Source organism: Oryctolagus cuniculus, chromosome 6 (assembly GCF_051225735.1).
Source record: "Oryctolagus cuniculus isolate XC-2025 breed Fujian yellow rabbit chromosome 6, ASM5122573v1, whole genome shotgun sequence".
In the NCBI taxonomy this organism is placed as follows: domain Eukaryota; kingdom Metazoa; phylum Chordata; class Mammalia; order Lagomorpha; family Leporidae; genus Oryctolagus; species Oryctolagus cuniculus.
In genome coordinates this window covers 142,626,285-142,914,642 of record NC_142872.1, presented here as the reverse complement: position 1 = coordinate 142,914,642, position 288,358 = coordinate 142,626,285, and the positions used below count along the sequence as shown (strand labels likewise).

At 41.4% G+C, this 288,358-nt stretch overlaps 2 protein-coding genes and 1 pseudogene across 3 annotated transcripts; 1 reads left to right on the top strand and 2 right to left on the bottom strand.

The window, feature by feature from the left end:
• Nucleotides 1-55,731: 55,731 nt before the first annotated feature.
• Nucleotides 55,732-67,718, bottom strand: LOC103348162 (lysine-specific demethylase 4A pseudogene; annotated as a pseudogene).
• A 22,294-nt stretch (nt 67,719-90,012) lies between these two features.
• UTP23 (UTP23 small subunit processome component) lies at nt 90,013-96,670 on the bottom strand. 2 transcript variants are annotated; one of them, XM_002710741.6, is made up of 3 exons: nt 96,360-96,670; nt 91,446-91,620; nt 90,013-90,491 (listed from the first exon to the last, which is right to left on the bottom strand). In XM_002710741.6, exons 1-3 carry the CDS (start codon nt 96,545-96,547, stop codon nt 90,105-90,107), a joined length of 750 nt encoding a protein of 249 aa, XP_002710787.1. In that variant the 5' UTR covers nt 96,548-96,670; the 3' UTR covers nt 90,013-90,104. The 2 variants fall into 2 exon arrangements, with proteins under 2 accessions (XP_002710787.1, XP_089191732.1); XM_089335606.1 differs by having other exon boundaries at nt 96,212-96,636.
• A 14,756-nt stretch (nt 96,671-111,426) lies between these two features.
• On the top strand, nt 111,427-228,203 carry EIF3H (eukaryotic translation initiation factor 3 subunit H). Its single transcript, XM_002710740.6, has 8 exons — nt 111,427-111,583; nt 144,475-144,631; nt 205,905-206,072; nt 207,631-207,730; nt 208,936-209,085; nt 223,415-223,535; nt 226,395-226,527; nt 227,950-228,203. Exons 1-8 carry the CDS (start codon nt 111,452-111,454, stop codon nt 228,045-228,047), a joined length of 1,059 nt encoding a protein of 352 aa, XP_002710786.1. The 5' UTR covers nt 111,427-111,451; the 3' UTR covers nt 228,048-228,203.
• Nucleotides 228,204-288,358: the final 60,155 nt, after the last annotated feature.

Genomic DNA, 288,358 nt, shown 5'->3' with positions numbered 1-288,358 from the left:
CTGGAGAACATGCTTAAGCCACAGCAGCCTCTTTCAGCAATCCTTGAATTGGGGCAATGGATGGAAATTTGCACTGGTATGACTTCCTGGTATCCTTTTGTGAGTAATCCAGTAGGACCAACCCAGTGAATCAACTGATGTTCTGCACATCACACACTCCAGGCAGACAATTTCCACCTGTTACTTAATTCCTGACTAACCTGAATTTCCTACATGGGACTGTTAAGTTAGGTCTGATTTCCATCAGAGGTATCCCAAAGAAGGTACCAGGATAGTTAAATCAGTGGTTTCCTGCTCAAAATAACCTGGGAATTTTGAAAATTATAGATTTTGATGGTTCATTTCTAAAGCTTGTGACTCAGTGAGCACTGGGGTTAGGGTGGGGGAAGGTATAGCCTTTCAAAATTTCCCAAGCGATCCAGATTTGGGAACAACACAGTCCCAAACACTGACTCCTATGAGATTCAGGCACATCAAGCTCCAATAGATACAACATTCTCTAAATCTAGATTTAATTTTCTAAGTTTTGAAACAGAAGTGAGTTCCAGCATTGTTTTATCTTTTAAACCCACTACAAGAAAAATACTGGCACAAAGGTAATAATAACTGACACTCAGCCTTAAGGTTGGGAGCAATAGGGAGTGGTAGGAACTGCAGCATCAGGAAAATCCCCACTCTCACAGGAGGGCACCCTTCAGTCAGCTAATGTCTAATGTCACCTTGGTACTGTATGCACAATCATCTGAAGGGGAAAAGGATAGGAATCTAGATTTCGTGAAATTTCTAAATCTTTAAATGTTATGAGCATATAGGAATTTTTTCAAAATTATGTTTGAAAGAAATAAAACAGACAACAAAGAGCAGACAAGCTACCAGACTGAGATGTCTCAAAAGTACGATTACCACTTCCTCCAGCGGCAAGTGCAGACCAGTGGAACTGGTGTTGCCTCTGGTGGCAGAATTCCTAGGTTAGCGCCTAGTTCTAGCACACTTGGGGAGCCAGCCTTGAACCTTTCTGGGCTAGGATATCTCATTCATCAGAGGAGAGAAGGAAAACTGATATACATAATTGCTCTGAGGATTAGATGAAGTTATGACTAAGAAAACGCTTCATAAATTATAATGTGTTCATTTTCATCACTATAGTTAAACCTGGAAGCAGAGGTGTGTGCAAAAAAAAAATGTCCTCAGGTAATAGAGAACAAAAAGCTTTGTCTTTGGGTTAAGCTTAGAAAAAGAGTTCTGGGTCACAGAGTTTTGTGGACAGAGACTGACAAGATCAGAGATTGCAACTCCTCCTGGGTTTTACTTTCAGCCCGATGGGTTGATGCTCTCTTTTTGTCACATAGTGAAAGCTGATAGCTTGTCTCAGCAGGAACCTGCCAGGCTTGGAAGCTGGGATTCCCCCAGGCTCCTGGTCTCATCACCTGCCACAGCTGGTTGGAGAGGGGGCAGAGAATAAGGAGTATCAGGAGGGCAGAGGCACACTTAGAGGGGTGGGTGATGACTCAGCCTCTGTGCCCTGGATGTAATGGATTCCAGGGCAGAGGATGGAATTGCTGCTGATTAAATGAAAGCAGGCCCCAAGCCCAGAATGTCAGATTTAAAGCTATTTCATTGATGTGAAAAGTCATCTTGGCATCAGCTTATAAGGAAAGAATACTGGAAAATCTGTCATCAGCTCAGCCTTGCAGAGAACTTTCAGCCCCTAAAATCTAGTGAGCCCTGCTCCTGATGGAAGCTATCACATCACACAGATAAACTGCTGGGCTCCTGCAGTTGATTGTGCCTGAAATGAGTGCAGAAGGTCAGACTATCTCAGAGTTAGGTTACATCTTCAAATCTTCCAGCTGAGACAGGAGCTGGAAATGAAAAGCTAGGGCTTGCATTATTCTACTCTTCAAAGAGGTGATTCTAGTCAAGAATTTTATAAAGTATAACTAAGACAGAGGCTCTTATGCTGTTTTATCCCTTACGTTAGCTTGAAGCCTGTAGACCACCTGACAGAATGTTTGTGTATACATACACCAAATAGGAAATGCAATTATAGAGGAAATTAAGATACAATTACCAAAATTGTAAAGACATATCTGTTATAAAGCAATAAGAGAATTTCATATTAGTGAATTAAATAACAAAATCTTACCAAGTTTAAAAGTACCAGAATGTTGAAGTAGCAGTGAAGAGAACACAAATATTTTCATATATCTCCAGTAATTGTACTGCTATATAAAACTGTATAGATCTTTATTGTTGTCAGAAGTATTGCTATTACTCTTGTGGTTTTAAATTAAAGTTCATTTTTATCTAATATATGTCTAGCTATTCCTGCTTTCTTTTGCTTCCCATTTGCATGGTATATCTTTCTCCATCCTGTCACTTTCAGTCTGTGTGTGTCTTTACTGGTGAAATGAGTTTCTTGCAGGCAGCATATCATTGGGTCTTGTTCTCATATCCATTCAACCAATCTATCTTTTAATTTAAGCCATTTACACTCAAAGTTACTATGGATAAAGACATAGTCCTATAATTCTATTCATTTTTTTCTGTTTGTTTTGTATACTCTTTGCTGCTTTCTACCTCTCTCGTTGTTCACCTTTGTGGTTTATGGTTTATTGGTTGTCAGTGTTGATAGCGTCTGAGTCCCTTCTGCTTGTTTTTTTTGAATATGCTCTGCTCTACTTCTGAGGTGTTTTTTTTTTTTTTTTTTTTTTTTTAAGATTTAAAGATTTGTTAGACTCAAAGACCTCCAGCCAGAGTGACATGGAGGGGAGCTTCCAAGAGAGGAAAAAACCCAAAGAGCCCCGTGGCACTGGAGTTTTTAAGTACAATTTTGAAGGAAAAAAAAAACTTCACAATCAGATTGGCATTCAGTTACCAGGCAGGGACTACTGCTGAGTTTTGTACTTTCACCTGTTTTCATCATGATCATTACCATTTTTCACCCTAATGTAGGACTCCCTTAAGCATTTCACATAGGTCCAGTCTGATGGTAATTAATTCCAGCCCATTTTTTGGTCATCAAAAGTCTTTATTTTTCCTTCCTTTGTGAAGGATAGTTTTGCTGGGTATAATATTCTTGGCTGGTAATATTTTTTATTTCAGCATTTTTAATACATCATCCCATTCTCTTCTGATCTGTAAAGTTTCTGCCAAGAAGTTAGCCATTTGTCTGAAAGGGGTTGCCTTCTAAGTGAGTTGAAGCTCTTTTCTTGTATTTTTAGAATTCTCTCTTCTGTTTTTGACAGTTTAACTGTAATACACTTTGGGGACAATCTTTAAAAAAAAAAAACCTTTTAGAGATCTTTTGAATTTCTTGGAGCTAGATTTCTATATTTTCCCAAGATTTGGAAAGTTTTAAACAATTATTATTTTTGAGTAGGTTTTCTACATCTTTTTACTGTCCCTGTATTTCTGAAACATGCATAATGTGAATGTATGCTTGTTTAAAGGTGACCTATAAAGCTCAAAGCTTTTCTTTGTTCTTTTTTTCATCTGGTAATTTCAAAAACCTTGTCTTCAATCTCAGAAATGTGTTCTTTGCAGTGGGTTAAAGCACTACTCACAATGCTGGCTTTTCATATCAGAACACTTGTTTGTGTCCTGACTGCTCCACTTCCAATCCAGCTCCCTGCTAATTCACCTGGGAAAGCAGCAAAAGTACTTGGACCCCTGTTAGCTACCTAGAAGATCCAGATGGGGTTCTAGACTCCTAGCTGAGGCCTACACCCAGCCCCACCCATATGGCCATTTGGGGTAATGAACCAGTGTATGGAAGCTCGCTCTCTCTGTGTGTGTGTGTGTGTGTGTGTGTCTCACTATGGCTTTCATATGAATAAAATCTTTAAAAAAGGAAGAACTAATTCTTTCTTTGGCTCAGTCAATTCTGCTACTGAGGCTTTCAAATATAATTTTTCTTTTGATTTCCTTAGTACTTAGATTGGTAATTGGTTGTTTTTATCTGAATTTCTCTTTCATAATGTAAATTGTCCTCCTAATCTTACTGAATTGTCTGTGTTCTCTTGTATCTCATTAAACTTCCTTAAAATCTTTTTTTTATTTAATGAGCATAAATTTCCAAAGTACAGCTTATGGATTACAATAGCTTCCTCCCCACCCCCATAACTTCCCTCCCACCCACCACGCTCCCCTCTCCCACTCCCTCTTCCCTTACCTTCACATCAAGATTAATTTTCAATTATCTTGATATACAGAAGATCAATTTAGCATATATTAAGTAAAGATTTCCACATTTTGCTCCCACACAGAAACACAAAGTGTAAAATACTATTTGAGTACTAGTTATAGCATTAATTAAACACCTAAGAGTAATTGTGTATTAATTACAGAGTTCAACCAATAGTTTTAAGTAGAATATAAAATGCAACTTTTGTATTGTTGTGGCTTCCCCCCCCAACCTCCCTCCCTCCCGTGGCCCTCCCCTCTCCCACTCCCTCTCCCATCCCACCCTTCATCATGTTTCATTTTCAATTACCTTCATATACTGAAGATCAACTTAGTATATACTAAGCAGGGATTTCAACAGGCTGCACTCACACAACCGAACCAGGTATAGGGTATTGTTCAACTAGTAGTGTTGTTTTTGAGTTTCATAGTTAAACACATTAAGGACAGAGATCCTACGTGGGGAGCATGAACCCAGTGACTCCCGTTGTTGATTTAGCAATGGCACTCTTATTTATGATGTCAGCAATCACCCGAGACTCTTGCTATGAGCTGTCTAGGCTATGGAAGCCCCTTGAGTTCACCGACTCTGAACAATTTAGTCAAGGCCGTATCACAGTGGAGGTTCCTTCCTCCCTTCAGAAAAAGGCACCTCTCTCCTTGATGGCCTGATCCTTCTGCTGAATGAAAGATCCTGGTGAACAGGATTTAGATTTTTTTTTTGCCACCGTGTCATGGCTTCCCATGCCTGTGAGACTCTCATTGACCTTTTAGTCAGATCCGAATGTCCCAAGGGTTGCTTCTGAGGCAGGAGTGCTGTTTTGGGCGTTTGCCATTCTATGAGTCTGCTGTGTGTCCTGCTTCCCCCGCAGGATCATTCTCTCCATTTTGATTCTATCCTTCATTATTTGCTTACACTGGTCTTATTTGTGTAATCTCTTCGACACTTACCCTATCTTTTTGATCGGTTGTGTATTTATACTTATTACTTTACCCAGTGTGCTGGCGTTGGTACCTGCCTCCTTGGTAAGGTTGAGTTGAAATCCCCTGGCACATTTCTAGTTCCACCATTGGAGGTAGGTCTGAGTGAGTATGTGCCATCCTATATATCTCCTCCCTCTCTTATTCCCACTCCTATGTTTCACAGAGATCAATTTTCTGTTAATTATTAAATGCTTAAGAATGGTTGTGCATTGATTGCAGAGTTCAACCAGTGGTCTTGTGTAGAGCAAACCGAGCAACAACAACAACAACAACAACAAAAATACTAAAGGAACAAAATAGTAAGTTGTTCCTCAACAGAATAGACAAGGGCTGCTCATGTCATTGTCTCTCATAGTGTCCATTTCACTTCAATGGGTATCATTTTAGGTGCTCGTTTAGTTGCCATCGATCAGGGAGAACATGTGATATTTGTCCCTTTTGGACTGGCTTATTTCACTCAGCATGATGTTTTCCAGCTTCCTCCATTTTGTTGTAAATGCCCGGATTTCCATTGTTTTTTACTGCTGTATAGTGTTCCATAGAGTACATATCCCATAGTTTCTTTATCTAGTCATCCGTTGATGGACACTTAGGTTGATTCCATGTCTTAGCTATTGTGAATTGAGCTGCAACAAATATTGAGGTGCAAATGGCTTTTTTCTCCCCTTTAATTCCATTTGGGTATATTCCAAGGAGTGGGATGGCTGGGTCCTGTGGTAGTGCTATATTCAAGTTTCTGAGGATTCTCCAGACTGTCTTCCATAGTGGCTTTACCAGTTTGCATTCCCACCAACAGTGGATCAGTGTCCCTTTTTCTCCACATCCTCGCCAGCATTTGTTGTTGGTTGATTTCTGTATGTAAGCCAATCTAACCAGAGTGAGGTGGAATCTCATTGTGGTTTTGATCTGCATTTCCCTGATGGCTAGGGATCCTGAGCATTTTTTCATGTGTCTGTTGGCCATTTGGATTTCCTCTTTTGAAAAATGTCTGTTAAGGTCCTTGGCCCATTTTTTAATTGGGTTGTTTTGATTCTGTGGTGTTTTTTGATCATTGTGTAGACTCTAGTTGTTAATCCTTTATCTGTTGTGTGGTTTGCGAATAATGTCTCCCATTCTGTTGGTTGCCTCTTCACTTTCCTGTTTCCTTTGCTGTTAAGAAACTCTTCAATTTGAGGTAATCCCTTTTGTTTATTTTATCTTTGATTACCCGTGCCTGTGGGGTCTTCTCCAGGAATTCTTCGCCTATTCCGATATCTTGAAGGGTTCCCCTATGCTCTCAATTAGTTTCATGGTGTCATGGCGCATCTCTAGTTCTTTGATCCATGTTGAGTGGATTTTTGTATAAGGTGTAAGGTAGGGGTCTTGCTTCATACTGCGACATGTGGACATCCAGTTTTCCCAGCACCATTTGTTGAAGAGGCTGTCCTTGTTCCAGGGGTTGGTTTTAGGTCCTTTGTCGAATATGACTTGGTTATAGATGTTTGGATTGATCTCTGGTGTTTCTATTCTGTTCCATTGGTCTATCCATCTGTTTTTGTACCAGTACCAGGCTGTTTTGATTATAACTGCCCTGTAGTATGCCTTGAAGTCTAGAATTGTGATGCGTCCGGCCTTGTTTTTATTGTAAAGGATTGCTTTAGCTATTCTGGGTCTCCTGTTTCTCCATATGAATTTCAGCATCGTTTTTTCTAGGTCTTTGAAGAATGACTTTGGTATTTTGATTGGTATTGCATTGAACTAGTAAATTGCTTTTGGGAGAATGGACATTTTGATGATATTGATTCTTCCAATCCATGAGCATGGCAGGTTTTTCCATTTTTTTGTATCGTCTTCTATTTCTTTCTTTAGTGTTTTGTAATTTTCATCATAGAGGTCTTTGACCTCCTTGGTTAAATTTATTCCAAGGTACTTTATTATTTTTGTGGCTATCGTGAATGGGATTGATCTTAGTAGTTCTTCCTTGCCCCTGGCATTGTCTGTGTTTACAAAGGCTGTTGACTTCTGAGCGTTGACTTTGTATCCTGCTACTTTACCAAACTCTTCTACGAGTTCCAGTAGTCTCTTATAGGAGTGTATTGGGTCGCCTATATACAGTATCATGTCATCTGCAAATAGGGATAGTTTAACTTCCTCCTTTCCCATTTGTATCCCTTTAATTTCTTTTTCTTGCCTGATGGCTCTGGCTAACACTTCTAGGACTATATTGAATAGCAATGGTGAGAGTGGGCATCCCTGTCTGGTGCCAGTTTTCAATGGAAATGCCTCCAACTTTTCCCCATTCAATATGATGCTGGCCTTTGGTTTATCATAGACTGCCTTAATTGTGTTGAGGAATGTTCCTTCTAACCCCAATTTGCTTAGGTTTTCATCATGAAAGGGTGTTGTATTTTGTCAAATGCTTTCTCTGCATCTATTGAGATAACTATATGATTTTTGTGTCTCAATTTATTAATGTGATGTATTACATTAATTGACTTTCGAATATTGAACCATCCCTGCATACCAGGGATAAATCCCACTTGGTCCGGTTGAATGATCTTTCTGATGTGCAGTTGGATTCGGTTTTCCAGAATTTTGTTGAGTATTTTTGCATCTATGTTCATCAGGGAGATAGGTCTGTAGTTTTCTTTCTCTGTTGTGTCTTTTCCGGGCTTAGGAATTAAGGTGATATTGGCTTCGTAGAAAGAATTTGGAAGGATTCCCTCTCTTCCAATCGTTTTTAATAATTTGAGAAGAACTGGGGTTAGTTGTTCTCTAAATGTCTGGTAAAATTCGGCAGTGAAGCCATCCGGTCCTGGGCTCTTCTTTTTCAGTAGCGCGTTTATTACTGATTCAATTTCTTCCATGGTTATGGGTCTGTTTAGATTTTCTATATCTTCACGGCTCAGTTTAGGAAGGTTGTATTTGTCAGGAATCTATCCATTTCTTCCAGGTTCCCCAATTTGTTAGCATACATCTCTTTGTAGTAGTTTCTGATGATTCTTTTTATTTCTGTTGTGTCTGTTGTTACGTTTCCAATACTATCTTTGATTTTACAGATTTGGGTCTTCTCTCTCCTTTTTTTGGTTAGTTGGGCCAATGGTGTGTCGACTTTGTTTATTTTTTCAAAGAACCAACTCCTGGTTTTGTTGATCTTTTGTATTGTTTCTTTGGTTTCAATTCTGTTTATTTCTTCTCTGATCTTTAGTATTTCTTTCCTCCTTTTGGATTTCGGCTTGATTTGCTGCTGTTTTTCTAAATCCTTGAGGTGCATGGAGAGTTCATTTGTTTGGTTCCTTTCCAGCTTCTTGATGTAGGCACTAATTGCTATAGACTTTCCTCTTAGCACCTCTTTTGCTGTGTCCCACAGGTTTTGATAGGTTGTGTTATCATTTTCATTTGTTTCTAGAAATCTTTTCTCTTTTAATTTCTTCGATGACCCACTGTTCATTTAGGATCATGTTGTCCATTCTCCATATATTTGCATATGGTGTAAAGATTCTTGGGTTGTTGATTTCGAGTTTCACTGCGCTATGGTCTGAGAAGCTGCATGGTATAGTTTCAATTTTTTTGAATTTGTTGAGGCTCCATTTATGGCCTAGCATATGGTCAATCCTAGAAAATGTTCCATGTACTGGGGAGAAATACATGAACTCTGTGTCTGTGGGGTGGAAGGTTCTGAAGATATCTATTAGGTCTATTTGGTCTATGGCGTCAATTAGCTCAGTTGTTTCCTTGTTGAATTTCTGTCTGGTTGATCTGTCCATTGGTGAGAGTAGGGTGTTGAAGTCCCCTGTTACTATTGTATTTGAGTCTATATCTCCCTTTAAATCCATTAGTAATTCTTTCAGGTAGCCAGGCACCCTGTAGTTAGGTGCGTATACATTTATAATAGTAATATCTTCCTGTTGGATAGATCCTTTAATCATTATATAGTGCCCTTCTCTGTCTCTTTTAATAGTTTTTATGTTAAAGTCTATTTTGTCTGATATTAGGATGGCCACACCAGCTCTTTTTTGATTTCCGTTAGCTTGGAGTATCTTTTTCCATCCTTTCACTTTCAGTCTGCATGCATCTTTGCTGATAAGGTGTGTCTCCTGAAGGCAGCATATAGATGGATTCTCTTTCTTTGTCCAATCAGCTAGTCTATGTCTCTTTGTAGTGGAATTAAGACCATTCACATTCAGTGTGATTACTATTAAGTACTGTTTTTCCCCTTCATGCTTCCTGAAACGAGCTGTTTATGTATTTTGAACTTTGTTTGTGGGTTACTCTACATTTGCTTTTTTTTTGTAGTGAAGTTCTTGTTTTTGTATTTCTGTGTGCAGCACGTCTTTGAGCAAGTGTTGTAGGGTTGGACGCATGGATACAAATTCTTTCAGTTTCTGTTTGTCGTGGAAGATCTTTATTTCCCCTTCATTCATAAATGATAGCTTTGCAGGGTATAGTATTCTAGGTTGGCATTGTTTGTCTTTTAAAACTTGAAATATATCATGCCATTGTCTCCTTGCCTGTAGTGTTTGCGATGAGAAGTCTGGGGTGAGTCTGATTGACTTACCCCTGAATGTGATTTGTCGCTTTTCTCTGGCACATTTTAGGATATGTTCTTTGTGTGTCACTGAGCTGAGTGTTGCCACAATGTGTCATGGTGAATTTCTCTTCTGGTCTACTCTGTTCGGAGTCCTGGATCTCTGTTGTATTTGTGTGTTGTTATCCAGCTGCCTTTGTTTGAAGTTTTCTGATATTTCATTGAAGACACCTTCCAATCCATTCTCTTTCCACCCCCTCAGGGACTCCTAGTATCCGAACATTACACCATTTGATTGAATCTTGTAGGTCTCCGACCATATTTTTTAATTTCTTCTTTCTGCGTTTGAACTGACTGTATTATTTCTGGAAGTTTGTCTTCGAATTCTGATATTCGGTCTTCTATTTCATCTGTTTGATTTCCGAGAGATTCCACGGTGTTTTTTATATGGTCAATTGAGTTTTTCAGTTCTAGTATTTCATTCTGGCTTCTCTTTAGGATCTCTAATCCTTGGGCTTGTTTTTCATTCAGCTCTTGACACTGTTTCTCATTATTTCTAAGTATTTCTGATTATTAATTTTCTGAATTCTTTTTCTGGCATGGTTTCAACTTCTTCTTCTTCAGCCTCTGTTATGGTTGGTTTAGCCTGCTCCATTGGCAATTTTTTATGTTCCTCTATATTCTTATTGTGGGTTTTTGTTTTTTGGCATTCCATCTGGGTGGTTTTTCAGGTTGATTTCCCTCTGCTATAGGCTGCTGTGAGTCTGTACCAATATCCAGTGTAAGCAGGCTGCTCTACACAGCCCGAACATAAACGGCAGGATGGCTGCTCTCTGCCTGCTGCAGCTCTGGATCCTGCCCTTTTTCCCCCCGCAGGCGCTATTCAATTTTTTTTTCCTTGTAACTTGAGTAGACGGGCATCAGGGCTTTGAGCTGCCCTCCCTCGATGCCCACCCCTGCACAAGAAGTGCCCTGTTGCTCTGCTCCACCTTTGGGCTCCGCCTCCAAAGGTTAGTGTCGAGGCAAAGACAGTTCTCCTTTAAGCCCGAATGTAAACAGACAAAATGGCTGCTTCCCGCCCGCTGCAGCTCCAAGGAGGTGCCAAGAGATACTGGCTTACTCAGTCTCTAAATTAGTACCCCTGAGTCGTGCACTCTTTCCGCAGCCGCCACTCACTCTGTTCCATTTTCTATTTCCTCCCCCACTCAGTTGTGTGTGTCTCAGTGTCCATCCCAGGGTGGGTTGGGGGAGGGGCGGCAGCGGCTGTTGCCGTGGTGCTGGGCGAGCGCCCCGTCTCACCTCGGCTTCCAGCGCTGGTGCATACACACTCCTGCTGGTGTCCTGCGCCTCAGGCGTCTGCGTCCTCCTCGCGTGTCCACCCTGTCTCCCTAGTTTCGGGAAGGGCTTTTTGTTCCTCAAAACTACAAATTCTCAGCCCTCTTTGAATCTTCCCTTCCCAGACCTTTGGTGTGTTCCCTCCCTATTCCACCATCTTCCCCCATCCTCCCTTAAAATGTTTTTCAAATTTGTCATCAGGCAATTTGTTAAATCTTCTTCTCTTCAAGGCCTGTTGGCAGTGAGTTTTTGTGCTCCTTTGGAAGTGTCACGTTACCTTTTTTGCATACTTCATATGTCCCTACATTTATATTTGTACATCTTAAGTCAATTGCCTCTAGCAATTTAGTAGGGTGATTTTCATTTCATAGTAAAAGATTTTCTGGGGCTGGTACTGTGGTGCAGTGGGTTAACGCCCTGGCCTGAAGCCCCTGCATCCCAAATGGGTGCCAGTTCAAGACTTGGCTGCTCTGATCCAGCTCTGTGTTATGGCCTGGGAAAGCAGAAGAAGATGGTCCAAGTCCTTGAGCCCCTGCTCCTGCATGGAGACCCAGAAGAAGCTCCTGGATCTTGACAGGGAGCAGCTCCAGCCATGGCAGTCACTTGGGGAGTGAACCAGCAGATGGATGACCTCTCACCCCCTCTCCCTCTCCTCTCTCTGTGTAACTCTTTCAAATAAATAAATAAATCTTCTAAAAAAATATATTCAGCCAGTGCCACAGCTCAATAGGCTAATCCCCCGCCTAGCGGTGCTGGCACACCGGGTTCTAGACCCGGTCAGGGAGCCGGATTCTGTCCCGGTTGCCCCTCTTCCAGACCAGCTCTCTGCTATGGCCTGGGAGTGCAGTGGAGGATGGCCCAAGTGCTTGGGCCCTGCACCCCATGGGAGACCAGGATAAGCACCTGGTTCCTGCCTTCAGATCAGCACGGTGCGCTGGCCGCAGCGCGCCGGCCGCAGCAGCCATTGGAGGGTGAACCAACGGCAAAGGAAGACCTTTCTTTCTGTCTCTCTCTCTCACTGTCCACTCTGCCTGTAAAAAGAAAAAAATAATAAAAAAAAGATTTTCTGCTGGTTATGTGTCCTAGTTTTCGTTGGACAAGCTGTGCTCAATTTTCTTTGAGATAGATGCTTGTGTGTAGTGTCCATGCGACTTCTTCAGCTATAATCAACATTGGTGATGTCTGTGGGTATCTGTGACATATAATATAGGAGTGTGGAACAATACCACCAGCAGTGATGTATCCCACCTAAATAGGGGAAGCCCATTGGCATATGGACACAGTGCACCCAGCTTTGGGTGTGAGGCACCCATCAGTTTCTGCATGTCATATGAGGGTATGGCCAACATGATGGGCCAGTGTGAGCAAAGCCCAGTGTGCCCAGAAGCAGGATGGGATGATCACCAGTGTCTCAGGGCCAAACAGGGGTCAAATCACACCAGTGGGCCCAGAAGGGCACCTGCCAGAAATTGAGGGCTGCATGGCTCTTTATGGGGCCTGCAGAGACCAACCTGCTTAGGAAGTTGCTCAGCTGTTTCATAAAGGCTGAGGGTAAGTAGGACTCAGTGCCTGCTTCTCAGGACCTCAGTGGGCTAAGCTTCTGAGAATAGACTGCTCAACTATTTCTTGGCTCCATAGGGGGATAGAAGTGCCACCTGTTTGGTTACTGAGGTCTCAATGGGCAAACCACTCAGGAAAGGCTTCTTGTATGCTTCCTCATGTTGTAAGTGGGTGAAACCACTTGTCTCTCTGGGGGAAAAAAAAAAACCTAAATGAAAGATCTCCACGAATGAGATCCCAGTGGAAAGAATGGGTCATCAAAGAAGGAGGTACCTTTCTCTGAAGGGAGGAGAGAACTTCCACTTTGACCATGGCCTTGTCTAAATATGATCAGAGTCAGTGAACTCAGGGGGCTTCCATAGCCTTAGCAGCTCATGACAAGAGCCTAGGGTGATTACTTACGCCATAAACAAGAGTGTCAATTTGTTAAGTCAACAACAGGAGTCACTGTGCACTTACTCCTCATGTAGGATCTTTGTCCTTAGTGTGCTGTACATTGAGATTTAATGCTATAACTAGTACTCAAACAGTATTTTTCACTTTATGTTTCTGTGTGGGAGCAAACTGTTGAAATCTTTACTTAATGTATGCTAAACTGATCTTCTGTATATAAAGAGAATCGAAAATGAATCTTGATGTGAATGGAAGGGGAGAGGGAGTGGATAAGGGGAGGGTTGCGGGTTGGAGGGAGGTTATGGGGGGGAAGCCATTGTAATCCATATTCTGTACTTCGGAAATTTATATTCATTAAATAAAAGTTTAAAAAATTTAAAAAAAAACAGAAACCACTTGTCTGCTCTCCTAAGCATCTGCAAGCTCAATAAGTACTGCCTGACTACTTTCCAAGGCACAGAGTGTATTTATAGGGCTACTGGTTGCTTCTAAAGATAGTAGGAGAATGAGTAGAGCCACCTGGCTGCTTCTTAGGCTACTCACTGGACATGCCACTCAAGGCTGGTTGCCTGCTGGAATTGACATCATGCAGGAAGTGCCAGCCAGCTGCTACTGGGATGGTAGGAGGGTTGTGGGGCCATGCCCCTGTTTTCTGGAAGGATCTGTTTGTCAAGCTGTTCAGGGTGAGAGGGCCACTGAGGTACCTTTATTCCCAGGAAAATGCTAGTAGATGGGATCTTTAGATCTGCTGCAATATCAGATAGGGACTTGTGCTCAATGATATGAATCCATTTGGGCCTATATCACCACCAGCATCATGCAAATCTAGTGTATACCCTAAGAATGCGCAGGTCCCCGTTGCTCTAAGACCATCTGTGACTGACCATACTGTCAGCCTAGGCAACTAAGGGATTGCCTCTACCAACTCTCCCCTCAACATGGGACAGAGAATAAGAATCCACTTACATGGAAACAACAGGCCATCAAAGGAGGAGGTACCTTTTTCTGAAGGGAGGAGAGAACTTCCACCCTGATCATGGCCTTGTCTAAATAAGGTTGGCGTTTGTGAACTCAAGAGTCTTCCATAGCCTTGGCAGCTCATGACAAGAGCCTTGGGTGATTACTGATGTCATAAATAAGAGTATCAATTGTTAAATCAACAACAGGAGTCACCGTTCACTTATTCTCCATGTAAGATCTCTGTCCTTAATGTGTTGTACTATGCAAATCAATGGTAAAACTATTATTCAAACAGTACTGTATACTTTGTGTCTGTGTGCGTGCAATCTGTTGAAATCATTACTTAGTATATACTAAGTTGATCTTCTGTATATAAAGATAATTAAAATGAATCTTTTTAAAAGATTTTATTTATTTATTTGACAGGTAGAGTTAAAGACAGTGAAGGAGAGACAGAAAGGTCTTCCTTCCATTGGTTCACTCTCCAAATGGCCACAACGGCTAAAGCTACACCGATCCAAAGCCAGGAGCTTCTTCCTGGTATCCCACATGGGTGTAGGGGCCCAAGGACTTGGGCCATCCTCCACTGCTCTCCCAGGCCATAGCAGAGAGCTGGATTGGAAGAGGAGCAGCTGGGACTAGAACCGGCACCCATATGGGATGCTGTCACCTCAGGCAGAGGATTAACCTACTGTTCCATGGCGCTGTCCCCTAAAATGAATCTTAATGAAGAATGGGATGGGAGAGGGAGTAGGAGATGGGATGGTTTGTGGGTGGGAGGGAGGTTATGGGGGGAAAAAACCACTATAATCCAAAAGTTGTACTTTGAAAATTTATATTTATTAAAATTTTCTAAAAAAGAAAAAAAAAGAAGTGAAATTGACTTCTCACCTCTGTTAGAATGGTTTTCATACAAAAATCAACAAACAGCATATGAGCGCTGATTGGAGCCCTGGTTACTCTACTTCCAATCCAGCTCCTTGCTATGTAAGAAGTTCCTTTCCAATCTCAGAGAAGATTTAGGGTTAAAATGGCAGAGGAAACTCCATGCAAATTAGAACACTATGGACCTAGGTGGAGCATGTGGATGCACACAACTCAGGACCCCAGCAGCCAAGAGACTCAGTATCTAATGAGTTGAGACCACACTGCAGCAGCCCAAGGCACTGTCGATAAAGATGTTGGAAGAACCTGGCATGAGTATGGCTTGGAGTCCTGTGAGGGACAGTGTATTTGCCAACCCAGCCTGGAAAAAAAGGAGGGGTACTTTTCTCCATCTTTGACCACCCAGCCCCAGTGTCCTGTAACGAACCAAGAAGGCAGGAACCATTTTGGACATATGTAACAGCTGCACCAACCCGTGTCCACACACCCAGCAACCAGCCAAGTGGAGTCGCCCGAGTCTGACTGGGAGGACAGGAGGCTGGTGCCTGTAACTGTGGGAGCCTTGTGTTAGTAAAATGGTACTGTCTTATCTGGGTTGCCATTTTAGGCTCTGGTGCCATTGCCATTTTGTGCAACAAATTTTGATCCTAAACCCAGCCTGGCTTACCAAAAGTCAGGTGACCAAATGGCCCAACCACAAGCATCAGCTTCACCCCCCCACCAACAGGATTCATTGGTCCCACTTCCTGAACTCTGCAAAGCTATATAAGACCTGATCTCCTAGTACAGGCTGCTGTTCTCTCATGCACGATGAGGCAGCCTGTCAGGTCTGCTCCACCCAACAATAAACTTTCCCTTTAATTCCAGTGTTTGGTGTGTTTTGTGGTTGCTTTTCACCATGTGTGCTAGGATTGTGAAAACATGTGGCTGTATGTGAGTATGCCAGGTGTGGCTGGGTCTTTGGGAAGTCACTGTAGGCAACTCCACACACTTGGGACTCCCTGATTCCTTGGTGAGAGTCATTGCTGAGGGATCTGTGCTCGCACTGAGGACTGCACATATCCTTTGTGTGGTTCTTGTGGCAGTGTAAATATTACACCCACTGGGTCTAGCAATCAGGCATGGGTCTCCTTGGAGGAGATGAGGTGAGTGTGAGACTACGCCAACAGAGCAGATTAATCTTCCCCTCTCACGAAGAAGAAAGAGAAGGAGAGGGAGGAGGAGAAGAGGAGAGGAGGAGGAGGAAGAGGATGGTGAGGCCAAGGCAACTTTGGCTGGCTGACAAGGTCACATCAGAAGGTCTGTCTCAGCAAGGCGTGAGAATGACAGCTGAGGTGCCATTGGTGGTTTTAGGTTTGTTGGGAACTACACTCTGCATAAGAAAGCCGGAGCTTCCTGGTGGCCCAGCTAATGATTACTGATACAGGACTGAGGAGTTCCTGAAGGCAGGGAAAGAGAATGGATTAGAAGCCCTATTTCATGAAATAATTACAGAAAATTTTCTTAATTGGAAAAAGAAAGGGACATCCAAGTCCAGAAAGTACATAGAAGTCCTAATAGACATGACCAGAAAAGCTCTTCACCACAACATTGTAGTCAAACTCTCCACAGTAAAACATCAAGAACAGATTTGAAAATGTCCATGAGAAAAACACCAGATTAATTTCAGAGGATCTCCAATTACATTCACAGCTGACTTATCAGAAACCCTAATATCTAGGAGATAATGATGAGATATATTCCAAGTCTTAAGAGAAAAAAACCTGTCAACCCAGAATACTGTACCCTGCAAAGTCTCACTTATGAATGAAAGTGAAATGAAGATATTCCATAACAAACAATAATTGACCAGCCTTACAAAAGATGCTTAAGGATGTACTACACACAGAAACATGGTCATAATTATGAAAGAAGGTGAAGGCAGAAATTCTCCCAGTAAAAGTACAAAGGAAATTCAAAGTAAACAATAGGAACATTCATGGAAAAATGGCCGGGAAATTGAACTCATTCTAGTTTTTTTTTTTACTTCCTTAGATTTCAGAATATCCTGTAACTAGGAATCTAGCCACATATTAAGGCAATCTGTTTTTGCATCTTTTTTAAAAAAAATACATTGATTATATTGGACAATCTTTTATTCCTTTTCTTATTACATACCATTCGTGTGACTACAGTGTTACTTCTTAGTTCTTACGTCTTCGGGCAGAAGAGTGTATCAGCCATGTTAAGTGAATTTTTCCCTGTCTTTGAAGCTCAGTTTGTAAGTGTGTTGTTGCCACCAAAAAAAATTTGGGTTTGCATCACTTGAATACTTGAAAACTGAAATTGATGAGATACATTATGTAGTGAATTAGGTTTTTAGTTCTGGATAAAATTAGAAATAAAATAAAGGTTTGCCCTACTTAAAGGATGAAAATAATGATAGTGCTTATAAGCACTGTGAACACTTTTGTGTCTGAGGCATCCAAAATTCAAGTGTTTACTAGATTTTTCTCCTGAAATCCTGTTCTTCTTTTCTAGCTTCATGCATTTATTCTTAGTATTGATATTGTAAAGCAGCAGGGTTAAAGTGTCATTATATCTGTGTTCATTATGAATCTCATAGCTTTTCTAGTTAGGAAAAAAAAGTCTCAAAAATACTCTTAGTGTCATTTTTTTTGGTTAATATTGTACCAACTATTGATATTTTAGATACCTTTAATCATTTTAATAAGGCTTCTATAAAAATATAAAACATGGGCCAGTGCCCGTGGCTCACTTGGTGAATCCTCCACCTGCAGTGCTAGCATCCCATATGGGCGCCGGGTTCTAGTCCCGGTTGTTCCTCTTCCAGTTCAGCTCTCTGCTGTGGCCCGGGAGGGCAGTGGAAGATGGCCCATGTGCTTGGGCTCCTGTACCTGCAAGGGAGACCAGGAAGAGGCACCTGGCTCCGGGCTTCAGATTGGCCCAATGCTGGCTGTAGAGGCCATTTGGGGATTGAACCAACAGAAGGAAGACCTTTCTCTCTCTCTCTCTCTCTCTCTCTCTCTCACTGTCTATAACTCTACCTATCAAATAAATAAATAATTTAAAAATGTAAAACATTACATATTGTATTTGAACTAGTTAATGAAGAATAAGGAAAAAACTAGCTTATTGAGATTGTAGGCCGGCGCCGCGGCTCACTAGGCTAATCCTCCACCTTGCGGCGCCGGCACACCTGGTTCTAGTCCCGGTCGGGGCACCGGATTCTGTCCCGGTTGCCCCTCTTCCAGGCCAGCTCTCTGCTGTGGCCAGGGAGTGCAGTGGGGGATGGCCCAAGTCCTTGGGCCCTGCACCCCATGGGAGACCAGGATAAGTACCTGGCTCCTGCCATCGGATCAGCGCGGTACGCCGGCCACAGCGCGCCGGCCGTGGTGGCCACTGGAGGGTGAACCAACGGCAAAGGAAGACCTTTCTCTCTGTCTCTCTCACTGTCCACTCTGCCTATCAAAAAAAAAAATTAAAAAAAAATTAAAAAAAAAGAGATTGTAGATATTCATTAGTTAAATTTCAAAATTTTTAATAAAGGAACTTTCAGAGATAGGTTTAGACTCAAGAGTATCCATTAAACTTGCTCCTGAGGTGTGGGAAGGAACTCCAGAAGCAGTGGAGGACATGTGAGGGCATCTACTTGCCACGGTGGTGGTTGTGGTGTGCTCGTACTTAAATACAGGTAATGACACACTGACATTTTTGTTGCCCAATAATCTGGAGTAGTGTCCTGCATTTATGTGTACTAAAATAGCTATAAATTAATGAAAGCTACAAAAGAAAAATGTGTGACTACATTGTATTTGGGAGCCTTTGTATAGCTAGGTAAGGTTTCCATGATACAAAGTATTTGGATTTTAAAATTTACTATTATAAGGAAGAAGACATGGCATTACTCCATGTGATTAAATGATAACTTGCTTATTAAGAAAAAAATATAAAATGAGAGTCATTGTGTTAGCTATAATGTTAAATTGGCAAGTTGTAGCATAAAGCTTAAATCTGTGTTCCTCATGAGCCATAGTAGTTTAATGCTGCTTTGTATATACTGTAAGTGTTACAAATAGTCTCAGCACTGAATATGTATTGATACCTCTCAAATGCATGCAACTGCTGATGTAGGTGTTTTGATATGCCTCGGAAAGCATCTGAGTGTCTGCAAATTTGTTCATCTGTACAAATCAGGTAAAAAAAAAAAACAGAATTGCTTTCAGGATTTCACTGCACAATACAGCAATTAAGGTCTACAACTATGAATTACTTTCTGCATAAAGAAATGGAAGAGAAGAGCTGTTAGTCTCCAAATATAAAGAAAAGATTAAGAAAGGGAAATACTGATTACTTGATTTGACCAGTTTAGGCAGCATCCATGTGTCAAAACACTTGCTAGTACCCCATAAAATGCAAAAGTATTTCAGTTTAGTAAAAAGTTGCAAAGAAAAAAAATTTAAACACCAATTAAGACAAAATTCTTAAAAGCAACCAATGAATAACAACACATGATATAGAAGAGAATTAATCTAAAAATAACAAAAGAATCTCATCAGATATATGGCAAGTCAATTTTCTTCCAATCTGCAGTATATATATATAATGCAAAAGCTAACCCAAAGAAAATTGGAGTGACCACAGTACTATAATACAAAGTAGATTTCAGAATGAAAACATATTGCCAGGGGCTGGCCCTGTGGCATAGTGAGCTAAGCCTGCACCTGAAGCGCTGGAATCCCATATGGGCGCAGTTCGTGTCCCAGCTGCTCTACTTCCAATCCAGCTATCTGCTATGGCCTGGGAAAGCAGTAGAAGATAGCCCAAGTCCTTAGGCCCCTGGGCCTGCATGGGAGACCTGGAAGAAGCTCCTGGCTCCTGGATTCAGATCAGACCTCAGCTCCAGCCATTGTGGTCATCTGGGGAGTGAAACAGCAGATATGAGACCCTTCTATCTGTCTCTCCCTCTCTATGTCTGTAACTCTACCTCTCAAATAAAATCTTATAAAAAATATTTCTAGTGTCTTTTCATAATGATAAAAAGGTCACTACATCAAGAAATGTAGAATCATAAATATTTATACAATAGCAATTTCAAAATACAAGAAATAAATCTGTTAGAGTTTAGAGGAAATCAGGTAAATCCATAATGAGAAATGGATATTTAGGGACCAGCATTGTGGAGTAAAGCCATGAACTACGAGGCTGGCATCCTTTATGAGCTCCAGTTCAAAACATGGCTACTCCACTTCCAATCCAGCTCCCTGCTAATGAACCTGGGAAAGCAGTTGACTATCGCCCAAATGTTTGGGTCCCTACGCCCATGTGGGAGACCCAGAAGAAGCTCCTGACTCCTGGCTTTGGTCTGGCACAGCTTTGGTTGTTGTGGCCGTGTAAGGAGTGAACCAGCAGATGAAAGATCTCTTTCTCCCTCTGCCTCCTTCCCTCCCTATATATAATGTCTGCCTCTCAAATAAATGATTTTTTAAAAAATGGAAATATTATCATTTTTACAAAACTTTGAAGAAAAGTAAAAAGTCAGAAAAGACATGAAATGTCTAGGCTATTGATTATCTTGACCTAAAGACACTTACAGAACTCTCCTATGAATCACTGGAGAAGGCACTTCCTTTCCAAATTTAAAAACACGTATCCTAATAGACCATACTCTGGGCCATAAAACAAGGTTCAAAAGAATGTTAAAGGATTAAAAATAAATGAAGTATATTCATTGATCACAATGTAATTAGAAACCAACAAAAAATGTGCTAAAAACCCCCAATTCAATTTAAAAGACAGAGTAACAGAGAAGAAAAAAATAGAGATCTTTCATCTGCTGGCTTATTCTCCAAATGCTCACAACAGCCAGGTCTGGGCCAGGCCAAGTCCCCTTTGTGGGTGGCAGGGACCCAAGTGCTTGGGCTATACAGCAGCAGGAAGCCAGTTCAGGAGCAAAGTAGCTGAGATGGGAACCAGTACTCATATGCAATGACTGCCACAGGCGGAGGCTTAGCTCGCTGCACAAGAGCAGTCCACTAACCCAATTCTACATAGTAGAGTGCTAAATAATATGAATCAGTGAAAAAATCAAAAGGCAAGTTATAAATTATTTTAAATTAAAGCTGAAAACTCAAAATGTCAAAATGAGTGGAAGCCAGCTAAAAAAGCCCATAGAATTTATCTATAACACTGAAGAATAAAGGTCTGATCAAAGACCTAACCTTTCACTTTCAGAAACTAAGAAGAAAAAAGGAAACTAAGACCCAACTAAACCAAAATTAAGCATGGGAAAGAAAATAAAGAGAAAAAGAAAAATAATGAAGAACATTATCAAAGAGGAGACTACACATTAATAATCCTCAAACATTGATGCAAAAATTCAACATGTTAGCCACTTACATCTAACAATATAATTAAAAGTTTAGAATACAATTACTGGCTGGCGTCGCGGCTCAATAGGCTAATCCTCCACCTGCGGCACTGGCACACCAGGTTCTAATCCTGGTCGGGGCGCCAGATTCTGTCCCGGTTGCTCCTCTTCCAGTCCAGCTCTCTGCTGTGGCCCAGGAGTACAGTGGAGGATGGCCCAAGTGCTTGGGCCCTGCACCCGCACGGGAGACCAGGAGAAGCACCTGGGTCCTGGCTTCAGATCAGTGCGGTGCGCCGGCCACAGCACGCCAGCCGCAACAGCCATTGGAGGGTGAACCAATGGAAAAGGAAAACCTTTCTCTCTGTCTCTTTCTCTCACTGTCCACTCTGCCTGTCAATAAATAAAGAAAGAAAAAAGGAAAAAATACAATTACCGAGTGAGATTTAGCCCAGGAATTCAAAGTAGTTTTGATATTTGAAAATTAATCATCATGCACCATTTTAACAGACTAAAATTAAACCAGCATGATTATCTCAATACATAAAACATTTGACAAAATCCATTCCTGATAAAAATTTTCATCCTAGTAAGAAGTACCTGAACCTAGCAAAAGGTACCTAGAAATAACTTATAGCTGTATCCAGAAACATATTTTCAATAAAAAAAATCCTAGGGAATATATTTCATAATGCTTTAGTAATGTTGCAGGATAATTACAGGACTCCTTATTGTTAAAATGTGTTATCCCCAAATTGATTTAAAGATCCAATGCAATACTAATCAAAAATCACAATAATCAACAAAATGTCATTTTGAGCATCAGGATAAATAATTAAGTCAAGAGAATGGAATAGTGATTCAGAAATAAATCCACATCTATATGGTCAATTTATTTTTGAAAAAAGTACCAGAAAAATTCAATAGGAGAAAGGATAATCTGTTCAATGAACAGTGCTGGAGTAATTGGCTAGACATATGCAAAAATAAACCTTAACTCTTATACACAAAATTAACTTAAAATGGATCATAGACATAAATACAGAAGTAAAACAAACTTCAAAAAGGAGAAAACTTTAAAGATCTTGGGTTAGTCAAGGATTTCTTAACTACAAAAGGCATGAACTATGAAAGAAAAATCAACAAATGACTTAATTTACTATTATAGTCTTTTGCTATTCAAGAGTCATTATTAAAATGAAAAAAGTGTTAAACAAAACAAAAACAAAGCCAGAGGCATCACAATACCAGATTTCAGGACATACTACAGGGCAGTTGTAATCAAAACAGCATGGTACTGGTACAGAAACAGATAGATAGACCAATGGAACAGAATGGAAATACCAGAAATCGATCCAGACATCTACAACCAACTTATATTTGATCAAGGATCTAAAACCAATTCCTGGAGCAAGGACAGTCTATTCAACAAATGGTGCTGGGAAAACTGGATTTCCATATGCTTAAGTATGAAGCAAGACCCCTACCTACACCTTACACAAAAATCCACTCAACATGGATTAAAGATCTAAATCTATGACCCAACACCATCAAATTATTAGAGAACATTAGAAAAATACCGCAAAATATTGTCACAGGCAAAGACTTCTTGAAAAAGACCCAGAGGCACAGGCAGCCAAAGCCAAATATAACAACTGGGATTATATCAAATTGAGAAGTTTCATACAGCAAAAGAAACTGTCAGGGAAGTGAAGAGGCAACTGAAAGAATGGAGAAATTATTTGCAAACTATTGATCAAGGATTAATAACCAGAATCTACAAAAAGATCAAGAAATTCCATAACAACAAAACAAAGAATCCACTTAAGAGATGGGCCAAGGACTTAAACAGACATTTTTTCAAAAGAGGAAATCCAGGGGCCTGCACAGTGGTGCAGTGGGTTAAAGCCCTGGCCTGAAGTGCTGGCACCCCATATGGGCACCGGTTTGAGACCCGGCTGCTCCACTTCTGATCCAGCTCTCTGCTATGGCCTGGGAAAGTGGAAAATGTCCCAAGTCCTTGGACCCCTGTACCCAAGTGGGAGACCCAGAAGAAGCCCCCAGCTCCTGACTTCGGATCAGTGCAGCTCCGGCCATTGCGGCCAATTGGAGAATGAACCATCAGAAGGAAGACCTCTCTCTCTCTCTTGCTGCCTCTCCTGACTTTCAAATAGATGAATAAATCTTTAAAAAAAAAAAAAAAGAGGAAATCCAAATGGCCAACAGACACATGAAAAATATTCAGGATTACTAGCCATCAGGGAAATGCAAATCAAAACCACAATGAGGCTTCACCTCATCTCAGTTAGAATGGCATCCATACAAAAATCAACAAACAAATGTTGGCGAGTTTGTGGAGAAAAAGGTACCCTAATCCACTGTTAGTGGGAATGTAAACTAGTAAAGCCGCTATTGAAGACAGTTTGGAGATTCCTCAGAAATCTGGATATAGCCCTACCATACTATCCAGCCATCCCACATGTCAGAATTTACCCTAGGGAAATGAAATCAGCAAATAAAAGAGCTATCTGCACCTCCATATTTATTGCAGCTCAATTCACAATAGCTAAAACATGGAATCAACCTAAATGACTGTTATTGAAAGATTGGATAAAGCCATTATGGGATATATACTCTATGGAATATTATACAGCAGTAAAAATAAATGAAATCTGGTCATTTTGCAACAAAATGGATGAACCTGGAAAACATCATATTTAGTGAAATAAGCCAGACCCAAAGGGACAAACATCATATGTTCCCCCTGATCTGTGACAACTAGATGAGCATCTAAAAGGAAACCTGTAGAAGACCAATTGGTACTATGAGAAACAATAAATTGATCAGCCTTTGTCTTGACTGTCAAGGAACAGTTTATTATTTTATTTTTTACTATTTTCTTTTTCTACTTAATGCCATTGGTTGATCTAGTTACTTAACATAGAATTATTAATAGGTGTTTAAATCCAGTTGAAAATTGATCCAGGAAAAAATAAGAATGGCAAAAACAGGGAGGAGATGTACAGTTTGGCACACATTCCCTTGGACTTACTCTTAATGGTAAAGCTAAAAACCTGCCATGGGACCCCAAATCCCATTAAGCTGGGTGATACTAATGCCATCTTACTAAAGTGATAAGTATGTAATTAATCACAGATAGAAATAAGTATCAAAGGGATCACATAAGACCAAGTGTCTTCTAATAACAATAGATATAATTAAAAAGGAGAATGTTCCAACACGGGAAGCAGGCCACAAGGCAGACTCATAGAATGACAAATGCCCTAAACGGCACTCTGACCTCATAATCAGCCCTTAAGGCATTAAGATCTGGCTAAAAATCCCGTGAGAGCATTTCAGGCATGGAAAGCCAAGACACTGTGGCAAAACAATGACCTACATGAAGGATCTCTATGAGATCCTGGTGGAAAGAAGGGGTCAAAAAAGGAGATACTATTCTCTGAAGGGAGGAGAGCACTTCTGCTTTGCTTATGGCCCTGTCTAAATAATGACAGAGTTTTAATTTAACAACTGACCCTCTTATTTATGACATCACTGATCATCTGAGGCTCTTGTCATGAGCTGCCAAGGCTATAGGAGCCTTTTGAGTCCACAAACTCCGTCATTATTTTTAATGAGTTGTACTATGAGAATTAACCGTAAAACTTGTCTTCAAACAGTACTTTATATTTTGTGTGTCTGTGTGGGTGCAAACTGTTGAAATCTTTACTTAGTATAGAGTTGGTCTTCTGTATATAAAGATAATTTAAAATGAATCTTAATGAAGAATACAATGGGAGAGGGATTAGGAGGTGGGAGGGCAGGTATGGGGGGGAAGAACTGCTATATTTCTAAAGCTGTACCTATGAAATTTGTATTTATTTATTTATTATGATTTATTTATTCAAAAGTTAGAGTTACAAAGAGAGAAAAGTAGAGGCAGAGAAAGAGGTCTTCCATATGCTGGATAATCCCCAATTGGCCCCAGTGGTTGGAGCTGTGCCAATCCAAAGCCAGGAGCTTCTTCTGGGTCTCCCACATGGGTGAGGGGCCCAAGGATTTGGACCATCTTCTACTTCTTTCTCAGGCACATTGACAGAGAACTGGATCAGAAGTAGAGCAGCCAGGACTCAAACTGACACCCATATTGGGTGCCGACACTGCAGGCAATGGTTTTACCTGCAACACCACAGCACTAGCCCCCAAATTTTTATTTATTAAATAAAATCTTTCTATAAAAATAAATAAGTAAAAATTTTAAAAACTTTCCTTGGAAAAAATTTTTAAAAAAATCAAACAGTGCAACTACAATAATCGGGATCAAGACAGTATCTGAACATGGTAATCCCTTACTCACTACTTGTAGGAAAATAAATATCCAGGATGGGATTGGGAAAGCAACCCATGTGAATATGGTAGGCAGTTTCTAAGATGATCCTCAGAGATTGTCACCTTCTGATAACCATGCCTTCTGAGTGTGAACAGGGCCCAGTGACTTGCTTCCAAAGAATATAGCATAGCAAGAGATGAAGTGTCACTTCTGAGATAGGTAATAAGATTGCTCTAACTTCCATTTTTCTTGCCACACCTTGTTTCTTCTAAGGGAAACCAACTACCATGATATGAGCTTTCCTAAGGCAAGATACAACTTGGAAGTTTACGTACCTCCAGTAGAGCCTTCTGATGGGATTGGAGCTTCGCAAGAAACTCTGAGTCAGAAGCACCAATTTGGGCCAGCGCCGTGACTCACTAGGCTAATCCTCCACCTGCAGCGCTGCCACTCTGGGTTCTAGTCCCAGTTGGGGCACCGGTTCTATCCTGATTGCTCCTCTTCCAGCTCTGTGCTGTGGCCCGGGAAGGCAGTGGAGGATGGCCCAAGTGCTTGGGCCCTGCACCCACATGGGAGACCAGGAGGAAGCACCTGGCTCCTGGCTTTGATTCAGTGCAGCTTGCCAGCCATAGCGGCCATCTGGGGGGTGAACCAATGGAAGGAAGACCTTTCCCTCTGTCTCTCTCCTCTCTCTCTCACTGTCTAACTCTGCCTGTCAAAAAAAAAAAAAGTACCAATTCATCTGCTCGCAAACTCCTGACACAGAAACTACGAGATGATAAATATGTTGTTTGAAACCAGTTTGAGAATGATTTGTTACTCAGTCATAGGTATATTTTCTAAAACCTGAGTTAGTTTCTGCATAGGAACATTGATAGAGAATGAAAACAATTATCAGCAAGTAAAGAGAGGAAATATTAATGCCTTGGAGGATATTGGAAAGATAAATAAAGGGGGTGTAATCAAGTGTCAAAGAATGAACTGGAAACAGGTATCATGTTAACCAAACCAAAGTGGCCAGAGATCTTAGTGAAGTAAGATCTCCATAAATAACCAAGAATTGCAGGTGTCTCCTGGTCTGAAAAATGCAGTGACCACCTCTCTTTGGGAAGAAAAGTGTCCCTTTTTCTACTACATAAATCTTGGGTTGAGCACATGGGAACATCGAGACATGAAGAAATTGCTTTGTTCTCATAAAAATAGAGTCAATGAAATAGCTTAAGCCAGAGCTGTTTCATCATCCAGTCTCCCTTTATGAACGATTTTGCAGAGAGCAATTTCATACTAATCATAACCCAGTCCTGATTTCCTGTCATTGTTATTGATTGCTTTTGAGAAATTAATGTCTTAAATGAGATGCAGTTCAGTTCTCTGTACTCATACTAGTAAACCAGAAAGAACTACAGACCAAATTCCCTAAAGAACGTAGATGCAAAAATCCTCAACAAAATTCTGTCCAATCCTATCCAACACATCAGATATCATTCACCTAAAACCAAGTAGGATTTATGCCTGCTATGAAGGGATGGCTCAACATTCACAAATCAATATGATACACCACATCAACAAACTGCTAAACAAAAACCATATGATTATCTCAATAGATGCAGAGAAAGCATTTGATAAAATATAATGCCTTTTCATGATGAAAATTCTAAGCAAATTGGGTATAGAAGTAACATTCCTCAATACAATCAAGGCAATTTTTGACAAACTCATGGCAAGAATGCTATTGAATGGGGGTAAGTTGGAAGCACTGCCACTGAGATCCAGAACCAGACAAGGATGTCCAATCTCGCCATTGCTATTCAGTGCAGTCCTGGAGGTTTTAGCCACAGCCATTAGGCAAGAAAAATAAATCAAAGGGATTCAAGTCAGGAAAGAGGAAGTCAAATTATCCCTATTTGCAGATGACATTATTCTATATATAGGGAATCCGAAAGACTTCAGCAAGAGATTATTGGAACTCATAGAAGAGTTTGCTCATGTAGCAGGATATAAAATAGTACACAAAAATCACCAGCCTTTGTATACACACACAATGCCACAGTTGAAAAAGAATTTCTTAGATCAATTCAATTCACATGAGCTACAAAAAAATTGAATACCTTGGAATAAACTTAACCAAGGATGTCAAAGATCTCTATGATGAAAATTACAAAACATTAGGGTCAGGCGCTATGGCATAGCATATAAAGCTGCTACCTGTGGCATCGACATCCCATTTATGGGTGCCAGTTGAAGTTTTGGCTGTTCCACTTCTGATCCAACTCTCTGCCATGGCCTGGGAAAGCAGTAGAAGATGGCCCAAGTCCTTGGGCCCCTACACTTGTATAGGAGACCCAGAAGAAGCTCCTGGCTTCTGGCTGCAGATTGGCACAGCTCCAGCTGTTGTGGCCAACTAGGGAGTAAACCAGAGGATGGAAGACCTCTCTCTCTCTCTCTCTCTCTGCCTCTGCCTCTGCCTCTCCTTCTCTCTCTGTGTAACTCTTTCAGGTAAATAAGTAAATCTTTAAAAAAAGAAAAGAAAAAGAAAGAAGGAAAGTGAGCCCAAGCCACTGGCGAAAAAGTGGCAGGAAGAGCCTAGAGGCAATGAGGCTTGAAGCCCCATGAGGGAAAGTGTACCAGCCAAACTAGAAGAGGGGGGAAAAATGGATGGGACAAACAAGTTTCTCTCTCTCTGATCATTTTACGAATGTGTTCTGTAACAAGCCGATAGAGTGGGCACCATTTTGGACATATGTTAACAGCTACACCAGCAACCAGCCAAGAAGAGACTCCTGACTCTGGTGGGGAGAAATAACAGGGAGCTAGGAGCTTGTGACTATGTGAAGCTTCTGAACCGGGACTGTGAAAAAAACAGTGTGTGGGAGAAACCATGGTGTGGCTGAGACTGAACAGTCTCAGTGGGAGACGCCACAAGCTTGGGGGTTCCTTGTTACCTGGTGAGAGACATTTCTGGGAAATCTGAACTTACATTGAGGACTGAACAGATCCTTTGTGTGGTCCTTGGGACAGAAGGGACGAATATTGTACCCACTGAGGCTAGCACTCAGGCACTGGTCTCCATTGAGGAGAAGAGCTCAGATGAGCAGAATATACTTCCCTTCTGAATAAAAAAAAAAGAGAGAGAAGATTTACCACACCAAACCTGGGTGTGTCAACTGAGGCATTCCCTTAACCCTGGAGAACTGAACAAAACTCTCTGGCCATACCCACTACAAGCATCTAGAGATTCACTGAAAGCACACATTCCACTTATCTACAGAATCACAGTGCAACGAAAAAAGAAACCAATGAGTATCTCCACAAATTTTGAACAACAAACACAAAAATCCAAGAATCAAGAATAAGGAAGACAACATGCACTCCCATAAAACATGACACTTCAATACTAGATTATGAAGACAATGAGATAGAAGAAATGAAACTCAAAAAATTGATCATAAAATTACACAAAATAATCAAAAGCAAACACATGAACTACTGAAATCCATGCAAGACATGAAAGAAAATTTCTCCCATGAAATTGAAAGCTTAAGGATGAAACAAAATGAAATGAAGAATTCAATAGAACAGGAAATTGAGATCTTAAAGAGAAATCAAAATTAAATGAAGAGTTCAACAGAACAAATAAAAACTGCAATGGATTGGTGAAGCAGAAGAAAGAATATCAGACTTAAGAGACAGAGAACAGGAAAGTATACTGTCAAACCAAAAGACAAGAAGAGGAAATTAGAAATCTAAAAAACACTGTTGGGAATCTACAGGATACTATAAAAAAACAACTGCAACATTTGGATTCTATGAGTTCCTGAAGTCATGGAGAGAGAGAAAGGATTAGAAGGCCTTTTAGTGAAATGCTAGCAGAAAATTTCCCAGGTTTAGAGAAAGAAAAGGATGTCCAAGTACAGGAAGCACACAGAACTCCCAATAGACATGACCAGAAAAGATCCTCACCACAACAAATTGTAATCAAACTCACCACAGTGAACATAAAGAGAAGATATTAAAATGTCCAAGAAAAGGCCAGATTACCTTCAGAGAATCTCCAATTAGACTCACAGCAGGCTTCTCATCAGAAACTCTACAAGCTAGGAGAATGGTGAGATATATTCCAAGTCTTATGAGAAAAAAACTGTCATCCCAGAATATTATATCCTGCAAAGTTCTCATCTGTGAATGAAGGTGAAAGAAAGACTTTCCATAACGGAAGTTGAAAGAATTTGTTACTTGTCTAGCCCTGCAAAAGATGCTTAAGGATGTGTTGGACACAGACACACAGAAACATGGTCATCAATATAAAAGATGGTAAAGGAAGAAAATGTCTCAGCAAAAGATCAAAGGAAGTTCAAAGCATAAATTAGGAATATCTTCAGAAAAATGGCAAGGAAAAGTCATTACTTATCAATAGTTATATTGAATGTAAATGGCCTCAGTTAAAAAAAAAACTGGGCATTTACAGCTAAATGGATGAATCTGGAAAATATCATACTTAGTGAAATAAGCCAGTCCCAAAGGGATAAATATCATATGTTCTCCCTGATCAGTGACAACTAACAGAGAACCTAAAAGGAAACTTATAGAAGTGAAACAGACACTATGAGAAGCAATTACTTGCATAGCCCTTGTCTTGACTGTCAAGAAAAACTATTATTTCACTTTATTTTTTTATTCTTTTTTTCTTCTTCTCTACTTAATACCATTGGCTGAACTCCTTACTTAACATAGAATTAATCATAGATGTATTAGGTCAATTGAAAATAGATCCTAGTTAAAAATAAGAATGATAATGAGAGAGAGGAGCTGTACAGAGCAGCACACATTCCCACAGACCTACCACTAAGGGTGTAGCTAAAAATTTGCCATGGGAATCCAAATCCCATTAGCTGGGTGCCACTAACCCCATCTTATGTGATAAAGTGACCATAGTAAGTATGGAATTGATCATTTACATAGGGCCATCAGTCAAAGGGATCACATAAATAAGACCAAGTACCTGCTAATAACAATAGAATTACAGGCCAGTGCCATGGCTCACTAGGCTAATCCTCCACCTGTGGTGCTGGTACTCCAGGTTCTAGGCCTGATGGGAGTGCCAGTTATGTCCTGGTTGCTCCTCTTCCAGTCCAGCTCTCTGCTGTGGCCCGGGAAGGCAGTGGAGGATAGTCCAAGTGCTTGGGCCCTGTACCTGCATGGGATACCAGGAGGAGGTGACTGGCTCCTGCTTCAGATTGGCACAGTGCGACAGCAGTGGCGATTTGGGGGGTGAACCAACATAAGGAAGACCTTTCTCTCTCACTGTCTCACTCTGCCTGTCAAAAAAACAATAATAATAATAAATAGATAGAATTACAAAGGAGAGAAAGTTCCAACATCAGAAGCGGCACACACAGCAGACTCATAGAATGATAAACAACCTAAACAGCACTCTGACCTCAGAATCAGCCCCTAAGGCCTGGCTGAAAACACCATGAGAACATTTCAGGGATGGAAAGCCAAGACATAGTGGCAAAAATGGTTCTGCATGAAGGATCTCTGTGAGACCCCAGTGGAATGAAGGTGCCATCAAAAAAGGATGTGCTTTTCTCTGAAGTGAGAAGAGAACTTCCACTTTGCATATAGCCCTAGCTAAAAAATGACAGAGTTTGTGAACTCAAAAGGCATCCATAGCCTTGGCAGCTCATGTCAAGAGCCTCCAGTAATCACTGACATCATAAATAAGAGTTTCAATTGCTAAATCAACAGGAGTCACTGTGCTCCTGCTCCCCAAGCTGAACCTCTGTCCTTAATGATTTGTACTATAAGAATTAATGGTAAAACTTGTCTTCAAATGTACTTTATTCTTTGTGTCTATGTGTGGGTGCAAATAGTTGAAATCTCTCCTTAGTAAAGAGTTGGTCTTCTGTATATAAAGTTAATTAAAAACGAATCTTAATGGAAAATGGAGTGGGAGAGGGAGTGGGAGGTGGGTGGGGAGTGTGGGAATGAGTGGAGGAAATACTATATCCCTAAAAGCTGTATATATGAAAATGTGTAGTCATTAAATGAAAACCTTTAAAAAAAGAATGTAAATGGCCTAAAGTCCACAGTAAAAAGGTGGAGTTGGATGAATGGATTAAAAACCAAAACCCATCTATTTGCTGCCTACAAGAAACACATCTTTCCAACAAAGATGCATACAGACAGAAAGTGAAAGGTTGGAAAAAGATATTCCATGCCAACAGAAACCAAAAAAGAGCTGGTATAGCCATCTTAATATCAGACAAAATAAACTTTAACACAAAAACTTTTAAGACACACAAAGAGGGGCACTATATAATGATTAAGGGATCAATTCAACAGGACGAATTAACTATTATAAATGTATATGCACCTAATTACAGGGCAACGGTTTACTTAAAAGATATGTTAAGGGACTTAAAGGGAGACTTAGACTCCAGTACAGTAGTACTGGGGGACTTCAATTCTCCACTTTCAGAAACAGATCAACGGGACAGAAGATCAGCAAGGAAACATTAGATTTAATCGACACTATGGCCCAAAAGCACCTAACATATCTACAGAACTTTTCATCCTACACTTAAAGAATTCACATTCTCTCAGCAGTACATGGAACCTACTCTAGTATTGACCACATACTAGACCATAAAGCAAGTCTCAGCAAATTCAAAAGAATTGGAATCATATCATGCAGTTTCTCAGACCACATTGAAATAAAGCTGGAAATTAGCAACTCAGGAATTTTTAGAGCATATGGAAACACATGGAGGCTAAACAACATGCTCTTGAATGAACAGTGGGTCATAGAAGAAATCAAAAGAGAAATCAGAAACTTTCCGGAAGCAAATTAAGATAACAACACAACATATCAAAACTTATGGGATATAGCAAAAGCAGTGTTAAGAGGAAAATTTATAGCAACAGGAGCCTACATCAAGAAATTGGAAAGGCACCAAATAAGTGAGCTATCAATGCATCTCAAGGGCCTGGAAAAACTGCAGGAAACCAAACTCAAAACTAATAGGAGAAGAGAAATAATTAAAATTAGAGAAGAAATCAACAGGATTGAATAAAAAAATAACAAAAGATCAGCCAAACGAGGAGCTGGTTTTTTGAAAAAATAAACAAAATTGACACCCCATTGGCCCAACTAAAAAAAGAAAAGACCCAAATCAATAAAATCAGAGATGAAAAAGGAAACGTAACAGATACCACAGAAATAAAAAGAATCATCAGAAATTACTACAAAGAGTTGTATGCCAGCAAACAGGGAAATCTGTCAGAAATGGATAGATTCCTGGACACATGCAATCTACCTCAATTGAAACATGAAGACATAGAAAACCAAAACAGACCCATAACCGAGTCAGAAATTGAATCAGTAATAAAGACCCATGCAAAAAAGAAAAGCCCAGGACCAGATGGATTCACTGCTGAATTCTTTTTTTTTTTTTTTTGACAGGCAGAGTGGACAGTGAGAGAGAGAGACAGAGAGAAAGGTCTTCCTTTGCCGTTGGTTCACCCTCCAATGGCCGCCGCGGCCGGCGCGCTGCAGCCGGCGCACCGCGCTGATCCAATGGCAGGAGCCAGGAGCCAGGTGCTTTTCCTGGTCTCCCATGGGGTGCAGGGCCCAAGCACCTGGGCCATCCTCCACTGCACTCCCTGGCCACAGCAGAGAGCTGGCCTGGAAGAGGGGCAACCGGGACAGAATCCGGCGCCCCTACCGGGACTAGAACCCAGTGTGCCAGCGCCGCTAGGCGGAGGATTAGCCTAGTGAGCCGCGGCGCCGGCCTGAATTCTACCAGACATTTAAAGAAGAACTGACTCCAATTCTTCTCAAACTATTCAGAACAATCAAAAAAGAGGGAATCCTCCCAAATTCTTTCTATGAAGCCAGCATCATCTTAATTCCTAAACGTGAAAAAGATGCAACAGAGAAAGAGAATTACAGGCCAATTTCCCTGATGAACATAGAGACAAAAATCCTCAATAAAATTCTGGTGAATAGAATGCAACAACACATCAGAAAGGTCATCCATCCAGACCAAGTGGGATTTATCCCTGACATGCAGGAATGAGTCAACGTTCGCAATTCACTCAATGTGATACACCATATTAACAAACTGCAGAAGAAAAACCATATGATTATCTCTATAGATGCAGAGAAAGCATTTGATAAAATACAACACCCTTTCAGGATGAAAACTCTAAGCAAATTGGGTATAGAAGGAACATTCCTCAATACAGTCAAAGCAGTTTATGAAATACGCACGGCCAGCATCCTATTGAATGGGGAAAAGTTGGAAGCATTTCCACTGAGATCTGCTACCAGACAGGGACGCCCACTCTCACCATTGTTATTCAATATACTACTGGAAGTTTTATCCAGAGCCATTAGGCAAGAAAAAGAAATCAAAAGGGATACAAATTGGGAAGGAAGAAGTCAAATAATACCTATTTGAGGATGACATGATTCTTTATATAAGGGATCCAAAAGACTCCACTAAGAGATTATTGGAACTCATAAAAGAGTTTGGCAAAGTGGCAGGATATAAAAATCAATACACAAAAGTCAACAACCTTTGTATGCACAGACAATGCCATGGCTGAGGAAGAACTTCTAAGATCAATCCCTTTCACAATAGCTACAAAAACAATCAAATACCTTGGAATAAACTTAACCAAGGAAGTCAAATATCTACGATGAGAATTACAAAATCTTAAAGAAATAGAAGAGGATACCAAAAAATGGAAAAATCTTCCATGCTCATGGATTGGAAGAATCAATATCATCAAAATGTCTGTTCTCCCAAAAGCAATGTATAGATTCAATACGCTACCAATCAAGATACCAGACATTCTTCTCAGATCTAGAAAAAATGATGCTGAAATTTTATGAAGGCACAGGACACCTTGAAGAGCTAAAGCAATCTTGTTAAATAAAAACAAAGCTGGAGGCATCACAATACCAGATTTCAGGACATACTACAGGGCAGTTGTTATCAAAACAGCTTGGTACTGGTATAGAAACAGATGGATAGACCAATGGAACAGAATGGAAATACCAGAAATCAATCCAAACATCTACAGCCAACTTATATTTTATCAAGGATCTAAAACCAATTCCTGGAGCAAGGACAGTCTATTCAATAAATGGTACTAGGAAAACTGGATTTCCACTTGCAGAATCATGAAGCAAGATCCCTGCCTTATACCTTACACAAAAATCCACTCAACATGGATTAAAGACTTAAATCTATGACCCAACACCATCAAATTATTAGAGAACATTGGAAAAACCCTGCAAGATATAGGCACAGGCAAAGACTTCTTGGAAAAGACCCCAGAAGCACAGGCAATCAAAGCCAAAATTAACATTGGGGATTGCATCAAATTGACAAGTTTCCTGACTGTTTCTTTTGCAGTACAGAAAGTGAAGAGGCAATCTGCAGAATGCGAAAAAATATTTGCAAACTATGCAACAGATAAAGGATTAATAACCAGAATTTACAAAGAGATCAAGAAACTCCACAACATCAAAACAACCCACTTAAGAGATGGGCCAAGGACCTCAATAGACATTTTTCAAAAGAGGAAATCCAAATGGCCAACAGGCACATGAAAAAATGTTCAGGATCACTAGCAATCAGGGAAATGCAATTCAAAACCACAATGAGGTTTCACCTCACCCGGTTAGAATGGCTCACATTCAGAAATTACCAACAATAGATGCTGGAGAGGATGTGGGGAAAAAGGGACACAAACCCACTGTTGGTGGGAATGCAAACTGGTAAAGCCACTATAAAAGTCAGTTTGGTGATTTCTCAGAAACGCTACCATACAATTCAGCCCTCCCACTCCTTGGAATTTACCCAAACGAAATTAAATTGGCACTTCAATGTTTATTGCAGTTCAATTCACAATAGCTAAGACACGGAATCAACCTAAATGCCCATCAACAGAAGACTAGATAAAGAAATTATGGGATATGTGCTCTATCAAATACTATGCAGCAGGGAAAAAAAAAAAAACCGAAATCCAGTCATTTGCAACAAAATGGAGGAATCTGGAAAACATCAGGCTGAGTGAATTAAGCCAGTCCCAAAGGGACAAATATCATATATTCTCTCTGATCAGTGACATGACAACTAACCAAGCACCAAAAAGGAAACCTGTTGAAGTGAAATGGACACCATAAGAAACAATGATTTGATCAGCCCTTGTTCTGACTGTCAAGGAACAGCTTAATACTTTATCCCTTTTAGTATTTTTTTTGTTCTACTTATACTATTGGTTGAACTCTGTAATTAACACACAATTATTCTTAGGTGTTTAAATTTAACTGAAAAGTGATCTCTGTTAAGTATAAGAGTGGGAATAAGAGAGGGAGGAGATGTACAATTTGGGACATGCTCAATCGGACTTGCCCCAAACGGTAGAGTTTGAAATGTGCCAGGAGATTCCAATTCAATCCCATCAAGGTGGCATGTACCAATACCATCTCACTAATCAAAGTGATCAGTTTCAATTCATAATTTATCATAATGATAGGATTAAGAGTCAAAGGGATCACATAAACAAGACAGGTGTCTACTAATAGTAACTGAAAGAATTAAAAAGGAGAGAAGGATACAACATGAGAAGTGGGATACACAGCAGACTCATAGAATGGCAGATGTCCTAAACAGCACTCTGACCTCAGAATCAGCCCTTAAGGCATTTGGATCTGGCTAAAAAGCCCATGAGAGTATTTCAGGCATGGAAAGCCAAGACACTGTGGCAAGAAAAAAAAAAATGACCTAAATGAAAGATCTCTGTGAGTGAGATCCCAGCGGAAAGAACAGGCCATCAAAGATGGAGGTAACTTTCTCTGAAAGGAGGAGAGAACTTCCATTTTGACTATGACCTTGTCTAAATAAGATCGGAGTTGGCAAACTCAAAAGGCTTCCATAGCCTTGGCAACTCATGACAAGAGCCTTGGGTGATTACTGATGCCATTAACAAGAGTGTCAATTGTTAAGTCAACAACAGGAGTCACTGTGCACTTACTCCCCATGTAGGATCTCTGTCCTTAATGTGTTGTATTATGTGAATTAACAGTATAACTAGTACTCAAACAGTACTTTACACTTTGTATTTCTGTGTGGGTGCAAACTGTTGAAATCTTTACTTAGTATGTACTAAATCGATCTTCTGTATATAAAGATAATTGAAAATGAATCTTGATGTGAATTGGATGGGAGAGGGAGCTGGAGTTGGGGTGGTTGCGGGTGGGAGGGAGGTTATGGGAGAAAAAAGCCACTGTAATCCAAAAGCTGTACTTTGGAAACTTATATTTATTAAATAAAAGTTAAAAAAAACTTATTCCTCCCCCTCCACTACCTGGATATCTGAGCTTGTAATTGAAAGACAATACAATTAGTCATATTTCACACTTGTATCAAAATGCCTGTGTTATTCATGCATCAGAGAAGGCTTCATGAAAAATGTCAACCCACTGGTCAGAACCATCAGCAGTATGTGCAAGAACTTAACAACAAAATGAAAAAATGAGGCCTGATAGTTATCAAGTTCTAGCAAGACATGAAGGCAATTACATGGAAATAGATAAACTCAAGCCCAGACAATATGTATTCAAAGTATATTATCCTCTAACTGGCTTCTAAGGCTCAGTTAAACACATTTGAGGCAATTATCATTTGAAATAATCTTTTTCAGATCACACTGTCACAATGTTCTGCCATCTTCTAAATTAAGTCTTTGTTTCAAGGCATCCCTTGAAATAATATTATTTATTTAATAAACAAAACAATAAGCAAGCCTAAATTCCCGAGAGAGAGAGAGAGAGAGAGAGAGAGAAAGTAGGGACACGATTGTGTGAGGCCAAGTGGCTGAGGGATAATAAAGGAAGAAGCGCAATCTAAGTCTTAAATGATATAAGATACCACCTAAGTAGTGTTTCATCATATTGTGTGGCATTGGGCAAGCTTTTAAACTCAAAGACCGAAGGTGGCTCTTGATGTTGGAATAATGAATCCCTCTCCACTACTGTCCTGCTTAAATGACTGGCAGTTCTGGTCACTGGCTGCCTAGCAACAGCCTGGATTGTGTCCCTGAACATTAGAGTCAGGCAGTCTTGGGTTTGGATCCTGGATCCTGTTTCTGCTAGCTGTGTGATTTCAGACACGTTGTTTAATATCGTGAATCTGTGTCTTTATAGCACTGGAATCACACCACTCTACATAGGCTCTCATAACTCTGTTGTGAAGACTGAATGAAGTAGTACATGCACCAGGTTTGGCAGAGCTAGAGCTCTGATGTTGACAACATGCAGAGACAGCATCCAAGCAGCTTCAGGGACTCAATGGAGGATTTGTTCCCTTGGAGACATTCTTGGCATGATAATAAGAGAGGGTACTTACTGTGTATCAGGCAGGTTGCATTCTAGGTGAATTACCATAAATTGAATCCTCACAACAACCCTATGAGGCAAGGGTAATTGTAAGTACAGGTCTGTAGAAAGAAGAGACTTAGAAATACTTCTATTACTCTCACCAATTCATGCTGGAAGTGAGGGTTGGAGCCAGTGTTTGTGCCCAGGTGTCCCGTTCCAGAACCCATGCACATAAGCTCCAACTCTACCATTGCCTTCACATGTCATTAAAAATCTAAGTTGGGGCCAGCTCTGTGGCACAGTAGGTTAATCCTCCACCTGAGGCACCGGAATCCCATATGGGCTGCCCCTCTTCCAGTCCAGCTCTCTGCTATGGCCTGGGAAAGCAGTAGAAGATGGCCCAAGTGCTTGGGCCCCTGCACCCACATGGGAGACCAAGAAGAAGCACCTGGCTCCTGGCTTTGGATCGGCACAGCTCTGGCTGCAGCCATCTGGGGAGTGAACCAATGGAAGTAAGACTCTCTCTTTCTCTCACTGTAACTCTACCTCTCAAATAAATGAAATCTTTTTAAAAAATCTAACTAAGTGATATCTACAAACACATGGATGATTACTTAGCCAAGAGGGAGTCAGTTATACGTCACACAGACACACTCGCACACACGAGTATATGCATATATTTGCCCAAACTGTATTCCTCATCTAAAAGGCCTGCATGAGTGAAAAAGCTGTCAGTCTGCACCATGGACAGTGATACCTTCTCTACACAGCAACTTGAAAATCAGCAGAGGAGCATCTATGATAATTTCCTGTGGTCCCTGGGACATCACTATGTAACAACCACTTAAATTACTAAGACCAGAGAGCTGGAAGACAGTGTGAATTCCGGTATTCCTCATCATTGCTCAAACCCACAGTCTAGGTTTATTATCAATCCTTCCCTTATTCTCCACTCACCAATGTTCTTAGACAGTTAGCATTTTCCTTTCATATAACTGAATAAGACTCCTAACCTTTCTTCCTAATACTCACCCATCCCCAAGGAGTCCATCTTTTTTTTTTTTTTTTTTTTTTTTTTTTTTTTGCTTTTACATGTCTATTTATTAACCAGGAGCTCCTTCATGACAATTTTGCACAATATTAGTGATTAGTGTGGAGAAAAGTATTTCCCTCTATAAAAACACAGATTTCACACTATGAAATCCATCAAGACAAGTACCATGGAAAATGGGTCTTTCAAAGGAAACCACTAGGCCATGGGGGCACCGTCATCAGAGAAAAATCAACAGGAGCAAAAGCTTCCATCCCCCCACCCCTGGCTCCCTGTGCCTGGCCAAGCCAAGGGACCCACCCTTGGGAATCTCTGTCTGCATGAGAAGCCAGGATGAGAGCTTTGACCCATGTACACACAGCAGAAACCAAAGTTGGCCTACCGAGCACCACCTTCATTTGGAGACCTCTTACTCAATTGTTGAGGCTTAGCTCAAACATCACCTCCTCTGAGACATCTTTCATAATTCCTCCAGGTAAGTTAGATCTATGCTCATAACAGCATAAAATCACAACAAAATCACAGCCTCTCCCTTAACAAAAATCACAACAGCAAAATCACAACCTCCCCCTTAACACTAGTACACAAGGTCTTTATGTCAAGTGCTGTGCATATATAATTGCATCTTCAATCCCCAGACAGTGTCTGGTACACAAGAGGAAGCCAACAACTGAACAGCTCATGATTATTACAGCTCTGTCACATGGCACTACAGTTGTTTGCCGACGTGTCTTCTTTCTCCTCCACAGGAATGTGAGTTCCTGAAAGTTAAAGGTGGACACTTGCACCTCTGCCTCCCAGTACCTATGAAGTGCAGGGCAAAACATGAATGTCCAATGTTTGTTGAATGAACTAGTACATAAGACAAATAAACCACACAAGCTTTCAGGATTTCCTTTCCTATCAGCATAACCTAATCCTGCTGTTTCAGTAATGTTTTGAGGGCACTCTCGTCACAAGCAAATCAAGTTCAGCTTGAAGATGCCATTATCCAGTAAACCAAATTTCCAGGGACCAAAGGTGTATTGGTTGCATGTGTCGTGAATATAAAGAAAAGTATTTATATGTGAAAGCCATAGTTTAATTTAGAAAAACAAGAGCTTTTGCAGAATATTCAGTCTTCATCAGAGTGAATATGAAAAAGCTGTCATTTGATGTGTGGTCTAACAAGGGCAGAAATGCCACTCAGTCAAGGATTTATAGAGAACTCATTTTCACAGCTGCTTCTGGGAACATTCACATTCATTACATCCTCTCCCTGAGAGTTGGGTGTTAGGATTACTACTACCATGCATGAGGAAATGAAAGTGCAGAATTAGAACAAGCTGGTAATGTAGCAGGCCCTGTGGTCCTACAAATGGTGCTCAGGAAGTTCATGGAATTGCATGTTATGAAAAACTATGTGTGAATCTTAATTTTTGCACAAAAATAAATTCATACTAACTTGTTATACTATGTCTGAACAAGATCAAATTTTAGGTGCCAAGAAGGATAAGACATGAGTTTAAAAGAGCAACATGAATTCTGTTAAAATTGAAATAAGAACAAACATCAAATTGATGGTGAAGCTGGGTGAGAAGAAAGATGGCATCATTGATGATTTAGGAAAAATTTATGAGAACAATGCCCCAAAGAAATCAAAGAGTTTACCAATGGATAACTCACTCTTCAAAAAAATATATTTGAAAGGCAGAGATACAGAGAGGAGAGAGAGAGAGTGATCTTCCATCAGCTGGTTCACCCCCAAATGGCCACAACAGATAGGGCAGGCTGAAGCCAGGAGCCAGGAGCTGCTTCCAGGCTTACCACATTGGTGGAGGTGCCCAAGGACGTAGGCCATCTTCCACTGCTTTTCCAGGCACATTAGTAGGGAGCTGGATTGAAAGTGGTGCAGGCAGGACTTGAATTGGCATCCAAATGGGATGCCGGCACTACAGGCTGGTTCCATGTATAACTCACTTCCAAAAGAGCAGGGACAATGTTGAAGGTGAAGCTTGTAGCAGCAGGTTCACCATGTCAACCTGTGAGAAAAAAATATCTTGTTTGTGCCTTGGTTGAAGAGGACCACCAGAAACAATAGCCAGCACCACTGACATCTCATTGGCTGTGCAGACACAATTCTAATAGAAAAAGTACAGTTGAGTAGGTTGAGTCAGGGTCTCAGTTTACCAAATATGTCCAGTTGTGTCACATAAACTCCCAAGTGACAGCTGTCTTAAGGAAAAGGTGCTCCGAGATGGGCTGTCATCTTCTGGAAGAGTCCTTGGTACATTTGTCAGACACTGCTCACCTTAACACCTGAGCTGGCTCTGGAGACTACTGAGCCAATCAATCCCACTAAGCAACTTCACGGAACACCTACCCTGTCCAGCACATAGTATGGTTTCTGTCAACAGAGAAGAGCATTCTTGGCCCTGAAAGACATGGACAATGCACAGAAATCCATGAATTATTCTTAGTAACAAACTGCTGGACTCAGTAAAGACAGTATTTTTGAGAGGCTAGGTAAGGATTGGGGAGATTAAGAATTAAAAAAAGGGATAATTTTAAATGGAATATTTAGCTCCAAAACTTTGAGTACAATGCTGTTTTATACAATAGATGCACGCAAACATTGATATGCACACGCACAAAAGGACTGCCAATGTGCACAGCAAAATATCACCAATGAGTTTTCCACAGAGGCAGTTTACAATTAATTTTAGGTGTCTTCCATAGACTTCTAGCTTTTTTGATATTTTGACACACAGTGTTTTTATGAACAAATTAGAAGGAAAAATAAGCTTTAAAATCAAAACATTTCTACTTTGAAGAAAAAAATATCTATGAAGTCTAAAAATGTTACTAAAAAGAAAAAATGGAGTGTGATGTGATCAAACACATGTACTTCATGTTTGTAACTTTTTGGTCCCTTTTTCTTTGCAGCTAAGATCACCCAGACTGGTCTGTCCCTTCCAGGAGGGACCAGCCAAGCTTCTTGGTTGGTTTGGAAAACCACGTTTCCTGAATTGCTACTTCACCAGTCTGCTGAATTAGAACCTAATCATTGCCAGTGGCCAGAGCCCAAGCCCTGGGGTAGCAGCTCCAGCTCCAGCCTGGGAGCATAGTGTGCATTTGAATGACTTCAGGTTCCTAGGAGGTTTGGTTTCTCTGCAGTGCAGGATTGGCTTCCAAAACAGGAGGCAGCTGGCAGTAGTGCTGGTGCTCAGAGACAGAAAGCCCTCTTAGAGTTTAAAGGCCCCTATGGCAGAGGATTCTTTATTTTATGGTTTCTTAATAGTGAGCTCAAAACACCCCAGTTCTCAACTTACTTCTTGTTGACAGTGTGATAAAGAAAACCCATCCTGAGAGCCAGAGTCAAGTAGTAGAAGGAACATGGTAATGGTGACCTCTACTACATCCTCCCAGAGAGCCATAGACCTGCTCTAAGTACCACAAGATTTTCCAAGCCTCTGCAACAACTTAGGCTCTGGACTAGCTTTGGGAAACAAAGGTGTCTATAACCTGCTGTGTGCATTGAAGCTTCCCAGCCATGAGTGAAGCAAGCCTGGAAAGAGATCAGATACAATAGAATCTGCAGGATAGGAAGCCAAAGGGTTGGGGACAAAGAGCAGAGGGTGACTCATAGAAGGTGCCAGTGGCAGCAGGCTTGAGACAGCAATACAGTCCATGCCTCCTGAGGTTACCCAGGAAGACAGGATGACCAGCAGTTAGACTCAGAGTTCAACTAGCCCACAGTCAGCAAGAAGTCAATACTGAGAATATTCTCCAGGAAATTCCGCTTTATTACTACTGAAAACATAACCACAATTCAAACACATTGCCTGACCTGTTTTTCCAGCAGAGATCCTAAAATATTTGGTGGGAATCAAGGGTTAAAAATCTACTCATTTTCTTATGATATCCAATTTTTTTTTTTAATTTGGAAAGGAGAGCAAGGGAGGGGAGGGGAAGGAGACAAGGGGAGGGGAGACAAGAGGAGGGGAAGAGACCATCCATCCACTGGTTCACTCCTCAAATTCCTGCAACAACCAGGACTAGGCCAAATCAAAGACAGGAGCCTAAAACTCAATCCAGGTATCCCATGTTGGTCGCAGGGATCCAAGTACTTGAGCCATTGCCTACTGACTCAAGAATTTCAAATGTGCCAGGAATCAAACCCAGCCACTGCAATAATGAAGTAGGCAGGCATACAGGTTAAAATCGATTAGGTTTGTGAGCTGGAAGACCACGACTTCACCACGCCCCTGTGTGACCTCATGCCCCTACCTGGCCACACCTGGCTGCCCACCAGCCAAACAGGTTAATTAACCACTCCCCTTTGGAAGTGGGTTAAAAGCCTGGGACACAGTGTGTCCAGCCCTTCTCTTCTTCCCTGTCCTCTTGCCAGGAGGGGGCTTGCTGTAGCCCTGCACCTCCAGGGCGTGTGGCCTTCGGGCCACCTGCCCTAGGCTTCCTGGCCTAGATGCTCCTCCACATGGCTGGTTCCTGGTGCTCGGTATGAACCCCTATTTACCTCTCTCTCTCAGATAAAGCTCTCACTCTCCTATGCATCTTTCTCGCTAAATAAAGGCTTAAAATGTACCATGCTGCCTCGTTTATCTGTGCTGGTATTTAGAATTCTTCTCTAAATATTAGGCAAGAACCCTCTCGGGCTTATTAATATTGGGGATTTATTAATAAGCATGTGGTGATATGGTATGGTACCCCAAAGTCCAGTAACGTATGTGGCATCCCAGACAGCACTTCTGGGGAACTTTAAAGGGCCACATTTTAGTATAAATTTTAGGGGTCATCTCCGACTTCATAATAGGATGCAGGTATACCAAGAGGCATCCTAACTGCTGCACCAAATGCTTGCCCCTTGTGATATCTAATTTTGCTCATCACATTGGCATCTTAATCTCAGTACTGTGTAATCCAGTGACTCTCAACCCTGATTTTAAGTGGATTAACTTTTGGCTGCTCTGGAAAACATTGGCATTCATGCTCTCTCTGGGCCATTTGGATCAGAAACTCTGGAACAGATATTGGCCATATTTTTTAATTCTCCAAATTACTCTAATTTGCAGAGTTAAGGACACTCATGTAATCTTTAACATTCAACGTGCAGTCATCTTTTAAAATGTTTTCCTCTTGGATTATTGACTACTACTTTATTATGAACTAAATGTGAGACCAGATCATCCAAATCCCTTGGTCAATACTCAAAGTACTTGTCCCCAGTGGGATCCACTCAGCACTGATACATAGAACGCCCATGTCTTTAGTTTACTGTGTCACAAAAACTGCTTAAGCAGTGCACATCAGGGACCTGGATCAGAAGGGGAACAGCCAGGAATTGAATCAGTGCCATATGGGATGCCGGCATCATAGGTGGCAGCTTAACCCACTGAGCTACAATGCTGGCCCCTCTAAGCAGCACATATCAATGTCACAGAAACACTGAGTACAGATGGTAACTAATGTTAAGTTTGGCTGCCAGAGTTCACATTTAATTGCCACCTTTTGGCAAATAAGCACTTCAGGAGCAGATGAACCTGTCATATTTTGGAAACATTAAGTTCTGAAATTACTTTAGTCAATATAACCAGTGTTTCTTAAATGCAATAGAAACTAAAAATATGAGAGTACATCAACTAGGGCATTACTTTCTGAAAACTTTGTTCTGATTGTGTATACATGGGGTATGTATCTAGCATATTGCACTGTGATGTCAGATTTCTTCCTCCAGATTCCTGCCAAAATATTTGAACACTGTTATCCATATAGATAACATTAAACCCAGCTTACAGATGAATAAACTGAGCCAAGAGATCTTAAAGAACCCACCCAAGTCACGTAGTGAATAGAACCCACCCAAGTCACGTAGTGAGTAGCAGAACCCATTTTGATTACCGATACACACCACTTTCTAGAAAGCAGCCTTACTTAGGAGTGAATGAGGAAATTATATCTACCGAGGCGACACACACACACGTGTTAATAATTACTATTTTTAAACTAATACTAGCTTAACAACAGTGTTGCAACTTCCTAATTTTATTGTGGGACTTAACAGATTCCAGACTCACTGATTTATTAACGGTCACAACCCTCACCACAGTCTGAGCTCCAGCTGAGTTTTCTTTTCACTTTCGTGGCTTCTCAGCTTGGTTGGAACTCCTGAGCTGTGGGTTCCTTTTGTTTTGACTCCTTTCCTTTGTTATTCCAGGCACTTCATGTCTTGGTGAGGAAACCACCAGCTCTCAAGGAGATGCCCTCCCCACCCACCGTGCGAGGTGCAGCCTCCCCAAGGCTAGGTTCTCCTGCCCCAGGTACACCTGGTGTTTCTGCCAGAGTCCGCAGCCCAGCAACTGAGTGTACAGCTTTGCACTTGAGCGCTGCACCTGGACAAACAGGACTCACACTTGTCGGCTCCAAGGGCAATATTGCTCCGCTGGATCATTTTACTGGCTACATCCTTGGCCATCCAACAGAGGAATTCTTCCCCAGCTCTGCCTGTAAAACCCCAAGAAGCCCTCTCATGAGCAAGGCAGACTTCAGAGTGGTTTTGACAACTTGGAAAAACCACTGAAGTGATAGCTGAGTGACTTGTGTTTCTCTTCTTGAGCCACCCGTTTCTTTAAGAGCCACAGATTATTATTTTTAGGTGGCTGGGCAGAGCCCTGGTCTTGTCCACACAAATCCTGCCTAATGAAAAATGATCAAGCGAAAGTACCTAAACCCACAAAGTTGGAGGGAAGAAGACCCTCCACAGGCTGACTCACCCACATAGCCAGACAGTCAACCAGAGTGGCAAGGACCAGGGGAGAATTTTTATTCTGGAAGTATCACAAGGAGAAGGGGTTATTAGGACAGAACAGCTCAGGGAGCACAGCTAACTCCCTCAGATCACGGTCAGCCACCTGCCCAGGCTTCTGGGTTCCTGGGGAAAGTTCTAGTCTCTCCGCTGGGCAAGATGCAGTGACTTGATCAGTCTTATCCTTTCTGGGGAGACGCTGGCTTTGATTAAGGGGATACAAGGCCAGAGCATAACTTATGCCTACAGAAAAAAATGAGATTTCTTATTGCAAAATTAATAAACTCAAGATGGTGACAGCAGAACATTAAACCAAGCATGAGACCCTAGGAAACTGCACAAGCCACACACCCACATAGCCCACCCTGAGAGGAGGGCTGCATTATTAGGACCACACTGGCCCCCATCACCTGGAAACAGTCATTAAACAAAACGAAGCCTCCTTCTAACCCTCTGCACTGTGACCACGAGTGCATACTCCATGTGGACACTTGGTTACTGTGTGTCTGCACTGCTTACATGACATTTAACTGGAATTTACTTTAGACCACAGCCTGGACTAGTTATTTTGCCTCTATTATCTCATTTAATCCTCACACAAAAAAGAACCCTAGAAAGTAAGAACCATCATCATTTCCATTTTGGAAATAAGGAAATTTAGGTTTAGAAAGCGTATGTTACTTGGCTAAGCTTACTCACAAAGTGACACTCAGCCTAGGTGCAGGATGGGACAGTCACAATTAGGAGACACTTTCACTGCCAAATAAAACTTTAAGGAAATAAAAACATTCCATCTCTAGATAAATGCAATACTTCAATGCAATCTTTTAATTAAATTTTTTATGTGGAGATTATCATAGATTCACGTGCAATTGAAAGCAATGATCCTCCAGATACCCCATTCTCCCAATAGTAACATTTTGCAAAACCATAGTACAACATCACAGATGATTGAAGTTAAATCACGATACAAACAATTCCATCTCCACAAAGATCCTCGAGTGTCCCTTTTTAAAATACCTATTTTAGGGCCATTTCTGTGGCACACTAGGTTAATCCTCTACCTGTAGCACTGGTATCCAATATGGGTGCCGGTTCTAGTCCTGGTTGCTCCTCTTCCAGTCCAGCTCTCTGCTGTGGCCTGGGATAGCAGTGGAGGATGGTCCAAATGCTTGGGCCCCTACATCCACATGGGAGACCCAGAGGAAGCTCCTGGCTCCTGGCTTCGGATCGGCGCAGGTCCAGCCATTGTGGCCATTTGGGGAGTGAACCAATGGAAGGAAGACCTTTCTCTCTGTCTCTCTATCTGTAACTCTGTCAAATAAATAAATAAATAAATATTATTTAATAAAATAAAATAAGGCCGGCGCCGCAGCTCAATAGGCTATTCCTCTGCCTGAGGCGCCGGCACACCGAGTTCTAGTCCCAGTTGGGGTGCTGGATTCTGTCCCAGTTGCTCTTCTTCCAGTCCAGCTCTCTGCTGTGGCCCGAAAGTGCAGTGGAGGATGGCTCAAGTCCTTGGGCCCTGCACCCACATGAGAGACCAGGAGAAATTCCCGGCTCCTGGCTCCAGATCAATGCGGTGCGCCGGCTGCAGCGGCCACTGGGGGGTGAACCAACAGAAAAAGGAAGACCTTTCTCTCTGTCTCTCTCCCTGTCCACTCTGCCTGTCAAAAAAAAAATAAATAAATAAAAATAAATAAATAAAATACCTATTTTAGGCACTCCTACCATTTCATTCCCATCCCACTGATGGTTCAAAAGTTTCCCCAGAGCTCCACCTCCCACCTGGAGAATTAGAAGGCAAAAGTGATGGAATCCATTTCCTGAAACATTTTACATTTCTGATGTTATTTCTACTTGGTTTTCTTCTGAGAAAAGCCACTGGGAAATCTTCTTGTTCACATGGAGAAGTGGGACTGTTCCTTCTCCTTAAATCCTACTGAGGAGACACAGAACATTGTTACTGCCCAAATTCTAAGGCTGTTCATGCTGCCAAGACACTTGCAGCAGATGCTGTTGGTTGCCAACCCAACATACATCTATTTTTCCCCCTTTTCTAACAGAATCCTACTTCCGTGTTATTCATCCATCCCAGAGCCCCTTCCCAGTTTCTGGGGAGGCTGGCTCCATCTTCAAGTCAGAGAGACTATTTTTATTTATCTAGGACAATCCAGTGGACTTGTCATCCTTGCTTCTGGGGCAGGAATGGGCATGTGATGAAATCTGGATCAAGAAAATATGAAAATTCACGCCTGGAATACCTGCAGCTGCTTGGCTGTTTTGTTGTAACTGCAAAGATGAAGCCAACACAGAGAAGAGGGCAGAAGCAGAAGAAATACATTGAGCCCAGATATCCAGTGCCTACAGTTGCTCTCCCTCCAGACAGGGATTAGGTGAGAGAATGATTGCCTGTATTTAATCTGGCTGGATTGGGGGTTCTATGACTTGTATCCCAATTCCCTCTTTTCTGGCTGATCCCAGTACTCTTAAGTTTTAGATTCAGATGAAGAGGTATCAATGCTCTTTTTCATTCTGATAGTACAGGTACACCCATGTACGCCCATGCCAGAGTCTCTAAGTCTATTTGTCTGTATTCATATATCTAATGCTTAGATTTGAAACCCACTCGAAAGCCATTCTCTTCCTCTGCTAATTCTGTGTTACCTGTGACTGGACATTTCCCTGGCTAGCAGCATGAAGGTCATATGCTTCTTAACAGGACAGGAATCACAGCCGTGCCCCATGCAAGTCCCCAAGGGTGACTGCTGTAGAATGAAAAGCCGCCTCTCAGGTCTCTCCAGTCTTGACAAAATGATATCACAGTATGCTGGCTTCACCCTGTCTGCCCATTGTGCTACTTAATTGCAAACATATGGAAGGACAAATTAGCTGATTATCTGGGGGCGAGCCAAGCAGGGACAGAGCCCAATACCTCTGCTTGGCAAGGCCATGTGTCCCTGAAGTGCTTTAGACAATGTATGGATGGCACAGCTGCACGTCTTGGCTTTTCCACTCAGCTACTCCGTGGTGAAAGAAGCTGCCAGGCAGAAATGATTTTGGTAGAGTGTTTCTCAGTACCTGTGGAGTTGCTTGTTCTCACTGTTTTACTGCACCATTCTCACCTATGCCCTCATGCAGTTATAAACCTTGGTTGCTGGTCTGTCAACGCAGGTTTTTCAATACCCACAAAGAAAAATAAGTCAAAAGGGAGAACTAAGGCAGCTACTAAAACGATGCTTCTCAAACATCCATAGGCTCGCAAGCCCCCTAGACATTCTTGCAATGCAGATTACAATTCATTATGTCTTGGGTGAGGCCTCAGTTCTGCATTTCTTTTTTTTTTATAGGCAGAGTGGACAGTGAGTGAGAGTGAGAGAGAGAGAGAGAGAGAGAGAGAGAGAAAGGTCTTCCTTTTGCCGTTGGTTCACCCTCCAATGGCCGCCGCGGCTGGCACGCTGCGGCCGGCGCACCGCGCTGATCCGATGGCAGGAGCCAGGTACTTATCCTGGTCTCCCATGGGGTGCAGGGCCCAAGCACTTGGGCCATCCTCCACTGCACTCCTGGGCCATAGCAGAGAGCTGGCCTGGAAGAGGGGCAACCGGGATGAATCCTATGCCCTGACCGGGACTAGAACCAGGTGTGCCAGCGCCGCTAGGTGGAGGATTAGCCTATTGAGCCGTGGCGCCGGCCGAGTTCTGCATTTCTAACACGCTCTCATGAGTGGCTGATAGTTTGTCTGAAAAACCACTCTCCAAGTAGCAAGAACCCAGATTACCAGGATCTGTGACTGACTTCTCTGGTTCAATTCAGGCCAGGATAGCCAGGGCTTCACTTTTGGTTAAGGAGTTTGGATTGACCTCGTTAAGCAGACCGCTTGTGGTCAGCCAGTCCCTCTGGAGTGGATAAAATCATGACAAGTGGACAATAGCAACGGAGAAGCAGGTTCAATGAGTTAGGGATATGAAAAGGACATGAAGATGAAGGATGTCCTTGGGCCACTGTGATACCCAGTTTCCTTGGAAGCTGAAGTTTTGTGAGACCTGTGGAGGCTACATACACCCCACATCATCAGATTGTGAGAGCAAACAGTGTCCTCTCTGCTTACTTGGCAAGAGTTGGATCTGCACTCCTTGAAGATTTATTTATATGAAAGGCTAAGTTACAGATAGAGAGGGAGAGACAGAGAGAGAGATCTTCCATCTACTGGGTCACTCCCCAAATGATCATAACAACCAGGGCTGGGCCAGGCAGAAGCCAGGAGCTTCTTCCAGGTCTCCCATATGGGTACAGGGGCCCAAGCACTTAGGCCATCATCTGCTGTTTTCCCAGGCACATTAGCAGGGGAGCTATATCAGAAGTGGAACAGCCAGGACTTGAATCAGTGCCTATATGGGACGCCAGCATCTCAGGCAATGGTTTTACCCACTATGCCACAGCACTGGCCCTCTATCTCTATTCCTTGTAACCAGGATTCCTGACAAGTACAAATTGTAATGTAATGGCTTACAAAATTGGGCTCACTACATGAGGACTGTCAAAGCATAATTTAAAAAAAATAAGTTGGACAAATAATGCAAGGTGAAATGAGAAAAGCATAATATCTACATGGATAGATACAGGATAATGTGAATTATATTAGTTTTTGAAGAATATAAATCAATACTCAAAAACAGAGGGGCAGTCATTTGACACAGTGGTTAAATGTTGTTTCGGACACCTACAACCCACATTAGAGTGCCAGGGTTTCAATTCCAGTTCTGCATCCAATTCGAGCTGCCTGCTAATGCATACTTCAGGAGGCAGCAGGTGATGGCTCAAGCCCTTGGATCCCTGCCATCCACATGGGAGACTCCTGGCTTCAGTTTGACCCAGACATGCCTGTTGCAGGCATTTGTGGAGTAGAACAATAATTATAGTATCTATGTCTCTCTACATTTCAAATAAAATGAAAATAAAAAATTTTTAAAATGATAGTTATGGCAAGGTGAATAATGGGCCACCCAAATGTTTCCATATCCTAATCCCTAGAAATTATGAATGTTACTTTACTGGGAGAAAGGGACTGTGTTGATGTAATTATAGTAAGGATCTCAAGATGGACTGAATGTCCTGGATTACCTGGGTATAGGAGGAGCCATAGTCAGAGGGAAAGGACATAAGCTGACCAGAGAAAAATTGCAGCTATGTACTTCAAGAACAGGAGCAGGAGATTACAGAACAAGGAAGGTAGGTGACAGAAGCTGAAAAAGTCAAGGAAACAGATTCCCCCTTAGAGCCATCAAAAGGAACCAGACCTGCCAACGCCTTAACTTTAGTCCATCAGAGTTGATGGTAGACTTCTGAACACCAATAGGAGAATAAACATTTAGTCTGAGGCTGGTGCTGTGGCCCAGCAAGTAAAGCTGTCCCTGTCTGCAGTGCCGGCATCCCTTACGGGTCCCAGCTGCTCCACATCCAATCCAGCTCCCTGCTAATGAGCCTCGGAAAGCAGCAGAAGACAGCCAAATTTCTTGGGCCCCTGCACCCATGTGAGAGATCCAGAAGAAGCTCCTGGCTTCAGATCGGCTCAACTCTGGCTGATGTAGCCATCTTGGGAGTGAACTAGTAGATAAAAGTCTTTCTCTCTGTCTCCCTCTCTGTGCCACTGTAATTCTGCCTTTCAAATAAATAAATCTTATTTGAATAAATAAATAAATAAATCTTATTTGAAAGGCAGAGTTACAAAGAGGCAGAGAGAGTGAGGAGAGAGAGAAAGGAGAGAAGGAGGAGAGAGAAGGAGAGATGAAGATCAACATACCCAGAGACATACTCAAGTCACAGAGCCGTGAAAGACAGAACCTGTTCCGCTTCTGGGGATTCTGCCTTCTCCTGTCAGTGTATTCATGGAACTGTGACTCTGGAATCACCAGCAATGGGAAAAAGTGACAAGACCACTGCATGCCTGGAGGAAATCCAGGGTAACATTACAAATCCTGAAACTGTGAACATGGCTCATGCAGCAACCAAGTAAGGATGAAAAGATCTGGTGTGGCTTAGATCACAGGCCCCTCTGCTGAGCCCTTGGACCCCCCTCTGTCCATTTACTCTGTAGTGTGTATCTTGTCATTATTTGTTTATGCGTCCATTTCTGCAAGACAGATTTTCCCTAGGTTAGAGACTGTGCCTTATTCCCCTTTGATTTCCTTGCCTACAACAGCACCTGGCACAGATAAGCCATTCAATAAATGTTTGATGAGTTTAATTGAATCCTGGCCTTAGCATCAGAACCTTAGAACTCTTACCAAGATAATAAAATTCAGCTTTCTTGATTCTATCTTCAAAGAACTTCCTCAAGTGGAACAACATGACATCTTAACCATCTCTCCAGGTCATCTTTCCCAGGCTTTCAGAAAACATGAGATTTCTTTGCAGGGAAACCTCTCTAAGTTTCAGTGTCGAAGGGTAAAATTCAGGCAGTGCCCTGGACCTCCAAATGAATTCATGATCAGAACGAGCCCTGTTCAAATTCTCTACTTTCTATTCCCCAGGATTGAGTCAAGCCATACTGTTGCTACAGCTCTATCCCTTCAAAATGCTTTCCTGAGCATGTGGAAGTATAATTCTTCTGAAACTCTTGATCCTTTAGGATCTTCTCAATGGACTGCTAACAAGACTACTGAAAGTTCCTTTAGCACACCACAGCATGCAAAAATAAGTATTTGGGGTTTGGACCCTTACTGATTGAGTTTAAATTTCAACTTTCCATAGTTGAAAGTGTGATTTTATGTATCTGCATTTCAGTTCTCTCATTTATGAAATGAAGATAAAACATCTATATTCATTGTATAACACAGCAGATATCCTGCACACAGAAGGTACTCAAGAAGTAATAGTTGCTGTTGGCACAAAGAATAATCATTATCCTACAAGAGTGACTCCTAGTAGGCTGAGATCCAATGTCCCTACAACCAACAATCGCAGATTTGAAATGTTTTTCTTTTCCTCCTATAGCCCCATCTAGGATGAGGTCATAAAGACAAGTGACTTCACCTTAGTCCAAAGAACATCCAGCATCAGAAAGAGAGGACACTTCCCAATAACCAAATAACTCTAATGGTGCCTTTGGGCTAACATTATGCATGTCCATATGGTGCCCTTTTACCTCCAGCTACTCCTGACCAAATGTCTTTAATATTTTAGGCTTAAAAATCCTTAGGCACCAGTTCAGAAATTTCCATTTGTAACCAAAATGGAGTAACAACAGCTAGATTTGCTCTCCCAGCTGAAACAAACAAAACCATGGTTTTCAAGATATTGGACAGATCAGCAATGAAGGACTGCGTTACCCGAGAGGTGAAAACAAATGAGGTGACTCCCAAGACTGCTGTGACTTTCTGCCTGGAGAGAATCTCCAGCCTGCAGAGCTTGGAAGGGGACCAAGGAAGAGTCCATGAAACTTTTGGAGATGAAAAGATGAAGTTGAGAGTCCAGCAAGGATACAGTGGCTCCAGTTCCCCACACGGAGAACCAGAGCTGTGTGAGTTGCAGACAGTGAGCTAGGACGTCTGAAGTGTGCATGCCTCAAGTCTCCAGCTGAGAATTATTAAATGCATGGGTGTAAGCAAACTACCTGAGCCTAGGAGCAGAACCACCTGAAAGTGTTATAAAGAGCAACACTTAGAATTCAAACAGGATTGGAAAATGCTTCCTGTTCTTACCAACCAGAATGGAGAATACCATTATCCTTGAGATTTGAAATCCATGCATTTTTTAAGATTTATTTATTTATTTGGATGTCAGAGTTAACAGGGAGGTTGGGGGAGACAGAGAGAATCTTTTGTCCACTGTTTCATTCCCCAGATGGCTATAATGACTGGCAGAGGGCCAGGGCAAAGCCAGGAGCCAGGAGCCAGGAGCCAGGAGCCAGGAGCCAGGAGCCAGAAGCTTCCTCCCATTCTCCAATGTGGGTGCAGGGGCCCAAGCACTTGGGTCATCCTCCACTGCTTTTCTCAGGCAATTAGCAGAGAACTGGATCAGAAGTAGAGCAGCTGGGATATGAATAAGTGCCATATGGGGTGCCAGCATCAAAGATGGCAGCTTTTCCTGAAATGCCACAATACCAGCCCCAAATTTTTTTCATAACATGAATTTTCCATGAACTTGTTGATTACTCCTCGTATGCACATACTTCAAATTTTTTGGACCAAAATAAACTTATCTTTTAATTCCCTTTTACATAAATATTTTAGTTTCTTAAAAAGATGCATGTGTATATTCATTTGAAAGGCAGAATGACATAGAGAGAGAATCTCCCTTAAGATTTTATTTACTTGAAAAGTGGAGCTACAGAGAGAGGGAAAAACAAAGAGAGAGATATCTTCCATCCACTGGTTCACTCCCCAAATGTCCACAATGGCCAGAGCTGAGCCGATCCAAAGCCCGAAGCCAAGAGCCGAGAGCCGGGAGCTTCCTCCCAGACTCCCAAGTGGGTGCAGGGGCGCTAGCACTTGAGCCATCCTCTGCTGTTTTCCCAGGCTATAAGTAGAGAGCTGGATCAGAAATGGAGCAGCTGGGACACAAACCAGTGCCCATATGGGATACTGGCCAACCTCCAGGGCCGTCATCTCCTGCCTTCCCAGGTGCAATAGCAGGAAGTAGAATCAGAAGCGGAATAGCTAGGACTTGATCCAGCATTCTGATACAGGATATGGGAATCTCAAGCGGTGGCTTAACCCACTATGTCATGATAACCACCACTTTGTGGACTTTTGGAAATACATTCATATATATACATATCTCCATTTTCATAATAGCTACAAAAAACTAAATGGAGGGGAGATTGCCATATTTTATTTCACCATTTATGTACTGAAGACATTTAACTGTTAACTTTCCTTTTCCAACCCACATTTCTATGTCTTAATTTTTCCTATAAATGTGTAATGCATTCTATAACCAAAAAAAAAAAAAAAGAGAGAGAGAGAGAGGAAAAGTTAAAAGTCCCCTGTCTCAGGAACACCTCTCTGGTTTTCCCCACATGTCAGAAGTGCTGCTGTCTCTGGCACCTCAGAATCTCAGCCTTGCCCTTCTATGCCCTTTGCTCTGCATGTCAGTCACTGAGGACAACCTCTTAACACCCCTCACATTGGACTTTCTGCTTCCAAAGGCCCTGGGGTGCAGGTGAATTTTGAGAGCACTCAGCCTCTTGTAGCTAATCTTGTCTTTTGCAAAGCAAGGCGGCGGAGAAGCACCTCTAAGGGTTGTTGTAGAGGAGAGGGCTAAAAAGAAGGGTTGCCTCAACTGTTGAAATCTTTACTCAGTAGAGAGTTGGTCTTCTGTATATAAAGATAATTAAAAATGAGTCTTAATGAAGAACGGGATGAGAGAGGGAGTAGGAGATGGGGTGGTTTGCGGGTGGGATGGTGATTAATAAGGGAAGAACTGCTATAATCCAAAAGCTGTACTTTTGAAATTTATATTAAATAAAAGCTTTCTATTAAAAAAAAGGAAGGGCTGCCTCTGGGATTGCGGGGGGGGCTCCTGTTGTTGGCCATCACCCAAAAAAATGAGAAAGCACAGAGGGAAAGAATAAGAACCTCATTTCTTTTGTCTTTTCTTCATGGATTTTAAATTTCAAGGCACGGAGGCTCATATAACCACCTGAACCTTGTTGAAATGTATGCTCCAGGCCTCAGCTATGAAGGTTTTTATTTAGTCTGTTTGAGCAGAGCCCAGGTATCTGCAGGTGAGGCTGAAACAGCGAGAGACCTGGACCCTGTTGGAGAAGCGCCAGACACGCTGCTGCTAATTCAGAGCAGGAGTGACTCTACCACTGTGGTGCTGTCCACCCCTAACGAGGTGACAGTGAAGAAAAGCGTGGGCTGGCACTGGTTTTGGTCCTGTCCTTGTGACTCCACCAGACAGAGGCTGAAAATACCCAGAAAAGTCACACTCACGGGCAGTTAATCTTGAGCAAATACAAAGTATGTAACCTCAGAAGGTGTTAAGCTCCACATAACTGAGGCCTAATCCTAGGACGTCCGTGGGGATAGCTTCATGAAATGGCCTGGGACTACCGGGCACGGATGGACCTGTCAAAACCTGAGTGTTAAGCAGCATGCATTTATTAGTAGTTTATGTTACGTTCATTTATTCACTCATTCAGCCAGTTGTGGCTACTCTATAATGAAGCCTCAGAGGGACTTTTTCTACCAACATGAATAATGTAAATAGGATGGCAGCTTCTCTAAAGGCTAAACACCTCCCAGCCAGGCCTCAAGGAAGACTGGGGCTTCCTCCGACCTCGGTTGATTTAAGTAACTTTCACTGAGGGGCCAGTGCTTGCCACAGTGATTAAGATGCTGCCTGGGACAGCTGCATTACATATGGAAGTGCCTAGGTTCGAGTCCTGGCTCTGCTTCCAATTCCACCTTCCTGCTAATTGACACCTTGGAGGCAGCAGGTGATGGCTCAAGTATTTGAGTCCCTGCCACTCACATGGAAGATCCAGATTGAGAGTTCCTGGCTCCTGGCTTCAGCCTGACCCACTCCTAGCTGTTGTGGGCATTGGGAAATGAACCAGTGAATGGAAGACCTTTCTCTGTCTCTTTTCCTATCTCTATCTCTCTGCCTTTCAAATGAATAAAAGCAAATAAGGGGGCCATTGTTGTGGAACAGCGGGTTAAAGCCCTGGCCTGAAGTGCTGGCATTCCATGTGGGCACCGGTTCTGGTCCCGGCTGTCTTTCTTCTGATCCAGCTCCCTGCTATGGCTTGGGATAGCAGTGGAAGATGACCCAAGTCCTTGGGGCCCCTGCACCCACGTGGGAGACACAGAGGAAGCTCCTGGCTTCGGATAAGCGCAGCTCTGGCCACTGTGGCCATTTGGGGAGTGAACCAGCAGATGGAAGACCTCTCTCTCTGTCTCTACCTCTCTCTGTAACTCTGTCTTTCAAATAAATAAAATAAATCTTTAAAAAAAAAGCTAATGAGAATTAAAAACATGAACATGAACATCTCTTTATCTCCTATGCACACCTTTATCAGATCGCCTGTAGTCCTAATTCAGATGTCAATTCCCTGTCAAACGTTTCCCAAAACTCCCAGGTGGAAAGAATTTTTAAAAACTATAAATATATGTGTAATAAATTACAGCTGATCTTACCTCTTGACAAAAAGATTCAACTGACACTAAGTATGACACAATGAGATGATTTCATGCCTAGAAGGAGTTTTATTATAACACTAATCTCAACATAAAATACACTATTTGCCTATCTGTCTTCCCAGTGGATATCATGAGGGGAGACTTACTCATCCTCAAATCCCAACATGTCTAAGTGTTCAGAAAATGGATGCAGACATACATATATGAGCAAACACCAAATGCATGCTACCCTTCAAAGTAGTGCCCTGGGAAGGAGAACATTTTTCAGTAACTGATACTGCATAAAATTCCTCTCAAATTAGAAATTACCTTCAGAACATGCTTCAAAAAGCACACAGGAGAACAAGAAATATTATTCTAACTTGCTCTTCCATAACTCCAAAATTGATTATAAATTTCTTTAGGCCATTTCCAAAAGTCAAATTCCTCCTTGAAGGATTGTGAAACAGCACAGTAAAGGTAGAAATCTTACTGCAGGTGATCTCTGAATATCTTAATCCTGACTCTGCACCTGTAATTTACCCCACCTGAGCCCCAAAGCCACTTTGATTTAGAGATTTGACTCCAAACCCCAGCTCTGCTACTTGTTACCTGTTTAAATGTGGGTAAATTATTTGTGCTCTCTTAGCCTGTTCAAATGTGAGACAGGGAAAATAAGAGCTAAAATAAGTTGTGACTATGCTAAACATTTTCATAATTCATTAGCTAGTTCTAATTGCAATATTTATTGGTAGCAATATTATTTTTGATTGACAAATATATACATTTATGACATATAATGTGATGTTTTGCTGTATGTATATGTAGTGGAATGATTAAATCAAACTAATTAAAATACCTATCACCTTACTTACCTATCATATATTGTTACTGGCTATAGTCATCCTGCTGTACAAAATCCATGCCTCCTGGCTCTCTGAAAGGTTGTACCCTTTGACTAACATCCCTCCATTACCCGACTCCCCATCCTACCCTGCCCACCAAAACTATCACTCTATTTCTATAACTGCAACTTTTTAGATGCCATGCATACATGAGATCATGTGGTATTTTCTCTCTGTGTCTGGCTTATTTCATTTAGCCTAATGTCCTCTAGGTTCATCCGTATTATCACAAATGTCAGGACTTTCCTTCTTGTTAGGCTGAATAGTGTTCCATCATATATGTGTGTGTGTGCCATATTTTCTCTATCCATTTATCCACTGATGGACACTTAGGTAGATTATGCATCTTACTATTGTGAATAATACTGTAATGTACATGGAAGTGCAGATATCTCTTTGATGTACTAATTTCCATTCTTTTTGTTATATATCCAGAAGCAGGATTACTGGATCATATAATAGTTCTATATTTAATTTTTTGAGGACTCCCATACTATTTTCCATAATGGTTGTGCTAATTTACATTCCCAACAATGTACAAGAGTTCCCTTTTCTCTGCATCCTCACCAACACCTATCTTCATCTTTTTTGATAAAAGACATTCTAACAAGTATGAGGTAATGTTGTAGTTTAATTTACATTTGTCGCTCCCCGTCTTCGTGGAGGAACGACACAGGACCCTGCGCTGTTCTTTCGTCTGCTTGGCCCTCCCCGGGTTTGCTGCTGGTTCTTCCCGGGTTGGCTACCGTCCCTTCCACCTCCGTGGAAGGGCGGTTCCCCCTGCCACCTTCCCCACTTCCGCGGGGGAGCGGCACACCGCTGGCCGGCTCTCTCGGGGGCTGCACAGGTGTTCCTTCAGGTAGATGTTCCCCTTAGATGTTCCTGGTGCATGTTGTCTCTCTCCTCCTTTATAGTCCTCTTGCACCAATCCCAACTCTGCTACCCACACGCCGAGTACACTGCTCTCCTCCAATCAGGAGTAGGTCCTACAGTTTATTGGTTGAACTGGAGGCAGCTGTGTAGAAGCTGTTTCTCCCTTCTCAGCACCATATTGTGGGAGAGCAGATGCATAGAATAAGTCTTAATTCCAGTAACTCAGTCTAGTCCGAGTTGCTCCCCACAACATTTCCCTTGGCCGGCGCCACAGCTCACTAGGCTAATCCTCCGCCTGCAGCGCCAGCACCCCGGGTTCTAGTCCCAGCTGGGGCGCCGGTTCTGTCCCAGTTGCTCCTCTTCCAGTCCAGCTCTCTGCTGTGGCCCAGAAAGGCAGTGGAGGATAGCCCAAGTGCTTGGGCCCTGCACCCGTATGGGGGAACAGGAGGAAGCACCTGGCTCCTGGCTTCAGATCAGTGTAGCGGCCATTGGGGAGTGAACCAACAGAAGGAAAACCTTTCTCTCTGTCTCTCTGTCTCTCTCTCACTGTCTAACTCTGCCTGTCAAAAAAAATTTACATTTCCCTAATGATTAGTAATGCTGTTTGTATGTCTTCTTGTATTTGATGAATATCTGTTCAGGTCCTTTTCCCATTCTTTCATTGGGTTATTTCTTTTTTGCTATTCAGTTAAATTCCTCATGTGTGGCTTACAAATATTTTCTCCCATGCCAAAGGTTGTCTCTTAACTTTGTTAATTGATTCCTTTGCCATGCAGAGCTTTTTAGCTTCATGACATCTCATTTATCTATTTTTGCTTTTGTTTCCTGTGCTTTTGGGATTGAATTGAAAAAAAAAAAAAACATTGCTCAGAACAATGTGCATGGCATTTTATATTTCATTTGTACTAACTCATTAATGCTTCTTTTGTAGATACTATCGATATACTCATCCTCTCAAAGTTCTGCTTACTCAGAATTCTTGTTTCTTCATGGTGTTGACTTCCTTCCTAAGGAAGTATAGTCACTTCTCCCACCATCAACTGATCCATTCTTTTTGGATCTGTTTCAGCCTGAGTCATGTCTTCCCAATACTATATGTTGAGGTCCTAACTCCTATATCTCAAATATGGCTGTTGTATTTGGAGATAGAGTCTTTGAAGGAATAAGTTGAAATATGATCCTTATGGAGGGGAATCCTAATCCAATATGACAGATATCCTTTAAGTAGAGGTAATTTAGGCACAGACATGTGCAGAAGGAAGATATCATGAGAGAAGACACAGGGAGAAGACAGTCTTCTAAAAGCCAAGAAGAGGGCATCAGAAGGAAGAAAGAGTACTGACACCTTGAGAACATAAATTGCTGTTTTTTAATCCACTCAGCCTTTGGAATTTGTTATGGCAACACTGGCAAACTAATACAGTGCCTCATAGTCAAATTCCAAGGAGAGAGAAACTGATGGTTCCAAGTCAACAGTCATGGTCCCAGTTGGGTGATGTTCTCAGTGGAGGCTTCCCTGTTATCTGACCTATAGATGGGCTCCTTTGATCACATGCCCACCTTATCAGGACAGCAGAGGTCTGCAATACCTTAGATTACCAGGAGGCTGTAGTTTTGACAAGCTTACTGAGGTTGGACCTATAGGTACATTCTCTTTCTAAGGACGAAGACAGAACTGGTAAAAAAAAAAAAAAAAAAAAAACAAGGTGTATGCTTCAAGAAACAATGATCCTCTGTCACTTGCTTACTTGCTTTATTGTATATTGCAAGACCACAGAACTGTACCTGGTAACTGGCAAGCATTCAACTAATAAATGTTAAGTTGGTGACTAAATCCAACAATGGGAGATATTCCTAGGAGAGGCAGATCCAAAGAGTAGTAGCCATGCATTGGCACTACCACCAGGAGAGAGGTCCACACTTCGAGAAACAAATCCTGGATAGATTCTTCTCAGTCCTTTTTGAACACAGCATAAAAAACCCTGGAGGGAAGTGTGCTTAAGAACACTTGTATGGGAGCTTGGAGCTCCCTCTAGGGGCCAGAACAAAGTATCTTTAAAAATGCAGCACTGACTCCAAAGGCAAAATGTAATTTTTTAAAAAATTTTGATTAACATGAAATCTTTGTACAATTTTTTATGGAGTACAATGCACTGTTTCAACACATACACACAGAGTAAGTCAATCAAACCAGGAAACTACGCTTATCATGTCCTTCTTTTCTTTGCCCTTGAAGTCTACCAGCTCCTCCCCTCCAATTCGTAATACAGTATATAATGGATTACTGTGAGTTGTAGTCACCATTGTGTGCTGTGGAACACAAATATTGTTGCTTCTGCCTGACTGTGTTTGAGTACCTGGGAAAATTTCTTTTCTTAAAGGAAAATTGATTTAATGTTTTAAAATATGACATCACCAGCAGGACTTCGCAGAATGACAGATTTAGTGATGCTCCTTTTAGTGCACAGTCATCCAGCAATTTTTTTTTGACAGGCAGAGTGGACAGTGAGAGAGAGAGACAGAGAGAAAGGTCTTCCTTTTGCCGTTGGTCCACCCTCCAATGGCCGCTGCGGCTGGTGCGCTGCGGCCGGCGCACCGCGCTGATTCGATGGCAAGAATAATTGGATTTGGACTTGATACAGGGGCATAAAATGATACCAGGAAAACACCAGATTCCTTCTTTTATGATGTGAGAGAACTCTAGACAATTTAGAGAGTTTTAGTACTAGAAATATGGAAATTAATAAATGAAAGATTTCCAAAATAGACACAGAAGATGGTCATCACTGAAGTGCTGGTGTGCTTGCGTTTCGGTCTTCTTCCTTCTTTGTGTCTTTGTTCAAGAGTCTTTTTGTGTCTACCATGCACTGGGACAGTGCTTAAGCCATAGGGATTCAGCAGTGAACAGAACAGAGAAACATACTTGTCTTCAAAGAGTTCACAGGCCATAAATTTAAAAAAAAAAATAGCAATGTGTTGTTTTTAGGAGTATATATATTTTCAAAAAAGTGGGTAAAGCCCCTCCCACAATGCCAGCATCCTATAAGGCATCCAGTTCAAATCTCTGCTACTTCATCTCTGATCCAGCTCCCTGCTAATGGTCAGAGATAAGCAGTGGAAGATGCACCAAGTCCTTGTGTCCCTGCACCCATGTGGGAGACCTGGATGAAGCTCCTGGCTCCTGACTTTGGCCTTACCCAGCCCTGGCCATTATGGGTATCTGGGGATTAAGCCAGCGGATGGAAGATCTCTCTCTGTCTCTCCCTTTCTCTAATTCTGCCTTCCAAACAAATAAAAAAAATTAAATAAGATTCTTGATTGCTTATTCATTTGAAGTATAGAGTTCTATAATTCACAATGCATGTCACCTGGCATCACAAATAAAGTTAATGGGCCGGCACTGTGGCTCACTAGGCTAATCCCCCGCCTGCAGCGCCAGCACCCCAGGTTCTAGTCCCAGATGGGGCGCTGGATTCTGTCCCAGTTGCTCCTCTTCCAGGCCAGCTCTCTGCTGTGGCCCGGGAGTGCAGTGGAGGATGGCCCAGGCCCTTAGGCCCTGCACCTGCATGGGAGACCAGGAGGAAGCACCTGGCTCCTGGCTTTGGATCAGTGCAACGCGCCGGCCTTAGCAGCCACTTGGGGGGTGAACCAATGAAAGGAAGACCTTTCTCTGTCTCTCTCTCACTGTCTAACTCTGCCTGTCAATAAATAAATAAAGTTAATGAAAGTTCTAAGTGGACATTACCTCTGACCTTTAATTTCTATTCCAGGAAGGATGGTAAAAATAGTTTGAAACCTCACCAGTGCCTTGGAGAGCATATGATCTAGTGAGTCTTCTAGGGACTCTGGGTTCAAACCCCGGCTCTCCACTTGCTAGGTAAGAGCATCTCGTTAAGTTCCTTGATCTGTCTGTTAAGTTTTGTCATGCATAAAACGGGGACCTTTTCCATAGAGTTGTAAGGATTAAGAGGATATACTTACAAGGCTTAGACCACTGTAAAGTTCACCCTTGCTGTCATTATTTAACGCAAAAGCTGTCTGGTTAGCTGAACAGAGGTCTGACTGCAGACTGGAATCCAACCTCCTTGTACCCACCCCAACCCAGACAGCTCTGTGTTGGCCCTGGGACAGGACTGGGAGAATGATTGAGAAATCTCCTTACCTTTGGCAAAAAGATGAAAGCAATGTATCACTTTGCTTTTGATAAGACATACATAGAGGTTGAATCTGTTTACTGAAATTGCAATCAAAAGAATCAAGGTATCAACTCACCCAGACAGATGTAATATCTCTAATATTGGCAGATCCCCAAATGAGATATTCTCTTAGGAGGCTTGTCTTCCCTTCTCTCATACCAGCCCAATGCCATGCACCTCTACTCAGGGTGTAACACACACTTTTCCACACCAACGGATATTTTTCTAAAGATTTATTTATTTATTTGAAAGGCAGAGTTACAGAGGGGCAGACAGAAAGGTCTTGCATCCATTGCCCAGATGGCCGCAATGGCCAGAGCTGTGCCGATCTGAAGGCAAGAGCCAGGAGCTTCATCCAGGTCTCCTATGCAGGTTCAGGAGCCCAAGGGCTTGAGCCATCTTATACTGCTTTCCCAGACCATAGCAAAGAGCTGGGTCAGAAGAGGAGCAGCTGGGACTCGAACTGGCGCCTATGTGGGATGCCAGAGGCAGCTTTACCAGCTGCACCACTGCACCAGCCCCCACACCAATGGATTTTAAGTTCCACTAAAGTGGAAAATTTATTTCCTGCAGTATTCATACAACTTATAAGAGCAAGTGGCACATGATAAGCCCAAAATAAGCATATATTAATAGGTGAATGTAACATTCCCTCAGATGCAGTTGAGTAGACCAGGCTGTGAACAATTCCAGACTCAAGGACATCATATCCCCACTCAAATCTCTGAACGGAGGTTCTGGAAAGAATGTGTTTATGACAAGGGCTGATCAAGTCATTACTTCTCATAGTGTCAATTTCACTTCTACAGGTTTCCTTTTAGGTGCTTAGTTGTCATAGATCAGGGAGAACATATGATATTTGTCCCTTTGGGACTGGCTTATTTCACTCAGCATATTTTCCAGATTCCTCCATTTTGTTGCAAATGACTGGATTTCATTTTTTTAACTACTGTGTAGTATTCCATAGAGTACATATCCTATAATTTCTTTATCTAGTCTTCTGTTGATGGGCATTTAGGTTGACTCCATGTCTTAGCTATTGTGAATTGAGCTGCAAAAAACATTGAGGTGCAGACAGCTCTTTTATTTGCCAAATTAATTTCCCTTGGGTAAATTCCGAGCAGTGGGAGTCACCCATGGCTTTGGAGATAATATAAATTCTGAGGCTAAGGTCACCATGGAAGAAAGGGGAGGTGGCATGGGCAACTGGAACCAACGCACCTGACTGCCTGAAATGTAGGGAAAATGAAGCAAATACACAGAGCAAATGCAGAAACCAGTAACAGGGAGGATCTGGAGAGAAAGGAAGCTGGAGAGAGGAACTGCCTGAGATCCATGTTTCCAGTTTCTGGTTCAAGGAAGCCCAGCCTCTTCCCCCTCCCTAGGATTTTGGGAGCTACTCCAAAATCTCTGTTTACGTCACCTCCAATTGCTTTCAGTCTGTGCAATCAAATAACCCTGAAGACATCAGAAAATTGCCAAGGTGTCCAAAGAAAGGCAAGACTTTTTGTTTGTTTGTTTTTCTGGTCTTCAAAATAATTTGAACAAAAAAGGTGGAGGGATTATAAATTTGATTTTTGCATACATAGGGTATAGGTATAAAACTGTCTAATCCTGAACTCAGGCAAACAAATGCATGAGGAGCAAAAACCCATTTAGCCCCTTCAGTGTTGCCCTCTAGTACCACACCCCATCCCCAGATCAGCTCCCTCCCACCCCCAAACCAAGGGCACATCCACACTGCCACTGGCCTCTGGTGACCCCAGTTCATGCTAACCCCACCCCCCCAATGCCCTGCGTGATTGCCTTTCTGTTGAATCACCCACTAGGCTCTGCCTGCTTCCATCATTAAAATCCCCCCTTAGGGTGGCCCCACTCACACCCTCTCATACTGTGCCCCTGGGGACTCTGTGCTGAGAATGCTAAGGATAATGCTTTGTCAGCACTCTAGACACATTCCGGGCCCTGGCAGATACCACACCACTTCTGTCCAACCCCTGAGGCCCCTACTCAGCTCAGCTGAGGGCAGAGTTTCACATTTTGTTTGCCCTGCATAGGCAAGGAAGAAAGTAAAGGCCAGGGACTGGCAGAAGCTGGTCAAGACCAAACATAAACACAGAAAGAGGTTGGGGACTAGTACTGGCACCTCTGCATAGTTGGTGCAGGTGCTCGTTAGGAAGATAAGTCCCAGGCCAGGAACAGGGCAACCAGCCCAGCCAGCACAGGCGAGCCCTTTTATGGACTGGGGTCAGTGCAACTGCAGCATTCCAGTCCTTCAGCTGGGAGAACAGAGGCTGCTGCCATGTGTACAGAGATGGCTGGATCTTTCACTACAGCAGAATTCGAGGAAGGTGCGTGAGAAGATGACAGAATCAGCTGGTTCACTTCAACTTCACTTGCAGACCCTTCTGAGTCCCAAGTGTCTGCTGTGCTGTGGACCCCTGAGCGCTCTTGCCTCCATGGCTTGGGCCCTCTTGAAGCCTTTGGAAGCACCTATTCCATGATGGCTCGAAATAGCGCAGGCTGGATATAAAGTTCCCTGTATCTGGACTTGATAACCTGTTGCTGCTTCTTTTCTTCCTTTACCTCTTTCTCTGTGAAAATATCATTGGATCACATATCTGAGGCTACTGACAGCACAGACCTGACTCTTGGGAAGCTCTCCATCCAGCTTACACATCATCTTTTTTTTTTTGGACAGGCAGAGTGGACAGTGAGAGAGAGAGACAGAGAGAAAGGTCTTCCTTTACCGTTGGTTCACCCTCTAATGGCTGCCGCGGCCAGCGCACCACACTGATCTGAAGCCAGGAGGCAGGTACTTCTCCTGGTCTCCCATGCGCGTGCAGGGCCCAAGCACTTGGGCCATCCTCCACTGCACTCCTGGGCCACAGCAGAGAGCTGGACTGGAAGAAGGGCAACTGGGACAGACTCTGGCGCCCCGATCGGGACTAGAACCCGGTGTGCCGGCACCACAGGAGGAGGATTAGCCTAGTGAGCCGCGGCACCGGCCCATCATCTCTCTTAACCATGAACTATGAGCCATCCTCAAACTCCACTGGATATATCTGGATGGGGTGGGAGACCACAAACTTAGTTCTGTAGACTTGGCTGTCAGTCCATCTCACTTGGACCACTTCTCCTTTGGCAGGAGGACCCAACTGAAGACAGTCCTGGCTCACTACATCCTCATTATAAAGACTGAAGGAGCTCGCTGAAGGAGCCATCATCAAAGTTGGCTTCATAGACGATCTCGGTGGTGAGCCTAACCACCTCACAGTAGTAGAAGCACCTGTTCTTATGCTTACTAATGACCGCTGGTCTGCAGTGATGCTCTATAAGGTACCCCTGGCATACTCCAAATTAGGAATCTTGTGCCCAAAGCAGGTGAAGAAGACAACAAAAGCCCAGTGGTCAGGCTGCATTGTCACTCCTGCAGCCTGGGTGCTGCTCATGTGGCAGGCAGTTGGGCAACAGCTGTGTGAACATCGCACACAGCAGCCCACAGCTCTTCTCCTCCACTTCTTTCAGAAGACACATTTCAGCCTGAAGCAGGGCAGAGGGATTTTGCTCACATCCACCAGACTTCTTTCTGCAGTGTTGACAAATCTCACTTCCAGAATTGCTAATGCACATGAGATGGAGACCCACCTGTCATTGTTGGCTCTCCGCAGGGACCCTCCAGCCAGGAAGTATGAACAGCAATCCTCCTCCAGGGCATCGGCTGAACACCGGGAATACATCCAGTCTTCAGAGGGTACCCCGTAGCGACTGGCATGGACCAGGACATGGTACTTCTTGCAGGAAACTAGAAGGCTGGTGCTGTCATTCACTAAGTAAGGGGTGGACAGGTTGATGTCCGTGCTGCCCCCGGTGGAGGTAAAGCACATTTCTGGGATCAATGGCTTGGTCCTCTGCTTCTGCGGGGCTGAAGTTCTAATTAAGGCCTCCAAATCTGACCTGTTGGTAAATCTGGAAGATCAGGCACAGGGCACAGTGAGGGGCCTGCAGGGCCAAGGGCTTGTTGAATTCCTTTTCAGCCTCAAAGTTGGAGGGTCGATTCTGCCACAGCAGACTCAGGGGTTTAGCCCAGACCTCTGGAAGATAAGATGTTTTTTAATTGATTCAAAGCTAGGAACACGTAGTAACTTTCAAATGAACTATTAAAATGACTTGGGTGCCACACCTAATTTATACAATAAAATGTTTTGTTTAGACTCATCCCCTAAAAGAGTCATCTCTGGCTTTCTACAGCATTCAGGAAGCTTTTATTTCCTCTCTAGTGATGAAACTATGTGTGTGCAAAAGACAAATTTGAAACAACAAAACTCTAACAAACATGAAGCGCAATATTTGGAAATTCTCATGCACTTAAATAATTTAAGTTTTTACTTGGGAAGCTGAATAACTTTTTCAGAATATATAGGATTTTCTTAAAAGGACATTCACTGTTAGGGTTATTTTGCTGTAATCCACACAAATTTAAGAGACTTTAGTTCTGTTCTCACTTGTAAGTTGTGACATAATAAGCTGATTGTTGAGTATGTGATGTGGAAATCTAGCTCTTCCCCCTAAAACATGCTCCATCTGTAGCCTTCCAATTGCTCAGTCTGAAAACCTTAGAGTCATCTTTAACTTTTTTCTCTCTATCCTATTATGGTTCACTAATGTGCCTAAAACAAGATTTGCTGCAGTCCTAAGCACTAATGCCTCAGAACACGACATTATTTGGAAGTAGAGTCATTGCAAATCTAGTGAATTGAGATGAAGTCAAACTGGAATAACGTGGGCCCTTAAGCCATATGATTGGTGTCCTTGGGAGAAGAGGAAAACACAGAGACAGACATACGAGGGGGAAACTCCATAGCATGATGGAGGTAGACACTGGAACGCTGCAGCTGCAAGCCAAGGAAAGCTACAGATCACAACAAATCACCAGCAGCCAGGAAGAGGCCAAGAAGGATGATTCCCAACAGATTTCAGAAGGAATATGACCCTGGCAATAGCATGATTTCAGACTTGCAGGCTCCAGAATTATGAGACAATAGATCTCTGCTCTTTTAAGCCACCCAGGTGATAGGACTGCATCATAGCAATGTGAGGAGGAAGGGCAGCCTTCCAGCCAGTTGGTGAAAGCAGATCCTGTTGGGTCCCTCTTCAGTGGACATCCGGAATCACATGCAATAGCTCCCGGCTGGTCTCCTGCCTTCCACTTTTGTCCTGGCTGGAGTCCATTCTTAATGTGGAAGCAAGGCTGATACTTTCAATACTTCTATCGGATCATGTCACTTTCTGCTGTGTCCACGATGGCTCTTCATTTCATTCTGAGTAAAATTCTGAATCCTCACAGTCTCCTATGAGGTCTTCCCTCCCTTCTCTAAGCCACTCTCTCCCCCTACTCCAACCTTCTCCCATATAGGTGCAGGGGCCCAAGGACTTGGGCCGTATTCTACTGCTTTCCCAGGCCATAGCAGAGAGCTGGATCAAAGTGGAGCAGCCGGGGCTTGAACTGGTACCCATATGGGATGCTGGCACTGCAGGCGATGATCTTACCTGCTATGCCACAGTGCCAGCCTGTATATAACTTGTTTATTAAACTTGTTTATTGTTTACCTCTGTATCCCCACTCCAAAAGAATTTAAGTCTGACAAGGGTACAATTTTTTGTACAATTTCTTCCCTAAATTATCTCAAGAACTCACACTGCAAGTAATCAATAAATATCTGTTGGATGAATTAACCAAAGACGACATCAGCCCACAGCCCAGGTCATCTCTGAGCTGACCTAATCAGAGTTGTGTTGATGGCTGCTTATACCAGCTTGCAAAAGTTTATCAGGTGCCTTTCTTCCCAGTTCCTTATTTAGCAGCATAGCATTGGTGCTTTGGAATCAACCATGAAGGAAATAGTTACACCACAGAAATTGGCCAGCCCTACAAATCAGGGATTTTTTTTTTCTTTCTTCAGAAGAGCTGACTGTTTTTTCCCACAAGAAGAAACATTTTATTTAAGGAATACAAACTTCATGTATTTCATAAGTACAACTGTAGGAATTTAGTGATTCTTCCTACCATAACCACCTTCCCTTAGACCCACACTCCCACCCCTCCTCCTCTTCCCATTCCCATTCCCAGTCCTATTCTCCACTAAAATCCATTCTCAATTAACTTTATATACAGAAGACCACTCTATACTAAGTAAAGAGCGCAACAATTTGAATTAAAAAAAAAAACTGTCCTTCAACAGTTGAGACAAGGACTGTTCAAAGTCATTGCATCTTGAAATTAATTTCACCTTTTTTTAGATTAACTTTAGATTTTTTAGATTAACTTTTTAAAATTAACTTTAAAGAAGCACCAAAGAATGATACATCTTTTGCAAGAACTTAGACATAACTATAACTTATAAGACATAAGAAGATCCTCTATTTAATACATTAAAAGAAAGTAAGTCCTTGAGAATGAGTTTTATCATTAAGGAAGAACCTAAGAAAACAAGCATTGGATAGGGCCAGCGCTGTGGCTTAGCTGGTAAAGTCGCTGGCTGCAGTGCTGGCAACCCACATGGGTGAAGGTTCATGTCTTGGCTGCTCCACTTCTGATTCAGCTCTCTGCTTTGGCCTGAGATAGCAGTGGAAGATGACCCAAGTCCTTGGGCCCCTGCAGCCGCATGGGACACCCAGAGGAAGCTCCTGGCTCCTAGCTTCAAATCAGCACAGCTCCAGACATTGTGGCCAACTGGGGATTCAACCAATGGATGGAAGACTCTCTCTCTCTCTCTCTCTCTCTCTCTCTCTCTGCTTATCTTTCTCTCTCTGAGTAATTTCAAATAAATAATAATAGAAAATTTAAAAAAAAAGAAAAGAAGCATTGGAGTTGGACAATTGGACATAGCTAAAACTTATGATACCTAAGAATATTCTCCACTTAATACACTAAAACAAAATAAATCTTTCAGAACAAGTTTTACTGTTAACTTTCATAATGCAACTCTTTGAGGACAGAGGTCCTGCATGGGAAGATAGTGCACAGTGATTCCTAGTGTTAATTTAATAACTAACTCTTATGTATGATGTCAGTGATCACCCGAGGCTCTTGACATGAGCTGCCAAGACTATGGAACCCTTTTAAATCCACAAATGCCATCAGTATTTAGACAAGGCCATAAGCAAAGTGCAAGTTCTCTCTTTCCTTTACAGAAAAGTACCTCCTTCTTTGATGATCACTTCTTTCCACTAGGGTCTCATCCACCGAGTTCCTTCACGTAGGACATTTTTTGCCACAGGGTCTTGGCTTTCCATGCCTGAAATGCTCTCGTGGGCTTTTCAGCCAGACTAGAATGCCTTAAGGGCTGATTCTGAGGTCAGAGTGCTTCTTAAAGAGAGCTGACTCTTATGTTAGCTAGACATTTACCAACACACCACTATTGCCTAACAGTGTGAAAAACAATATGTGAGAATATCTAAATGTGAATTCTGAAGTCAACTGACAAATTACAACTTAGCTCATTTGTTTGGCTTTGCCTCTCAGAATTTCTAAATACCACTGAAAATAAATTCTATGCTATTGTCAGGGTTGCAGTGATGGTGTTTATCTGTTCTGATCACTGCCAAGAAGGTCAGAGGTTAAATAATATCCTTATCAAACTATGCATTATGGGGGCTGGTGTTGTGAAGTAGTAGGCTAAGCTTCCACTTACAGCTCTAGCATCCAATATAGGCACCAGTTTGAGTCCCAGCTGCTCTGCTTCCAATCCAGCTCCCTGCTAATGTGCCTAGGAAAGCAATAGCAGTTGTCCCGAGTCCCTGAACCCTTGCATCCTGGCTCCTGGCTCCAGCCTGGTCCAGCCCTAGATGTTGCAGCCATTTGGGAAGTGAACCAGCAGGTGGAAGATATTCTCTTCTCTCTCCCTCTCTCCTTCTCCTCTCTCTCTCTCTTTCTCTCTCTAACTCTGCTTTTCAAATAAATAAATAAAAAAACCTCACACACATTATGGTATACTACTAAATCAATATTGAATTACAAATAAATGTGAGTAGGTTCTCGATTAGAATAATCCCTCATTTAACCCCATTACTAAATTTAATAGTGCAATCATTGGTATTAGATGTCAGTTTCATTGAACAAATGCTTCACAAGGATCAAGCACTGTTATTAAAACCATGAGAAAAATAAGATTTGGCCCTTACCGTCAAGGTGTTCACAATCTAGTTGGAGAGAATGTCACAGATATTACGATATGCTAAGCATTAAAGAAGTCATATACAGAATGCTTCAAGATACAGAAGTATACAAATGGTCAAGATGATTTATTTTTGCAATTTTTGTCCCTTTTTCTTGATTATCAGCACAGTATAGAAACCAAAAATCTGGTGATAACAATTTGGATATAGTAAAGGACTACTGTCTCCTGTCTTCTGCCCACCCTGAAAGGGGTCAGGCTAATGTTCTTAGATTTGAAGTCATGATGAAGTGAGGATTGGAAGGAGAAGGATGGAAGCTGAGCCCCTTCCCCTCCTCAGGCAGTGAAGAGGCAGAGAGAACAGATCCTTGCGACCTTGGTTCCATATTATAGTAATAGACCAAAGAAGCAAGTCCCAGCCCACCAAAAGATTCCTTGAAGTACCAGCCTGACATAGGACTCAGAATTAGGGAGACCCTATGCTCTAGCTTTTTTGGGACCACCCAGATTTTCACCTGTCACCCCAGCATTTATCTAATTTAACATTTGTTTCAAACAAAAGTACACTAGTTTAGACAACAAATAATCATGCTGAGACATTAAGACAGAAAAGACATATGCCATAAGGTGGCGCCAAATGCAAGAGCACCCTGGAATTCCAAGCCTAGTCATTAATTTCACAATAACTTGACTAGTATTTTATAGTAACTGAAAACTGCTCCTACTATGGCCATTTGGAACATATAATGGGTGCATATTTTGTAATTTTGGTTTTTTTTTTTTTTTTCTGACTAGACCCTCCCCTTCTGATAACACCTCCCTTCTCTGTGACAAGTATATTTACAGAACAGGCATTGTGCTGCAGGGAATTAAGTCACCACTTGGGACACCTGTGTCCCACATCAGAGTGCTGGTTCAAGTCCTGGCTCCTCTGCTCCCAATCCAGCTACTGCTGATGTGCCTGGGAGGCAGCAGATAATGGTCCTAGTACTTGGGCTACTGCCACCCATGTGGGAGACCCAGATGGCATTCTAGGCTCCTGATCTTGGCTGTGGCAGGCAACTTGAGAAATGAATCAGCAGATGGAAGATCAATCTCTGTTTTGCTCTTTTGCTCTCTTGCTCTCTCACTCTGACTCTGTCTCTCCCTCTCTCTTTCTGCCTTTCAAATAAATCTTTTTAAAAGAAGAAGAAAAAGAAGTAAGCATATTCCCATCTGACCCTCACCATGACATTAGCTTCAGAAATGGCACCTCCCCCACAACATCATGGCCAATATCTCCATATCTAGACCTTTTCCTCATAAGCTTAAGAACCCTCAGTCACTTTTCTGGTTTTGTATAAAGACCCTAACTGTGCATGAAACAATAAGAAGATGCAACATAAAGGTACAGAAACATGAACATATAGAACAAAGGGATTGGATGATAGATGAAGCTTTCTAAGTAAGCTTGAGCCAGCTAATGATATCTTTTTAAGTTATTTAAAAAAAAATCTGAGGGTGGTGGTGTATGGGTAGTTAGCTTAGTGGTTAAGGCATCTGCATCCCATATCAGGGTGCATGGGTTCGATGCCCAGCTTTAGCTCCTACATCCAGCTTGCTGCTAATGCAGACCTTGGGAAGCAGTGGTGATGGCTCAAGAGGTTGGATTCCTAACAACCTCTGGCAGGTTGTAGGAGACCTGGATTGAGTTCCTGGTTCCTGGTTTCAGCCCCATGCAGTCCCAACTATTGGGGGCATTTGAGAGTGAACCAGGAAATGGGGATGCTCACTCTGTATCTGTCTGTCTCTCTCTCTCTCTCCTCACCTCACCTCTCCTCTCTCTCCCCCCTTTTTCTCCCTCTCAAATAACTTTTTAATTGAACCTTCCCCAGAGTTCTACCTCTCAGGATAAGGTGCTAAGGAAAATGTACCACTAGAGCTCTCTCAAAACTGTCACTCTCTATCCCACAGCCACTGCTTCTCTCTTCAGGACCTGGTCATCTCTCACCCTTACTATTGCAACAGTTTCCCAAAAGGACCAGACGTCTCCATCGTCCACCTCTACTCCTTACTCCACACTTCCTTCTTCACTTCTCAGAGTTACCAATGTGATCTAGTGATATTTATTCAAAGATCATTGTTGCACTTTCTCCAATAGCTCTCAATTGCCTGCAGGATGGTGCAGGGCCCTCCCTAAGAATAATATTCTTACTGTACCCCTCTGGAACCCCTCAGCCTATCCTTTGACCCCTTCTCTCCTCAGCTACGTGGTTCTCTTTCCTCACCACTGGGGCATCTTCCATCTCCCCATAGGAAAATCTCTTGTTCTTGTGTTTAGCATGCAAAGTGGGTATTAGTAGCAAAAGACTGCATTTTGAGTCTGTGAAAGAGTGATTATTCATTTATTCTTCCACCAGAACAGAACAATGGCTCTTATAGATCTTCCTCATATCATGCCCACGGTTCTAGGATGTGTCACTTTGCATTATGCAAACAATTGCTTCTAGCTCTTCAGTACCCAGTGGACTGTGGCCTATCTGAATCAGAATCAGATAACACTGAGAAAGAGGCATGTTCCCAAGTAGATTTATCTGTTTCACTTCTGCAGTTGCAGAGATTAGACTGCAAAATGTAAAAGTAGTTAATTATTGGAAATGAGATTTAATTCCATGCTATATCGGAATCTTTGCAGAAATTGCTGAGTTCACTCTGCTTAGTTTCTTTTTTTTTAAAGTTTCATTCATCTATTTTAACCAAAATCACTTTTCCCTCCTGAGTTTTATTAGACTTATATAATTTTTGAGGGATACAGCTGGGGTAAAAAAAAAAAAGTAGATTTGGTTAGGTTTATTGAGGTTAATTTATATATCTTAAATTCATATTTTTATGTTTACAGTTCTATGAAAATTGGCAACACATGCAACTCTGTAACCACCACGATGATCAAGATAAGGATATTTCCATCACCTCAGAATGTTGCCTTGTGCCCCTCTCACACTCCTGGCCTTTGCAACCAATGGTCTATTCCACGTATTGTAGTTGTGTTCTTCCAGAATATCATATAAATGAAAGCATAGTCTACGGCCTTTTGATTCTGGCCTCTCTGATTTAGCAGAATTCTTTTCAGATTTAGGATGTTGGCTGCATACATCTATGATTCATTTCTTTTTGTTGCTAAGTACTATTTCACTATGTAGATGGAATGTTCGTCTACCTGTAGATGGACATTTCTACAGTTTTTAGACACTATGAATTAAGAAGCTATACATATTTGCATACCAGTTTTTCTGGGATATTTGTCTATATTTATCTGGGATAAATACCTGGAATTAATGGTCTCATGGCAAATGAATTTTATCTATAAAAGAAACTACCAAACCATTCTTCAAAGTAGTTGAACTATTTTGCATTCTCACCAGTAATATATGGGTTCCAATTGCTCCACACAAGCACAGGCATTTATTGAACCCATACTCTAGACAAGGCTAGATGTATGAGTCATTGTTTGCCCTCAGTGTCCATTCTCCCCTGCTTCCTTAGAGACAGATACCTGATTTACTAGAATAAAGGTCTCCTTTTCAGTCTCCTTTGCAGCACAGTGTGGCCACATGTTGTGAAAATGTCAAGTGGCAACTGCTAGGTACTGGCCTTAGGTGACAGTTGGCCTGTGCCTTTTGTCCCCTCTCAATTTTGTTCCTTCCTCCCACCTGGTGGTCAAAGTTAAGAAGCTACCTTAGTCCATGAGTTAACCTTGACAGTGAGGCCATGCACAGAGGAGCAATAAGACAGCCTCATTTCTGGAGAATTCTGTGTACCACACCAGTATAGAACCTCTCACTTCTGGATTTCTATATGACAGAGATAAACATCTATAATAGTGGTCTGAAAATTTTCCCTAGTTCTTAACTCCTCCCTATAGCCATCCTCAACCTTTCCGCCACCTCCTCATGAGCAGGGTGCATGGGTAGTTTCCAACCTCTGATTTACAACTCAACCATGTTACTTCATGGTGGCAATAACAGTGTGCTGGATCTGAACCTGGACCCTCAGAGACCTGCAGCATTCCTGCTTGCTGATTTGTGTCTCTTCCTATAGCAGCAGAACAGCCCTGAATCACGTACTCCAGCTCAAGGAAGAAAGAGGCTACCCTTCAAGCCACAGGCCTCCAGTGACAGGCTGAGTTATCTCTGCTATGACAGACAGAAGTATCCAGTTGTGTTCAGCCTCACCCTGTCTACACAGCCAACAATTATAAAGGATTGTCAAGAGGAGCCAATGAGTTTTGAGATGGTTTGTTGTTTAGGAATACCCAATTGATACACTTATTTGAGCTACTTAATGTTGCCTATTATTCAGAACTGAGCCAAATTCCAATTTATAAAAATAAAAAGGAGTATAAGACAATGTGTGAGCCTTTCAGAAGCAAGTATGGATCAAAGTGGGAAAACAGGAGGCAAGTTAATTAATGTAATGAGAAAAATATTTAAGGATTCTGTACTAACTGGATATACATTTAGACAAAGATGAAACTTGACTCCTAACTTACTCTATACAAAAAAAATTTGAGATAAATCAGATTAAAATATAAGACCCAGAAACATAAAGACTGTCTCCTAATCTAATTATACTGAGTACCCATATAGCACTGCTTTAATAAAAATAATGTGTACAATTGATTACTTATGTGTCAGCCACTGATGCATTATTTTATTTAATCCTCAAGACAACACCACCATAAGGGCCAGCATCGTGGCACAGCAGATTAAGGCACTGCCTGCAGCAGCATCCCATATGGGCACCAGTTTGAGTCCCAGCTGCTCCATGTCTGATCCAGCTCTCTGCTAATGCACCTGGGAAAATCAGTGGAAGATGACCCAAGTGCTATGCATGTGGGAAACCCAGATGCTCCTGGCTCCTGACTTTGGCCTAGCCTAGCCCTGGTATGTTGCAGCTATTTGAGAAGTGGACCAGCAGATGGAAGATTTCTTTTCTCCCTGTAACTCTGCCTTTCAAATAAATACATAAATCTATGTTTTTGTCTAACATTTCCTTGATTTTGGTAATGGTACCTGAATTCTCCTTAGAAGGTTTCCCTCTCTCTCTCTCAAAATCCTTTTGCTTTGTCTGGAGGTAGCCTCCCATTCTATTTCCAGGATCAGATCCTTGATCCAAACATGGGCAATCAGAATCACAGTGATATTCCCAGATTCGTGGTGCTGCCCCTTTCTTAATTGTCTACAGTGTTCTGACTTTACTCGCCCAAGAATCACCTAAAGAGCTGGTTCAAATAGGGATTACTAGACTTTAACAAAGATTATGACTAATGGTTGAAGGGTAGTGATCATGAGTTTGCATTTCTAATAAGCTCCCAGCTCCTAGTACCAGCATCATCAGCATCAACTGGGAGCATTGTTAGAAATGCAAACTTACAACTGAGTGGTTGGCACAGTGATTAAGACAGCCTCATGGAACACTCAAATCCCTCTCCACTCATGATTCCAGCTTCCTCCTATTGTACACCCTGGGAGGCAGCAAGAGATGCCTCAAGTAATCGGGTCAAATAATACAGATTTGGATTGAGCTTCTGGCTCCTGGATTGGGACTGGCCTCAGCTTTTGAGAGCATTTAAGGAGTAAACCAGTAAATGGACGGTCTCTTTCAATTTTTTTTTTAAAACTTAAAAATAAAAAAAAAAGAATGCAAATGTATAGACCTTACTCCAGACCTACTGAATGAAAGCCTCTGAGGGTAAGACCTAGAAAGCTGAGTTGTAGTAAAATCTCCAAGTGATTCCTATGCATTCAAAAGTTTGAGATCCATCCTTGCACTAAGTGGTTTTGAACTCTAACTTTGTGTTAGAATCACTTGGGGAAGTTTTTTAAATATTCAAAGCCCAGGCATCTCCCTTAAAGATTCTCATTTAGGGGACTTGTGCTGTGGTGCAGTGGGTTAAAGCCCTGGCCTAAAGTGCTGGCATCTGATATGGGGTCAGGTTCTAGTCCTGGCTGCTCCTCTTCCGATCTAGCTCTCTGCTATGGCCTGGGAAAGCAGTGGAAGATGACCCAAGTCCTTGGACTTCTACACCCATGTGGGAGACCCCAAAGAAGCTCCTGGCTTCAGATCAGCGCACGCAGCTCCGGCCGCTGCAGTCATCTGGGGAGTGCACCAGCGGATGAAAGATTTCTCTCTCTGTCTCTACCTCTCTCTGTAACTGTGTCTTTCAAATAAAATAAATCTTTAATAAAAACAAAAGATTCTCATTTAAGTTTTGAAAGATCTTGTTAGAGACAAATTTGCACCAATGGAGGAAAAACACTACTCTGGTCATAACGTACTTACAAGGGAAAAGAGAGTCCAGGTATGTGTCTGCAGAAGTTGCCTGGGGTAAGACTGGACTGGAAGACAAATATTTGTATCCTTGGATCCTCAAGTGGCCTTCTAAAATATGACTTTATTGGTGCATAGTATCCCACTTTACCAGTGAACTATTCATTGGTAGTACCAGACACTAATTTATTTATAATCCATATCAACCATATTTCACAAACAAGAAAAATGAGACTGAAGACAGGCCCAAGCTGATTATTTGAACCTGGAACTATCTGTCACCCAAGCTCAGTTTCTTTTCTACACCTAAGTTTCTCAAAGAGGCTACACATTAGAAACACCTGGAGAACATTTATATTACACAAATGCCTGGACCCCAGCCCAGAATAAAAGACTCAAAATCTCTCAGGGCATGGTTGAGTATCTATTAGCTTTTTACTGTTCCCCCTGATTCTGATGCACCATCCTGTAGCATCCTGCATCTCACGCTATTTCTGACTTCCTCCTCCAGTCTCAGCAGAGTCACTTTCTTCTCCTCTCCTTTTCACTACTTCACCAAGTCACCCCCAAAAATCTCAGAAGGTTCCAAGGGTGCTTAGCCAGAGCATGGCACGGATCATTTGTATAACAATATGTCATTGCATCCAGAAAGGCTAAAGTGCTTTCTTGTTGCAGGGAGAAATAATGAGAGCTGGCTAGGTGTTACCTTGACCTTACAGGAGGTCAAGGCAGAGTGCAAGTGAGGGCAAAGGATAATGACACAGTCAAAAGGACATTGAATTAGACACTGGCCCGATGACAGCTCTGTTTGCATCAGCTTCTTGTGTTGACAGATACAGAAAGGAAAAGCACAATGGGGCTCTGTCTTCTTGGAATTCACTATGGTCTCAGAAAAAGTTTCAGAATCTTAGCCCAGCATTTAAATCCAAGTAATAATAACTGACATCCTTTCATTCCATTTGATTCATTCACTCACTCATTTACCACACTATTAAGCACTTATGTGCCAGTACTGATAGCAAGTACTACTAGAAAAAAGAAAGTGAAATGAAACAATTTCTTTGAACCTTAACCAAAGAAAGCTCTAAGTGTCTACATGCATTGTTGCAAGGAATGATGATGAGACATGAAATCCCAGCGCTGTCAAGATCAAGGCTGCTGTCTATTTGACCAGCTTTCTGAGCTCTACCACCACGCGGAGGGGCCTCGTATGAGGACAGTACGTGCTAATAACAAACATGGGTCTTTTCTGTTTCAGTGACATTGCCTGACAGATTCCTTTTATGTCCTGTTCTTTTTGTGTGGAAAACTCGAAGCGCCAGTGTGAATGCTATTTCCTCAAACAGCAAAACCACACCTGTTCACACTGCTCACCACATAAAAGATTTACATTTGTTCATTCAACTTTGAAGAGCAAAATGTTTCATCACCTCAAGATTATCATTTCCACACCAAGTTGCACAAAATATCATTGTAAAATAGTTGTGCAAAATGGTGAGTGTTTGGAAGATTTGTCTTTTTGGCAGTTACTACCTGTGCAACACTTTGGCAACTAGGGGAACAGATGGCAGCTTTCTGACTGCATCAGGTGGTGGGCAGTGAGCACTGGAAAGCTGGCAGAGACCCACTTGAGATTAATTCACAGGAGAAAAAGAGACGAAATATTAGCACTCAAGTATCTTGTCAGTAGATTTTTGCTTTTTTTTCTCTTAAAGAAATTAAAACAATTGCATATGCTTTTCTTTTTGTCTTCAGCTAACACTAAACTGCATCTACAGTTCAGAGGTGGATTTTATTGAATATTCTTGGTTACTAACATGTGAGTAAGCATGTACTATATTCCCTCTGTATAAACAACACTGTTTGTACAGATCTACTGAGATAAAATTCACATAATACACAAGTTATTCATTTAAAGTGTGCAAGTTCAATGGTTATTAATATATGACTATGCATCATTCACCACAATCAACCTTAGAACTTTCTCATTATCCATAAAATAAACCCTTTACCTCTTACACTTCCACCTACTTCTCTCTCTCTCTCCTCCCCACTCCCAGAAATCCTGTAATACTTTCTGTCTCTATAGATTTGTCTGTTCTGGACCTTTCACATAAATGGAGTTTTACATGATTTTTTGTGACTGATTTCTTTCACACAGCATAATATTTTCAGGTTCATTCATCTTGTGTTATACATCAGAATTTTATTGCCAAATAATATTCCATTGTAGCACATTTGTTTATACCTCACCATTATACCTTCCCCTGCACCCGCATGGGAGGTCCAGAGGAGGCTCATGGCTCCTGGCTTCAGATGGGCCCATCTTGTAGCCATGTGGAGAGTGAGCCGCAGATAGACAATCTCTCAGTCTCTGTCTCTGTCTCTGCCTTTCTGTAACCCTGCCTTTCAACCAAATAAATAAATCTTTGAAAAAAGAAAGGTGTAGGCCGGCGCCGCAGCTCACTAGGCTAATCCTCCACCTGCGGCACCGGCACCCCGGGTTCTAGTCCCAGTTGAGGCACCGGTTCTGTCTCGGTTGCTCCGCTTCCAGTCCAGCTCTCTGCTGTGGCCCAGGAGTGCAGTGGAGGATGGCCCAGGCCCTTAGGCCCTGCACCTGTATGGGAGACCAGGAGGAAGCACCTGGCTCCTGGCTTCAGATCGGCGTAGCAGCCACTTGGGGGATGAGCCAATAGAAGGAAGACCTTTCTCTGTCTCTCTCTCTCACTAACTCTGCCTGTCAAAGAAAAAAAAAAAAAAGAAAGAAAGGTACAATGTACCCCTTTGGCTACTCATTACCCACACACCCCTTCGAAACATTTAAACTTTCATGTAATTAACTCACTGTTTCACCAAGCATGATACAACCATCCTTCATGCAAATAGCCTCTTCCCCAAATGAGAAGATGTAAAATCCTAATGGTCATTGTTGTGATCTCTGAACTATGCTAATTACCCACTAAATTTCCATGTCAGTCCCATATGAAATTGTTACCTTGATGGTAACAGAATTAAATAGTAAACTTCAAAACAAGACAAAAGAAAACAATGCAAAGCAAAAAAGTCATAAAATCATTAGGGAAAAGGGGCAGGTGCTGTGGCATAGCAAGTAAAGCATCCCATGTAGACACCAGCTCGAGTTCTAATCCAGCTTCCTGCTAATGCACCTGGGAAAGCAGCAAGAGCTTACCCAAGTCCTTGGGCCCCTGCACCCGTATGAGACCCAGAAAAAGCTTCTGGCTTCTGTCTGGCATAGCCCTGGCCATTGTGGCCATTTGGGGAGTGAACTAGTGGATGGAAGATCTCTTTCTATCTTTCCCTCTTTCTATCTCTCCCTCTTCCTCTCTCTGTAATTCTGCCTTTCAAATAATTTTTTAAATCTTTAAGAGAAAATATTCGTGGGCCAGCTCTGTAGCATAGCAGGTAAAGCTGCTGCCTGCAGTGCCAACATCCCATATGGGCACCAGTTTGAGTCCCGGCTGCTCCATGTCTGATCCAGCTCTCTGCTATGGCCTGGGAAAGCAGTAGAATATGGCCCAAATCCTTGGGCCCTGCACCCAGGTGGGAGACCCGGAAGCAGCTCCTAGCTTTAGTTTGGTGCAGCTCTGGACGTTGTAGCCAACTGGGGAGTGAACCAGCAGATGGAAGACCTCTCTCTCTCTCTGCCTCTCCTCTCTCTGTGTAACTGATTTTCAAATAAATAAATCTTTTTTTTTAAATAAAATATTTGTAGCTGTTAGAGACAGTTTGTGTAACTGATCACTGTATTGCTGTGTAACAAATGATTTCAGAACCTAGTGGCTTACAACAAACAACATTTATTTCATGTTTCTGTGGACCTGCAATTCAGGAGTGGCTACTTGAGTGGTTTTACCACCCATAATGTGAGTCAAATATTGGCTGGGTTCCAGTCTTCAGAAGGCATGAGTGGGGCAAGAGAATCCACTACCAAGATAGCCTACTCACACTACTGATAAACTGATGTCGGCAATGGGCAGGAGGCTGCCTTTCCTCTCTTCATGGACTTTTCCACAGGGCTATTTAAAAATCCTCCCACATGAGAGCTGTCTTCCCCAGAGCAAAAGAGATCCAAGAGAGAGCAAAATAGAAGCCATCACTTTTTATGACCTAGCATTAGAAGTTACACACTCTCTTTCCATAATATTCATAGTAACATCCTGTTGAATACATAGATCAGCCCTAACCAGTGAGAGGGGACATGCAAGTTCACGAACACATGAAAATCAGTGGACACATTCCTGAAGACTGGCCACTACGACCACCCATTCATCTTCCTTTGACCTCAGCCAGAAGAGTCTTTAATTGGTGAGGTAACACAAACCTTCATTCCTGAAGGGTCTTTAAATACACACTAGCTCTTCCACCTTTAGTTTTCAATAATTTTCCATTAACAATATTAGACATAGGTTGGGGCGGGTGCTGTGGCATAGCGGGTAAAGCCGCCGCCTGCAGTGCCAGCATCCCATAAGGGCACCGGTTTGAGACCCGGCTGCTCCACTTCCAATCTAGCTCTCTGCTACGGCCTGGGAAAGCAGTACAAGATGGCCCAAGTCCTTGGGCCCCTGCACCTGCATGGGAGACCTGGAAGAAGCTCCTGGCTCCTGGCTTCATATCAGCACAGCTCTGGCTGTTGCAGCCAACTGGGTAGTGAACCAGCAGATGGAACACCCCTCTCTCTTTGCCTCTCCTTCTCTCTGTAGCTGTTTCAAATAAATAAATAAATATTTAAAAAATAATAATAATATTAGACATAGGAATACTAACAGGCTTAGTATCTTAGAAACGCTCCTAGATTCCAGAAATATTTCTCCATACTCTTATTGTCTAGTAAAAATCAAATTTTCAGGAGCCGGCCCTGTGGCACAATGAGTTAAACCTCTGTTGCAATGTCATACAGGTGCTGGTTCGAGTCCCGACTGTTTCACTTTCAATCCAGCTTCCTGCTGATGTGCCTGAGAAAGCAGCTGAGGACAGCCCAAGTGCTTAGGCCCTACTCATGTGGGAGACCTGGAAGAAGCTCCTGACTCCTGGCTCCTAGCTTTTGCCTGGCCCAGCCCTGACCGTTGTGGATATTTGGGAAGAACCAGTGGAAGGAAGCTCTCCCTCTGTCTCTCTGTAACTCTGCTTTTCAAATAAATAAAATAAATCTTTAAAAAAAAGAATCAAATTTGCTCTTGGAAATCAGGATCTATCATCCCAGTCTTTTTTGCCTAATGGTTCAGAATTATAAGCAACCCCAAATGATCTGGTAGCAATCACACTTCCCAAATCAATGGAATTATTGCACCCTTGGTAGAAGTCTTTCTCCTTTGGGAACAAGACCTCTAAACCAGCAGGGCTCAAAGTTGCAGGGAAAGGAAAAAAACATTTTCTGAGGGGGTTAGAGGATGTAATAGTGAAAGAAGCTACTCCAATTTCCACTCCTTAGCCCATGTATTCTGGCTATGTGAGAAATATACCATGTATTGGTCTCTCACTCAAACCTTATACTGCAAGTTCTAAGATACAATCTCCATTCTTTCAGGGCATTGTCTCTAAACTGGCACTGTAAGTAAAGTATATTTAGAAAGAACATTTACTTCCATGAATTCTTCCATCAGAAGCAATGTTGGTAGAATACCATGAGGGCAAATCAGTATTTTGTTGAGTCCATGAATACTGATGCTGGCAGGAGCATTATGAGCAAAGAAAGAAAATCCAAATGCAGATTAGGGTCTATCCCACTGATGATTTATCTCTGTTCCCTCCATGATGGCAAGAATTCAAAGTAATCAGCTTGCCATGAGGTAACTGGTTCTCTTTCCCTCCAGGAATGGTACCATATTGGTATGTGTAGGCACCATTCCTGCCACCATAACAACCCACTCTTACTAATGGGCCCGTTGAGTAACCACTAATTAAACATAGAAAGAAGCTGACTGGGGGCCGGTGCTGTGGCGTAGTGAGTAGAACCACTGCTTGTGGTGCCGGCATCCCACTGTCAAGGAAAGGCAAAGTTCTTTTGATGATCCTAGCAAATTGGTAATGGAGGAGGAACACTTTGATGTCAGCAGCTGTGCTGATTTTTTCCAGTAAAGATAATACATCTGGAAAAGCTGCTGCAAATGAATCACTCATGATTAATGTTAACATAATACACAGTCAGGTTCTTAGATTCATCTGCCTGCTTCACAGGCCCAGCCTTTCAAACATTTGCTGGTGGTAGTAATCTCCGCAATGCTTCCAGTGATGATATGTCTTAGTTTATGACACTAGTAGGAGGGGCTGGTGCTGTGGCACAGTGGGTTAACGCCCTGGCCTGAAGCACCAGCATCCCATACGGATGCCGATTAGAGACCCGGCTGCTCCTCTTCTGATCCAGCTCTCTGCTATAGCCTGGGAAAGCAGTAGAAAATGGCCCAAGTCCTTGGGCCCCTGCACCCGTGTGGGAGACCTGGAAGAAGCTCCTGGCTTCAGATCGGCACAGTTCCGGCTGTTGCGGCCATCTGGGGAGTGAACCACTGGATGGAAGACCTCTCTGTCTCCCTGTGTGTCTCTCCTCTCTGTGTTAACTCTGACTTTCAAATAAATAAAAACCTCAAAAAAAAAAAAGACACTAGTAGGAAAGATAAATTCTCAGATTTTTTCTCTTCTACTTTTTTCTACTCTAATGATCTTGTCAACAAATCAGATTCAGTATAGGGACATAGTGTGTTGCTAAGTATATGTAACAATTACTCATTCTGTACCTACTAACACCAAGGGATTCAAAGTTGACCCATAACTCTATCTATCACCTAACCACCATAAACCCCTACTTTAAATGGTAGATGAGTGGTATTTAAGGACTCTAGCAGTCCACATCAATTCAGAGTGAGGTTTAATAATCCCCAGGTTTGAGTTGTTCTAGCTATAACCAAAAGGTCTGAGTTTGTCTATTTCCAACAAACCATCCCTCTAGAAAATGGCCACAGGTCATTTTGGACCAAGCTTAACAGAAAACTTATGGTATTTACTGCAGCAGTGCTCCAAGGTCTATCCTCAAGAGAACCCAGTATTCTCTTAAATTAGGGAATTCTGAGCCTGTGAACTGATTTAGACCTAGAAACTCAATGAGAGGTCCTGGCTCTTCTTTGTGCTAAGACACAACCTCACTTCATTTTTACTTATTCAACAAATATGGACTGATACGTCTCACTCCTAGTACAAACTTTTTGTCATAAATAGTGTAAATATTAAACTATAAAAATGACTTGTAGGGGCTGCTGCTGTGGCGTAGCTGGTAAAGCCGCCACCTGCAGTGGCAGCATCCCACATGGGTGCCAGTTCATGTCCCAGCTGCTCCTGTTCTGATCCAGCTCTCTGCTGTGGCCTGAGAAAACAGAAGATAGCCCAAGTGCTTGTGCCTCTGCACCCACATGGGAGATCTGGAAGAAGCTCCTGGCTCCTGACATCAGATCGACTCAGCTCCAGTCATGGCCATTTGGGGAGTGAACCAGCAAATGGAAGACCTTTCTCTCTGTCTCTCCCTCTCTCTGTAACTCTCTCAAATAAATAAAATCTTTTTAAAAAAATGACTATAGTTCCATATCCACTGTTATTGATCAACCTTGTTATCTCTTAATATATTAGTTAAATGAAGCCATATAATGGCAAATCTTTTTGCTCTTTTTTCCTAAGATTTATTTATTACTTTTGAAAGCCAGATTTTAGAGAGAGAGGGGGAGAGAGAGAGAGAGATCTTCCAGCCACTGGTTCATTCCCCAAATGGCCACAATGGCTGGGGTTGGGTCAGGCCAATGCCAGGAGCCACTAGTTTCATCCAGGTCTCCTACATATGTGCAGGGGCCCAAGCACTGGGGCCATCTTCTGCTATTTTCCCAGGTGCATTAGCAGGGAGCTGCTTGGAAGTGGAGCAACTGGGATTCGAACTACTGCCCATATGGGATGGTGGCAGCTTTGCCTACTATGCCACAACACTGGCCCAATGCCAAATCTTCATAAACAATTTATTTTTACTATCCTTTAGACTTTGGATTTTTGTGTGTATATTTTATTATGTGCTACTGTCTATGTAGTTGATAAATACACACCACAGGTGCACATACAGTTTTGTGAGACTTTGTGCACATTTTTATTTTGTTTTTACAGGTAAGAATGGCTATATACAACCAATTCAGAGGGGCTGGCCTTGTGGAGTAGCGTGTTAAGCCTCCATTTGTGACACCAGCATCTCATATGGATACTAGTTTGAGACCCTGCTGCTCCACTTGCAATGCAGCTCCCTGCTATGTGCCTGGGAAAGCAGCAGAAGATGATCCAAGTGTTTGGGTCCCTGCACTCATGTGGGAGACCGAGAAGAAGCTCTTGGCTTGGGCCTGGCCCAGCCCCAGCCATTATGTCCATTTGGAAAGTTAACCAGCAGATGGAAGACTTCTCTCTCTGTAACTATGCCTTACAAGAAAATAAAAAATAATAATGAATATTTTTAAAATAAAACCAATTGAAAATAAAGTCAAAAGACTACACACACATACATTATTTCATTTATATATAAACTAAGAATTAAGAAAAGTTATAGCAAAATTAAAGACATTTTTAAAACATTTTAATTCAAACTATACTTTCTACCCACACATGAAAAACTACTAATTAAACCTGTCAAACCACAACCATCTTGCTTTACCTAGATCCAGAGTCATAAAGTACAATCTTTAAGTCTTTACATAAATAAAAAGGGGGGAATCCTTTTTATCTTTGCAACTCTTATCTCAAAGTTGCTCTGAAATGACTTTTATTTTATATTCTTGGGGGAATCAGAGTGGCAACAGAGCTGTAAAACTACAGGGAACACAAAATCCTGCCCAAACAGAACTGCACTTACTTTGGAGCATTCATAAAAGTTAACAGTCGTATGCTCAATCGGACTTGCCCCAAATGGTAGAGTTTGAAACATGCTAGGGGATTCCAATACAATCCCATCAGGGGGCATGTACCAATGCCATCTCACTAGTCCAAGTGATTAGTTTCTGTTCAGAATTGATCATAATGATAGGACTAAGAACCAAAGGGATCACATAAACAAGACTAGTGTCTGCAAATACTAACTGACAGAATGAAAAAGGGAGAGAACGATCCAACATGGGAAGCGAGATACACAGCAGACTCATAGAATGGAAGATGTCCTAAACAGTACTCTGGCCTCAGAATCAGCCCTTACGGCATTCGGATCCAGCTGAAAAGCCCATGAGAGTATTTCAGGCATGGAAAACCAAGATGCTCTGGCAAAAAAAAAAAAAAAAAAAAAGAAATGACCTAAATGAAAGATCTCTGTGAGTGAGATCCCAGTGGAAAGAACAGGTCATCAAAGAAGGAGGTACTTTCTCTGAAGGGAGGAGAGAACTTCCACTTTGACCATGGCCTTGTCTAAATATGATCAGAGTCGGTGAACTCAGGGGGCTTCCATAGCCTTGGCAGCTCATGACAAGAGCCTAGGGTGATTACTGAGGCCATAAACAAGAGTGTCAAATTGTTAAGTCAACAACAGGAGTCACTGTGCACTTACTCCTCATGTAGGATCTCTGTCCTTAATGTGCTGTACATTGTGATTTAATGCTATAACTAGTACTCAAAAAGTATTTTACACTTTGTGTTTCTGTGTGGGTGCAAACTGTTGAAAGCTTTACTTAATATATGCTAAATTGATCTTCTGTATATAAAGATAATTGAAAATGAATCTTGATGTAAATGGTAGGGGAAAGGGAGCGGGAGAGGGGAGGGTTGCGGGTGGGAGGGAAGTTATGGGGGGAAAAAGCCCTTGTAATCCATAAGCTGTACTTTGGAAATCTATATTCATTAAATAAAAGTTAAAAAAAAAGTAAAAAAAAAAGTTAATGGTCGTCAGAAACACCATTATTCAGACTGGCAAACGTTGCAAAGTTCACATATCCCACTTTTATCCCCACCAAATCTAGCAAAAGTTCTCAACACATTTTCACCCATAACTACAAGGCAGATTTGATCACAGGCGAATACTCCTATGGTTCCCTCTCCCCAAAATGACAGAGAAAACAAAGCATGTAGTGACAATTTTAGGAGTGAGAAAAGGGTAGTGTCCACATTAGAACTGTAGGACTAGGATAAGAGATGATTTTGTTGAAAGCAATAAATTTTGCCAGGAAAATATATAAATATACTTGACTTAGCAAAGTGTAAAACTATTAAATATACTTTCAAACTTTTAATATTCTAATAATTACACTTTAGTGAGCCTTTTTTTTTTTTTTTTTTAATTTTTGACAGGCAGAGTGGACAGTGAGAGAGAGAGACAGAGAGAAAGGTCTTCCTTTTGCCGTTGGTTCACCCTCCAATGGCCGCCGCTGCAGCCGGCGCACCGCGCTGATCCGATGGCAGGAGCCAGGAGCCAGGTGCTTTTTCCTGGTCTCCCACGGGGTGCAGGGCCCAAGCACCTGGGCCATCCTCCACTGCACTCCCTGGCCATAGCAGAGAGCTGGCCTGGAAGAGGGGCAACCGGGACAGAATCCGGCGCCCCAACCGGGACTAGAACCCGGTGTGCCGGCGCCGCAAGGTGGAGGATTAGCCTATTGAGCCACGGCGCCGGCTTAGTGAGCCTTTTCTAGCTCTCCAGTTGACATTATTAATAGACAGTAAGATAGCACTAAGTATAAATGTTTTGCTAAAGAGATAATTTGTTTATGCATACTTAGCACATTAAAAAATATTTATGTACTACTCTGTCATTTTCTCTAAATTGATTAGGTAGCCTAACTCTCAACATTACTAACAAATGTTCTCCTTCTTCACAGACATTATGGTATTTCCTTTTTTCCAGACTTGCCTCCTTTATGAAATGTTCCTACTGTCAAGACTTTGAAATGGCATCACGAAATTACAATCTAAACATCACCTTGGTTTTTCAGATATTACAGTCCATGTGTTAGTCCCATGTAAAACTATAATTCTACTTTCCACATAAGAAGCATCTCTAATTTCAACTGAGAATGACCCTTCTGTAGCAATAAATTTGAGTTGTCTCATATTTAAGAAACACCATTTATTTCAGGCATTAGTAGAACTTATTTATGATGTCCTTCATACCTGATCATGATCCTCTAATGGTAGAGATGAAGAAGCATCCCAAGAAGTACCACATCAGGAGGTACTCATCAGATTTCTTTCTCCAATAACTTTATACTTCAATCTTACAGTGCAAAAACATTTTTGGTTTGATGACTACAACTGCAGGAGGCACACTAAAAGAGACAATTGAATTGAAACTTAAGACTAATTTGTACACTTTCAATAACATATTCATAGTGTCAGAGTATTATTATGAAATTCTTGCCATTTAAGTTAAAATTCACATCTAAATGAAAATCATCCAATGGACAAATTAAGTTAGGAAAAGTAAAGGGATTTTTCCCACAGTATCCTGTGAACAAAAGAAGGTAGTGATTTTCAAGCTGGAGGATAAGCTCAGCAGAAAAATTTCCACATACAAGGAAGTTAGAGATCAAGATGTATCCCCCAGTAAGACAGAACCTGACATGATCTAATGGATATAATCGCGTGGAAATTATATCATGATGTCCTTTACATGGTTATTGGGAAACATAACAAGATAGGTAATGAAATGTTAAAAAAAAAAAAAAAAAAAAAAAAAAGTAAGGCCATTACCTTTAAATTCTACAACCACTCAGAGCTGAAAGAGGAAGTTGAGGGCCAGTGCTGTGGTAAAGCAGGTAGGGCTGCCACCTGTGACCAGCAACCCACGTGAGCACCAGTTAAGAGCCCTAGCTGCTCCTCTTCTGACCCAGCTGTCCAGTAATGGCCTAGGAAGGCAGTGGAGGATGGCTCAAGTCCTTGGGTCCTTACACCATGTGGGAGGCCCAGAAGAAGCTCCTGACTCCTGGCTTCAGATGGGCCCAGTTCCAGCTATCGCGGCTATTTGGGAAGTAAACCAGCAGATGGAAGACCTCTCTCTCTTTCTCTCTCTCTGCCTCTGCCTGTCTGTAGCTTTGCCTTTCAAGTAAATAAATAAAAAAAAAAAAGACGTTGAATGTGGAAGAGGGGATGCCTCTTGTTAATCACAACCCTTTGACAACTATTTAATTTGCTTTTTTTAATTATTTGAATATAACATTGGGGGCTGGAGTTACAAACCATAAATTAAAAATATGTGTTCATTTACTTTACTTATTTGAAAGGCAGAGTTACAGGAAAAATTAAAAAGAGAGAAACAGAAAGAGACCTTCCATCTGCTGGTTTACTCCAAAATGGCTGCAAATGGCCGCAAATGGCCAGGGCTGGGCTGGGCCAGGCCAAAGAAGTTAGGAGACTAGAACTCCACCCAGGTCTCCCATGTTGGTAACGGGGGCAGAAGTACCTGGCCATCCTCTGCTGCTTTCTCAAGCATAGTAGCAGGGAACTGGATTGGAAGTAGAGCAGCAGGGACTCAAACCAGCATTCATACGCTGCTGGCCTGACAGGCAGCAGCTTAACATGCTGTACCACAACACTGGCCCCAATAATTTTACATTGAAAAACAATCCCCTGAAACCACTAAGAAAAATGAACTCCATGACACCTAAATCCATCCGCTCTTTCTATCTTATAAATTAATTTGAGGAAACATCATATGGGTCAATACTCATTTACAAAACTAGTCTTTTATTGTAAATACTTTGCGGTCAGAAATAAATTCATTTTTCACATTTGAATGTCTTAAAGAATCCAAAGGATTCATTTTCCCTCTGCATTCTGCTTCTCAGAAAGTACTTTTGAGGTAGATCTGTTCCGGATTCTTTTCCTTTTTTTTTTCTTTTCAGAAGCAGATGATGTTATGTCATTTGTTTTTTTCTTTTTCTTCAAACAACTAAGAGGATTGGGGCCACCTGTTTTCTTGCGCTTTTTTCTTCTTCTCTGTTCAGGGTTTTTCACTAAACCCTGTTCCTCTTTGAGTTGCTTGATACTTTGCTTCTCGTGCACTGAGACAAGCTGACCGGACTCTATTGCCTTAACATAGGCAATCGTTTTGGCAGAAGGTTTGTCCAAGACTATTGTGTTCTGAATAATAAACATGAGAGGAACTCCAGGCTTTTTCTTTACTTTCACTGACAAATTCTGGTCCTATCAAAAAAGAAAAACAACATTATTTAGCTCAAATATGTCAATTAAATTAAAATACCTTAAACAGGTTTATAAGAACTTAGAGAAAAGACTGTATTGAAAGCCTTGCCTTTTTTAAAAAAGATCACAAGTTTTCAAATCAGTATGTCTCACTGGTGTGAGTATATTTTATGATAAATAAAGAACATAAAACTGAGCTGAAACAGTTAAGTAGCAGCAAAGTGAAATGAATTTACCAATATTCCAGCACCACAAATTACAAACAAGTGCAAAGGTAAATACGTTAGGTGGTTTCCCTTATTTCTACGCTAAGATATTGTTTGAAAAGAATGCCTGAAGAGGTTGAAGGGATAGAAATGAAGTAAGACTCAGCTGTCTCAGAGCCTACTTCCACCTCTGAGTGATTGTACAATTCTGAAAGTCTAAGTCAATGTGTATATACGTGAACTTCTTAATCACTATCAACTCAGAGTCACTATCAACTCTCCAAGTCCTTTTCTACTGCCTCTCAGCCTTGAAAAGCCAGCACATTCTATACTGGTGATACAGCCTTGGGCAATAAGTACCATGACTTTTGAGAAGCAGTACAAAATACAGAAACATAAAAAATAGAAGACAATGTAACTCTTTGCTCTACTTATCTTCCCCTCAAGAACCTTAAAGAAGTCACCACACTTCTGTGTCAACAATTTCTCATTTTATTTTTTTTTATTTTATTTTATTTCTTTTTTGACACTCTCATTTTAAAAAAGGAATCTTCAATAACTAAGTAAAAAATCAACATGCCTAAGGTTTTCTCCTCGATCTCTCAAATGGCAATTGTTTTTATTACTATTGGTTAAATTTAGAAGCTAATATTTTTTAAGACAACATTTAAATCACTCCTATCATTTTTCTGAGTATAAATAACTCCATATGCAGTATACGTACAAACAATTTTAAAAATATTATCACCTGTGTTGCCACAAAATAATGATGAGGATTTCCCTCTTCAATCATGGCAAGCAGGCATTCTGATCCACTCACTGCATTCTTGAAATGGGGACAATTTCGAACCTGGCATTTCTGTGCAATCAGCTTTGCCCCATATAAGTCCTTTCCCAATGTTTCTAACTCTTTTAACACGCATCTGAAAAGAAAAAAAGAAGTCTGCAATTATAACATGTACATTTCAGTTGTTTAGATAAAGCAAGAATAGAAAACAATACTGTTCTCCTATCTACATCATTATAACCTGAATTTATCAATAAGGTAGCCATTTCACTTTTAAAAGACTTGGGGGGGGGGGGGTGGAGCAGTGCTGTGGCGCAGCAGGTTAAAACCCTGGCCTGAAGAGCCATAATCCCATATGGGCACCGGTTCTGCTGCTGGCTGCTCCTCTTCCGATCCAGCTCTCTGCTGTGGCCTGGGAAAGCAGTGGAAGATGGCCCAAGTCCTTGGGCCCCTGCACCCATGTGGGAAACGCAGAGGAAGCTCCTGGCTCCTGGCTTCAGATCGGCATAGCTCTGGCTATTGTGGCCATCTGGGGAGTGAACCAGTAGATGGAGGACCTCTCTCTCTGTCTCTGCCTCTCTCTGTAACTGTCATTCAAATAAATAAAATACATCTTTAAAAAAAAAAAAAAAGACTTGAAAAATGCATTCAACAAGTACAAAGTACAACAGACAAAATTTACTGGACATTTTTTATGTTCCAGGAAGCATGGAAATTGTTCTTTACATAAACTCTAAGAATTTAGTTAGCTTGTCTTAAAATTATCCTTACTTTAGAGAATGTCATTTCAAGTAACATGCCCAAATTCAAATTAAATGGTAGAGCTGAGAAATGAATCTAAGTAATCTGACAATAGATCTCTTGCCCCACTGTGTAATAAGCTTCTACTTCAAGTATAAATTGGTACATTTTTCAAAATATTTTCAATTCAGAAAAGTAAAATTTTCTTTTTTTTTTTTTTAAGATTTCATTTATTTGAAAGAGTTAGAGAGAGAGGTAGAGCCAGAGAGAGAGAGAGAGGTCTTCCATTCTGCTGGTTCACTCCCCCAATGACCGCAATGGCCAGAGCTGAGCTGATCCAAAGCCAGGAGCTTCCTCAGGGTCTCCCAGATGGGTACAGGAGCCCAAGGACTTGGGCCATCCTCCACTGCTTTCCCTAGCCATAGCAGAGAGCTGGATTGGAAGATGAGCAGCCAGGACTTGAATCGGCGCCCATATGGGATGCTGGCACCGCAGGTTAGGGCTTTAAACCACTGTGCCACAGCACTGGCCCAAAGTAAAATTTTCAAGTCATCAGATTATTTAAAAGCAATCACAACTTTACATCTGCATTTTCATGTTAACATAAGACAAGATTCTCAGCCTCAAGTATAAATAATATCAGAATGACACGGTGATATCAGGCTGTGTTAATTTCTGGCTCTTCTCTCATCCCAAGATCTGTGTCTCTTGTGGAGGGGTCATATATTAGTATCTTAGTAAGTTCCTCAAGCACTTCTTTCCTCCCACTAAAAAACAAACAAAACAAATATGAGAACCACTGAGTCAAAGATTTTTTCAATCTTCCACAACCACTGCCAGATTCTTTATACTCTATCACTTCCTAAGGCTTTAAAATTCTATTTATTTCACTTGAAAGGTGAGAGAGAGAGAAATATCTTCCATCTGCTGGTTCACCTTCCCAATGCCTACAACAGCTGTAACTAGACAGGTTAAAGCCAGGAGCCAGAAATTCAATCCAGCTCTCCCACATGTGTGGCAGGGACCTAAGTACTTGACCTAAGTACTGCTACCTCCCAGAGTACACATTAGCCAGAAGCTGGAGGAGCCTGAAACTCCATCTGGGTCTCCCAGATGAGTGGACAGGGACCAAGTACTTTGGCCATCTTCCATTGCCTTCCCAGGCACATTAGTTGGGAACTAGACTGGAAGCAGAACAGCAGGGACTAGAACCTGTTGGATGTCAATGTCACGGGCAGCAGCAGCTTAACCAGCTGCACAATGGCCAGCCCTGCCAAGAGGAATCTTTAATCACTGTGTCTTGATTTTGTTGTCTTCTAGCATCAGTTCTGACCTCTATTTTGAGTACTGCCAACCACTTATTATTTCCCATAGGTGTCCTGCCATCAGCTCTTTATATTCAACATGTCTAAAAATCAAACTAGTGGGATGGGTGCTGTGGAACAGGGGGTTAAAATACCACTTAGAATGCCTGCATCCTACATTAGAGTGCCTTACATTGAGTCCCACCTCTGCTTCTGATTCAGGTTCCTGCTGATGCACCTGGGAGGCAGCAGATGACGGCTCAAGCACTGGGTCCCTGCTATCCATATAGGAGACTGGAATGGAGTTCCTGGCTCCTGGTTTCAGCCTGGCCCAGCCCAGGACATTGCAGGCCACAGGGGTGGGGAGGAGTGAGCCAGTGGATGGAAGCTCTTAGTCTGTCTCTCCCTGTCAGTCTGTTTTTCTAATAATCTTTAAAAAACAAGCAAAGTACTTTCCTGCTTTCAAATGCCTCCTCCCAGACTTGCTAGCTCTTATAATCTTTACCTTCCCAGAGAACACAGGTGGAAAGCAGAAATCACACTCGACCTTCCTATCCCCACCCCTACTCCATCAGCTGTTGGTCCTATCTAACTGACATCTTACAGAACGCTTAGCATTGCCTTTCCCCTCGCAGGTTCAGGCTCCCATCATTTCTCGATTCAACAACCACATAACAGGCTTGCCTGTCTTTACTCTCTTGCCTTTTACACTGCCACAGTTATCTTTCCTAAAACAAAACCCAGGTCTGATAATATTCCACTGCTCTACTCCATCAACTCGCTTCAAATTTCTTCAAACTATGTATAAGATCTAGATCTAATTACTAGTGTTCAAGAAATGACCTGATTTCTTAAAGACATAAATAGCTAATTGAAAAGGTTATAATGTCTTAAAACTTAAGAGGCATAGAATCAAATGTAATTTGGTTATGTTATTTGGATCCTGATATTTAGAAGGCTTGTTTCTCCCTTCGTGATATACACCAAATAACTGACAGAATACACTCTAAATATCCTATCATTTAGGAGGTGGGAGCTTCAACAAAACTAGCTATGTGGCAAAAGCTGGATGACAGATGTTTCATTACTGAACTCTACTTTTGTGTTGTCTGAAAATTCCAGAAGTCGAATTAAACACTTCAGAAAAAAAAATGTTGTAGACTAAAACTTCACCTTAAGTTCAACCTTTCTTATAGGACAGTATCATATTAACATTATATTTCTATGACACACAGGGCTAAATGAATAAACAGCTTGTAGCCAGAGGCAAACATTTCTGGATACAGATGAATTTGTCTGGCAACCCTAAAGGCTAAACAGCTCAAAAATTTGGGGGTATCTGTAGCCCGGCTGAGGCACAAATCCTAAACAAATTTGGAAAATTGTTCATTTGGAGCAATGTTATAAAAAATTTGGAAGTGTTACATAAGAAAAAGTAGAATACTAACATAATATACATAGTAAACAGCCACTCTTGTGTTAGTGCATGTGATTATAGAACTCGATACATGATACAGCACATGTTAATGGGGTTACTCGGGAGTAATTGTTCTGAGTCATTTATTTTTGTCTTTTTGTAAAAATTAATTATCTACTTGAGAGACTGTGAGTGATATCTGCTGCCTGCTGGTTTACTCCCTAAATGGTTGCAACAGCAGGAGCTGGTCAGGCACCAGGAAGGGGAAACTCAACCTAGGTCTCCCACTTGGGTAGCACAGATCCAACTACTTGAGCAATTACTATCTTCTGCTTCCCGGGGCGTGTATCAGCAGGGAGCTGGGATCCAGGGAGAGCTAGAGTGGAACCCACACACTCTGATGATGGGATGCCAGGTGTCCCAAGCAGCTTATCAATCACTACACCAAAAAGCATGCCTCCTTTTTTTTTTTTTTTTTTGCCTTAACTAAATTTAAGTTCATGATGTGACTTCAACTCCCTTATTCCTAGCTTCATATCCAATTATTGTGTGTGCTTCCCTAGGTATCTCACAACTCCATTCCCTTGCTCAAGAGGTTTTACAACCAGGAATGCCACATGTGTCTGTCATTCAGTTTTCTCCTCCATCCCGCAGAACTGAACAAGGGAATGGGCTCAAACGTTATCTCCTCTTCGAAACCTTCCACAATTCCCTTCTCCCTCTCTCCCCACCACCTCAAGGTTGCATCCAAAGTGTCCCCACTTTGACGAAGGAGTTAAGCATCAGACATGGAGTGAAAACACAGGATCGGACGTTGACTTAGGCACTTTGCTGCCCATGAAGGTCTGGAGTTTGTCCAGTTCACCATGGCATCCCCGGTGGCAAGTGCTTGGTACATGGCTAGTATTCAATAAAGAGAACCGACCAGACGAGACGTGAGATTTGCAAAGTTCTGGTTAACACCAGGTCAAGCTACGTAAATAACAAACGTTTAAGGAGTGGTATGTTTTGGATACTGAAAAATGCTCGACGTACACTAAACTTCCTTTGATGGCACAGCAACCTCATAAACACTCATAATCTTTGTTCCACAAATGTGCAGTCCGAGAGTCGAGAGGTTCACTGGTCTGCTCGAAATCACGGAGCTTAGTGGGGCTGGGACCAACATTCGGGTCTACAAAACACGTGTTATTAATCGCCAGGCTCACGATGGTCCGTGATATCCGCAGGGCCCTGAACTTTCCGCCCACATTGCAGATACTTGCCTGACCTCCTAAGCGCCGACACTCTACTGTCAACTACTCGTGGGCGGGGCGGCGCGCACCCAGCGGTCTCCAGTGGAGATCTGAGAGCAGGGGCCTCGCCTCCACCACACCCGCCGGATCCCCTGCGCCTCCTTCCCTCCGGGCCCACCTGGTGGTGCACAGTTGCGTCTCCCCCATAAGGTAGCGGGGCAGCTGCTCCCGCAGCTGGATGCGGCCCCGCAGCGCCGCCTGACAGAAAGTGCCGTCCAGCAGGATCTGGTACGGCTCGCGGACTCCGAAGTTGTTGCGGAAGAAGCCAAGATGCTTCTTGGCGTGTTTCTGCCGCGTGATCTTCATGTCTGGCTTACCGGGCCCGAAACCACCGGACCAGGAAGTAGAGCACACGCCGCCCAACGGCGTCTGCAACTACGGCTCTTTCCGGAAATGAAGATTCTTTGACCCGGAAGCAAACGCCTCCGTCTCCAACGCCCACCCCCCTCGTTTACGTCACAGCTAGACGAGCGCGCGCAATGACCGCGGTGCCCGCGCTTAAAGGGACGGGCCTCGCGGCGGAGCCTGTGCTGACGCGGTAAAGGACGCAGTGGCCGGCTCTTAACCAGATGAAAAGAAAACACACACTCTGTATTTAGCAAGTTATGGAACTCGTAGCAAGCCTCTGACATAGTGGCAGTGTAGCAATAATCACTGATAAGCTTGAGCCTTAGTATATGCCAGGCATGCCCGAAGTGATTTACCCCGTATTATTCCCCTTTATGTTTATTATTCCCAAGTGAAAGAAGGAAAAGGCCTGATCCTGAACAGCCCTGTTAAGGGAAGTTTGCACTGGCTGTTTTCCTGTGAAATTGAAATGTTCGTGCCACACCCCCATAGCCACTAACCCACAGGTCAGCACAAAAGGGCCACTACACCCCAGTGCGGGTTTCAGAACTTGCTTTTCCAACAGAATCCCTGAATTTGAGTCCCAATTCTGCCACTAACCCAAGCCTTCTAACCGTGGACAACTCCGCCAAGAGCAGTGGATTCAGCTTCCTCTCGGGTAAATGGGTTGTGGATCTAGATCGGTTTTAAGCATCCTTTTTATTTCCATAGTCTCTGACGTAAGAATCTACATCCTGAGTTAGTCACAGGAAGGTACAAAGCGGACTGAAGGGTTTGAAATTACTTGGTCAATTTGATTAATGAAGAGAGTGAATCAGAAAAATTTCAAGTTCTCCAGTGACTAACTGCCAAATATCCACTTCAATTCAAGGCAACATGATCAAAGAATGGGGAGTATGGAATTTTGTATTTTTGTCCTGGCCTGGAATTTGTCCCAGATTTCATTCTGGCTAAAGATGGAAAGAACCAACCCAGAAAAATGATTTACAATGTGATTGAAACGTATTGTTTGCCTTTGGGGTTTTATTTCAATATATAAGTTTATGAAATTGGAACTGAGATCTACAATGTTAGCCCTGACCTGAGTTCCAGCACATCACTTAGATGGCTGCTTTCATTTAACCGAAAGTAAATTTAGGAATTGAAAGCCACGAAAAATCACTGTAGGGCTGGATTCATAGTCCTTTTATACAATTGCTCACTATATTCCAGCTTCAATCCTCTCTTTATGCTTCCATGCCAACTTCCCACTCACTACACTCTCAGCACAGACAAAGGTTACCACTAAAGCCTTGCAAAACAGATAAACATTTTTTAAAAAGGCTCACAAATTTATCTACCAGCCCTTTAGCTGCTCTTCAGTACTAAAAAAAATGTGGTGTGACCCCAGGGATGTGAGTGATATCCTAGTTTTATTTTTTAATTTAGAAAAACTATAACATAATGTGTTTCAAGCTCTATGTATATGACAGTGCCAGTTTGCACAGCTCCTCTTATTACAAAAACATGAAGGCAGCCCATAGTGGTGATTATCAAATTTGAAACAGAGATTTCTATTACAGCAGTGTTTCTTAAAACATTATCCTGCTACATACATAAGAGAGTTTTAGCATGCTGGTTGAAAATACCTGATTTGGGGGCTGGCATGTGGTGCAGTGGGTTAACGCCCTGGCCTGAAGCGCCGGCATCCCATTTGGGCACCGGTTTGAGACCAGGCTTGCTCCACTTCCGATCCAGCTCCCTGCTATGGTCTGGGATAGCAGTAGAGGATGGCCCAAGTCCTTGGGCCCCCTGCACCAGGAAGAAGCTCCTGGCTTTGGATTGGTGCAGCTCCAGCTGTTGCAGCCATCTGGGGAGTCAACCAGTGGATGAAAGACTTTCTCTCTCTCTCTCTCTCTCTCTCTGCCTCTCCTCTCTCTCTGTGTAACTCTTTCAAATAAATAAATAAATATTTTTTATAAATTAGGCATGGTAAGAGATTAACAACATTAACAATCAGATAGCAAATTTTAACAATATACTGTGAATATGGGAAAGTGGTCTCTCAAAATATCTAATTGTTCTATAGATCTTAGCAATCTTGACATATGATTTTTTTTCTTTCTTTATTGAGTTGAGAACTTTCACCTTACAGACCTTGCTTCTTCTCTCTGGCAAATTCAAATGCATGCAATTTGGAACCATTATTAAGTACAGTCATGTGCCACATAACAAGATTTTGGTCAATGGCAGACCCCATAATATGAGCAGTCTTCAAAAAGTTTATGAAAATGTATATTATGAAAAAAACATGCAAGGATATCAATTGTTGGCACCAAGATAGGCTTATCTCTTAATTCCATTTTTTTCCACAAATTTTTTGAAGTACCCTCATGTAGAGCAGTAATCCCATAAATTCATATTGCCTAGTGGTACAATGGGCATCTTAGCTTGTGTGGGTATACTCTGTGATGTAAACACAATGATGCATTACTTAGACTGTAGTGTAAAATTAGGATTACTTGAGCACAAGCACTACAATATTGAGCCAGTGGAACTGACAACCAAAAAGTTACTATGTGACTGGGATTTGAGGCTATGCTCATTACTGTTCCTAAGTGACATTTTGCAGTAAAGCACCAGTGTTTATCTAATTCAATATTTTCATTTAATGGTCCACTTAATACACTTTGTCCAGATGCCAAATGACCTAGGAATGAGCCACAACCAGGCAGAAGCAAATATTGCCAGGAGTAGCTGAACTATTTGGAAATAAGTTTAAATCTGAAATTTTATTTGAAAAACTATGATGATGTTGTTATTAAAAACTTTAATAGTCATTGAAACTTTTTTGGCTTTATAGTACAGGAACAATCATGTCTTGACGTTGCTAGCTGTTAACTTCTCAGGTCAACACTCTGGACATTTTCCATGCCAAATAGACATTCACATTCAGCTGAGGTAGGTAGAGGATTAATTTATTTTTCTTTATTTTTTATGTTCTTCATGTTCTTTATTATGTCCAGATCAAATATAACTCATAATGTTATGTTGTTGTACACAATTTTGAAGTTTTTTTTTTCATGAAATTTTGATGAAGCCAAGCTAACATGAGAATGATTTATTTTCGAAAGGTGTGACTAATTCCCAAATAGGACATTTTCATGAAAGATTCATGGCCTAAATGGAATTGAATAGATAAACATTAAATACAATTCATAAAGGTTATTTTGTTTAGTCTCATAAATGTTACCACAGTTTTGTTTAATTTTCTAAGACAATTCATCTAAGGTATCATGTTATTATTCTGTCTTCACACTTAAATATTTTAAAACATTTGTTAACGTTCATTAGCTCAAAAAGAATAAAATATTATTCATAGCATTGTCTGTCTAACATGCTCTCTAAACCAATAATTTAGCTAAATGAAATTTAAAATTACGTAAGTGAAGTGCTTTTGTATTGAAGCCTATTAAGTTCTTCACTGGGGCCCACACTGTGGCATAGCAGGTAAAGCCTCTACTTGCAGTGCCGGCATCTCATATAGGCGCCAGTTCGAGATCCGGCTGCTCCACTTCCAATCTAGCTCTCTGCTATGGCCTGGGAAAGCAGTAGAAGATGGCCCAATCCTTGGGCTCCTGCACCCATGTGGGAAACCCAGAAGAAGCTCCCAACTCCTGGCTTCATATGGGTGCAGTTCGGGATGTTGCAGCCAATTGGGGAGTGAACCAGTGGATGGAAGACCTCTTTCTCCTTCTCCTTCTCTCTCTGTGTAACTCAGACTTTCAAATAAATAAATCTTTGGGGGAAAAAAAAAGTTCTTCACTAAGATTCCCTAGGATAGATAGCATTGTGGACTACCCTATTGTATAATGTAATCTGTGTCAGTGGTGTTAGGTTGATATGGAAGCTGTCACATTTTAAAAAATAATTGTTGTTTCCTAATTGTAAAAATACATGTGTGCCTGGTGTAGCAAGTGAAAAAGCACAAAGATGTTCATGCCATCTGTTTACCCAGATAACGTATGTGTTAACAACCTACTGCAATGTTTCCATATTCATAGGCTTATGTCATATTCATACATGCATACATCCATAGGTACACTCTGTTAGGCAAAAGTGGAATTATATTTTATCACTTAAATGCATTTTTCTTTTCTTACCTAACAATCCTTGTAGAAATCCCCCAAAGTCAAAGAGCTCTCATTCATTACTTTTTTTTTTAAGATTTATTTATTTTACTTGAAAGTCACAGTTACACAGGGAGAGAAGAGGCAGAGAGAGAGAGAGAGAGAGAGAGAGAGGTAGGTCTTCCATCCGCTGGTTCACTCCCAGATGATTGCAACGGCCAGAGTTGCACCGATCCAAAGCCAGAAGCCAGGAGCTTCTTCCAGGTCTCCCACCTGGGTGCAGGGGCCCAAGGCCTTGGGCCATCTTCTATTGCTTTCCCAGGCCATAGCAGAGAGCTGGATTGGAAGTGGAGCAGTCGGGTCTCGAACTGGTGCCCATATGGGATGCCAGCACTTCAGGCGGTGGCTTTACCACCTATGCAACAGCGCCAGCCCCTCATTCATTTTTTCTAATAGCTGAAAGAACACCTGTGCAGCCCCCAGAGAGCCGGCCGGCGGTGTGCCGCTCCCCCGCGGAAGTGGGGAAAGTGGCAGGGGGAACCGCCCTTCCACGGAGGTGGAAGGGTCGGCAGCCAACCCGGGAAGAACCAGCAGCAAACCCGGGGAGGGCCGAGCAGACAAAAGAACAGCGCAGGGTCCTGTGTCGTTCCTCCGTGAAGAGGGGGAGTGACACTGTATGACATTTACCTCAAAATCACCAAATATTAAAAAAAAATATGGTTTGGTATGTGACTTTCCACCCAATGTCTCTTTTTTTTTTTTTTTTAAGATTTATTTTTACCTGAAAGAGTTACAGAGAACTAGAAGCAGAGGCAAAGGCAGATGCAGAGAGAGAGGTCTTCCATCTGCTGGTTCACTCCCCAGATGGCCACAACAGCCAGAGCTGGGCCAATCCGAAGCCAGGAGCCAGGAGCTTCTTCTGAGTCTCCCACATGAGTGCAGGGGGCCCAAGGACTTGGGCCATCTTCTACTGCTTTCCTAGGCCATTGCAGAGTGCAGGAATGGAAGTGCAGGAGCCAGAACACCATATGGGATGCTGGCACTGCAGGCAGCAGCTTTACTCGCTACGCCACAGTGCCAACCCCATTCTTTTCTTGATAGTAATGGAATTTTGACTTTATTCTGGATAGTATGTGTCCAGATAAGAGATCATTACTTGCCTTCTGGGAAATTAAGTATAACCATATGACGAAGTTCTAGCTAAAGATATGTTATGTGCACATATTGCAAGGACTTCTGGGAAGGCTGCTTAAATGAAGTCCACTTAGCTTGTTGATGGACACTTGGGTTTTTTCTACCTCCTTCCTTCCCACTCCCTGGAATTTGATTGTGAAGAATGGAACCCTAGCAGCCTATTTTAGGGCATGAGGTAACCATAACGATGGAAGGCATGAGTAATGGTGGCAAAGCATATAATAGAAGGAGCCCGGGTCATTTGCAGCTGTAAAACTGCCTTTCTATTTTTTTTTTTTAAGATTTATTTATTTATTTGAAAGGCGGAGTTACACAGAGAGGGAGGGAGGTAGGGAGAGAGAGAGAAAGAGAGGTCTTGCATCTGATGGTTCACTCCCCAGATGGCTGCAACAGCCAGAGCTGTACTGATTTGAAACCAGGAGCTTCCTCCTGGTCTCCCACATGGGTGCAGGGGCCCAAGGACTTGGGCCATCTTCTAGTGCTTTCCCAGGTTATAGACGAAAGCTGGATCAGAAGTGGAGCAGCTTGGACTAGAACCGGCGCCCATATGGGATCCTGGAACTGCAGGTGATGGCTTTACACACTATGCCACAGCTCCGGCCCCTAAAACAGCCTTTCCAAACCTAGCCTTCCTACTTCTGGACTTGTTTTACATAGGAAGAAAAATAAATTTCTACCTTGGTTAAAAAAATTGTTATTTTAAATTTCATTTATATACAGCCACATTCAATCCTGACTGATAGGGCAAGTTAAAGCTTATATATAGGGCTGGCGCAGTGGCTCACTTGGTTAATCCTCCACCTGCGGCGCCGGCATCCCATATGGGTGCGGGTTCTAGTCCTGATTGCTCCTCTTCCAGTCCAGCTCTCTGCTGTGGCCCAGGAAGGCAGTGGAGGATGGCCCAAGTGTTTGGGCCCCTGCACCCTCATGGGAGACCAGGAGGAAGCACCAGGCTCCTGGCTTCGGATCGGTGTAGCTCCAGCTGTAGCAGCCATTTGGGGAGTGAATCAACGGAAGGAAGACCTTTCTCTATGTCTCTCTTGCTCACTGTCTAACTTTACTTGTCAAAAAAAAAAAAAGGCTACATATAAAGCTTACTAATACAAATTCAGATATTGACAGATATGTTCAATGAAACCTTGATATTACTCGGTGTTTGCCAATACAATTGCCCTTCTCTACAACAGGTTCAAAATCCTACTAAAGTAGCTTTCTCTCGAAGGTGTATAGTTTTCAAAGTCAAATAAACCAAATGCTTTTTACATACTAAAGAAGCCATCTTGACATTTGCTGCTTTTGAAAGTATAAACAACTGGATTTGAATTCGGTGTGTCAGTGGGACACATCTCCTGTTGAGAAAAGTTAATTAAATATGAAGCATCCCAGCTGCTTCAGCCAGGAACATCAAGAAACATCAGTGTCACCCAGTTGCCAATTAAAGAAAGTAAGCAGGATTTCCATGTACTGGCCCTGCTAGCACCAGGGAGCCTGGCTTTCAAGTCTCATAGTAAAGGAGAACTGTCTCATGAAAAGGCTTCAGTGGACTTCTGTTTATCAAGGGTATTTCTAAACCAGACAGTATCCAAGATGTGGCAATTGTTAGCTATCAGATGACTGCTCTCATAGGACTAGAAAATTACACTAGCAAGTTTGCTGGTTGCTAATCCTTTTTTTTAGGTGGGGAGGGGGGATGAAATCGTACTCACAGAGAACAAATACTGCAGTGTTAGGTAAATTGAAGGGAATTCAGTATTTCACAATAATAATTTAAATAGTGTTCTCTAGTGACATTTTATCACAAAACATTTAAGCTATTAATTAAAGTGGTGAAAACAAAAAGTGTTAGAGAAGAGCAAAAAATGAAACAGCAGCAGCAATGAAAAATAATGTTTTACTTTGATACAAGACAAACTGCCATTTGAAATTTAATTGAATCAAAACAAACTGGTGGATAAGTTCATACATATGGGTCTTTCATTTCAACTTTTCAAAGCATTTTAGATTAATGAAACTTATAAAATTACTCTACATAAGTAAATATTGTTGTTACTTTAAGGAGTGTAAAGATTGAAAATTATGTCAGATTACAGTTTCTAAAGGGCTTTTCTAAAAACACTGCTTATTTATATTGAACAAAATGTTGAAGACAACTCTTTCGCTCATGGTTTCGTGTATATTTTTAAGCAGTGAGAGGACTTCAGGGCAGAAACTGAATTCCTGGTGGTAAGAAATTAAACATGCTTTCAATAATCCAGTAGAATATTATTTCAAAGTCTAGTGTTTATAATTAGATTATACCAATATGAGGTATTAATTACATAATATTATACAAAATTAGTCACTCTTAGAATCTTCTCAAATTTTTTCAGTGTAAGATCACATTGTTTGAATATTAGTTGGCAAGTCATAAATCAAAATACTGAGATGAAAAGGTCAGATGTCATTTCTTAAATTATTATTTTAGCAAACATACAGAAAATACCTACATGCTGAGTCTTATGTATAAGTGGGTATTATTTTCTTTTTATTGGCTGTCACTTTTCTCTCTCTATTGTTCCTTTCATAATACTGAACAAATCACTTAGCTCTTCAAAGTGTAACTTTCCATTGCCTCATTCCCCATATGTACACAGAAGGAGGCATGTGACTTAAAATCAATCCCAATCAAGCTACAGAGAAATACTGCCCTCCCCCATGACCGGGGAACAGATTTTCTTGCAATAAATAACCAAACAGTGTGTTGTATTGCAGCAATTAATTGCCACTGGCAGCTAGTCTGTGGACAGAACCAAAGTATGGTAGAAGACTGACACCAGAGAATTATGAAGAAAGGGAACTTTGGTCTTTGGGCTGTCTCAGGTGGTTTATGCTCTTCTCTAGAAACCCAGTTACATGATAGGAGTCACTTCCTCCTTGTTTACAATCACTTAAACCAGTTTCTTATTTAATTGTGTGTTGTTGGTTACTTATTGCACAAAGCAATCTTGATGGAATATTTGTCAGATCTAGGCAAAATAGTTCCTAATCATATGCTATCAATGCTAATATTTTTGGTACTATTTGATATAAAGCCATTTAGTGTGTTTTGCATATGTTCTTTTTTTTTTTTATTCTTGACTTCATTGTGAAGAATTTGGGGTGCAGAAGTAAATGTTGCTATTTGCTGCTTTCAACTATCTCTCAAGGCATCTTTTCCACTTCAGTTAAAAATTACCCAAAGCGGGCCGGCGCCGCGGCTCACTAGGCTAATCCTCCACCTTGCGGCGCCGGCACACCGGGTTCTAGTCCCAGTCGGGGCACCAGATTCTGTCCTGGTTGTCCCTCTTCCAGGCCAGCTCTCTGCTGTGGCCAGGGAGTGCAGTGGAGGATGGCCCAAGTCCTTGGGCCCTGCACCCCATGGGAGACCAGGAGAAGTACCTGGCTCCTGCCATCGGATCAGCGCGGTGCGCCGGCCGCAGCGGCCATTGGAGGGTGAACCAACGGCAAAGGAAGACCTTTCTCTCTGTCTCTCTCTCTCTCTCACTGTCCACTCTGCCTGTCAGAAAAAAAAAAAAAATTACCCAAAGCAGGGCTGAAGCTGTAGCATCGTACGTAAAGCTGCCACTTGACATGCCAGCATCCTATATGAGCGCTGGTGCAAGTTCTGCCTGTTCCACTTCCAATCCAGCTCCCTGCTAATGTGCCAGAGAAAGCAGCCAAAGATGGCTCAAGTGCTTGGGCGCCGGTACCCATGTGAGAGACCTGAAAGAAGTTCCTGGGTCCTAGCTTTGGATCTGCCCAGCTCTGGCCTTTACAGCCATTTGAGGAGTGAATCAAAGGATGAAAAATCTCTCTCTCTCTCTCTTGCTCCCTCCTTGTAACAGCCCTGGGTGTTATAGACTTTTGGGGAGTGACCCCAGGGGATGGAAAATCTTTCTATCTCTTTGTAACTCTGCCTTTCAAATCAATAAATAAATCATTTTAAAAAAAAGTACCCAAAATATTCAGTGTTTTAAGCCCAATTTTTTAGGCCAAATAATTATTTGCGGACTTCTAAAAAGCGCATTAATTTAATATGGATCTTTATGTATGCCCTACTTATATGTTGCTTCTTCTGAATTTGCTTATATCTAATATATTTATTTATTTAATTTGAAAGACGGAAAGACAGAAGAGCTCTCTCCCAGCACTAGTTCATTTCCCAAATGACTACAATGTCTGAGTCTGGACCAGGCTGAAGTCAAGAGCCCAGAAATGAATCTGAGTATCCCACATCAGTGGCAAGTACACAACTACTTTAGCCATCACCTGCTATTTCAGAGGCTGTGTGTTAGCAGGAAGCTGCTATAGGATGTGAGGGGCTGGTGTTGTGGCACAGTGGGCTGACCCACCGTCTGGAATGCCATCATCCCACATGAGCATTTGTTTGAGTTCCAGTTGCTCCACTTCCAATCCAGCTCCCTGCTAATGTGCCTGCCAAAACAGTTGCAGATGGACCAAGTACTTGGCCCCTGCCATCTACATGGGTACATCTGCAAGTACTTTGGCCTGACTCAGCCCTGGCTGTTATAGACATTTGGGGAGTGACCCCAGGGAATGGAAAATCTTTCTCTCTCTTTGTAACTCTGCCTTTCAAATCAATAAATAAATCTTAAAAAATACGTAGGATATGAGTATCCTAAGCAAGTTATTAACCACTAAGCCAAATACCTGCCCCATATCTGAGATTATTTTTGTCTTAGACTTGGCTCATTAATTATGATGGCACCTGATAATCTTTTTTTTAAAAAAAATTATTTTATTTATTTGAAAGACAGAGTTACAGAGAGAGGTAGAGACACGGAGAGAGAGGTCTTCCATCCACTGGTTCACTCCCCAGGTGGCCGCAATGGCCGGAGCCAAAGCTGCGCAGATCCAAAGCCAGGAGCCAGGAGCTGGATCTCCCATGTGGGTGCAGGGGCCCAAGGACTTGGGCCAGCCATCCTCTACTGCTGTTCCAGGCCATAGCAGAGAGCTGGATTGGAACAGCTGGGTCTTGAGCTGGTGCCCATATAGGATGCTGATGCTTCAGGCCAGGGCATTAACCCATTGCGCCACACCCCCAGCCCCAGTACCTGATAGTCTTTTGAGGAGGGAGAGATTGCCCTCTCCTCCCATTTCTATAGAGTAGGAAATTTTATCACCCCTCACGAGTTTGGAGGGTGGGTATCTTATTCCTTTTTATACATGGTTACTTATGACTCCCCCCAAAAAAAACCAGTGGCTAACCAAATATTTTGGGGAGATGCCATAATCATCACATGATAACATACAACATATCCTTTTCAAGAGAACACATAAAAATTATGAAGTATTACTATTTTTTAAAGTTTTTTAAAAGGTTTATTTTATTTATTCAAAAGGCAGTGTTACAGAGAGAGGGAGGGAGAGAGAGAGAGAGAGAGAGAGAGAGAGAGAAATTTTCTATCCTCTGGTTAACTCCCCCAAATGGCCACAATGGCCAGGGCTGGGACAAACCAAAGCCAGGAACCAGAAGCTTCTGGGTCTCCCACATGGGTTCAGGGGCCCAAACACTTGGGTCATCTTCTGCTGCTTTCTGAAATGCATTAGCAGGGAGCTGGGTCATATGTGCAGCAGCCAGGACAGGGCACCCATATGGGATGCTGGCATTGCAGGTTGAAGCTTAACCAAATAAAACAGTAATACTGGCTCCACTATTACTCTTCAGCTAAAAAAAAACAAACCAAACAAACAAACAAACAAACAAAAAAACCCCATGTGCCCTTCCCCAGAAAATAATTTACATAAAAGATATAAGAATATATAACATCGACACAATCTGTTTTTGAAATTTTTGTTTGAAAACTGGTGCTGCCTTTGTTTCTAATATTAGTAGAGAGAATCCCTCCAGCTCAGTTCGATGTTGTAGATGTACACTCACTTCCTGGAGGAAGAGAGAGGAAGTAAAAGGGTCAGAAGACTTTCTACCCAGTTTCTTCACATCAAGGGAGGAACAGATGCTAACTTGGTCCTGTAGAGGTTGGCTGGAAGCCTTAAGAATAATGTGTTCTGTTCCTAAGAAGGTGCTTAGCTCAGCCCCAAGACTGTCAGAGTTCAAAAGACTCTTGCCTTCCATTGAGGTTTGAAAGCAGGAAACAATTCAACAGGAATAAATTAACATAAAATTATTATTATATTCTTAATATTAATTATTATATTATTAAAATAATTAACATAAAAATTCTTTGACATCTGAATATGGAATTGGAATAAAATGATATTTTAAAAAAAAGTCCTCTGGCTCATCTTTAGTGTCCCGACTCCTCCATTTTATTGTATTGAAAGAGATTTAAGTAAGTCTTAGGCAAGGAAAGAAAAGCAGCTCCTATACTGGCTAGTTCTAAGGCCTGGAATGGTCACAGCCTGGCATTCACAGGAATGTTTTCCTAGTGGATAGAGTTATTATGCCACAAAAGCAGAACTAGTCAAACTGTTTATTTTTTCATTTTTTCACTTAGGTATGGCAGGCTTTCCTCACTTCCTGTCCCCATGCAGTAATCATACATGGAAAGCATCTCGTAGCTTGGTTTGGAAAGACCGCACCATCATCTCTCTTTTTTCCTGTAACTTAATTGGAAATATTTCTAGCAAATGGAGAAATATGCTACAAACTTTAGTTCCTGTTAGAGACAGAATGAAGAACATATTGTCAGGAGTACAGAGTAAATTTATTTTATCCAGTAAATAAATAGAATCAACTTGATACCTACAATTTCAAACTGCCCTTTAAGGTGGACAAAAATACAGGTTGTCACTGATCATCTTTGCATGATTAAATGTAGTCAGTATTATGCTTTATACTATTAATTTCTTTCTTATCCATGCTTTAGATATATTTTGCTATTATTTTTCTAGGATCTTGTGAGCAAATGTAGATTATTGATTATTTCTAAAGTGTTGATTTTTTTTATCTTATGTGCAAGGGAGAGAGAGAGAGAGAGACAGAGACAGAGAGACAGAGAGACAGAGAGAGAATGAATTATTTTCCAACAACTGGTTCACTTCCCAAATCTGCAATGGCCAGATCTTGGCAAGACTAAATCCAGGAGTTAGAAACTGAATCCTCATGGGTGGCACAGACCCAGTTATGTGAGCTATCCTCTGCTGCATCCCAGGATGCACATTAAAAAGAAGTTGGAGCTGGAAACAAAGCCAGGACTCAAATCCAGCACCCTGCCATGGGATGTGAATGTCCCAACCACTATCTTAATCACTATGCCAAATGCCCATCTCTGATTATTGATTTTAAGTATTTCTTATTTTCTAATGTAAAAATTTAGTCATTAACTTGCCTCTTAGCTCTGATGTAGCTATGTCCTAAAAATTATATTTTATGCTTCCTATTTGTCTAATACAATGAGTAAGTGTATATGTTTTAATTTCCTCAAGATTTTCTATCTGATACATGTATTATTACAAGTATGTTTTCTGTCAACTATGTGGAAATTTTCCTGTTATCTTTGTTTTGATTTCTTGTCAGAATTTATTGTGGCTGAAGAATATACCATGAATTATTTCAATTTAGAAAATATGTAACTTTCAGGGCCAGTACTGTGGCATAGCTGGTAAAGCTGCCACCTGCAGTGCTGGCATCCCATATGGGTGCTGGTTCAAGTCCCAGCTGCTCCACTTCCAATCTTGCTCTCTGCTATGGCCTGGAAAAGCAGTAGAAGATGGTCCAAGTCCTTAGGCCCCTGCACCTGTATGGGAGACCCAGAAGAAGCTCCTGGCTCTTGGCGTTGAATTGGAGCAGCTCTGGCTGTTGCAGCCATTTGTGGAGTGAACCATCGGATGGAAGACTTCTCTCTCTCTACCTCTGACTCTCTGTAACTCTGCCTTTCAAATAAATAAATTAAAAAAAAAAGAAAATATGTAACTTTTATAAAAATTAGAGGTCTTCCATCCACTGGTTCACTCCCTGAATGGCTGCAACTGCCAAGGCTGGACCAGGTGCAGGCCAAGAGCCGGGGGCCTTCCCCTGGTTCTCCCACGTGGATGCAGGGGCTCAAGCACTTGGACGGTCCTCCGCTGCTTTGCCAGGCTCGTTAACAGGGAGCTGGACGGAAAGTGTAACAGCCAAGATCCTACATGGGATACCAGCACGGCTTTACCTGTTATGCCACAAAGCCGGCCCCAGTGTTTAACTTTTTGATACTTAAACTCATTGAAGTTTCATTTATTTTGCTATTCTCTGTTTTCCTTTTCTCCCCCTCTATTCATACTTTGTAATTAGTACCTTTTGGATTTTGTCAAGTGCTTTTTCTACATTTATTGATGTACTTTTCTTTAGCCTATTAACGTAATGAATTTTGTTAATTGATTTCCAAACATCAAACCAACTGCGCATCCCTAGAATAAATCCTACTTGGTAATGATATATAACTCTTTCCCTTAAAAAAATTATTTATTTATTTGACAGAGTTACAGAGAGAGAAGGAGAGGCAGAGAGAGAGAGAGAGAGAGAGAGAGGTCTTCCATTCGCTGGTTCACACCCCAGTTGGCCGCAACGGCAGGAACTGCACCAATATGAAGCCAGGAGTCAGCTTCTTCTGGGTCTCCCACATGGGTGCAGGGGCCCAAGGACTTGGGTCATCTTCTGCTGCTTTCCCAGGCCATAGCAGAGAGCTGGATTGGGAGTGGGGCAGCTGGGATTCGAACCGTCGCCCACAGAGGATGCCGGCACTGCAGGCAGCAGCTTCACCCGCTACACCACAGCGCCGCCCCCTATTTTTATTTCTACAATAAAATATAACACCAGACCTCTACCACAAAGACAACATAAAACTTCAGGGTAGGATGTCCTTCATTGGTGTAACCACTTCATCAGTTCTGAATACTGAGTAAGCATTTTGAAAGTATAGAAAAACTCATTTAGAAGTAGAGAAAGAATATGTTATTTATTTAAAATGGCTTTCTATAGCTTTGGGTTCTTTCTTGGACTGGAAGTGTGTAAAGTGGTAGGTCAAAAGCGTAGTTTTTAGGGAATGTGTTTTTGCACCATCCTTCACACTACATAAAATAATTTCTTCCATACTCTAATCATACAAGTCTCTACACAGCAACAAAAGGTTGCTTTACTAGTTTTGGGAGTTCTGATAGAAGCTCCCGTGTTTCCATTTATATTTTCCTTTATTTATTTATTTGAAAGGCAAAGTTAGAGAAGGGGAGAGATCTTCCATCCTGTGGTTGACTTCCGAACGGGACGTAACCCAGAGCCCGGTTCATCCGAAGCTATGAGCCAGGCGCTTCCTCCAGGCACAGGTCCAGCCCACCACGCTAGGGCGCCGGCCCCTACTTTCCTCTTCAAACACTCCATAGGAAAGGGGCCGCAGCTGCCTACTGCGCACGCGCAAAGTGTTCCGCAGGCCTAAGGCCGGAAAGGCGAATAGGGGCGGGGTTTTACTTCCCGCTCCGTTGCCAAGCCCGCCCCTAGGACGCTAACCTCCGAGTGACGTCACGCGAGAGCGCACTTCCGCTTCCTATAGCTCGCTTTTCCTTTTCTTCCTGTCTGGCTGGAAAGATGGCGTCCCGCAAGGAAGGCACCGGCTCTGGCGGCACTTCTTCCAGCTCCGCCACCGGCGTGGTGGGGAAGGGCAAAGGCAAAGGTGGTTCTGGAGATTCGGCCGTGAAGCAAGTGCAGATAGATGGCTTGGTGAGTGCAGTTCGAGTTCCGCAGGCCCACGTGGGGAGCGCAGTTCCCAGCCCGGTCCTACGAAACGTGTTTGGCAGCCGCCTTACCTCTGGACTTGGGGAGGTTGGGACAGGAGTTTTCCCTAGTACCCTTCTCTCTCTCTCTCTCTCTCTCTCTCTCTCTCTCTCTCTCTCTCTTTTTTGGTCGGGAGACGCTGCAGCCCTGTCCGTCTTCTGGCGGAGGAGTTAAGGACTGAAAAAATTGGGGGTGTGTGTGAACAGGTTCTTGGGAGGGTCTTGTTTTGAGATGCCTAGGAGAATAGATTTGGAAAAAGACTTCTTGGGGGACCAGCAGGTGACAAAGATGTCGAAAAATATTCAAGAGTTTAGTTTAGGTTTCCGGAAAGGGGAGAGTGTGAGGAACTCCACTCCAGCAGTGTGCTGGGATCTGACGTCCGTAACTTCCCAAGTGGGGACTTGGCACGCTGTAGTCACTCGTGAATCTACAGGTAGTTCGGCGCTTTACCTGAAACCAGTTAACTGGAATAAACTTCAATCTAGTTGACTCGGAACAGTGTAAAAGTACCAATGAGGATGGTCTAGAATGTAGTTTGTGGCTAAGGTTCATGCAGTAAGGCACCTAGGGAAATCCTGAATAAGTGTGTAGACTGCGCAGATCTGGAGGAATGGGGAGTTACCGTTCTGTTGTTTCTAAGAAGAATGCATTTGTATGACGCTCAAACTGTAACAGCATCCTACCTCCTTCTCTTTTTAAAAAACATTCTCTTCCTTTGATGTCTTTTTCGGTTAGTTATATTATCTTGGTGCAAACCTTAGACGTGTGATAAGGAAGTATTTTTAAATTTGAAAACTTCGAAATTACGGGGGACTGTGGTTAAGTGGAAATTACTGGTAATTTTAATTCAAAATATAGTTAACTCTGTTGAGCTGACCTAAGTAAACTGGTTAAAAACTTGTAGACTTAAGATTAAGAGCTCATTCATTGTTCTTTACTCTGCCACTTAATTCTCTGACCTTAGGCAAACTAATGTTTCCAAGCCTTACAGATACAGAGTCTGTGCATCTAACCAGTACTTTAATTGCCAGGCCAAATGTCCATCCCCAAATTCTTAATAATTTGTTTGCTTTTCTAGCTTCTACCTGCTAGTTAACTTTCTAAATACGAGCAGCAATGAAGGTTGGGCCAGGCAAAAGCCAGGAACCTGTAGCTCCATCCTGGTTTTCTGTGGGGTGGCAGGGACCCAAGTACTTGCGCCATCATCTGCTGTTTCCCAGGGTATGTATTAACAGGAAGCTGGTTCAGAAGTGGAGCAGCTGGAACTTGAACCAGGCACTCCAGTATGGGATGCAGGTGTCCCAACTGCCAACCTAACCTGCTGCTCCACAACTTCTGCCCCTGATTTTTTTTTTTTTTTTTTAATTTAAAATTTAAAAGGCTATTCAGAGAGACAGGCTGGCAGGGAGAAATCTTCCATCTGCTACAGTGGCCAGGGCTGGGCCAGGCTGAAGCAGTGAGCTCGGACTCAGTCTGAGTCTGATGTGGGTGACAGGAACTCAGAAATTGAAGTGTCATCTGCTGCTTCCCAGGGTTTGCATTAGTGGCAAGATGAATCAGAATTGGAGGAGCTGCAATTCAAACCAGGCACTTGCATATAGGATGTGGATGTTTCAAGCGGCAGCTAAACTGCTGTGCTAAGTGTCCTTTGTAAGGAACATTTAAATTGTACCTTCTCAGTGTCAGATACTGTGCAAGGGGCAAGGAAAGCAGTTTCTGATTGATCTCCCCAACAGAATGTAAGCTGCTAAGCCAAGGATTATGCTTTTTCACCTGTTTTATTCCCAGTGTTGAACTTGTTAGGTATCATATAATAGGATAAACGAGTGAAAATATACTACCCTGTTTTATTTTTGTAATACTCCTAGTTCATGTCCTGCTATCTCATTACGTAGAAGATTGTTTTAATTGTCTTGAGTTTTTCCTTCAGCTCTCTGTCCATCCTTCATATTTCCATTAAAACACCTAATGTGAAAGTTTAGATCTTGGCTTCTTCCTTAGGAGTTCCCAGTGACTGCAATGTGTTTGAGACACATCAAGATGTCCTTGCTTCTTGGTTTTGTGTTTATGTTTATTTCTTACTCTTAACCTAGCATTGTAGAACTGTACATACCAGCCACACAGGACTTTTGGGTATAAATTCTGCACAGTTTTGCTGACCTGCTTTTATTGAGAAACTTCCATTTGAAATTCTTCCGTCATCCCATATTGAATGAGAGATGTGAGTTTGTAGACTTACTATGTTTTTTAAATTCTTCACCTTGGCTGGCGCCGTGGCTCACTAGGCTAATCCTCCCCAGGTTCTAGTCCCGGTTGGGGCACTGGATTCTGTCCTGGTTGCCCCTCTTCCAGGCCAGCTCCCTGCTGTGGCCAGGGAGTTCAGTGGAGGATGGCCCGAGTACTTGGGCCCTGCACCCCATGGGAGACCAGGAGAAGCACCTGGCTCCTGCCTTTGGATCAGCGCGGTGCGTCAGCCGCAGAGCACCGACTGCGGCGGCCATTGGAGGGTGAACCAACGGCACAAAGGAAGACCTTTCTCTCTCTCTCTCTCTGTCTCTCTCTCTCTCTGTCCACTCTGCCTGTCAAAAAAAAAATTAAAAAATTCTTCACGTTGTCATAATTTGAATCTATATACCCCAGATGCTTTGTTCTGTTGTTCAGTTATCTAACGAATATTTATGGGCTATCTATCATGTGCCAGATGTAATGCTGCTAGGTCCTGAGATGTTGTGATGAGCAAGATGGACACAGAAACTACCTTCATGATCATTCTCAGCTGTGTATACACATGAGTGAACCTAGAGATTAGTTTCATACTGTGTTTAGACTGATGAGTACCTTTGTTACTGACACACTGATAGTGGCCAAGACCAGTATTTCTTCTTGTATTCTTGAACCTTTCTTTTCTTGCCTTTGGTTCTATTTAATCAATTATTCTGTATTTGTAACATTTCCTTTCCCTTAGTGTGCTTTCTCTTAATCTCATCAGGACTAAAATTTTCAGCTGTTTCTTTTTGCTCTCTGTGCTCTATTAGCTGTCACTTTTTTTTCCCCTCTGGAAGTCAGCAGTGAAGAGCTGCCTGTAAACTATACTACTATTAGAATCTGCCACCACCATTACCTGTCTTGTTTTTGAAAAAGATTATTGATAACATTAGTGAAGGACTGTGAAAAATATGCAAAATAGTGTCTCTAATACATGGCTTAAATAATCACAAAATAAACAGCTGGTAATCTGCCATTCAACTTGAGAATAGAATATTACAAATGTTTTTGAAACCCCTTCCCTTTTTCATCCCTTTCTCCCATCTCTTCTCTCTGCCGTATGTTAATCACAATTGTGATCTTTGTTTTACTACTTCTCCAGAGTATGCTTAAACAATTTGATCAGTTTCACCTTTTATATGAGTAAATACACATGAAATCATAATCATAGCAAATATTCCCCATTGTCTTAATATTTACTTATTTATTTTGCTTATTTTTTTATAGATTTATTTATTTATTTGAAAGGCAGAGTTACAGAGAGGCAGAGCTGGAAGCAGAGAGGGAGAGAGGAAGAGAAAGAGAGAGGAGAGAGAGAGAGATCTCTCAAATGGCCATGACAGCTGGAGCTGGGCCGACCTGAAGCCAGGAGCCAGAAGCTTCTTCCAGGTCTCCCACGTAGGTGCAGGAGCCCAAGGACTTGGACCATCCTCTACTGCTTTCCCAGGCCATAGCAGAGAGCTGGATCGGAAGTGGAGCAGCCGGGTCTTGAACCAGCACCCATATGGGATGCTGGCACTGCAGGCAACGGCTTTACCCGCTGTGTCACAGTGCCAGCCCCTGCTTATTTATCCCGAAAGGCAGAGAGAAACATGTACAAGAGTACTCCTCCATCCCCTGGTTTGCTCTCCATATGCGTGCAACAACTATGACTGAGCCAGGCCATAGCCAGGGGCATTGAACTAATTTTAAGCCCCTCTTGTGGGTGGTGACAGGAACCCAAGTACTTGGGTCATCATCTGCTGCTTCCCAGCATGTGTATTAGCAGGAAGCTCAATTGTAGCTGGAGCTAGGACTTCAAACTCAAGGATTGTGTTAAGAGATGAGAGAGTTCTAAGTGGCATCTTCACCACTGAGCTAAACCACTGCTCCTCCACTGTGCCTTGAATCTTCAGATGTATCTGTCTCATACTGTGGTTGTTAGGGATTCTTCTGGCCAGCTTACTAGGTAATGTCAGATTACTCTCCTGTGTAGTAACACCACTTCAAATTTGTCCCAGCAGTGGGTGAGGAGTCTTGTTACTCTATCTCACTTCTACCTTTTGTGTGGCTAGATTTCTGTTTTTGTCAATGCAGTAAATTGCAGCGATCTCTCACAGTTGTCCACTGCAAAAGTCTCATCAGCCTGTCTCCTGCTGTACCCTGCATTAGTCAGTGCCCTGTATACCCTTGTGAAATAAAAAAGAATGGATCTTCATTCTCATAATGTGGTCTCATTATTCCTAGGCAAGATCAGGTAGATTCTTCCTGTTGAACTTTTCAGGTAAAACCTACTTTGTTGCCCAGAAAATCTGAATCTTATCTTTCTTAGATTCATTTAGACCCTGGCTGCATCACAGAGTCTCAGGCCCCTCTCCTGACAAGCGATTTGTAGCATATTAATGTTTGAGGAGCACAACTCTGCTCTACATGCACCTTTTCTTTCCTCTGAACTACTGTTTTGTGAATTAGGCATAGAAGCTTTATTTTTATTTATTTATTTTAAAAATAAGCCTATTTTTTCAGCTTTAAAATGTTACAATTTTAAATTTTTTGCCATTCTCTTCATATGTAGATATCATGTACATCCACATATATACTATTTTTTCTTGAAAACATTAATATCACAAAGTGGGGAATTCATGGTAATGATGACATGGGGAAACAAGGGTATGTAGTCGTGTATGTGGTATAATTCAGTGAAACAGTATTTATTTTTTAAAAGATTTATTTATTTATTTGAGAGGCAGAGTTAGAGAGAGAGAAGGGATCCGCTGTTTCACTCCCCAAATTCCTGCAGTGGCCAGGGCTTGGCTGATCTGAAGCCAGGAGCCAGGCGCCTCTGATGGATCTCCTATGTGGGTACAGCGACCCAAGCATTTGGGCCATGTTCCACTGCTTTCCCAGACCATTAGAAGGGAGCTGGATCTGAAGTGGAGCAGCCAAGACTTGAACCAGCATCCATATAAAATGTCTGCGCCACAGGTGGAGGCTTAAGCTACTACACCAAGCACCAGCACTGAAGTATTGTTTACAACTATATTCTAAGTGATATGGCAGCTATATGATTTTTATGCTCTGTGTATTAACGTCTGCAAATAACAGATACTTGTCTTTCTGTGTCTGGTTTATTTCACTTATAATGATTTCAATTTCTGTCCATTTTACTGCAAATGTCAAGAGTTCTTTTTTATATTTACTTATTTATTTATTTTAAAGATTTTTTTATTTATTTGAAAGTCAGAGTTTCGAAGGAGAGTCAGAGAGAGAGAGAGAGAGGGAGGGAGGTGGAGGTCTTCCATCTGCTGGTTCACTCCCCAGATGACCACAATGGTTGGAGCTGCACCGAACAGAAGCCAGGAGCTTCCTCCAGGTTTTCCCACCCAGGTGCAGGGGCCCAAGCACTTGGGCCATCCATCTTCCACTGCTTTCCCAGGCCATAGCAGAGAGCTGGATTGGCAGTGGAGCAGCCAGGACTTGAACCAGTGCCCATATGGGGTGGTGGCACTGCAGGCGGCAGCTTTACCTGCCACATCACAGTACTGACCCCTATTTATTTTATTTGAAAGGCAGAGTTAGAGTTAGGAAGGAGGTCTTCTATCCACTGGTTCACTCCCCAAATGGCCACAGTGGCCATGGGTAAGCCAGGCCAAAGTCAGGAATGTGAACTCCATCTGGGTCTCCCGTGAGGGTGGTAGGGGCCCAGTGACTTGGGTGGCCTTTCACTGTTTTCCCAGGTACATTAGTAGGGAGCTGGATCAGAAGTGGAGCAGCCAGGACTTGAACTGGTGCCCTACAGGATGCAAGCGTTGCAGGCGGTTACATTAACCTGCTGTGTCATAGTGCTGGCCCCCTTCATTCTTTTTATGGTTGAGTGATATTCCTTTGTGTATATATACTACATTTTCTTTATGTAGTCACCAATTGGAATCTAGATTTTTTTTTTTTGGACAGGTAGTTAGAGAGACAGACAGAAAGGTCTTCCTTCCGTTGGTTCACCCCACAAATGGCTGCTATGGCTGGAGCTACGCCGATCCGAAGGCAGGAGCCAGGTATTTTCTCCTAGTCTCCCATGTGGGTGCAGGGCCCAAGCACTTGGGCCATCCTCCACTGCCTTCCCGGGCCACAGCAGAGAGCTGGAATGGAAGAGGAGCAACCAGGACTAGAACCCTGGGTGCCGGCGCCGCAGGCGGAGGATTAGCCTAGTGAGCTGCGGCGGCGCCGGCTGGACATCTAGATTAATACCATATTTTTGCTGTGTGAGCCTCAGGAAGAGGCTTAGCCCACTATACCACAGCGCTGGCTTTGTGTGTTATTCTTTAACATTTTGTTAATGAACATCTTGTTAACTTACTATTAGCGACCTCATTTTTTTGAGTTTTCTAACTAAGGAAAAGTATGTTATTGATATATGGAAAAATCTGAGTTACAGGTACATTTTTGTCTTTTAGATGTCAGCTCAGTCAGCTCAGGTCCTTTGGACCATTGTTAACTGTCTCAGACACTGTGAATGAATGAATGTACTCCAGTTGTGGAAATTTGGGTTAGTAAATGCATTGTAGATACTAATAGGCGTTGGTGAGAAAAGGGCACACCATGAGGATAAGAAACTGGTTATTTATAAGTTTGTTCATATTTCATCTTTTTACTAGTCAGTTTCTTATCGGTAAGAAAAATCACTAACGTTAATTGAACAGTTGGTATTTATGAGATGCTGTACACAAACAATGGTTTAGAGCTTATGGCTCAGTTTTCTCTGATCCTTACAAAAACTTTGGAGGTAAATGTTACCTCTGCCTTACCTGATGGCTATTCAGATCTGATGTGAAAATGTTGGTAGAAGTACTTTGTTGACTGAGAAGAATAATTCAGATTTGTAAAGAACTTAGGCTGTGCTATCCCCTGATCCCTGTAAACTTTGTGGCACTGCGTGGAGTTACAGAGTAGATATGAGTCGTTAAATTCCCTGAAATGGAAGCTTTTGTTTGAAATCCTCGCCTCAAGTAGAGTGTAGTTTGGCCTGTAATTTATTTTAATGTTTTGGCAACAGAAATTTATATGGCTCTTGGCTCCTTCTCTCAGTTTTCTAACTTGGAGAATAAATAAGTTGTTTCACATGAATGAATTTTCCAGTCAGATAATTTGAAGCCCTCTCAGTCACCAGAAATTTTACCTTTTAGCCATTTTAATTATGTCTTTCTGAAGTGTATTACATCATTTTCTGCCTCTGTAGTCAGAAAATGTTGAACAGTTTAACTGTGTCTTGATGACTTAGTATTATTAAGAATGTAAGTTGTTGGCCCATGCTGGACAGTGGTTCTTAAGAATCTCTTGGAGTATTTAGTCTGTTTTGTTCTGTGATAAATGTACACTGTCATTTGAACTTTAGGTGCCTTGAGTCATCTTTTTAGTTCATTGCTTTTCTTGTTGTTAAATTTATATATTACCTCCATCATTTCCAGCTTTTTATTTACTGTGGATGAAAGACCAGTTAAGCAGTCTGGCTAGGATTATTTCTAACCTGAGAGTTAAGCACACTCTTGAATGAGGATTAAATTAAGTATGCAGTATGACACTTTGCCTAGTTATAATTTTTGCTTAGGCAAGTACATGTTATTCATTCTAAATAACTTAAAAAATTATTTGACAGGCCGAGAAAGAGATCCCATCCCATCATTCCCAAAATGGCTACAACAGCTGGGACTGGGCTAGACTGGGCTGAAGTCAGGAACTGGGAAGTCAGTCCGGGTCTTCTACATGAGTGGCAGGAACCCAATCACTTGAGCCATCATTGCTGCTTCCCAGGGTCTGTATTAACAAGAAAAGGAGTCAGGAGCCGGAGCTTGGTATTGAATCCAGGTACTATGGTATGAGATGCAGGCATCTTAACTGCTAGGCCAAATGCCTACACCTAATAATTTTTATAGAAAAGCGCATTGATACGTGTTACATTTTAGTAGCTCCAGGAGTTGGTAATACCAGTATTATTTACATATGATTCATCCACTTTTTTTTTTTTAAGATTTATGTATTTAATTGAAAGAGATCAATCTTCGATCTGCTAGTTCACTCCCCAAATGGCTGCTGCTGCTGGAGCTGGGCCAATCTGAAGCTAGGAGCCAGGAGCTTCTTCCAGGTCTCCCATGTGGGTTCAGGGGACCAAGGACTAGGGCCATAAGGGAGCAGGATTGGAAGTGGAGCAGCAAGGGCTTGACCCAGCACCCATATGGGATGCTAATACTACAGATGGAGGCTTAACCTTCTATGCCATAGCACTGGCCCCATTCACTCACTTCTCAAAGAAAAAAAGCCAACATGTCCTAGAACTTGAATACAAATCATGTCTTGCCATTGTTGATTTATTTCTGTCTTCCGTTGCTACAGCTCTTTCATACATTTTAAGGATTTATAGGTGTCAGTGTTTATGTGCCAGGTACTTTATTTATACTTCAGCGTGGAAACTATACAGTTCCTTTAATACAGCAATCATTATTGTCCTTATTTTACAAATGAAGAAACTCAGGTACAAATGGATTATGGAATTTGATTAATTTCAAGATGGGGAAATAGAAATTAAGATGTACACAGTATAGTGAATTCAGTGTTCCTTTTTGAACATTAGGAAATGTATTTCCAAATTTTTAGGTCTCTTACAGGTTTATAACTTTAAAATGTATGAGCTAGTAAGTTAAGAATCTTCACACTTAATAATCTGTCATTCTTTTTTTTTTTTTAAAGATTTATTTTATTTATTTGAAAAAGGTACAGAGAGGTAGAGACAGAGAGAGAGGTCTTCGATCTTCTGGTTCATTCCCCAGATGGCCGCAACGGCCGGAGCTATGCTGATCTGAATCCAGGGGCCTGGAACTTCTGGGTCTCCCACATGGGTGTAGAGCCCCAAGGACTTGGGCCATCTTCCACTGCTTTCCCAGGCCCTAGCAGAGAGCTGGATCAGAAGAGGAGCAGCCGGGACTAGAACCGACGCCCATATGGGATGCCGGTGCTTCAGACCAGGGCTTTAACCCACTGTGCCACACCGCCGGCCCCAATAATCTGTCATTCTTAGAGAAGCTTTGTAGCTATAAGAAACCAATTTGGTAAATAGTCTTGAGTGTGGAAAAATGCACTCCTTAGCTGTATGACCATCGAATAAGATACAGTCGGGTTAATATTAATGAAAATAGGAAGCCTATTAAGGAGAGTTCGAAGGAGTCCTGGTAGGTATTCTAAGAATGATGGCTTACCTACATTAGGTAGGCAAGTATAAGTGCATCTGACTTTCTCTTTCTACAGTGCTTTCAAGATCTAGATAAGCTCACACACATCCTGGGCTGTGTTCTTTTCTCTCAAAGTCAGAGCATTATTGAAATTCATTGACATCCTTTTTTTTTTTTTAAGCTTTCTGACAGTGCTTACTGTGTTTGCAGCATATTCACTAGTGATGACAAGCTGTGTCCGTGTGGTTTCTTGTTGCTGTCTTCTTATATACGTTAAAGAGCCCAGCATACTCAATATTTCTCATAAAAGAGATGATTTAATAAACAGCATCTCTGGGCCTTAGTTTAATATGAGGGTAACTTGTGGCTTTCCTACTGTAATAAATAGAAGCTTAATGCAAAATTTCTTAATTGATGGCTAATTATTGTAACCAGTTTTTGTAGTAAATATTGATTTCAGAACAGGTTGAGCATCCCTAATGTAAAATTCTGAAATCCAGGCCAGGGCTGTGGCTCAATAGGCTAATCCTCCGCCTGTGGTGCCGGCACCCAGGGTTCTAGTCCCTGTTGGAGTGCTGGATTCTGTCCTGGTTGCTCCTCTTCCATTCCAGCTCTCTGCTGTGGCCTGGGAAGGCAGTGGAGGATGGCCCAAGTGACTGGGCCCTGCACCTGCAAGGGAGACCAGGAGAAACTCCTGGCTCCTGGCTACGGATGATCAGCGTGGTGCGCTGCAGCGTGCCGGCCGTAGCGGCCATTGGGGGGTAAACCAACGGAAAAAGGAAGACCTTTCTCTCTGTCTCTCTCACTGTCCACTCTGCCTGTCAAAAAAAATTCTGAAATCCAAAAGTTTCATATTCTGGAGTTTTGGATTAGGGCTAGTGAGCAGGTAAAATCTATGCAAATACTCTGAGACAGGCATTTGGCCTAGTGGTTAAGATTCCACTGGGATTTCTGCATCTTAAATTGGAGTGTCTGGTTTGGTTCCTAGGTTTGCTTCTGATTCTAGCTTCCTACTAATTCAGGCCCTGGGAGGTAGTAGGTACTTAGGTCTGTGCTACCCATGTGGAGACCTAGATTGAGTTTCTGGTTCCTGGCATTGGTGTGGCCCAGCCCTGGCTGTCGTGGGCATTTGGAAAATGAACAGCACATGGGAAGTGTTTCTTTCTCTGTCTCTACCTGTCCAGTAAATTAAAAGTGTTATTTGGGCAAATATTAAAAAATCCTAAAAGCAGAAACACATCTAGTCCCAATCATTTTGAGTAAAGAATACTTAATTTGGGGTCTGCGCTGTGGCGCAGCAGGCTAACACCCTGGTCTAAAGCGCCGGCATCCCATATGTGCTGGTATCCCATATGTGCCGGTGTGAGACCCAGCTGTTTCACTTCTGATCCAGCTCTTTGCTAGGGCCTGGGAAAGCAGTAGAGGATGGCCCAGGTCCTTGGGCCCCTGCACCCGCGTGGGAGACTCCTGGCTTCAGATAGGTGCAGCTCTGGTTGTTGTGGCTGATTGGGGAGTGCACCATCGGATGGAAGACCTCTCTCTCTGCCTCTCTCTCTCTGCCTCTCCTCTCTCTGTGTAACTCTGACTTTAAAATAAATAAATCTTTTAAAAAAAAAGAGAACACTTAACTTGTAGTTGATATTAGTTACAGTTAGATTCCAAACTGGATGCTTTACCAAGTAAATGGAATACAATTAAAACATTTTCTTTTTTAAAGATTTACTTATTTATTTGAGAGAGTTATACAGAGTGAGGAAAGGCAGAGAAAGATCTTTCATCCGATGGTTCACTCCCCAATTGACCACAGTGGCTGGAGCTGCGCCAGTCCAAAGCCAGGAGCCAGGAGCTTCCTCCGGGTCTCCCACGCAGGTGCAGGGGCCCAAGGACTTGGACCATCTTCTGCTTTCCCAGGCCGTAGCAGAGAGCTAGATCGTAAGTGGAGCAGCCACTGGCGCCCATATGGGATGCCGGCACATCAGGCCAGGGTGTTAACCCACTAGTGCCACATTGCCAGCCCACAATTAAAATTTTTTAAGATGTTTTTATTTATTAGAGTGAGAGGGATAGATACTAGACAGGAAAAACTCATCAGCTGGTTCTCTTCCCAAATACCTACAATGGCTTGGGCTAGGCTGAGGCCAAAGATAGGAACTAGGCTTGTAATTCCTGTGAGTGGCAGAAATCCAGTTACCTCCTGGTGTCTATGTTTGCAGGAGGCAGAAGTCAGGAGCTGTAGCTGGAAGTTGAACCCAGACACTCTGACATGGGATGTAGGCACCTTAACTGCTGTGCTAAATGTTCCCTGTCATAAGATTTGAACTTTAGTTATAGCAGATCTGACATGGAATAAATGATGTACCTGGACTACTCCTCAAATGCCCGTTTTGACATTAGAAGGTATATATATCAGACTTTGTTTTGTACCCTTTGCTTTCTTGTCACCTTTGACTTCAGCTAGCTCCTGTGTAATTATAAATTCTGAACTTTTGCTTAATATCCAAGATTTCATAAGTTTGGCTGGGCCATCTCCAGATATTTTAAGTCTTAGTGGCATTGTTTTGTATTTTTTGCTCAGTTCTAGCCCAGACATGGGGGGGGGGGGGAGAAAAGCCTCTACAGAGCTTTGAAAACAATTTTTTTTTTTTTTAAGATTTATTTATTTATTTGAAAAGGAGAGTTACAGAGAGGCAGAGGCAGTGAGCCATCCACTGGTTTATTCGCCAAATGGCTGCAGCGATTGGAGCTGGGCCAGTCTGAAGTCAGGAGCCAGGAGCTTCTTCCAGGTCTCCCTTGTGGGTACAGGGGCCCAAAGAGTTGGGCCATCTTCTGCTGCTTTCCCAGGCTATTGTAGAGAGCTGATCGGTAGTGGAGCAGCCGGGACTCACACAGGCATCCCATATGGGATGCCAGCACTGCAGGCTGTGGCTTTACCTGCTGTACTGCAGTGCTGGCTCTTTTAAATAATCTTTGTCTGGGCTGGTGTGGTGGTAATCCTCCGCCTGCCATGCCAGCATCCCAGATGGGTGCCGGTTCTAATCCTGGCTGCTCCTCTTCCAATCCAGCTCTCTGCTATAGCCTGCGGAAGCAGTAGAATATGATCCAAGTCCTTGGGCCCCTGCACCTGCATGGGAGACCGGGAAGAAGCTCCTGGCTCCTAGCTCCTGGCTTTGGATCGACGCAGCTGCAGCCGTCGCAGCCATCTGGGGAGTGAACCAGCAGACAGAAGACCTTTCTGTCTGTCCCTCTCTGTCTGTAACTCTGCCTCTCAGATAAATAAATAAAATCTTAAAAATAAAAAAGGAAGCCGGCGCCGCGGCTCACTAGGCTAATCCTCCGCCTAGCGGCGCCGGCACACCGGGTTCTAGTCCCGGTTGGGGCGCCGGATTCTGTCCCGGTTGCCCCTCTTCCAGGCCAGCTCTCTGCTGTGGCCAGGGAGTGCAGTGGAGGATGGCCCAGGTGCTTGGGCCCTGCACCCCATGGGAGACCAGGAAAAGCACCTGGCTCCTGGCTCCTGCCATAGGATCAGCGCGGTGCGCCAGCCGCAGCGCGCCGGCCCTGGCGGCCATTGGAGGGTGAACCAACGGCAAAGGAAGACCTTTCTCTCTGTCTCTCTCTCTCACTGTCCACTCTGCCTGTCAAAAAAAAAAAAAAAAAAAAAAGGAAAATAATCTTTGTCAGTTCTTATTTTTTTTAATATTTATTTATTTATTTGGAAGTCAGAGTCACAGAGAGGGAGAGACAGATTTTCCATTAGCTGTTTCTCTCCCCAAATGGCTGCAACAGCCAGCGCTGTGCCAGACTGGAGCCACAAGCCAGGAGCAGGGGCCTAAAGAGTTGGACCATCTTCTGCTGCTTTCCTGGGTACATTAGCAGGGAGCTGGATTGAAAGTGGAAAAGCTGAGACATGAACTGACATGCATGTGGCATGCTGGCCTTGCAGGCAATGACTTTACCTGCAATGCCACAGTGCTGGCCCCTCAGCTCTTATTATGTGGCCAGATTTTCTCACTTTTACTTTGTCAGGTCAACCTTAGATAGTTCTTTAAATGAAAGCTTCTGATGTAGTACTTATGTGAAAACTTGGTTACATTTGCATTTTCTTCAAAATTAGCTTATAATTTTGTTTTTGTAACATTTAGTATTTGATAATTTTCTATTATTTCATCTGGGAAGACATTAGATAATGACTTAAAAGGTAGGGTTTTTTTTTTTGACAGTTATAGACAGAGAGAGAGAGAGAAAGGTCTTCCTTTGGTTGGTTCACTCCCCAAATGGCCGCTACGGCCGGTGCTGTGCAGATCCAAAGCCAGGAGCCAGGTGTCTCTTCCTGGTCTCCCACACGGGTGCAGGGGCCCAAGCACTTGGACCATCCTCCACTGCCCTCCTGGGCCACAGCAGAGAGCTGGACTGGAAGAGGAGCAACCAGGACAGAACCCGGCGCCCATATGGGATGCTGGCGCTGCAGGTGGAGGATTAGCCAAGTGAGCCACGGTGCCGGCCCCAAGTTTTTTTTTTTTTCTGAAAGTGATACTTGTAGAAGATCATTCAGTAAAATGATATAAAGATTAGATTTAATAGCAATAATGTACTGTAATTTACATATCCAGTGCATGATGATGGACTGCACTGGTTTCTTTAAAACTGCAAAGCTGAAAATGGATCCTTATATATGCAAGAGTAGTTTTGTTAATATTGAGCCTAACCATATTTGTAAGAAAAATTGGATTCAGAAAAACAGCAGTGATTCAGTATTAACTTAGTCATAAAAATTTTTTCTTACCTGTTGAGTCTAAATATCAGTTGTCTTTTGGCATAAAATTTTAAGACTTTTTTTCCTCTATAATGATATCTGCATTCTTTGTTATGTGGCACAGAATATGGTAATACTTACTATGAGATTTTGTTCCTTGCTGTCTTTTATACCTTCTCCTGTCCCCATCCCCAACCAGTTTCATTTGATGTAAGTGATAAATGCTAAAATGTGAGATTTTAAAAAATAGAAATAATATACATTCATAAGACAACTGGAGGAATTACAAAGAAAAAAAAAAAGGAAAACTAGTATTTTTTTTTTTTTTTTTTAACAGGCAGAGTGGATAGTGAGAGAGAGACAGAGAGAAAGGTCTTCCTTTGCCGTTGGTTCACCCTCCAATGGCCACCACGGCCGGCGTGCTGCAGCCAGCGCCCGGCGCTGATTCGATGGCAGGAGCCAGGTACTTCTCCTGGTCTCCCATGGGGTGCAGGGCCCAAGCACTTGGGCCATCCTCCACTGCACTCCCTGGCCACATCAGAGAGCTGGCCTGGAAGAGGGGCAACCGGGACAGAATGGCCTAAGTTGTGCCGATCTGAAGCCAGGAGCCAGGAGCTTCTTCCAGGTCTCCCACGTGGGTGCAGGGGCGCAAGGATTTGGGCCATCTTCCACTGCTTTTCCAGGCCCAAGCAGAGAGCTGGATCGAATGAGGAGCAGCCGGGACTAGAACTGGCGCCCATATGGGATCCCAGTGCTTCGGACCAGGGCTTTAACCTGCTGTGCCTCAGCGCTGCCCTAGCTCAGGCTTTTTAATCACCCATTTTGCTTTAGAAAAATTACCTTCCAGCCACACATGGGAAAGTTTATGGGTTGGTTGTATATATTTAATTGGTAAGATAGAAATTTATAAGCATTCTTATCAGTTAACATTAAATTATAATTGTATTTCTATATTTGATTTCATCATTGTTCTTTTTCATGTCTAATTTGTGTGATGAGAATAGTGGCATTCCTTAAATTTGAGGCTACATTGCCCTTCACCCCTTATCCCAAAAATTATTAGTTGATTTAACTTTACAAATGTGGGCCATCAGTGAGTGTTAAATCCAAGAGAATAATAATGAAATGGAGCTTTTCAAACTGAAATGTTATAGAAATAATATTGATAGGTGTATTGGAGCATGATAACTAATCCCATGTGTCAGGAGCAAAATAATTTTTTTCTCCATTGAAGTTACTTAAATTTCTTTCACATCAAAACTTAACAGCAATGATTTAAATCCCATTTATTATTTGACTCAGCCAGTTATGAAATAGAACCCCTATCCCACTTGAGCCATAAAATGTGTTAAATTTAAGACTAATACAACTTTCTGCTTTTTGAATTTACATTTTGGCAATAACTACCTTCTTTGTTCAATGTTAGAAAAAATGACCTAGGCGTAACCAAATAAGAAAACTGCCAAGTTCACAGATCAGTCAGTGAAAGAAGCCAGAATTAAATGAAAGCCTAGATATTGACTTTACAGAATATGCTAAGGGAAGATTTGGTGGCATTACAGTTTCTTTGAGAATAAAATTCTTTTATAGTAATAACTGTTATTTGACGATGATTGATGTGAGAAATTCAGGCTGTGGGCCTTACCTCCCACAAGCTACAAAATCTGGAGGAAAGCCAGCCAGGAATTGTGCATCCTACCTGGACTCTTTTTTTCAACTGCCTGGCACATGGTACAGTTTGAACTTTGCCTTTATACTTTAGAATTTTTAAGAGACTCTTAGAATGGACCTTGTCTTTATTTTTAGTTAGGATGATGTTTTAAAGGAAAATCACACACTCATACAGAAAACTTTGAGTAAATCAATTTAATTACACTCTCAACTTTAATGCAGATTTGAAGTCCTGAAACTGATAGCACTAGGTCCAGATGATTGATTACTCTTAACAAAGGTGGAAACTTGATGTCAGATAGGTGATTAAAACATTTTTAAAAAAATTATTTTGTGAGACAAAGAGAGAAAATGCTCCCCGTTTGCTGATTCACTTCCCAAATAACTGACAGTTGGGGCTGTGCCAGGCAGAAGCCTGGAGCCTGGAACTCAATCCAGGTTTCCCAGGTAGTTACCAGTTACTTGAGCCATCCCAGTGTTCCCCAGGCTCTGTATTATTATGAAACTGGAGTCTGTAGCCTGAGCTGTGTATTAAATCTAGGTACTTCTATAATTGGCCTCTTAACCTTTAGCATAGATGCCTGTCTCTGGTGATTTTTAATAAGTCATAATACATCTTATTAGGCTGAAAACAGTTCTGAGGATTGTACTGTAAACATTCTGATGTGGTAAGTGTCCGTGCCGTGAGGGTGCTTGGTAAATTTTAATCACACATCGTGTACTATTGCATAGACACAGAAATGGGTACATGAGAATAGGTAAAGAATATTTTTAAATGTATATTTATTTTCATCTACTTGAAAGGCAGAGTGACAGAAAGGGAAGCTCTTCTATCTTCTGGTTCACTCCAAAATGCCTGCAACAGTTGGGGCCTGGCCAACCTGAAGCCAGGAACCTGTAATGCTATCTGGACTTCCATGAGATGGCAGGAGCCCAGGTACTTGAGCCATCATGCATTAGCAGGAAGCTGGCTCTCCCATATGGGATGTGGGTGTCCCACAGGGTGGCTTAATCTGTTGAACCACAGCACCCTGAAAAGTGTTTGCTGTAATAACAGTAGGTGACATTTCATGAGGATTTGCTAGGCACTGTATTCTAGGTAGATCAAGTGAGTTATGTTTTTAATCACTGCAACAGTGCTCTGAGAGTAGGTCCTGTCTGACTTCACCTCTGTAGGAGGAAGGAAGGCAAACTTAGCTAAGGCAGCTTGGCAAAGGCTGCAAAGTTAGGCCTCACACTTTATTTTGGATTCTGATGCTTGTTTCTTAACAACTCTGCTAACTGAATTTTCTTTTGGACATACTGGGGGTCACATTTGTGTATATACTCAAAAGAATTCATTTTTTAAGCTTTTATGTTTTTTTCTCTTACTTGAACATTATATTTTCACAAAGAAATATTTTTAGGTATAGCTGTTTGGCAAGTGCTGCTTGGGATACCTGCCTCCCATATCAGAGCGCTTGGCATAAAGCTGTACTCCTGAATCCAACTTCCAGCTAATACGTGTAATGGAGGCAGTAGGTGGTGGTGCCTCAAATGCTTGGGTTGCTGCCATGCAAGTGGGAGACCTGGATGGAGCTCCAGGCTCCTGGTTTTGGCCTGGCACAGCCTTGGCTATTTTTTGGGTGGGGAGCATTTAGGGTGTGAACTAGTGGATAGAAAAAGTCTTTCTCCCTCTGCATTTCAAATAAATACAAATGTAAAAGAAAATTTTTAGAATTATTGTGTACTAGCCAACAAATAGATGATGGCAATAAAGGTTTGATCCGAAGCCAGGAGCGAGGAGCTTCTTCCGGGTCTCCCACATGGGTGCAGGGGCTCAAGGACTTGGGCCACCTCTACTGCTTTCCCAGGCCATAGCAGAGAGCTGGATTGGAAGTGGAGCAGTCGAGTTTCGAACTGGTGCCCATATGGGATGCTGGTGCTTCAGGCCAGGGCGTTAACCTGCTGCCCCACAGCGCCAACCCCTATGTTCTGTTTCTTAAAACATTCAGTTTTCTAGCAAGTATTTTTTGTTCTGTTTTACTGAAGTATTGGTCTGTGATGGGCTGGGGAAAAATGGGTTCTTTACAACTGATGGCTTGAAAGCACTGGTAAATACTTTTTTTTTAAGGGAAAAGGTTTATTGGAGGAAACCCTACAGACTGGAGGAAAGGGGTGAAGAAGGAAAAGAGGGAGAGGGGGAGCATGAGAGCGAGAGAGATGGAATTCGAGATCGAGAGAGCCCGTGTTCAGGAACAGGTCCTGTTAAGCCTTTGCAGGGGTCCAGGGCACGCAGGGAAATAGAAGCAGCGGATCCCATCATGGTGGGGTGGAGCTTAACACCAGTGGTTGGGCCATGGGTCACCTAGCTTCCAGCTATGGCAGCAGGGGCTGGAGCCTAGGATGGCATCTGGGGTGTAGATCCCGCCACAAATAAGACTTTGCCATTTTATTAACATTCCCCCCTTTTGGTAAACACTATTTTTGTACTTACTTTAGCTAATAGCATCTTCCTGTAACCAGTATAATAATGTTTACTAGAACCATATCTAAAATAGTTTGTGATCATTGAAATCCACTAGATGTACTTTTTTTTTTTTTTTTTAAGATTTATTTTATTTATTTGAAAGAGTTACAGGGAGAGGTAGAGCCAGAGAGAGAGATCAATTGATCGGTCTTCCATCCAATGGTTCCCTCCCCAAGTGGCCATGACAGCTGGAGCTGAGCCAATCTGAAGCTGAGCTTCCTCTGGGTCTCCCATGTGGGTGCAGGGGTCCTAGGCCTTGGACCATATTCTACTGCTTTCCCAGGCCTTAGTAGAGAGCTGGATTGGAAGTGGAGCAGTGAGGATGTGAACTGGCGCCCATATGGGATACTGGTGCTGCAGGCCAGGGCTTTAGCTTGCTGTGCCACAGCACTGGCCCCTAGGTGTACTTCTTTTTAAATTAGTGTTAATGTGGAAGTGTTTAATAATTTTTGCATTTTGTAATCTGTGAGCTCTTTATAGAGATGAAGAAGTATTCAGTGTTTGCTTACTGTAGTTGCATAGTGTAGGTTGCAGCCTCAGCATTCCTTATGAGCTCAGTTGTATAAAAGAAGGTTAAAAATGATAGGTGGTAGGCCGGTGCCGTGGCTTACTTGGCTAATCCTCTGCTTGCGGTGCAGGCAACCCGGGTACTAGTCCCGGTTGCTCCTCTTCCAGTCCAGCTCTCTGCTGTGGCCTGGGAGGGCAGTGGAGGATGGCCCAAGTGCTTGGGTCCCTGCACCCGACCAGGAGGAAGTACCCGGCTCCTGGCTTTGGATTGGCGCAGCGCCGGCTGTAGCGGCCATTAGTGGAGTGAACCAACGGAAGGAAGACCTTTCTTTCTGTCTGTCTCTCACTGTCTATATAACTCTGCCTGTCAAAATAAAAAAAAAATGATAGGTGGTATAGTTCTAACAATTCAAAATTCTTCATGTCTTCAGTTGTTTAACAAGGCTTTTCAACAGGTCCTTTATATGTCTATTACAAGGACTGTAGAAATCTTGCTGCTTTTACTGGTGAAGGCTTGTTATAATAAGCTTACAAGTTTGAATTCATATTTTGTTGATTTATAATCGGTGTGGATTGGGGTGGTTTCAGTAGATTTCACTTGAAAGATTGTTGAAAGCCAGTGTCTACATCCAGAGGTTACCTTTTTCACATGTTGATGATATGTCCATGTGCACATTTTCTGGTAATTTGTGAATGTGGGTACAGCAATGTCTGAATAGAGTTGAAGAATAACCATATCAGCAAGAGGTTAGAATTTAGTCAGCAGGTTTTGTGACTTACAGTGTATGGGTGTTTTTTCTTTGGTCTTATTCCTTCAAGCTTATTCAGCTCTTATTCAGCCCATGTTTTACTACATATTCAAAAGAACGTGCTAAAATCAAGATGCATTGTTTACCTCATTCTGTCAACTCAGTAGCACTGTCAAGAAAGGAAATTAAATTTGTTCTATTTAGTGAAACTCCATGCAGTGAATCATAGTGAATGTTATGTTTTAAAAATCTTTTTCTTTAGTTTTTTCATTATTTGAGGTTTTTTGAATTATAATTAAATGAATAGTCTGTAAATAATACAGATTTAAAAAGGAAAAGATGTCCTTTTATGCCATTCTTATTCTTAGAAATATGTTCCTGCACATATGTAATAGGTTTTTATTTTTAAATTTTTTTTCATTTACTTTTAAAAATTTATTGAGAGGCAGAGTTACAGAGAGAGAGAGAGGTCTTCCATCCACTAGTTTGCTCCCCAAATGGCTGCAGTGTCCAGAGGTGGGCTGATCTGAAACCAGGAGCCAGGAGCTTCTTCTGGATCTCCCATATCAGTGCAGGGGCCCAATCACTTGGGCCAGCTTCTACTGCTTTTCCAGGTCATAACAGAGAACTGGATCAGAAGTAGAGCAGCCAGGACACAGCTGGTGCCCGTATTTGATGCTGGCGCCCAGGCAGAGGCTTAGGCCACTATGCCACAGCAGCGGCCCCTCCATCACACTGTTAAAGTATATTATTTTCTTAAAGTATTGTTTGTACACAATAAAGTCCGTTTTTAAATTATTTTTTTAAAAGATTTTATTTATTTGAGAGGTAGAGTTACTACAGTAAGAGGAAGAGACAGAGAGAAAGGTCTTCCTTCTGTTGGTTCACTCCCCAAATGGCTACAACGGCCAGAGCTGCACCGGTCAGGAGCCAGGAGCCCCTTGCAGGTCTCCATGCAGGTAGAGGCCCAAGCACTTGGGCCATCCTCCACTGCTTTCCCAGGCCACAGCAGAGAGCTGGATTGGAAGAGGAGCAGCCGGGACTAGAAACCGGCGGCCATATGGGATGCCAGTGCCCCAGGTGGAGGATTAACCTGCGCCACGGCGCTGACCCCACAATCAAGTCTAAACAGTTATATAAATAAATAAAGACTAAACAGTTATATAACTGATATCACAATCCAGATATATGGAATAGTTTCTTCATCCTGGTATTTCCAGTTTCCCTCTGTAGTCAATATCCTTTCCTCCATCTTAGCTTGAGGTACTCACTTATCTTTTTGTCACTGTTGCTTTGTTTTTTCTAGAATTTCATATAATTGAAATCACTGAGTATATGGCATTTTGTTTGACTTATATGCCTGGATTTCAGGATTGGCATCTGAAGGGGGGTGGTGGGGGGTGGGAAGATTTATGGGATCAAGGCCTTACGTTCTGGGATCTGACACTAACTTCAGGGAGATATTTTCAGAATTGTATTAAATTCTAAGAAACCTCACCTACCTAGGAGCCCTGGGTGGAGCTCCTGGCTCCTGACTTCTGATTGGACCTGCCCCAGCCTTTGTGATTACCAACAGATCAGTGATCTCTCCCACTCCACCCCCCACTTATTCCTCTAGTATTATGTGCCCCCTTCCAATAAATAAATCTTTAAAAGAAATGAAGAAAGAAACCCACCTGGTGCTAGGAGAGTTGAAGAATTGCTTGATATGGAAGAAACCCACGCACCTGATGTCATAAGTGTAGTGTATAGTATGAAACTTGTTCTAGAAATATGAATCCCTTGAAATAAATGTGTTTGATTTAGTTTTGTATTTCCAGGGCCATGACAGGGGACTGACCTGGAGAAGTTAGTCAATCAGTATTTAGTTGACTGAGTTAATGAGTGAATGAAAGAAATTGAAGATAACATAAGCTTGATGGTTCTGTGCAGAAAATTCCAAAGTTTACCATAATTATTGGTGAGAGACATATTGGGTAAAGAATTCTAACTCATCAAGAAGCGTAATCTTTATATTTTGATGAGATTTAAAACATTCTCTGGTATTGTTAGTGAATCAGGCAGGTTTGTTGCCTGATGAACCCAAAACTTGATCTTTTTTAAGAAAAGAAAGGTTTTATAATTGAGTGGCCAGCAAGCAATGGAAATAGGGATGAAGAACAGCTCTGTCTCCCTGACCAGGGGTCTGAAGAAAGTTTTAATGGAGTTGGGAAAGAGAAGTCTGGATTCAGATCGCCAGGGAAATTTCCGATTGTTGGAGCTCACAAAAGGACCATGTATAGATCATTAGGAGCAGTAGAGTCAGCAGCTGTTGTGGTCTTCAGACTCCTTACTTCCCAAAGTTGTCCGACTGTTCTATTTCTGTTTCTGTTTTGAAACTGATGTAGGCCAGCTTGGTGGTAAAGTCTGTATAAAACAGCTTTTAAGAAATAGTGAATTAATAATCTGACTTTTATAACTGGCACCTGTTGTTAAAGAATAGAGCAGAGATTTTCAGGAAGCAAAGAGGAAACAGCAAGCAAGGACTTTTTGAGTTTTGAGGGTGTCAGGAGACTCCACTAAGGGGTCAACAACCTACTTTCAGTATGGAACTGAAAGTTTTTGTTGTGATTTTTTACTGAGAATTCTTAGAGATTCTGCTTAATCTTCCATTTTAAGAAGAATGGAGGATTTTATCGACTTCTGGTATAAAAAATTTATTGGATAATTTACATTGATATTTATGTTTTACCCTGTAATAGTGAGAATGCTTCTGTCTTAGAAATTAAATCCTTTGTTGCTTTTAGACTTTTGGGTGAAGTTCTTTCTAAGGCCAGACACTTTAACAAATAGCATTGTTCTTATTAGAGATTATATAATAGAATACTTTTTTTAAAAGAGTGTATATTGAATAGTAAACAATGGAAAAATATTCTCTGGGTAATTTTGGCAAACAGAACATCTATTTACTATCTGGTAAAATTGGGATTCAGATGGTACAATCCTCGGAAATCTGGATGAATGACCTGATGGGGAGAATAGTCTTTACTGTGGAGAGCAAATCATGTAGGGTAAACATTGTGACACACAATCTGGCAAAGTTTCACAAAGTGTAGAAGAGTTGAGTGATTTAGGTTTCTACTGACCCATTTGCTTCCGTCTCTTGAGGCATAATCTGTAGTGGAATCCTCATTTCCCCACTCATTTGTAGGATTAAGAAACATAGTCAGTACTAGTTCTTAAGTCTTATATGTGGAATAAAGCCATAAAGTATGTCTTGCTGTACTGTAGAAAACTTGAATATTTCTAAGATTTCTAATATTTGTAAGTTACCTTTCTCTTTTCTCTACAATAAAGATTCTTCCAAGGAGGGCTTGAGTTCCTCTTATTGGGGGCGATATTTATGCTTTTAGAAGTAAAATGTTCACTTTTGGGTCTGTATTTTTTAGGGTCCTCACTTTTCAGCAACACTAGGAGTCATAAAACTGGAAGGAAAATTTGTGGTTTAATCACAGTGTACATAAAATTTCCTGAGGACATAACAACAAAACGAACAAAAACAAAGGAAGACTGGACCATGCTACTTTATTAAACATTGGAATCAGCAGGATCTTAGGATCATTGGAGAACTTAGAAGCAAAACAGAAAGAAACAAAAACTCCTAAACACAGTTTGGGAACCCAGCCCAGATCATTTAACTGAATTTCAGGAAGTTGGTTCAGATATTGGCCTAGGAGGGCACCTTAAAAAGTTCACAGAAAAATAGAAAGAACTGAAAGATCGTCTATGGTGGTATAAAAAATTTTTTAGTCTATGCATAGTTTTTTTCATAATATGCATTTTTGATGAACTATTTGAAGACCTTCTTCATGTTGTATAGCTCCCAAAATAGCTCTAATATGTATCCAGGATCAGGACTATTCTTCATGTATCTGAAAAGCTCAGGTCATTTTATTAAGCTGAGAAGTAGTGATCTAATGTTCCTGAGTGTGGGGTCATTTGTAACACAAATTAAAAATGTTAAAAAAAAATAAGGGAATGTTTTGTTTTGGAGAACTATTGAGCTTCCCATGTATCTGCTTTTAAAAGAAAGAACATGGAGCATGACATTAATAAACAGGATAATTAAAAAGTATATCAGCACTGTTTTGTGGACAGAGGCATACAGTTTGTTAGAAAGAGAGCAAATGAAATGAGCAAGCAGTACTTTGTGGGGGAATGTACCCGTCTTGTGGCTTGTGAGAATAGTGTTTTTAGAGATTAAAAACCCTTCACATTCTTGCAGCTATTGGAAGTTTCCTGTGTGTGCTGCTTGAATTTCAGTGACCAGGGCACAGTGATTTGACAACCAGTACCATTAATTCTCTACCTTTTGCTGCCTGACCCTGAGCCCTACACTGTGGTGGAATGAGAAGGCCATGCCAAGATGGCTGCTGGCAAGCGAGGGTCAGTTACTTAGGAATAGCTTTGAAACCCACCTGGCAACAGAACCTGCCTGGCAACAGGCTGTGATTGGATGGCCTTGGAAATCACATGGCAACGGAGCCTGCCTGGCAACAGGCTGTGATTGGATGGCTTCGGATACTGCCTGGCAACACGCTGTGATTGGTTAGGGCATAAACCGCCCCTTGACCGAATTGGCTGCTTTGGCTATTTAAGCTGCTGTACCAACTGTAATAAATGAGTCTGTGGGCTGCTGGCCTCTGGCCTGCTTTCATCCAACTCCTGGGGTATGTGTGGGTGACTCCACACCTCTTGGCCCTACCACACTCCTCCTCTCGGAACAAATCAACCTCGACACTATGCAAACCGTTTCTTGTTGCGTATGTGAAGCCCTGCTTCTCCAGAACTAGAGTTAGTAGAGCTGTTGCTAGTTTATTGTATCTGTTGCAGACTTGTGCTTATAAACATTTGTGGGTTACCTAAAGTTATTCAGTTATCGTGAAGTAATTAAAAACGCTTTGGGCACAGAAGTCAAATCTTGCCTGCTGGTTTTAATAATTCCTTAACAGGAGATATCAGTTTTATTATGTAAAAAAATAATAATATAACTGATTTCATAGGCTGGTTGTGAGGATTAAATGAGTCATTGCATGTAAGGCACTTTGTGGAGTACTTGAGATTCATACAAAAGTGATTGATGAATGTTTGCCATTCTATCCTTAGCAGATATCTTTTCAGATCTAGCCAGTGCTTGAGTTGGGAGGAGATGTGGTAAGTGAAACAATCTTTTTTTGTGAGAACATTTAAGAAGGATGACACCAAACAGAACCTGGATTGTTTCAAAGACACTGCTATTCTATAAAACACATATATTTTATACACACATGTACACATGGCCAATTAGTGGTTATCTACATAGAACCCGAAAGTATGTATATTAATTATTTCTTTAAAATTGGAACAAATTTTATTCACACTTGAAAGGCATAGAGACCAGAGAGACAGGGACAGGCTAAGAAAGATTTTCTGTTTTCTGTTTCACTCCCTAAATGCCTACAGCAGCCAGGGCTAGGCTGGCAGTTAAGAACCCTGGACTCAGTCTGGACCTCCAACATGGATGGCAGGGACCCATCTTCTTGAACCATCACCTGCTGCCTCCCACAGTATGAATTTTTTCTTTTTAAGATTTATTTTATTTATTTGAAAGAGTTACAGAGAGAGGTAGAGACAGAGAGGTCTTCTATCTGCTGGTTCACTCCCCAGATGGCCGCAATGGCCAGAGCTGTGCCGATCTGAAGCCAGGAGCTTCCTCTGAGCCTCCCACGTGGGTGCGGGGGCCCAAGGACTTGGGCCATCTTCTACTGCTTTTCCAGGCCCTAGCAAAGAGCTGGATTGGAAGAGGAACAGTTGGGACTCGAACTGGCGCCCATATGGGATGCTGGCACTTCAGGCCTGGGCTTTAACCCGCTGCGTCACAGCGCCGGCCCCCAGAGTATGAATTAACAGGAAGCTGGAATGGAGACTAAAGTCAGGATTAGGACCCAGGCCATTGGATACATGATGTGGCTTCCCAAGTGGCAGCCTAGCTTCTCTATCAGACATCTTCCCCAAGTACCTTATATATTAGACTAAAGAATCGTGATTTTAGTGTGTCTACAGGAAGTAGGAAGACCATAAAATGCAAGATGAAGTCAGCTTACTTTTAGTATTTTTTTCTGACTGCTTTATTTCATCAGCTATAAAATGAGTAGATCATAAATTCTAGAGTTTGACATTATTTTAGTGACTTAAGTCTTTTCTGAAGACTTTCTATTTTGAACAGCCTTGAATGCCATAGAGAGTTTATGTTTAAAGTTGACATATTTCCTGAAACTCACACGTGTTCCTCAAAGTTTGCCTTTCAAAGTTGGGCTAATTCTCCAGTACCTGATGCATCTTTGCTAGTGCAAAGATATGCTTTTTGAGTGTCCCTTGCCTGGAGAGAGGTTTGAATTTGTAAGTAGTCCTGTTGTGGGTTTTAAGCCTTCTTTCTTATATTACCCTTTCTGTGTATTCATTTTCAATGTTGATTGTCTTTAGCAGGTAATAACCATTGTCCTTTTCCCACCTCTGGTTGAGTATTTTTACTGGTAAATTTGTCCTCTGGTCATTCATTGTTAAGAACTGCATATAATAGTTCAGTGATGCTGCAAAGAGTGAGATGATCACCTCTGTTTTGGATGGTGATAACTTGTTTTGAAATAATATTTTCATTTCTGTTTTCTTCATAAAAGGAAATAGGTTATTTTGATCTCGCTTTCTTTCTGAAACAATGCCAGGATCCTAGTCATCAGTACAAGTAGGAACTAGCTGATAGGAATCAGTTCTAGAATTTGTCCATTAAGTCTATATATCTTCTGACATTTCTACTTTGATTTCAACAATGGCTTAGTGATCCCATTATAAGGTAAACTTCCCAAGAACATATATATGTAAGTTTGGTAGGTGTTTTTGTAATAACTCCTCATCGGTTTGGTTTATCCTTTCTTATGCTTGCTTTTTTTTTTTTTTTTAATGTAATTGTTTTTGGTAGAGAGAGATGTTGAGTAGGAGTTATTTATTTTTGTTGGTAATAATAATATTGATAATTTATTGAGGGTGCCTGTGCTGTAGTGCAGCAGGTTAAAGCCCTAGCCTGCAGTGCAGGCATCCCAGATGGGCACTGTTTCATGTCCTGGCTGCTCCTCTTCCAATCCAGCTCTCTGCTATGGTGTGAGAAAGCAGCAGAAGGTGGCCCAATTCCTTGAGCCCCTGTACCTGTGTGGGAGACCTGGAAGAAAATTCTGGCTCCTGGCTTTGGATCCACTCAGCTCTGGCTGTTGTAGTCATTTGGGGAGTAAACCAGCAGGATGTAAGACCTCTGTCTCTCTCGCCCTACCTCTTTAACTGTTTCAAATAAATAAAACCTTTAAAAAATAATAATTTATGAGAGGCTAATGCTGTGGCATAGTGGGTAAAGCCACCGTCTGCAGTGCCAGCATCCCATATAGGTGCTGGTTTGAGTCCTGGCTGCTCCACTTGCAATCCAGCTCTCTGCTATGGCCTGGGAAAGTAGTAGGAGGTGGCCCAACTCCTTGGGCCCTCTGCACCCACATGCAAAACCCAGAAGAAGCTCCTTGCATCTGGTTTCGGAGCCACTCAGCTCCAGCCATTGGCTGCCATTTGGGGAATGAACCAGTGGATGGGAGATTCCCCCCCGCACCCCCCCCCCCCCCCGTAATTCTGACTTTCAAATAAATAAATCTTAAAAATAATTTATTGAGCACTTACATGGCAGACTTTGTAAAATACTCTGTGCTCATTATTTGATTTTTTTTTAAAAAATTCTTATTTGAAAGAGTTAAACAGAGAGAGCAGAGGGAGAGAGAGAGAGAGAGAGAGGTCTTCCATCTGCTGGTTGACTCCTCAAGTGGCCGCAATGACTGGAGCTGTGCTGATCCGAAGCCAGGAGCCAAGAGTTTCTTCTGGGTCTCCCACATGGGTGCAGGGGCCCAAGGACTTGGGCCATCTTCTGCTTTCCCAGGCCATAGCAGAGAGCTGGATCAGAAGTAGAGCAGCCAGGTCTTGAACCGGCGCCCAATATCTGTTTTTTTTTTTTGTTTTGTTTTGTTTTGTTTTGTTTTGTTTTTTGTTTTTGGACAGGCAGAGTGGATAGTGAGAGAGAGACAGAGAGAAAGGTCTTCCTTTTGCCGTTGGTTCACCCTCCAGTGGCCGCCACGGCTGGTGCGCTGCAGCCGGCCTACCGCACTGATCCGAAGGCAGGAGCCAGGTGCTTCTCCTGGTCTCCCATGGGGTGCAGGGCCCAATCACTTGGGCCATCCTCCACTGCCTTCCTGGGCCACAGCAGAGAGCTGGCCTGGAAGAGGGGCAACCGGGACAGAATCTGGCTCCCTGACTGAGACTAGAACCCGCTGTGCCGGTGCCGCTAGGTGGAGGATTAGCCTATTGAGCTGCGGCGCCAGCCTGGTGGTAACCATATTGTCAATAATGATATAAAATGGCTACATTTTACAAGTTAGAAGATTAAAACTTCAAAAAATTAAATAGCTTTCCAAGGAGCACAACTAGTAAATGCTGGAGCTACAACTCATACCCGTTCTTACAGTAGAGAGATCTTTCCTACAGAAATGTTAAGGTTTGTGCATTTTCTTCATTTTTAAAAAAAGATTGATTTTTTAAAAGAGATTTATTTCACGTTGTTCAAAAGGCAGAGTAACAGAGAGAGGGAGAAACAGGGAGAAAGGACTTTCATCTGCTGGTTCACTCCCTAGTTAGCCACAACGGCTAGTGCTGGGCCAGGCCAAAGCCAGGATCCAGGAGCTTCTTCTGGTGGTTCCTTGTGGTTGCCAGGGCCCAAGTGCTTGGGCCATCCTCTGCTGCATTTTCAGGTGCATTAACAGGGAGCTGGATCAGAAGTAGAGCAGCTGGGACTCGAACCAGCACCATATGGGATTCCAGCATTGCAGATGGTGGTATATAACGCACTGTACCACAATGGTAGCCCAAAGAGATTGATTATTTCAAAAGACTGACAGGACTGGCATTGCTCTGTGACAGCAGCATCCCACAGGGGCACCGGCTCTAGTCTCAGCTGTTCTACTTCCTATCTAGCTCCTTGCTAATGGCCTGGGAAAAGCAGCGGAGCACAGCCCAAGTGTTTGGACCCTTGCTGTCCATGTAGAAGAACCTGATGAAAGCTCCTAGGTACTGGCTTCATCTTGGCTCAACCCTGGCTGATGGGGCCATCTGGGGAGTGAACCAGCAGATGAAAGATCTCTTTCTCTCTGAGAGAGAGAGAGAATGACAGAATGACCCCGAGAGAGGGAAGAGCTAGACAGAGTGAGAAAGAGAAAAGAGAGATCTTTTACCCATCTTCTGGTTCACTTTCCAAATGCCTATAACAGCCAGGGCTGGGCCAGGAGCCAGGAACTCCATGGGGATTTTTCCACATGGTGGAAGGAACCCAAGTACTTTATCCTTTATCATCTACTGTTTCCCAGATGCATTAGCAGGAGGGTGCTTTGGGGGTGGATCAGCTGGGGCTGGAACTGGCACTCTGATATGGGATGTGAGTGTTGCTTAACCCGCTGTGATACAATGTAAGCCCATCCTTCATTTAAGAATATTGAAGGTCTGCCAGTCCTGTCAGTTGGTGTTCTTTTTTTACTGAGCTATTTCCCCTGCTGATTGCTCTCCTCCAGAGATCTGTATCTTATTGTCATAAAGGATTTGCTGTACATCTTTTACTAACAGATTAGTATTTATTATTTTTAATTAAAACATTTTTTTCTTTATTATTGATGTAACAGTGAGTGAATGCACGATATTGATTGATCTTACTTCCCAAACTATTGATAAACTTCCCAAACACCTGCAACACTTAGGGCTGGCCCCTGAGAAATCAGTCCGGGTCTCTCACTTGGGTGACGGATCCACATATTGGCCATTACCTATTGTCTCCCACGGTGTGCCTTAGCAGGAAACTGGAATTGGGAGCAGAGATGAGACTTGAACTCATGCACTCTGCTGCATGATGTGGCTTCCCAAAGAGAATCTTAATCTGTAGGCCAAATGCCTGCCCTTATTACTAATTGATTACTTTAATTATCAGTTGAGTTACCGATAGAAAAATCAGCATCTTGTTAAAGTATACATACAGGGTTTGGAACTTGCCTGGTTTAAATGCTGACTGCCAATTCTAGATGGCCTTTAGCCATTGTTTCTTCTCTGGGTTCTTTTGCGTAAAAGTGCCTTTCTCCGAAGGTGGTTGTGTGAATAACCCATGTAAAAGTAGGTAGAATGTTACTTGGTGCATAATGTTCAATAAATGTGACTTGTTACTGACTCATAATTACTATTCCTGTTAATGTATTTGGGATGAACACTAATCAATAAAGTACTAATAATTTGTTATTTTGTTGTTAGGCTTAATTTCTGTGTGAGAACTTCTTGCATTTTAGGCTGTGTTGCTATTTAGGTCTTCAGGTCATGGGCTTATGTTAAACATCACTATTGTTAACAAGTAGGTTCTGAGCAGTAGTCAAAGCACTTTCCATATAGTAACAATCCTATGTTGTAAGAATTATTAGGAATGGTTACCATGAACTTTGACATTAACTGTCTATGCAGTCATACACTGTAGTGTCTCCTTTGTCTTTGTGTGAATATTTTTTTAAAAAAGATTTTTATTTATTTGAAAGAGTTATGGGGAGAGGTAGAGACAGAGGTCCTCATCTGATGCTGGTTCACTCCCCAAGTGGCTGCAGTGGCCGGAGTTGAGCCAATCTGTAGTCAGGAGCCAAGAGCTTCTTCTGGGTCTCCCAGGTGGGTGCAGGGGCCCAAGGCCTTGGGCCATCTTCTGCTTTCCCGGGCCACAGCAGAGAGCTGGATCAGAAGAGGAGCAGCAGAGACTAGAACAGGTTCCCTTATAGGATGATAGTGCTTCAGGCCAGGGCTTTAACTCACTGCTCCACAGTGCTGGCCCCTTTGTGTCAGTCTTAAAGAAGACAGTCAAACAAGAGTTGTTTATTCCAGTAGCGATTATTCAGTATATCTCTCTGGTTGAGGAAAATTAGGCAGTACTGGATACCAGGTTTTTTTTTTTCTTTCTCTCTCTCTCTCTTTTTTTTTTTTTTAACCTATAAAGAGTGTTTAATATAGCAAATTGGATATGGGCTAATACCCAGGCCTTGCTAGTGAATGTATGACTGGGCATGCTCCTCTGGATCATAATTTGTCTTGCTATTCAAAATCTGAAAATTTTTTTATAGAGAGAGCTTTTATTTAATAAGTACAAATTGCATAGGTACAACTTTTAGATTATAGCAGTTCTTCCCCCCATACCTGCCCTCCCCCCTATACTATCCTACCTCCTACTCCCTCTCTCATCCCATTCTTCATTAAGATTTATAATTACCTTTATATGCAGAAGACCAGCTCTATACTAAAAAGATTTCAATAGTTTGCACCCACACAGTCACACAAAGTATAAAGTACTGTTTGAAGACTAGATTTACCGTTAATTCTCATAGTACAACTCATTAAGAACAGATGTCTTACATGGGGAGCAAGTGCACAGTGACTCCTGTTGTTGATTTAACAATTGACACTCTTATTTATGATGTCAGTGATCACCCAAGGCTCTTGTCATGAGCTACCAAGGCTATGGAAGCCTCTTGAGTCCACAAACTCTGACATTATTTAAACAGGGCCATAATCAAAGTGGAAGTTCTCTCCTCCTTCTTTTCACTGAGATCTCACGGAGATCTTTCATGTAGGTCATTTTTTGCCACAGTGTCTTGACTTTCCATGCCTGTAATGCTCTCATGGGCTTTTTAGCCAGACCAGAATGCCTTAAGGGCTGATTCTGAGGCCACAATGCTGTTTAGGGTGTTTGTCATTCTATGAGTCTGTTATGTGGCCTGCTTCCCATGTTGGATTGTTCTCTCCTTTTTAATTCTATCTATTATTATTAGCAGACACTTGGTCTTATTTATGTGATCCCTTTGAAACTTATTTCTGTCTTTATGATCAGTTATGAACTTAAACTGATCACTTTAAGTTGTAAGATGACATTGGTACCTGCCAACTTAATGGGATTTGGAGTCCAACGGCAAGTTTTTAGCTTTACCTTTAGGGGTAAGTCTGAGGGAATGTGTGCTGAACTGTACATCTCCTTGCTCTCTTGTTTCCACTCTTCTTTTTAACAGGGACCAATTTTCAATTGGATTTAAACACCTAAGAATAATTCTGTGTTAAGTGAAGAGTTCAACCAGTGGTATTAAGTAGAAAAAGAAAATACTAAAAAGAATAAAATAGTAAGCTGTTCCTTGACAGTCGGGACAAGGGCTGATCAAGTCATTGCTTCTCATACTGTCAGTTTCATTTCTACAGATTTCCTTTTAGGTACTCAGTTAGTTGTAACCTATCAGGGAGAACATATATTTGTTCCTTTGGGACTGGCTTTTTTCACTCAGCATGATGTTTTCCAGATTCTTTCATTTTGTTGCAAATGACTGGATTTTATCATCCATATCAAGAAGTTACCTTCCTGGGGGCTGGTGCTGTGGCACAGTGGGTTAAAGCCCTGGCCTGAAGTGCCGGCATGCCATATGTGCACCGGTTCTATAGTCCCAGCTGCTCCTCTTCTGATCCAGCTCCCTGCTGTGGCCTGGGAAAGCACTAGAAGATAGCCCGAATTTGGGCCCCTGCACCATGTGGGACACCCGGAAGAAGCTCCTGGCTCCTGACATCAGATTGGTTCAGCTCTGGCCGTTGTGGCCATCTGGGGAGTGAATCAATGGATGGAAGACCTCTCTCTGTAACACTGTCTTTCAAAAAATAAAAATAAATCTTTAAAAAAAGAAGTTACCTTCCTGTTAATAGGATAACTTTCCCAGTGATACCTCAGGCTGAAGGAGGTGTTGTTTGATTTGCCTGAAGGAACGCCTGGATACTAGACTCTTTGGGGAGTGTTGAGTTCGGGATTGTGAGTGTAGTACACAGATATTTTTGGTATATCTTCAGACTCCGGGAGTTTCATATTACTTTTAGATTATGGGAGCTTTATTATTATATAACGGTAAAGGAAATGGTTTGTAAGGCATTTGTTTAATCCTATGTAGTTTTGTGTTTTTGCAAATCCGCTAATAATTGCTTACCTGTTTTTCTTAGAAATAAAGGATATAAAAGGAGAATGATTTTTAAGCCCCTTTCTGTATTTCTTTTAGGTGGTATTAAAGATAATAAAACATTATCAAGAAGAAGGTCAAGGAACTGAGGTTGTTCAAGGAGTGCTTTTAGGACTGGTTGTAGAAGATCGGCTTGAAATCACCAACTGCTTTCCTTTCCCCCAGCACACGGAGGATGATGCCGACTTTGATGAAGGTAAGGGTTTTCATCTCATGTGTTTTCTGCAGTGCATACAAATGTGTAGTAGTATCAGTCTCACTGTAAACTTTGACCATTTGTTACCAGGCTAGCCTCATTCATTTGATTTCTGAGCTTCTTGGAAAAGTTACATAAATTTTGGGAAATGAAGATTATATCATAAATTTCATCAGTTTGACCTTTGCCTATTTTGGATTTGTGATTCTGATATGTAGTACAGCAGTTACCCTTATTATCTGAAGAGGTTATATTCTAATACCCCAGTGAGTGTCTGAAACTATGGATAGGACTGAATCCTAAATGTACTCATGTGTTTTTCCCTTTAAGCACATCGGTAATACAGTTTATAAATTATATAAACTTTTTTTTTTAAGATTTATTTTATTTATTTGAAAGAGTTAGAGAGAGAGAGAGAAGTCTTCTATCCGCTGGTTTCACTCCCCAAATGGCTGCGATGGCCGGAGCTGTCCCTATCTGAAGCCAGGAGCCAGTAGCTTCTTCTGGATGTCCCATGTGGGTGCAGGGGCCCAAGGACTTGGGCCATCTTCTGCTATCCCAGGCCCTAGCTGAGAGCTGGATTGGAAGAGGAGCAGCTGGGACTAGAACCAAGCCCATATGGCATGCCAGCGCTTCAGGCCAGGGCTTTAACCCGCTGTGCTACAATACCTGCCCCAAATTATATAAACTTATTTAATTTATCGATGATAAAGTTTGACATATAAATCAGGCATAGTAAGAGACTAACAACAGTAACTAATAATAAAATAGAGTAATTATAGTACAATACTATAATAAAAGTTATTTACCACTTGTATATTTTTTCTTTCTGGAATTTTTCCGATTTAATATTTTTGGACCACAGTTGACTGAAGGTAACTGAAACCTCAGAAAGCAAAACCATGGACAAGGTGGGGTTGTTGGATAGAGGTTGTACTGATGCTCACTTTTTCATTATGAAGTCAGCTTGCCAAAGTGTGAAGAACATGGACCCATCATTATGTATACAGCATCCATTCTCTTCTCTCCAATTTTGAATCACCCAGTGTTTTTAAGGTTGATTTATTTGAAACGGAATTACTTAGAGTTATCAAGAGATACCTTCTGTCTGCTGATTCACTCCCCTAAATGGCTGCAATGGCTGGTGCCTTGCCAGGTCAAAGCCAGAAGCCTGGAACTCCATCCAGGTCTTCCATGTAAGGGGCCTGAACACTTGGGCCATCTTCTGCTTTTCCAGGCACATCAACAGGGAGCTTGATCAGAAATGGAGCAGCCAGGACTTGAACTGGCACTCATATTGTATGCTTGCATTGCAGATGGCCACTTACCCTGTTGTGCCACAATGCTGGCCCCTCCCCAGTGTTTTAGAAGAGATGAGTTCAGCTGTCTGCTTCATAAAGAATATTCTCAAGCATTTCAGAAGCATTTGTTTCTCTACTGCAGTTAGTCATTGTTGTGTCAGCAGAGGCCTCTAGTAATTAAAAGCTCACACCAAAGGCATACATTTTATGAGATTATTTTAAAATCTAGTTGAAAATAATTTATCAGTTGTTTGAATCTTCAAGACTTTAAAGTTTGTCTACTTTCAATAGCTCATATAAGTGGAATTGTACAGCGTTTGTCCTTTTTTTGTGTGTGTGACTGGCTTATTAGTGTAATATCCTCAGTGTTCATCCATGTTGTGGCATGTGATACGATTTCCTTTTATTTAAGACTGATTAATCCATTGTATGTGTATATCATATTTTCTTTATCTGTCTGTTGTTGGACATTTAGGTTGCTAACACCTTATAAGTGTTGTAATAATTCAGTGAACATGGTATTCACACTCTATGAAATCCTGTTTTTAAGTCTTTTGGATATTTACTCAGAAGTAGTATTTTTTTTTTTTAAGATTTATTTATTTACTTGAAAGAGCTACACAGAGAGAGAAGGAGAGGCAGAGAGAGAGACAGACAGACAGACAGACAGAGAGGTCTTGCATCTGCTGGTTAACTCCCCACTTGGCCACAATTGCCAGAGCTGTGCTGATCCGAAGCCAGGAGCTTCTTCTGGGTCTCCCACATGGGTGCAGGGGCCCAACGACTTGGGCCATCTTCTACTGCTTTCCCAGGCCCTAGCAGAGAGCTAGATCAGAAGTGGAGCAGCTGGGACTCGAACTGGCACCCGCATGGGATACCAGCACTGCAGGTGGCGGCTCTACCTGGCATGCCACAGCACTGGTCCCAGAAGTAGTATTGTTGGATTATATAGTAATGCTCTTTTTAATTTTCTGAGGTACTTCTAAACTGTTTTCCATAGTAGCTGTACCATTTTGCTCTGTTCCTACCTAACCATGCACAAGGATTCCATATTTTCAGAATGCTCAGAAATACTCGTTATTTCTTGTGGTTTTGATAATGGTCATCTTAATGGAATGAGCTGGTATCTCTCTGAGGTTTTGTTTGGTCTTTTTCTGATGATTATTGATGTTGAATATCTTTCTGGACATAGTTGTCCCTTAGTATACGAGGGATTTCTTCTAAGATTCCCCTCTCAGATATGTCTGAATACTTGCATCTGTAGATTGTTTATGCTTAATGCAATGTATGTGCTTGCCGTGTAGTTTTCATACTGTTTTGATAGGGGAATAATGGCAAGAAAAAGTCTGTGCATGTTAAATACAGATCCAGGTTTTAGTTTTGTTTTGCTTTAAATATATCTGCAGTTGGTTGAACATGTGAATGTGGATGCAGAGGATTTATTGTGCTTTTTTGGTGGTTGGTATCTTCTCTGGAGAAAAGTCTACTAAGAATCCTTGTCATTTTAAAATTGGATTTTTAGGATTTTCATCACTGAGTTGAAGTTTGTTGTAAATTTTGGATATTAATGCCTTATCAGAGAATAGTTTGAAATATATATATATATTCTATTCCATAGATTGCCTTTTCTTTCTTTTTTTTTTTTTTTAAAGACATTTATTTTAAAAGGAGAGTTACAGAGTGAGGTAGAGACAGAGAGAGAGAGAGGTCTTCCATCTGCTGATTCACTCCCCAAATGACTACAACGACCAGGGCAGTGCCAGGCCAGAAGCCAAGAGCCAGGAGCTGCTTCTGGGTCTCCCATGTGGGTACAGGGGCTCTGCTGCTTTCCTAGGTGCATTAGCAGGGAGCTGGATTGGAAGTGGAGCTGCCAGGACTGAACCAGCACCAGTATCACATGCTGGCACTGCAGGCTGGGGCTTTAATCCGCTGTGCCATATTATCAGCCCCAAAGGTTATCATTCATCCTTTTCATCCTGTTGTTTCCATTGCTGTGCAAGTTTTTATATTTGATACAGTCTCATTTGTGTGTTTTTGCTTTGCTGAATCTGTTTTTGGGGTCATAACTGAGAAGTAATTGATAAATCCAGCATCATAAAGCTTTTCTCCCATGTTTTTTCTCCCCCTAATAGTATTATAGTTTCAATTGTTAGTTTCAGTCTTTAATCCATTTTGATTTAATTTTTATGCATAGTATAAAATAAGTATCTAGCTTCATTCTTTTTCATGTGGATAGATGTAGTTTTCACAGACCCATTTGGTGAAGAGACTGTACTTTCCTCATTCAGTGTTCCTGGCACTCTTGCTGAAAATCACTTGACTGTATATGCCTTGGTTTATTTCTGGGCTGTCTGTGCTACCCCACTGTTCCTTCTGTCAGAATCTCTTGTAGTATGTTTTTCTGAAAGTAGACAGTGAGGCCTTCAGTTTTGTTCTTATTTGAATTTGTTTTAGCTATTTGGGGTCTCTTGAGATCCCATATGACTTTTCCAATTGATTTTTTTTTAAAGGTTTCTACTAAAAATGTCATTGCAGTTTTGATAAGGATTACATTTAATTTGTCAATTACCATTGAATAGTACTAACAATCTAAGAAAATGATGTTTTCCAATATATGAATATGCCTATGTCTTTATTTAATTTCCTTTTTTTAAAAGATATATTTATTTATTAAAAAGACTGAGTTAGAACATGAAGGGTCTCTGTGAGTGAGACGCCATTGGAAAGAATGGCCCATCAAAGGATGTACTTTTCTCTGAAGGGAGGATTGAACTTCCACTTTGCTTATGGCCTTGTCTAAATACTGTTGGAGATTAAGGACTCAAGAGGCTCCTATAGCCTTGGCAGCTCATTTCAAGAACCTCAGGTGATCACTGACATCATACGTAAGAGTGTTGATTGCTAAATTAACAACAGGAGTGACTGTTCACTTACTCCCCATGTAGGACCTCTGTCCTTAATGAGTTATATTCTGAGAATTAACTGTTTAACTTGTTCTCAAACAGTTTTTTATATTTTGTGTGTGTGTTTGTGCAAATTGTTGAAATCTTAGTATAGAGTTGGTCTTCTGTATATAAAGTTAATTGAAAATGAATCTTAATGGAGAATGGGACTGGGAATGGGAGAAGGAGGAGGAGTTGGGGTGAGAGTGAGGGGGCGGGTATGGGGGGAAGAATCACTATATTCCAAAAATTGTGCTTATGAAATTTGTGATCATAAAATAAAAGGTTTCTTTGGAAAAAATAAATAAATAAATGAACAAATAAAGTCCATTATATAAAAAAAGGCAAAGTTAAGAGGCAGAGAGAGAGAAATCTTCTATCCACTGATTTATTCCCCAATGGCTAGAGCTGGGCTGGTCTGGAGCCAGGAGCTTCCACTTGGTCTCCCATGTGGATGCAGGAACCCCAGCACTTAGGCCATTCTCTGCTGCTTTCCCAGGCACATTAGCAGGGAGCTGGATCAGAAGTGATCAGAGCTGGGACTCGAATTGGTGTCCACATGGGATGCTGGTGCTACAGGTGGCAGCTTTACCTGCTACACCACAGTGCTGACCCCTGTTTATTTTCTTTTCTCGTGTTCTGTAGTTTCAGTTCACGAGTCTTTTGCCTCCTTGGCCAAGTTTATTCTTAAGTATTTTATTCTTCATGATGCTATTATAAGGTAGATTCCTTTCTTAATTTCCTTTTCATTATTTTCTATGTAATTTTTAAATTTTTTTTACTTTTTAAGATTTTTTTTTTAATTTATTTGAAAGGCAGAGATACAGAGAGAGAAGGGGGGAGAGAGATTGAGATCGAGAGAGATCTCCCATATGTTGTTGGTTCACTCCCCAAATGGCCATAACAGCTGGAGGTAAGCTGATCTGAAGCCAGGAGCCTGGAGCTTCTTTCCTGTCTCCCATTGGGGGCAGGGGCCCAAGCACTTGGACTATCTTCTGCTTTCCCAGGCACATGAGCCAGGAGCTAGATCAGAAGTGGAGCAGCCAGGTTTTGAACCGATGCCCATGTGGGATGATGGTGCTTTAGGTGGAGACTTAACCTTTCTTTACACCACAGTGTTGGCCCCTAAATGAGTTTTTTTTTTTTAACTTTTATTTAATGAATATAAATTTCCAAAGTACGATTTATGGATTACAATGGCTTCCCCCACATACCGTCCCTCCCACCCACTACCCTCCCCTTTCCCACTCCCTCTCCCCTTCCATTCACATCAAGATTCATTTTCGATTATCTTAATATACAGAAGATCAGCTTAGTATACATTAAGTAAAGATTTCAACAGTTTGCTCCCACACAGAAACATAAAGTGAAAAATAATAGATGATTTTTTTAAATGATGATGAAATCAGATCAGACCTATTGTCATGTTTAATCCCAGTGAGAGTCAAGTTGGGAGTTGATAATTTCTTTTTTTTTTTTTTTTTTTTTTTTTTTTACAGAGGATCAGTTTAGTATACATTAAGTAAAGATTTCAACAGTTTGCACCCCCATAGAAACACAAAGTGAAATATATTGTTTGAGTACTCGTTATAGCATTAAATCTCAATACACAGCACATTAAGGACAGAGATCCTACATGAGGAGTAAGTGCACAGTGACTCCTGTTGTTGACTTTACCAATTGACACTCCTGTCTATGGCATCAGTAATCTCCCTATGCTCCAGTCATGAGTTTCCAAGGCTATGGAAGCCCTCTGAGTTCTCCGATTCTTATCTTGTTTAGACAAGGTCATAGTCAAAGTGGAGGTTCTCTCCTCCCTTCAGAGAAAGGTACCTCCTTCTCTGAAGACCTGTTCTTTCCACTGGGATCTCACTCGCAGAGATCTTTTGCCAGAGTGTATAATTTGGGACATGCTCAAGCTGACTTTCCCCAAATGGTAGAGTTAAAAACATACCAGGGGATTCCAAAACAATCCCATCAAGGTGGCATGTACCAATGCCATCTCACTATTCCAAGTGATCAATTTCAGTTCACAATTGATCATAATGAAAGGACTAAGAGTCAAAGGGAGCACATAAACAAGTCTAGTACCTGCTAACACTAACCGATAGAATAAATAAAGGGGAGAGTGATCCAACATGGGAAGTGAGATACTCAGCAGACTCATAGAATGGCAGATGCCCTAAATAGCACTCTGGCCTCAGAATCAGCCCTAAAGGCATTCGGATCTGGCTGAAAAGCCCATGAGAGTATTTCAGGCATGGAAAGCCAAGACACTCTGGTAAATGAGTTATTTTTATAAACCATATGCAGAAGTGCTGGCCCTCTGTGTAACTTTGAACTGATCGATTTTAACTTTGATAAAATGTTAATCATTCCATTTGACTTGGCATCTTCATAGTAGTTGAACATAAAATAAATGCAAAGTATATTCTTGCCAAGATAATTCCTTGATACTGCAGTTTGTCTTTAAATGAGTTTCTTTTTTAAAGTAGTACCTTTAGATTATAACCAGGGCCACTTTTGTTCTAGGCACCAGAGTACTAACACATGTTTATTTTTAAACCTATGTGTAGTATCCATCGTTTTTGTATTTTTTAAACTGGCTGTACTTTCCCGGTGTCATCTGAATTACTGTGTATTATGCTTTGCCAGGATTGAAAGTAAGCTTTCTGTGCAGTCCATTCTGGCAGTATTAGAATGTATCTGTTTCCCCATTTGCTGGCACATCTGGACATGCTTATAATTCAGCCACTGTTTTAGGACTGGAAAATGAAGGATTGTTAGTGTAGTGTCTCATTTACAGGTGAGGAGTTTGAGAGCTCTCCTTTAAGTGACTTGTTTGGTTACTAGCTGTTGATATAGTTGGGTGTAGAAACCATTCCAGAGTAGTGCTTTCTCAGATAATTTTATATTTTTCCCTGTTTGATTAATTATTTTTTTAAAAAAAGCATTTTATTTTGGAATAGGCTTAAATTTCTTTTAAAGATTTATTTACTTGAAAGATCAAGTACAGTGAGAGAGGTCTTCCTTCAGCTGATTCACTCCCCAAATGCCTGCAACAGTCCAGGTGGGTCCAGCTGAGGCCAGGAGCCAGCAGCTTCTTCTGGGTCTCCTACATGGGTGGTAGGGGCCTAAATCTTGGGCTGTCCTTCATTATTTTTAAAGCATGGTAAGGGTTGTTTTGCTTACTACTTTTTCATTGTTTTATGCCCTCTAAAGCTAGCATTTACTAAGAAAAAGCTTTTCTTCTGACACTTGCCTTAAGCAGTTAAAATAAATAATTCATAATTTTGGTAATTGTGTATTTTGAGTTGCTTGGCAGTTTCTTATAGGGTATGGATTTTTTGTTTTTGGTATCTTATGTAAAGTGGAGATTTTTAAGCTGGTTTTCAAATGATATATTAGTAAGTGTCTTCAATTAGAAGTGAGCTTGTGTTTGTAGATACAGCTTTGTTGCGACACTTCATGGCCATTTGTTCATATATTTCCTGTGGCTGCATTCCTGCTACAGTGACACATGGTAAAGTCGAGTAGTTGTGACAGCGTGACTGTGTGGGTCCCAAGCCTAAAAAGTGTTTATTATCTGGCTCTGTAAGGAAGTTTGATCACCACTGATCTATACATAGAAGTTTTTCTTACTACTTATTGTTAAGGAGTAAGGCAGTAATTAATTCTCTTTCCCTCATAAGTAGATAATTTTTGTTCATTCATTGCTTATTTCTTTTAGATTTTCTCCCTAATATTAACTGAGTCCGGGAAGGATTATGAGCACTGACATGAGAATATTGATAGAGTGTTTGTTTCACTGGCATACTTGGAAAGTGTTGGAATAGTTTTTGCTTTCGTTTTGTTGTATTTTTTTTTCTTTTTTTAAAATATAAAACCCAGATATTGAGTTGTTGATGTTTAGAGGAACTACCTGTAGATAATAGGAAAGAAAGGCTCAAATTCATAGTTGTAGAATTGTGCAGAGGTGAACAGTTTGAGAATAGAAAACTGGCGGGAAACAGCTTTGTGTTCAAGAGCTCTGTGATACTCAGTAACTTCAGAATTTACTTTTTTTTCCTGCTTCTGTGATATATTTCATTTAGCATATATTGTTTATCCACTTATTGAATTGTAAAAAGATAGCAAAAAGGTTGATTTCTTTGAGATTAACATTTTGGATAGGGCTACCTTGGATTATTTGGTTATATGTTGCTTCAAAACCTAGGGAATTACTGTGTCAAAGTTTCTTCACACATTCACAATTTGTTTTTGCACATGTGGAAACTCCTTTGAATGGTTTGAATCTTGATAAGATTTTATATTACAAAATATATTTTATAGTTGAAAGTGAGATAAATTGCTTGTATTAGAGAATACACACTTTGTAAAAAATGAATAGGAAAAACTCATATTAAAATTCCCATTAGGGGGCACTATTATCAAGCAGAGGAGAAGTGGAAACTAATTGGTTTTCTCAGGCTTGCAACTGGAGGCTTGCTAAAAGGGAAAAATATTTTCATCTGATAGGATTCGGATACTGTTTTATACAACATATTCCTTAAATATGTTATAAAGGGCACTGAATTAAACACAAATTCAATAACTCCCTGTTTTATTCCTCAGCAAACTAAATCAGTTTAATATTGCAGGTGATATAAGATGGTTACTTTAATCTGCATCAGAGACAAATGCACAATTTTTGTTTTTGGAGTGAACAAATTTTTTTATTTTGCTCACCTATGTAGTCACAAAGGATGATGCTTGGCCTCAAGATAGGTTTCTTTCAAAACAAAGCATGAAGGCTATTGTACTACTATAATTTAGTTATGGGAACGAAATGATGCCTAACTTGGTAACAGGGTGTGCAGCATGTGTGATTGCTAAAGCAGTAGCACACATTGAAGCGATACATACACACTTCAGGCTTTTAGGTTTTTTGTTCATTTTCAATAGGAGAAAATTGTTACTTAAAATTATTTTCATTTTATTACTCAGGTTTGGTATTAAAGAAATAGTAGTGTAGACTTCTACACAATCATTTTGTTATCGCTAAGCTTTCAGAAGAAAAGCAGTGCTATGATATCTTATGCAGAGTTTCCAAAGACTAAAATATGAATCGGCAAAAATGTAATTAAAAGAAGATGCATTCAGAATAACTTTACTACATCAGGTATTATTTTTATATCACTGGCTTGGAGAGAGTAAGTTTATGTAGTTAGAGTATTTGCGATGCTCTCTACTTACCTAAGCCATATTTTATGTTGGAGATTTCATTCCTTACTTCCTCACAACTCACCTTCTTTCTCTCAATTCTTAGTGTGCTTGCAGCCCCCACCCAGGGCAAAACTGCTTGAAATTCATCCAATGGTTATTATTTTGGCTTTGTATTGTTTTTGAGTTCAGGGAGGAGTTGGGTCAGGACAGAGAAAGCTTTCCATATTTTTTAGACAGATGGGGACATTTATTTTGTGGAAAGGCATGATGTTTACTTATCATTTGTCTTATCCCCTGTCTGTATGAATGTCAGTGATCATTGTGATCAGTTACACAGATTTTATTTAAAAAGAGTTTCTGTTTCTTGAGTTTTTCTCAGTAGGAATATTAAAAATGTACCTAGTTTAAGGTATGTTTTGGATCTTATTGAAAGGAAATAGCATGTTTACTTAATGACTTCAAATCATTAAGTAGAAGTATGATAAAATGTTTCAGATAATCTCAGTAGAAAAATGAGTCCACAGTAATTCATTCCAGCATTTATCCAGCTAATTACATTAAGTATGTGGTGGAAAAAAAAAAAAAAAAAAAACAAAACACTAGAATACCATACCTTGGTTACTGCCTGGAAAACTTTAAAGCAGGAGAGAGAATTGGGCCAATAAGGAATTGGGGAACAGAATTGAAACACCCAGATACCAGCTACCAATTCAATTTAGGGGATAACTTCACAGGAGAAAGTAAATTTGTTTTGTGGATGATGTCAATTGCAGTTTTAGGTAATTGTTAACATCTTCTGAATCTGAATTAGCATCTTTATTGTTCAAATATAGTTATATTTCTTGCTAATACTTTTCAAATGTTGTAGCTGCTTTAGTATCCAGGAAGAGGAGTTGCTTTTGACCTCTGTGCTCTTTTGAAACATGAAAGAACTGACAGTAATCTTAGTGTCATGTTTGTGGAAACTTGGGACCCATACTGCAGTTAGCACTCTTTAAAATATGTAGTAAGTACTTCATTTTGTAAATATTGTAGCAGATAACTAGAGAGGTTCCATATAATGAATTATTATGATTATGATATAATTCCCCTGGGTGCTGATATTTTTGTGATTGTTTGTGGTAATATTTTGAAAACATTAAACCATTCACATTTAATGATTTACTGCTGAATATACAGGGCAGTGGGTGTCAGATTATTGCTTACTTAGATTATTTTGATCATGCCAAAAGCCTATCATTTGTGAGTTAAAATTTTAACTTAAAATCCTAAACTTACTTTAAATGTTTAGGTTTTGATTTATTAAGGTTGTCAGAATATGAGAAGTATAATCCAAACATGAAGCATCAGTTTCAATATTTCAAAACCCTTTTTTGTTCTTTTTAGTTGGGATGATTCAGGATTTTAAATATAAGAGGAGAAACAAAGTCTAGCTCCGTTTGAAAGGATTAAATCATATTTTTGCATTTACTTCATGCTTTAAAGTTTAGTTTTAAAAATATTTTAAAATGAATTGGGAGACTCCTGTGCATGGAAGGATATGCTATTGAAAATGTAGTCAAGGTAGAAGGGTTTTCTCTTTAAAGAAGTTAAAGCGCTTTACACTGTACGCTCCCTTGGTCCCCAAAGCATAAGTGCTATGGTTTGGAAAGAAGCCAAGTAAAACCTGTTCAAATTTTGTGCAGACTTAAAGTAATTCTGTAAGATTTGAAAATTACAGGTGGATACGGTATTTAAATAATATTTAAAATTCCTAAGTTTCCCAAGTCTAAAAATGTAATCCGTAAATTACTGTTCCCAGTGGTTTAAATTTTAATTAAATAAAAATTGTCTTACTTTTCACCCACAGCAACATTGGGTAAAGATATTTGAATTTATTACTAAACTTCAAGGTAATAACCATTAAAAATGAACTGTTTTAATACTAATTAAAATGTCAGAAAGCCACAATTACCTATGTAATCAAAGTCCTTGCTATTTCTGTTTTTCCAAAAATTGTCCTAGTGAACAGGTTCAAGCTTGCTTCCTATTTTGCCCAGAAGTACTTAGTTTCACTCCCCTAATTAAATATATCACCCAGTCTGCAAGTTTTACAGATTGATAGATTAATTATAATTAGATTTGATGTTTGAAGTACTAATGTTTAATTTTCCAAGCTGTCCTTTATATTAAAAGAGCATGCCAGGGAAGTATTTTGTTTGTCCTATCTAGGAGAAATTTTTATAACGCCAGAAACGTTTATCTGTTTGAGGTTAGTCTACAAGGTTTACCTTTTGTTAGCTCCAGAGTGATGGTTTCATACTGCTACCACTTTTCCACCCTGAGTACTATTTACTCCTTTTTTTGTTAGTAATTTTTAGTTAGTACATCTTAGATGCTTTCTGATATAGTAGAAAACAAAGGCTTATTGTTCATTTTGGCTTCAGTAAGGTAGTATAGGTTTATAATTCAACTCTGCATCTCTCCCTTCTCTTATCCTCGTACACATTTACCTTTCCCTTATCTTCAAACATCTAACCTATAGAGAATTATAAAATTATTTCAGTAATCTTTGCAGGGTTGTATTCATCTTATCTCTGTTTTATAGAATTGGATAGTTGATGACCTTGCAGAAGTGTATTTTGGTGGCAGGCTGCTAACCTCACATCAGCAGTAGGAGTCTGGCAGTAGAGCTCTGGTTAGGCCTGTTGCTAGTTCCAGCTGACAGCAAAGGCAGCAGTAGTAGCAGCCGTCCCACCTATGTCAGTTGTCGTCAAGTCACTGTAGCTTCCAGGCTCATCTGCACTCAGTTTAGCTTTTCCTTTGTGTTTCTTTTCTTACTTTGTTGTAGTTTATTGAGCCAGTATTTGATAGGGAACTATGTAATAGCCACTTTGGATATTGCTTGCCTGTATCTCTATTACAGATGTTTTTTTATTTTTATTTGTTATTTAAAGAAATTAGCTGCCCTATGCATTGTATTTGACTTGAATATGGAGAGACTTGTTAGTGCATCATATTAGTGACTCAGATTATTATTATAAAGTGAAGATAAAATTACTATATAGGTGAAAGTATCCAGAGTATATTTTGTATCATAGAATGATTTTGGATTGCAAGTATATATCTACTAATCTGTATATCTTCAGTTTTAATTCGTAATGGTTTTGGGTATGTTTGTTTGGTAAATTAGCTTTGTTCTTGAAAATTTGTAAACTGTCATTGTTCTAACTTTCATATTAGAAATATTTTATTTTCAATACCTCTTCCTTTGGTAGGCAACTACTAATTCTTTAAATGTACTCAGATAGTTTTAAAAGTCTATTACTAAGACTTTTTTAATATGAATTATTTCACCTTAATTAAAAAATTTCTCTTCTTCTGTAACCACCTTACTTCCAATCATGAAAACATAGATTAAACTGTTAAAAAGATCTAAATGCAGTACTAAAAGAGGGTGAAAAGTTGTTGTGAATAGTGATGTATAATACCTTGGTGGACATTTTCTATTTTCTCTACTGATAAAAGGAGAATGGGATGAGACAGACATTCTACAAAATATTAATTTCAATGTATGCTGTATCTAGGTTACTTTTTTTGCTCCTTTAGGAGATACCTGATGTGAGTTACTTTGTCAGAATGATATTTGTATTTCCAGATTTTCTTCTTATCCTACAAGAAGCTTGATTAAAAAGAATACTTGTAGCCCTTTTTGGAAATAATGTGTGTACACATATACCATTATAGCTCTCAATTGAGAAATTTCATCAAATCATGCATATACAGATCTTGCAAACTCTCTTAAAAGGATGAAAGTCTAAGCTGCCTTCTGGCTACAGTTCTAGATTTACCACTACTTGTAATCTTGGATCTCTTCAGCTTCAGTGCTCAGGTTTGTGATGTAAATTACAGCAGGGATTTTTCTAATTCTTGTAGTAGATGGGAAACTGAGGCCCAGCCAAGACCAGGGATAAATTATTGACGTATCCAGAACTAGAAAGCTCAACATGCTTGTCCACTATGTAATTCACAATTTAGGAGAGTCACAGTAATCTCAGTATTTTGTCAGACTCACTCTGAGTGAGTGATGGAGATGGCCTGTAATTGTGACTTGCAGGCGTGATGCATTTACTTAAAAGGCTGCTTTGTTATTTTGTCATTTACTGTCAGCACAGCTGGAATCAAACGATTGCTTATGTAACACGAGATTTTCAGAAAGTTTTCTAAGTTTGTGTGCTCTGGATATTAAGTAAAAATACAGGGCAGTTCTCACTTTCAGTTTAACAGAAAGTTAGTATTTGAATATATACAAACAGCCTGGAAACTCTAACCCTGTCTAGTTACTGAAAATCAGCACAGACCATATCTACTGTTATGCTAATTGAAGTATAGATTGAGCTGGGTAGGATAGGGGAGGAAAAATGCATCTTATTAGATGACAGTGAATACAGTTACAAATAATATCTTAAATAGATGGCTTGATTTGACTTGGGAAATCATTGCCTGACTGTTGACACAGGGAGACTTGGTAGAATATGTTGCTTTGCTTGATGTCTTAAACTGACAATACTGATAAAGCCTGTCATGTGCATTTCCTTCTTTACTGAGTACACAGTATGGTTAAGTGCTATGTTGTGCAATGATTCCAATCTGCTGTGACTGCCATCTGGGCAAGTAGAGTGAAAGAGAGCATGGAGAGGAAATGGATCAGTGAGCTGTAAGGAGTCTGTGTGAACACTGGGTGCCACTCATGGAACACTGAGCTGTTAGTGACTGCTCTGTAACTAGTACAACTAGCTGTCTGTGAAATAAAGGTATACATCATGAGCAGCTCTCACAGTATGTGGTTTGGGTGTCATGGTAGATATGGTTGAAACAAACCAGTAAGTCCAGTGACATAGCTAGGATCATCTACCCTTTTCTTGTTTTTCTCTTTATTTTTTGATACTATCTTTTTGCTGCTTCTATTTTGGTCACAAATGTTGAGTTAGATTTAGTACTCCTAGCATTTTTATTTTGCCTAAATGGAATCTTTTTGGATAGGGATTGTGCTGTAAAACAAGTTTTCTGAGAAAGCTTTTAAAAAAGAGCGTAAGACCTAGAAATGGGATAATTGCTTTGAAATCTTAAAAGTTATTAAAGTCAACAGAGAGTTGGGAATGGCAGTTCCTTGGGTACAAGGAATTGGCTGGAAAAATCTAAAGTGCATTCCTGTCGATGGATAAATCTTATTCATTGAATCTAAAGCATTTGTAAAACAGTTCTTTTTGTGTGTATGTGGTTACTTTTTTTTTTTTTGATAGAATATATAAGCCCTTACCAAATTGTGTTAATTATGAGTCATCTGGTACCTCCTTAGGAGTTAACACAACCTTATATAAATGGCTAATAGTACAAAGCCACCATGGTTTCTGTGGTTTTCCCAACCTTGTTTCCAGTTCTAAAACATTTAAAAAACAGACCCACTCCTTTAAAAAAAATTTTTCTGGACAGAGGGTTTTCCTTATCAGAAAACATAGTAACTTAAGCAGACCCATAACTAGGGAATTAATAACAGAAAGTTTTTGTTGACACCAGGAAGTAGATTAAATAGTGCAATTGTGGTAATGAGTACCATGTATGATAAGCCAGAGCCACCTGGGTTTTATTAGGCTGTTTGATCACAATATTATTTCAAGGCTTGTCTATTTAAATTGCTAAGGTTTCATGTCATCTTTGTGATTTAGACCATGATTTCTTTCATTGCAAAGAGATTTTTCAAATGAAAGGGCCTGGCCAAGCCAAGATTCTAAGGAGGTGCAGGATCAGCAGTTAGGTAAATCTGGGAACAAGAAAAACCACTAAACATAAAATGAAAAGCCTGAAAGTATATATAGCATTTTAGTACCAAGCTCATCTGTACTTCTTTTCTTTAGTTTTTTTTTTTTTTGCTTGATCATAATTACACTTTTGTTTATCACATGATACTGGAATATGATAAGGATGTTTGATGTAGGTCAATTAATTATTGTTTGCTATAAATATATGCATTTAAAATATTTTTCAGGTTTTGAAAAGGTATTATTGCTATCATATTTCCTTCAGCTGGTATTAAGTGATTTTGATGAACATCTTTGAGAATTTATGGAAAGATTTTAAGTACTTCACTCATAATGAATGAATTATTCTAATCACAGAATTTAATTTCCTTGATAAATTGTTTTGCTTTGCCTTTGAACTTGAAATCTTTAAACTTAAGTTAGCCTAATATGGATGAATGAGATTTTTAACTATTAACATCAACAGAATTTCTTTTCACTAATTTTCTTTTATGTAGAAACAGTCTTTCACAGGTATTTAATAGTATCTTTGCTGTGTGTTTAAGCAAGCTTTTGGCTTAGAAAAATAAATACTCATTTTGATTTACTAGTAAAGGGAGGAAAGGGAAGATTTAATAATCTAAGATGCTGTTATAAGCATAATAAGTGGCATTTTGAAAATTTATATATAAAATGCTTTGTACATTTACTAATGTGCCCATTATTTTTGCTGTTTTTATATTTGAATACTCTGTTTTAACTGTTTAATTTTGCCTTGAAGTTTCCATATCCTGTGTAATTTAAGCCTGGCTAAAGGCACTTGAGAATATAAAGTTGTCTTTTGATTTGCTCTTGGCAGTGATGGAAATTTATGGAAATAACAGTCAACAGTCTTTGTTTCTATGATAAGACTAAGAAGAAAATTATTAAAAAGAGGAAAAGACTGGAACATCAGAAAGCTTGTGTACTAAAAGCTTAACATGGGGCCGGCGCTGTGGCTCACTTGGTAAATCCTCCGCCTGCGGCGCCTGCATCCCATATGGGTGCGGGTTCTAGTCCCAGTTGCTCCTCTTCCAGTCCAGCTCTCTTCTGTGGCCTGGGAGGGCAGTGGAGGATGGCCCGGGTGCTTGGGCCCCTGCACCTGCATAGGAGACCAGGAGGAAGCACCTGGCTCCTGGCTTCGGATCGGCATGGTGCGGGCATCATTTGGGGAGTGAACCAACGGAAGGAAGGCCTTTCTCTCTGTCTCTCTCTCTCTCTCTCTCTCACTGTCTGTAACTCCGTCAAATAAAAAAAAAAGTTTAACATTCTTGTTCCTGAAAGTAGAGTTTTTACTTTAAATTTTTTAGAAGTACTTGATTCATTGATTGAGGAAGGATGAGGCATAGATTTAGGAACAAGCATGTAATACAATCAAAGAATGATGAGACGCTCTGTCAGAGCAGAGACTTAGTTTGGGGAATGGACTGGAAGAATTATACTTAGGATCAGACTATGGAAGACCCTTCAAATTATTTTTGGATTAACATGTAATACTTGCACATTTTTACGGGGGCACAGTATAATATTTCAACACATAGACTTTGAGCACTTTTAAATGAAGCTTAGACTTGAACTATGTTAATCTACATTCCCCAACAGAAGTGTGATAGTATAAAATCAGTACTTTGTGGCTAGAGGCAGGAAAAACAGAAGAGTGAGGACTTGGATGAAAATATTGTAGCAGTAAAAATGAATGTGACTACTAGAGTGAGTGAGCTGGAAGAAATGACGGAAAATTGAGTTAAAGGCAATGCTCACATGTTGAGGGCTTGACTGAACATTATCAAATAACTTTACTATCTGAAATATTCTGGAAGAATTAAATTTGTCATTCCTTCTCTCTTGAATACTGTGATAGACAGCTGTTGTGATAATGGTATGTTTTACAGAGTAGATGAATGTAGTCAAATGTAAGCTACTGATAACCAGCAGGGGGATTCTTGCACTTAGAACAATATCAATTTTACCAAAATATGAAATATTTAAGATTTTTTCAGGTCAGGGATTATTAAGTCTTTAAAATATATACAATGTGTGAAATAGTTTGAAATACAGGTGTGAACTGATATTTTTAGGACTAACTTCTAGAGAGATAATCTTCATTACAGAACCTAAAGGACAGAATTAAGATCTAAAAATAGAAGTGTTCTATTAACTCTTCCAACAGAATAGTCCATTCATAGCATGGGATCTCTTAATTAATGCCCTGTTTAAAGTATAGTTTGAATCTCCAGAACTCTCCAAGATGTTGAGGTATGATAAGATAAACAAATGGAAGAGAGAGAGAAGAGACAGTTAACCAAATAATTACAAATTATGCTAAGTTGTGGAAGAGATAAATGGATACTTTAGTGTGTGGTGCCCCACCCTAATCAGGGTGATGGGAGAGTTCTTGGTATGGAAGTGTATACAGCTGACAGCTGGAGGTCAAGAAGGAGTTAGCTTTGAGAGAGAAGGAGGAGAACAGGAAAGCCAAGTGAAATGGTCCTGAGATGGGAATGAACTTGACATTGTTTAGGAGCTCTCATAATCTGTCTTGAATAGATCCTGCTGAATGACAAACAATTATATCATTCAGAGCCTCACAGATGTTCGGGGTTTTGTTGAGTAAGTCACTGGACCTTTAGTAATTAAGTTGGGTCAATGACTGCTGCATTCTTTTTGATTCTATGATTTAATCTATAACGTTTTTTGTTGTTGCATTTGACATTTGAAATATTTGAACCCAGCTTGGTAATTGTATTTGTTGATGGTGATGTTTACGCCAAGAAAGTTTATCTATGATTAGATAACCTTCATAAACAAGTGTGTCTTGAGTATTTCTTTTAAAGATATTTTATTTTAGAATGATTTAAATTTACTTAATTCAGTAAATTATTATATTACTATAGTACATTAGTCTAACTATGAAACTTAGATTGATAAATTACCATTAACTTAGCTCAAGACTTTGTCCAGATTTCACTACTTTTTTTTTTTATTATTTTTTTTTTATTTTTGACAGGCAGAGTGGACAGTGAGAGAGAGAGACAGAGAGAGAAAGGTCTTCCTTTGCCGTTGGTTCACCCTCCAATGGCCGCCGCTGCAGCCCGCGCACCGCGCTGATCCGATGGCAGGAGCCAGGATCCAGGTGCTTTTCCTGGTCTCCCATGGGGTGCAGGGCCCAAGCACCTGGGCCATCCTCCACTGCACTCCCTGGCCATAGCAGAGAGCTGGCCTGGAAGAGGGGCAACCGGGACAGAATCCGGCGCCCCGACCGGGACTAGAACCCGGTGTGCCGGCGCCGCAAGGTGGAGGATTAGCCTATTGAGCCACGGCGCCGGCAGATTTCACTACTTTCTATTAATGTCCATTGATTTTTTTTCCAAGATGTAATCTTGGATAACATTGCATTTATTTATTTATTTACTTTTAAAGATTTATTGTATTTATTTGAAAGAGTTACAGAGAGAGGTAGAGAGAGAGAGAGGTCTTCCATCTGCTGGTTCACTCCCCAATTGGACCCAACAGCTGGAGTTGCGCCAATCTGAATCCAGGAGCCAGGAGCTTCTTTCCAAGCAGTTGGGCCACCTTCTACTGCTTTCCCAGGCCATACCAGGGAGCTGGATTGGAAGTGGAGCAGCCGGGTCTCGAACTAGCACCCATATGGGATGCCAGTGCTTCAGGCCAGGACGTTAACCTGCTGCACCACAGCGCAGGTCCCAACACTGCTTTTATTTGTTACGTTGCCTTCATCCCTTCTGAACTGTGACTCACTCTCTCTCTCTCTCTCTCTCTTTTTTCACCCCACGGTCTGGGTTGTTTTGAGGAGTACTAGTTAAGTGTTTTGTAAAATGTCCCTCATTCTGGGTTTGTCACGTGTTTCTTCATCATTAGACTGGAGCTGGCAGGTTTTGGGGGAAAAAAAATTACAGTGGTGATGTGTACTTCTCATCTCATTCTTTCAGGTGTTCACACGATATGAACATACTAGTGGTGGTGCTTACTTTGGCCATTTGGTTTCAGTAGTGTCTGATCTTTACTAACTTGGAAATCTATACAACCTGAGGAAGCATTGAGACATAAATATTTTTTTTTTAGAAATTAGAAATTCAGAAGTGGGTGTTTGGTTAAAGCACTACTCAGAATGCTTGAATCCCATATCAGAGTGTCTGGGTGTGAGTTTCCTGTCTTAACCCGGGAGTGATGGCTCAAGTACTTGGGTGCATGCTGTTCATGTGGAAGACCCAGTCTGAGCAGCCGCTGAAGATAGTACAGTGTTGGGGCCCCTGCCACCCGCATGAGAGACCTGGATAAAGCCCTGGCTTCTGGCTTTAGCCCGCCTAGCCCTGACTGTTGCAGTCACTTGGGGAAGTGAACCACCAAATGGAAGATCGGTTTCTGTCTCTTCCTCTTCCTGTGTAACTCTTTCAAATAAATAAATTTTTTAAAAAGGAATATTTGATAAGCAGCTATATTTATATATATTTAGGGTGCCTTTATTACTTATTTTTTGCAAAGGAATTCTGTAGACTTTTACTTAGAGAGAGAGGAGGAGAGACAGAATTCTTCCATCTGCTGGTTCACTCCTCAGATGGTCACCAGGGCTGGGCCAGGTGAAAAAAGAAAAAAGAGGACCTAGTACTTGGATTCCTGCCACACAGGTGGTGGTCCTGGATGGAGTTCTGGACTCATGGCTCTGGCCTGGCCCAGCCCTGGCTGTTGCAAGTATTTGGGGAGTGAACCAGTAGATAGGAGAGCTCCCTTTCTCTCCCTCTTAGTCACTCTGCTTTTCAAATAAATAAAACTTTTTTCAAGAAAAGAATTTAGCAGTGTGGAGGCAGTCTTTGAATTTTGTCAGAGTCCTTATTGTTATTGTACTGGTTGAACATTTATTGACCACTTGCCATGTGCCAAATGTTGTGTTGAGTGCTTGGCATACATTCATCTAATTCCTATGACTAGTTTATGGGCTAAGTACTATTACTGTTCCCATTTTACTAAAACTTAGAGAAGTTAAAGAATGTATCTGTGAGCCATTGCTACTATTCAGGATTTAATGACCTTTTACTGCCTTATAGGAAGCCTTTTTGTTGAGGTGAAATGGAGCAGAGTACCAGAATATTACAAATAAATGATGTTATGTGGAACAATGTACACCTTCCTGTTTCTTAAGTCCCTTAGATGATCTCTGAGATCTTTAAGTTGTCTTTTGTTACTGATGCTTGAATTTGAAAAATGTACCATTGTTACCTCCCTTATCCAAGAATCAACTTACTAAGATAATTAAAAGCAATCTTCTCATTGTTACCAAATTTTTCTTTTTTTAAAAAATAGCTTTATTAGTTTATGAATGGCAGAGTGACTGAGAAAGAGGAAAAGATAAAGAAATCTTCCACCTGCTGGTTCACTCCGCACATGACTGCAACAGCCAGGACTGGGCCAGGCCAAAGCCAGGAGCTTGGAACTTCTGGATTTCCTGCATGGGTGGCAGCAACCAAAGGACTTGGGCCATTTTCTGTTGCTTTCCCAGGCACATTAGTAGGGAACTTAGATCTGAAGTAGAGCTGTTCGGACTTAACAGATACTTAGGGAATGCCAGAATAATCATTTTGTACTTTCATTTTAGATATGGTTAGCCTTTATGTGATTATGACCAAATAATTGGTATAGGAAGTGATTTCAGAGGAAGAAGTCACTTTATCACTAGGCTGATTTGAACTACGTAGGATGTGAGCTGGATTTTGAAGACAAGTAATTACTACTGTTTGCTCTAACTTTCCCTCTGAACTCCGCCCTCATTCATCTCCTGTTTCTTTACCCCTCCCCCTCCCCCCCTACCAAATTCTACCCAGGTCCTGGATAGTGGATTACCCTATTCTGTTTGCTATCTTCTCTACTCCAGTTGATGAAGTCCCCCCCCCTTTTTTTTTTGGACAGGCAGAGTGGATAGTGAGAGAGAGAGACAGAGAGAAAGGTCTTCCTTTTGCCGTTGGTTCACCCTCCAATGGCCGCTGCGGCCGGTGCGCTGCGACCTGCACGTCACGCTGATCCGAAGCCAGGAGCCAGGTGCTTCCCCTGGTCTCCCATGTGGGTGCAGGACCCAAGCACTTGGGCCATCCTCCACTGCACTCCTGGGCCACAGCAGAGAGCTGGCCTGGAAGAGGGGCAACTGGGACAGAATCCGGTGACCCGACCGGGGCTAGAACCCGGTGTGCCGGCACTGCTAGGTGGAGGATTAGCCTATTGAGCCGCAGCGCCGGCCTTGAAGTCCTTTTCATATTATAGGACCCAGTTTAGGTGTTGTCCAAGACTGCATTCATGTATGCCCGGGTTAGGGCCCCTAGCTGCATGCTTTCACAAATCATATGCTTATCCTATGATGACACTTATCAGATTATATTATTTATTTGGAAGTCAGAGTACAGAGAGAGGGATATGGACACACACACACACAAACAAACACACATAGAGTGGGGATTGAGGGGGATCTCTTCCATCATCTGGTTCACTTCTCAGGTGACCACAATGTCCAGGGCTGAGCCAGGCCACTGTCAGAATCCAGGAGCTTTATCCAGATTTCCCATATGGGTATCAGGGGCCCAAGTACTTGGGCCATTATCTGTTACTTTCCCCCAGGCCATTAGCAGGGAACTATTTGAAAACAGAACAGCCAAAACACGAACTGGCACCCATATGGGATGCCAGCATCACCGGTGGTGGCTCTTTGCTCCTTTCTTTTTAGATTTATAGAAGTTGCAAAAGACAGTACAGTTCCTGCATACCCTTCACTCAGCATCCCTTTTGTAACCGTGGTATATTTGTTAAAACTGAGAAATTAGAAATGGTACAATAACATTAATTAAGGTACAGTGTTTACTTAGTTTTCTCTGGTTTTCCTTTTCATATTCTAGGATCCAGTCCAGGATACCATGGTTGTATATAATCATTGTATCTCTTTAGTCTTCTCCAGTCTGTGTCTTTTCCTTCTGGCTTTGACACTTTTAAAAAATATTAGTTATTTTTAATAATTTTAAAGAGAGAGACAGAGCCAGACACAGCAATTTGAATCTGAATCTGCTGATTCACTCTCCAAATGTGTGTAACAGCCAGGGAAGAGCCAGGCTGAAGGGAGGGGCTCAATTCAATCTGGGTTCCCTATGTTGGTGGCAGGGATCCAAGTACCTGAGCCATTAACTGCTGCCTCGCAGAGTGCACATTAACAGGAGGCTGGATGGTAGGTTGAGCCCGGTCTCAAACCTAGGCACTATGAAGTAGTATTTTAACCATGGAGCCAATTCTTTGATAACTTTTTGAAAATTACATGTCAGCTGTTTTGTAGATTATCTGTCACTTTGTGTGATGTTTTTGTTATGATTACATTGAGGATGTAAACTTTTGGGAGGTCTATAAGGGGTTGCATCATGTCTGGTACATCTTATCATATTTAGTAGTGACAATAACCTTACTTGGTTTATTTAGGCAGTGACTGACAGTCTACCCTACTCAAAAGTTACTGTTTTTTCTGTCCCATACTCTATTCACTGGAAATGAATCACTAAGTCCTGCCTGCACTCAGTAAAGATATTAAATTAAATCAGTTTGCAGGAGGAATATCAAAAAATTTCTGGAGTTACTTGAAAAACACCTCAATAATTAATAAACATGAGACCTATCCTTTGAATTATTACTCATTTCTTATTCTACCTTGGTCTGTTTTCAGGTCTTTTTAGGTGCTCTTTATATTATTGAGCTCAAGGCCTAAGACTTTTTTTTTTAGAGATTTATTTATTTATTTGAAAGGCAGAGTTACACAGAGAAAGGAGAGGCAGAGAGAAGTGTTCCATCCGGTGGTTCACTCCCCAATTGGCTGCAACGGCCGGAGCTGCGCTGTTCTGAAGCCAGCAGCCAGGCGCTTCTTCCGGGTCTCCTACATGGGTGCAGGGACCCAAGGACTTAAGCCATCTTCTGCTGCTTTCCCCAGGCCATAGCAGAGAGCTGGATCGGAAGTGGAGCACCTGGGTCTCAAACCAGCACCCATAGTGGATGCCTGCGCTTCAGGCCAGGGTGTTAACCTGCCCCCAAGGCCTAAGACTTTTTTATTGTCTCTCCAGTATGTGTAAGAGTATAATATAATAAATGTTCAATAAAATATTTGTTGAATGGATTGAACAAATAAAGGGAGATTATAAATTAGACTTAATACTAGAGTAGTTAAAGTTGATCCTATAGGTAGTGGAGCTATATGGGTATTAACAGTGTTTGAAAAATGTTTGAGTAAATGAATTGTTGGAGGCTAGCTCTGTGGCACATCTGATTAAGCCGCTGCCTGCAGTGCCCACTTGCCATATGGTCGCCGGTTTGTATCCTGCCAGCTCCTCTTCTGATCTAGTTCCTTGCTGATGCACCTGGGAGAGCAGCAGCAGATTTCCAAATTATTGGGCTCCTGCTTCTATGTGCGAGACCCAGTTCCTGGCTCTTGGCTTCAGCCTGGCCCAGGCCTGGATAGTGTGGTCATTTGGAGAGTGAACCATCAGATAGAAGATCTCTCTCTCTCTCTTTCTCTGCTTCTCCCTTTCTAAAACCTTGCTTTTCAAATAAATAAATATTATTTAAAAAATGGTTTTAGTTTTCTTCATGTTAATTTTGTTTGAAATTGAGGAATGTTTTCTTCCCTGATTTTAATATTTTTTAAAAAGTATTTTTTTTCTTAGCTTTGAAGGAAAACTTATTAAAATAAAGGACTTTGGAGTGTGGGTGGGAGGGTGGGTATGTTGGGAAGGATAACTATGTTCCTAAAGTTGTACTTAAGAATTTGTATTCCTTAAAAAATAAATTTTAAAAAAAGAATAAAGGACTTTTTTTTTTTAACTTTTATTTAATGAATATACGTTTCCAAAGTACGAATAATGGATTACTATGGCTTCCCCCCCATACCGTCCCTCCCACCCACAACCCTCCCCTTTCCCACTCCCTCTCCCCTTCCATTCACATCAAGATTCATTTTCGATTATCTTAATATACAGAAGATCAGCTTAGTATACATTAAGTAAGGATTTCAACAGTTTGCTCCCACACAGAAACATAAAGTGAAAAATAATAGATGATTTTTTTTAATGATGATGAAATCAGATCAGACCTATTGTCATGTTTAATCCCAGTGAGAGTCAAGTTGGGAGTTGATAGTTTCTTTTCTTTTCTTTTCTTTTTTTTTTTTTTTTTTACAGAGGATCAGTTTAGTATGCATTAAGTAAAGATTTCAACAGTTTGCACCCCCATAGAAACACAAAGTGAAATATATTATTTGAGTACTCGTTATAGCATTAAATCTCAATGCACAGCACATTAAGGACAGAGATCCTACATGAGGAGTAAGTGCACAGTGACTCCTGTTGTTGACTTTACCAATTGACACTCCTGTCTATGGCATCAGTAATCTCCCTATGCTCCAGTCATGAGTTTCCAAGGCTATGGAAGCCCCTTGAGTTCTCCGACTCTTATCTTGTTTAGACAAGGTCATAGTCAAAGTGGAGGTTCTCTCCTCCCTTCAGAGAAGGGTACCTCCTTCTTTGAAGACCTGTTCTTTCCACTGAGATCTCACTCACAGAGATCTTTTGCCAGAGTGTCTTGGCTTTCCATGCCTGAAATACTCTCATGGGCTTTTCAGCCAGATCTGAATGCCTTTAGGGCTGATTCTGAGGCCAGAGTGCTATTTAGGGCATCTGCCATTCTATGAGTCTGCTGAGTATCTCACTTCCCATGTTGGATCACTCTCCCCTTTATTTATTCTATCGGTTAGTGTTAGCAGGTACTAGACTTGCTTATGTGCTCCCTTTGACTCTTAGTCCTTTCATTATGATCAATTGCGAACTGAAATTGATCACTTGGACTAGTGAGATGGCATTGGTACATGCCACCTTGATGGGATTAAATTGGAGTCCCCTGGTATGTTAGAATAAAGGACTTTTATAATATAGTTTAGACCAGAAGTCTTATTTTTATGATTAAAGAATAGCTGGTTGAATGTTTTCAGCATAACATATTTAGAATGATAGACTTTCTTGGGAAAGTGTATAATTTGTAAGCAAATTAGCAGTGATAGAAAAATTCCTTCCTATTTCTCAAAAAAAGGTGCTTAAATGTATCAGTGTTACGTTTAACCTAGCTTTTGCATTATAAATGAGCTCTCTGAACCGCAACCATACTAAATTTAGCTTCCTTAGTAGATACTACTTTTACTTAAGGATGCCAATTGGCTTCCTTTCAGACTGTATACATCTTTCTCTTCTGATCTACGCTTTCCTTTCTTTTCTTCTTTTAAAAGAAAGTTAATTGACATTGACCTAAGAGGAGTAGGAAAAAGCATGTATTTGACCTTTGACTCTTTTACTACATAACCAAATATTATTATTACTTATTAATTCAAAAGAGTAAAAGAGAACGCTATCCACTATGGTCTCAGGTGCCAGGGCTAAGGCTAGGCTGAAGCGAGGAGTCTGCAGTTTCACCCTGGTGTTTCCCAAGGGTGGCAGGGGCTTGAGTGCTTGGACCGTCTTTTGCTGCTTTCCCAGACCCATTATTGGAGAGCTGGATTGAAAGTAGAGCAGTGGGGACTCAAAACAGTAGTGATATGGGATGCTGATGTTGTAATATGTGGCTTAGCCTGCTGCACCACAATGCCAGCCTTCATAACCAAATTTAGTATTTTGACTTTCTAATGTATCTCTGTCATTGTCACTGAGGCCAAGAAATTTATATTTTTCTGGACGTGAGCTTTGAGATTTTAAACTTTAAAGCCTTAAGAAATCTCTCTCAGGGCAGGCATGGGGCCCAGTAGTTGGCTGCTGCTTGCCATGTTGGCATTCCAAATCAGGGTGCCTGGGTTTGAATTCTGGCTCTACTTTGCATCCAGCTTCCTGCTAATTGCACCCTACCAGGCAGCAGGTGATGGCTTAAGTACTTGGGTCAGGTCCTTGTCACCTAGATGGGAGACCTGGATAGAATTCTTGCCTACTGACTTTACTCTGGTCTGGCCCTAGCCGTTGCAGGCTTTTGGGGAGTGATCTAGCTACTGGGGAAGATCTCTCTTCTCTCAAATAGATAAACTTAAAAAAAATCTTGTCTACAAGGCTGTTTACTTTGGCATATAAATTAGTTCTGTTTTATTCCAAAGTAGAAAAAGTAAGCAGAAAATGTGTAATTGATAAAAAAATAAAAGTAATTTAAGCTTTACGACAGTACAACTTGGGATTTATTAAGAAGATAACTTCCCAACAGAGAAGATCTATTCTCACAGTGTCTTTAGTTTGATATTAGACTAATAAGGTAATATTTTAGCTTGGAGAATAAGCTCATTAAACATAATTATTATGAACACAGTAAATATCAGTGCGACGATGTAAGATGGGAAATATAATGTGAGTGATACAAAAGGGATTTTATTTTTTGGAGGGTGGATCATATTTTCCCTTAGTAGTCCTGTGAAATACTGTCTTAATTAAGCCTTACTCATTTATAGCATCAAAACACTCTGTAAATGTTTTTCCTAAGTTACAGGTAAGTTTAGATGTTTAAATACTTTTTGTCACAGTTGATAAGCTAGGTGGTTTTTTTTTGTGTGTATCAAAAGATTTAATTGGTTCTTACCATACTTCTGCTTTTTATTATTATCAAGGTCCTGAGAAATGTGTAATTTGTATCTTTGTAAATCTGTAACCTTTTAAAATGTGCTGAGAGTTTGCCATTTAGAGGAATCTTGAGTAATTCTTTATAAAGAGAATGGTTCTTTTCTGCTAGTTCCATTTAGTTTATTTCATATTGAAATTTTGGTTAACTTTTCTAAGGGAGTTTTTCAGAGTTCTTACAAGATTACGTGTACTATGTGGGATAAGCTCCAAGATTCCCAAAACTGTATGTATACTTTCTTCCCTATATATGTACCTGTGATACAGCTTAGTTTATAAATCAGGCACAGTGACAGATTAAAAGCACTAATAATAAAATGTACCATTTATAACATTATACTAATACCGTGATAGTTGATCTGATAACTGAGATGGCTACCAGGTGACTAATGGACAGACAGTGTATACAGCATGGATATAGGACAGAGAATGATTCACACTCAAACTGTCCTGGGTGAGATGAGCATGATAGCATGAGTTTTCATCATATTATTCACAACCACAGTTTAAAACTTACACGGTTTTTTTCCCCCCTCTGGGATTTTCCATTTAATAGTTTTCGACTATGGTTGACCATGGGGACTGAAAACAGATAAGGCTGGGGACAGGAGTGGTAGGGAACTACTGAATATTTTTCTGTACTTGCTTCTGTAGTCTTAGGTTTAATTCAATTTAGTAGGTAACAAAACAATGGTGGCAGAATGTAATTCTAAGAAGGATTTTTTTTTTAGGATATTGTTAATCCAGAAAGAAGGGCCTTATCTGCTAACAATGTTTAATATGGAGAATTAGAAAGGGTTTTTGGGGCTGGCACTGTGGTGCAGTGGGTTAAAGCCTTGGCGTGAAGCGCCGGCATCCCATATGGGCGCCAGTTCTAGACCCGGTTGTTCCTTTTCCGATCCAGCTCTCTGCTGTGGCCTGGGATAGCAGTAGAAGGTGGCCCCAAGTCCCTGAGTTCCTGCACCCACATGGGAGACCTGGACGATGAGCCATCTGGGGAGTGAATCAGCGAATGGAAGACTTCTCTCTGTCTCGACCTCTCTCTGTAACTCTGTTTTTCAAATAAATAAAATGAATCTTTAAAAAAAAAGAATTAGAGTTTTCTGTGGTTGTGTTTGCACTAGCTATGAGAAAAGCTCTGCTCCAAGAGGAATAATATAAAAATTCAAAATAGAAATTTAAGCTGTTCTTTCTTCAAATAAAAGGACATTTCTTTTGCAGGCTCCATCTGTCCTCTCTCGATCTCGCTCTCGCTCAATAATAGAGTTTCCTGGCTGTGTGGTATAGTGACCTAATCTTCCGCTTGTGGCTCTGGCATCCTATGTGGGCTCCAATTCATGTCCTGGCTGCTCCTATTTCGATGCAGCTCTCTGCTATGGCAGTTGGGAGAAGATCTTGGAGGCATACTATCCTTTAAAAACAGATTTGACCTATTTTTAATAATAATTATGAAAGTAGGAATTATTTTGAGCAGATATCAAAGTGATGAGGATTATTGTAGATGTATTTTATCATGCATGGGAGGGATACATATGGTATTATCAGGTTTCTAGATACCAGACCCCTTGGATCTTCTGGGAAATGTTCCTGTTGTATCATGGGGCTTCAGAAAATTTGTTGGTAGGACCAGCATTGTGGTGCAGCAGGTTAAACCTCTGTATGCAACATTGAGATCACATATGGATGCTTTTTCCAGTCTTGACTGCCCTGTGTCCAGTCCAGCTCCCCTGCTAATGTGCCTGGGAAAGCAGCAGAAGGTAGTCCAAGAACTTGTGTCCCTGTCATTCATGTAGGACACCCAGATGAAGCTCCTTGCTTCTGGCTTCGGCCTGACCCAACCCCAGTCCTTGCTGCCATTTGGGTAGTGTCCAGCAGGTGGGAGACCTCCCTCCTCCCTCCCTCCCTCCGTGTGTGTGTGTGTGTGTGTGTGTGTATCTATCTCTGCCTATCAAATAAACAAATCTTACAAAAAATTCATGAAAAATGAAATTTAAAAATGTTTATTGCAAAAATTGTAAAATTCTTGCAAAGGTCTTCAAAAAAGCTCATAGAAAATGCATATTATGAAGTTATTATGTATGATTTCAAAAATTTTCCCATCAAAATTTATTTTAATTCCATTTTCCGTAAAGTCATCTCATATACTTTCCTGTTGCTGCCATTCAGTTTATCCATAAGAGATTAATAACACATGCAATCTGTGATAGTCTGTGTTGAATTTTTCACAAATAAATACATGGTTTTCAGAGTTCTTGATGAGTCAATCATAAGAATATGTTGGTTTTTTTGCATTATATCATTAATGAACTCATGAACAGCCTATATGACTAAGCATTTTTATATTATACTTATTTTCTTTGGCTTGTGTTGTCTTTTGTTTTAAAAACAAATGAGTATTTATTGTAATTAATTGTAGGATGAAAGAAAAACCTATTAATACATTAATCTCATGGGGATTAATTTAATTCATATTATTCATTTAAATGTAGTTTAATTATTTAAATATAATTTATTTAATGCATATTCATTTAAATATAGTTTGGATTGTTCTCAATATTATTTCTAAATAGATTATATTAGAAAATTAGTTATAGACATTTGTGTACAAGATTGTGTGGACATTATATGTTCATTTCTCTTGAGTATATTCCTAGGAGGAAAGTGGTAATTCTATGGTAATTGAGGAATTGTCAGACTGTTTCCCAAAGCAGTTGTGCTGTTTACATACATATTTTTTTAAAAAGTAAGATTTTTTTACCCATTAATTTTGAGATTTTTTTCATGATCTTAAAAATATGACTTCCTGTATCACATTTTGAAACAGGAGTGGGGCATAAAACAAATGCACAGCTTAGTCCATAAGTGTAAAGCAAACATCCCTATAGCTACTTTTGGTTAAGAAATATTACATGACAGCATCACAGAATCTCTGTCCAGTCATAGTCTCCTTGATTTCCTTAGAAATATCTAGTCTTTTTGGTTTTTATGAAGCTTAATCTTTCATATTTCTACCAGCTGTGTGTGCATGCATTGTAGAATTCATTTTCTATGTTTTTGAACTTTATAAATGTAATGACAGCATATCTTTTTGCTTTTTTTAACTCAGCATTGTGTTTCAGGTGCATCTTCAGTTTATTTTTTATAACCATATCATTTTGTATGAATGCCATTACAGTCAGTGTTTTCATACTACCATTTGTGATTATTTGACTTCTTCCTACTTTTTATAGGGGAGTTTTAGATTTTTAAAAGCACTCTGGTTCAAAACATTTGTATGCTGAAATTATTGTATGAAATTTGACAATTTTGTAACCTGTATATGAGGTAGGAATTCTGGGGAGGTATGTCATTCTGTGTGTAGAGCGAATACTTGAGTATATTCTATAGAAGGCATTTCACTATTGTCTGGTTTATGGTGTATTTTCTAGTAGTTGCTTATTACAAATTTCTTAACTTTTCCTTTGAAATTCAAATATGTATCTTTAGTTTTCCCCAATAATGTGAATATCATGTAGTTAAAAGTGAGGGAGAATTATAAGTAAAATTGAATTTTTCAGTATAGTATTTATTTTCACATTTTATTCCTTTACATTGACAGAAACACTTTATTGTTTTGTATTCAATCTAAGGTCAAAATATTCTCTTGTCCTAAAATACTTTAGCTATCTTTAGTTTGTATTATAAGTATATGTGTAAATAAATCCTTTAAAAAATAAGTATATGTGGGTAGTACTTAGATCTGATTCATTCTAGATTGATGACTTAGACATTTTAGGTTCTTATTTTAGTGACTGATTGCTTTTGTGATTGAGTTTCTATTAGAAATGTCTTTAAATGAAATCATGGAGTACAAAAATAACATAGAAATCTACTTTATTAGAAAGGTTTTGTTTGTTTATGTGGTTTTCTATAGTTTTGAAAATTATTCAGAAATGAAAACAGCCATGGGAAAAATGTTTAGAAATGATGAAGTGTTTTTTTTTTTTGACAGGCAGAGTTAGACAGTGAGAGAGAGACACAGAGAGAAAGGTCTTCCTTCTGTTGGTTGCCCCCCCTCCCCCCCCCGAAATGGCCACTACAGCCACTACAGCTGTGCCGATCTGAAGCCAGGAGCCAGGTGCTTCCTCCTGGTCTCCCATGGAAGTTTTTTTTTAAAGATTTATTTTTTTATTATTTATTTGAAAAAGTTACAGAGAGAGGCAGAGGCAGAGAGAGAGATCCTCCATCCACTGGTTCACTCCTCAGATGGCTGCAATGGCCGGAGCTGCGCCGATTCGAAGCCAGGAGCCAAGGGGCTTCTTCCCAGTCTCCCATGCGGGTGCAGGGGCCCAAGGACTTGGGCCATCTTCCACTGCTATCCCAGGCCATAGCAGAGGGCTGGATGGGAAGAGGAGCAGCCAGGACTAGAACCGGAGCCCATGTAGGATGCCGGCCCCGGAAATGATGCAGTTTTAAAATGCTAAAAAAGAGTTTGATACTGTTGCTGGCGTAAGTGATTAAAGCCCTGCCCTGTAGTGCCATATTGGCGCCGATTTCAGTCATGACTGCTCTACTTCTGATATAGCTCTCTCCTATGGCCTGGGAAAGCAGTGGTAGATGATCCAGGTCCTTGGGTCCCTGGGTTCCCCACTGGTGTGGAAACAGGAAGAAGCTCTGGCTCCTGGCTTCAGATTGGCTCAGCTCTGGCCATTGCGGCCATTTGGGGAGTGAACCAGTGGATGGAAAACCTCTGTCTGCCTCTACCTCTCTGTAGCTCTGCCTTTTTCATATAAATAATAAATAAATCTTTTAAACAAAAGTGCTATAAAAATTCCCCAAATTAAGTCTTCTGATCTTTGTAAGGAACGAAGGAAGGAAGGAAGAAGGGAGAAGGAGGAGTGAGGGAGAGAGAGAGAAGGAAGGAAGGAAAAAAGGAAGAAAAAGTCATAAAGAAAACTTCATAAAGTTATAATATGGTTGAATCAGTTATTCTTGAGTGTTTATGTTTGTAGATGATATGGCAACACAGTAATGTAATATTAAATTATATCAGTTGTTTACTTGGAGATTTACAGGCTAACATTGTTGATTTGTTAACCTTGTGATACTTGTGTTCTGGTTCTCTCTTGCTGAGCTCCAGAGTTAAGGCAGGTAGGACATAGATTTGTACTAATTTTCTTTAATGTATAAATTTCATTGATTCTTAAGCATTGAAATTGTTTAGTAGTAAGTATCACTTTAATACCATATCCAGCCTAACATGCTTTCTCAAATTTTGTTTTCTTGATGACATACTCGCTTTTGGATGAGTTCTATTAAAGGTAACGTGAAGTTCTTGAGTGTGACCCAATTTCTGTGTTAATTCTGTTCAGTCAGTGTACATTACCTAACTTCAGGCTTTCATAATCATCTCTGCCTGAGTTATTGTAGTAGCCTTTTCATAGGTTTTCATAGGTCCCTTCTTTTTTAGTTCACTCTACAGTGATGTCTTAAAACAGAGTTATTAGAGTGTCATTTTCCAACTTAAAACCCTCCTGTGGCACCTCCTCACCTTCACAATAAAACAAAAGTTTCCCTGGCCTGTGGCCTTTTGCAATGTGGCTAAGACCTACCTTCCAGCCTTAATTTTTGAATTTTTTCTTCTGTGCATATTAGTTACCATGAAGGAATGTAAACAGTACCTAGAAATTCTGTCATACTTGAATGCCTTCGCATGGTGGTTTCCTTGGGTTGGAATACTGCTGTCATTGTTTGTACCTGGCAAACTTAGCTATCCTTCAAAACCCAATGCAAGCAATCATTTCCTTTGCAAAGTCTTACTTAGTACTCCTGTCCTATTCATATCCTTTGCATTGATTCTTATAACCTATATATTGTGAAATTTTTCAACTGCTTTTGTTTATGTGGCTTGCTTTCATTCTTTTTTTAAAAAAGATTTCTTTATTTATATGAAAGAGAGATGGAGACAGAGAGAGACATCTTCCACCAACTGGATGGCCAAATGGCTGCAATAGCCGGGCCAGACTGAATCCAGGAGCTTCTTCCAGGTCTCCCACATGGGTACAGGGGCCCAACCAATTGGGCCATTGTTCAATGCTTTCCCAGGCATATTAGCAGGAAGCTGGATCTGATGTAGAGCAGCCAGGGCTCAAACCACACCCCTATGGGATGCTAGCCTTGCAGGTGGTGGCTTAACCCAGTAGGTCACAGCACTGGCTCTTTATGTGGCTTTCTTATCTACTGTGAACTGTTTGAAGGCAAGGATGTTGTCTTAAAGGTTGGTGATCTGTTTTTAACTGTGTATAAAAGTAGAGGTGCTTAGGAAATAGTGACAAAAATTATCCAGCACTGGTGTTGGATCTAACTCTATGATGACTGCAAATGTCTTTTTACATCCTCCTATTTTTATTATCATAGAGGTGATTTGAACCCAGGTGGTCACACATCTTTTACTTTTCTTGGATGTATAGACTCTATTATTCTTTCTGATAATAAGTGTCAAGTAATCCACAAAACCCTACCACAAATATACAATATTAAGTCCAGGCAAGTTGTCATTGACTTTGAAATCAATTCAAAATCAGCTCCTGATGAGATGCTAAATGCTTTTATATGTTAATTAATGTTTTAATTCAGGAAATGGAACTCAAAATTAACTTTATAAGTAATGTGTAAATTATTTTCTGCAGCCTTTATGATCAGTTTTTTTAGAGTGTTACCTTTTTTAAAAATTAATTTATATATTTGAAAGAGTTACACAGAGAGAGAAGGAGAGGAAGAGAGAAAAGAGAGGTCTTCCATCTGCTGGTTCACTCTCCAATTGGCTACAATGGCCGGAGCTGTGCCAATCTGAAGCCAGGAGCCAGGAGCTTCTTCTGGGTCTCCCACATGGATACAGGGGCCCAAAGACTTGGGCCATCTTCTGCTGATTTCCCAGGCCATATAAAAGAGAACTGGATCGAAGAAGAGCAGCCGGGGACTTGAACCAGTGCCCATATGGGATGCCAGCACTGCAGGCGGCAGCTTTACCCGCTATGCCACAACACCGGCTCCAATGATCAGTTGTTTAGTTGAGTAGTGAAAGGGCAGAAGTAATCATTCTCTTCACTGGTGACTTCCTATGGTTAGTGGTAGGATTAATCTATGATGGTATTCTCCATTCTACTGTTAGAAAAGTTTATTGTGTTACAATCGAGGGTAGAAGCCTGTATCTTTTTCACAGGTACTAATAGAAGTAGCTGATAGTTGAAGTGATGAAAACATTTTATTTCTAAACACTTGGCAGTTGAATTCTATGACTCTAGGAGACTGATCCTTCACAGCTGTCAGAAAACCTAAGTGGATTCCATTCCTGCTGTTCAGATCTTCCATTGTTTGGGAACCTTTCATAGTGTAGTAGGGACTTTTAAAGGTGTTACAAATGTAAGGCAATTTATACTGCAGTAAGCATACACTTTTGTGCTACTGTTTATGTCAGGAAATTCAAAGTTAAAAGTAAATGGAGGAGAAAGGTTGCTGAGCCTGGTGTGCCAGTTTTGAGTTAATGCCATCTGTTCTGGTTGTCTGAACTTCACAGTTTTCCTTTCCTATTTCTTCTACATCAGATTCTTTTATTGGTGAGTTGAAAAATAAAAGAATAGGTGGATGAATCACAGAGAAGAAATAGTGTACATCCTGCCTTGATAAATGCCTGTGTTAATATACTGAGGGGAGGGATGTGTAATCATCATTCTCATGGTTGAAACAGTCTGAACAACTAACATAGTTGGAACTGAAGTGTGTATCTGAGTACTCTGAAGCTCAGCACAATGCTGAGCAAAAGAAGGTGCTCAGTGGCTGAAGACAATTCTTCCTGTTACTTTTTTATTCTCTATTACGCTTTCACAGCTTAGCATGGAGACTGCAGCTCTCACATTGGGCACTAACCTTGGGCAGCAGATGTAATCCTGAGGCATGGTACACATTTCACCTGATGTCCTGTTCTCTTTAGGGCGACCTTCTGGTTTGTTTGTGAGACCAAGCCCTCTAAGAAATATGAATTTCTTTTGAAAAAGAAAAATGATTTGAAAAATATCAAATAAGTTGTACTGCTGATTCATTTTAGAAATTTTTTTCTGATACTGTACTATCCATATTCTCTATGAAAAATCTGGAAAAATGTGTTTCAGGAAATATTCTTTGTGAATTAAAACAGTGAATTAAAATCCTTTATTGACTTGACAACAAGTGTTTATACTTTAAGTACTCCTTCCAGAAATGCATTTAAAGCAGATAAGAATTTCTTGTTAATTTGACAATTTAAACCATTTTATAATTCAACAAATTGTGTATGTTCTAAATCATAACATCTGATTTACAAACACTGTAAAATGCTGCATTGTTTTCATGTTGTGCATATTTTCTGTACTGTATGTTACAGTTCAAAAGAATTACTTCGTTATCTGTTTCCTTCAATCTTTGAATTTTAGCACTGGTCATAATTCAGAGTCAGGAAAAGATATTATGATATTTCAAATATCTGTATTTTTCCTTCCCATCAGTAGTAGTCTAGCAGATTTTATGTAACATTATGGAATATTATTTAGCAAAAATAACAGTAATAGCCAAGGAAAGTGCATCATCTTGTTTCTTTGGAATAAAAGGAACTGGTATAGCCACAAGATAATTTTAAAGTTTATATTATTGAAGAAAGGGAAGAATCATTGTGCCTGTTTTTTATTGGAAGCTTTGGCTGGAAATCGTATTTTTTCTAAATCTTCACTGAAGGAGGAGTCCAAAAGAACAATTTTATGGTGGATGTATTTCAGAAGACTCACTGTTCTTCCTACTTTCAACCACATATTTTGGCCAACAGCCTTCAAGTCTACAGGACTTGGATCTGCCAAAACTTGGTTCTTTCTGCCCAGTTTCATGTTGGCCATCTCTAGATTAACACATAGAACAAAGGGAGAGAAGGAAGGGGAGGGGGAGGGGGAGGGGTCTTCCATTCACTGGTTCCCTCCCCAGTTGGCTGCAGTGGCCAGAGCTGAGCCAATTTGAAGCTTGGAGTCAGGAGCCTCTTCCGGGTCTCCTACATGGGTGTAAGGGCCCAAACACTTGGGCCATCTTCTATTGCTTTCCTGGGCCATAGCAGAGAGCTGGAATGGAAATGGAGCAGCCGGGACTAGAACCGGCGCTCATATGGCACCTGTAGTGCTGGCTTTACCCGCTAAGCCACAGCAAGACAGGCTCTTTTTTATTGCTAGTCAAAATAAAAGGCCTACAGCTTTATGATTAGTCTGTTCTCCAGAAAGGAAATTACTAGAAAAGTATTGTATTTTCTCCTTTATCACATGATACAATCTATAACATGATACAATCGTAGTGGACAGTTTTACTTTCCTCAGCTACAAAATGGAGATAGTAACAATATTTTTGTCATGGAACTATTGGGAGGATTAACCCAAGTACCTGTAAAGTGCTTGCTGTACAGTGAAGAATAAATGTAGACATTATTAGTCATTCTTTTGGCTTAAAATATAACCAAAATGAAAAAGCGTGGAACATATGTAGCCTGCCTGGATTATATAAATCACTAAGTATTAGTGTGACCATTAGCATTTGCAAAATAGTATCTTCATGATAACTAGAGATTATGGTTTTTCTTTGTCTTATTTAGTACTTTTTTTTTTTTTAAATTGTTTGAGTGATAGAGTTACAGACAGTGACAGGGATCAACAGAGAGAAAGGTCTTCCGTCCTATGGTTCGCTCCCTAGATGGCTGCAATGGCTGGAGCTGAGCCAGTCCGAAGCCAGGAGCCAGGAGCTTCTTCAGAGTCTCCCACGTAGGTGCAGGGGCCCAAGAACTTGGGCTATCTTCCCCCTGCTTTTCCAGGCTGTAGCAGAGAGCTGGATCAGCAGAGGAGCAACGGGACCAAAACCAGCACTTACATCGGTACCGGCACTGCAGGCGGAGCATTGACCTACTGCGTCACAGTGCGCCCCCACCCTTTTTAAAGATGTATTTATTTGAAAGGCAGAAGTAGTGAAAGAGATCTTCTATCCATTGATTCACTCCCCAGATAGTTTAAACAGCTGGGGCTGGGCCAGGCCAAATTCAGGAGCCATGGACTCTGTCTGGTTCTTTCATGTGAGTGGCTGAGACTCAAATACTTGGTTTGTCATCTGCTGCTTCCCATGTGTGTTAGCAGGGAGCTGGCTTGGAGGTGGAGCAACTGGGACTCCAACCAGCACTCCACAATGACTGCCCCTGGTATTGTTTTCTTATGTAGCCTTTTTATGAGTATTGATATCAACCTTATTTTAATGGTTTAAATAAAAAAATTTAATATATGTCATCTATATTCATGTATTTATGCCACCACCAAATTGAGATAGTTAAATACAAGTTGTTATGGACTGAGTATTTATGTCCTCTCAAAATTCATATATCGAAGCCCTAATCCCCACTATAGTGCTATCTGGAGGGGGGGTGTCTTTCAGAAGGTGGTCAGGGTTAGATAAGATCATGAAGGGTATCTGGTCTCATAGCGTTAATGTCTGTTTGAGAAGTGGTACCAGTCTTCTGACATGGGAGGACATAATGAGAAGGTTGCAGTCTTGGAAGCCAGGAAGAGCCTCTCACCAAGAACCCAATTGCTTGGCAGCTTAATCTTGTACTTGCCAGTCTCCAAAACTATGAGAAAATAAGTTTCTGTTGTTGAAGCCACTTATGTAGTGTATGGTATTTTGTTAGAAAAGTCAAAGCAGATTAATATGCAAGTAAAGCTTAAAGTTGGAGTAGTGAAGAAGCAGGCTGATCTTTATTTACACTTGGGAAATAAATTCATGATATAGGGCGTTGCAACAATAAAAACGCATTCCTCTTAATGTGTGTGTGGTATGGCTTTATCTAATGTTATTCCTGATAGAAGAGAAGATGTCTATTTAAATTTTTGTTTTATGATGCCATCTGTAAAATGTTATTGTTTAGTAGGTTGCAAGATACTCAGATGTTTTGACCTGTAACATTCATGGAAGTTTAATTGATTTTCTCTGGACAGGCATTTAATGTACTAGTCATAATTCAGTGTCAGATGATTATCATCTAAGTAGAGTTCTCTATGAACAAGTTCATGGGTCACAGCCACAGCAAAACACATATTTTAAAAATTTTATTTATTTGAGAGACAGTTATGGAGAGAGGGAGAGACAGAAAGAAAGGTCTTCCATCTACTGGTTTACTCCCCAAATGACCGCAGTAGCCAGAGCTGGGCCGATCTGAAGCCAGGAGCCCAGAGCTTCCTGCAGGTCTCCCACCATTAGTGCAAGGACTTAACCACTTGGGCCATCTTCCACTGCTTTCCCAGGCCACAAGCAGGAAGCTGGATTGAAAGTGGAGCAGCCTGGACTCGAACTGAACCAGTGCCCATATGGGATGCTGGCACTGCAGGCAGAGGTTTACCCTGCTACACCACAGCTTCGGCCTCACAAACCACATACAACAACATTCCGTAATATATGATTTTTTGGTTAGGTTGTTGAATAGCAAAACAGGCAATTAGAAGGTAAGACTTTTAACCTCGCAGCCCCAAATGTTTGCTGCTCAAGTGGCTTCATACTACCCTGTGTATACTAATAAAATCTCATTTTACTTTTTAAATTTATTGGTTATACACCAAATACTTGGAATCATTTTTCAGTGTTTAACTAGCATATGCATATATGCTCTCTTGAAATGTGATCATGCACATGGAAAGTGTTTTGTGAGGGTGGTTGAGCTGTGCTTCCTCTGGAGATAGGAATATACGAAAGAGTTTTTTTATCTGCTTTTGAGAAGTCCTTGGAAGGAATGGCTGTAACATTGTCTAATCCTTATAAAGGTAAAGCAGGAGTGAGGTGCTTGGAGAGAAAGGCATGATGGTGGCATCCAAAGCAAATAAAATGAATGTATACTAATTACTGTTGGTAACTTAATTTACAAACTAACAGGAGAAACTGTTGCTTTAAATTACACTTTGACCTCTATGTTTAGACCTGATTGCTGGCTTCCTTTTCCCAGTAAAGTGCTTAATAGTCTCATTTACAGGCTTCAACTGATTTTAATTGGGAATTTTGCTGAAAAGTACAGTGTGGTTTGATTCATTCAATGTAATGGACAATTGTGTAGTATACTGTTCCTGCTTTTATGCTCTTTGACCTGAGAGACCTTTTGACATTATGAATTTCTCTCTCAGACCTTCTGCTACAGTTATATCTGGTTTACTTCTTGAAATGCATCTGTTACTAAACTCAAATTCTTGTATCTCTCTTTTCCTCTCTTACCTGTCTTTAAACTTAAGTATCACTTTTGTGAGTATGTGGATTTTGTTATGAATTCAGGAACAGAATGTACTTTATTTGAACTTCTGGCCTATCCTTGGTTTTTAAAAATTTGTTTTTGAATGATAAAATTATTAGGACAGTATTTCAGACAAATTAAAAGAGAAGAAAAATTACCTTATGTAATCATTAATTTGATAGCTATTAGTTTGATATTTCCTCCTAAACTTAAAATATACTTAAATTTTTAGTGTTTTTCCCTTTTGTGTTTGTTTCACATTAAATTATGTCACCATAATTAAAACTATACTGTAAACTTCTGAAAGTATGAATGTGTCAGTTTACTTAACATCTTCCTTTCATTAGACATAAATTTGTATTTTTTCTATTATAATTTTTAATCATCTTATTCTAGATCATAATCATCAAAGGAATCAGAGTCATCACACAAATATTTTTATAATATATTAAAAAACATAGACTTGATAGCTACAAACCTCTTGAAACATGGTTATCACTTATCTATTATTATATGGCAAGTTACTCATGAGACAGTTGGTAAAACCACCTACATTACATCTGAAATTCAGGAAGTATCTGATTTGATCAAAATATAATATAGGGGGCTGGTGTTGTGGCATAGTGATTTAAAGCCCACACCTACAGCGCCTGCATCCCATATGGGCGCCAGTTGGAGTACTGGCTACTTTACTTCCAATCCAGCTCTCTGCTATGGCCTGGGAAAGCAGTAGAAGATAGCCCAAGTGCTTGGGCTCCACGTGGGAGACCTGGAGGAAGCTCCTGGCTCCTGGCTTTGGATCAGCTCAGGTTTGGCCATTGTAGCCACTTGGGAAGTGAACCAGAGATAGAAGACCTCTCTTGTCTCTCTCTGCCTCTGCTTCTCTGTAACTCTGCCTTTCAAATAAATAAATAAATCTTTGTGTGTGTGTGTGTGTGTGTGTATAAAATGTGTACAGTAAATAGATGATAGTATTAGTGCCTGTGTTTTTCCTTAGGTGTTGTTTTTCTCAGTATTTGAGAATGCCATTTTACTGTGACCATGTAATTTACTGTACAAACTGGAATACTTTAATCCTAGGCAGATGCTAAACCATGGACATCAGGACAAGTAAAAACAGACCCAGCCACGGTAGAACATATGTCACTTTACAGTCATACCACATCTTAACTGTAATTGGGCTTTTTAGAAAAGATGTACATTTTTTGTTTTGATTGAAAATAATATTAAGCCATGAGCTGCTTGTTTGAAAAATGGACTACAATTTTGGATTAAAATATAATATAAAGTATTATATTATTTCCTACTGTGTTTTCCTGAGAAAAGGCATATGTCAAGTTAGCTGTATAATATAATGTCAATTCAATTTAAACATTCTAAATATAGCAATATTTATTTATAGTGCACTTTGAGGCTTCTAAAACCTTTGTGTTTTTGCAGCATTTTAGATTGCTTTCAGGGATTATTTTCCCCCTTTCCTTGATATTCCTAATCATGTGGGATATATTTGTGTATGTGTCTATTATTGCTTTTTTATATTATAAGGCAGCTATCATAGAATTTCTATGAGCCTTTTTTAGCAAGGATCTACTGAAGTGCCAACTGGTGCCAGGCAGTCATCTCTGTGGTGCTAGGGGCATAGTGGCTAATTTGGGAAAATGCAGACAAAACTGGGATAACCTTATGAAAGCAAACATGTGGTACACAAAGTAGAGGTGCTTAACCTGTACTTGGGGAACTGGGAAGGTTTCCAGAAAGAGGAAACTTCAAAGCAAGACTTGAAAGATGAGCAATGCTTGTCTAGCTTTTCTTTTGCCTGCCCTGTGTTAGTACTGTCCTGTTAGTTTAGGTTTGTGGCCTATTCTCCTGTGCGTTTTCTGATTAGTGTTGGTTAATGGATTTAACTAAGAGACAAGGTATGAGAGAGCATGTTTGCTGTAGTTGGCAACCCACTGCAAGATCTGCATCTGTATCAATTGTTAGTTTAACCTTTTAAAAGTCTTGAATGTTTCTGGTCTCTGTCACAGTTTGATAGCAGTAAATTCAGTTAGTTACTTGCTGTTTGGTTCTTAAAATTTAGTGTCCTTAAATTATTAAAATTCGATATTTTCAGAGAACTAGGCATTATAGTTTACATATTGAAGTATAAGATTATGACAATTTTTACATTCTTAATAATTGTTAGGGGACAGTGCTGTGTTGTAGCGTGTTAAAGACGCAGCCTTCTGCATCGGTATCCCATATGTGCGTTGGTTTGAGTCCTGGCTGCTCCACTTCCTGTCCAGCTCTCTACTATGGCTTGGGAAAGCCCTAGAAAATGACTCAAGTCCTTGGGTCCCTGCACCCACATGGGAGACCTGGAAGAAGCCTCCTGACTTAGGATCAGCTCAGCTCTGGCCATTGCAGTCATTTGGGGAGTGAACCAGCGGATGGAAGACCTCCCTCCCTTTCTCTCCCTCCCTCTGTCCCCCCTGCCCCGTCTCGGTCTGTCTCTGTCTCTGTCTTTCTGGCTCTGCTTTTCTCTAACTCCATCTTTCAAATAAGTAAAATAAATCTTTTAAAAAAATAAAGCAGTAAATCGTTAGGTTCTTTATTTTTTAATTTTTTTCAAAGATTTTATTTATTTATTTGAGAGGTAGAGTTACAGACAGTGAGAGGGGGAGAGAGAGAAAGGTCTTCCTTCTGTTGGTTCACTCCCTAGATGCCCGCAACGGCCAGAGCTGTGCTGATCCGAAGCCGGGAGTCAGGTGCTTCTTCCCTGTCTTCCATGTGGGTGCAGGGGCCCAAGGACTTGGGCCATCTTCTACTGCTTTCCCAGGCCACAGCAGAGAGCTGAATTGGAAGAGGAGCAGCCGGGACTAGAACCAGTGCCCATATGGGAAGCCGGCGCCACAGGCAGAGGATTAACCTACTGTGCCATGGCTCTGGCCCCAATCGTTAGGTTCTTAAAGGCTGTATGTATGCTATAAAGCATAGTCAATTGGTCCATGTGTGTCTGGTAGTATTCAGTTCAGAGGGTGGGTTGGTTGACTTTCACATCAGTTATGTACTAGTTCACATTTGAAGTTTTCATTCTTCTTTTTGTGTTCAAGTCCCAAATCAAAAGATGGATCAAATGTAGTAATATTAGTCATAAAAACTGTAATATAAACACTGTTGTATCAGAGTAATAAGAATGTGGCAGTTGAACAAAACTCCAGTACCAAATTGGTGTTGTCAGGGAGTTGGATTTAGCTCACCAAGGGACATTGAATGGGGTCTAGAGACAGTGTCACAATTTGGAGTTGTGTGTGTGTTCTGGTATCTAGAGGATTGAAGCCAGGGGTGCTGTGAAACATTGTACGATGCATAGGACATCACCCAAAGACTTATCTGACCCAAAATGGAATATGGATCTGAATATACAGGAATGAGAATCTAGGGCTGTTATAATTTACACAAGCAGTTGAAAAAGGGAATAGGAATTACAGTGATGCTTGTCTGAAAATAGGCTTTATTGGCTTCTTGAGTCACTTGCCGCTAGCTTCCAAAATTTCTGGCTGCTTATGAAACATTGTCGAACGGTAGCATAATGCCCTCAAAATGTTTATTATGTAATTTACAAAATAAGCTACAGCATCTTTTCCATAAATCAGTAGTCTTTCTAGGACAAATGTAAAATGTTCTTTTTGACATTTTGGGTTTCTTTCCAAAAATAATGAATTTTGTCTCTAAATACGGACAAGAGTCAATTACCAGTGTGTCACTCAAAATAGCCCCCCGCCCCTTTTTTTTTAAAGCACAAGCAAGCACAGTTCACGCTGTGGCAGGGAACCTTGGGAAGCTACAAAGTTAATTGGAGTCAGTACTGGTAGAGATGGCTGTGATTTTAGGAAAGGGCATTGCCTGGGGCCGGCGCTGTGGCGCAGCAGGTTAAAGCCCTGGCCTGAAGTGCCAGCATCCCATATAGGTGCCGGTTCTAGTCCCTGCTGCTCCTCTTCTGATCCAGCTCTCTGCTAGGGCCTGGGAGAGCAGTGGAGGATGGCCCAAGTCCTTGGGCCCCAGCACCCCACCTGGGAGTCCGGGAGGAAACTCCTGGCTCCTGCTTTCGGATTGGCGCAGCTCCGGCGGTTATAGCTATCTGGGGAGTGAACCAGCGGGTGGAAGACCTCTCTCTGTCTCTACCTCTCTAACTCTTTCAAGTAAATAAAATAAATCTTTAAAAAATAATAATAATGAAAAAAAGGGCATTGCTGGGTCCAGTGTTGTGGCCTGCATCCCATATAAGTGCCTGTTTGAGTCCCAGCTGCTGCACTTCCAATCCAGCTCCCTGCTAATGTGCCTGGGGAAGCAGCAGAAGATAGCCTGAGTACTTGGGCCCCTGCACCCATGTGGGAGGCCAGAAGAAGCCCCTGGTTTGTGGCTTGGGCCCTGGCTTTGGTCCTGCCCAGCCCTGGCTGATGCAGCCATTTGTGAGTCAACCAATGGATGGAATATCTCTTTCTTTTTGTCTCTCCCTCTTTATGTAATTCTGCCTTTCAAATAAATAAAATAAATCTTAATTGAAAAAAAAAAAAAAAACAACGGAATTGTGAACACAGTGCCCACCCACTCACTGCTACTTTTGTTTCACTTGTTTTTGAAGCTCCCTCATCTCCCTTGGTACTTGAACACCTGTGAAACTGGGATGCATCTTTTAATCTATGGTGTCTTAAAATTGCCAGTCCTCTTTCCTAATTATACTCAGTATAGTTTTAGACCTAATGACATACTGTATTATGTTTTTGAATCTTAATTCAATGTGAAAGGAAGTAGTGAAAATAGTAAGATTTCAATTTCTTTGAGTATTCATCTTTACAATGTATGAATGAGAAATGTGTGGCAGGAGATCAAGTCTGGTCCTGCTTTTCCAAAGTGTCTGTTAAGAGAATGATGGACATACGAATTTTTAAAAAATTTTCAAGTTGTACAACGGTGATACTTCCCACCCACCCACACCCCACCCCTTTCTCCTCACTCTTGATTTTCATGTGAATCTGACATGAGATAACATTTTTACCCCTTTCTTTATGACACAGTTAAGGCCAAATAAAACTATTTGCATTCCTTCAAATAATGTACTCAAATAGCATGGCTTAACTAACAACAGTATTACTACTGAGTGAAAGTGTCACAATTTTTAGTACTTAGATTATGACCCTGAGATTAATACAGTGTTCCCATTTTACTAAGCTTTGATAATTAGAGAAAGAAGTTGATTTGATTACTAGGCGTATTTTTAAAAACCACATCCAGGGGCCTGCGCCGTAGCTCACTTGGTTAATCCTCTACCTGCGGCACCGGCATCCCATATGGGTGCCAGGTTCTAGTCCCAGTTGCTTCTCTTCCAGTCCAGCTCTCTGCTGTGGCCTGGGAGGGCAGTGGAGGATGGCCCAAGTGTTTGGGTCCCTGCACCTGCATGGGAGACCAGGAAGAAGCACCAGGCTCCTGGCTTCCGATCAGCACAGCGCCGGCTGTGGCGGCCCTTTGGGGAATGAATCAATGGAAGGAAGACCTTTCTCTCTGTCTCTCTCTCTCACTGTCTATAACTCTACCTGTCGCTCCCCCACTCGCAGAGGAACGACACCGGACCCTGCGCTGTTCTTTGCCTGGCCCTTCCCAGGTTTGCTGTCAGAACCACCCCCCCCCCCCCCCCCCCGCTTCTGCGGAGGAGCGGCACACCGCCGGCTGGCTCTCTCAGGGGTTGCTCAGATGTTCCTGGTGCATGTTGTCTCCTCCTTTATAGTCCTCTTCCACCAATCCATGCTCTGCTGCCCACACGCCAAGCACGCTGCTCTCCTCCAATCAGGGGCAGGATCAGCTCCTGCAGCTTGTTAGTCGAATTGGTGAGGCAGCTGTGTGGAAGTTGTTTACTCTCAGTGCCATATGATGGGAGATCAGATGCACAGAATTAGTCCTAGCAGTTCCAGTAATTTAGTCTAGTCTTGGTTGCTCCCCACACTACCTGTCAAATTAAAAAAAAAAATCCAAATACTATGGTAGGATCTGAGTGCTGCCCCTTACTGAATTAAATCAAGGATCAGAATCTTATCCCCATAATGTCCTTAATTGAAGTATTTTTATATGTAGTATATTCCTTAAGATAGACATTTAGTGTGACATCTTCATAATTTTGGAGTCATGTTTTTTTGCATTAATTTTGCATTCATATATTTAGGGTCATCTGACAGTGATCTAATGCTTGCTGCTTTTACTAATGACCTGTAAGTCTGAGTAAAAAGCTTCTGATACAGGAGAAATAGAATAAGAAAACAAACCTCCCTCTTATGGAACCTGTAATTCAAGCCATCTGCCTCTTGGCTGCATATTAAAATACTTGGGATTCATACAGATCATGTCTGTCACTGACAGCTTTTTTTTTTTTTGGGGGGGGTAGGGTTCCCCCCCCACCCCCGTAGTTTGATTAAAACTTTCAGCTATCCAATTAGAATTGGTATAATTTAACTTTTAAAAATATTTATTGATTTGAGAGACAGAGAACGCCTGTCCATAGATTCACTCCCCAATGACTGCAGTGGGTTAGAGACTGAAGCCAGCGGGCAGGAACTCAATCCAGGTCTCCCACCACATGAGTGGCAAAAAACCAATTCCTTAAGCCACCACCACTGCCTCCCAGGGTACACATTAGCAGGAGCTGGAGCTGGGATTTGAACCCAATAACTTCTTTAAAACTTCAAGTTGGTGGTTTTCATGAATGCCATGTGTCCATTTAAAGTTCTGCAAATTAGAAACATTTCAGAGAGACTGTTACTGTCTGAAATAAAATTGATGGGAAGAAAAATCTCATAATACCTTTAAAGTCACCATGTTTTCTTCAGGTTAGCCTAGTGCCTGTTTTCTATGTAAAGAACCCATATATCGCCCTTTGGTCTCATTTTGTGAACTCACTTTTTAAACTGTGATTGATACTGCTATCTCTGTGGAAGATTAGTGCCTGAAGACATACTATGAATATTTGATTTTAATTTCAGAACTTAGCAAAGAAACACTTGGAATTTCATTCATAGCAGGTTTTTTTCTGGTAATGGACTGACCTCTTTTAAACTGTTAGCATTCTTTACCTAACAAAGATAATTATTGCTATTTTACTATTACTAGTTCCATGTAATAAACATTGAAACAAACCATTTTTCATTTGATATAAATTAAAAATTAGGTGGTTTACAAATTACATTTCTAATAATGTTTTTTTTTTTACATTTTCATTTTGTTCATATATTCTGCTCCTGATTTTTTTTTTTTTTTTTTTGGGTCATTTGATAGGTAGAGTTATAGACAGTGAGAGAAAGAGAGAAAGGTTTTCCTTCTGTTTGTTCACTCCCCTAATGGCTGCTATGGCCAGCGCTGCACCCATCCGAAGCCAGGAGCTGGGTACTTCCTCCCAGTCACCCATGCGGGTGCAGGGACTCAAGCGCTTGGGCTATCCTCCACTGCCTTCCTGGGCCATAGCAGAGAGCTGGACTGGAAGATGAGCAACCGGGACTAGAACCCGGGGTGCCGGCGCCGCATGTGGAGGATTAGCCAAGTGAACCACGGCGGTGGCCCTACAAATTATATTTTTAAGGAGAATTTGTTTTATTGTATTGCTCCCCCTCAGGCTCGCGGAGGAACGACACCGGACCGGACGCTGTTCTCTTTCCACGGTCCTTCCTGGATTTGCTGCTGCTCCCCCGCCTCTGCGGAGGAGCGGCACAGGCGAGCTATCTGAAGGACTCTCTCAGGGGGGCGCGGCTGTGCATGTTGTCTCTTTCCCCCTTTTAAGGGGTTGGGTCAGGAATCAGCTAATTAACGAAGCAGCTGTGTAAGATTTGTTTACCCTCTCTCAGCGCCATATGATGGGAGATCAGATGCATAGAGTTAGTCTTAATAGTCTCAGTGGTCTAGTCTAGTCTCGGTAGTCTCAGTATTTATTTCGCCATGTTGTGGGAGACAGGCCCTGCTCTCCACATATTGTTTTATTGTGTTTGATGGCAGAGCCAAAAATTGCAACCCAGGTCTCCTCTTTCCATAGCCTGTAATCATTCTACAGTGTATTAGTTTTCAAGGTATGGAGCCAGCCTTTGACTCCTAAGCTTGATTTTCTGGTTATTCTTGACAGAAAGAGTTCGTTGGATTTAAAGGCCTAGAGCACTCGGTGGGCTTACCCAGATATTTTCTTTAGGGAACATTAAGCATTAAGTGGACTCAAGAATGCTGGCAGTCATTTTGTGTGTCCTATCTGCTCCTGTTTCCTAAACCATCAGCCACAGGAACTTACTCTGTCTTCACTATGCTATGCTGGCCTACATCTTGAAGCTCAGAATAAATAATTGTCTAATGAAACTATGAAGGAATGAATGTGTATATTTACTGTCAGATTTTTCTCCCCTAACGTATAAGGAAGAAGCGTGTAAGCCATATAATGCTTTTATCTGAGTGTCATAATTTTCCTGCAAGGAAATAATCTAATTTAACTTAGCTCCTTATACAGGTATTGTTTTGATCTACCTTTGGTATATTTTTCAGGAACCTTAGGATATACTGCATACTCAGTATTCATGGATACTACAGAAAAGGATCTATTATTTGGGGGGTGCGGGTGGGAACAAACAATCTGAAACAAATTTATGGGAAGTAAAACAAGAAACCCTTTCCCTAGATGTTTATTTATTTATAGTTGTGCAGTTTATTTCTATCAGTGTAGCACATGGAAGTTAATTCTATCTCCAACATCTGGCAGGAGGCTGCCTGCGAATTGAAGATGAGAAGTATTTGGTCTGTTTGTAGCCTTGCAATGTCTTTCTGTAGTGATTTTCTTGGCCTTGCAGTAATTTTTATTCTCTCCCCCACACTTCAATAGACTTCATTTCATCCAAGCATCCCTCCATAGAAAAATGTCTTCATAAGCTTCAAATTACATGATGATAGCTGATTAGACAAATATCAGTAGTGGCTTTTAGAGGTCTCTGTAAAATCTCCAAAACTCAACAGGATTTTTGAGTTGCTTGAGAATCTTCAGTGTGTGACTGTAGGGCCATTAAGGTATACTTAAAGCAGAATAAGATTTGTCCTAAGGCTATTTTAATAAGGTGATATGTTTGCTAGGAACTAACTCCCTCCCCCCCAAATTACAAATGTTATCTCAAATATGGAAGGATTATCTCTGTTAGGATCACTTCTTCCTGTCCCAGTGTACTAGCACTAGTTATTTCACTTGGTGGGTTAATGTGTTTGTTTTTCTCTTGTCTACCTTGGGAAGTATTCCTTAGATTATAGAGTAGTTAGGTAGAGCCTCCATCCAGCTTTCCCCAGACTAGACTTCTTGTTGCTGGTAGAACAAGAGAGATATTGTCTTGGGTCTCCTGCTGAAAGTTGGGGTTTTCTCTGAACTCCTGGTCTATCAGTTGTACTCTTCCTGAAGGTGTATCTTTGGCAGTTTCAGGGTTGATCTGTTCTATTTTGTGGTTACCCCTAAAATGAGTCGATTACTGCCTCATTCCTGGCTTCTCTCCTGACTTTTCCCCATCTACAGATCTAGGAGGCATGCAATGCCATTAGAGCCAGTGCCATGTTACATTGCTCTCCTCTGCATCTCAGAGCTTCCAACCCTGGTTTCAATCTTGACCACTTTTGAGAATTTAATGAGAGATTTTCTCTTTGTAGCACAAAAATGCAAATGTGTATGGTTTGGGAAGATTTATATATTTGCAGTCCCAGGGTAAGACTCCTGATTTAAATACTGTTTCCTAAAAGGAGAGCTCAACAGGAAATGTGGCCTCATTAAAAATAAGCCATAGGTTTGTAACCTCCAGTTTGTCCTGATCTACCATCAAGATTTCTACTTGATCATTTTTCTCAGCATGGAGTTCTGTATTCCTTCTAAAAATATGTTTGTAAGAAACAGAGCATGTAAGGAAAGAGGAGGAGAGAAGAAAGGGTGGATGGCCTATGTGGTTATAAATACTTATGTTCTTCTGATGTAGGAAATTATTTGCCCTCTCTAACCTTATCTATACCTCTTGTCACTTTTCCCTTTTTAAATTGCATTCTTCAAAAATTGTGTCTCTCATACTTGCGTCACATATAGCATTTTAATAGTTTTTTTTTTTTTTTTGCCAAATTGTCCTGATGTTTGAAAGGAAGTTCATTTTTGATAATTGAGATTGCTGGAATGGATCATTCCACTAAGCTGCTAGGTATATTTTACTGAGTTTAGCTACTTACTTGGGTGAGTGATGTTTCCATATAGCTTTCACTCAGTCTCCTGAGTGAGCTGGCACTGCTATCATTTCTCCTTCCCTTTCCTACTCCCATTCCCTTTTTTAAAAGTCACCTGTTGGAGAGAGGACTGAAAGCTTATTTCCTTTCTTTGGAAGAGTAATAAATGGGAGGAGGAGATAGAAGCTTATATAGTACAATGCAATTATATTGTTATATACACAGTAATAATAGAACACTCAAGATTAACTCTTCTTGAAATCTAATTTCTGTAGCTTGTCTCTTTTTATATTCAGTCTGTTCTTTATTGTACTGAACATAATTAGCTTATAGTTTTAGCTAAGGAACATTTTTCCTTTTGTAATCCTTTCTCATGGTAGATTGTTTTTGATCATATTCATATTTATACATGTGAATTCTGTTTCATGAAATGAATGTTACAGATTCATAGACTTTTTTTGTAGTCATATATATAAATCTGAAAGATATTACTGGGTTACCAAGTTAAATCCAGTTCTCCAAAAATAGTTCCTTTGACCCAGATATGTGCCTTATTCTTTGGTTTTTAAATATCATTAAATAACATTTTGAAGAAGGTGATGGTGATAACCAGTTGACTTCTTCCTAAGGTTATTTCGTTACTCAGCTGATGTTGGAAATAATTTCATTTTGACTACTTTATAAAATGGATACTGTTTCTCCCATTCTTGTCATCTCACCCCCCCCCCCCTTGGTGGAGGAGACCTAGACTGAGATCATTTGTCAGACTTTACACAACTAATATATGTGAAATATGCAGATTGACATTAGGTTGGCTGCTCCATATCTGAATAGTCCAGTACCCAAGCCTATGCCCCGCTTCCACACTTCAGGACCACTAGTACCTTGGTTATTAAGTGGCCCTGGGAATTGCAGGCAAGAAAGCCCAGCAGTAAGAAAATTCTGTTCAGTATGTTTGTATGTATGACTTCTTTGACATTGTGTGTACTGGACAATTCTTTTACCAAAAGTCTTAGAAAAATAATAGTATGAAAAAGTAAGAAAGCAGTAGGTTATTTCTCCCCAGTCTTTCACTTTGAAAGGTAGCAGCAATCCAAGTTGTTTATGTGGTCATTTATAAAGTTACTGTTTTATATTCTGCATTTTCCTCCTCTTAGCATGTTGTAATTTTCCCATGTCATTTTAATTTTTTAGAAACATTGTAAATGATTGTTGTTTTAGAGAAAACAAATTGTACCCACAAGGTGGTAACCATATGAACTGAATGAGCACAAGTAAGACTGATATCTCAGAGTGTGTGCTCAATGAGGAGAAAATGCAGAAGTAATATACTTGGAGGGTGGGATTGACAGAATATGTTTATAGTGAGTACTCCTGGGGGATTTCCTCTTAAAAATGCTCATTAAGCAAAGAACCAGGTGGGCTAGAGGTAAGGTTTTTGAATTGCTATCATCTATGATTGGAAGTTGAAACCATTCTTTTTTTTTTTTTTAAAGTATTTATTTTATTGGTTGTTTTCATTTTTTATTTGAAAGACAAAGAGAAGATATTCCATTTACTGATTCACTATCCAGATGCCTACAATAGCCAGAGCTGGACCAGGCTGAAGCCAGAAGCCTGAATCTCAATTCAGGGCTCCCAACTGCATGGCAAGGGACCAAGTGCTTGAGCCATCATCTGCTGTCTCCCAGGATGTGCATTAGCAGGAAGCTGTAGTGGAGCTGGGATGTGAACTCAGGCAATCCAATAAGGGATGCAGGTGTCCCGAGCTGTGTCTTAACCTCTGTGCCAAATGTGTTCCTTAGGAGAGGAGGTTAGGCCCTCAGAAACAAATGTGCTCCATTCGCAGGTTGGCCATATTGAAGAGGGTAAATTTTAGACAATGATGCCTCTGTAGCTTTATCAGGCTCTTGGTGCATGTGCTACTCAGTAAATGATTTTAGAATGAATAAAATGAAGTGATTCAGTAGAATATTTTCACCTTGCCTTGTGTGTATATACTGCAAACATTACCTCTAAAAAGTGATTAATTGTTCTCTTGAATATTTAGTGCTCAGTATTGATGCATCCCATTCAGATTTTTCTACATCTGTAGTGTGAAATTGGTAATTTTTTACAGAATGAAACCATTTTTTTTTTTTAAATTGTTTATTTGAAAGAATGATAGAGAGGGAGAGACACACACAGAGAGATAGCACATCTGTTAGTTCACTCTCCAAATGGCTGGGATAGCCAGGTCTGGGCCATTCTGCAGCCAGGAGCCAGGAATTCCATATGGGTGGCATTAACCCATTGTCTGCTGCCTTCCCAGGTGCATTAGCAGAAAGCTGCAGCAGAAGCAAATCAGCCAGGGCACAGAATGGGCATTCCGTTTTGCTGGCTTTGCAAGTAGTAGTTTAACCTACTGCACCACAGTGCCAACCCCCTAGAATGATACTATTAGTTTCATTTTGGTAGTTCTTTCTTATTTTTTTGTTAACTTGTACAAGCTGTTTACCATGTTTTGAAAAGTACTCATGAGGCCATTCTCTCTTTGCTTTACATTTAAATATTCAGATTTGTAGGAAAGGCAAACTGAGAACTATCTTTTGCTTTTCAAAAAAAAAAAAAAGTTTTTACATGGAGCTTCAGTGAAATATGTTAGGGTTAATACGAGGGAAGGGTTTATCTACTTTGAGAACATGTTTTTCTCCCCTTGGATAACTTAATTGCCTGTGTTTCCCTTTTTGATTTGATTGCTAGAATACTGACCCAGTAAATTCTAATGAAAATACCTATGTCCTGATTCAGTTTGTGCAGATCTCTGCCTCACCTTCAGTTTCTATTTTATATGTATATATATACATATATATATATATAAGATTTATTTATATGAAAGAGTTTCAGGAAGAGCAAGAGAGAGAGAGAGAGGTTGATCGATCGATCGATCGATCGGTCTATCTTCTATTTGCTGGTTCACTCCCCAGATGGCCACAATGTCTGGGCTGGGGCCAGGCTGAAGCCAGGAGTCAGGAGCCAGGAGGTTTTTCCTGGTCTCCCATGTTGGAGGCAGGGGCCCCAAATACTTGGGCCATCTTCTGCTCTTTTCTCATACCATTAGCAGGGAGCTGGGTTGGAAGAGGAGCAGCTAGGATACAAACTGACACCCATCTACTTTCTATATTCTAATTTAGACTTTCTCTACTGCTGATATTACTGATTATTTTGTTTAATGCAAGCTGCCTCAAGTCCTTTGATTGGAGCAGATTTTATAATAATTATGACATTTTCTAGAATGTTGACCATCGTGTTTTTGAAATATTCCCCTCTTTTGGAGTTACTTTTTAGTGCTTGACTTTGTGCTAGAGCTTTAAACTAGAGCTTTATTTATACCTTTACATATGACAAGTTTTACTTGTCCCCTTGAAAGAGCCTGTTGCATAGTCGAAGAGATTCTCATTTGATCTTCTAACATACTTAATTGTAACGAGCCACAGCATCAGTGATCAGTAAGTTATTCTTGATGTAACTAACAGTTCTTCATGGTGAGGAATGAAGAGGTCTAGGTCCCTGAACCATCAGGTGAATTCACTTGGTATCAACAGATCTCCAGTGACACACAGTTACCTTATGAATGGCTGTCTGCCATCCGCTACCTGCAGGTGTTTTCATAACCAAAGGCATAAATGTGTATGCATTTTAGAGTCTCATAACCTCAAAGAAGTAAAATCTCTTGGCTGTGTTTCATCATTTGATTAAGAAGATAATATAAACGTGTTTCTGGGATGTATGTGTTATTTTATAAATCCCCTTTATTTTGTAGGAGACTTCTGGAAGCACATTAAAACCTCCCAAAGGGGGGGCAATTTGTAGTAATCTGTAAGGCTCTGTATTTTTGTTTTCTGTATTTTTAAACTTATTTGAGAAGGAAGTCGTGTGGAGGAGGGGGGAAGGGAGAAAGAGAGACTCTGCACCTATCTGCTGGTTTACTCCCCAGTGTTTATAATTTCCAGTTCAGGGCCGGGCTGAAGCTAGGAGTTGGGAACTCAATCCAGGTCTCTCATGTGGATGACAGGACCCAGTTAGTTACTTGAGCTATCACCACTGGGTCCCAAGGTCTATACCAGTAGGAAGCAGGAGTCAGGAGATGGAGCTGAATATTGAACCCTGGTGCTACAGTGTGACACTCAGGTTTCCTAACTAGTAATTTTACTAATGTCTACCCCCTTTATTAGTTTTAAAAGACAACATACAGAATTAAAATTAAAGATAAAATGCAATGACCCCCTCTCTCCCAAATCCCATTCCTTTGTCCCCAGCTTGCTAGTCAAATTATTTTATTGGAATTCATGAACATTTTAAGGGAATAAATTAAACCATCCGGAACAAGTGAACTGTTTAAAAAATATTTCTTTAAGATTATTTTAGCAAGCATGTTGGTTATTTATTTTTTAAATAGGTTTCCAGGTTAAGCAGAATTTACATTGAACTGTTACTAAAATTCTTAAGCAGTAACAGGGGTGACATTAATAACATGTATTAATTGAGAGAAGGAAGAATGTGTGATATAGACTGGGTGAAAAAAGAATGTGGAAGTTTTAAGAAATCTGTGTACTCCAAAATTCTCTCCACCCAAAGACTCCCATTTAATTCTTTTTTCAAATGCACATTCTGTTTGCTTAGATCTGCATCTGCTACTAGCTTGTACGTTGCCTGAAACGTATGTGCGACTTGGCACAAAGTCTGATAATGAAGAATAAAACACAGAATAAAGTTTGTGTTGTTAAGTGATGTCGCAGAGCCTTCACAGTCACAGTCCCTGAGTGCTCACTGGTGTCCCATGGTGCTGCTGGGAAAGATCTTTGTGATTATTTTCTTCAAAGCCCTGCTTGAGTTAGCTCTCGTGCCAGAATAGAGGGGAGATTTTTGTGCATTCCACGTCCCTGTTATATTTGTCAGAATAGTTAATTTGTTTCAGAGACTTGATGCGTTCTGTTGGCTTGCTTGCTTCTTAAAAGCCATTTCCACCTCCTGAATGAGCTTTATTTCTTGCTGCAAAACATGTACTAGGTCTGGTCTCTGTTCTTTTACTTGATGTGCTTGTGCAGGTCATCTTAGATCTGAACCAATGTTTATTTACAAAGTAGTCTTGGCACAAGTTTCAAATAGTAACATAGATAAAATGCAGCATTTTATGAGTTAGATTACATATTTGTGATAAATGTCAACTTTGGCATTTGAAAATCTTTGATTGTTTTTTCACTACAATCTTTACTGGTAGTGCTAAATTATTGCTTGGTTTAGTGACCAGATATTCACAAGCTATGGTTTCTGAAGAGCTAGAAATTTGTTGGGAATTTATGTGGTAACTGTGTGCTGAACTTTATTGATTCAGAAATAATTTACATTTCACTCATAAGTGGCAGTAAGTTGCCTAAGTGCCTAGGCTTTGGAGTCACATTCTGAAGTCAAAGCCATAGTAAACAGCTTTTACAAGAGAATTTCAGTAATCGTGATTAGCTCATTAGAGTTCCTGTGAGGAATACAGTTAGTTAATACGCATAGGCCACCTCATAGAAGTGCTTGTATCTTATGCCTAGCTCTTTCCTTTCCCTTTGGGCTATATTTATATGCGTTTTTAAAATAATTTCATTTTAATATATCTTTAGGTAATTTGGATTTGATAAAATACTAATTCATTGCATAAAAAATACATTGTAAGTTTAGATTGCTTGCTTTTTCCTTTATGAGTTCCCTAATAACAAATCTGTGAGAAACTCTTTTCCTTAACAGTCCAGATCAGTCCTCAAGTTTTTAATTTTTGGATGTGCTGTGGTTTTGATTTCCTCCTTCCAGCTCGCCCCAGCCTATACAACTGTGACATTCTTTGTTCCTCCTCTTCAGTGAGCCGTTGTATGTCTTCAGGGCTCACTTAAAATCATAGTATCAAAAAGATGATTTTAAAACTGAGGCGAAGAGTTGAAGGTGAAATGAGTGCTGGTTAATATTCACTGAACTGGAGAGCTTCTCACCCATCATCCTTCCCCTGATTGTCAGGAGCATGCATGTCTCACTGACATCTTGGTTGTGTTTGGCAGTGTAACTCTAGATGCAGCATTTAAATGTAAGACATGTTGTTATCAGTGTCTTCATATTTGAAGATAAAACAAAAGAAAGCCTATCAATTGTGGTGGATTTTGGAAAGGAAGAGTTTTTAGGCAGACTTCCTCAGTTAAGACAGTTTTCACTCTAGGTATTTTAAATTGGTTTCACAAAGAAGATATCTGGAAAAAGTGAATATGAGTATGCTGGTGCCAAACTTTGAACAGTTGCTCCATGTTGTAAATCAGGCTCTCCTGTACTAGGGAGAGGCTTAACCAATTAAGACAATTGTAGATGTTGAAGTGATTTATAAAACTTCAGCTTATTTTTACAATCCTTCCGAATTTTGTAGCACTACCTCAGTTGAATCTACATGAGGCTTTTATATTAGTTATTTGAGTTGGCTTAGTAGTAACTACCGGCTTTTCTTTATATAATTCATCTGCTGCATATGGCTTCTCAGTCAGTAGGGTGTTTGCTCTTTAAACTCAGAATGCTTAAAAGGTTCTTTCCTAAACTTATTATTACACAATCCTAAGCTGTTCTGTTGAACATTATCATAAATTTTAAAATAGTCCCTTCTCCAAAAGGATTTTTCCCTTGCTGTTCATCTTTGGGAAATTTCCCAGGAATATTTAACTGTAACTTAGAAGTGAATGTCATTGATTGAAATTGTTGCTTTGGCTTCTGTTAAGCATGAGAACTTAAGGGTGAAACTGGAAGTATATTTGACCCTGGTCCAGCTTTGCAAAGTTGCCAGTGAATTGCTATTTCTTATTGATCTTCATGAGGCAACAATAGGGAGTTAGGACACTTTGATGTCAGGGGACTTCCTTATATCTTTTCATTCTCCTTTATCCTTTTGTTTCTTTGTGTGTGTGTGTGTTGTTTTTTTTTCTGAGCTGTGAGCTACTCCAAGTAGGGGTGAACTTTCTGCAGCCAATTTGCAGGTCTCTCTGGATATAAGGAAGCAAATAGCACCACCTCACATTCATCAGAGTCTGGGCTCGGTGTGACGGGCATCAAAATCACAATCACTTCGAGGTTTTAGAAGACTCCTCCTTCCTCCGCTGTGTTGGGTCCTTTGCACATCCACCCCACCATAACTCAGAAGTTTGCACAGCCACAAAAGCAGTGGTATTTACTCAGGCGAGTAGAATCTTGAGTGACCATTCTTTATTTTCTTTGTCGAACAACTGGCATTTTACCCATCCTGGAGTTTCTCTTGTCTCTACTGCAGTGCGGAGAGAGAAATAGATGTCAGCTGGTGTGGCTTCTGGGAGCACGATTTTGAGACACTGAGTGGGGCAGCCCAGCTGTTCATTTCTTACCCCTACCTAGGTTTACCAGTGGAAACTTTTACTGGGGGGCAATTTTGTACTTTTTGTAAATTTGGGTGAGAAGAGGAAAAGGAAGAACCACGAGTGAGGGGAGATACATGTCACCCATCTATGTTAGCAGCAGAATGAGGATATGCTTCTGAAAGTCTGCAGAGATAAAACAATTCATAGGACAAGGAATTGTGCCTCCTGCTCTTTGGCTAGCATATCATCAAATTGTATCACTTCTTTTGTTATTATTTTATTAAATCAAAGTGACCTCTTTCCAAGCATGTGTATTTTGTACCAGACCTTGGCACACCTACCCTCACTTTGTAGTTCTAACACCTCACCATCCCCATTTTTTCAAGACTTGCTTGCAGTCCTTCTTTGGATGTTTTATTTTAAATCTTAATGCATGCTTGTAAGTGCCTGTGAGAGGATGCTTTTATTTAATGTGTTTATTGTTAGTTTTAAAAATTCTAGTGATAAGTCCAAACCAAGTTAGAGAATGTCCTGACAGTTTACATAGATTAGACCCAGTGTATATTTTGTTATGTAATAGTGAAATTCCAATGCATTGTAGATTTTTAAACACAGTTTCACTTGTTTACCTGTCATACCTCTTAACTCTAATTTTTTAAGTTCCTCAAGTTACTTAGGTGACATGAAGACCTTTATGATTTATAAATACATTAGGTGATATGAAACCTTTGTTATTTTTAAATAAGTGTTTAAAACTTTGGAAAATCTCTAGTGGCATTTTCTCATCTGTAGAAGAGGAAAATGGAAATATTCCCCTCTTTGCTTCCAAAAATATAGAAGCCGATGTGTCTACTCCCCAGTCCCCTGAATTAAATGCGTTGGAGCAGTGGTAAGTGCACGGGGCCATGGGCCTCACGTTCTTGGCTTTCTTCCCTAGTTCAGGGAAACACTTTGTTTTCATTCTCATCCTTTTCGGAGGAGTCATTCTTATTGGAGGGGCCATATAAAGTAGGTATGATTCTAGGTAAAAGAGGAATGAGCATCTTAGAACTTTTTACTTCATGTTTCCTTAAAATGCTGTTAAGAAATCTGTTGTATTCAGGCAGCTTGAAGGAAGCCTTAGCAATATTATAAAATATTTTCCCAAGAAATATATCTTTATTTTATATCGTAATGCATGCTGGAGACACTGCTTTAGCTAGTAGAAAAATCATTCCTGGACAGCACTGTGGCTCACTTGACTAATCCTCTGCCTGCAGTGCAGATACCCTGGGTTCTAGTCCCGGTTGGGGCCCCAGGTACTAGTCCTGGTTGCTCATCTTCCAGTCCAGCTCTATGCTGTGGCCCGGGAGGGCAATGGAGGATGGCCCAAGTGCTTGGGTCCCTGTACCCGCATGGGAGACTGGGAGGAAATACCCAGCTCCTGGCTTTGGACTGGTGCAGTGCTGGCCGTGGCAGCCATTAGGGGAGTGAACCAATGGAAGGAAGACCTTTCTCTCTGTCTCTCCCTCTCAATGTCTATATCTGTCTCTCCCTCTCACTGTCTAACTTTGCCTGGCCAAAAAAAAAAAAAAAAAAATCATTCCTTACAATTTCCGTATCCAAGGAACAATTTGGAATTATAGTGATTTGACTGAGAAGAGGTCTTAGATCTGTTTGGAGTTGGGAAAACTAAACCTCAAAGGAAAATCAGTAGCTAGACAGCAAGATGCTACTGGGGGAGGGAATCTCAGAGTTGGCATGGGAACTCAGATGTCTAGATTCCAAGTCTTTTCTTCTATTATTACATGCTAGTAGACTATGACCATTGCTTATGGTAGAGCCAAATTGTTTTGTTAAGTACTCATTACAAAAATCATTCTGTAAAATATTGTTTGTACTGTCCAGTGCTTAGTAATCTCCCCACATCTCTCTTCCCTTCCCCTTTAAAATAATAGCAAATTTAGTAGGACTTTCATTTTTAAGATAAATATGATTAAAATTCATTAGCCAAATCAATGGTTTTACTTTTATTTAAAAGAATTGTGGGATCTTAAAGCAGAAAGAGGTCAGAGTAATGATTCTATCATGCTTCCCAAGTTTGTATCATTGATGTGAATCTGTTAAATTAGCTGAAGGGAGTGGGAGTGAGGAGTGTGATGTGGTATGTTCTTATACTGTAGATATAAGATCTTAAGATTTTAAAAAAACCATTGATACAAGATTATCTTGTTAACTTTAGAGGCTATCCTGCTGGTTATAAAATGGCTTTCTTTTTTTAATTTTTTATTTATTTTTTTAAAGATTTATTTATTTATTTATTTATTTGAAAATCAGAATTACACAGAGAGAGGAGAGGCAGAGAGAGAGAAAGAGAGAGAGAGAGGTCTTCCATTGGCCACAACTGCTGGAGCTGTGCTAATCTGATGCCAGGAACCAGGAGCTTCTTCCAAGTCTCCCACACAGGTGCAGGGGCCCAAGGACTTGGGCCATCTTCTGCTGCTTTCCCAGGCCATAGCAGAGAGCTGGATCAGAAGTGGAGTAGCTGGGACTAGAACCAGTGCCCATATGGGATGCTGGCGCTTCAGGCCAGGGTGTTAACCCACTGTGCCACAACGCCAGCCCCTAAAATGGCTTTTTGAAGTTTTTTTTAAAGATTTATTTATTTATTTCTAAGGCAGAGAAGCAGAACCAGAGAGAGAGAGAGAGATCTTCCATCCCCAGTTTGCTTCAGTGGCTGGAGCTGGGCTGAACCGAAACCAGGAGCTTCTTCCCCGTCTCCCACATGGGGAGACTTGGGACCACTTGGGGCCCAAGGACTTGGGCCACCTCTACTGCTATCCCAGGCCAGAGCAGAGAGCTGAATCGGAAGTGGAGCAGCTGGGATTTGAACTGGTGCCCATATCGGATGCTGGCATTGCAGACAGCAGCTTTAACGACTACATCACAGCTCTGGCCCCGGTGGTGGTGTTTTTAATAGTGTTTTAGAATATAGTAGAGGTTCATTTTCACGTTTTATTCACAAATTTACAAAAACACTGGTTAGGTATATAAAAGCAAAAGCAATGAAGACGTACTAGCCAAACTCATCTCTGTTTTAACACTTTACCCCTTTTTATAAATGAATGAGTCCACTTGCTAACAGAGCAAACTGGTTTGCATCCTGGGAGTAGTGCAACTTCTAACTCTGTTGCAACCTTGCCCAGGGCTTAAGAAGGTCCCTTGAAATAGTGATAAAAGAACTCTGGAGCTTTCCTTTTCTTTAACTTTTCTCAATAGCAAAAGAGAAATTCGAAAGTATATTTCTTGAGTAGTTGATACATTGGCTGCTATCTTTTAGCTTGAGAAATACAAACTTCCATGGAATAAGCAGCTTTATAATTTCTTTGCCGAGTAACGAGTGCTGATAAGTGGATAAGAGTGTATCTACTTGAAGAAGGTTCTTTTATATTTTGTGTTGTTTCTTTCGTAAAGCTATAGTACTGTAATCAAAGAAATGAGAGACACTGCTTTTGCTAAAACCTGTGAAAATAATTAGGTTTGGAGTACAGCACCTATGTTTACTCAACATGGTAATGCATTTATTATAATGAAAAGAGCCTGAATATTACATTGACTAAAATTTTCTCCTGTATTATATATCTGTTGTACATTATTGAGCTTTCTTATTTTTTAATGTTATTTTCATTTTGTACCTTGAAGTAATACTGCTTTAAGTTAATACCATATATTGTACTTATTAATTTGAGATAAGTAAACCTCTAAACTTTTTCGTTTCATCCATAGCTGATTAAGACGTGACCCTATTCTAATGAAAAAATGGTGTCTATTACTTAACACAAAGGATAATTTGTACTAGAAAAAAGATGTCTTTTTGAAATGTAGTATATGCAGCAGGGGGCACCAGATGAAGGCAAAAATGAATGCTTATATTTTAAATCAGCTGCAGCCTGTATCCAGTTCATAATAAGTAATGTCATAGCTGATTGTTTTCCCCTTAGTTTTCATGATGATTTTTTTCAGTTCTAAGAACTGTATTGAATAGATTGATAACTATTCTTACTTACATTCCAACTGAAATTTCTTAGAATCAACCAGTTCAATAACTGCATAGGTTTTCTCCTACATATTTAGGGTTTTTAAAGTTTTAAAAAGGAAAGTGGAAACCACATTTAATAAATAACTTTCTTGTTTAGAACAAGACATTAGTACTGTGCTTTTAATATTTTTTCCACAAAATGTTTTTTCATTAAAGAAAAAAGGAAAGGCTCAGTAATTTGAAAGCTTGGGAATGACTTTTCAATCTGGAAAGCTTTTCCTTATAGCTAATAAATAGTTTTATAAAAATTTGTTTCCAAAAAGGCTTGTTTTTAATGTTGGTGGCATCATTAAGGTTTTTTTTTTTTTTTTTTTTCCTTTTACTTCCCCTTCTTCCCGTCATCCAGTCCAGTATCAGATGGAAATGATGCGGAGCCTTCGCCATGTAAACATTGATCACCTCCACGTGGGCTGGTACCAGTCCACATACTATGGTTCATTCGTCACCCGGGCTCTCCTGGATTCTCAGTTCAGTTACCAGCATGCCATTGAAGAATCTGTTGTTCTCATTTACGGTTAGTAGGAGATTCCTTTATTAGTATTTTCTTCTCTTAATACTTCACTATTATTACTACTATTTTTGCTTTCTGCCTTTTTTTTTTTTTTTTTTTGCCTCTGAGAGCAGCCTGGCAGGCCTTCTCAAGTAAATACCAAGCCTGTTTCTGCAGCAGCCTCAGCAGCAGCTCAGTCTAGACAGGGTTTCCTTCTTTCTGTTTATTTTTCTTGCTATCAGAGCCCTGATGTGTACATTTTGGAATGCTGGAGTAGCTGCTTCATTTTTATTCCTCCATCTCCCCTCCCTCATTGAAGGGGCTGGTGGAACTAGACCAGATGTCTAACAAACCCCGATTGCTGCAGTGTCTGGCTCCGTACGTGACTGACCAATCATAACACAGTGTGCCAAGTTTTTTTTTTTTTAATACCTCTGACAGCAGCGTACAAAACCTGGACTGTTTCTTAGCACAAAGATTTTTTTCTTTTCGGCCTTTTTAATGGTGTTTCCTCAAGCTCTCCAGACCAGATGTTCTGTGCTGTATCAGAACTGTAGGCAATTTAACAGCTTTATAGCCTTCCCCCTCCCCAAACACTCACAGTTTGCCATATCTGGCAGACTTGCATATAGTTTCCAGCTGAGAAGTAAATGTAACGTCCTGAGTATCTGTCAGAAAAAATACTAATGAATACGATCAATCTTATGAGCTGCCCCAAAATTGTTTCAGTATGTTAACAATTGGATTACAGTAAAGAACAAGTTGTTAAAGTGTACTTATATTGGCTGGAAACATTGCATCATCAGACCTTGATGAATTTTCCACTTGTTTCAATCTATTTTGGTTTTCATTTTATCACCTATTGCTAAAAGTTTCACTGTGTTAAATTTCAGACAACATGAATGTTAACACAGGTTTTAGGCGAATATTGGCATGGCAGAGCCGTTATCATGCTCCAAGTGCTAAGCTCCCTTACCCGTGGAGTGTTTAAGCAGTTAGTTTTGACAAAATTTGTTTCTCTAAAACTTAAAAAAAAAAAAAAAAACAACAACAACAACAAAAAAAACACTTATGTGATGGCATTCCGACTTAGTGGTTATGTTTTTAGAATCTGCTTTAATTAAGAAATGTGAACAGTGATTATTAGGGTGGATAAAGTTTGTTTGCATTTTAAATTAGTTGACTGAAGAACACAGTACATGAAGCAAATTTTCAGGTTTAATACTCATCAGTATTTTCTTCCTAATTATACAAGATGCATAGAGCTTGATAATTAAGTTTTCAATAAGCTGACTGGTTTTAGCTGAGGAGTGAATTTGAAAATATCAAGTCTATTTTGAATCTTTTTTTTTTTTAATGGGAGGAAGTTATTCTACCTATTACAAGGATATAAAGATTTCCTAGATTTTTGCCTATTGTTTGCTGTATTGGTTTCAGTCTACTTCAAGTTGTGTTCTGATTAATCATTTTGATCTTCATTTTGCAAGATTCGTATAAGTAACACCGAGCCTAGAATCAGTGTCATGTGAGCACGAGTAGTAGCAAAATTCTTAGAATTTCGTTCTCTTTTTTGTTATTCAAGATCCCATAAAAACTGCCCAAGGGTCCCTGTCACTAAAGGCATACAGACTGACTCCCAAGCTGATGGAAGTTTGTAAAGAGAAGGATTTTTCCCCTGAAGCGTAAGTGTTTGGGGACTAGGAGGTTTATGGTGAAGAATTGGGTATTTCTTTAAAGACTTTAGTTTGCCACATTTATTGAATCCTCTGTTGTGGAGTGGTAATGCTTTTGCCATGTGTACTGTACAAGTTTCCTGCATGCCAAATATCACTTGATTTCTCCCTTTCCATGTTTAAATTGTTCTTTATGGAATGTCTCGTCTGTTGTTCTCACCAAGAGTGAATTCAGTTAGAGTAGGAATTAATTAGCTACCGGATTTGAAGAAATGAATGATTGAATAAAGGGAGATGGAAGGAGTGGGCAGCACTTGTCAGATTGTAAGCTCTGTGTCTTCTTTTCTGGGATCCTGTTTCATGGGGTTGGAGGGAGATTTAAACATTTGAAGGATTCATTAGGGAATGTAGCTCATTGGAAATTTTGTCAGTGACACATATGCAGAGGATTAACTGATGGGGCTGTTTTGGTGATGCTGTTTAATGGCATTTGAATATTTACTTTTCTAAAAAATTTAAATATTTAGAATATGCTAATTTTTATTTATTAAATCGAAGTGTGTGGCTTTGTGTGTCCTACTTATAAGGCTTTCATTTCCAATTTCTCATTTGGCCCCTAAAAAGAATTAAGGTGCTTAGAATTAAAAAAGAAAAGCTAACTTATGACTGACCAATGGCTAGATGTGATAGAACTCATTGTGAGAACTTACGTTCTTCTGGGTTTTGAACCGTTGTATGTGGAGTCTCCTGTGAGTGATCTGCTAGTTGTTAATTGTTTTTAAGTCAGGAGGCTTTTAAAATGAACTTGAAAGAAATATTGTATTACTTTTTTCTAGCTATGTATTTTAAATATTTTAGGCATAGATTGTGTAGCATAACTTATAACTTATTGTGACAAGTACATTTTAGTATTAGTGACATTTTAAAGGTACATGATTACAAAGAATGAATAGATTCTTTTGCCAAGATTCTTATTTTCTGGACTTACAGTTTAAATTCAGGTCATTTTCAGAGATACTCAAATCACTTACTTTTGGGCTCCTGGGCTCCTGTGTACTCTAGTTTCTGTCTTTTTTTTTTTTTTTTTTTTTTTTAAGAGTGCTAGTGAAACAAAGATCCTGAAGAGGGCCTGTAATTAGGCAGAATGTATGAAATAGTCAATTTAGCACTTACTTCTGACCACCCAACTAAAGTATTTTTAACATGCTTCACAGATTGAAAAAGGCAAATATCACCTTTGAGCACATGTTTGAAGAAGTGCCGATTGTAATTAAAAATTCACATCTGATCAATGTCCTAATGTGGGAGCTTGAGAAGAAATCGGCTGTAGCAGACAAACATGAACTGCTCAGTCTTGCCAGCAGGTAAGTGGCCCTGCCTAATGAAAAGTCCCTCCCCCTTTAAAATCACTTTCTGTAGAAGATTATTCTAGTTAAGAGTTTATCTGTGAAAAAAGAAAAAATATCACTTAAGAAAGACCATTTTTAGGTTACTAAGATGTGTGTAAAATCGGGTAATGTTTGTCTAGCCCTGTTAGGATCCCAGGGAAAATGCCAAACTGGTAAAAGTGAAACAATTGTTTGAATACTAACTGCTCCTGTTGTAAGAACCATTGCTGCCTTCTTCCAGTATCATTTGTGCTTTGATACAGGAGAGGGCTTTTTTCTTTGATTCAGCTTTACTTATTGTACACTGTCCCTGGAGGCTTGTGGTATTATGTCTGGGTATTTAATAATGCTCAGGAGAACAGAAGTTCTGCTTTTTCTTACCACTTACATTTGTCCTTGTTCACATGTAGCCTGAAACTAGTAAACTTGGGGTTTTCAAATAAAATTAGATTTTTTTGAATCTGACACTGGCTTTTGCTATCTTTCAAAATGGTGACGTGGTTTGCTTCAGTGTAACTGCCTTACCTATCTCATTGGCAATGTGACATTTAATGCATCAGTAACAATACTGTGAGATGTTCCAAAACAGATTGTTTCCTTTTTATGAAATTAGTCCTGCTTCACCTGCCCACCCCTCTGCCAGTCTTACTCTTAGCAGAAATGTTAAGAGCTCTCTTAAGTAACTTTTCAGCTCCATAGAGTATATGTGGTGGCATAGCAAAGGACCTCTAAGATGACATGGAATGAGTGAGTGAGTAAATCAATGTATGTTTGGTAGCTGAAGAAATAAGATGTATTTTCTCAAGCAACTAGGTTGGAATGGAAACTCAATAGTCTTGTCATATTTGTAGTTGTCCTAGAGAGGACCTTGTGAAAAACAACCTGCACACTTAGTAGTACCTCTGTGATATGACATGCACGGACTAAGAGCCAGTGTTCTCCATGCTGTGGCATGGGTAGCTCTAGTGAAAACTACCTTCTGTTGTATAAATCCACCACAGAGGCCACTAGAAGTCATTATTGGGCAGGGAAGTGGAAACTGAATGGTGAACGAAGTAACTAATGATGTGGCCAGGTTGCAAGGCTAATTTGGCACCAAAGAGTGTACTGTTTGCAAACATATATTTATAGTAGTCTTCTAATTTGTCTATTTTAGAAGGTCATGTTTTTCTGTATTGCTTTTGCAAACACTCGACTCACCTGTATTTAAAGCATTGAGCTAAGAACCTTTTTTCAACCAGCTGGGTTACGATTTGATGTATTAAGTTTTCAGCAATATAATAATTCTCAATTTACTACATGAAAGCTCTGGCTTACATAATTCACGTCTTCATCTTTTCTCAGACCTCCTTTGTTTAGGGCACAAAACAAGTAACAATCCCAAATAGAGCTTTCACATTAGTTACCCGTCTAGAATGTCCATTTGCCCAAACTAGCATTTACAGTAGCCAAGAAAATGTTGTTTGCCATAGCAAACAGTTTTCTCTTCCATATATTTTTGTGGAATAGGAAGAGAACCTTTTGCTTTCCATGTAAAATTATGGAAAGGGCAAATTGGTGTTCTTGTTGGGAAACAAAAATAAAGCAGCCTTGAAACAGTGCTTATTCCAGTACACAATTACATAAAGCCACATTGATAATGGTGTGCTACTAGACTGAAACGTATTTGCTGTTCATCTGAGTTTTCAATTTTTAACGTTACTAGTAGCATATTGATGGCAGTTCGGCCAGTTGCCACGAAAACTTTTCAAAGAAACCACAGCAGGAATCATCCTTTTACAGCTCCTGAAGTATTCCTGCTGATCTTTCCCTTCACGGTCCATTTGTGGGTACCAATTCCCTGAATCACCTGATAAATTTGTTCTATGCTATGAGTAAAACATACCATATTCCCTTTCATTTAAAAATCCCAATTTTAAGTTTTAATTTATTATATGGAAATTCTAGTAATGGTTATTTCACAACATCCTTTATTAATTTTATGTGTAGTATGGGTCTCGAGCTTTTCACACATGAAAAACAGTTCTGTTTCTATTGCTTCTTTTTAAAAAAGTAAATTGAGGGTGGGCATCACCCACTGAGGATAATAAGCATAAGTGGATATTGTGGCCAGAGAAGACTTAACACTCCATGTCTTGGTTCACATCTGTTTAACTTAACTCAGTTCTTTGTTTCCTTGGCAATAAAAAAAAAAAAAAGACTATATTATAGAAACTTCCAACAGTTAACTCCCTGTTTTGATATTCTGGTTGAACTGGTACTGAAAAGATTCCCACAAAATTGTTCTTGGTAATAAATCTGATTTTCTATGGATACTCTATGAAATAGTTATGTATTGTTAATTTCTGGTGCCCTTTAAGGCCTGTATTATGCAAATTTTTTAGTGTTTCTGATTGGTTATAATTCTGAAGAACACTGTTGTGATATAAATGCAACAAAACCATTAAAGTTCACATATTTGTGCGCTTAGCATTGTTCTTTCACATATAATTATATGTGTTTATAGCATATAATATTAATACCTTACATTAAAGAAATTTTTACTGGAAAGGTCTGTCTTAATACTACCTCCTAGCCACAGGATTGCTGGTGATCTTTCCCTTTCTTTGATTTTCTTTTGAACTAAATGACATAAAGTGAGTTATTTGACAGTTAATTATATGGCTGATGGCATTTCTCACACTTCGTACAGCTCTTTTGACTTCAGTTCTCTGATGGGTAGAATTGAATGGTCAGTCCATGCTTTGTGGGCCAGTCCCGCCCTCCCCTCCTACCTTCTTTTGGGACCCTATTTGGTTGATCTTTCCTGGCCTTCATCACTGACTTTCAGTTTCTCTGTAGTTCTTTTTTTTTTATAAATCTCTATTGACATGTTAAGCTCTTCAGACAGGATGAAAGAGTAATACAGTGAATACCCATCCATAAATCTTTTACTTGAATTCATCAATTGTGTATCTTGCCACATCTGTACTTCCTCATTTTATCTATTTATGTGAATGTGTAACTTTTTTTCTGAACCATTTGAAAGTACATTTTAGACATGACTTTCAGCTCAAATATTTCAGTACACATTTCCTAAAATTAAGGACATCTAAACTACCTCATCTTAAAACTCACTTAAACCAGCCAGTGCTGGAGCTCAATAGGCTAATCCTCCACCTTGTGGCGCCGGCACCCCGGGTTCTAGTCCCGGTCAGGGCACCGGATTCTGTCCCGGTTGCCCCTCTTCCAGTCCAGCTCTCTGCTGTGGCCCGGGAGTGCAGTGGAGGATGGCCCAAGTGCTTGGGCCCTGTACCCCATGGGAGACCAGGAGAAGCACCTGGCTCCCGGCTTTGGATCAGCACGGTGTGCCGGCACAGCGGCCATTGGAGGGTGAACCAACGGTAAAGGAAGACCTTTCTCTCTGTCTCTCTCTCTCTCACTCTGTCCACTCTGCCTGTCAAAAACAAAAACAAAAACAAAAACAAAAAACTCAGTTAAACCAAAAAACAGCTCTTGGTCCCATACTGTTCTGCTGTATTTTAACCTTTATTTTATAGGTAAACTTCTGCCTAGGAATTTCTACACATAACTCTTTGTATTTCCTCATTTGCCAGTTGTCCCAAACAGTTGGCAGTATTTTGTACACAGTTGTGTATTCAAGCTCTCACCAGGGTCACAGCACTTACTTCCTTGTCACTTTGTTACAGTTACAGATTTCTCAGCACTTAATCCTCTTGATAACCCCATCTTCCATCTTCCATAAATTTTCTTTGACATCATTAAACTGTAGCTCTATGGATTGCTTCTCAGTCTGGAAGAGAACAAACTAATATTGCCCATCCTTAAATCCTAGTGTTCTTCAGGGCCTGTCTCCCACCAAGTATATTTTTGGGGTGATTTTTGTCTATTTTCTGTTTTGTGTGTTTGTGTGTGTTTTGCTACCTCAGACTAGGGCCTCAGTATTTTTTTACTTCCTAATTATTTTTGCAGTCTCCTCACTTCTGCTTTTCTTCTTTTTTCCTCTATAAGAACCTTTTATTTAATGAATACAAATTTCATAAGTACAACTTTAGGAAAGTAGTGATTCTACCCACAATAGTTACCCTCCCACCCCTACTCCCAACCTACCTCCTCCTCGCTCTCACATTCCCAGCCCCATTCTCCATTAAGATTCATTTTCAATTAACTTTATACACAGAAGTTTGCACACACACACACACACACACACACAACCGAGAACAAGTCTTACAGTTATTTCTCATAATACAACTCATTGAGGACAGAGGTCATGCATGGGAACTCAGTGCACAGTGACTCCTGTTGTTAATTTAACGATTCACACTCTTCTGTATGACGTCAGTGACCAGCCAAGGCTCTTGACATGAGTTGCCAAGGCTGTGGAAGCCTTTTGAATCCACAATCTCTTTTGGTAATTAGACAAGGCCATAAGCAAAGTGGATGTTCTCTTCTCCCTTCGGTGAAAAGTACATCCTTCTTTGATGGCCACTTCTTTCCACTAGGGTTTCTCTCACAGAAATCCTTCATGTAGGGCGTCTTTTTGCCACGGTGTCTTGGCTTTCCATGCCTGAAATGCTCTCATGGGCTTTTCAGCCAGACCTGAATGCCTTAAAGGCTGATTCTGAGGTCAGAGTGTTATTTAAAGTGATTATCATTCTTTGAGACTGCTGGGGACTGTTTCCCATATTGAAACATTCTGTCCTTAATTCTATCTATTATTATGTTCAGACATTTGGTCTTATTTATATTATCCCTTTAATACTTAATTGTATCTATATGATCACTTTAACACTTAGTATGGTCACTCTAACACTTAAGATGGCATTTTTACCACCCAGTTTAATGGGATTTGGGGTCCCATGGCAAGTTTTTTAATAAACAGTACACTTAGAAGTAAATCCGTGGGACTGTATGCAGAACTATACAGCTTTACAGTTACATACTTCCTCCTCCCTCTCTTATTCCCACTCTTATTTTTTATTGAGATCTATCCTCAGTTGAGGATATGATTAACTCTATGTTAAGTAAAGTTTTCATCAAATAGTGAAGAAGAGAAAAAAAAACAAACTATTCCTTGACAGTCAAGATAAGGGCTGTTCAAGTCATTGCTTCTCAAAATGTCAGTTTCCCTTCTACATATTTCCTTTTAGGTGCTCTATTAGTTTTCACAGGTCAGGGCGAAACCTATGGTATTTTTCCCTTTGGGACTGGCTTATTTCAGTAAATGTGATGTTTCCCAGATTCATCCATTTTTTTTTTTTTTTTGCAAATGACTGGATTTCTTTTTTCTTTCTTTCTTTCTTTTTTTTTAACTGCTGTGTAGTATTCCATAGAATACACATCCAATCATGTCTTTTCTTTAGTTGATGGGCATTTGGGTTGATTCTATGTCTAAGCTATTGTGAATTGAGCTTCAACTAACATGGAGGTGTAGGTAACTCTTTTATTTGCTGATTTCATTTCCCTTGGGTAAATTCCCAGGAGTAGGATGGCTGGATCCTATGGTAGGGTCTATATTCAGATTTCTAAGGTGTCTTCAGACTGTTCCATAGTGGTTTTACCAGTTTACATTCCCACCAACAGTGGGTTAGGGTACCTTTTCCCACACATCCTCACCAGCATTTGTTGTTTTTTGATTTCTTTATGAAAGCCATTCTGACTGAGGTGAGGTGAAACCTCATTGTGGTTTTGATTTGCATTTCCCTGATGGCTAGAGATCCTGAACGTTTTTTCATTTGTCTGTTGGCCATTTGGATTTCCTCTTGAAAAATATCTGTTTAAGTCCTTTGCCCATTTATTCACTGGCATGTTTGTTTTGTTGTTGTGGAGTTTCTTGATCTCTTTATACATTCTGGTTATTAATCCTTCATCAGTTACATTGTTTGCAAATAATTTCTCCCATTCTATTGGGTGCATCTGTACTTTCTTGTGTATTTCTTCTGCAGTATAGAAACTTCTCGGTTTGATGTAATCCCATTTGTGAATTTTGGCTTTGATTGCCTGTGCCTCTGGGGCCTATGCCAATATCTTGGATGGTTTCTCAAATGTTCTCTGATAATTTGATATTATCAGTTCATAGATTTAGTTCCTTAATCCATTTTGATTGGATTTTTGTGTAAGGTGTGAGGTAAGGGCCCTGCTTCATACTTTATGCATGTGGAAAACAAGTTTTCTCAGCACCATTTGGTGAATAGATTGTCCTTGCCCCAGGGATTGGTTTTTTGCTCCTTGGTCAAATACAAGTTGATTACAGATGTTTGGATTCATTTCTGGAGTTTCTATTCTGTTCCGTTTGTCTACCCATCTGTTTTTGTACCAATACCAGTCTGTTTTGATTATAACTGCTCTGGAGTATGTCTTGAAATCTGGCATTGTGATTCCTGCTTCTTTGTTGTTGTTGCACAAGATTGCTTTGGCTATTCAATGTCTCCTGTGTTTCCATATGAATTTCAACATCATTTTTTCTAGATCTGAGAAGAATGTCTTTAGTATTTTGATTGCTATTGCATTGAATCTGTACGTTGCTTTTGGAAGAATGGACATTTTGATGATACTGATTCTTCCAATCCATGAACTGTTAAGATTTTTCCATTTTTATGTATTGTCTATTTCTTTCTTTAATGTTTTGTAATTCTCACTGTAGAAATCTTTGACATCCTTGGTTAAATTTATTCCCAGGTATTTGAATTTTTTCTTGTGGCTGTTTTTAATGGGATTGATAGAAGTTCTTTCTCAGCTGTGGCATTGCCTGTGTATACAAAGGCTGTTGATTTTTGTGCACTGATTTTATGTCCCGCTACTTTACCAAGCTCTTCTATGAGTTCCAATAGTCTCCTCGTGGAGCCTTTTGGAACCCTATATATAGAATTATGTCATCTGCAAGTGGGGATAGTTTGATTTCTTCTTTCCCAGTTTGTATCCTTTTTATTTCTTTTCCTTGCCTAATGGCTGTGGCTAAAACTTCCATGACCATATTGAATAGCAGTGGTGAGACTGGGTATCCTGGTCTGATTCTGGATCTCTGTGGGAATGCTTACAACTTTTTGCCATTCAATAGGATACTAGCCAGCCGGCGCCGCGGCTCACTAGGCTAATCCTCCGCCTTGTGGCGCCGGCACACTGGGTTCTGGCCTGGTTGCCCCTCTTCCAGGCCAGCAATCTGCTGTGGCCCGGGAGTGCAGTGGAGGATGGCCCAAGTGCTTGGGCCCTGCACCCCATGGGAGACCAGGAGAAGCACCTGGCTCCTGCCTTCGGATCAGCGAGGTGCGCCGGCTGCAGCGCGCCAGCCATGGTGGCCATTGGAGGGTGAACCAATGGCAAAAGGAAGACCTTTCTCTCTCTCTCTCTCCCTCTCTCTCTCTCACTTTTCACTCTGCCTGTCCAAAAAAAGAAAAGAAAAAAAAATAGGATACTGACCATGGGTTTGTCATAAATTGTCTTGATTGCGTTGAGGAGTGTTCCCTCTATACCCAATTTGCTTAGAGTTTTCATCAGATACTTTCTCTGGATCTATTGAGATAATTATATGGTTTTGGTTCTTTAGTTTGTTAATGTGATTTATCACTTTGATTTGTGAATATTGGCCCTTCCCTGCATGCCAGGGATAAATTCCACTTGTCCAAGTGAATGATCTTTCTGATCTTTCTGTTGGATTTGATTGGCTTGAACTTTGTTGAGGATTTTTGCATCTGTGTCCATCAGGGAAATTGGTCTGTAGTTCTCTTTCTCTGTTGCATCTTTTTAAGGTTTAGGAGTTAAGGTGATGCTGGCTTCATAGAAAGAATTTGGGAAGGTTCCCTCCTTTTCAATTTTTTTTGAATAACTTTAGAAGCATTGGAGTTAGTTCTTCTGTAAATGTCTGGTAGAATTTAGCAGTGAAGCCATCCATTCCTGGCCTTTGCTTTATTGGGCAAGTTTGTATTACTGCTTCAATTTCTGTCTTGGTAATGGGTCTTTAGGTTTTCTATGTCTTCATGGCTCAATTTAGGTAGTTTGTATGTGTTCAGGAATCTATCCATTTCTTACAGGTTTCCTAGTTTGTTGGCCTACAGCTCTTTGTAGTAATTTCTGATGATTCTTTTTATTTCTGGTATCTGTTGTTATATTTCCTTTTGATCTCTAATTTTATTGATTTGGGTTGTCTCTCTGCTGTTTTTGATTAGTTGGGCCAAGGGTGTTTCAATTTTGTTTATTTTTTCAAAAAACCAGCTCTTTGTTTTGCTGACCTTTTGGTTTTTGAGGTTTTTTTTTTTGGGGGGGGGGTTGCAATTTTGTTGATTTCTTCTCTAATTTTAATTATTTCTTTTCTCCTACTAGTTTTGGGTTTGGTTTCCCGTTGTTTTCCTAGATTGTTGAGGTGCATTGATAGCTCATTTATTTGGTACCTTTCCAATTTCTTGGTGTAGGCACCAATTGCTCTAATCTTTCCTCTTAACACTGCTTTTGCTGCGTCCCATAAGTTTAAAGATTTATTTTTTTAAAAGGTTTATTTATTTAAAAGTCAGAGTTACACAGAGAGGAGAGGCACAGAGAAAGAGAGAGAGAGAGAGAAGTCTTCCATCCAATGGTTCACTCCCCAATTGGCCACAATGGCTTCAGCTACGCCGATCCGAAGCCAGGAGCCTGGAGCTTCCTCCAGGGGTCCTACAAGGGTGCTGAAAACCAAGGACTTGGGCCATCTTCTATTGTTTTCCCAGGCCATAGCAGATTGGAAGAGGATTCAGCCAGGACTAGTCCAGCACCCGTATGAGGTGCTGGAGCTTCAGATCAGGCCCTTAACCTGCTGCACCAATTGCCAGCCCCATTTCATAAGTTTTGATATGTTGTATTGTCATCTTCATTTGTTTCCATAAATTTTTTGATTTCTCCTTTGATTTCTTGTATGTTCCACTGTTCATTCCTGAGCATGTTGTTCAGTCTCCTTGTTTTTGCATATGTTCTAGAAATTCTTGAGTTGCTGATTTCCAGCTTCGTTTCTGAGAAGATGCATGAAGTAATTTTGATTATTTTGAATTTGCTGAGACTTGCTTTATGGTCTAGCATGTGGTCAGTCCTAGAGAAAGTTCTGTTCACTGCTGAGTAGAATGTGTAATCTGCAACTATAGGATGAAAAGTTCTGTAGATATTGTTAGGTCCATTTGGTCTATAGTGTCTATTAAATCTTCTGTTTCCTTGTTGGTTTTCTGTCTGATTGATCTGTCCATTGCTGAAAATGGGGTATTGAAATCCCCCATTTTATTTGAGTCTGTGTCTCTCTTTAGATCACTTAACATTTCTTTTAAATTGCCAGGTGCCCTGTAATTAGGAATATATACTTTTATAATAGTTACATCTTCCTGTTGAATTGGTCCTTTAATTATTGCGTAGTGCCCTTTGTCTCTTTTAGCAGTTTTTGTGTTAAAGTCTATTTTGTCTGATATTAGGGTGGCTGTACTAGCTCTTTTTTTTTGTTTTCTGTTAGCATAGAATATCTTCTATCCATTCACTTTCAGTCTATGTGAATCTTTCTTGGTGAGATGTGTTTCTTTTAGGCAGCAAATAGATGGGTTTTGTTTTATAATCCTTTCAGGCAATCTGTGTCTTTTAACTGAGGAGTTGAGGCCATTAACATTCAAGGTGACTATTGATAAGTAACGCCTTTGCCCTGCCATTTTTCCATGAATATTTCTATTTTTTACTTTGGGGTTCCTTTATCCTTTACTGGGAAATTTTCTTCCTTTACCTTTTTTGTAGTAATGACCATGTTTCTGTATTTCTGTGTGTAGCACATCATTAAGCATGTTTTATAGGGCTTTATGAGTGGTGACAAATTCTTTCAATTTCTGTTTGTCATGGAAGGTCTTTATTTCACTCTTGTTCATAAATGAGAGCTTTGCAGGGTATAGTATTTGAGTTGTAAATTCTTTTTCTTGTGACTTGGAATATATCTATCCATTCTCTCCTAGACTGTAGGGTGTTTGATGAGAAGTCTGCTGTGAGTGTAATTGGAGATCCTCTGAAAGTAATCTGGCATTTCTCTCATGCACATTCTAGAATCTTTTCTTTATGTTTTACTGTAGAGAGTTTGATTACAATGTGTTGTGGTGAAGATCTTTCCTGGTCATGTCTATTAGGAATTCTTTGTGTTCCTGTACTTGGCTGTCCCTTTAATCTCCTCCTGTTCTTTTGGGGGCATCATGGTGTCTTCATTATTCTTGTTTCTTGGATTTGTGTGTTTGTTATTCAGCATTTGTGGAGATACTCATGGTTTCTTTCTGTCTGTCTGTCTTTCTGTCTGTCTTTCTGTCTTTCTTTCTGCCTTCCTTCCTTCCTTCCTGCCTTCCTGCCTTCTTTCCTTCTTTCCTTCTTTCCATGTCGAAATGGATTAGTGGAGTGTCTGCACTTTCAGGAAATACCTACAGTTGTGTGTTGGGTTTGGCCAAGGAGTTCTGTTCAGCACTCCAGGGTAAGGGTATGTCTGAGTTGCCACACCCGCATTTGGCATTGTAAATCCACCCCGCACCCTTTTTTTGTTTTAATCAGAGGGGAAGTTTGTTTTTGTCTGCTGGTATACACTCAGCTGAGCTCCGTTCCTCAAAGGAGACCAGTGCATGGGCTTTAGCCCATGGGTATAGTATTGGTCTGCTCTTGCACAAGGGCCACACTGAGAATCTGTGTAGTCCTCAGTGTAAGCTTCGATTCCCTAGCAATGTCCTTTGCCAGATAACCAGGGAGCCCTGATCATGTTGAGCCTCACAAAGTGACTACTCAAAGTCCCAGAGACACCCTGAGTTTACCCACGCAGCCCCAGTGTTTTCATAGTTCTGGCACACAAGCCTCCATGAACACCCAGCCCCCTGTCTGTTCTCCGCACCAGTCTCAGGAGTCTCTTGGCTAGTTGCTGGGTGCGGACATGAGCTGGCGCAGCTTTTATATATGTCCAAAATGATGCCTGCTCACTATCAGCTTGTTAAAGGACGCTGTTGCAGGGTGATCGCAGAGAGAGAGAAAACATGCCACACACACACACACCCCCTTTGTTTTTTTCTCCTCTAGCTTGGCAGGTACCCTATCTCCCATAGGGCTCCAAGCTGGATTCCCTCTAGGCTCTTCCTGCAGCTCTTTCACCTGTGGCTTGGATTGCTGCAGTTTGGTCTCACCTCACTCTCCAGTGCTGGTGCGGAGGTTCTTAGCTACTGGGTTCCTGAGTTGTGGGTTTCCTTGCTTTCCACGTAGGTCCACTGTGTACCTCCGATTTTTCTGGATTTTCCTGTGCCATTTTCTCCCCTAACTTTTCCCTGAGATTTCACTCTTTCCACTTCTTTTAAACCATCTTCTAGACTAAAGCGGCAAGTTCCCTTCGTACTACACTGTCTTAATCCAATCTTTGTTTTTCTTTCTGAATTGTAGTGCTAAATGCAAATTGGATGTTCTTATTGCTCTTTTGCTTAAAATCTTTGGTAGTTTCCCCATTGTTCTTAGAGTAAAATCTCAAGGTAGAGTCCAGGCTTCCAAAGTCTGTGCACTGTGGTCAGTATCTGCCTCTATAGTTTATTAACTCTCCTTTTCCCAGCTTTCCCAGTGTAGCTCCTGGAATACTTAGTTATTGACAGTTCTTTAAATGTATCAGATTTTTCAGGCCATGGCCTGTGTGCATGAACATACTATTTGTGCCCAATATCTTCAATGTTATTCTCTTCCCATCACCCCCATTTTGACTCGCCTCAAAAATCTCAAGATTTAGTCATCAGGTAATGAGGAAAGGTTTCACCTGATTTTATTAAAAAGTCCTGTATTCTTCTGAGGTACAAGCAATTGTAGCACATACTGCCATTGTGTTGTGTTTTTATTTGCATTTCTTTCTTCTCACATAGTATTAGTGCAACAATAACTTAATTCATTTTTCAGTATATATTACAGTGACCAGGAGTTACTTGGGAAAACAATGTGACTTTCTAATCAGTGGATCTGAACATTTGATTAGTTAACTTATCTGTCTTCCCGAAAAAAGAAATGCTTTACCCATTAAAAGTGGTTCATAAAACTGTAGTGAAATAACATCAACATGAAATAACATTAGAGAAGTACTTGACTTATTACACAGGTGAAGTCATTAAGCAAAATTACTGGGCCAAAGTTAATCGAGGTAGTGGCAGTTTGGGATTAAGGGGTAAACTTCTTAGCCACATCAGTTCCATGCTGTTTCCACCATTTGAGAAAGAGGTGAAAATTTCTAATTTTCTTCAGGTTACAGGTGGAATCCATATTTTAATTAGACTAATTTTTATTCATGCCTATTATCCCAACACCATTTATTCCTCAGGGATTTCCTTTTCTGTAAATGTGATAACCACCCAGTTGGCTGCTCAAGCCAGAAATTGTGCTTTGGCTTTGGATTCTCTCTCCTAGCCCCTGAAGATCACCTGTTTTGCCTTCACAAATCAATTCTTTCCCCTTCTTGCTCTGTTTGCCACTACAAACCCAGTTGAGTCCACCATCCATTCTGTTTGAGTGCTACGGTAGAATTTTTAAGGAACTGCAGTTATTTAACTAGAGATAAAATTCCCTAAATATCACCAGTTTAAAGGGTACAAGTTAGTGGTTTTAGCATATTCACAGTGTTGTGCAACTGTTAGTGTTTCCAGAATGTTTTCATCACCTTGTCCCTGTTAAGCACACTCCGTTTCCCTATCCCCTGGCAGCCAGTAGTTGCTATCTGTCTCTATAGATTTGTCTATTCTGGACATTTCATATCAGTGGAATCCTACATTAAGTCTGGTTTCTGCTCTGTGATCTGTCTGCATAGCAGCAGTGTGATCATTTTAGAATTGAAACCAAAACATGCATAACTCCAGAGCACCATTCACTTCAGAATTGGGAGTTCTCAGTTGCTAAAACTATAATGCTGGGAGGTTGCGTGGTGCTAAAGGGCTTCCCATGCACATTTGCCTGGCTGCTGTAACTTGATTACTGTGCTCTTGCCATGCTGGACCTCTTCTGTTAGCAAATCTACCTAATTCTTGCACTTCTGAGGCCTTCACCACTTGTACTTTCTTCTACCCAGAATACCTTGGCATGGTTGATTCTTTAGTCTCTCACCTTCAGCCTCTTCTCTCCCCAGAGATGTTGTGACCCTGCTTTAAAGGAAGTATCTGCTCTTCTCCTCCAATCCTAATTAATTGAAGGCTCAGTGAAGATGGAGAGCAGATCTCTCATTCACTATATTTTTTTTTGGAGGGGGGGGACAGGCAGAGTTAGACAGTGAGAGAGAGACAGAGAGAAAGGTCTTCCTTCCATTGGTTCACCCCCCCCCCCCAAGTGGCTGCTATGGCTGGCGCGCTGTGCCGATCCAAAGCCAGGAGCCAGGTGCTTCCTCCTGGTCTCTCATGCGGGTGTAGGGCCCAAGGACCTAGTCCATCCTCCACTGCACTCCTGGACCACAGCAGAGAGCTGGACTAGAAGAGGAACAACCAGGACAGAATCCAGCGCCCCAACTGGGACTAGAATCCGGGGTACCGGCGCCACAGGCAGAGGATTAGCCAAGTGAGCCGTGGCGCCAGCCCTCATTCACTATTGTCTCTCTTTTTCTTAATACCAAGGCTGGCACATAATAGGAGTTTAGTAAGTATATCTGAAATTAATGAATGGGCAACTACTGTAGTCAGATAGCTATTTTGAGAGCTTAGTTGTGTGATAGCTTCCCAGGCTTTCCCATAGTAGGATAGTTGTGCATGGAATTCAGTGAATGTGGTGGTTGTTGTAACACTCACTAGCATCACTTTATAAGAAGATTTCAATAGCTAAGACACGCAAATTTCTGTAGAGAATTTTTGAAAGATTTTAGTACAGATTCTAGAAAAGGCAAGAGGAAAGGAGCCTCTTGTGGCTTTGCAGAATAAATGTTGCCTGTTTAGGACCTGCTGTGCGAGAAGACTGTTTATATTGCTCTTGCCTAGGGTTTCTGATGTAAATGCTCTGGGATGCGTTGCAGGGATCAGGTGTTAAGGACAAGGATTCAGGGATACTGGTTTTCATTTATACTTCTCCCTAGGTATGTGTATCAGTTCCTACCCTGATATACCTGTGCTCTCACAATGAGAAGCTAAGCTATTTCAGATGCCCCCAAGATTATAGTTGTCAATTCAATATGGAAAGTTTAATCACAAGCTGAATCAGAGATCCTTTCCTCCACCTGGCCTGCATGCATTTGGGTGCTCTCATTCTTCAAACCAAAGGCAGATCAAATTAACATTTCAGAATTCTTCACAGTTGTAGCAAGCCATAACTTAAAACTAGGAAATGTCATTGTAATTCCTTTATATTTCAGCAATCACTTGGGAAAAAATCTACAGTTGCTGATGGACAGAGTGGATGAAATGAGCCAAGATATAGTTAAATATAACACATACATGAGGAATACAAGTAAACAGCAGCAGCAGAAACATCAGGTTGGTATTATGGGAAAATTCAAGTATTTATAAATAGGGTGCTTCAGAATGATCTAAATTACCTTTGGTAAAACATTAACTGTCTCCTAGTAACTCTGTATCATATTTCAAAACATTATTCTTTACATAATGTGTTCCTAATAGATTATTTGCACCTAGTATTTAAAAATGCCTGTTCTTAAAGAGAATCAGTATATTAAGCTCAGGGTGTAATGCCAAGGTTATGCAAATAAGAGATACATTTATTGAGAAAATCAGAAGCAAAGAGATTTGAGAGTGTCGCAGCTCATTTCTTTACTAACTGTAATTGGTTTGGTAGTGGCTCATTGCAACGTAGTTAGCAATCTTCAGTTCATTTAAAAAAACTGAGCAATTGTGATTAAGAGCAAGTAAGTTTGATAGGAAATAGTAGACCAACTGCTGTGAAACAGATAGTATAATACAGACCTCAGAATTACCTGAATATTCTAACATAGCACATAAATACTGCCATGGCCATTTAACCTTTTTCTTATTAGTGTTGCATGAAGGCCACATGGTTTTCACAGTTCCTGGAATACTGTTTTGTAGCTATATGGCTCAAAATGTTCTCAGTATTTGATTCATAGATAAATTAATCCAAAATGCTTCTCTGTGAAAGTGTGTTTATATGTGTAACTACTCTGTGTTCAGTAAAGTGTACTGTAAACTAAATATAGAATTCCAATCATAATTAAATGGTTCTGGGAGTATTGGATTAAATTGTTGAGTTCATATATAAGCTTTGATTTTACTGCATTTGAATTGGGAAAAAAAAGTAAATCTATATATTTTTTTTTAAGATTTATTTATTTGAGAGGTAGAGTTACAGACAGACAGAAAGGTCTAACATCTGATGGTTCACTCCCCAAATGGCTGCACTGGCTGGAGCTGGGCTAATCCAGAGCCAGGATCCAGGAGCTTCTTCCGGATCTCCCACTTGGGTGCAGCGGCCCAAGCACTTGAGCCATCCTCCACTGCTTTCCCAGGCCATTAGCAGGGAGCTAGATTGGAAAAGGAACAGTTGGGACACCAACCAGCACCCATATGAGATGCCAGAGTCATAGGCAGAGGTTCAGCCCACTATGCCATAGCGCTGGCCACTAAAAAATATCCTTTAAACTGGCAAGATGGTGGTTACAAATCTTTGATAAGCTGGGGAGGTAAGGAAAAACCCCAATTGATTTAATTGTTCTTTTGGTTCTTCCATAGGTAGGGATCAAGCTGAGTGTCTTGTCATCTTGGAGGCGAAAACAGTCTCATAGATACTATTCAGAATTCTGATGTCTTAAAATTTTGTATTTGATGTTTATTCAAACTTAGCATCATTCATACCCCTTTTTGGAGTTCTCTCACTTCCACTCTCATGCCCTGTAATAAGTACAGGAATCTTCACAAAGTAAACTATTCCCCTTCTTTAGGAAAAACTGTCAAGTCCCTTAATTTCCATAGGAATTCAAGGACTCTACAGCTCTGGCTTCTCATTGCCTGACCTTTTAAATCTGTTTATGAGATAGTTCTGCCATTGCTGGGAAAAATCCACAACTATTAGCACTTAATTTTAGTTGACATAGTAAGTTTTATGGTCAATCTAAACCTTTAAGTATCTCCTCACCTCTTCAGAGAATCATAGGAATTCAGAGTTTGGAAGTATTGAGTCATTATCTGAAGCATTGTTCATTGTTGGCTGTAGAGTGAAGGCAGAGGCGATTGTGTGTTAAGAATAGTAATAATTGAGGCTGGCACTGTGGTGTAATGGATAAAGCGGCTACCTACAGTGCAGGCATCCCATATAAGGCGCCTGTTCAAGTCCTGGCCGCTCCACTTCTTTTTTTTTGACAGGCAGAGTGGACAGTGAGAGAGAGAGAGAGAGATTGAGAAAGAAAGGTCTTCCTTTGCCGTTGGTTCACCCTCCAATGGCCGCCGCGGCCGGCGCACCGCGCTGATCCGATGGCAGGAGCCAGGAGCCAGGTGCTTTTCCTGGTCTCCCATGGGGTGCAGGGCCCAAGCACTTGGGCCATCCTCCACTGCACTCCAGGGCCACAGCAGAGAGCTGGCCTGGAAGAGGGGCAACCAGGACAGAATCCGGCGCCCCGACCGGGACTAGAACCCGGTGTGCCGGCGCCGCTAGGCGGAGGATTAGCCTAGTGAGCCGCGGCGCCGGCCCCTCTCCACTTCTGATCCAGCTCTCTGCTATGGCCTAGGAAAGTTAGAACATGATCCAAGTCTTTGGGCCCCTCCCTGCACCTGTGTGGGAGAATTGGAGGAAACTACTGGCTCCTGGCTTAGGATTGGCGCAGTTCTGGCCATTGCGGCCATCTGGGGAGTGAACCAGTGGATGGAAGACCTCTCTCTCCCTCTCTCTCTCTCTTTGCCTCAGACTGTCTGTAACTCTTTCAAATAAATAAATAAATAAATATTTTAAGAAGTAGTAATAATTATGAGCACAACAGTGATGACATCATTGATAATGTTAGTTCTAAGTCAGTAGGGATGCAGTTTGAAGAATCGCTCAGTATAGTGGTTCTTTTCTTACTACAGTCAAGATGAGGCATTTATCCCATTATTCAATAATAAAGTTATTCCCTTTGACTCAATAATCAAGAGTTCTTTGTCTCTCAGACCCCTGTTAATTACATAACCAGGTTTTTTTCTAGATCATTAGTTATATAAACTCTTAGATCTCAAAATGACACCAGAGGTTATAACAAAGCACATTTAGGTTTTTTAAAGCAAGTTAGCAAATGTTGCCATTTATAAAACAGATTGGAATTCAGAGCAGTAGGGTTTGGCTGTTTATTTGAAGGAGGTCTTTCTTGTTTCTCCCCCTTTGAAATTTAGTATCAGCAGCGTCGGCAGCAGGAGAATATGCAGCGCCAGAGTCGAGGAGAACCCCCACTCCCAGAGGAAGACCTGTCCAAGCTCTTCAAACCACCCCAGCCACCTGCCAGGATGGACTCCCTGCTCATTGCAGGTATTTTGTAAGCCTGTGCAAAACATAGCTGCTTTTCTTTGTTCTTTAGGAAGCAGCAGACAGGGAGAAAGTCACTAACAGAATATGCCAAGCGTAAAAGCTAGTATATTTAAGAAGGTTATAGGATGAATTTGAATGTAGCACCTAGGAATTCAGAAATATTTATTCCTCGTGCTTCACTCAAGCTGTATGTACATTTTTGAGATGGCTTTATAAGCTCTTTAAAAGGGAAAGCTTTTATTTGAGTCATTTTTTGTGAGAACCAAGAAAAAACACTTAGAAGCTCATAATGCAAAAAGGTCGTTTAGCTGAAGCCCCCTTTACTTTTTGTCTTCTCGCCTAGTACTGTAAAGCAGATACTTGAATTGACTTTTCTGACTTGAAGATAACTCCTTTGCTTTGAGTTCAATGGTGACATAATATAATTCTGAATGAACTTTTCTCTAGGTGTGTGTGTGTGTGTGTGTGTGTATATATATATATATGTATGTATAACCTTTAACACCCCTTTTAAGTGGTAGAGGTCTTGTGTCCTGTGTAAGACTTGATTTGGGTGTATAACCTTCATAGGATTGTTTAGGGCTAATCTGATTTTTCCACAAATATTGTCAAACACTATTTGATTCAGTCAGCTAGTTATCTGTGGGAAAGCTCTATTAGAATAAAAATCCTACGCAGAGAAAAGCTGACCTTTCACAATTTTTCAGTTTTATTGAAATATTTTTAGTATCTATGTATGAAATCCTTAAACTTTCCTAGTACCTATGTAAATTAAATTTGGGAAACTAAGGCAACATTGTCTCCTTAAGATCCAGCTTATACCTTCAAGAGATATGTAGCTGGTCATCGGATTAGATCATTAATTTTAAGATGTAGAAGGAAGTGATGGAGCCCTTCTTTCAAGTAAATTCTCTATCCTTGCTGTCTTGGCTGAAAACTCTTACACATTTTAAAAACACATGCTAAAACCTACTAATTTGCTCCCATCTAGGGCAGGTGGGTCCAGCTGGTCTGCAGTTCTGTGCTTCAGTTTTGTCAGTTACTCTTTTCTGCCTGCTGAGGAGGGCCAGTGCTCTTTTCTCATTGTCTTAGTACAGTGTTGATCTGATCTGCATAAGCAATGCATTTTCATTGACAGCTAATATTTTCCTACGACTGCTAACCTTTTAAAATGTTGTAGTTTTTCTTCATTCTTAATATAACCAAGAGTGGAAGATAGGTCATTTAAGGGGAAAAAAACTTATGTTCTTTTTTATTCCTAATGGAAAAATTCAGTTGATTCTTACAATAAACTCTTGATTCAAAAACAAAACAAAATAGTACTGATTCTTAATTATGCTGATCTTCTTCTTTGAGCAGTGTTCCAGGTGATTTTACCATTTGTGGAACATTACGACTCACTCTTCTTTCTCAAATGCACAGGCCAAATTAATACTTACTGCCAGAACATCAAGGAGTTTACTGCCCAGAACTTGGGCAAACTCTTCATGGCCCAGGCTCTTCAAGAATACAACAACTAAGAGAAGGAAGTTTCCAGAAAAGGAGTTAACATGGACTCTTCAGCAACTCTTAGAAGAAGTCTATTTGTATTTTCTGAAGCACAGAGAATTCCTTTAATGTTATTGCTGTCTTTGTAACCAATAATAAAATAAAACAAAATCTTGACTTCTTGTTCATTTGATTTTAGATGTCTTTTTTATATAACTGATTGTTGTTTTGCTTATACTTACTTGTTTGCAAAAGATAAAACAGGAGTTTACCAGAAACTTCAAGAGGCTTGGGCCTAAGACTTCACCACCTTTGCTACGTTTCAGGCGCCACATTTCAATCATTCAATCCAGTGCTGCTTATTGGGACTCCTGCCCTGGAGACCCTGGCACCTACTTTCAAAAAAATTTTTTTAGCCTTTTATTTATTTGAAAGGCAGAGTTACCGGGGCGGGGGGGGGGGGGAGGTTGGGGTTCTTCCATCTGCTTGTTCGCTTCCCAAATGGCCACAACAATGGAGTGGGCCAGGCTGGAGCCAGGAGCTTCTTCTGCGTTTCCATGTGGGTGCATGAGCCCCCTTAGCCCCTTGGCACTTAAGCTGTCCTCCACTGGTTTCCATGCACTTATCAGGGAGCTGGATCAGAAGTGGAGCAGCTGGGCCTCTAACTGGCACCCATACGGGATGCTGTCACTGCAGACCAGGGCCTTAACCCCTCTGTGCCACAGTGCCCACCCCAATTCTTAAGCTTTGTTGCTCCTAACTGAGCACCACTGGAAGCCCAGGTTTTATGTACTTACCCTGAAATCACTGGGGTGGCCAACTAGTCTCCATACTCAAAAGCCACTGAACATAGGAATTAAAAAAAGAAGTTAGCAAAGTATCATATTTCATATAAAATAATTCATATTTTATATTTATTTAGAATTTCATTGATCTTTCTATATAATGAGAAATAATTCTATTAACAGTGGTGTGAGTCAGGCAGTAAGGAATTTGAAAAAGAATAGTATAGTATGTTGGGGGCTGTCACCTGCAGTGCCAGCATCCCATATGTGTGCCAGATCGAGTCCCGGCTGCTCCACCTCAATCCAGCTCTCCACTATGGCTTGGGAAAGTAGTAGAAGATGGCCCAAGTCCTTTCCCCCTGCCTTCACGTGGGAAACCTGGAGGAAGCTCCTGACTCCTGACTTTGGATTGGCACAGCTCTGGCTGTTTCAGCTGCTCTCTCTCTCTCTCTCTCTCTCTGCCTCTGCCTCTGCCTCTCTGTAACTCTGCCTTTCAAATAAATATATACTTTAAAAAGAAAAAGAAAACTAGTACATTGGAGGGGGCTGGCACTGTGGCTTAGCAGGTAAAGCCATCCCCTGCAACACTGGTATCCATATTGGTGCCAGTTTGAGTCCTGGCTACTGCATGTCTGATCCAGCTCCCTGCATGTGGCCTGGGAGGGCAGTGGAAGATGGCCCAAGTGCTTGGGCCCCTGCACCCACATAGGAGACCCAGAAAAAGCTCCTGGATCCTGGCTTCAGATTGGCCCAGCTCCAGCCATTGAGGCCACTTGGGGAGTGAAACAACGGGTGGAAGACTTTTCTGTCTGTGTCTCTCTAAAATCTTTTTTTTTAAACCCAAAAACTCAGGGCCTTGAACTTTCTAGAATCCAAGTACTTGATTGTCTGTGTCATTATTTTCCTTGAGTAAATTTCTAAATGTGGACTTACATGTCAAAGGATATGTAATATTTTAAGGCTTTTTGCCTGTGTTGCTAAATTACCTTCAGGAAAGGTTCTGCTGCTTTGCATCTCTACTCGTGATAATTCCTGATCTTAGTGTGTGACTATGTTAGGATGCACTGAGATGTAAAACCCCCGTACTCACCCTCATGGACTTTCTACTCTGTTGGTTTGTTTATTGCTGAGTTAAAAGCATTTTTAAAGTATCAAAGAGCAAAATGAAAGGAAGGAAAACTCAGTTCAAATGTAACCTTAATTACTGTTTTCACAAAACTCAGTTTATTTTTTTTAAAGTTGCAGTTCTTAAATTTGTTACGATTTATATGATCCTTTAATGCAGTAATACGTGAGTATACACTTAATGGAAGATTTCAGTTGTGTTTGATTTAGGATTTATTGTAGTAGGGAAAAACTGTTTAGGAAAACATGTCAATGGAAATTAAATTGCCACAGTCTGTAGTGTTAGGGAAGAGCTTCTGTTCAGCATTGGATTTGAGTGCTATATTCTGACATTTTTCAGGAACAAATACATGTGGCTCATCTTCTATAAATATTTGCAGTTTCTTCAAGTTGAAATGAGAAAAGCTCATAAATGTAGTACCATGGCTAATAAATCATTCCTTGCTCAAGAACAAAAAGACAATAGAAGCTAGCATGTTAATCTAATGGATAAATTGAATCTTAAGAACCAAGAAAGTAAAACATACTTAACTCCATAATTGTTGATAATTTTTATAAAGTGCCAGAAAACAGAGCATCACTCTTAACCTTAAATGCAATTACTTGAGGTACATCATTAGCCTGCCTGAAATACCTTATTATTTTTTAAAATTTACTTTTAAATTATACATTGGCAAATTGTAGCTGTACATATTTATAGAACACAAAGTGATGTTAGGATTTTTGATTACAATGTAAAATGACCATACCAAGCCAGCTAAGCCATCTGTCACGTCAGATATTTGACTTCTGTGATGAGAGTATTCAAGAACTGAGCAGCATTGAAATGAACAGGATTCAACTATTAGGCTATATTCACCATTCTGCAGCAGATCTTTTAAAAAGAGAGAGGCTGGCGCCGTGGCTGAATAGGCTAATCCTCCGCCTGCGGCACCGGCATCCCGGATTCTAGTCCCATTTGGGGCGCCGGTTGCCCCTCTTCCAGGCCAGCAATCTGCTGTGGCCTGGGAGTGCAGTGGAGGATGGCCCAAGTACTTGGGCCCTGCACCTGCATGGGAGACCAGGAGAAGCACCTGGCTCCTGCCTTCGGATCAGCGCGGTGTGCCGGCCGCGGCAGCCATTGGATGGTGAACCAACGCAAAGGAAGACCTTTGTCTCTCTCTCTCGCTGTCCACTCTGCCTGTCAAATAAAAAAAAGAGAGAGAAATCTCATTCCTGCTATCCAGGAGGTTTTGTGCATTTTGATTATCATCTCTCCTTTTCCCTGCCCCCCAGCCCCTGTAACTACCATTCTGCTTTGTGTCTATGAGTTCATTTGGTGTTTGCCTTACTTCAGTAAAGCTAGTGTTTCCATTTCCAATTCCATCAGTGTTGTTGCAAATGAAATTTTCTTGCCTTTTTTTTTAAAGACTTAGTAGTATTCCATTGTGTGTGTTTTTATCACATTTTCTTTATCTGTTCATCTGTTGATAGGCCCTTATATTGACTTGAATATTGTGAATAGTGCTGCAATGAACGTGAGAATGTAGACATCACTTAACTTACCTGATTTAAAATATTCTGGGTGAATATTCAGAAGTGAGGTTACTTGGATCCCTTATTATTTTGATGTCAATGTAATCTAAAATACTTTTTTCTATTTTTGGAATCTTGAAAATTTAGATGCAGATATTTGATGTTATGTAATTATAGTGGAGTGTGGTGTGACAGCTTCTACATATATAGTTTAATGTCTTCCAAAATGTTACTACATTGTTTGTACTATGGTTTGTAACATCCTTTAGAAAACTTGTCAGCTTTATTTTCAGGTCATACTAGTATTGAACTCTTGGTGTGTAGATATCATAAGGTTATGATTTTTAGAGTAGACATTTCTCAAATTAATTCACCATTTGTCATATTTTTCTCCTTTCTGTTCTTACTGGGCATTTTATTTTAATGATAATTCTCTACTTTTTTCATCTTTCTCCCCCTCCCACTCCACCATTTAACAAGTATTTAAGTATCTCCTATATGTCATGCACTCTTGGTGTTACAAAGACAAACAAGACACAGGTTCTGTCCTTGAGCTTATTAATCTGGTGACAAATGCTTTAGGAGCCAAAGATGAAAACCAAGCCAATGCAAGATAAAGTCATAAGTGCTTTGGAGAGGGCTTTGGACCATCTCAACAGAAGATCCCTTCCTCACTTGGATAGGATAGAAAAGGTGATGGTGGTTAGTAAATATGCAGTGAAGGGAAGGACACAGTTCTGCATCTATTATAACTGACAAAGGAGAGGGACAAGCAGTGCATGATTTCTGGATCCCATAGTATATGAGTGTTCTGGTATAAGAACTAGAACCTGGTTTACTAAGGAGTCTGAACTTTCTGGATGAATTGAAATGGGTTGATCCGTCTCCAGATTACTTGAGAACAGACAGTGGGGAAGTGAGCAGCCAGAGCTGCTGGGCAATTACATTTTGGTGGAGCAAACCACTGAGACCCATAATACTTAATGTCTTGAGACAAATTTTTCCATACCTGGACACTTGTGATGCATCTTATGTGTTTGGCACCACCATACTGATAGAACCCAGGATGGCTATGGGGAGCCTTAATAGTACTTATAGGAATACAGTTCATGGATGCACAAATGGTTTTCAAGAGCTATGACCCCCAACTTGGAGAATTTGAGCCATTCCATAGGATTTGGTCAATCCCAGGCATTTCTGTGACTACCTGTGTCTAGAGTCACAGTTTGATTCTGTAGGTTTCGATGTTGAAGTCAATTGTATTTTCTTGTCATTAAGAGTTATTATACAGCCTATTTCAATCATTTCACTGAATCAACGCAGTCTGCCAAAGATTGAATACAGCCTCAGAGTCTTACTAACTTAAGTATTCCCTGGAACCATATGAGTTGATGGAGATCTTGGATGGAGTATTGAATTCATACTTACTATATAAATGTTGCAAATACATATCTTGTTCCTTTCCATGTGCTTCTTGCTCTCCAAAAAAAGCATAAGAAACCTTAATTCTCTGATGGTATCCTGTGAAGAAAAGATGGTTTCTCTTTTAATCCAAAGATCAGTGTTTTTGCACTGAACAAAAATAAAAGACTACAACTTTTTCATCAGATTTTTAATGCAGTGGCCCATTTCCCAGCTCCCTTATTTTAAAATTGATTGCAGTAGGAAAATATTCCTATTGGTTCTGGCACTTATGTCAACCTCAAGACATAAACTCAGGTGTTGCTTTTATTTCCTTTAGTAATATTTCTTTTCATTGACCCTTCTAGGGTACAACCGTTTCTGGCATCTTCCATCTTCCTTTGTGGACATGGAGGCAAAGGATTTGTTTAACTTTCAGCAGTGTTTACTGCTTCTGACGGTAAATGATCCTTGCCTTCTCTTGGACTGTAGTCTCTCTTGCCAGTGTCTTCCTGTGTGTGTATTGGAAACAGTTCTTATTTTGTCAGAGCCCCTGTGTAATCTTTCCCCACCTTTGTTTATCTTGTCATTTGACTTTCCCTTGCTAATTTCCATCTGCCTATGATACTTTAGTTTTGATTCTTGCCCTTTTCCATTTTGAAGTTTTTATAATTGCATTTAATTTTTAAAATAGTCGCAAAGATTTTAATTTCTTCTCTAAAAATCATGCATCTCTGGATGTCCTAATTCTCCAGTCAGGCAGGCAAGTGTCTCAATAACACCATCTCCTAGATCACAATGGAAAGGGTCTGTTTTTCTCTTTGATTGATACAGCTCCCGTTATTGCTAAAGAAGGGTCTTCATGTGCAGTACAGGGGAACTAGACCTCTAATGAGATACAGAGAGGAATTGCACCTGGTGATTTCCACTTCTTGTCCACTGTACTATTACAGAAATGCACTCTTGGAGGCAATGGGCCAAAGAAATACAAAATGCATGTGCTGCCTACTTGAAACCTCTCATCTGGTCTTAATGAACAGGAGGTATTTTTTAGCTTGCAGTTTGTTATTCCGTACCTGCTGAAAGGGAGCCCTGTTGAACTAGAAGGCGAAAGAGCCAGGTACTTGGAGAAGAAAACAAATAGACACATTACACTGTATTTGATACAGCTTTTAAGAGCAGTCTCCTCCATTAATATATATTTTACAGTTGACAAAATGCAAGCTCGTATATTTTCTCATTTGAAATGGGGAGTACAAATGCATTATGATGCCAGTGTCCTTGGTACTTACAATAAATACTGAGGGAATGAGAACCATTCCTGCTCAGGGGTGATGAAACCAAACTTTACAAAGGTTGTGACAGGCTAAAGCTAAGCCACCCATATGTTTCAGGGCCAGGACTGGGCATCATGTCTGGTGTTTTTGTGCTGTGGTAGTTTGACTAGTATGCAGCGTAGCCTTCCTTTTCATCACAACCCTAGGAAAGTAGTTCAAGATACCTTCACTTCATGTGATACTACATTTCCATTGTGAATCATTCCCCCTACTCCCCTTGCCAATTTCTGGGGACTGTTTCACCCCCTAATTCACCTCCTCTAAATTCGTAAGATCCCAATGGTGAGTTCCCAATGCCTATGATTGTAATTGGACTGGAGTAACACCTTACCCCATCAGTGAGTTTTTTGATAAATAAGAATTGAGACAGATTCAAATGTCTAATGGCTTATTTCTTAAATAGATATTTCTTAAGTATCTGAATTCTTCTGACTAATTTGTAATTCTGGGCTGGGTAGAAGAACAGCTTAGACCCACCAGGGTGGGGGATATCCAGCCTGTGGGCCATATAAGGCTGTTGAAATCATTTGGTCTGCCCCTGCCAAAGGAAATGCATTAAAGAATCAAAATTTAATAAATCTATAGCAGGCTGATTTTTTAAGTTGGTAATTTTGTATGGCCCACAGATGATGTTATAAATATCCAAATGGCCCTTGGCAGAATAAAGGTTCCCACCCCTGGTTAGGGGAAGAAGCAACAGGAACAAAAATGAAAGAATTCTTCCTGGGTTCCTACACACTTGGGTTTTGTTTCCAGTTCCTTCCTGAGGCTTGTTTAGATTCTTGCCCTTGCATCTGACAAAAACACTTTTGAGTCTTCTTAATTACTCTGCCCTTTTTTTTCCTTCAACTTTTGAGTTGGTTTTTGTTGCTTTCTGCATCAAAAAAAAAAAAATCTAACTCAACCCACGTATTTGCCAAGGTTTATTTGCTATTAGGTCTCGATAGATTTGAGAAGCTACAGCCTTAAGAAGCAGTAGGAAGTTGAAGTGATTTTGCAAATGTGTTAATGGAGTTTTAGAGCAGGGGATGACCTTGCCCTGTCTGTACTACCACTAATTGTCCCCTGCATTGGTGTGGAAACAGGTCCTGAGAAGTATCGTTTGCAGAATAGGTCATTCACCCTTCTGGATTATTGTGTGCCTCAGCATTTCTGCAACAGCTTGAATGATGCTTCAGTCTGAGCCTTTCTGTTTGAGAGGAGCTCTCTAATATACCATTGGATTGAGGTGTGTTCTGTGTTGCATTTGGATCATAAAGATCACACACTGTCTCTAGAACAAGCAAAGAGTTAGGATCTAATTAAACTCTCTTGTATCTCCCCATCACCCTCACTATTCCACCTGGCAAGTAGATGGAAGAGGTGAGCTTTTACTGCTCCACTGGTGATTGGTGGTGAAAACAGGTGGTGGGGTATTCTAAATTTGGTCTGAGATGAAAACATTTCAAGCAAACAAAATTAAGCTGGATTCTTTTGACAAGTATTTCTTGAGAGATGCACATGTCAGTTTTATTAAAGCACAAATCAGCACTGGAAGAAAAATACTTGATGGTATGTACGTATACAGACGCTCCATACCTGGGAAATGACAACTCACCTTTGCCGGTGGCTTCTAGGCATAAGGTGATTCTTCAGCCGTAATGCAGAGTCCATTCCCTCCCCGTCCCAAATGTAGGGGAGAAGAGAAAACTGGAATCACTTGTTAGGAACAGACATTTGCATTTGTGATGTTCCTGTCATTCTGTTCATGCTTCTGTGAATTCACAAATGTACAGAAATTCAGAAATCATCTGGGGTAGGAGAGGGAGAAAGGGAAGGTGTTGATTTTGCATTTTGATGAAGCCCTGATGTGGCAAATCTCAAATGACAATCTCCCATCTTTATTCCACGGACTGTAGCAGTGTTGGGGGGCTCTGCTGAGAAACTGTTAGAGGCTGGTGATACAAATCCTACATGGATTCTAAATGTATTTGGGTTAGCTGTAAATCACTGCTCCCAATCTAAGGATTATCTTCTGATGCTGTTATGTACTAGATTTTTACTTCTCATTGCTTTGAGGGGGAAAAACCAACCCACAGGGGTTGCACTTGTACCTAAAAAGAACTTGTTTATCCATCATTTAAGTGCTTCGCTGTTTGGCTTTTTGTGACTTTCTGACACTTTGGCGTGTAAGTATCTCTCCACCTCTAATTGGGCAAGTGAGTTTCAGTGTTGCTAATGGAGGGACCAAAGTAGGATGACAGATTTTCAGAGCCATGTCATCGGGGGTTTTGCCCGGTACCGTATTGACCTTAGAGCACCTTCTGGTGTTCATTCCTCAAACAAATGGGCCAAACACTACTCAATACTGGGGAAGAAAGGGTGGTAAGTCTGAAGTCTGATCCTCCAGGTGCTTAAACAAGGGCAGTGGTTCTCATGATGTCGTCCCTGAGTGAGCATCACCTGCAAACTTGGTAGAAATACCAATTCGCTAGCCTCATTTCAGCCTTTCTGAATCAGGAGCTTTTAGGGTAGAGCCTCACCGGCACCCAGGCTATTATGTTGCTTGCTGAAGTTTGCTCTGAGCATTGCTTCAGGAATCTGGCTGTGTGGCCTGGGGAGTTAAAAAAAAAAAAAAACAGGGTCAGAAATAAGGTCTGGAAAATTTTTATTTTATTAGTATTATTTAAGTTGCCAGATGATATTAGTAAGACAGAATGCAATAAAGCATTAAAACCAGCCACCTGGATTAGAGGTTAGGTGCAATAGTTATGTCAGGCCATGGAAAAGGAGGGGGAGGAAAGCAAAAAGCCTGGCAAGACCCACAGGTCCAGAAGGCTTGTACGCCACAAGCCTGAAAGAATAGCAGGACTTTGTTTACCGTACTGGGCCGATTGTAGGGGCCAGTGTAAGGATTAAAAGAAAAAAAAAAAGCACACCACTTCACAACCTTGCACTGAGAAAAATCCTCTGACATTAATTCCCATGTCAAATCTATGCTGTATTCTGGCAGTGAGAGGGTGAGAGGGAGAGAAATTGGGACAAACTGCCTCCTACTCTTACCCTGAGCTCCAGGAAGTTAGGATCCAGGAGTCAGGTAAATGAAGACGGATAGATAATGAGCCTAGCAGTCAAGATGCTTGAGTTCCACATCGGGGTACCTCGCTTTGATTCTAAACACTGGCTCCTGACTCCTGCCAAAGCCACTGGTGTGAGAGATCTGGACTGTGTTCCTGGATCCTGGCTTTGGCCCTGTCAGTTTCCTAATAACCATTGTGGGCATTTGGTTGCTGAACCAGTGATGAGAGTATACTCTTTCTCTCCCTCTCAGATAAACAAAAATGAAAACAGATTACAATATATGTTATTTTTATAGCAAAAATATTTTTTAAAAAAGATTTATTTATTTATTTGAAAGAGTTACACAGAGAGAGGAGAGGCAGATAGAGAAGTCTTCCATCCGATGGTTCACTCCCCAATTTGTCACAACAGCCGGAGCTGCGCCGATCTGAAGCCAGGAGCTTCCTTCAGGTCTCCCACATGGGTGCAGGGGCCCAAGGACTTGCACCGTCTTCTACTGCTTTCTGAGACTACAGCAGAGAGCTGGATAGGAAGTGGAGCAGCTGGTCTCGAACCAGCACCCATATGGGATGCCAGCACTGCAGGCCAGGGCTTCAACCCACCGTGCCACAGCACCGGCCCCAAAAATATAATTTTTTTTAAGATGTTATTTATTTTAGAGACAAAGCCACAAACAGGGAGAGATGGAGCTTCCACCTGCTGGTTCACTCCCCAAATGGCCGCAACAGCATGAGCTGGGCCAATCCAGAGCCAGGAACCAGGAGCTCCTTCCAGATCTCTCACATGGGTGCAGAGGTCCAAGCACTTGGACCATCTTCTGCTTTCCCAGGCCATTAGCAGAGAGCTGGAATGGAAGAGCAACAGGCAGAACACAAACCTTAGAGGATACCGGCGCCGTAGGTGGAGGCTTAACCTATCATGCCACAGCACCAGAATGCAATTGCCCCCAGCATGCGCCAGAGTGGCCAGAATGTGCAAGCCCCCAAAAATACAGTTTATAGACACATGAAAAGCATGTTGATGTTGGGAAAAATATTCACATTATTCTTTACTTTGGTATTCCATCAGAATCATGGGCGATTTTGTTTGAGCTAACATTCCCCAAAATATGAAATCGTAAACCTTGAGAGATTTCTTGTGTATTTGAGCAACATTGATAAAGTGTTAACGTGAAAAATTCCACCTTCAATGAAGGAATTTCTTCTTGCACACATTATGGAATTTTAGGGAGGGAGACATTTTTTGCAACTTGCACGGTCTCAGTGCTCAGTCTAAGAATGGAGAGGCCTGGTACCACTTAGAGGACAGCATATCTGTAGACCTCAAGGTGAACAAATCATTGGAGGCACTGGGAAAGAATCCTCACCTTTCCTGCTGCCAATATCCCTTTCTTCACTTCCGTTTGTTTCCTCTTTGCAGTCCTTTCTGAAACTGCCTTTTTTTCTTTTAAAATAAGCGTATAGAAATTTAGATTTGATTTATTATAGTTTGTATTTAAAAAATTCTGGAAAATGAGAAGTAATTGGAAGATAACAGTAGCAGCTGCCTAACCAGTTGTTTCAAAATATGGCAATAAAATATTAAACTCCAGATTTGCTATTTTTGTGCATGGATGTCTGTCATTGGTTATGATAGATTTCTAACAGCCCTACCAAGTTGATATTTTAGGAGGGGGCAGGTGAAAATGATTCTAACAAGTTACGAGCTTAAATATTTTTCCCAGGGAGTAATAAATGGGGTCTTGACAGTTTAAAAAAAGGAAAGCACAGCCATGCATATATAATATATACACATATATTGTGTAATTGACCTGGACTGGAAGTAGCCTCAGATTTTGGATACTAATATTGGGGAAAAAAGCCTGCATAAATCCAAAGAACTTCAGTTTAAAGGGAGATTAAGTTTTGATGGAGATGCAGATTATTTACATCACAAATGGGAGGTATGGGTTGGTTAAAGTGTATGAAATGAACATGGAAGGAACACCACCCAAGGGTGGAGTTTCCTTATTCCTGAAAGTGGAATTAGCCTGCAGCAATAGCATGGACTAGGCAGGCTATTATTAATGGAAATGGAGTTTCATTTGCCCTTGGGTAATGTGCTGTGTGTTTCAGTTGGGCACAGGCGGAGCAGTTGTGGGTATGCGGGGAGGCAAGAGATGGCTGCAGTGGGGTAAACAGAGATAGTAGTGCCTGTAACACATTGCAGACTCTTTGATGGGGATGGAGGTGGTGCACTTGTTTCCCAAAGCCTGTTATACCAACTTTGCGGTGTGTTCTTAGGTGCCACTTGGGAGAAAAAAATTTTTTTCTGGTCAAATAAATTTTGGGAAAGTGTTGCTTAAACAGTACTAAACTGGGTTCTTTACCTCAAAATTAGCAAAAGTTTTGCTATATAAAGTGTATTGTAAAGTTTTAATAAGAAGCAGTGTGGTTAGTGGCTGCCCCAGGCAGAGAGCCGGTGCATACTGGAACTCTCTAACTTAGGAACTGAGTGCCCATGAGCCAGTTGTGCCTGCTTTCTCATCTTTAAAATGGAGACAATAGTATTAGCTTGATGTATAAGAAATTGCTAATATTCAGTCTACAAAAACCTGGCAGTGTCCTATAATTCAAGCTAGTTCTGTGATCATATTACATATGCATGTAATCCTGAACATGTCAGAATTCCTGGGAGAAATATGTAAGATGGTGTGGGTGAAGCCCTTCGCACTCACAATAGCAAGCATTCATTAAGTGGTTGGTTGCAAGGGCAGCATAGGAAAACAGTGCAAGCATAGAGCGTGGTTTGCAGTAGTAGTCCCCCAGGACGGAGGGGGTTCTGGGGGAAGGAGGCTACAGACCAGGGACCTTTTTTTGGTAAAGGGCTGGGTAGTAAACATTTGAGGCTTTGTGGACCTTATACTCTCAGTAAAGATTACTCAACTCCCAGAGTATAGTGGGAAGACAGCCTAGACACTACATGATCAGATTTAATAAAATTGGGCATTAGTTAGTATTTGACCCCCAGGCTGTAATTTTTTTTTCTTAAAATTTGTGTTTTTTATTTTTACTTATCTGAAAGAGAAAGAAAGATCTCCCATTCCAGGGACATTAGCAGGAAGCTGGAATGAAAGCAGAGCAGCCAGGACTCAAACTGGTATTCTGATAAAGGATGCTGGTGTCCCAAGAAGCTTAGCCTGTCATGCCACAACTCTCCTGCAGTGCTCCCTTGACAAATTCTTTTTAGTGTAAACCATTATTGTGTTGAGCTTGGAGATCCAGTGGTGAGTAAGACAGTTATTGCCCTCATTTAAACAGAGTGTACATTCTTCCTGGAATATTTATTTTTGGAGTATTGTTACATGATTTAAATGGAAAGGGTTGCTCTATGAACTATTGATTCCTCTGTTTTTATAGAAAATCTTTGAGAGAAGAACGCAGCAGGGGCTGGCATTGTGGCACAGCAAGTGCCAGTTCATGTCCTGGCTGTTCCTCTTCCCATCTAGCTCCCTGCTAATGCACCTGGGAAGGCAGCAGAAAATGGTCCATGTCCTTGGGCCCCATGTAGGAAGCCCAGAAGAAGCTCCTGGCTCCTGGCTTTGGTCTGGCCCAGCCCTGGCTGTTGTGGCCATTTGGGGAGTGAAACAGCAGATGGAAGTTTTTTTCTCTCTCTCTCTCTCTCTCTCTCACTCTCACTCTTTATGACTTTCAAATAAGTAAATAAATCTTTTAAAAAATGTTTAAAGAATAGGACATGATAAAGGAGAGCTCCACAAATATAACCTGCACTTCAGGAGAAGCGATTGAATTTTCCCACCACACCTACTGAACAGTATGCAGTAAGACTTGGTTCACATTTGAGCTTTAGCTACAGTCTTGTGTATACGAATACTATATTCTGTTTATATAGCAGATTCTGCTTCCAGCCACAGATGTTTCCGGCACCTGGTGAACTTATCCAGGAAAAGCCCATGCTCATTAAGACTCCCAAGTCCCAGAGCTAAGTTTTATGGGTGGGGAAACTGAGGTACTGAAATGGTTATGGGATTGGCTGTGGTCACAGCTGGACACAAGACTCAGGCCAATACAGCCGGTGGGCCTAGGAGCAGAACCAAGGTCTCCCTCCCTGGGACTCCCTCATTCTCCAGGGCAGCTGAGCCTTCTCAGACCCAGGACTCCAGTTCAGCTTAAAAAGAATTAGGGGGACTGGAGATCCTGCTGGGAGAGAACCCGTGTGGACAAAGGAGGAGTTTGAATCAGGAAACCAGATGCTGCTGCTCAAGGCGAAAAGACGTCTGGCATCGTCAGTGCTGAATGGGAAGGCTGCAGTCTGTCAGAGACAAGTTGCACAGGGCGGAAACTGTGCCTCTCCTTCCCTTCACCGGCTGTTATTTCTGTCTCTCGAGTGGCCTGTATTGTCTCTCAGCGGAGAAGTGTCCCGCGACCAAAATGGATTCCTGGCTAGAGAGCTGGACTCATTTGTTGCTGTCAGTTTTGGCAAGAGCACCCAGAGTGGAAGCTGCAGGTTTTATCCCCTGATCCTAGCCCATGCCTGTGGTCATCTCCTGGGAGAGCATATTGGAGCTTCCAAACATGGACGAATGGTTGGGGGAGTGGCAGCGGCAGTGCTGGACACAGCTTGAATGAGCTTATTTAACGTGATGGTGTGATTTGTATTTTTGAAATTTAAAAGAGAGAAAATGTTGGTTTTCTGACTTGCCTGTCTTGACATTTACCAAAAGCCAATGACCCAAAGTGAAGTGCAGTCAAAGGTTTTTGGTCATTTGTGATAACTGGCGATTCTTGAAATTGTTGGGAGATAGGACAATTTTACTGTATATCAAAGAGGAGCATTAGATTAAAAAATAGGCTCTTTCTAGTTGCCTGGCTGAAACAACAGGGCCAGAGCAGAGAATTCTGGCCACAGTCACAAAGATAAGATGAAGACTGAAAACAGCAAAAGGCCTTTGAAGGGGCCAAATGCAGCTTTCATCAGGATAAGAATGAGCCAGCAAGTGGGCTTTGAAAAGCCTACCCATTGGAGATTGTAAGAATTGGAGAGGGAAGGAAGTTTCAGTTCACGGACAAGCCTACAGGTCCTTGAATTTCAGTTCCAACAAATATGCCAGAGATGTTTCTGGGTGGTGGGAGGTCCATGCCACCCAGAGCTGCACCTGCTCTGGATTTGGAGGTCAAACTTTATACCTGCATCCAAGAGTCTTAGTAGCATCTTTCTTTGAAAGATAAGAAGGATGCAGTGTATCAGGAACAGAACTCAAATTTACGTAGGAGAGTTTCAAGCCACCAAAATTTGGGGCTTTTTGTCTCCACAGGAAAACTAACCAACCTAATATACTAAGCCTCAGGTTTCTCATCTCTAAAACGGGAGTAAGATTGACTTCATACTGCTATTGTGAGAATTAAACTAATCAGTGTTTGTAAATTTTGTCACTCAATGCTTAACACAGCAAGGATTCTATGCTGATGGTGATTTTATAGTGTTGGCACTAGTCTGTCTTCAGCCATCAGAACAGTCACTTAACACTCCACAGGCTCTGCAGAATGGGGCTTTGGTATTGATTCTCAGGACATGCCCTTGGAATTGGCTTCCCAGAGACTGAGTCCAATTTGCTCTGATTCATCCATATCCCCTCAACTGGTTTTACCATGTCTGTGAGCACTCGTTCTGTACCAGGAGAAGCAATAGGAACTACATCAGTAAATATATGCATCCCCACCAGCGAAGAAGGGAAGGGAGCTGAAGAGGGTGGGGCAGGCCTTCAGATGACCACACAAGTCTATGCCTACACCGTGCAGGAGAGAGGGCAGGAAGGAGCAGTGGGTAGGCAGCACCCTAGACTTGCAGGTGTGAGGGCGTTCTGGTCAGGTGAAGAGGGAGTCCTTGACAACAAGTAGTCTGTGAGAGGGGCCAGATGTCCAGCACTGGTGGGCATGCAGCCAGTTGCTGGAATAGCACAGAGGAAGTGAGGCATCCTGGGATGTGGGCCAGCTGTCACTCATCCTCCTGCTGCAGGAGGTCTGAGTGACACATATTTAGGGCCACCACACTGCCTTGCGGGAGCTAAACAAAGAATGACATCAGCAATCAGCAATTTGCCTTGGCGATCCGTGTGACAGAGGAGACTGCAGGAGGCCACTAGATGATGGTTTTGCGGGGAGTCTGTTAGTCCCAAAGGTCAGGAAGGAATTTCCTGGGGATGAGAGTTGAAAGACAAGTACAACCGATCAGGTGAAGGAGGCAGGAAGGGTACTTTGGAGAGAGTGAGAGGTTAGGGCTAAAGGAGTGTGCTGGAGTAGATACGCAGGCAGAGGCCACAAGCACAGCTGATGCCTGACAAATTGTCACAGAAATGCTGGAGGCCTACAAAGGATCATTGCAGAGGAGCAGGTGCTTGGTGTAGCAGTTAAGCAGCCATTTTAGATGTCCCAGCTCACGGAAGTTACCTGAACTTGATTCCCACCTCCACTATGAATTCCAGCTTCCTGCTAATGTGCCCCCTGGGAAGCATCAGGTGATGACTCAAGTGCTGGGGTCCCTTCCACCCACATGGGAGACTTGAATTGAGTTTATGACTCCTGACCTAGGCCTGGCCCAGCCATCGCTATTGCAGCCATTTGAGGAGTGAAATAGCAGATGGAAGATCCCCGTCTTCCTTCTCTCTCTCTGACTCTCAAAATTTATGAAGGATAATTTCTGTTCTAATATTTTTTGAACTCAGTAGTTGCATAAGGCTTTGCAAGGAAAAATGGCTTCCCACTCACCTCCCTAAAGCATACACTCTAAGGGGATCTGAGACCTAGAGGAGGAGGAAGAGGAAGAAGTCATCAAGATGTATCTGTTTCTTGGTGAATATTGATACCTGCTGGCCTCATTGATGAAGACTTTTCTTTCTTCAAGACGTGAATACCTAGAGCTTCTCCAACATGAAGAGGGATCCCAGTCATATGCACTGTGTTATGAAATGACACGGGGCAGGTGCTGTGGCATAGTAGATTAAGCCACATCCTGCAGCACAGGCATCCCATATGGGCACTGGTTCAAGTCCCGGCCACTCCACTTCCAATCCAGCTCCCTGCTTTTGTGCCTGGGAAAGCAGCAGAAGCTGGCACAAGTCCCTGGGCCCCTGCACCTATGTGGGAGACTGGGAAGATGCTCCTGGCGCCTGGCTTTAGCCTGGCACAGCTTTAGCTATTGTGGCCATTTGGGGAGTGAACCAGCATATGGAAGATCTCTCTCTGTCTCCTCATTCTGTAACTGTGCCTTTCAAATAAATCTTTTAAAAAAAATGACAAAAACGCTGAAGCAGGTAATAGAACCATCGTATGAGTAATCTCAAGAACTCCATATGTCTCTTTGATGTTCAGAGATTAATAACAAGAGTCTCCCAGCCCCGTGCTGCTCCCCAGCCCAGCATTGTCGATGTGTAATGGGCTCTATGCCAGTCACTGCGAAGATGGCCAGAGGATTCCCGTGTGCCCCTGCAGATGCAGATCAGTCTAGACTGGTGTGGAGTGAGAGACACCGGGAGAGATGATTATCTGAATTCCCTCATGAGCCTTTTTCTGAAATCTGTGGCTTTTCTTGAGCCCTGACGTTGTCTGTTTCCCTTCAGTTCCAGAACTGTTGTCTTTTTCTCCCCAACCTTAAATATATTGGCAGTTTGGAGCCGGCGCCGTGGCTCACTAGGCTAATCCTCCGCCTAGCAGCGCCGGCACATCAGGTTCTAGTCCCGGTCGGGGCACCGGATTCTGTCCCGGTTGCCCCCCTTCCAGGCCAGCTCTCTGCTGTGCCCAGGGAGTGCAGTGGAGGATGGCCCAAGTGCTTGGGCCCTGAACCCCATAGGAGACCAGGATAAGTACCTGGCTCCTGCCATCGGATCAGCGCGGTGCGCCGGCCGCAGCGCGCCAGCCACGGCGGCCATTGGAGGGTGAACCAACAGCAAAGGAAGACCTTTCTCTCTGTCTCTCTCTCTCACTGTCCACTCTGCCTGTCAAAAAAATAAAAAAATAAAAATAAAAAAATAAAAAAATAAAAATATATTGGCAATTTGTATAGATCTCAGCAGCCTTCTCTTTGAGGGGCATTACATTTCTAGTATCACTTAAAAGAGGTCAGTTCTGTGTGCTGAAGCATTTGATTCTGCTTTCTGTCCATCGGTACACCTGAAGAACGATTCTGATTAGATTAGAATTTGTCCCCGGCTGCATTAGTGCTGAGTGCTTTATCTGCTCCTCCTCGTGAGAGGAGCGCTCCCACCCATGTGCCTTCCTAGGCCCCTGGCCAAGCCTGCGCATCTCATGGAGCATTGCCGCTGCTCTGCTGACAGTGATGGGCGGAAGAATGTTTCCAAGAATATTTTAGAAAAGAAGAAGAATGAATGACTGAGAAATGGAAGAGGGAAAAGAGGGAGAAAAGCCTTCTAAAAGAGAGAAAGAAGTTTTGCTAAAGACTGACAAAGAAGAAGTAGGCTAGGCTTGTGCTTGCCCTGTAGTATTGATCCAACAGACAGAGAGGTTGGCCCTGATTAGTTCTGTATCACTCTTTTTGAAAAAGGAATGTCTTAGGCTGTGTCTGCATCACGTTATCTGCATCACGTTAGAGAAACGATGTGGAAGAAGGAAATTTAAAGACTCCTCTGGGTGCTACAGTGCTACAGGGAGATGCTTTTTTGTGACTTGACCTTTTTTTTTTTTTTTTTTTTTGGACAGGCAAAGTGGACAGTGAGAGAGAGAGACAGAGAGAAAGGTCTTCCTTTACCGTTGGTTCACCCTCCAATGGCTGCTACGGCCAGTGCTTTGCGGCCGGCCCACTGCACTGATCTGAAGCCAGGAGCCAAGTCTCCTGGTCTCCCATGTGGGTGCAGGGCCCAAACACTTGGGCCATCCTCCACTGCACTCCTGGGCCACAGCAGAGAGCTGAACTGGAAGAGGGGCAACCAGGACAGAATCTGGTGCCCCTAACCGGGACTAGAACCCAGTGTGCTGGTGCCACAGGTGGAGGATTAGCCTAGTGAGCCGCGGTGCCGGCCTGTGACTTGATCTTTCTAATATGGAACCCTGAAAATGCCCGTTCACCTGCTGAAGCTGCTGCAGGGAAGGCTTTCATTGCCATCTGCAGTCAGTGGACAGGGAACTGGGTGGACTGGTCCCTGCCTACCCTTCCCCTTGCCTTGGTTCTGCTGCCCTCGTATGCACTTTGTGTTCCCCATACGGCGTCAGGCAGAGTCCAACCAGAAATACATGAACCACTGAGAGCTCTGAGGCAGAGGGACCTAATGAGTTCCACAGATAAGGAAGGCCTGGGGCATGGAGGTCAACAGGCACAAAGACATAGGCACGAGGACAAAGGCTGAAGATGAGCCTCAGTCACCTGGCAGGACTAGGAGCCATGTCTAGAAGAGGCAGGAGCCAGAGAAGATTCAGAGCTGCCACCATCAGGGAGCGAGGGAGAGGGATACCCTTGATTTTTCGTTCTCTTCCCTGTACGAATCAGTTAGCTTGGGCTCCCATAACGGAATACTATAGACTGAGTGACTTTGACAACAGAAGTTCTTTTTTCTCCCAATTCTGGAGGCTGGTAAGCATCACAAGGATTGATTCCAGGTTTGGTCTCTCTTCCAGGTTTGTAGACAGCAGCCTTCCTGCCATGGCCTCCCAGGGCTTTTCTTCTGTGCACTTACAGTGAGAGAAGTATCTTCTTACTGTTAGTAAGGACACCAGTCCTATCATTTAATCTTAATTACCTCCTAAAAGTCCTTGTCTCTGAAGATAGTCACATAGAGGGTTGGGATTTCAACATGTGGATGTTGTAGCAATTCAGTCCTTGAAATTTCCTATCTCTTCTCAGTGCTTCCCATGGGCCAAACCAAAAGCTGACATGGGAATCTAGAGAAATGTGGGCTTCTGGGGTCAGCACCCGTGTGATAAAGAATGAAGCATAGAGCCAGGTTCTGTTGAGTTAGGTGGGTTGGGTACGAATCTGGGTGGTGGATGTATTCTCAGAATTGTGGTTCTATTTGAAGCAGGATGGAGGACTGGATGCTGGTTGGACAATCAACAGTGTCCACTCCAGGCTGACACCAACCTCTTTGTGTTTCTAGAATGAACTGTGCCTTCTTGACTTGTTCATGTTTTCTCTTTGCTTGGAGCCCTCCCTCCCCCTTCTCTCTCCTATGCTTTTACCTAACTGAGTTTTCACCTTCGAGGTACCACATTTTTGACTGAATTATTTATTTAAATGAGTACCAACTAAATGCCAGGGACTGTTTTAGACTCTGTTGATAGAAAAGTCAACAAAGTAGCTGCCTTCATGGAACCTATTTTTCAGTAGACATGGAGGGGCAATAAAGAATGAATAAGCAAATGCATAGCATTTTTAAAAACAGATTTATTGATTTGATTCGAAAGGGAGGGAGGGGAGAGAGAAATGCAGAGACAGAGAAATCTTCCATCTGCTGGTTCACTCCCCAAGTGACTGCAACAGCTAGAACTGGGCCAATCAAAGCAAGGAGCCAAGAGATTCTTGTTGATCTCCCACATGGGTGTGGGGGCCCAAGTAATTGGGCCATCCTCTGCTGCTTTCCCAGGTGCATTGGCAGGGAGCTGGATCAGAAGTGGAGCAGCCAGGACTCAAACCAGTGGCCATATGGGATGGTTTACCTGCTGTACCATGGCACTGGCCCCAATACATAGTATTTGATGGGAATAAATAAAATAGAGGAAAGTGAAGCTGGGTAGTGGAGACAGAGAGTGCCATAGGTATGGGTGATGTATCTATTCTATGCTGGGTTAGCCCAGAAAGCCTCAGATAGGGGTCTTTAGGCCGACTAAGTTCAGCAGTCAGGAGGGTTGCCCATTATTGTTCACAATCTCACCTTCAGAACCTGTGAATCTGTTTCCTTGCAAGGTAAAAAGGATTTTGCAGGTGTGATTAAATTTAGGATTTGAGATGGAGAGGGGATACTGGGTTTTCTTAATGAGCCTGTCATTCAAGGGTCCTGCGAAACAAGAGGTGAGAGGTTAGATATGATGACCAGGAGTAGAGGATGTGATCAGAAGTTGGAGTGAGAGGGGAAAGGGACCAATGACTAAGGAATGGAGGTGTTCTCCAACAGCCGGAAAAGGCAAGGAAGTGTATTCTCTGAAGCTTCTGCAAGGAACACAGTCCTGACGATACCAAGCTTTTTAGATTGTGAGCCTCAAGAACTCAAAATACATTTGTATTGTCTGAAGACTCTAATTTGTCACAGCAGCAACAGGAAATTCCTATAGGTTTATCTTGGGAAAGAGGGTGCTAGACAGAGCAATAGCAGGGGCAAATGCCATTAATTCATCATCTTCACAATGAACAAATTCATTTAAATTAAATATTTATCGAACACCTGTCATATGATGAGCATTTTACACCATTGCTCTACTCCCAGAACCCTAAGCTCACCTCACTGTTAAAACTGCTTATTTGCTTATGTTTCTGCCCCTTTGCCTATAAACTTATATGCAGGGGCTTAAGTCTTTCTGCTGCTTTCTGCCTGATGCTAATCCACAGTAAACACTTAGGAAAATGCTGCATTTTGGAAACTGCAGGTTTTTCAAGAACATTCCCCCCATGCAGATAAACCCATGGGACTATAGGTGGCCTGCAGAGTGGTCTCCTTGAGTATTTATCTGCCCATCCTTTGTCTGGATTTGTACCCTGGGCTACAAAAGTGATGGGAGATTCTCAAAACTTGGCGATGGAGTAGAGGTTGCAACATTTTTGACCAGGTGTCCTCTCTGTCCATGGGGTATTTAGATCTGTTCTTTGTGTGATAGGTATCAGTGGGTCTCTCAATTGTGGCATTGGGATCCAGGGGTTACTGTTACTGGTGAGTTTTTTAAGGTCACTGATTCATTAAAGACTTTGTTGCTTAGTTCCTGTGTAATCCTTCGGGCACCCAGCTGCTACAGTAACTGGGGAAGTTATCAAAGTCCTTGTGCAGGTCTGAGGACCCACTTTCCCCATTGCACATCTCCCTGGGGTGGTCTCATGCTCTTGTGTGGTCCCAACACATCTGGGAACAGAGAGGAGCTACCATCAGAACCTTAGGATGTGGTTTCAGGGCCCTTTACTGATTTTCAGTTGGTCTGCTCATCAGCATCTTTGTCATCTCAGACTCCAAATACTCAAAACTACCATTGATACACCCTCAGCTGCCCACAGTCAACCATGAGTTTTGCAAGTCAGTATTTCACTGATGATTTCACAAGCAGACAAGGAGGTTGAGGCTCTTCTGAGACCAGTGTAAGGGTGGAGGGGTGACTAGGAAGTTGAGTGGGTGCTGGGAAGAAAGAAAGGCACCAAGAGAGCAAATGCAGAAGTCTACAGGACAGGGGTGTTAGGGATAGGACGGGGCTTACAGAAAGTGGGGAAAGGCAATGGGCACTGGGAGGAGAGAGAGGAAGTTTGGGGGTGGGGGTTGAGGTCCGGGAAGCAGAGTATGACCTCTGCTTTGGTGATGTTATTTAGATGGCATCTCAAATGCGTAGGTGGCAGGCATTGTTGTTCTCACTTTCACATGTAAGGAAGAAGTCTGGGAAGACCCAAGAGGCACAATGCAAGGTTCTACATTGCAAGATCAGCGTTCCAATCCTATTGATCCCGACATAGGCCCTTTTCCCATTCTAGGATTTATCACAGACTAGAGCACTATGTGGATTAGGTCATGAAAATGGCCCCATCTCAGTGTCCCAGGAATATCATGGTTGACCTTGCACTTCTGTATTGTGTCCACTGTGATGACTTTATCCACTGCCCTGGCTATGGAACAGTCTCTACCTTCAATGGTGTGTTACTTGTAGTGAGAGGAAGAGAGGATAGGTCAAGCTAAGCCGGCCTCCACATCTCTGCTCAGTTATAGCCCATGTGCTCCTGCTCTGGTCTCTCAGCAGAACCAAGGTGTACACCATGTTGTGTGTTTCCCCTGAGTCAGGCACAGATAGCCGGCTGATGTAAAATATTTCTTGAAAACCTGCTTCATGGTGCACTATAATCTGGAGATGAAGGTGAATAAGATGTTTGGAATCATCTGTCAAGGACATCGTTCAAGTCTGGCTGACATGCAAAAAAAATCTGATTAGTACACTGTGATAGGTAGGAGTTAGGGTATATGTAAAGCACAGCATGACCTTCAATGGCCCTCAGTAGATGCCAGGCACTGTCTCAACTTTTTTAAAAAAAATTATTTGAAAGGGAGGGAGGGAGGAAGAAGGGAACGGAGAAGGGAGAGAAAGGGAGGGAAGGAGACAGGGAGAAGAAGGAAGGAAGAGAGGGGAGAGAGATTGATTGATTGTCCTTTTGCTGGCTCACTCCTCTAATGCCCATAACTTCAGGAATTGCTCAGGCCAAAGGCAGCATCCTAGAACTCCATCTAGGTCCCTCATGTGGGTAGCAGGGAACCCAAGTACTTGAGCCTTCGCTGTCACCTGCTTGTGCACCTCCTGGGCACTCTGATATGGGATGCAAGTGTTTCAAGCTGCATCTTAACCACTGCAGTAACCTCTCACCCCTCAGCTCCTTATAAATTTCTTACAACAACCCTATGAAGTAGGTGCCATCCCTTTAATTGGTCCAGAGGGTTTTACACTCTATGACTTAGTCATCGATAGGTGAAATGAAGGATTATATATATGAGGAGACCGAGGCAAAGAGGATTTAAGTGTCTTCATGGAACTTCCCAGAATCTCTCCCAGTTTATAAAAAGCAAGGGCTAGGTTCACTTATCTGTTGCCATTGTGCAAACCATAGTTAATGATGTAGTTACTTTGGCCAGCAAGAGTTTCTGGTATCCACTGTCCAAAAGTTTTGAAGAACTAGAATCACTCTACCATTCCTTAAGGCTTTGCAGATGCTGTCATGAGGACCTCGCGCTTGTCTTCTTCATTTACGAACTGTACATCATTGATAGTACTTAAGGTTGTTGTAAGAACTAAATCAGATAACCTTGAAGTTCTCAGTACAGTATCTGGCATATAGTAAACTCTTAATAATTATTGTCTTCTCTGTCCCCCTCATCTTTTCTCCCTTCCCTTTCTCCTGTCTCTGCTTCCCTTCCTTTTCCTCCTCCTTCCTCACCTCTTCTCTTTCTCTTCTTTCTTTTTCATTTTCTCTTTCTATTCTTCCTCCTCCCTCCCACCTCCTTTTCCTCCTAATCATTGTTAATTGATCGAGAGTTCAGTCAACCTCATTCTGTATTGTGCCTTCTAATATTCCTTGTTGTAAACATAACCTGTATCAGAGCATCAGCAAGAAACAGGTGACACAATCTAATTGGATAAATTGGGAAGTCTTGAATAAAAGAACTATTTGGAGAGGTTTGGGAATGCTGTGGGGACCCTAGTATCTGTAGGTGCCAGTAATACCCTGGATCTGAAAGGGGCAATGAGAGTGTCAGTTGACTGTTACTGTGATTTCTGACAACCCCCCTGTCTCAGTGGCTTATGATAACAAACATTCATTTCTTGTGTATGTTCTATGAGGCTGTTGGTTGGCTATACTTCTGCTTAACTCTGCTGCGCTTGGCCAGCTGGGATGGACTCTGTATGTGCTGTCATTTGAGGATCCAGGCTGATGGGAGTCTCTTATTAGCACCTGCTGTTGGAAGGCGGATGTGAGAAGGGCTGAGCTGACCATGCCATCTGGTATTTAAAGCTACTGCTCTGGTGATACAATGTCACCTGCTTATGTTCCACAGACCATACAAGTCAAAGGCCAAGCCCCACATCAGTGAAGTGTATATTATACTCTGATGCCAGAAAAAAGAAATGAATATGTGTGAATAAATGTTGCAGTCTATCACAAGAGGGAATGGTGACTGGGACCTGGAGGCAGCAAAGGAGCCGGCTGCTGTATAGGAGCTGAGATTGAGACTCTACCCAAGGATGCAGCCAGCCATGGAAGACACAGGGGAATAAATGCCCCAGCCCTGTCTCCCCCCTGTCAATCTCTGATCACTTTTTCCTGTGCCTGTAGCCAAGTGGAAGCTAAAGGCCAGGGAGCTTATTCTTTGGTCCTTCCAGGCCAGTTTCCTGGGAGAGACAGCAAGTGGGAAAAGGGCAGGGAAGGAATCTGCAGAGGCAAATTGAAGATGATTTGGTCATAATCTGATTCATAATACAGGTATTCCTACCACAGAAAATGTACCACAAGGCATTTCTTGAAAACCAGCCGCTCCTCATTCCTAAACAACCCAGGAGGAATTCCAAGCTGACTGTTCATAAAGTTAAAATGGGGAAAAAATTAAGGTGGCAATAAATCTTCGATTAGATCATGCTATAAATCTAGAAGAGAACCCTTTTGGGTGACATAAGGCATAACCTTTAACAGCTAATAGTCTTGAAACTGTTTGCATCTGACCGTTCTGAGTCCCTAAGTGGTTTCCATTCCAACATTGTCATTTATCTTGTGATATTTACTTTATTGTGGTAAGCTGCAATGTTTCGTTTTTCTCCCCCTCAGTGAGTCCGAGATAAAATAAACTCAGTAGAGTAAGATGGATGCCGTCTTATTAACAAGCCCCACTTAGCAGGGAATGGAGCTGAGCCAACCCAGCAAGAGGCGTGAGAGTTCTGCATCCTTTAGCATCTTGCTGTGAGGAACGGTCACCTGCACACTGGCCTCTTGTTACAGCTAAGTTCCTATAAGATCTCTAAATTCTGAAGGAGGACAAAGTACTTGCATCTTTCTGTCAACCTTCTCCTTAACTTCTTTCCCAGTTCTCCCACAACATGGTTCCTGCGAGTTGTTCTGGTTGTCCAGAGACCTTATACTCTAGGACCCCACCACAGGCCTGCTTTCTTGTGTGTGTTTGGGGGGGGGGGAGCGAGGAAGGGCAGGAAACTACTCAGAATCTTCTTTCCAGGGTTTCACCTCTGGCAAGAGGAGACAAAGTGTTCTTCCTTGGCTCTCTCTGTCCATGCAAGAGAAAGATTTGCTGAACAGAGCAGCCAGAGTTAGAGACTTCAGTAGTATAAGCTATTATCCATTCTCTCTTTATCTGTAGATAAAGCCCCATGTCTGTGATGGGCTCTTCTGCAGGTTTTACCCACACACAGTAACCACATTTGGAGAACCCTGTTATAGATTGGCCATCGTCATCCATTGAGCTGCTGGGGTAAGAAGCCTGGAGTCTGCCCTACAGATCTCATATCTCCTAGTGGTAGAAGTTCTAACTTCACACTCTTCATTAGCTTACCTTAAAAGACCCGCTTTATGGGACTACATGGCTTGTTCTGTTCCTACAGAGCAATATTCTGCTGTTTGTTTGGCATTTGTTCTCTGTGGGAACACTTCCTTAGCAAGAACTCTGGAGGAGAAGAGGAACTTGGGAGGAGATTTGAGCACCACTCATCATCCTAAACCCAATACTTAATATTTCCTTAGACTTAATATTCTCTTTTTTCATTCCTGAAAAATACAGTCAAGTGGATACCAAGAAATGCAGATTTAATGTTGAAAGAAATAGATTTAGGTCTCAACTTTGCCATAAATTCATTCTTGAGATGAGATTTGGATGAATCATTTAAGGCCCCTAGATATTTGTTTTCCTTCACGAGAAAGGATTTGGTTGCAGCTAACATAAGCCACTCTAGCTATTTTTAATTTGACAGGGAATTAAGTACTCATAAAAATCTTGAATGGACAGAGGGGCAGGATAGGGCTTCCAGAGCAACTTCCAGAACAGCATCAAAGAATCTGCCCACATAGGGAGCTACCTCCTCTGCTACAAGCACGAAGCTAGGGGATCAGGAGTACATCTAGGATATCTGCTGAAAGGGAACAGTGATCCCTTCTGTTCTTCATCCTGTGGTCAGAATCACTGACGTGCTAGCTGAAGCTCCAGCAGCTACCTTGTACTAAAATATACTGAGTAGATCCTAGGCTGCGGGATCACTCTGTCAGCCCTGGACTGCCTACCTATGGACTTCGTTTCTGTGAGAATGGGCAATTAGGAGGATGAGGTTCCATCCAATTCTCTCCTAATACTCCCACTCTCCACCACTGGTTTGGTGTCTGAGGAGGGTGCTCTTCTTACAGTCTCAAGGTGGCACAAAGCATTGCTTGTCAAGAGACAAAACATGTGTCTGTGTCTCTCCTTACAAGGGACACCAACCCAATAACCTAATCCAGTCTAATCTCTTTCCAAATCCCCTGCCTGTAACCACTGCAACTGGATTAAGTTTCTACCCTTTTAGTACTGGTTACCGAAGACTTTAGGGTTTAAACTTCAAACATCTGCAGGAGTTCGGAAGCCATATCCTATTCAGCCCATAGCAACAGTTCTGCTCCCTGTGGCGGCAAGCACCACACCTGGTGCTGATCATCTGCCAGCATGTTTATGGCCTGTCATGGAATTTATGCTGTGTGCACCCAGTTAAGTGTTTTCATAGACAAGTAGGCAGATAGGAACATTTGATGTCCCTTAGTGTGAGCACTGACTCAGGTTACCTTTTAATGTGGGGATTGACATGGCTCAGTCTTCCATTTCCCATGACTTATCCATGGGATTTTGAGCCACGCACTTGAAGCAACTGAGATGCCCTGTGATGATGGAAAGGTCCAATCATTGAACCTCATGGCCCTACATGTGAACCATGAAAGAATAGAAATCATGTTATCTGTCTTTCCTACACTTACTTGGGGGCAAATCAACAAGGTTTCTGGTTCCGTTTATTGACATTTTCTAGAAAATTGTGCTGAGATGCAAATTTCAATGGCAAGCATGTGGTTAACCCTTGACAAAGATTTTTTGCTTGGCCAACCTTTAATCAGGCTCCTGAACCTTCTCCTAGGCCCATCTGTGCACTTCCTTGTGTAAGCTACTTTTAGCAAGGATCCTGCTAAAGTAGTTTAGCAAGAGCTTCTCGCCCTTACTAGCTGCTTGATATCTGATCAGGCTCTTCATCCTCCACCATCCCCCAGGAGATTATCCAGCCTTTGTTCAGCAATAATCCTGTTAGGATGGTGTAGCCAGAATCCCTCTTACTCTGGATGTTACCTCTTAGTAATTTTCCCTCCACTGACCCCTGCCCTGCTGTTTGGCTATAAATTCCCTCTTGCTTGTAGTATATTTGGAATTCAGCCCAGTCTCTTCCCCACTGTAAAAATCCTATTGCAGGGGTCTCTATTGCTATCATGATGATGCCTTACTGTGCTTCAGCAAATGCCATTCAATAATTTTCTTCTTTAACACTCTTTATCACTAGATTTACATACTTTCCTCTGCTTCCCAAGCCAGGTTGCAGGGGACATAAATATGTGTTGTGAGCTATGCACTCTGACCTTCACATCTGACCCATAGAGTGCAGCGAGCACCTGGCAAGACTGGTAACATCAAACTTTATAACGGCTGCAAGTATTTCTTCAGCTCAGCAACTGCCCAGCATTCTCTAGAGCCTCAGGTGCCCTATGGACGTGATAAAGGCTTTTGGTTGGAATGGGGTCTGGTGGACAGAAACAGTCTGTAACAGCAGGTGCTGCCTACCTAGTCCTTGCTTTCTGTCCGTGCTGATGCTCATATTACCAGAAGGAAGCATCATTATTTTACATTCAATAAACATTTATAGCACACACTCTTCTATGGGGCCATAGGGATGAATAGAAAATACTTTTTCATCCTCAAGTAACTCACAATGTGGGGATTCATAGAATCCTAAATGGAATTAAATCCAGTGCGACAGGGCAGTATGAATGAAGTGAGAGCAAGACGCAATGAGAAACAGAAGATGCTACCAGAACCCTGAGGGAGGACATTTAACTCAGCTGGCAGGACTCAGGAAGAACTTTCTAGAAGAAGCCATATCTGAATCTTAAAGCAGAAGTTCATAACTTGAGGGTTCAGTGGGAAAGGAAATGCTCCCGGCTTTGGGGAAAACTGTTCTGGGAACCCTCGGAGGTCCCTGAGATCATTTCAGAGGGTTCGGGAGGTCTCATTCTCTTCTGGGTTTATAATAAGAGTTTTCCAAATGCTATATGAAGCATGCGATCACAACAGATTAAATGAAGAAGCAGATAGGGGAAATGAGCTTTATGCTATTTTGCCAGGCATTTAAGATATGTATAAAAATGTAAAGCAATACCATTCATTGTGGAGCTTTTTGCTTGGAAACATAGCTATTTTTCAGAAAATATTTTATTAATTTGACATGCCACAGATTTATTATTGTTACTTTAAAATTAGTTCAATATTTTAAAAATTTCTTTGGAAACCTCAGAAATGTTTTTAGAGTGTAAACAGGTTCCACTGTGTTGCAAAAGGGACATTGCATATGTGATTAAGAAGATTATCCTTGGGGCTCCTGCTGTGGCATAGTGGGTGAAGCCACTGCCTATGGTGGCATCCCATATGGGCGCCAGTTCCTGGATGCTCCACTGCCAATCTAGTGTCCTGCTAATGCTCCTGGGAAAGCATCAGGAGATGTCCCAAGTTTTTGGGCCCCTGCACCCACGTGGGAGACCCGGAAGAAGCTCCTGACTCCTAGCTTTGGATCAGCCCAGCTCTAGCTGTTGTGTCCATTTGGAGGAGTGAACCAGCAAATGGAAGATTCTCTCTTTCTGCCTCTCTGTAACTCTGCCTTTCAAATAAATAAATAAATCTTTTAAAAAATTATCCTGTATTATAGCGTGGGCCCTAGGTTCCAAGGCAAGAAGAGATGGAATTATGGGAACAGAAGTGGACGCAATGTGCTCTGAGGATAGAGGGATATGTCAAGAGGTAAGGCATGCACGGTCACTAAAAACTCAAAGAGGCAAGAAAATGGATTTTCCTCTGGAGCCTCCCAAAAGAGTATGGCCCTTGCTGACATGTCAGTTTTTGCTCAGGAGACCCATTCCCACTCTTTTGATGTGTAGAACCACAAGATAATACAGGTGTGCTGTTTTATGTGGCTATGGTTATGGTGATTGCTGATAGCAGCTGCAGGAAACTAATAGACCTGTCTCCTACCTGCACCAATACTGAGTCCCTCACATAGTCCCCTAGTGGCTAGCTTAGAACTGGGATGCAAGCCTCTCAAGGTTGTCTACTAGCCTGCTCTGCCTACAACTGGTTTTTTCCTCATGAAGTCTGTTGGACAGGAGCTTTTTATGCAATGTGCATGGTAACTAAAAATAGGCAGTTTGGAGCCCTGTGTGCACTCAAATCTTACTCTACTGCCTTCCTATTTTGCATTTATTTAATTTAATAATACAATGATAATCATTGGTGATATTTTTAAATTGATTTATAAATGCATAGATTATTTAAAAAATTGAAAAATTTATTTGAAAGACAGAAGACAGAAACAGAGAGATCTTCTATCCTCTGGTTCACTTCCCAAATGCTCACAGCACCTGAGGCTGTGTGAGGCTGAAGCCAACAGCCCATAACTCAATCCAAGTGTCCCATGTGGGTTGCAGGGACCCAAATACTTGAGTCATCACATGCTGCATCTCAGGATGCATGCTCCCAGGAAGCTGGAATCAGAAGCAGAGTCAGGACTTGAAGTGAGGCACTCTGGTATAGGATATGCACATCTTTAGTGGCATGTTAATCATTGTTCCAAAATGCCAATTGCATTTTTGTATTTATTTAACAATTACTCACTGAGTACCCAGTGTCCTCCAGACCCCATTCTAGGTCCTGAGGATAGAGCAGTTAGAGAGGATGGGTGTGGCCTCTGCCCTTATGGCGTTACATTCTATTGGGAAAGAGGGCCAATAAGCCAGTGAATAGACACACAGACCATATCCCATCAGATTGTGATGCCAGAGTTCTGTGTCAGAGCAGAGTGTAATGATGCCATGAGTGGTGGATTAGGATGTCACTATGATGAAGGTGGCCATGAAGATAGTCTCTCTGAGTAGGTAATATCCCAGTCAAGACTTAAAGGCTGAGAAAGAGCCAGTTTGTTGAGGGGCTGGAGAAATTTGGTATTAGAATACCAAGGGGAGGGAGCAGCTAGGGCCCAAACCACAGCTGGGAAGAACTTGGGGTGTTTGAGAATGAGAAAGCACACCTCTGTGACTGGGGCCATAGAGCAAGGAGCAGCATGATTGATAGAAAGAAGCAAGTGGCCTGGCAGGAGGGAGCCCTGCACAATGATGAAGCAGAATGGGGAGTTTGAATTTTAAGTGTAGGGAGAAACCACTGGGATTTTTCACACAGAGGGAAGAGATGTTCTGAGTTTTGTTTAATAATATTTCCCTGGCTGCTCTGTGGAGAATGGATCTCAGGAAGGCTGGAATGGGAGCAGAGAGACCCATTTAGCTTGATTACGATGGTCCAGGCAGAGGATGGTGGTCAGGATCAGGACAGCTGCTGGAGAGATGGATGTGAATTACTCTGCTCTTGACATACTTTGGAGAATATGCCTTTGGGTCTGGGTGACAGGGTGAATGCATGTGTGGTATGGGTGAGGGCTTGAGGGCAGTGAGAAGAGAGTGACCCAGGATGGCTCCTAGGTTTTGGGATGGAAGAGGGGCAGATTTTTGGAAGCAGAGCAAGAAATCATGAGCTTCCTTTCAGAAATGCTGAATTTGGACTTGTCTGCAAGAGACACAGTGGGATTGGATAAATAACTAAGTTCAGAGGGGAAGGTCAGGGCTGGAGAGTAAATTCTGGAGTCATGAAGACAGAGGGGCCATTTGGAGCCCCCTGCCTGGATGAGGTCACCACCGGAGTGAGAGTGCAGCCAGAGGTGAGGCTGTGGCAGAGCTGGGTGCACTCACATCTAGAGTTCAGACAGGCGTGGTGCAAGCGTGCCAGGCAATGTGCTAGAGCCTGGCACCCTTTTATTCAGCTATTTCATCTCCTTTGTTCTGTGTTGGTGCTGGTCATCTCCATGTTTTGCTTCTTAAATTTGACCATAATTGGGTAATCTGGCCCATCCAAATCAAACTTTCCTAACTGTTGGCTGACTCACACAAAAGATGAGTCTCTCATGAATGAGTTTTCACGTGAGACAGCTGCTTCCTGGGACTTTCTATGAGAAGGGAAACAAGGTAGGCAGCAGTGGCAGAGAGGAGACTAAGAGGGAGCCCCCTAACCTGACCTGAGAAAAGCTCTTGGCAGTGATCCTTCCTCGATGAAGAAGGAAAGCCAGGAGCATTCTTGCTGCAGGAAATATTTAGGGCATGCTGCCCTCTGAACGTTAAGTAAATCCAGCCACTAACTTCAAACCAGCATAGAATATAGAGACAGTCACTATATCGTGCTGCAAAGATCAAAAAGGAGACATTTTTGTCCTTCTTTGTCTCTACTTTCCATCCTGGAGCAGGGTGGGAGAGTAGCTTAGGGGTTAAAATGCCACTTGGGACACCTGCATCCCATACCAGAGTGTATGGGGTATCGCCACACCATGGGATGTCAGCACTCTCACCACCTTCTCAGAATGGCACCAGTCTTGCCAGCCTGGGCTGGCTCTTGCCCAGTCACAGGGTCAATGAGCTGGAGTCCTCAAGGATCCAGCCTCCCCTGTGGGAGAGCCCACCTCCCCTTTCTTTATTCCATGTTGTCTCATGGGTTGTAACCCAGCCCACTTTTCCTTCCTAATATCTGGCCAGCCCTTAACTCTACAGTGTCTTAGTTCCCCTTGTAACCCACGTCTCCCAGGTACCAAGTGGAGATAATTGCGAGTGATGGAACACAGCACTACACTCGGAACTGTGTCTGTTTTCCTGTGACAAGGCTTTGTCACTGGGCCAAGCTTCTCTGCTGACCCTCTTTCCTCTTAGAGTGAGAGCCTTCCTGTAGAGGCTCCTCAGTCCCTTATGCAAATATCCTGATGGCAGCCCAGCTTCGCCAGCTCATTAAATCTGTTTAGATGTTCTTAGACTGTGGCTACTTTCTGTTTCTCCTCCTTCTCTGCATTCGCAAGGCTTTATTTTCTCTTCACCTCTGAAGGGAAATCTGGAAAAGGCATTGTATATAGGAATTATTCATGCAACCTAGTGATTTACGTCTGCAAAAGACAAAGGCATAAATGGAGGGAATGACTCCTTAGGTGCAGGGAGGGGCATTTGGTTGGATGCTCTTGAAATTGTATAGCATAGACAACTTCTCCTTTCACCCCTGCTCAAAGCTGTTCCTTCATAGTGCTGTGCTTGGTGCTGACAGTGGGACAGAAGTGAGGCAGACAACAGTAGGTCTAAGGGAGCAAAAGCAAGGGAGTCATTCAAACCGAAAAGCAGTTGAGTTGCTCTGTCAATTTGTCAGTAGCAGCAAAACTTGTTCTCCAGAGCTGGGAATACTTGGTGAGGAATCCCATTTGATGAGTTAACTAGGGTTATTTTAAAAAAATTTTATTTAAGTTATCTAAGTTTCATGTATTACATATGAACAGATTTAGGGACATAGTGATGCTTCCCAGCCTACCCTCTTTCTCACCCACACTCCAACCCTTCTTCCTCCTCCCTCTTTCATTCCCACTCTTAATTTTTACAAAGATCTATTTTAAGTTTACTTAATAATTATATACTTAACCCTTAACTAGGATTATTAACAGAGGTTACACTGCCTTTTTGTGCTTGATTTCCTCACCTGAAAATGGGCTAGAATGATGGTTAAAAGCACTGGTTTTGGAATCTGATCCCCTCACATCCTGTCTGTAAGTTTGAGTGAGTTGCTCCATCTTTCTGCACTTGTCCTTCTTCATCAGATGGAGATCATAATAGTCTTCTTGCCTCATCTGGTTGTTGTGAGGATTACATGAGCTGATACTCCAGACACACTCCAAGTTGTGGAGAATGTGTGAATATTTACTCTTATTGTTAATAGTATTATCCTGAGAGCCCGCCTTTTAAGGTTACTGTGGGAATGAATAATCCATAGAGCTTGTAAAGAGCTTGCCTGGCATGTGACAAAGTTCAGCGGGTGCTTGACTGCTGTCACAAGAGCCACCCTGTGCTCCTTGTATAAGACTCCTGCCACCAAACTCTGCGTCAACCTCTTCATCTGATGCTTGCAAGTTTAGGAGAGGGAAGACTCTCTAACTTGTGTTATGATCCCATACACTTGCCCTCATGACCCAGTTTTCTCCATGACCTTCTGTGAGAATGTGAAAAGCTTTCAAGCACAGAGGAGCTGCCCTGAGTCACTGATAAAGAGCATAAAAGAGGACTATAGCTGAGCGATATTAGAGCGCCATGGGTTTACAGTGCCACAGATTTCTCTGCTCTATGAAACACTCCATATAAACTGTGAAATAAAATATTTACATTTTTACATATCCAGAAGTACTAGGTGGGAGTGAAGCGATTTGGTGGATTTCCAAGTCCAAGTGGATTTGGGGATTCTGATTTAGCTTCACCTGATACAAATGGGTAGTCTGGGTTCCAGGGAAAGTGCATTTCTGTAACTGAGCTCTTATTCCTTGGGGGTTGAGACCGTATTGGCATGGAGAGAGCGTGGATAGAGGCTTCAGACACACTTTGAATGAATGGTTGCTTGAGCTTTTGATAAGTGGAATGGCGAGAAAAATCTATGTATGTAAAATTGATTTTCCTGTTTATAAGAAAAGGAATTTTAAAGGCATGTTACTTCTAAAAATTTCTCCTTGCAGCTGGATAGCTTTCTGAGCTGCTATGAAGACAAGGAAAACACCCTGTCAATGTTTAGTCATGAACTGATAGCTGTAGCTTGGAAAAGGGGAAAAAAGAAATGTCTGATTTAATAAGGCGACAAAAGTCAAACACCCACAAATGGTAATTTACAGCTACAAAGGGCAGTGTTTTAAAATCATCCCAGTGGATTATATGTTTCTGAAAATTAACTATGTATCTGAAAAATTATGTTCTTTGGTAAAACTGAAGGTACTATTATTTTTTTGGCTGAGTCACACCACTAGGGTTATAAATAACTCGATCCTTCCTACTTTCATTTTCTGAGATTAGCTAGTTGCTGCTAGCTTGTTTCCTGATGGTAGTTGGACTACGTTTCATTCAGCTGCATCATTCTGATGGGCTCGAGCCCCTACAATTCCACCTGCTCTGTCATTCGTCCCCACTGTCACCCTGAAGGAACATTTGGGGTATGGATTTCACTGCCCATGTGGGAGCTGAGTGACTTTGGGATCCTATCTTCTGACTCCTACCCCTATTGCTCTGTCTACTCAGTGGGGGCATTATGTTGAATGGAAGACATATGGGTTTACTCACATCCACTCATTGAATTACCAACTTGTCACTGCAGACTTGGTACATGTGGAGCAGCATGAAGGGTGAAAGGCTTGGACCATGCAGCTGCACCCTGCCACAGGCTGCTTGTATTGCCATCCCAAGTCAGGAGGCTTGGTCTTGTTTATACCAGGCAGTTTCATTGGTGTGTCAGAGGTCCTGATTGGGATACTGAGGGTGCATGGGACAATCTGAGTCTTTGGGAACATCTTCGTCTCACCACCATTTAGCCATCAGTCGCCGTGGCAGTGGGATTTAAGGTTGCAGGGATTTTCTTCTTTCTCTTGCATTACTTTGGCTAAGCAAATATTCTTATGAACAGCAGCAGTGTCAATGATGATGACAAACTATGACAGATGGTATGCTTCAGAGCTGACTGCAGTGACATCTTGATCTGTATGCTCTCAGAAAACATGAACTTGGCACTTCCTCATCAGAAGGTGTCTACTCTACTTGTCTATTGTCTACTTGTCTACCCCCTTGAGTCTCATTTGTTCTTTGGTCAGTAAAACATGGCAGAAGCACACTGATACTCCAAGCATAGCCCTTACCTGGCCCAGCAGCCTTCATTTTCAGACTCGTGGGGGTCAGTTGCCATGGAGGAACTGAGACTCCTTTGAGACCACCATATTGTGAGATGCCCAAACCACGTGGGAAGGTACTGGAGGATGAGGTGCCATGCGAGGGAGAGACCAGGGAGTGGGGGAGGTGCAGACATCTGAGTGAAGGAGCCATCCTGGAGAGGCAGCCCTACTACCATGCCTTCTGATGGGCTCTAGCCCCCACAATTCTACCCGCTCTCCCCTGACTGCATCTGCTCCAGAGCCCTTGTTATGGATTAAATAGGACTTGGTTCTTCACACTCATGTGGAGGTTTAGACCCTAAAATCTTATATTAGCAGCTGATGGATGAAGGGTTGAGACTTGGTTTAATTATGAAATCTAGGAGGTTAGCGGGTGGGAGGTCTTTAGGTCATTGGGGTAGTCCTTCAGTAGACAGCTTTCACAGAAATTGGTTATTTAATCCAGCCGTGCTTCCAATGACCCTCCCTACTTTCAGGCTCACCATGTGATTGTTCCTCTGAGCACATTCCACCATGGCCAATCTCCACCAGGTGCCAGGCCGACGAGGCCACCCAGTCTTGAACTGTGTGACTCTAAATTTTAAGCCAAAACCAAACTTTCCCAAGGAGCTCCTCTCAGACATTTTCGTTAAAGTAACCAAAAACTGACTACTACAACCCTTAAGCTAGACTCGCTCAACTGTGCCAGTCAACCTACAGAACGAGGAAAGAGAATATATTGCTATTTTAAACCACTAAGTTTTGGGTTGGCTTGTTAGGTAGCAATGATAATTAGAACACTCTCTGCCATTTTCTCTGCAAATAAGACTGTTTCTAGTTTAATGCTCTTTTGCGTCTTACAACTTTATTTCCAGTTGCTACAGCCACAGAGAATACAAACAATATGGAATATGATGTAAATCTCATTCTGATAGACACCTGTTAAATATTGTTCAAATCTTACATGCAGATTTTTGGTCTCTATCTTCTCACTTTTTGTTTTACCTTCTCTCAGTTCTACCTGTCCCCCTCTCTTTGTCACAACATGCATGAGTACATATGAAGTCTGTGCATTTGTGCATTCATTTAGCTGTTTTAGTCATGAATGTGACAGTGACTGAGCGCCCGGGACCCCTGGCCATGAGGATTCAGACAATGGATAACAGAGTTGCCTTGAGAAACTCACCATTGCTCAAGAGACTTGTACAGAGAGCAATGCATGACCCTGCATGGTAACACCATAGGAAGAGGAGACATGAAGTGTATAATGGAAAGGACACTTCCAATCCCCTCTCCCAGGTCACATGCAAAAGAAAACTCCAGGGGCCCTAACTGACTGAGTCTGTACTGCTACTCTGTGAAGAAGAGTCTTGCTCCATGGTCATGAGGATGGAACACTACAGCACAGTGCTGAGAAGGCAGAATTCATGAAAATGCAGAACTGGTGACTGACATCGCCTTGACTATTTGAAAGTACTTTCTTTCCTACTCCACCCAAACACCTCCAGGCACAAGCTCCAGTGGCATTTATGGACTTCCTTACTGATTTTCACTGCCTTGTATTGTTCACTGATTGTTTCCTATATGCCCTTGTGGTCTACTTGATTAAATACATACTTCTTTTTTTTTAGCAGTAATTTTATTCTATTTTTAAAAGTTTATTAATTTATTTGAAAGGCAGAGTAACAGGGAAAAATAGGGAAAGACAGAGAAACAGAGGAATGGAGGAGGGAGGGAGGGAGGGAGGGAGAGAGAGAGAGAGAGAGAAAGAGAGAGAGAGAATCTTCCACCCCTCTGGTTCATTCCTAAATACCTGCAACAGCCAGGAGCTAGGATCTCCATGCAGGTCTTGCAAATGGATGGCAACGGACCCAAGTACTTAAGTCATCATCTGCTGCCTCCCAGTTTGCACTTTAGCAGAAATCTGGAAACAGGTGCAGAGGTGAGACTTGAAGCTAGGCAATTAGATATGGGTTGCTGGCATCCCAAGATGTCGCTCCCCCTCTTCATGGAGGAACGACGCTAAGCCCTGCCTAGGCTTCATATCCGAGTCACGGCACCATTACGTCGCTCCCCCTCTTCGTGGAGGAACGACACAGGACCCTGCGCTGTTCTTTCGTCTGCTCGGCCCTCCCCGGGTTTGCTGCTGGTTCTTCCCGGGTTGGCTGCTGGTCCTTCCTGGGTTGGCTGCTGGTCCTTCCCGGGTTGGCTACTGTCCCTTCCACCTCCGTGGAAGGGCGGTTCCCCCTGCCACATTCCCCACTTCCGCGGGGGAGTGGCACACCGCCGGCCAGCTCTCTTGGGGGCTGCACAGGTGTTCCTTCAGATGTTCCCCTTAGATGTTCCCCTTAGATGTTCCTGGTGCATGTTGTCTCTCTCCTCCTTTATAGTCCTCTTCCGCCAATCCCAACTCTGCTACCCACACGCCGAGTACGCTGCTCTCCTCCAATCAGGAGTAGGTCCTACAGTTTATTGGTTGAACTGGAGGCAGCTGTGTAGAAGCTGTTTCTCCCTTCTCAGCGCCATATTGTGGGAGAGCAGATGCATAGAATAAGTCTTAATTCCAGTAACTCAGTCCAGTCCAGGTTGCTCCCCACAGATCCCCCTTTCTTTTTATTTTTGGCGTTGATACGCACCTGTCTTCGGTGCCCCGCGGCACGCACTCTGCTCTGCTTGCTAGAGTTGCCCACAGGTGCTTACAAGCCTACCAATCAGGCAAACTGAATCCAGGTCCTCTCTTCGCCATGTTGTGAGGAGGTTTTTAGGCGCTGATGCGTGCCTGTGTTCGGTGCCCTGCAGCGCATGCTCTACTCTGCTAGAACTGCCTGCAGGTGCTTACAAGTCCTTATCAGGCAAACCGAACCCAAGCCTTCTCATTGCCGTATTGTGGGGAGACCAATTGGTGTTAATTCGTGCCTGTCTTCGGTGACCTGCGGCGCATAAGCTGCTAGCCGCCCGCAGGTGCTTATCGTCCTAATCAGGCAGACCGAATCCAAGCTCTCTCATTGCTGTGTTGTGGGGAGGCCTTTCTCTATTTCTCTATCTCCGGGCATTCCTATTTCTCCTATTTTACTTCTATCTACCAGCATTCCTATTTCTCTCATTTCACTTCTAGACTTCTGTTTCTCTTATCCCTGCGGCTTCCCGGCGCCCGCCCCGAGGCTACTTCTCGGCAGCTTCCCGGCTCTGAGCCGCTTCAGCCCGCGCCTCTCTCATCTGCGCGGCTTCCCGGCTTTGCGCGGCTTGGCTTCACGCGCTCCGCGGTCTCCACGCCCTTCGTGTCCGCACCACGGCCTCGCGCCAGCCCCGCGTTCCCTATCTATTCACGCCCCGTGCTCTCTCTGCACGCGGCGGCTTCCGCGAGTCACACAGCGTAGCTTACGTCTCCGCCACTAGCATTCAATCCAAGTTCCCCGGACTAACCTGGCGAATTCCAACCTGGCGGCCCACGTCTCTGCCTCTGGTTCCAGATCTTCGCCTCTTGCTCCCCGGGCTGACTTGAAGAATTCCAAGATGGCTTACGTCTCCGCCTCGGCCTGAACTCGCGGCTTCATCCTCCCTAACATTTTTCTCTACCCGGTATGTTTCCTTAAGTTTTCTTCCAACAATATTCCTCTCATTTCTCCTGGCTTCTCCCCACAGTCCGTATCCGAGTCCAAGCCTCCTCCAGGTTTCACTTTCGCTTTCAGTCTCCTAGCTTCCCCGCCATAGTCCGCATCCGAGTCTATGAGAGCTTTCAATAGCTTCTTCCGGCACCTTTTCCGTCCAGCTTTCCCCTAGGCTCTTTGCTAGTCTCTCTCTCCGGTATTTTCCACTTCTTCCCTCCTAGGTTTCCTATCCCGCCTAGGTTTCCGATCCGAGTCACGGCACCATTATATCGCTCCCCCTCTTCATGGAGGAACGACACTAAGCCCTGCCTAGGCTTCATATCCGAGTCACGGCACCATTACGTCGCTCCCCCTCTTCGCGGAGGAACGACACAGGACCCTGCGCTGTTCTTTCGTCTGCTCGGCCCTCCCCGGGTTTGCTGCTGGTTCTTCCCGGGTTGGCTGCTGGTCCTTCCCGGGTTGGCTACCGTCCCTTCCACCTCCGTGGAAGGGCGGTTCCCCCTGCCACATTCCCCACTTCCGCGGGGGAGCGGCACACCGCTGGCGGGCTCTCTCGGGGGCTGCACAGGTGTTCCTTCAGATGTTCCCCTTAGATGTTCCCCTTAGATGTTCCTGGTGCATGTTGTCTCTCTCCTCCTTTATAGTCCTCTTCCACCAATCCCAACTCTGCTACCCACACGCCGAGTACGCTGCTCTCCTCCAATCAGGAGTAGGTCCTACAGTTTATTGGTTGAACTGGAGGCAGCTGTGTAGAAGCTGTTTCTCCCTTCTCAGCGCCATATTGTGGGAGAGCAGATGCATAGAATAAGTCTTAATTCCAGTAACTCAGTCCAGTCCGGGTTGCTCCCCACACAAGAGACAGCTTAACCTGCTGCACCATGACACCTGCCCCTGCCTACAAGTTTCTTGATGGTCATCTTCTCTTCCATTGCTTTTAAGTGTGGTATTTGGCACTTAGAACTAAGTAATCACTTAACAAGTATTAGATGGATGGATCACAAAATCTTATAAAAAAGATTCAGACTTTGAGAAAAAGACTGTTTAGTCTTAAACACAATTCTTGGTATGTGTCAGGCAAAGGCTAAACATTTTCCAGTGCTTCTCTCACATAATCTGAAACTGAGTCCTAGAGGATAAATTACCATGGCCAAGATCTCACAGTAAGTTAAGCTGTAGGCCTGAGCTTTGAGCCTGTGGCACTGCGACTTTGAGGTTTCTGCACCAATTTGGATCCAATGTGAATATTTCTGATAGAAGCAAAAAGTGCACACCTTCCAGCATCTGTTACTTATAATTGCTATGTGTTGCATTGCAAGTTTTGAATTAAATTTGAAAAAAAAAATACATTTTAGTACCAAGGTTTTGACATGGAAATTAACCTTTTATATTTCCCTTTAATAGAGGGAAATGCATAAAAATAGTTCAAATTCAAAGGAAGGCGCTTTGGTGCTTATTCTGTCTATGGAATTCTATAATTGTGCTGGTGTTGAGGATTGAATGACATATACCTTCTTACACGTAGACTATTTAAGCCTTAGATTTCCACCTCAAGCCCTGCCATCTCCCTCTTCAAAGGTGCAGCAGTTGTTCCCTGCTGTATCTCCTTCAGCTTCTGGCTGACAGACCCTGGTGTAAGCCAAAACCACATACCCTCCTTTCCCAACCAGGGTCCTTGGCTCAGCATGCCTATCCTTACAAATTATTATTGAATGAGGGCAACTCATACACAGGAAAGAGACTGAACAGAAATATGAGTAGAGAATAGAGGCAGGATCTGCTCAGGCTGCCATACAAAACACCACAGACTCAGTGGCTTAAAATGGAAGCTTAATTCCTACAGCCTAGAGCCTAAAAAGCCCGAGATCAAGGTGTCTGCAAGGTAGATTTTCTCCGGAGGCTGATTCTTGTGACTCACAGAAAGCACAAGACTTTGCAGGCACATACATATGAAGATGCTTTATAAAGTTCGTGGAAAGATGAAATCAAAATATAAATTTATTTTGAAATCCATGCATATGAAAGGTTTTCAAAAATGTAGAAAATTCATGTTGGGATTAAGATGGTGGAGTAGGGAGGGAGCCTGCTGCTCTAGTCTAGGAGAAGATAGTTTTAAAAAGGTAGAAAGAGTGCAGTCTCAGGGAAGAGTTAGGGAGAAAATAGCAGAGGCAACTCTACACAAATTGGAAGGGCAGGGTGGACCTACGTGGAGAGCCAAGACAGCCACAACTCAGGACCCCAGCAGCTGAGAGCTTCTGTACCAGCATTAGAGAGTGAGGTGAGACCAGTCTGCAGCAGCTCAAGCCATGGGTAAAAAAGCTGCAGGAAGAGCCTAAAGGGAATCCAGCTTAGAGCCCCATGGGAGATAGTATACCTGCCAAGCTAGAGGAGAAAAAACAAAAGGGTGGCGGTGGCATGTTTTCCCTCTCTGTGATCACCCTGTAACAAGCTGATAGTGAGCAGGCATCATTTTAGACATATGTAATAGCTGCGCCAGCAAATGTCTGCACCTAGCAACCAAGAAGAGACTCCTGAGTCTGATGGGGAGAACAGAGAGGAGGCTGCATGCTCGTGACTGTGGGAGGCTTGTGTGCTGGGACTGTGAAAACACTGAGGTTGCATGGGAGGATACAGGGTGTGTCTGGGACTTTGGGCAGTCACTTTGGGAGGCCCAACATGATCAGGGCACCCTGATTATCTGGCAAGGGACATTGCTGAGGAGTCTGACTTACACTGAGGACTGCACAGATGCTTTGTGTGGTCCTTGTGGCAGAGCTACAGTGCCTGGAGCTAGTGACTAGGCACTGGTCCCCTTTGAGGAGAGGAGCTCAGCTGAGTCTATGCCAAAACACAAGAACAAACCTTCCCTCTGATTAAAAAAAAAAAAGAGAGATTTACCATGCCAAACCTAGGTGTGTCACTTCAGACATGCCCTTCACCCTGAAGCACTGAACAGAGCTCCTTGGCTACATTCTCCACACGCCTCTAGGTATTCACTGAAAGCAGACACTCCTCTAACTCTCACAGACATAGTCCAAAGATAAAAACAACCACAGCAAAACAAAACAAAACAAACAAACAAACAAAAAAAAAGAAGAAGAAGAAGGAGAAGAAGGAGAAGAAGAAAAAGAAGAAACCAATGAGCCTTAAATGCCGAATAACAAATGACAAATGCACCAATTCAAGAAGTAACAATAAGGAAGACAACATTACACCACCAAAAAACACAACACCTTAATACTAGATTGTAAAAATGATGAGACTGAAGAAATCCCAGAAATGGAATTCAAAAAATTGATCATAAAATTAATTAGAAGTAATCAGAAGCAAATGCATGAACTAATGAAATCCATACATAACAAAAAAGAAAATTTCCCTCAAAAAATTGAGATCTTAAAGAGAAATCAAAATGAAATCTTGGAAATGAATAATTCAATAGAACAAATAAAATATTCAGTGAAAAGCCTTAACAACAGAATTGGTGAAGCAGAAGAAAGAATATCCAAATTAGAAGACAAAGAGCAGGAAATTATACAGTCAGACAAAACACAAGAAAAAAATTTAGAAAACTAAAAAACGCTGTTGATAATCTATAGGATACTAGCAAATGATTCAAATATGGGTTCTAGGAGTTCCTGACATCATAGAAAGAGAGAAAGGATTAGAAGGCCTTGTAAGTGAAATAATAACAGAAAATTTCTCTAATTTGGAGAAAGAAAGGGACATCAAAGTACAGGAAGCACATAGAATTCCTAGTAGACATGACCAGAAAAGATCTTCACCACAACACATTGTAATCAAACTCTCCACAGTAAAACACAAAAATGCTAAAATGTGTAGGAGAGAAACACCAGATTACTTTCAGAGGATCTCCAATTAGATTCACAGCAGACTTTTCATCAGAAACCCTACATGCTGGGAGAGAATGACTAGATATATTCCAAGTCCTAAGAGAAAAGAACTGTCAACTCAGAATACTATACCCTGCAAAGCTCTTGTTTGTGAATGAAGGTGAAATAAAGACCTTCTATGACAAACAGAAATTGAAAGAATTTGTCACCACCCATCCAGGCCTGCAGAAGATGCTTACGGATGTGTTCCACACAGCAACACAGAAACATGGTCATACCTATGAAAGAAGGTAAAGGAAGGAGTCTCCCAATAGAAGTACAAAGGAAATCCAAAGTAAAGAATAGAAATATTTGTGGAAAAATGGCAGGGCCAAGTCGTTACTTATCAATAGTCACCTTCAATGTAAATGGCTTCACCCCTCCAGCTAAAAGACACAGACTGGCTGGATGGATTAAAATACAAACCCATTTATTTGCTGTGTACAAGAAACACATCTCACTAACAAAGATGCAAAGATGCACACAGACTGAAAGTGAAAGGATGGAAAAAGATATTCTATGCTAACAGAAACCAAAAAAGAGCTGATGTAGACATCCTAATATCAGACAAAATAAACTTTAACACAGAAACTGTTAAAAGAGACAAAGAAGGGCACTATGTAATGATTAAGGGGTCAATTCAGCAGGAATATATAAATTTTATAAAAGTGTATGCCCCTAGGGGCTGGCGCCATGGCTCACTTGGCTAATCCTCTGCTTGTGGCACTGGAATCCCATATCCCAGTTGCTCCTCTTCCGGTCCAGCTCTCTGCTGTGGCCCAGGAGGGCAGTGGAGGGTGGCCAGGTACTTGGGCGCCTGCACCCGCGTGGGAGGCTGGGAGGGGGCGCCTTGCTCCTGGCTTCGGATTGGCGTAGCTCCGGCCATGGCAGCCATTTCAGGGGTGAACCAATGGAGGGGAGGACCTTTCTCTCTGTCTCTCCCTCTCACTGTCTGTAACTCTACCTGTCAAATAAATAAATAAAAAATCTTAAAAAAAAGTATATGCCCTTAATTACAGGGCACCTAGCAACTTAATAGAAATGTTAAGGGATCTAAAGGGACACAAAGACTCAAATACATTAGTAATGGGAGATTTCAATACCCCATTTTCAGCAATGGACAGAAAACCAGACAGAAAATCAGCAAGGAAACACAAAAGTTAATCGATACTATAGACCAAATGACCCCAAAAGATATCTACAGAACTCTTTATCCTACAGTTGCAGAATACACATTCTTCTCACCAGTGCATGGAACCTTCTCTAGGATTGACACATGTGAGGCCATAAAGCAAGTCTCAGAAAATTCAAAAAATTTGAAATCATACCATGTATCTTCTCTGACCACAATGCAATGAAACTGGAAGTCAGCAACACAGGAATCTCTAGAACACATGCAAACGCATGAAGACTGAACAACAAGCTCCTGAATGAACAGTGGGTCACAGAAGAAACCAAAAAATTTCTGGAAACAAATTAAGATGACAGTATAACGTATCTAAACTTATGGGATACAGTAAAAGCAGCATTAAGAAGAAAGTTTATAGCAATTGCTGCCTACAATTGGAAATGCACAAAATAAATGATCTACCAATGCATCTCAAGGATCTAGGAAAACAACAGTAAACCAAACCCAAAACTAGTAAGAGAAAAGAAATAATTAAATTAGAGAAAAGAAATCAACAAAAATGACATAAAAATACTAAAGATCAGCAAAACAAAGAGCTGATTTTTTGAAAAAATAAACAAAATTAAAACTTATTGGTCTAACTAGCCAAAAAAAAAAGAGAGAGAAGACCCAAATCAATAAAATTAGAGATGAAAAGGAAATGTAACAGCAGGCACCACAGAAATAAAAAGTTTCCTCAGAAATTACTACAAAGAGCTAAATGCCAACAAACTGGGAAACCTAGAAGAAATGGATAGATTCCTGGACATATACAACCTACCTAAATTGAGTCATGAAACACAGAAAATCTAAACAGACCCATTACCAAGATGGAAATTGAAGCAGTAATAAAGACTCTCTCAACAAAGAAAAGCCCAGGACCAGATGTTTTCATAGTGAATTCTACCAGACTTTTAAAGAAGAACTAACGCCAATTCTTCTGAAGTTATTCAAAACAACTAAAAGGGAGAGAATCGTCCAGATTCTTTCTATGAAGCCAGCATCACCTTAATTTCTAAGCCTGGAAAAAACACTACAGACAAAGAAAACTACAGACCAATTTCCCTGATGAACATAGATGCAAAAGTCCTCAACAAAATTCTAACTAATCGAATCCAACAACACATCAGAAAGATCATTCACTCGGACCAAGTGGGATTTATCCCTGGTATGCAGGAATAGCTCAACATTCACAGATTAATCAACGTGATACATCACATTAACAAACAGCAGAAGAAAAACCATATGATTATCTCAATAGATGCAGAGAAAGCATTTGATAAAGTATAACACCCTTTCATGATGAAAACTCTAAGCAAGTTGGGTATAGAAGGAGCATTCTTCAACACAATCAAAGCAATTTATGACAAACCCATGGTCAGCATCCTACTGAATAGGGAAAAGTTGTAAGTATTCCCAGTGAGATCCAGAATCAGACCAGGATGCCCACTCTCACCATTGCTATTCAATATAGCCCTGGAAGTTTTAGCTAGAGCCCTTAGGCAAGAAAAAAATCCAAGGGATACAAACCGGGAAGAGGGAGTCAAACTATCCCTCTTTGCAGATGACATGATTCTGTATATAGGGGATCCAAAAGACTCTGCCAAGAGACTATTGGAAATAATAGCAGAGTTTGGTAAATTAGCAGGATATAAAATCAATACACAAAAATCAACAGCCTCCATCTACTCAGATAATGCCACAGCTGAGAAAGAATTTCTAAGATCAATCCCATTCACAATAGCTACCAAAAAAAAAAAAAAAATCAAATACCTTGGAATAAATTTAACCAAGGATGTCAAAGACCTCTACAATGAGAATTACAAAACATTAAAGAAATAGAAGATACAAAAATATGGAAAAATCTTCCAGATTTAGTAGTATAGTGATACTTCCCACCCTACTGTTCCTCCTGCATGCACTTGCACACTATCTCATCCTTCCTTTCTTATTCTTTCTTTTAATTTTTACGGTGACATGCTTTCAGCTTATTTTATGATCATAAGATTAACTCTCCAAATCCTTGTAGAAAATATCCCTGCACTGCGGTGCAGCAGATTAAGCGACTGATTATGGAGAGAGCCAGCATCCCATATGGGCAACTGTTCAAGTCCTGGCTGTTCCGCTTCTGATCCAGCTCCCTGCTAATGTGCCTGGGAAAGCAGCAGCAGATGGCCCAAGCCCCTGAGCCCCTGTATCCTATGTGAGAGACCCAGAAGCTCCTGGCTCTGGACTTCAGTCTGGCCCAGCCTGGGTCATTGCTACCATTTGGGGAGTGTACCAGCAAAAGAAGATCTCTATCAGTGTCTCCTTCTTTCTCTTTTGCCTTTCAAATAAATCAATTTTTTTAAAGAAAATATCCTGGCCGGCGCCGCGGCTCAATAGGCTAATCCTCTGCCTGTGGTGCCGGCACACCAGGTTCTAGTCCCGGTCGGGGTGCTGGATTCTGTCCCGGTAGGCCCCTCTTCCAGGCCAACTCTCTGCTATGGCCCGGGAGTGCAGTGGAGGATGGCCCAAGTCCTTGGGCCCTGCACCCACATGGGAGACCTGGAGAAGCACCTGGCTCCTGGCTTCGGATCAGCACGATGTGCCGGCTGCAGCGCACCGGCTGCAGCGGCCATTGGAGGGTGAACCAACAGCAAAGGAAGACCTTTCTGTCTCTCTCTCTCTCTCTCAACTGTCCACTCTGTCTTTCCTAAAAATAAAATATTCCTGGCAGTTTTGTCAAGGTCAGTCTATGTTGAAAGAATATGCACACTGACTGCACATAGGTCAGTCTGAATGTCCATGATGAGGCCGTGAAAGAGGTGATCTTGCAGGCCTCCTGCAGACATTCACTCCATTACACAATGCATAAACAAAAAGAGTAACAAAAATGGTCAGTAAACATGTATTATTATTTTTAATATTCACAGATATAGCCAACATTAATTTGGAACTTACTGCCTTTCCAGACTTATTCTAAGCAATTGACATCTTTTGTGTATACCTGGTAAGAACTCTGTGATGAAGTAAGTTCCTTTGTTATCCATACAAAGAAGAGGAGTCTGAGGAAACAGGGCAGGAAATCACAGTGCCAGAGTTCAAGTTCAGGAACTGATTTTTTTTTTTTTTTTGACAGGCAGAGTGGACAGTGAGAGAGAGAGACAGAGAGAAAGGTCTTCCTTTTGCTGTTGGTTCACCCTCTAATGGCCACCGCGGCCAGCGCGCTGCGGCCAGCACATCGTGCTGCTCCGAAGTCAGGAGCCAGGTGCTTCTCCTGGTCTCCCATGGGGTGCAGTGCCCAAGCACTTGGGCCATCCTCCACTGCCCTCCCAGGCCACAGCAGAGAGCTGGACTGGAAGAGGGGCAACCGGGACAGAATCTGGTGCCCCGACCGGGACTAGAACCCGGTGTGCTGGCACCGCAAGGCGGAGGATTAGCCTATTGAGCCGAGGCACCGGCCTCAGAAACCGATCTTTGAGACAGTGCTCTGAACTCTCTGAGTAGTTCAGATCTCTTCACATGTACTGACTAGAATAATACAAGTGCATTGTTTTTAACTATGGATTGTTAAAAATCAAAATGCTTGATATACCTGGTACATGCAAGCATATGGGGAAAATGGCATTTAAAATTTTTGTTTGAGGGGGCTGGTGCCATGGCTTACTTGGTTAATCCTCTGCCTGTGGTGCTGGCATCCCATATGGGCGCCAGTTCTAGTTCCGGCTGCTCTTCTTCCTGTCCAGCTCTCTGCTGTGGCCCGGGAAGGCAGTGGAGGATGGCCCAAGTGTTTGGGCCCCTACACCAGCATGGGAGACCTGTAAGAAGCACCTGGCTCCTGGCTTCGGATCAGCGCAGTTCCGGCTGTAGCAGCCATTTTGGGGGTGAACCAACGGAAGGAAGATCTTTCTCTCTGTCTATAACTCTACCTATCAAATAAATAAATAAAAAATTTTATTTGAGAGGCAGGGGGGTGGGGCAGGAGAGAGAGAGAGAGAGAGAGAGAGAGAGGAGCTTCCACCTACTGTTTCACTCCCCATATGCCTGTGAAGGCTGGTGTTGATGCCAGGAGCTGAGAATACAATCCAGGTCTCCAATGTGAATGGCAGAAATTCAATTACTTGATCCATCACTGCTACCCCCCCCCCCCCCAGTGTCTGCATTAGCAGGAATGTAGAATCAGGAGCTGAGGCTGGAACTGAACTTAGGAACTACAATATGAGTCACCAGCTTCTGAACTCTTGGCTCAGAAAATGGCTTTTATTAGCCAAAACACTCTGGCAAAAAAAAAAAAAAAATCTCTGCTAGTGAGATCTCAGTGAAAAGAACAGGTCATCAGAGAAGGAGGTTCCTTTCTCTGAAGGGAGGAGAGAACTTCCACGCTGACTACGACCTTGTCTAAATAAGATAAGAGTCGGTGAACTCAAAAGGCTTCCATAGCCTTGGTAACTCATGACTGGAGCATAGGGTGATTACTGATGCCATAAACAACAGTGTCAATTTGTTAAGTCAACAACAGCAACAGGAGTCACTGTGCACTTACTCCTCATGTAGGATCTCTGTCCTTAATGTGCTGTACATTGAGATTTAATGCTATAACGAGTACTCAAACAGTATTTTTCACTTTATGTTTCTGTGTGGGTGCAAACTGTTGAAATCTTTACTTAGTAGATGCTAAACCGATCTTCTGTATATAAAGATAATTGAAAATGAATCTTGATGTGAATGGAAGGGGGGAGGGAGCGGGAAAGGGGAGGGTTGCGGGTGGGAGAGAAGTTATGGGGGGGAGCTATTGTAATCCATAAGCTGTACTTTGGAAATTTATATTCATTAAATAAAAGTTAAAAAAAAAAGAAAATGACTTTTATTGCACTTTGGTGGAAATGAAAAATTTTCAGAAAGTTTTTAATCTATTTTCATTTTTTAAAAGATTTATTTATTTGAAAGTCAGAGTTACACACACAGAGAAGGAGAGAGAGAGAGAGAGAGAGAGAGAGAGAGAGAGAGAATCTTCCATCCACTGGTTCACTCCCCAGTTGGCTACAATGGCCAAGAACTGCGCGAATCTGAAGCCAGGAACCAGGAGCTTCTTCCAGGTCTCCCACACGGGTGCTTTCCCAGGTCATAGCAGAGAGCTGGATCGGAAATGGAGCAACCAGGTCTCGAACCGGCATCCATATGGGATGCTGGTACTGCAGGTGACGGCTTTACCCGCTACACCACAGCATCGGCCCCTAAATGCCTATCCTTAAAAATGAAAAGCTTTGACAGGCAATTTGACACTTTCAAGGTTAAATATTTTTGCATTTATACATTGATGTCAACAGTTCTATTTCTGGGAATTCACTTTAGATATATTCTTAGAAAATTATACCAAGATATTAGCACAAGGAGGTTCATTCTGACATTGCTTAAAAAAAAAATGTGGAGTCAGTGTAAATCTCAATGGTTATGGTAGCAATGAAATTAATTGTGGTAATTTATTTGATGAAATGAGTTAGGTACATGAGCACTACCATGGATATATCACAAGCATATTCTAACAGGTTGCATTAGTTTGTGATGGCTGCTATAACAATATACCACTGATGGGTTGCTGAGGTGGCTTGAGCAACAGAAATTTAATTCTAACAATGTAGAGGCTGGAAGTTCAAGGTCAAATTGCTGGCAGGGTTGTTTTCTTCTGAGGCCTCTCTGCTGGGCTTGCTGCCCCTTCTCATGTCTCCCTCACTGCCTCACACAGTTAGGGTCTCTTTGTCTCACTTCTAAAAAGGGCACCAGGCAGATTAGATTAGAGCCCACCTGAATAGCTACTTTTTAAGTTAATTATCTCTTTTTTTTTAAACTTTTATTTAATGAATATAGATTTCCAAAGTACAACTTATAGATTACATTGGCTTCCCCCCCCATAACTTCCCTCCCACCCACAACCCTCCCCTTTCCCACTCCCTCTCCCCTTCCATTCATATCAAGATTCATTTTCAATTTTCTATATATACAGAAGATCAGTTTAGTATACATTAAGTAAAGATTTCAACAGTTTGCACCCACATAGACACACAAAGTGAAATATATTGTTTGAGTACTCGTTATAGCATTAAATCTCAATGCACAGCACATTAAGGACAGAGATCTTACATGAGGAGTAAGTGCACAGTGACTCCTGTTGCTGTTGTTGACTTTACAAATTGACACTCCTGTTTATGGCATCAGTAATCTCCCTATGCTCCAGTCATGAGTTTCCAAGGCTATGGAAGCCTTTTGAGTTCACCAACTCTTACCTTATTTAGACAAGGTCATAGTCAGCGTGGAAGTTCTCTCCTCCCTTCAGAGAAAGGTACCTCCTTCTTTGAGGACCTGTTCTTTCCACTGGGATCTCACTTGCAGAGATCTTTCATTTAGGTCATTTTTTTTGTTTTGTTTTGTTTTGTTTTGCCAGAGTGTCTTGGCTTTCCATGCCTGAAATACTCTCATGGGCTTTTCAGCCGGATCCGAATGCCTAGTTAATTATCTCTTTAAAGGCCCGATTTCCAAATATAGTCACATTCTGAGAGGGTTAGGACATTATTAAGTGAATTTTAGACGGGACACAATTCAGCTCATAACATAGGAGAGAAATAAAGATGGATCATTTTATGTATAATTTTAAAAGACATATAAAAGCTAGTACACACATTGAAATTTTGTAAATAATACTGTCCAAAGGACTCTTAAGCAGAGTTAATATTGGAGTAAAGAGACTGGCTGAGTCTGGAGTGTAGTTGAGGGCAACTCCTATTTCACTTTTTATGCCTTTCTGTATTTAATATTCTAATCATGTGGAAGCATTATTTATTATTTTATTGCTTAACCTCTGATAGCATAGGTATCATGGATTATTTTATTTTTTGCTTTTAATTTTTCTATTTTTCATAAATGTTAAAATGAAAAACATATATCCTTGGAAAAAAACAACAAAAACATTTCAGGGAAACATTTAGCACATATGTGGGGAGATTTAAAGATTTACTGTTAATTCTTTCTCCTGCTTTTCAGTGTGTTAGGGTATATTATGGTCTCTGAAAAAAAATGAGATAAAATTTCATGATCTGCACCCATACTCACAATTTTTAATGGTCTAATTTTAATTTACTAAGTTTACTTGATAGTTAAATTATGGCAGGATAGTGTTGTGCTTTCTCTTCTTTGGAAATAGTCCAGAAAGGAAAAAAACAAACACTGTCAATGTCTATCTGTGTTCTATTGATCTGTTTTAGGGATTAAACTTAGCAAATTATTAATCGCTGCCCACCTTCTGTTACCAGCAGGCTCCTGGGTCGCCATCTCAGATCAGCAGTTGTGTTCACTGAATGTCCACAGGAAATGTGGTTAGGAGGGAATATCTATTGCAAATGAGAAACTATATAACTTCAATGTGAAATCTAGATGGCTTTTTCACTCCTTGCTGTTGGGTATTAACATGCTATGACTCCCCTCTGATAGCAAAATACTTTGCATAGCAATGTTTTAAAACTTTGACCCAAGAAGAAAGGGAGGAAATTCTATTTAATGAGGGCCTCGGTATACTGAATGCATTACACATATCCTGTCACCTGATAGCTTCCCTTTGAAGTGGGAGTTATGATTTCCACTTGCAGATGAGGAAACAGAATCAGAGAGGTTCAGGAAAATTTCAGTCAAGAAGCTGTATGGGTGGAAGCAAGAGGTGTCATCCAGCTTCATCAAACAGTTCACAAATAAGCTCTTTGAAGAGACCTTTGTCTAGCAGGCTCACTGAGGGTCTCAGTGAGTTGGGGTGGACCAGTAGGCCCAATGCCAACCTTGCTCAACACACGAGAGACACTGAACAAAGCCTAGAACAGGCTATTGGAGGGGCTCCTTCATCTTACAAAGAGAAAGTGTATTTTACCCTTGTTTCTTATATTCCAAGATCTGCAATGGGTTCCCAAATTGTGGTTTCTGCCTGGTGAAGTCGTGCTTTTAAGGGCATTTGGGAAGTGAACCATAGAATGGGAAATCTCTCCATCTGTCCATCTGACTGCCTCTCTGTGTGTCTTTCAAATCAAGAAATGAATATAAACAAGAAAGAAATTACACTTCAAGAACCCTGACTTATTTTATGTACATTCCCAAAGAAATAGGATGACAGCCAGAGCAAAACAAAACCAGGAATGTAAAACAAAATGGGGGGGCTGGGGTTTTGGCGTAGTGGGTTAAATTGCAGCATGCCACACTGGAATCCCATATGGAAGCCAGTTCAAGAGTCAGCTGCTCTATGTCTGATCCATCTCCCTTGGATTGGGAAAGCAGCAGAAGATGGACCAAATTCTTGGGCCCTTGCACCTATGTGGAACACCCGGGTGAAGCTCCCGATGCCTGGCTTTGGTCTGGCCCAGTCCTGGCTGTTGTGGCCATTTGGGATGTGAATCAGTGGATGGAAGCTCTCTCTCTCTCTCTGTGTCTCTCATTCTCTGTGTAACTCTGCCTTTCAAATATATAAATAAATCTTAAAATAACAAAAATGAAATCTTATATAATTTCCCTTTCCAGAAATAAAACCACGGGGTACAACTTTCCAAATGTTTTACTGTAATATAAATTAATATACTATACTAAATCGGGAAACCAAAGAAAATTCACTAATACTTATTTTGCTTGATTAAAAATTTTTAGGTTATTTTTATTTTTAATTAGTTTTTAACAGATTCAATGTGATTTATAGAAATAATTCTAAGAACATAATGATATTCCTTTTCTCCCTTCCCTTTCTTACTTTCTTCTCATCCTCTTTCCTTCTTCCTTTTTTTTTAGTTTTTGGAATAACATTTTAAAATTACATTACAGTAAAAAGACTTAATACTTTACAGAATAAGAAGTTTGACAAGTAAAAAACAAAAAGACTAGGAATTTAAACAACAGCTATAAATAATAATTGAATGGAAAAATGACCATTTCACCCATATACAGTAAATTTTAGAGTAATCACAGATCATTAAAACTATAGTAGTAAAACATTCTTAATCATTGGTTTGACAAAGATATAAAACAAAATTTTACAAAACTACATTTGCAGCAATACTGATACATACAGACATTTCTTTCTTGTTTGTTTTTTAAAGAATTTTAGCTCCCACATATAAGGGACGACACGAGGTATTTGTCTTTCTGGGGCCAGCTTATTTCACTCAACATGGTATCCTCCAGTTGTCTCCATTTTGCAGCAAATGGTGGAATTTTTTTTAATAGCTGAATAATATTCCATTGTGTATATGCCACTTTTTTTTTTTTATCCATTTGTATCATTATGGACACCTTGATGGATTCCAAATTTTGGCTATTATGAACAGTGCTGCTATAAACATGGTGGTGCCGGTATCTCTTTGACACATTATGTTCAAGTCTTTTGGGTATATACCCAGTAGTGGGATTGCTGGATCATATACCACATCTATTTCTAAAACTTAAGAACTCTCCACGCTATTTTCCACAGTGATTGCACTAATTTACATTCCCACCAACACTGTGTATATTGTCCACATCCTTGCCAGCATTTGTTACTCTGTGTTTTGGATTTTAGCCATTCTGACAGGGTAAAGTGATATCTCATTGTGGTTATCATTTGCATTTCCCTGATGGCTAGTGATGTTGAATATTTTTTCATATATTTGTCTGCCATTTGTATTTCTTCTTTTGAGAATTGTCTATTGAAGTAGCTTTGCCTATTTTGCAACTGGATTGGTTGTTTTCTTGTTGAGTTTTTAAGTTGCTGATATATTTGGGATATTAATCCTCTGTCAGATAGATGGTTTGCAAATATTTTTCCCCATTCTGTTGGATGTATTTTCACTCTATTGACAATTTCTTTTACTGTGCTAAAAACTTTTGAGTTTGATATAGTCCCATTTGTTTAGTTTTGCTTTTTTTGCCTATGCTTTGGGGGTCTTGTACAAGAAATCATCCCCTACATCAAAGGCTTGGAGTGTTTTCCCTGTTTTCTTTATAGTATCTTTATAGTTCTTTATAGATCTTAAATTTAGCTCTTTGATCCATATTGAATTGATTTTTGAATATAGTAATGTTAAGTAGGAAGTCAGATATGAGCTTATGTGTGTGTGACAAAGGCCTAAGGAGATATTTAGGTCCGATGAGGGGCAGCACAGTATTTGCATCCTGCCCTGCCCTTTCTACCTGATAACCTGCTGGGTGGGGGTCCCCACCCCTTCTGCCTGATATCTGTATTCCAACTATTCTGCTCTGGATCCTGATCTTCCAGCAGGTCCTGCCCATCCTTCCTCTAACTGGGGTGACACCAGCCAGGCTTCCTCCTGTCTGATAACTTCAGGGGGAAAACTCAGATAGGAGTTTTTAATACTTACATCCATAAAGTCTTTTGTTTCAGGAGGAGATGTGAGAAGACAAAGACCCATACCCTTAAAAACCCCCGGCCTCCACCAGACTGTGCGCTCAGCCCTCTGCCTCTATGCTGAGCTGCCCACCTGGCCTGGTCAGGTGTACTCTCTCCACTCAATCATGTAACCCCATTCTCCCACAGTCTGAGTGACTGGGTACTCTCTCAGGTTCTGTCTGGAGAGGTGCCCATCCGTTCTTATGGATGTCCCTTCCCTAATAAACCTTGCTATTTTACTTTCCACTACTCTCTGTCTCACACCTGAATTCTTTCTTGTGTGAAGACAAGAACCCTGCCATTTACCAGTAACAGGAAGAGATAGGAATCTAATTTCATTCTTCCATGTATGTCATGTCCACTTTTTTTTTTTTTTTTTCTTGACAGGCAGAGTGGACAGTGAGAGAGAGAGAGACAGAGAGAAAGGTCTTCCTTTGCCATTGGTTCACCCTCCAATGGCCACTGCGGCCGGTGCACCGTGCTGATCCGATGGCAGGAGCCAGATACTTATCCTGGTCTCCCATGGGGTGCAGGGCCCAAGCACTTGGGCCATCCTCCACTGCACTTCCCTGGCCACAGCAGAGAGCTGGCCTGGAAGAGGGGCAACCAGGACAGAATCCGGTGCCCCAACTGGGACTAGAACCTGGTGTGCTGGCGCCGCAAGGCAGAGGATTAGCCTAGTGAGCCGTGGTGCTGGCCAACTTTACCTCTCAAATAAATAAAATCTTAAAAAAAAATCTCATTTGGCTATATGTATGTAGATTAAATTCTGGGCTCTCTATTCTGTTCAGTTAAGCTATGTATCAGTTTTTATGCCAGTACAATGCTGGTTTTTTTTTTTTTTTTTTTTTTTTTTTTAGATTTAAAAGTATTTATTAGAATCAAGGACCTCCAGCCAGAGTGGCATGAAGAGGGGCTTCCAAGAGAGGAAAAAACCCAAAGGGGCTGGTGGTAGTGGGATTTTTAAGTACAATTTTGAAGGAAAAAAAAAAAAAACTTGACAATCAGATTGACATTCAGTTACTGGGAACAAAAACCCATCAAAAGTCCTGATTTACAATTCTCCATCCTGTCTGGCCAGCTAAGGGTGGGATATGTCACTTGTTGTCACAATTAGCTGTGAGTTCAGGAAGAGCTCCCTTGCTATTCTCATGGTAAACTTGCAGATTCTGAAGGAAGGAGGAGGACAGCCTGTTTGTTCTTGCTAAAGAAACTATTTTCGGGAAGTTAGCAAATATTTTACACCTCAAATTCAATTGGGACCCCCCTGACTATTAACCCATCTGACTCCTCACATTCCCGCCTCCCAAAGATTGAAACCCTAATATCTGTTGGGGGGACTGGAGGATGATCGCTCTGGCTGCTTTGTGCTGAAAAGGGGTGTCTTTGGGAAGGGGAGTCAAGACAAGGTTGCAGCAAGAGGTGGCTTCTCAGCAGGAGGTGGCTTCTCCAGGGGGATGCAGTGCCAGCTTGCAGAAACTGCTTCCATCGGAGGTTTCAGGTGCACGGCCACCTAGAATTTTACTTTTTTTTAAGTCTGGAGAAAACGAATCTAATCGATGCTGTTTTAAATATTATAGCTTTATAGTATGCTTTGAAATCAAGTATTGTGTTGCCTCCAGCTTAGTTTTTCTTGCTTAAGATCATTTTGGCTTTTCCTGTTATTTTGTGATTCCATATGAATTTTAGGATTTTTTTTTCTAACTCTGTAAAGAATGTCATTGGTATTATAGGGATCACACTGAATCTGTAAATTGGTTTAGGTAGTATAGACATTTTAATGATATTGATTATTCTGATCCATGAGCAAGAAATATCTTTCTATTTTTTGTGTTTTTGATTTCTATTATAAATGTTTGATGATTTTCATTGTAGAGATCTTTCACTTCTTTAATTTTATTCCTAAATATTTGACTTTTTGTTACTATTGTGAATGGATTTTCTTTCTTGATTTCTCTTTCTGTGAGTTTATTATTAGCACACCAAAAAAAAAAAAAAAACTACTGTTTTCATATGTTTATTTTGTAGCCTGCAACTTTACTGAATTGGTCTATCAGTTCTAACAGCTTTTTGGTGGAGTGTTTATAGGTTTTACCATGTACAACATCATGTCATCTGCAAACATGTATAATTTGACTTCTTTTCCAATTTTGATGCCATTTATTTCTTTCTCATCCCTAATTGCTCTTGCTAAAACTTCTAGTACTATATCAAATAAGAGTAGTGAAGACATCCCTGTCTTATTCCACATCTGAGGGGAAACACTTTCAGTTTTTCTTTATCACTATGATATTGGCTATTAGATTGTGCTATGTAGCCTTTATAATTTTGAGGAATATTCCTCTTATACTGAATTTATGGCAGGTTTTTATCATGAAGGGGTGATGAATCTTATCAAACGCTTTCTCTTTCTATGCATCTATTGAGATGACCATATTGTTTTTGTTCTTCATTCTATTGATGTTTAAAATTTTAGTATTTTGTTTGTTATGAGTACTTTTTCTTTAAAATAGAGTTATGGGGCCGGTGCTGGGGCTCAGCGGGTTAACGCCTGGCCTGAAGTGCCGGCATCCCACATGGGTGCTGGTTTGAGATCCAGCTGCTCCACTTCTGATCCAGCTCCCTGCTGTGGCCTGGGAAAGCAGTAGGGGACGGCCCAAGTCCTTGGGCCCCTGCATCCGTGTGGGAGACTGGGAAGAAGCTCCTGGCTCCTGGCTTTGGATCAGCACAGCTCCAGCCATTGCGGCCAATGGGGAGTGAATCATTGGATGGAGGACCTCTCTCTCTCTCTCCTTCTCTCTGTGTGTAACTCTGACTTTCAAGTAAGTAAATAAATCTTTAAAGATTTAAGACCTTAAAAAGTCTTCCATCAGCTGATTCACTCCCCAGTTGGCCACAATGGTGGGAGCTGCACCAATCTGCAGTTAGGAGACCAAGGACTTGGGCCTTTTTCTACTGTTTTTCCAGGCCATAGCAGAGAGCTGGATCAGAAGTGAAGTAGCCAGGACTCAAACCAGTGCCCATATGGTATGCCAGCATTATAGGCAGAGGCTTTACCCACTACACCACAGCGCCAGCCCCATGAGTACTTTTAAAATTACTTTGATTTCTTAAAACATTGCATCGAGCAGCAGGTCTTGTGGTTTAGCCAGTTAAACTGCCACTCGATACACCGACATGTGCTCCCCATCTGATATTGGAAATGACCCCCTAAAATATATATGAAAATGTGGCCCCTTAAAGTTCCCCAGAAGTGCCATTTGGGGTGCCACATGTTACCGGAATTTGGGGTGCCATATGATATCACCATATACTTATTAATAAATCCCCAATATTAATAAGCCTGAGAGGATTCTTGCCTAATATTTAAAGAATTCTAAATACCGGCATAAATAAACGAGGTGGCAGGTACATTTTAAGCTTTTATTTAGTGAGAAATATGAAGAAGAGAGTGAGAGCTTTATCTAAGAGAGAGGGGTAAATCTGGGTTCATACCGAGCACCAGGAAGCAGCCAGATGGAGGAGCATCTAGGCCAGGAAGCCTAGGGCGGGTGGCCCGAAGGCCACACGCCCTGGAGGCACAGGGCTACAGCCAGCCCCCTCCTGGCAAGTGGCCAGGGCAAAGAAGAGAGAGAGAGAGAGAGAGGCAAGGACACAATGTGTCCTAGGCCTTTACCCCACTCTCAAAGGGGAGTGGTTAATTAACCTGATTGGCTGGTGGGCACCCAGGTGTGGCCAGGTAGGGGCATGAGGTCACACAGGGGCGTGGTGAAGTCATGGTCTTCCAGCTCACAAAGCTAATCGATTTTAATCTGTATGCCTGCCTACTTCACATCCAGCTTCCTGCTGATATGCCTGGAATGCAGCAAATGATGGTCCAAGTAGTTGGATTCCTACCACCCACATGGGAGACCCGGATGCAGATCCTGACTCTTAGTTTTCACCTTGCCCAGTCCCCAGCTGTTGTAGGCATTTGGGGAGTGAATCAACAGATGGAAGATAGCTCTCTCTCTCTCTCTGTCTCTCTCTCTGCCTTTCAAAAATAAAAATAAAAAAATAAATATTTTTGAAAACTATGCTGTAATTAGAGCAGTTTATACATCTATAACATTTAGTACATAATGCAATAGACTCACCATTCTTGTTTTTATATATATTGATTCAATCCTCCTAAGTCCTATGATGTAGGTACTGTTTACATTGCTTCCATCTTGTGGATAGAAAAGCTAGGACATAGAGAGTTAAAGTGCCTAAAGCCAGGACTGGTGTTGTGACATAGCAGGCAAAGCTGAGGCCTGTGATCTGTGATCCTGGCATCCCATTTGGGCGCTGCCGGTTCAAGACCTGGCTGCTCCACTCCCAATCCAACTCCCTGCTAGCGGCCTGGGAAAAGCAGCAGAAGGTGGTCTAAGTGTTTTAGCCCCTGCCACCCATATAGGAAACCCAGATGAAGCTCCTGATTCCTGGCTTTGGCCTGGGCCATTGTGGGACATTGTGGCCATCTAGGGAGTGAAACAGCAAATGGAAGGTCTCTCTCTCTGTCTCTTCCTCTCTCCACAGCTTTGACTTTCAAAGTAAATAAATAAATCTTTTTTTTAAAAAAAGTGTCCAAGGCCATACAGCTAGTAAAGGGCAGAGCTGGGATTTGAACGTAGGCAAACTATTCCTAAGATGTACACTCTAACCCACCACAATACGTGATGCTGTTTCTCTCTCTCTCTCTCTGTCTCTCTACACAGTGTCTTGTCACCTACATTTTTTCTTCCTCTATCATGGGCTTCTTTCAATTTCAGTGTGGAAGACTCTGCTGCATTCTTGAATTCCCAATATAAACGGAAATAGCAAAGGAAAAAGGAAACCCCAAACATCTCTGAAGATCATCATGGCAACCCCTCTGCATGGCCAGCTCACTTCCCTGCACTTGTATTCACCTATAAAGACCTTTCCTCTCAAGTGGACCTCTGTCCAGTGGGTATTGAGTCTTCCCCTTTTTGGTGCCAGAGCTCTTATTTTGAAGCTAATTGGCTCGAGCCAGCAATCTGGGTGCTGTGTATGCAGAGCCAGCCACCCCTTCACAAGCTCAGGGAAAACATTTGGGGCACAGATTGCAAAGCACCTGAATTTGAAATGTTTATTTCTTGGCTGGCTTTTATTTTCTTCCAACTATCAAAGGAACTCTGGCTGAAGTTGATGCATTAATCACTTGTCTAATTTCACTTCTTAAATCCTAGTTATTTTTAAATGATTAGTAACATGATTTACTGCCCTTTTTGATTTAGAAACCTGTTCAAAATTCAGAGTGGTGTCTTCCTCTTTGTTAGCATAGTCTTTGGATGCTTTTTCTTTTGCCTTTTGTGATAGTTAAATGCCTATTTTTTTCATCTAAAATGCTTGCTCATTATTGGTATAGTTCATGCACTCTGAACCATTTAATTGAGGTATTGGTTATTTCTAGTAAGCTGCAATATGGTTAGTGTCCCTAGCTAAGTGGGCTCGGAGGAATGTTCTGACCTATTCTTATTATTTTGCAATATGCTCCCTTTCCATTTGTGAGTTGCTAGCAAATCCTGCTAACAAGGTCACCAATTTAACTCCTCTATGGCTCAGTTCCATGGTCAAAGTCTGTGCCCTGCAATGCAAAGTCTGTCATGTGGATCACAGAGTGTATATGTGTGTGTGTGTGTGAGAGAGAGAGAGAGAGAGAGAGAGAGAGAGAGAACGAGAACATATGTATCACCTCAAGTCTTCATTATTTCCCGTTATAAGCAGATGACAGAAAAGGCATGGTCAGGGCTCCTGCAGCACCAGGGGCTAAGGACAGAGCCCATCTGGTTTGTGTTTGTCAGTATGTGATGATGGTTGAGGTGGAGGTAGTTGGTAATTTAGCTGATGTTATGGGCTGAATTGTGTCCTTGCAAATTCGCAAGGAGTCTTAACCCCTAGTACTTGAAGAATGTGACTACATTTGGAGATAGGGCCTTTAAAAAGATAATGAAGTTAAAAATTAAGTCATTTTGGTGGGGCCCTAATCCAATCTGTCTGGTGTACTTTTAAGAGGAGGAGATGAGGACAAATACACACACAGAGGGTGATCTTCTGAAGATGCAGGGAGAAGGTGACCTTATACAAGGCAACAAGAGAGGCCTCAGAAAATAACCCTGCCAACACCTTGATCTTTTGCTTTCAGCTTCCAGAACTATGTGATAATGAATATCTGTTGTGTAAGCCACCCTAGTCTGCATTCCTTTGTTACCTAAAGAAACTAATACAGACAGGAAGCTGGTACAATGGGGTGTTTTTTTTTTTTTTTTTTTATAGG

Coding starts and splice junctions, on each gene's coding strand:
- EIF3H (XM_002710740.6), top strand. CDS start 111,452: ATGGCGTCCCGCAAGGAAGGCACCGGCTCTGGCGGCACTTCTTCCAGC. Junction 111,584..144,474: donor AAGTGCAGATAGATGGCTTG/GTGAGTGCAGTT, acceptor TATTTCTTTTAG/GTGGTATTAAAGATAATAAA. Junction 209,086..223,414: donor CTGCTCAGTCTTGCCAGCAG/GTAAGTGGCCCT, acceptor TTTATATTTCAG/CAATCACTTGGGAAAAAATC.
- UTP23 (XM_002710741.6), bottom strand. CDS start 96,547: ATGAAGATCACGCGGCAGAAACACGCCAAGAAGCATCTTGGCTTCTTC. Junction 91,621..96,359: donor ACGCAACTGTGCACCACCAG/GTGGGCCCGGAG, acceptor TTTTCTTTTCAG/ATGCGTGTTAAAAGAGTTAG. Junction 90,492..91,445: donor ATTATTTTGTGGCAACACAG/GTGATAATATTT, acceptor CTTTTTTGATAG/GACCAGAATTTGTCAGTGAA.